Raw genomic sequence first — 280763 nt, forward strand, 5'->3', positions numbered from 1 at the left:
TAATGCATTTCTTTTTGAACAGACAGAGTTTGCAAATTTACTTTGGGTTTACAGGCTAACCTGTTCTATTGCCATCATGGCCAAACCTGATTTCTGACATAAGATCCAGCTCTGCGTTCAAATGAGTCTCACATCCATGCTAAAATGGATATGATTCTGCTTAACATAGATAGGGTCTAATTAGAAGGATAACTTAACAAAAATCTTGCCAAGGTTGTAGTGGCTCTTGAGGCCAGGTCACATGCATATTCATGTAAGTCAGGTATATGCCCACCAACAGTCACTTGATTTCTCAGAATGCAAGATCAGATTCAAGCACAGGGCCTCAAATCCATGCTCACACAAAGCAGTGCTGTACCCCAGGGAAAACTGTTTTGAAATCAATGTGACTACCCACTAAAACTGCACAGCGCAGTCCAGTCCACAGTATTTAAAGCTAAAGTTTGTAACTACAGACTTGGACGTGATTCCCTACTGCAGTGTGTGAACAGTAAGTTACAATTATCCCCACTTTTAAAGTCCTTGCCTAAAGAGGTTTATTCCTATAAAAGCAGATAATTTCCCCTCACCCCCATCTTGTATTGGTGGAGCAGCAAATGTCTCTGCAATTGTGATTCTCTCTTTACTCTGGTTTTGGTGGTCCTATTAAATCCACCTCTATATAGTTTTTATTATCATGTGCACTAAGACCATTTACAGTCAGCGAGTAAAATGCAATGGTGCTGCTGAGAGTCTCCAAGGAGGTTCGCAAATTGGCTTTAGCTGGTTCCTTAGGATTACATTACACTTCGCAGTCCAATGCTGCCCATGTCTGCATATGGTGCATTCTTGCAGAGAGCTGGGATTGGGCTGGGACCCAGCTACTTCTCATTTCTGCTTTCTCTCTGCTTCCAAGTCTCCTGTGTTAACTTCACTGACATGGATAAAATAAGCCTTTGGTACATGGTAATCAGAGTTATGGAGGCTGTGAGCAATAAGTAAACTGGAGCTTTTGTTTTTGTATCAACAACACAACCATCGGGTGCATCCTGGCTGCAGGCATTTATTCCAGGTGATGCTCTAAAGAACAGAAACCAGATAGGAAGGCTTTGCATGCCACACAGAATGTGCAGTGCCAGCAATGAGAAAGCTCTCACAAGTTAAGTATAGCTGACCTGCAGGAATAAGCCTAAGCAAGAGTAAGCCATAATAATCACAGCTACTTGAAAGCCTCTGTTTCATTTGAGAGTCCTGAATAGCTTTATAAAATCAGGCAAGTATTTATTATAACAACTTACAGATGGGAACATAAATGCCCTGAGAGGTAGTGGCTGGCACATTCAGATGCTGGTTGAGATCCGTGTGTGCTTTGTTGCTAATGACCCGGAAAAGGGTGATTGCTCATGTCTCAGATTGAACACCTACGCATGCAAGCAGCCATAGAGAGGGGCCACTTGTGAAAATCTTGGCCAATTAACTTCCTAAAGATCCTACAGAAAAAAAAAAAAAAAAAAAAAAAAAAAACAGTGCGAGAGTGGGAACAAGTGTTCAGACCAGAGTGGTCCCCTACCTCTTCTGCCCAGGAGACTGATTGCAGGTGAGCAGCAAGTCCCTTGAAAGAAGGGTGTCCAGTCAAACAGTTATCCAACTTTCAGAGAAATCTTTTAACTTTAAACATTCTCTGTGACTACTATTTCAGGTGGTTACCAACAGGATTTGTATTTGAATAATGTATTTGAATTTGAGTGCTTTGTCCTTCCCTGAGTCCCATCGACGTAGGGATTTGTGCATCACCCTCATCTCTTGTTTTAGTTCAGATGCATTTTACTAATTATCCAAGGAAGAAAAAAAAAAAAAAAAACATAGATTAAAACCTGAATGATATAAGGAGCTGAGGTAACTGATATTCAAGGGAAGGGGCTGACATGGCTGTTCTCTTCCTCAGACATTGTGCTTTTCCAGTAATTTTTATCCAAGAAGCCTAGTTTGCAGCTCAGACATTAATTACCCCTCTCAGCTCCTCCATCAAGATTGCCCCATCAGCAACAGGCTCCCATGGTCAGCTGCACATAGGCACAGAGAGGAACAGTAACTTGCCCGCAGGAACAGAGTGTGACACAATTTCATATTAGACACATTAGGGAAGGTTACAGCTCCATTCTGACCATCTGAGCACAGCAACAGCAGAAGTATGGTGATATTTTGCTTATCTACTGAAAGGTCTCCTGTGTATCCTAGGAAATAGCTGGCCCTGACCGTTGATGGTGGGAAGATGATTTGGTGTGCTTAGGGGAAACAAGAATAGCAACAGTCTGTTTCCACGTGAGCTCAAGCGTACTACTCCATATTGTGAACAAAGAGGGACGGGAGCAAGTTTAAGTGACTCCAAAACCAAGCTCAGCACTTCAGACTCATCATTTAGATTCTGAATATGCTAGTGAGAGCAGGGTCTCATTTGTTGATGTTTGTTTGCAGGGGTTTATTTGTTTGAAAAGGCTAATCAGCTATCAGGATGCAGAGGCAATTGCTTAAATGTAAAGGGAAAGGAAGAAATTGTTCAAAGCTATTCAGACGAGGTAGCATGGTTTGTGTTTTGATGTCGGTGTGCAGCCAACTGACAAATGCTGAGCCACGGTCTGGTGTAAATCCAGATGAATTCCATTAGAATCAACAGACTTGCTTCCAATTTATTCTGATGTAACAGAGAGCATGATATTTCCATTTTGATTTACATTTGATTTGTTTCCTGTTTCCCATAATTCAGTCAGTTTCCATTGTGTACAAAAACAGCCTGCGCCAGATTTTGATCTCATTTGCATTGGATGAAAACAGTTGTTTCAAATGGAACCACACTGGATTTATAATTGCATAAATGAGAGCAGAATCTAATCTATTCTGAGTGAGAATTTCCCAGGGCGTTGCCATGTGAGAACACCCCTGCCGTGGTGAAGCGATCAGGTGCTTTGTCATCAATTTCCGTGGAGAATTTTCATCTAAATCCTGGACCAGAGCCCTGAGCTTGACAGCTGCTGCATCGCAGACCCAAGGTATAGATGCCCCTCTTCCCTTCAGAAGATGAGCTAACAAGCCAACACTGCCACCAACCCATCAGCTATGGATGAATACCATGCATTGGCTTAAAAGGTCAGAAACAGAAAGAGCTCAGTCTTGCCTGGCACAACTCTTCTTCAAAAGATGTATTGGCCCTGATATATTTCACTTGTCACACACATCATTTATAAGCCAGGTTCTCCATGTTGCCTTTTGCTTTCTTCCTTGAGGCCTTTCTGACTCCTTTTGTTCAGTGGCAGTTTGAGATGTTAGGAGCAATGTAATGATTCTCTGGCAGATAAGGCTGTCTGTTCTGGTGGCTACAGTGCGAGCAATAGGTTGGGTTATTACTAATAAGTAATAAGATGCTTATTCCCAGCAACGTGGGCAATCAAATGGATTTACTCCTCCCCATTGAAGCTGCTTATTTCCCTGCTAGCGGGAAAACAAGGCCATTTGGAGTCATTAATGGCAGTTGCAAAGGTTTTTCTGAGTAGATAGATGAGCTATGGTGCCATAGCTTCTCAGAGGACTTTGATCCCCTCTCATCTGTCTGGCTTCAGAAACCCTCATTCTTGTTCCTTGCTCTCTTCTAGAAGTCACCGTTTCAATGGGATGCGAACAGTCATTACTCTCACTCCAGATCTTACAGGTACTTCACAAGCTTTGCTAACCCTTAAAAAACTTGCCTCTTGACTACCAGCTATAACCCATGAAACATGGATAGTCCACCTCGGTCCTCAAAAATGAGTTTTGCTATGAAAACATGCGGCTCAATTCTTTGTTGCTCAGGGCTTGGGGAAATGCAAAGCTGATGTGCAGTAAAGGCAGCTACACCAGCAGCATAACGCTTTACATCAATAAGGCTTGGCATTTTAAACGTGCACTCTTCCATGTGCATTTGCAGGACTCCTGCGTGTTTAATTCCACAGAAACTTTAGGTTCCTCTTAATTTACAAGGCTTAGCACCAGACTTGGGAAAGATAACAATGGCAAGAACTACAGCAACACCGCCGATGACAACACACTTATTAAGGCCATCAGTATTAGGAGCACATTATGTGGCAGATTGAAATTTCAGCATCTCTACGCTTCTCTCACCACGTCAGCTCAGCCCTGTGCAGAGAGACTGGAAATTACCCCATGGGTTTGGCCTGCAGTATATAAAACAGAGCCTTGGAAAAAAACAAGGCAATCATCAAATTTCCAGTGTAGGCGGCAATCTGTCTGTTAGGTTTGCACACATACACATTATCGGGGCCCGCGAGTGCCTAAAGGCAGTCTTACCCAGAGCAGCTCGGCAGCTCGTGCCTATAAAACACAAAGGCACACCAGGTTCTCCTCTGTCTAATGCTTCACAGCGAGCAGTAACTGAGCGGGACCTATCACGCGGTAACAAAGGCTGACATAAATACTTATTTGTGATTTTGTTCCCCACAGTTTTTATTCCACCGTGCAATTTGCATTACAACTGGATCCTAATTGTCCATTTTAGCAAGCAAAGAGCAATCTGATACAGATTATAATACACGAGGTAAAGCGGCAACGTCACGAAATAAGTGCTACCAGCCAAGGACAGCCTGCTTGTCTCCCAGGGTTTTGACACTGGCTGATTAAGCAACTGGGCAATACTGTGAGGGAATATGCTTAACCAAAGCAAAAATGCCCAAAATCATTTCATCAGGGCTTCCTGATAGTCCTGAGTACGAGGCAACGAAGTCCTGAAAACATTTTTGAGGTGATTTGATGCAACTGTCCTTGGTGAAGGAGCACCAGGGCCACCACGGCATGATGGCCTGGCCTGAAGGCCCTGCAAAGCCTCGAGAACAGAGCCCATGTGAAGTACCGCTGGTCCCACGGTGTTGCTGGAAGTCCTTGGGAGGTACTGCAGGATGTCTGGCATCAGCAGCCCGTCTGAGGTAGGATGGCAGAGCGACTGCGGGGACAAAGCCCCAGAAAGCAGCATGGCCCTGCAGAGGAAGCCACATGGCTGAAAACCAGGAAAACCTGGAAGGAGAGCAGCAGTTTCCAGGAGAGAACCCCACACAGCCAGCCTCTCTCGGCTAACGGGGCACAGCTGCCTGGTGCCAGTGGCCCCTTGAAGGAAATGGAATGCAGCTGCCATCTATGTGCAAGTGCCTCTGGGGCAGGGAACACCATTATGAAGCAGCCTCAAAGGAGACATGACACAGCCTGCTGGAGACCCTGAACGCTCAGCTGGAACAGCCACCACATTGAATTCTCCTGTATATGAAAAAACTTCTGTATTCCCAGGGCCACCAGTGCAGACTCATTGATTAGAAGGCAGGGCAGGAAATTAAATGAGGCAGGTGAATTAAAGCCAGACTTCACAGACTGCATCTGTTCCTCCGTTCCCTCTGGGTACAACACTGATGTAACTTTAAAAAGTAAATTTAGTGCCCAGGAAAGCTGCCAGACTGATGGCCCTGTAAGCTGAAGCACTAGATGCATCCACAACTTGGGTAGAGGAGAGGCACGGAGGAGCCACTGAGACATGCCTCAGCCTGACCTGCCTTGCTGAAATACAGCAGCTGGGGGAGATGGCCCTGCCTGGGCTTGTCTTCTGCTCATGAGGCTCAGGAAAAGGAGCTGGTTGGGAAGGCCTGGCTGCAGCTGCGAGGTGGAGGTGAGCGCAGCAGCAAACAGCAGTACTCGTGGTAATCCTGGCTGTGGTGCCCCAACAATAGGAGGATCCCAAAGATAAACACTCCTGGCAAGAAGAAAGCCCGTCCGTGGTGCAGCAGGTGAAGTTGCAAATGTCTCCATCTTACGATACGCCCAGGCTGATGTGCAAACAGGAGCTTGCACACCTTTCAGCTTTGGTCATCGGTCTTGTCCACGCCTGTGTTTGCAGAGAACAAGGAAAACATCTATTTCAAAGCAGTTCTTAGTATCTTCCCTGGTATTTGGACATACAGCAGCAGCCCTGTACTCCGCAGTCTAAAGAGACTGGCTGTTTCTTATGGACCTAGATGAGCAAGAAGAGACAGGACATCTCAAATGAGACCCATTTTTCCACCTAAGTGGTGTTCAGATGATTTGAAGCCAGCCTCTGCCTGTTTGGAGACCCAACCTTCTTCTTGACCAGACTCAGGTAAACTGTAAATTATATTGTAAAAAGAGCTCACCTCTTCTGTGAGCAGCTGAACAGTGAGATCACAGCATTTAGCAAGCACTGAGGATGCCTCAAACTATGGAGTAAGAGGCAGTGTGGGGAGGACGGGCACTAAAAGGGGACCAAAGGGGGACCAAATGAGTAAAAAGGAGGTTGTCCCACTGCCTTCCCAGCCCTCCCATCCCTGGAGGGTGGCACGGTGCTATCTGCAGAGCATTAAAAATCTCTTGAAGGGAAAGAACAACAGTCAAATAAAAAGAGCAGTCAGCTCTTGTTCCTCAGAGTATAGTCTCTTTTCTTTTATATCTTGCACAGGATTATGCCATAGAGGGAAAGAAACAGAAATAACTCAAATAGCTTCAGTTAGTTTTACCTCTTTTTGTGCTATACCTGTGGCTGTTTGCAGGTGGTTTGCTTTTTTTTCTTCTTTTTCCCATGTGATAAGATCCATCGTTTGAAGGACAGCAACCCAACCAGCTCTTCTTGCTCTGAAGAAAGGCAGCAACTTACACTTAGAATAAGAGATTGTCAGGCAGATCTGAAGTGTCAATCAAAGCCTATCTCTGAAAAAAACATTAGTCCAAGCAGTTCCCCGCACTACCACAGTTAATTTACTCTTTCCAGATATTCCCCTGAGCTGCAAAAAGGCTTCTGGAGCTGACCAGAGCTGCCAGCTACAGGCATGAGGTGTTAGAGCAGATACTGGACCTAATTCCACTCAGGTCAGTTTGCCTTCTACAGAGCATAAGACTGTGATTGCCAGGTCCAGAGAAGAAAATACTGGTCCCCCAGAGTTTGTGAGACAAATTGTACATTTCACTAGAAGGGAGACACTGATTTAGGACTCTGTTGCTAAGTGTGTCCCATCTTCAGTGGCACGCCTCCACTTTAATATTGTTATTAACATTTAAATTATTATTTATGAGTGCACCTAGGCTGCACAAGGCACTTTCCAAGCTCTCAGGAAAGTACTGGCTCTGCTCCAAGAAGCTCATTATTTCAGGACAGACGGATGCACAGAGGCGCCGCATGGTCAAGTGGCAGAAACGCTGACCCAACAGCGCCAGCACACTTTCCACCATGCACCCAGCTTGGTGGTTGACCTTGGAAAAGTCACATTCCTTCTTCCCATGTCTAGTCCCATCCCAGCCTTTGTCCATTTCAGTTGCTTGGACTGAAGGCTCTTCAGGTGTGACTAAGTTCACAGACTTGTCTGTCCTAGAATCTCAGGGAAGTATTTTGGGAAATACTCTTTGTTCCTAGGAGGGGAAAAAAAATACTCCTGGAAAATGAGAAACTCCATTTTCTATGGCACTTCTTCAAATGTTTCTCTTGGAAGAAAAGAATCAAACATTTTCTTGCTGCCAAAAAAAATCCAGAAAGGCATGTTTTTCAGTTGAGCAACAGAACATGCAGGCTTTATGGGGGTATTGGTAACACAGATAACGATCACTGACATTTTCTAGGGAAAGCACTGTAGTGGTTAAAGAAACATCTATTTCATCCTGAATGTAAGTTTGAACCTAAAAAGTGAGTTGTTCCATGAGCAGGGGAACTGGTGAAACCCGTTCTCCTGACTTATGTTTTACAACTGCTTTTTATTTCTTCCTTTCTTGGTGCTCCCAATATCCCCAGGGCACCCTTATCCCCTTCAGACCTCCCCAGTAAAGCCCTTAGCTCTTCTGAGAGCTTCCTGCTTTGCCAGCAAAGAGCAGCAGGTGCAGTAGCTGGTTGGAAGTCAGGCAGGTACTGATGACCAGCTGGTATGTCTCTTATGTCCTGCTGATTTTTAACGTGTTTTTTTTTTTTTTTCAAAAATTGCAGGAATCTTCGGTCTGTGAGACCTCTCTCTTTCCATCAAACTGGATTGAACCAGGTCAGCTGGTTCAGAAGTTATTGGAGTGGGGGGACTGGCACACAGAGGGATGAGCAGCACAAGGAGGCTCATTGCTCTCTAAACCCTGGCTCAAAAATATGGCAGTTTTGGTGAAACAATGGGGCCCTAATGTCAGGTAGGGTGGTCGCTGTAAGAGCAGTGAGCCTGTCTCTGTGCTTGGGATATGTAAAGGCTCCAGGACTGTCTCTAGTGCACTTACCACTTATTTGCTCTACAGAGCCTTCAACCTGGAAATCAGGGCCCCACCTCATAGGAACTGCACAGGCAATCCCTAACCTGAGCCACTTACAGCTGGATGGATCAAGAGTGGGAGAGAGGAAGAAGAAATTATCTCAGAGTTGCACATAGGGAGAAAAAAAGAAAGGCCAATACCAGCAACTTACTGAGGAATCCTGTGAGCAGGTTAGAGGGAGGCTCAGATGTCCAGTGTCCCCATCTAGGGCGCTAAGCAAAGCCCACCTCAGCTTCTTCTTGCTTCATCACCCAGGCAGAATTTGCCCTTTCCTGGGCATTTCGCTCTGATTCACTGCCCCCAGGAGCTGAGTCAGTCTTACCCACGCTTCTCCTTTGGCAGCTCAGACCACATGGTGAGCTGGTAAGGAAACATTATTTGTAGTTTGTTTGGGTTAATTATTCATGGGCACTGTGCTGAAAACACTTGGAGCTGCTTTCTGAACAGTCCTGGAGCTGGCATGCAGGGAGGGACTTACCAAACGCCTGTGGCTGGGCTGCCTTTCCACGGCCAAGCTCTCTTCCATCTGCTTCCTTTCAGCCCTTGTCACGCTCCCCGTTTCTCATGGCTTTGGCTGTGCTCTTTGGCATTATCTGAATAAGAAAGAGGCAAGTACTTGGAGCATTGTAGACATGCAATCAAAAATGGCATTTGACCAAGGAGGCGCTGACCCAGGCGTGGGGAGAATATAAACCTGATCCTCTGTCTGTTTTGTTTTTCCAATCACACTAAGCCACATCCAGGTTTTCACACCTGCTTTTCCTCCTGCAGAAGATGCCTTCACCCTTGCTTCTGACAATCTGCAACTGCCTGGAAGCCTTTTTCCCATAAGCAAGGCTCTGCTTACTTAGTGCATGATCCTGAAAATCCATTTCTCATCTCAGAACAGGGCAGCCTGTAGCTTTAGGAGCACTCTGAGGATGTTTACAGTGAGACAGCTTGAATTTCTCTAGGCATGCTCGCCCCCATACATTAGCACTAAACAGTGGTTTTCAGCCTTTCTGGGGTTATGGTTCCATAAACGTTTTCTGACAGGGATACAGACCATGTGTAGGATACTTAAGCTTAACAAAATGAGGATTACTTTCTTAGTTACTCTTCAGAAGATCCTTAAAAATTATGCAGGACTATCCCTGGTGTCTTCAGAACAGGGGCTGAAGCTCTTGAAAATTTCTAGGGGTACCTCTTCAGGGACAGCATCTGCTTAGAGAGCTCATTATCATGGCTTGGACGACAACCAAGATGCTCATGGCCTGTAGGCAGCAGCTCTACCAGGCAGCCACCCCACCCAGCCGAGCCAGTAAGTGCAGGGCTGAGTCTCTTGACTCCTGTGAATTGCTCTTTCCAATTATGCAGACAAGAAACTGAGCTTGTGCTGCAAACATTTAATCTGGAATTAGCAAAGTTCGAAGTTTATGTGGGGTGGGTTTATTTTTTTGTTGTTGGGTCCTAGCAAAGGACACTATGATTCTGCTTTGGCTGACAACAGCTGCTGGCTGGGTTTTCTGCAAATGCCAAAACAAGATTTGTATTCCAGTGCTCAGTTACTCACTTGAAATTTCAGGGGACTGTAATAGCCTAGGATTTGCTGTGAGCCCACCCTGTAGCACATATGCCCCATAAAACACCAGGACACAGGACAGAGCATTTATCCCAACTGGGTAAAATCCTCAGCTGGTATAAATCAACACAGCTACAGAGGAGTTCAGGAAGCTGTGCCATGTCACACCAGAAAAGAACCTGGTTTAGAATATACTTCCAAATCATTAATTCTTTGCCTCAAGCCAAGATAGATGCCCCCTGCCACCATGGGACACGTGTTAGCTGTTTCATCTACTGAAATCTCATGCAACTGCCCAGGGAAAGAATTCTGACCCTATGGACTGTGTTCTCTGCTGATGCAACCCTCAGCTTTTGTTAAATGAGCTTCTTGGGCTGAACAATAGGTAACTGAGCTAAATAAAGGTGTCGTTTGCTGGCCTGCGCTATACTAGGGGTTACCAGAGGTGACTGCACTGGTCCTTTCAGAATTTATAAATTGATTTCAAGGAGTTTACACCAGCAGAGAGCTTGGCCCATGAGTAATACACATAAATATTACTTTTAGGCACAGAGATGGAGAAGTCAGTCCCCCACCTGGCTGTTGCCTAAGTAACGCATCTCCAGGAGGATATTTTTTAAGCCAGTGTTATTTATCTAGTAGATGGAAGCCGGCCTGTTAAGGCATAGCAGGTCAACATATGTCTAAGCATGTGCTGAAGAACTTAATTAGTTCTCCCTGAGAAGAGAGACTCCCAGTGCTATTTAAAGGATCGTTATCCTACTGCGAGATGCCTTGGAGCCTGCTGCTAGGTCTAAGCTTAACAGGGCAAGTCCAGAGTAGTTGTACGGGAGTGGAAAGTCTTCCTCCATGCTGAGGAGCAATTGCTGAGCAACCCCAGGAGCTGGGAGGTCAGTGCAAGGAGCAGGCATCAAAAAATCACGCTGAAGCTCAGCGTAAGGGGCTTAATTCATGCTTGGCTGCAGTGTTGGCTTTCTGTGCAGGGTCAAACTGTGTAGACCCCATTATTTTTCTGATTTCTCTTTGTAGAGATTCGGCAACATCTGCGGTTGCTGGTGACTGCTTCCCAGGTGATTCTAGTGAGAGTGAGCAGGGGTGACAGGACAGAGAAGTAATAGAAGCCTGGAGGGAGCCACTGGTGAGTGTCTATGCAAAACATCGATCCTTGTGTCATCTTCGGAGTCAAACATAGGAAGCAGTTTCTTAGCAGCGAAACTGGACCTTATGGAAGTGGCTCAGTCACAGTTTTCACGCCAAGCTATAATTTATGAGTCCAAAAATCAGAGACTGTAAACTGAACGGCAACAAGGGAATTAGCCAGGTTCCCCAAAGATGGATGTTTTTGCTCTTCTGCCAGGAGGTAGCTCCTTTAGTGGATGGACCTTTAGAAAATTAGGCTGAGCAGCCTCTGAGTGATAAAGCAGGGTCCGAAGCATATTAAAGCATGTGTAAGCACTGACACCTACTAGGGACACTGAGGCAGCATTGCAGAAGAGGAAGATTCCTGGATATGCTTATCTTGACCTAAGAGTGGCTTATATCCCACCTAGCACCTCGGTCTGCTCTTTGAGCTGTCAGAAGTTATTCCTAGATGAGTTGTTATGGTAACTGAGCTAATGCCCCGAGATAGATGTTTTCAGGTGGCTCCAGGCCAAAAAATCAACACCAAGAGATTCCAGATAATAGACTTCTGCTAAATTCAGTGCTGGCATCTACTTTATTTAACCTATTCACCAATGACTTACTGAACTCCATTCTCTGGGCAAGCCATATGTGATGACAATAGCTGCTTGACCTCAATGAACCTTGTCTTTCAAAAGACTGAGGGGATCCTGTGTGCTCTCGCTGGGTCTGTGCCAGTAAATTAAATGTGCCTGGGACTTTCCTCTGCAGTGAGAAGACAGCTGGCACAGAATGGCCATTGTTTTCATAACAAATTCTTACCCTCCAAACCTGCATGGTCACATCCAGATGGACCATAAAGAAGAGTCTTTGACCCATGCTAGCTCCTGAAATGCATCTGGACTGGACCAAGCTGCAGAGCAATACTCCAGCAGTGTAACAGAGAGCAGCTCTGGCACTGGTTAATTTATTAGTACAGACCTTGTCTGACTGACTGCAGTCACATGTAAGAAAGGAGCCTGAAACCAGGTGTGAAGGCTCTGACAATGTGCTTATGCTCATACCATGTCCTGAACCAGCTGGAGCTGTGCGTCCTTAGGAACAGTCAGTGACAGGCACACAGCGTGTCAAGGAATCACTCTGGATCACCCATTTCTATCCTCTATTTGAAATAGCTCATGAGACCACAGAGAGGAAGGCTCCCATGGGTTAAGCGGTGGATTTGCCCCTGCAAGATACCCTCCACCTTGCGTCTGACATGGAAATTAGCAGCAGGGGGATAGCAGATGCCCTATGCCCACCACCCAGCCCTGCTGGTGACTGCACCATGGAAGGCCTCTTCAGGCAGTGCTGCACAACCTGCAGCCAGCGGAGAGCACTCAGGCAGCTCCAACAAACCTCAGGGAGAGTCGTGCCACTTCCAGAAACTCCCACATCACCACCAGACCAGCCGAGCAGCTACCTGGCTCTGGGGCCCTGCGCCTGCCGCCTCCGGAGCGAGCCAAACAGGTTCCACCATGGCGTGGTCCGCAGTGCCAGCACTGATCACACCCCGGGCATTTGGGACAGCCTGCTGCATGCCCTCGTGGATGTTTTTGCATCTCTGCTGGGTGGCTGCTTTTTTTCATGTCGAGTCTCCCTGGTGGTCTCCTTGCTTTGGACACCAGTAGCTCGAATATCACAGGCTGGCCCGAGGACTCTGAGCTTGGGGGGTTCTACCTCTGCTCGCCCTTTGGCATTTCTCATCTTGTTTTGCCCACTCGCGAGCTGTGTTATTGCAATATGCAGCTCTCTAGGGCAGAAACTGTTTTCCCGCATGTTCTTTGCTAGGCTTCCACTGCAACAGGATTGCAATCTTAATCAGCGCAGCAGTAATGTGATTAAGAAGCTGCTGCACAAGTGGGAATTGCAGCCTCAGTGGATGTGATTTTCCTGGTTCTGGCCTGCCTGGGTGTTTCCCCAGGATGAGAGGTCATGTTGACTGAACTCCAAAATGGCTTGCCCGAACTTTTGAACACTGAGGTCCAAATAAATTTTCAGCATTAGCTGGTATGCTGATCCCTTTCCTGCCAAGCTGCAGCCTTAAGTGATTTTTTATGGCTAAGTTATAAACCCCAGAAAACACGAGCAAGAAGTGGAAATGCTGACTTGGCCATTGCTAAATGCCAATTATCTACAAAGGCATTAAGGGTGGGGGGTTGAAAAATAGGGTCATTTTCATGTTTTCTCTGGTTCAAAGTAAACTGTCCCGTGAGCCCCTTATAGGAACACACAGCATACAGAGTGACCATTAATATTTATAGGCACGACACTGAGATGCAGACCTTGGCAATCAGAGCAACTCCACTTTTGGAATTAATATAGCTCTGCTTGGCTGGCCTTTCAGTGCAAAATACTAAGTAGGGACACCAAGATTTTCAGGGAGAAGTTAAGAAGTAGATGATGACCTTCAATGGCGAGGGTCCATACTTCACTGAGTCTGTGAAATAATAAAGCCAGCTCTTAAAACCTTGGGGCTGCTGGCCAAACCCAACACCAGGTTCTTTGTTCCTCTCTGCTCTTGTGGCTTTTAGTCTCAGTGCTGCATAGACTACTCTTGTCTTACTCCCTAAGGTTTCCCACCGTTGACCAGCTGATAAAGACCAGCATACCTCCACGGATGCTACTGGAGCAACGTAGTATAGGTCATAGGATGGTTTGTGTTGGAAGGAACCTTTAAAGATCTAGTTCCAGCTCCCCTGCTGTAGACCTGGACACCTCCCACTAGACCAGGTTGCCCAAAGTCCCATCCAGCCTGGTCTTTTAATACTTCCAGGAATGGGGCATCCACAACTACTCTGGGCAACCTGTTCCATCGTCTCAGCACTCTCATGGTAAAAAAAAAAATCTTTTCTCTAATCCAATTCTACCCTGTTTCAGTTTGAAACCATTATCCCTTGTCCTGTTGCTACAGGCCCTAGAAAAAGTCTCTCCCCAACTTTCTTAATAAGCCCCCTTTAAGTGTTGAAAGGCTGCAATATGGTCTCCCTGGAGCCTTTTCTTTTCTAGGCTAGGTTAGCCAGCATGGTTTTATAATACCTAAAGGTCTGGCTCAGTAATCCTAAGGCTCAAAATGGTGCTGTAATCTCAGTTGCAATGCAGCACCTGCCTTCTCCCACCCTCTATTTCCAAACTCTGATAGAAACAGATAGAGAGAGCCCTCTAAACCTGTCCTCTGTACGCTGAGGATCTGGCAAGGTGCTGAGTCATAGAGGCTGTGCTGAGCCCAGGACTACGCACTGAGCAGGTGGTGACTGCTGCCAAGGCACACACACGAGCATGTCTCAGAAATACTGAGTGTGGGGTCGGTATTTCAATAACAGCCCCGTCACCCCCGTGAGCTTTTAGAGAAATGTATCCCCAGTACCTGGGCATTTAGCACTCGTGCCACACAAAATAGTTAGGAATTGACTGAGGTTGTCATAGCCCACTAAGCCTCCGTGTCCAATAAATCAAGGAGAAATGTGACTTCAGGGAAAGGCCGTCTACCCACCACAGTGCTCCCAGCCCTGGGAAAAGGGATCAGAGAATACACAAAGGTGCTTGTTTGGGAGCTGGGAAGGTTTTGATTAAATTCTAGACAAAAACATGATAAATCCTGCTCCCTTTTTCATATACTCACAGAAATTGAGCCTGAACATTAAACAAGAGGCTTTAAATTCTCAGAAATGACTAGCAGCTTCAAGCATGTACCCAGAACTCAGCACACTGGGGTCAGGATCCTCTGGTGATTCTTGCATTGCTGCAGTTACAACCCTGCTTTTGCAGCACATGGGAAGGTCCCCAGCACATTTTGGAGCACCTATATGTGCACTCCATCAACCGAGTCCCTCTGAATCCTTTTCTACAACAACAAATATAAATGCTCCTGCTGTTAAAAACAAGGTGAAAAGGAGGAGCTGTGTGAAGTTAATCAGAGAGTTGAAATGAGATGCTGGAGAAAGGGGCCATGGGTGACTTGAGGTTTGCAGTTAGCTGAGCGATGTGAAATCTCTTGTGTCTGGCTGAGCTCTGAAAGGAAATGCTTTATTAAATCTTCTTTGTGTGAGATTTCAAGCTGCCTCTGGACTGGAAAATAGGACCATTCCAGTATATAGCATCTAATCAGAACTGAAGTCTTTAGCGCAGGTTTTTCTGCAGAGCAAACTCTGATCAGCACAGATGCATAACTCAGATGGCTCAGGATTCAGAAAGCTGAATTAGACACCGCACACCTGTGCTCTGCCGTGCCTCTCTTCTACCCAGTACCCCCAAAATGCTTCACAGAATGAATCGTGCTGACAGCAACAAGCCAGGTATTGGGAAAGATGGTGCAACTGGGTGTAAATTCACCCCACTGAGCCCAGACTGGCCAGAGGGCTGAGGTCCATTATGTAAAATTGCATTCCCACTGCAACGTAGGAGTTGCCCTCATTGAAAAGATTCACTGAATCTCCTTTACGCTGCCTGTCTTGGAAACCTCTAACATCACTGCTTTGTGCCAAGATCTGGCCACATTTGAGGAAGTCTCAGCCTCTTCCCATCTCTGTCCAGCACTCACCGAGCTTTGCTGTTAGCAGGCTGCTCACAGCTCTTCCTTGTCAAAACAGGGCTGCGCCACCCCCAAACACTTGCGGAAAGCAACTACTAAAAAGAAATGGCGAGAGCCAGACATGACAGTGAAAGATGAAGAGAAGGGGTAGGCTCCCACAGCACTCCCCTGGGTAGCACAAGCTCCCATTTGCACGTCTTCTCTCTCCCTCTGTTTGGCCATGTTGTCAGGAAAGTGAGACCTGATCAGAGACAGGAGTGGCAACATCAACCAGATTTCCTCCTCCTCTTTCTCTCTTATTTCACAGTGCTGCATGTCTGGGGTTGAAGAGGCTTAAATCGCAATCTGCCTGCTGGAAATTGCAGGGGTTTCAGCTCCTGATCTGCTTCCTGCAAACCCCATCAGGAAAGTGTCCCAAAGGGCTGAGGTACGCAGAGCATTCCCCCTCCCTTACACCAGCCCAGCTCCTTGCCTACCTTTTATTGCTGACGAGAAGCAGGACAGAACCATTCTGGATATTGGCTTCTTTGAGAGTCTCATGTTCTTCGAGCTGCCTGGAGTTGTAATAAAATGTCTTCTTCCAGGAGGTGACGCCCTCCCGCACCAAGTGAGCCCGCAGGTCCATCACCGTGTCTCTGGGTCTGACGGTCAGTGGCATCATCAGGTCCTCATCAGCCAGGTGCACCTTGATGTGGTACCTCTTCCAGCGAGAAAGACTCCTTCGCAGCGTGTCCATCCTCTCCAGCTCACCGGGGACAGTGTGGCAGCGAGGAGCATCCAGCTGGGAGGTAGGTAAGGCAGGGATGTGGCTCTGAAGAGGCTGTCTGCCGTGAACAACTTAAAATGTCCTGCCAAACCTGTTCCTCCCAGTTGCTGAGCTGCATGCTTCACATTCCAGGGAAGAGCTCACCTGGCTCCAAGAGCCTGCTGGCTGGGAAATGTCTCCATGAATCATTTCCACACACCCCTAAATCCCTTAATAATTACTGCGTCCTCACAAAGTGCTCTTCATTCCAATGGCTTTCACAGGACTTTAAAGATGGATCTCCGCAGCCATTTGAAATGTGGGTGCCTTTGAAAAATGAATGGGTTTAGCAACCTCATGTCTCCTGCTCTAAAAAGCTGCCAGCTGTGGGATAGCTCAGTTCAAAAAGGAGACGTTGAGAAACCTCACAGCTATTTAACATGGCCATTTTAATGAAGAACAGAAAAATATTCTGCATAGTGAAAACTTCCTCATGGGGGAGAGCCAGAACATCCTGAAGGAGACTCAGCCGGTGTGAACACCCCTCATTAGTGCACTGCAGTTTCACATTAGGGGATCTGTACAGTTACTGTGGGAGAACGGGCTGGGACCCTCCAAAAGGGGTAGCATTCATTCATTGCTCCTCATACCATCACATATCTAATACTGACTCACACACTCCTCAGTGGTTTATCATCTTGATTTCCTCCTCCTTGGAGATCCGTGCCTAATTGAAGTATTGGTCGTATCCTGCTCTAACACGTGAGCAGAGATAGCATCACAGGGCTGCAGGCACACGCGAAAAGGTGACAAGAGAGGCCTCAGAATACCAAGAGGAGCAAGTGATGCTCTGGTAAATACAATGACACCTCCAAAAGGAAGGAAGCAATGCCAGCTGTGGGAGCTGGCTGTAATTGAACGATCCTGCAAGGCAGAATCTGACAGTCACAAGATGGTACTTCAGAGCAAACATCATCAAGATAAGGAAGTCATTTTATTTTTTTTCTCAAAAGATCAAGTCACCCTCTTATCTTGCAGGTAGTTTCCTGCAGCCCATATTACAGGAATTAATTCCCTTGTCCATTCTTCTCAACACACACCAGTATTTTTTGACCAAAGTACTGCAATATAGTTGCCCTCAGAGTGTGCTCTTCACTAAAAAGGGGCTGCTCTTGCCTATTAGATAATGAAACAAATTGACAGATTTTCAGATATGGCAGCAGTCAGTTCCCATTGAGAACAAGATATGTGTCCCCTCTCCCACTGAGAAACAATGAGGTCTCTACCCTGTCTTCTCACTTCTCTTCTTTTTTCCATCCCCAATGCATTAGGTCTCTGTCAGGAACAGCAGCTACACTACAGGCCATGGAGATTTCCCTGTGCACTCGATAGGAACTGAAACTTCTGCTAGCAAGTTTTTCTTTCTGGATTTGTTCACCATGGAGGTATGATTGTTTTGGTGGGGACTGGGATTCCTGGGTCCTCACTCTGCCACTGAGTTACTGCAGAGGTTTGAGATGAGTCACGTCACGCCTTCATGTTTGTGTTTGCTCATCTTATGATTGCTGCATGGTGTAACACGTGTCCTTTAAGCACCGCGTGTGAAATAGGAACAGCTTTTAGCACAGCCATGGCCCCTCTCATGGAAGCTTTTATAAATAGGATAGATCTGCAGATATGTCAATATTTTTCTCGAACACATGACACCACCACCATAGTGAAGGAGAAACGAAGGCACAGAGCAGTGCAAAGCTGTTTAAAGGAAAAAAAAAAAAAAAAGATAAAAAAAAAAGTAAAAGGCTTCTGTCCCCACATCTAAGAATCTTATAGGTTGCATTTTCAGAGACCTACAGAATCTTACAAGTCTGGGGCATGGTGCATCCTTCCCCATTGGGGTGTCATTCATTTGGGGAGCCAAAATTAACCTCTGGTGTAAATCCAGAGTCTCAGGGGTAAAGCCAGGGTCTGATCCAATTCCCACTGCCATCCAAGGGCAGATTCTCATTGACGGCAGTCAGAACTGGATCGTGCTCCAGACACACTGAGGTCTGATGGCTCCGGCCAACAGAATTTGCCCGGTGAGTGCCAAGGGAAGCATAAGGCATTCTCATTTCAGCAGAGCCTGTCTGGTGTCAGTGAGTCCATCAGCTCCATCCTTCTAGCGTACGTGACAGCCTGACAGCTGCCAAATACCTCCCTCAGACACCTTTCAGACGGCTCCTGTTTATTTTTAGGACAGCTCTTTCCAGTCAGGGCTCAGATGTGTGTATCATTACATAGAAAAGGGGGATGGTGGCAGAAAGAAAACACACAGCTATTATTTCTATTATTTTTCTTTCTTTACCAATGGTGTGGCTGCAGATTTTCTCATGTACCCCTGTGCCCCATCTGCCCATGTTGGGACCATTCATTTTAAGGAAAGGGGTGATATTTTAGCCTATGAAAGCCAGCAGAAGGAGAAGCATAGCAGTGAAGTCAGCTTATGAAATATTGAAGCAGTGAAACCCTCACTGGAACACGTGAATGGCTAATGCCAGTTCCAATTAATTTTGAATTTTTCATTAAACCATTATTAAAAGCAAGAGGACAGCAGAAATAAGGGAAATTGACTTGGGCAGTATATTAAGTACCTTAGTTTTGCTGGAGGATGTTTTATTATCTGTCCAAAGCAATTATTTCACAAGCTCCTGATAGTTTGTGGGCTAAACAGAGGTATAGGTTGAAGTTCTAGGTGGTCTTTTCTTAAAGTTATTTTAATCCTCATCCTCTGCCCTGTGCCTCACAGCCTAATTGGGCAATGTCTCTGGGATGCCATATCTGGAGGACAAGACATGGAGTCAGAGTTCTGAGAATCTGTGATAATGTGTCACTCTGGCGTTATTTACAAATCAAATAAAAACTTATTGACTTAAGCTTTTCCCCATATTGAGGGCAAACAGAGAATGTGCAAACATTCAGAGAAACATTCATTAGGAAAGCCTGAAAAGCAATTTAAAACCTAGGTGGGCTATGATTTTTTTAAGAACTAAAGCAATAGCATTTAATAAAACATAGTCTCCTCCTCTCCTGCTCTCAAAGCTTCCCTACTCCATTGACTAGAGCAAAAAGAGAAACACCTGCTTAAATTAGGTGCTTCATTAAAATGTCTCTTGTTAGTTGAGATAATCCTAGGCCTTATAATGTCTTTTTATAATGCCAGAATAGAGACAGATATTTCTTAGCCTTTTTTTTTGGCAACGGCTGTGTTTTGCTGCCTGCTGTGCTGCTGTCCTTGCAGAGGAGGACAGAAAAGTGGGATGTTGCTCTATCAGGAAATAAAGGTTTCTTCATTTCCTGGTAGCAATCATATGGAAAGTGCGACATCTGGGGAAAATAAGACCTTGATTCCCCTGGAGGACTCTTTGGGGAAACTCCTCTGTCAATGCTGGCCTTTCAGGCAAGTAAGATACTGTGCTGGTTCCTGAAGCTGTCTGATCCCAGGACTCACAGTCACTAAAGCTTAAAACAAAGCATTAGCTGGCAGGCTCATTCTCTACACCATGGTCATTCTGCTCCATTACTGAATGGCGCAGAAGGAGGCTGCGGTGTTGTGACCTCTGAGACCCACCCTGGCTGCTGGGGAGCATGGGGCTGGGAAAGGTTCACTCACTGCAAATGAATGGCTGTGCAGGGCAAATCAAAAGGTTTGACAGTAATAGCTTACAGTTAGAAATCTCCAGTCCAAAATGCAGCCTGCCACCTAATCCACTCAGTGCCCCAGATATCTTAGGTAATGGGGCAGCTTAAGGTGCTAATATTTATATTTCTGAAAGCCCAGAGGCCCCAACTAGAGCAGTACCACCATGTGCCAAGTGCTTTACAGATAAGAAAGATGAGTAAGGCCTTTTCTATCACACAGTGCTTCCCTCCTCCTGAGATGTGCTTGATTATAAAATGACTGGGCTCACTTTAGATGTCAAGTTACATCTACAGGAAATGAACAAAGAGCTAATAAATGATTAATAAATGCTTTGAAAAATGGGTAATTAAATGAAACAGCTTTTTAGAGTTCAACGGAAAAGCACAAAACATGTAAGCCCAAGCGATAACACTTCTCCTGATATAACTTATCTACAGCATACTGCTCACATCTGGAAGAGTGCTTAGAAATACTATTAACTTCTTGTGCACCACGAATAAAGGGAGCCTTTGTGAAGGAGGAACAATTCTTCTCCTGGGGATAAGGGCAAATTCCTCATTGTTTAGACCATTTAAAAGCCGTAAAAGCTGGAAGGTACTTACGGTAACATATATTGGGAGGTGTGTGTGATGAGGGAAAGAGGCAATCTTTGCACTGACCGTATCCTGTCATCTGCCTGTCAAGCTATAGGGTCCTGTTCTCCCAGGCCAGATGTCCTTTCTGTTACACTGGATCCCTATCCTGCATCTCCTTGCCTGGCACAGTGGAAAATGTCTTGTCATCCTGCCCTGCTCCATACAACAATCAGGAGTTCTGATCCCATGTTTGGCACAGGATTGAGCTCAAAACAGGCTTCAGAAAAAGCTGGGTATTTTCAGCTTTGAAGGAGCAAACTTGTCTGGTTTTGGAACCACAAGTTTCTAAGTGAAAGCTAGTTGTGAGATGGTGACATTTTCTGGTGGAAAGGGAAACATGAAGGAACAAAAAAACAGTAACGCACATGTTAAATGAACCAGTCAAGTGCAGACAATGGAAAAGATGAAAAATGGATATAGGGGAAAGCATTTTGCAGTGGTAGGTTTTTCTTGCTGCAATTCTTTATAACTTCCCAGATAGGAGATTCATGACCCTAGGAAGCAGTCTGTATCCTCCAGGGTTTGGCCTGCAGCAGCCCATGACTCACTCACCTGCCAGGTTTGGCAGTAAGCTGAGAAACAAGCAAGATAGCAAAACATCTTATGGAAGCAGCAAAACAAGAGATGAATGAATTAACTGCTGGATGAGTGAAAAAAAAAAAATATATATATATATATATATGTATAAACCTCTGTGCACAAAGTGGGGGGGGAATAGATAGAGCGAGTGAGTGCTCATGCCACTGGGAACTCCAGAGGAGCCTGCCTCCAAGGCAGCCAGCTCCATTTATTTGCAGGCAAAACAAATTCAGGATGCCTCAGTCTTAAAAGGTGAGGTAGGCGGAAATAAAAGATTTGAGGCTCTACCAGCCATTCCACCAGCAGCAAGATGGTTTTCCAGGAGCTCAAGGAAGAAAGAGGATTTGTGGATCTACATTGCCATCTAATGGCAAGGAGGAGCTGAAAGCTTTCAGTACAGCCCAGAAATGGGCTACACTAGCAAAATAACTGAGGAAGGAATGGTCCATAGCGATGACTGTCCTTTGGTCTAAAAGGAAATCTTTCCCTGTGACAGAATGGCAGTCTCCGGTGAAGGCAATGCAGCTAACCCAGATAAAGGACGGGTAGCCAAAGTCTTGGGATAGAGGCTGCTGATTTCTGCTCTTCTGGCATCGTCTCCACTCCATTCTGTATTAGCCAGGAACATGCACATAGGATGGGATTTGCTTTCCCTTTTGTTTGTACCAGATACTGGCATAGATAAAGGCTTCCCAAGCAGGTGCGCATTTCAGGGGCTGAGTGAATCCTGACATCCCATTCAAAACAGTTAACTCAGCATCTCAGGTGTTGAAGACACTGTAGAAAAATACAGATAACCAGGATTAGATATGAAAAGAGGTCAGTTCCCTTCGGATCTAGGCACAGGAAGAGTAGATCTGGCCTTTTGTTCACACCTAGCCCAGCACATTGTCTGCATCAGTGGTGAGTCATGGATATGTAATGAGACAGTAGCTGAAAGAGGATATTACTACCCTGCCATACCCTTTACACTGGGTGTTAGCCCTGCAGGGAAGACATACAAATAAAATTCAGTGAGATGTGAGGTTTTATGGATTTCGTCATTTCTAACCAAACATTTAAAAGGAAATGCCAGGAAGAGACAAACTTGGTGTTCATTCTGGTGCCACCTTTGTTACAGCATGCTGCTGAGGATGCACTGTATTACATAGTTTCTAGAACAGAAACTTTACAAGAGAGAATTGAGTGTTAGGAGATACCTACATTAAGAAACCAAAGGAAACTTGGTAAAGGATTATCAGAAGTTTCTTCTACTTTGACACATTTGTAGCCTTGATACATGCAGCTTTGCATATAAGGAGCTCATTCAATGTGAAAGAGGAAGGTGATACTTTATGACCATGAGTTTCAAATGAGGAGAAGCCAGGAAATAGATTAGGGATGTAAAGTATCAGCTCTTTCCAGATAGTGAAATGGGCCATGGTGTCAGTACCTCGGTACCAATTAATTTCTAAGGAAAAAAAAAAAAAAAAAAAAAAAAAAAAAAAAGGAAGAAGAAAAGAAAAAGAAAAGTGGAGTAGGGATTGAGAATATGGAAAAAAATGGAGAATTGCCAGACCTCAGTCCACAGGACCAAAAGGACCCCCCCCCCCCCCAGTCTGTTAAAACGCCTGCTGTGACATGCTTCCCATGCAGCGTGCTGCCAAAGAAATGAGCACACTCCTGAACAATTCAACTTCATTTCCTCCTGGTATCGTCTCATATTTACACACAATCTTGCCAAGCCTTGCTGGGCCCAAACAATCATACTGAAAGAAGAGGAATAAACAAAGGAATTCCTACAACCTATAAAATGCTCTCCTGCCTGCCCAAGAAAAAGGAAATGGTTTGGAGGGAGGTCTCTTTTTTCTTTCTTGGTTGCTCACTGTTTTCCAAGCTAATGAAAGCCAGAGGCTGTGGGAGTGACGGGATTAACATTACTGAGGGACCAGAGTGGATTTTTCAGGTATTTCTCTCCAGTTTGTGAAGCAGGGAGGGGAAGAAGGGAATGTACCTGGTTAAAGGGCTACACAAGATGACATGTTCCTTGACGTTCCTTTATAAAAGTGGCTCTGAGTCATGCTACAGAGTTGATATGTAAAATGTTTCTCCTGCCGTAGAAATACAATAGTAAAAGAGCCTTTTGAGTGCTCAGTTCTCCAGCCCCAATTCTAAGCCTGCCTAAGCCTGCAGCAGGAGAGGGGCTGGTGAGCTGGCTGGAAAGCTTCCTCTGCCCCCCTCTGTAATCAGAAATTATGGAGAGGCTGCGAGAGCTGTCATAGAAACAGCTCGAAGCATGCCGAGGGCTACATACAGCTGTAGTCCCAGGGAAAGGCATGCATAGTCTTGCAGCTACCTCCATTGTATGGGTTCCCGTAAGTGCTGGGTCAGACGGGGTGAACGCCATACTTGCCCCACACACAACCCCACCCCCCATTTTTTCCCACACTTAATGTGTTTCCAAAGCTGTACCCCCAAACCTGCTTCTTTTGTTAGTTTTTAACATCATTCCTGAAGGTTTAGCAGCACTGCTACTTCAGAGCCTCACCCTGTCTCCTTAAATCGGTTCCATGCTCTGAACTATCAACTCTTTGTTTTGGCTGCTTTGTCTTTCACTGTTCAAGTCATGGAAATCAAAGTACACCCATGGGGTCACCTTGCCACAATGGTACCTGTGGGACAGAGGAAGGGAACAAGTATTCTGGTTTCTGTGAGGAAAAAATACGTTTAATTATGCCAGGTGTACTGAGGAGTCATCTGCAGTGTGGGCAGGCAGCGGACACCACACCGGGGAGACGCAGGGCTGGTGCCCAAGCACGCTGCTTTGTGTTTCCAAGCATACACGACTTAAATCTGTTAAAGTTTCAGGTAACATTTTTGTAAAGGTTAAAACCCTGCAGGCATGGTTATTTAATTGCTCCTGATGAGGGATAGAGACACGGGCGGCGCGGAAGGCGCGGGCAGGAAGGCGGGCGCACAGCCCTCTGGGAGCTGTAGTCCTCGGGCGCTCCGCCATCTTGGCGCCGCCAGAACACCGCCCCTGGGGCGCTCCCTGGCCGCCATCTTGGGCCGGGGGCGAAGCCTCCGTGTGGGGAAGGGGCAGGGGCCGCCGGGGTGGGGTTTTGGGTTGGTGGCAGTGCGAGCAGTGCTTTTATTTGGAATTGGGAGAGCTGTAAGTCCTTCATAAAAGGCAAGCTGAGCAGCCTTGCGTGTGCTCTGACTGGCCTGGTGGTGCTTGAGTATGGTTTGTGACCTTACTTATGCGTGTTGTGGTAGCTCCATGTCCATTCTACCACCAGAGCAAGCTTAAATTAATAAAGGTGGCTTATTTTTGTCCTTTTTTTTTTTCTTTCTTCCTTCACTGAGGTCTCTCTTGAAGGTCTGGATAGCACTGAAGTGCTTTTCCAGCCCATCTCAGATGGGAGGGGGGCTGCCAGGCTATGGGTTGGGGACTTGTGGTGCCCCCATGCCTGGGGATGTGAGCGATTCTGAAGGAAGGCCTGTGAGGGTTTGTGTGGGTAAGGCAGCTTGGGCTTGAAGTTAAGTTAGAGCATATGAAAGGATGTGAAAGGGTAGCTGGGCTATGGGGATCTGTATAATAGGATTGGAGTAGGAAATAGGGCTCATCCCAGGGCCATTGGATGCTCTTCTTGGGTCGCCTGAGGAGCTGCTCCTGATGCTCTTCCCAGGGCCTGCTATTGCCTTGCTTGACAAGACAGGAGGTGGCTGCTGCATATAGGAGAATAAATTATTTACGGTGCTTATTAGGCTGCAGTGTCAGATGTAATGTTCAGTCCTGAAGTATTTAGCGAGTGAAATTTCAAAGACAGGTGCTCAAACTCACTGAGCTCCTTTAAGCTTGAACTTGGAATCCAAATCTGAACTCAGTTATGTATTACACAATTATAGATCACAGCTGGTTCCTTAAAACAAGTGGATATTTTCATAGCACAAAATAAATAAAAAATTGCTCTCAGCACATGTTCTACATGTTTTTATAGTGTAAGTCTAGCTATCTGGTTTGTTGTTGTTTTTAATTTTTAGTGTCGTTTTATTTTTGTAGGAATTAAAAAAGACACTTCTTTGTACTTATAATAATGGCATAATAGCAATGAAGTCAGGCCACTCCCATTAGATCTATGGGGCTGTTTAATTGCTCTGCAAACACTAAGGGGTGCTAATAAGCTTGCTTTCAAGCATGTGTTCATATGTCAACACTTCTGCTTTGTCAGAAGCTTAAAAATGGAAACAGTTTTCTCTTTAAGAAAACAGGACCCAAATAAGGAGATGATGGAGTGGTGAAGATTCCTCTAGTGAGTCTGTTCCAGCTCATTCCTTAGAAAGGCTGCATATGAAAGATCAGAGAAGAGGCCAGTAGATCTGGGTTTCGTCCAGGGGTCTCCAGGTTTAAAGCTCTCTACAGCTACTTGAGCTCAGTTTCCCTCTGACTTGGCTGGGCACAACTCCTTTCTCTGCCCAACTCACAAAAAAAAAATCTAAAAGTTTAGTCTTCAGGATTTCTTCAGTTGCGCGACAAACACAACCTATCCTTTAGCGAAAATGGAAGCTATCAAGAAAAAAATGCAGATGTTGAAGTTAGACAAGGAGAATGCAATAGATAGAGCAGAGCAGGCTGAAACGGATAAGAAGGCAGCTGAGGACAAATGCAAACAGGCAAGTAGAAATAAAATCACAGATTGTGCATGTGCTGTGGAAGTAAGTGTAATTAAATATCGTGTTGCAACTCTGATTCAGAGAAAAATATAACTTGAACTTGGGTTTTTTGTTAATCTTTTGCCTTTTTAAGATGTTACACTCGTACAGCCGGTGCTAGGTATTAACTTTTCAGCTATATTTGCAAATTTTTAAAGACTGTCTTGTTTAAGATTTTTAAATCATACATAATTGCTTTAATTTTCTTGTGCTTATGATTCCATGGAAAAGACTTCACAGACTTAAAATCAAAACTGTATAGCTTAAACACCTGTAGGACTAGTGTTAATACCTCCTGAAGTCAGCTGTGTCTAAAACGTAATTGAGCCTCTCCTTGAAGTGAATCAAGAAAGTTCACTTGACTAGTCTTTGGTATACAGGTGCCCCTTAGAGGTGCTGGCTGTGACTTGACAGTAGATATGCTGTTATTGTTTTGTTAGGAATAATCAGCAATATCTTAATTTGAAAGCCCTAATTTTATCTGAATTACACAGATAACATTTGTATATTCTGTTGCTTTTCAGTGTTCTGCATTCTGGGTGTCTACCTCATGTACTTTCAGAATGATCTTGAAATGTATTTTGACTACATTCCAGTTTGTTATAGAACTTCTTATAAAATTCTCACGTCTTTTCCATTTACATTCTTTAAATACGTTTGCTTCTGCTACATCTTCCAGATTGCTCTTACGCATTGTTAGTGTTCATTTGGCCAAATGTTGCTTCTGTTCAAGTTCAGTTTGAGAACTTTGGGTGGTAATCTTCCGTTCATGTAGCTAAAGCAACAGGAAAGATGCTTCCAAAAGGGTCGGCTGCTGCTGTCTTCCTCCCACCCCCAGCTTATGGAAAACTACTCTTCACTTCTGTTCCCTTACAGTAAGCTTCTGCAAGCTTCATACACCACCACGTCAATGTAGTCGCTGTTTCTTTCATAGCCTCTGAGGTGTTGATCAGATGCAGCTCTGCTGGGCCACACTTCTTCCCTAACAAATGTTTCTGCACTCAGTGGCAGAAGAGCCACAGCAGATTGTTATTCAGAGTACTTAATGGTGATTGAAATGCTCAGCCTTCCTTGGCGTTTAGTTAGCAAAAGTTTCCTACTAAGTGACACATTTGTGAGAATTTTTTAAGTATATGAGGATAATTCACAACAAAAAGCTAAAAAAGAGAAAACGAGTCTTTGATCTTATTCCTTGTCTCTGAATTGTACACTTTTTTTATTTTATTTTATTTTTTTAAATATAGGCACAGTACTCAAGTAGTGATTTTACTGTCATACACAAAGGAAACGTCACTTCCTTCATCCTGCTAGTTGTCCCCCTGTTACAGCATCCAAGTGAGCATATTCAGTTCTCTCACACTATCTGGTTACTCTAAAAGTATAGCAACATAAACACTGCTCAGGAATAGCACACTACCAAAAATGCTGTTAAAGCTATCTTTGAAGCTAGAATGAAGAAAATACGTGCCCTAAAACATAAACTATTTTGAGTGAACTATTTTGATAGCCTAAAGTTTTGTGGGGGCGGAGTTAAATTGTTAAATCTGTTTCTGTACAGACTGAACTGTTTTGTATCGCAAATGGAGCAGATGGGCTTGCAGGCGCACCCTTATCAGCAGCAAGCCTCCTGATAATGCAAATTCTAAAGGGAGCATGAGACAGTTTGTCACTAAACAGTCTCCCAGCAGGTTATAAATAGTATCATTGTAGTGCACAATATGGATTTATATGGTATGGAGGAGAGAGCCTGAACCTCATGGTGGGATGGGGTGTACCTTGTTGGCCCGCAATTAGCCACGGAACGATTCAGGGTGGAAGGGACCTCCAGAGGTCATCTGGTCCCACCTCCTGCTTACGGCAGGGTCTGTAGCAGGCCAGAACAATTCCCTCCTGCTCCCAAAGTATCACTTTAAGTGTCTTGAATGATGTGCAAAAAAAGAAAATGAAGGAATGATAACTACATTTTTCAAGTTATACAAAAATTAAAGTTTCCTAATAGATCATCAGGTAATGGTGTTAAACACAAGAATTCAACCTTAAAACATTTTTAATTATGCTGTAGAATGAACTGCTGCAGGATGTTGTGGAGTCCAAACTAGAAATGTGGTGTAAAAGGGACTACACCAAGTGTTAAACCAGATCCTGCGTGTGCAGTGATGAGGAGTGTTGTTACAAAGCACGTTTTTAATGACCTTTCCCTGGAACCTGCTACCAGTCAGGCTCCTTGCAGTAAGAGAATCTGGTCTTTTTGTGACTCTGTTATGATACATTGAAACTAATGGTAAAGAGGGGTTTCAGCCATGTTAAACTGTAGCTGATAATATGCCACAATGTTTTGTTTGTTTGTGTTTTCTCGAAAGGTGGAGGATGAGCTGGTAGCTCTGCAGAAGAAGTTGAAAGGAACCGAAGATGAGCTGGACAAGTACTCCGAGGCTCTCAAAGACGCCCAGGAAAAACTAGAGCAGGCTGAGAAGAAGGCCACTGATGTACGTACCTACATCTAACAGCTGTCTGTAACTATGCTGTGTTTTGCAGTGTGCAGGTAGTACGTTGATGATACGAATCTCTGAGAGTCGTTGTATTGCAGGACTTCAGTCAGGGGCTGGGATTGCAGTGTTCGGTTGCAGGTATGTAAGTCTCCTGCCTGCTCCAACAGCATGAACGCAGGCTGGCTGCTCAGCACCCAGCGCATGGCACACAGCTGCCCTGGGCCATCGGCTGGGGTCTAGGGGCTTTAGGGTGACCTTACAGCACCGCACCAGCACGGGGGTGCTGGGGGGGGGATTTCCAAGCCCCGGGACGCGAAGGGAGCTCCGAGATGCTCCTGGAGCAGCTCAGAAGCGTCTGGGGGAGCAGCACGGAGCTGCTGCAGCTTTGGCTTCGGCTGGGGGCTGCCGGTAAACGGGGGACGGGGGAGGACGGGGGACGGGGGGGGGGGTCGGGCCCGGAGCCGCGCCCGTCCCGGTTCCTCTGCGCTGACGTCACCAGCCCACCTCCCGCCACGTGACGTCATCGGCCCATTGAAAGGCGCGGGGCCGCGCGCCGCCACGTGCAGCACCTCCGCGCCCTGCCCGCCGCCCGCACCGCGCCCATGGCCGCGCCGAGCTCGCTGGAAGCGGTGAAGAGGAAGATCCAGTGCCTGCAGCAGCAGGCCGATGAGGCGGAGGATCGCGCCCAGGTCCTCCAGCGGGAGCTGGACCTGGAACGGGACCTGCGGGAGAAAGTGAGACCGCCCGGGCTGTGCCTGCTCGCCTCTCTCGGTCGCTCTCTCCCGGGCTGCCTGCTCCTTCCTTCCTGTCTCTGGCTCTCTCTCCGCTGGGGGGTCTCCTGGCTCTCCCCCCCCCCGCCCCGTTCCTCAGCTGTCCCCTCGCTGCTCCGCTCTGCAGCTCCCCGCGGAAAGCCGCGATGCTGCCGCAGCGCCTCGCCCGCGCCGTCCTCCGGGGGCACCGGGCTCGGCCGGGGCGCCGGCTGCTTGCCGCTCTCGGGGCCCTTCCGTGCGGAAAAGGCAGCGATGGGCAGCGCGGAGCGGTTGGGAGTTGAGTAGGAAATCGGTGCTTAATTAAGGGAAAAGCGCCGCATGACAACGAGCCGAGAGTTCCCGCCTCTCGGCGCCGCACCGCTGGCTCCGGCACAGCTGGGAAATGTCCGAACTGCTGGAAAATAACTTCTCCCTCCTGGTTTTCACAGAGAAATGAGCGCTCTCCGCTAGCGTGCCGCTCTCCCGGGGCTGGACAGCTGGTTTCACTTAGATTTGTGTGTGATCAGCCTTCCCGGCATCTTCCTGCTATTTTATCACATGTCAGCGAGTTAGTTTTACCGTATAAGGACTGCGGGCTGCTTCTGGGAGAGGTGGAGCCAGGCTAACTCCAGCTTCCCAGTGGCCCCATCTCCATAGCTTTGGAATCTTGTTTAATTAAAATGGGACTTAAAAATGTCCTGTCTAGTGGAAGAAGTTGCAGACTGCCACGTAACAGACGCCAGTTTTCTCCATGATCGATGCCTTGTGTGCAAATCTAGTAAGTTAAGTATATAGCACTGGATAGAAAACAAATGAAATGCTGGGTAATTGTGACTGGAGGAATCCTGTGTCAGCTTCCATTTGGATCGGAGGCACAGAAATCCGTTCCAAGAGGGTACAGCTATGAGCGGAAACCACATCCTCCAACTTAGGAGGAGCAGTCAGTAACCAAGTTTCAGAAGCTGCTGCAAAACAAGTATTTTGCAGAGTGTTTCACATAATGTGAAAAACGAGTGCTCTGGCAGGACCTATGGCCCATAAAAGTCCACTTTAAAAAAAAGCTGTTAATCTGGTATATGGCAATCATGCTCAGATTTGGGAAGACCTATACACTAAGTGATTGAGCAAACCTAGCAATTATTAAAGTGAGTCTTTTTTTCCACAAATAATGGGTGATTAAAGGGGCCATATCTTAAACATTATGAAATCGTGGACACTAATTTGTTCATATTGTGTGTATGCAAGCATTTCCCCCAACAACCTCTTTATTTGTTATATAGTCTGTCCTGAAACAAAAGGTAACTACTGCTCAGTTTATTCAATAATACATAAACAGACCTTATTATTAAGAAATGTTTATTGCCTAATTCCTTAAGTACCACAGGAAGCAATGAGAAAGGAAAGGGAGCTTATTTTAAGAACATATTTAATTTTGCCCTATTTACGTTACAAAGAAGACTGACTCTCATGCTGCGGCCAACTGTATCCCCTGCCACTTAAAGATTATATACCATTGGCAGGCTTAGGAGGCCAAAGCAGCTTTAATTTCAGCAATGTGCTATGATAGGATATTACCGTAATTTGTGATGGAAAATAGAAATCAAATGTGCAGCTTTTGGAACAAGCCTTTATGCAAACCATTTGGTTTTTAACTTTGAATTCTACTGATAGATCCAGCCATGTGAAGTGACCTGAGAAAGCTGCTCCATTTGCAATCAGTGCCTAATCCTTTGTTGTGTGGCAGGAATGACAAGTACCACTGAAAAAAGAAAGGAGAAGCACATACCCCATACCTTGACATTCCTGAGATGCCACAGTTTAAACAAACAAAAAGCAGAGAGAGAGAGAGAGGTTTTTAGAGCTTTCCTGCTGTAGCAAGGAGAAGCCTTTGCAATTGAAAGGAAAACTGATTAGATGTGAACATTGGCATGCACAGAACCTCAATTCTAGGTGGTTATTTCATGTAGGCTGAAGGTGAGGTGGCAGCTCTGAACAGACGTATCCAACTAGTGGAAGAGGAGTTGGATCGTGCCCAAGAACGGCTGGCCACAGCCTTGCAGAAACTGGAGGAGGCTGAGAAAGCAGCGGATGAGAGTGAGAGGTGTGTTTTCTTTTCTTTTCTTTTCTTTTTCTTTCTTTTTTTTTTTTTTTTTTTTTTTTGGTAGCAAACAAAACCAAATATACACAGCTAAAATATTCCAGTATCTATGTGTGCTAATGCATATTGGAGGTCAGAGACTCAGAACTAGAGGCACGGGGGGAAGGGGAAGGTTCTTAATTGAGTAATTCTGTTAGCCTAAAAGAACATGATAGTATGGTTATAATGGGATGCTTTCTAGTTATAAATATTGAATTCTGCTTCAGGACTTCTGAGATAAAAGTGCTAAAATGCTTCTACATTAAACACACACTTTGATTTCTGCAGAGGAATGAAGGTTATTGAGAACAGAGCAATGAAAGATGAAGAAAAAATGGAAATCCAGGAAATGCAACTGAAGGAGGCCAAGCATATTGCTGAAGAAGCTGACCGCAAATATGAAGAGGTAAAAAGGCTGCCTAAATAAGGAAGTGATAAATCATATGGGAGAAGTGGGAACAACTTCGTTATTCTTCAGTTTAGTCATTCTTTGTATGCTTTTCACTGTGTGATAGCAACCTTTGAATACTCCCAAAAAAGGAATAATGTTAATGGTGATTTTAGCAGCATTTAAGATAATTAATTCTAAGAAGACTGAAAAGTAACTTAATTGGGGAAAAAGCCTGTGATGTCTGCAGGTTTGTTTTACTCTAGTTTCATTCAGAAGGGAAGCACAAGCATAGTGCTTTGAGAGAAACATGCAAAGGATAGCAGCTTGATACAATTGTTTTCTCTTTCCAGGTTGCTCGTAAATTGGTTATTTTGGAGGGTGAGCTAGAAAGAGCTGAAGAGCGTGCAGAGGTGTCTGAAGTGTGAGTAGCTTTACAAACACAGAACTAGTTTAGAATATAGTAAAGGGTAATGCTACATTTAATTTAAAAAAATCTACTGCTAGCAGAAAAGCACGTAGTATATTTGGAAAAGCTTTTTGCACCTTATACACCCAACTTTCTGCTTTCAGACTTAATAAATATTTTGTATCTTGTAATTTTAAGACTTCTTGAAAGTAAAATTAAACCACAACAGGGAGAGTAGTAATTTCTCCTTTTTTTCCCTTGTAGTAAATGTAGTGACCTTGAAGAGGAGTTAAAGAATGTCACTAACAATCTGAAGTCTTTGGAAGCTCAATCTGAAAAGGTTGGTTCTTTAAGTAACATAAGGGATGGGGGCAAAGTCAAAACTTGTAATTAAAATTCATAGAAATAAGGGGGTTATCTGACTGCCTGTGTAAAGAGACTATTGATAATGCTGAATTCGTTCTCTTACACTTCCAGACTTTTTTGTGCTGTATATGAAAGTAAGCTAGTGACTAGTCTTAAAATGAGTTTGAGATGTCTTGACAAAGAGGAAAAAAGTATGCAAAGGGTGTATGCAACTGTTGTAAAAGGAAAAGTGGTTATAAACAGTGGCCACGTTTCCACAAACATTTGTTGTTGCTGCCACAACTTCCCTTAAAGAGTGTTTTTTTTCACAGTACTCAGAAAAAGAAGATAAATACGAGGAAGAAATCAAGATTCTCTCAGACAAGCTGAAAGAAGTAAGTTTATCCATCCCCAAACTGTATTTTGGCATTTTGTTTGTTTGTTTGTTTTTAACAGCACTCAGTTATCTTATTTGTTTTTTGTTGTGTTTTTTTTTTTTTTTTTTTTTTTTAGGCTGAAACTCGTGCTGAATTTGCTGAGAGAACAGTTGCCAAACTGGAAAAGTCTATTGATGATCTGGAAGGTATGAAATCACTCCAGTTCTTGTTTTTCAAATCTTCAATTTCAAGTCAGACAATAAAGTCCTGGGAGTGAGTAATATATTTTATTGGGAAATGACAGAAGTATTCATCACGTATATAGGTGAGCCAGCATGATAAAGCTGGTAATCCACCAGACATACCTGTCTGGCCCAGCTGGTACCTATTGGCCAAAGGGAATTTTGCCAAAAGAGGTTCTTTTCCAAAAACTTAGTAACAATAACCTCATTTTGGCCAACTCATACACGTATATGCTCAAACACCCTTTCAATTAATAATAAAATCATAGTCCTATTTATCCTGATTACTGAAAAATAAGTTTGTGAGATTATTTTTTTTTTAAAAAAAGGACATGTAGAGACCTGGCAGGTGGGTGTATTTTTGCTTTCATACTGGTACTCAATTACAGATTTGTTTTCTTCTTTTTTTTTCCTCCGTAATTGCTTCGGTCGCTGCCTTCTGCCTGTCTTTGTGTCTTCTGCTATATGCCTTTTCTTCTGGACTGTTTTTCTGCATTTCTTGCTGAAACATGCCTTCTGCCCTCGTGACTGATAGATGAGCTGTACGCTCAGAAGCTGAAGTACAAAGCTATCAGTGAGGAGCTTGACCATGCTCTCAATGACATGACCTCTCTGTAATTTGCACTTGTTTGGGGGGCGCTTTGACTTGCTGCATTTCTTAAGCTTTTCTTGCCTGTAATACCTGTCACTTCTGTGCAATCCAATCCTCTCTGTAAGAACCGAGCTCAATAAAAACAAGATACCTCTCTACCTTTCAGCTTTTGGGTTTCTTTCCTTACAATTTACCTAAAATAGACCAGTAATGACACTAAGTTCAGCTCCTCCACCCCAGGGTGCAGTCGATGCAGTCAGCACAGGTGGGACGGGCAGGGTGGTGTGGCCTAGGATATGTAGGCCAGGGCCATGCTTGTCCCTGACAACTGCCATAGACCCCAGTCTCTCTCAGCACCCTGACAACCAGGAGAGAACCCAGGCTGACAAAGGCCTGGATTTTGGTATTCCCAAAGACAGGCCCAGCAATGAAAAGTTTTGAGCTTACTTCTGTGCAAGTGCAGAGCTCTGCCTGGTTTAAAGTCGATGGGACAATTAAAACTGTAGGATGTGTCCTACAGGTCAGGTGATAAACCAAAATGCGAGTCTGGCACACAATGCAAGACATGCCCCAAAACCTCACTAAATAAATTGCCAAAATAAATAAATAAATAAAAATGGTGGGGGGGGGTGATTGTTTCTCTTAAATGTCAAGGTAAGTTGTGTTTTTTTTTGTTTGTTTTTTGTTTTATTTATTTAAAGAATTTATATAAAGTTTTGTATTTAAAGAGAAAAAAAAGATTTTAAGATTTTTATTTATTTAAAGAGAAAAGGCATTAATGTGGTGTGCATTTTAAGTCCTGTTTTTTCTCCTTTCTCCCCAGAAAAACTCGCCCAAGCGAAGGAAGAGAACCTGGGCTTGCACCAGACACTGGACCAGACACTAAACGAACTGAACTGTATATGAAGCGGGGAAGTGGAGCTCGGCAGCCCCCTGAGGCATCAACCCTCCCCTCCCGTACCGCGCCGCTCCTCCTTTTTTTCCCTCTCTGTACCCTGGAAAACCAAAAAAAACAAAACAAAACACAACAAACTTAAGTTATGACCAGTATCGAACCACGGGGGGCACCGGGAGGGAGCCTCGTGCGTTGGGGGCCGCCCCTAGCCCGACCTCCCCCTCAGTTCTGTGGGGTTTTTGTGGGGCCGGGATCCGCCCCCCCCCCGCCTCCCGGCGGCGCCCGGCGGCCATTAAACGGTTCTGTCAGCCCCGCCTCGCCTCCGCTCCTCGCTCCGCGCGTCACGTGACGCCTCCCTCCAGTTGCGTCGCTCCTCGCCGCGCCGAAGCCAATGAGGCGCCGGCTCCCTTCCCTTCCTGCCGGGTCCTGCGCGGGAGCCGCGCCGCTCGGCTCAACCAATGGGAAAGCGGCGGGCGGTGATGGGCGGCGGGCTCGGCCTATGAGGCGGCGCGGGGGGCGGGGCGGCGGCCGGGCAAGATGGCGAAGACGTACGACTATCTCTTCAAGCTGCTGCTCATCGGCGACTCGGGCGTGGGGAAGACGTGCGCGCTCTTCCGCTTCTCCGAGGACGCCTTCAACGCCACCTTCATCTCCACCATCGGTACGGGCCGCTCCCGGTCGCTCCCCAGCTCCCCTCTGGTTCTCGGGAGGCTCCGGGGCCGCCTCAGCCCCGGGTCGCTGCGGGGCTGACGGGGCCGTGACGGGGCCGTGACGGGGCCGTGTCGCCGCGTGCCCGGGCCGCGGGTGAGGGAGGCTCCGCTTGTGGTGCCCCGAGAAGTCCCGGCCCCAGGCGGGAGGTGAGGGGGACGCGCGTGAGGCCGGTCTGTGAGGAGGAGGGAAGTAACGCGGCTGTTTCTCGTTCCAGGTATCGATTTTAAAATTAGGACCATAGAGCTAGATGGGAAGAGAATTAAGCTGCAGATCTGGTAAGGCTTTCCTTCTGAAGTGCTGTGAGTTGAGGTCTGGTAGCACGGTGTTAGTGCGGTGAGACCACGGCTGGGATATTGCGTCTGGTTCTGGGCCCCTGGGTTCAAGGACAGGGAACTGCTTGAGAGAGCCCAGCGCAGAGCCACGAGGGTGAGGAAGGGAGGGGAGCATCTCCCTAGTGAAGAGAGGCTGAGGGAGCTGGGGCTCTTAAGGTTGGGAAGAGGAGACCGAGGGGTGACCTTACTGATGTTTGTAAATATGGAAAGGGTGGGCATCAGGAGGACAGAGCCAGGCTCCTCTTGGTGGCATCTAATGATAATACAAGGGGTAATGGGTGCAAGCTGGAACACAGGAGGTTCCCCTTACATGTGAGAAGAAACTTTTTCGCTGTGAGGGTGACAGAGCATGGGAACAAGCTGCCCAGGGGAGCTGTGGAGTCTCCTTCTCTGGAGACGTTCAAAACCCACCTGGGTGTGTTCCTTCATGACCTGATCTAGGTGTTTCTGCTTCGGCAGAGGGACTGGACTGGGTGATCTTTCAAGGTCCCTTCCACCCCTTAACGTTCTGTGATTCTGTGGTGTGGAGTAGCAATGTTATCATCTTTTTTTTTTTCCCATTATGCTCTTCAGCTGTTTATGCTATCATAGAAACCAAAAATCAAGTTTTAGCACACTTAAAAATTGGCTCAACAATATTTAATTAAAAAATTTGGTGGCTTTCATTTGGGCATGGTAGCTTGAGTGGTTTGTGTGAGCCCCACTGTGTTCTGTGTGTTACAGGGATACGGCTGGGCAGGAGCGGTTTCGAACCATCACGACAGCGTACTACAGGGGAGCGATGGTAGGAGCAACACAGCTTGTGCTAAACATAAACCAAAGGGTGCAGCTCTCACAATCAAAGCAGCTGGGTTGTAATGCGGGACGTGTGTAACTCTCTCTCTTCCAAGATGTAAACTCTAACCTGGGTAAACACTTAGAGTCATGCTCCTGTTTCTTAGTGCGGTGCTGGAGCTGTACTGGGACAATGTGGGAGGTCCCAGAGGTGGATTTCCCCAGTGACTCACTACAAATACGTATCCGGTATGCCTTATCTAGCAAGATACAAACTGCAATTAAATGTTATGTACGGCTCCGAGCCACCTTTTGTTTTAATAGTGCTTGTTAAGTTGTTCTTTTCTGTTATGGACAAGTTTTTAACTCTTGCTTAAACTGATACTGAAATGAGGTGTTTGTCTCCTTACTCTTTAGGGCATTATGTTAGTCTATGACATCACCAATGAAAAATCTTTTGAAAATATTCGGAACTGGGTCAGGAACATTGAAGAGGTAATTTCTGCATTTACTTACTCGATATTGAAGCTGCTGTTTTCCCTCCAAAAATACATAGAAGTTAAATGCTTCAGAAATGTTATGTTTCTTAAAATAATGTGCTGAAGGCTATGTAGAAAAAAAATGAATGAAAATCAGTAATCAGTGTAGAATTTCTTGGTTAACAGTAATTCATTGTGCTTACACAGGAGCAAGCTTTTGTCCTTGTAGAGAGTAGGGTTCCTATAAGGTAATTATTTCTTGCCATGACAAGCAAACTGAGCTGTCATTATGCAGGACACACACTGAGCTATCAGTGCCTGCAGTAAGCTGCTGGGATCAGGTGTTTTGAGGGAGCTCATAAATCTACAGAAAATGCTTAGCACCACCATCTCTATTTTAAGTGCTTGATGACCTGAATCATTGTCTTATCGATATTTGTCTACAAAAAAATAAGAAGTCCTTTATTTCATTTGTTCCTACCTCAGCACGCCTCTCCGGATGTTGAAAAAATGATCCTTGGGAACAAATGTGATGCAAATGACAAAAGACAAGTTTCTAGAGAGCAGGGGGAGAAGGTAAGTGCAACAGCCTGGTCTCCCCCCTGGTTAGTTGTATTTATGGCCGTTCCTGCAGTTATCCAACTAATGTGAAACTTGCTTTTGTTCAGCTTGCAGCAAGCTTTGGAATTAAATTTATGGAGACCAGTGCAAAAGCAAATATAAACATAGAGAATGTAAGTACTGCAACCTTTCTTTTATTTATGTTATAGTAAGTGCAAACAAGCAACAAGAAAGCTTGCTCATCCTGATTGTATGCAAAACTCAATTGTTAGATGCTTCAGATGTGTTATTAAATACGTGTCCTTGCATCCTTTAAAGGCATTGTGTTCCCAACTTTATGCTAAATAATTTAACTTGAACTTGGTACTTAGACTGTAACACCAGGCCATTACAGTAACTGGTGTTAGAGCAACATCCTAAAAAAAAAAAAAAAAAAAAAGAAATGGGTTTATGCCTCTGCATACAAGAGCAACATTTACACAGGATGTCATTTGCCACTATAAAACCTGGGCGTGACCCTGCTGAGGGTGGTGTGTGCTCCTACACAGAGACATGGTAGTGAAGTTAGAAAAGATGCAGACAGGGGAAGGAGCATTAAAACCCAGAGGTGGGAAGGGCAGAACTAGAAACAAAATATTCTTCAGGAGCTTGGTGTGTGTAGAAGCTTGGGAAGGCAGCTTACTACTAAACAGAACTGTTGGAGTGCAAGCTGTTAACCGTGTAACTTCTGTTTTGTTACAGGCATTTTTCACTCTTGCCAGAGATATCAAAGCAAAAATGGACAAGAAATTGGTGAGTAACTTTTACTTAGTCCAATCCCTATTTAAAGAGGGGAAGAAAAAAGCCAAATACTAACTACTTTATCACAGTGAGTCAAAAAAACATTTTGTGGCATCTTTCATAGGGGATGCACTGAAGGTTATAGAAATGTAATTCTAGTTATCACAGGCTATGCTCTTGCCTTGGCTTATAAATATTTGGCTCTGCATTTCAGGAATTAGTTGCAGCAGGTGAGGTTTTCTAAATAAAATTCTTTTGTTTGTTTTATTGGAAGCCAAGTGAGAGGTTGAGCAGAGCAGCTTAATGTTACTTTTTGCTCTTTCTGCCTGGAGAACTGAATTGTATGAAGTCCCGGAGGCCCACTTCATTACGCTGTTCCTTATGAAATGAAGCTAATGAAGATTGCATCTACTTTTACTGAACATTCTACCTTTATGTGCCCAGACGTGCTGGTAGAGCTGTAATATTTTGGGTCTTGCTGACAGTTCTGAGGTATTTTAACAAGAGCCAGATGTCCTATAATTTTTCTAATCTCGTCTGCCTTTTCTTTTATGGAAAGAAGAATAGGCACAGTACGTGTTAGTCAAAGCCAACAGTATCAGATGCAGTTCTCTGACTTCTCATAGTGGCTGATGTAAGGGTCAAATAAATGAGTGAAGACTCCTGTTGATTTCTAGTTACCTTTTTTGTGTAATGAAAGGCTTGATTCAAAGTATGGATGCTAGATCTTACAACAGTACTAGAAGCTGTTAAGCATAAATAAGTAACTGAAATTCTTTGCATCTTCAGGAAGGCAATAGCCCACAAGGCAGCAACCAGGGAGTCAAAATCACACCAGACCAGCAAAAGAAAAGCAGCTTTTTCCGATGTGTTCTTCTGTGAGGGACACGGCCTTAATCTGAGCATCTGCTCAACTGAACTGGACTGTGCCTGTTCTGAGTGAGACTTCCTCTGTCTGTGGACTTAGCATTTTCAACACACATTGTCACTTTGTGACCATCTGAATAAGAAATTGTTTATTTTAGTAATTGTCTGACTCTTCAATTTTGGAGATGAAACAAGTTTATTTTTGTCAGATTGCCACTGGGCATATGCATTGTCTAGCAGAGGGAATACAGATCAAATGTGACCTGTAATAGCACCTTTGCTGACAGGCTTCAATCTTATTGTTCACATCTGTAATGTATCCAAATTAGAAAGATTAAGTTATGATCAAAATAAGAAACTGAAATGCCAATATTAATAAAGTACAGGGATGTGTACATGATACATGTGCATATCCATATCTAGATGCATATAAAACAGTTGCATCAAAACATCAAACAAATGCACTTAAGCAAGCAGTACAGGTATGTATATACCTTTTCAGAAGGTAGAAGGAAGCTTTCTACATCTCCACCTTTTTGCTACTACAGAGTAAATCCTTAATCTGCCTAATTACTCAAATATGTTTTTCTAGACAATCCACAAGTACAATTAGAGTAAAAAAAAAATTTCAAAGGAATCTATTTAAAAAAAAAAAAAAGTACTGTAAATGTAATGGTTCCTTACTATCAGGAATTTATTTATCCGTGTTAAAGATGACCATGTTTAATTAAATAATCCACACATTTAACAGGAGATAATAGATACAATGTGTCCCATGCAAATGATCTGTTGTCTGTTTTTGGAGAAACAGACCGTAGGGACATATTCAGCGTATAATATCGCAGTGGACAGCTTTTCCTTCTCCATTTGAGAATGACTCCAGACCTGTCATGATGTAGTAGCTAGTTATAAATTGTGACAAGAAAATGTATTGCACTGCTTCCAGTTGTGTGTTCTCATGCACACTTGCTCACATATGCAAATAAATGTTGCACATATGAACACTTTCTGAAAACAAACTTTTTAAACTGAGATTTGCCTTGCTGCTGTGTATTGATCATTTCAGATTTCAAGCAGCAACAAACCTGTTAATAGCGTGCATCAATGCAAATGATATTTAGTTCTCAATGGAAATATTTATTCTTATAAACACAGTCTTGTACATTCCGATGTATAAAATGTACCAGCCTAGTAAAGCACCTAGGTAGCCAGTTGCTCTCCATTCTGAGCTGTAAGCCTGACTCTAGTTAGATTGATAAAAGGAGCCAGTAAGAGCAATCTACTTAGAAGTCTGCTGTCAAGTAATTGGAATTATGGTATATTTGACCCAAATGAACATATCAGCTGTGTCCTGCAACTCACTGGATTTGTTAACGTGCTGCTTTGTTTACATTGACAACTGCACTTAAGGGTAAAATTAAAGCTCATTTTAATGAATTTACTTACCAGCTTTGCTTTCTTCAAGTTTGTGGTATTGCATTCAGGCCTCAAAGTAGCACTCATAAGTGTTACTGTAGTTAATTACGAATCTGATAGATATTTAAACTTTATAAATCTGCAGTATGCAATTGGGCTCAACAGGAATATTGCCCCTTTCTCTAAAATAAAAAGAAATTTTATTGCTTAAGTTACTGGATTATAAAAATGCATTTTATATGCCACCAACTTTTTCCTTTTAATAGCTAGCAGATTAAAATGAGCTCTGTTCATTATTAAAATCATATGTAAAACTTCCCTCTAACCAGTACCTTATGATGTTTTGTTCTTGTTTGTGTGTTTGCTTGTGGCTTTTTAGTGTGAGGACGTGGTGAACATGCACCACACTGAATTACATGCAGATGTATTTGTAGGATAAAATCGTATTAAGGTACTGAAGAGCCTTCTAGTCAGTATGTGCTTCAAAGGGTAGGTAATACACAGCTGTAGATTGGGCAAGCAATGCTACTATCTTCGTATAAGGATGCTTTTAAAACAAAAAAAAAAAAAAAAGACTATGCTTCAAAAAAATTACTGGGGCAAAATTGGGGAGGTGATTCAGGCATGGTCTGAATGCTGTTCTACACAAAACAGATCTGTTTAATGATTTGTTTCTGGCTTAGTAAGCGTGGTTTGTATCACAGCTATCCTTCTTCTTTAATATAGCCAGATGTTGCAGCCAGACATATTTTTGGAAATGACTGGAAAAATCAGTGGTTAATCTAACTTGATATCGTGGGGCTGTTCACCACGACAGTGGGTCTTGCCTGTTGACAGCATCTGAATAGATAACTTGTCCTGAGATGAGAAAGAAATACCACATTAACTGAAAAGTGGATAAAACTTGAAGGATTGATTTGTTTTTCATTCCCCATTTTCTAAATCTTATGTTACTATTTTGCATTTAAAAACTAACTCTGTGAACAACTTCATTTAAACTTATGCTGGTTGTTGCACGTGTTTATATACCTAATTTATATCATGATTTCCAAACTGATACGTTTTGTTCAAGGAACAATTATCTTACTGCCCGATCTCAGGAAGTTTCACACAGTTACTGTGACCTACAGTCATCACTGTACTTCTAGGGTATGCAGACTCACAGAAATTATATCAGTGTAAGCAATATGAAACCTCAAAATATGAATGCAAATGTAAGACAGGGAAAGGTTAAAGACACTGCAGTTGCATGTATGCTTGGCTATGTGTTGCTAAATGCTGACATCAAATGTTGGATAAGTACAATATGCAGTTGATGTTTCCATCGCATAATTAAACTGTGTTTTTTAAGCATGAATGTTATGAAAACACAATGATCAAAAGAGGTACTGTGTAAATGAATACAGGAATGTATTTATATGTAAGCTTTCCTTAACTAAGATGGAAAAAATCTGAAATTGGATACAGAATTTGTAAAACAGGAACTTAAGTAGATCCGTAAAGCTAACGATGCGCTTGCTACACGTTCTCAGTGTCTAAATACCACTAAAATATCAGGTAATCAGTTAACACTTGGTTTGTAGAGAAACAAACCCGTTTTTGAGCATGTTCTCAAACTCCCTTACTTTAATGAGTATCATAGAATTCTGTGGTTGACCTTATTTTTGAGGCTGATTGCAATTTTTCTGATAGTCTTCACCCTTTCAGGTGTAGAACTGTCAGTAGCTTATCTGTCAACAAACAGTGGAACTGCTGTTTTGATGCTTATGTCGTCTAGTTCCTGTGCAGATAGGCACATCTTATGTTCTTTGACATCAGAGCCTTATGCCACCATCAGACTTTCAGCCTCAGATTTATAAATCCTATGGATTATATTAAGTCTCTTTATTGCTGCTGAAAATTATTCGGTCTCTACTTTCACGTGGGATGCTAATCATCTTACTGCCAATTGTTAAGGGTTTTATTGTGGTGGCAATGTGTTTGGTTGATGCTCATACTCAAAAGCTACCGTGATTTCTTGCTCTCTTGGACTTGAAATGGATGGGGTTTAAGCTGGAGAGGAAATGAGCAAATGGCTGCTTAAAGAATGATCTCCATTTCTGCTAGAAGTTCATAGGGGTTGGGAAACAGTGATGACTAACTTGTGTCCTCGTTCATAGATGAAATAAAGATCTGTTCAATTGAACGTTAATGGTAATGTGCAGTCTGATTATTTCAGGCTGCCTTATTCTTTGACCCATTTCTTTCACTGATCACTGGAGTTCTTGTTTCTGTAGTTAATACATGTCTAACAGGCTGGTCTCTAGCCTTTCAGCAGGAATCATGCTCTAAATTGAGCATGAGTTGGGACTTAAGATTTTGTTTTTGAAGGGAACTTAAGGGAACCAGCATTTTAAAAAGCAACTGTAAACTGTGTGTTTAGAATGACCACTTTTGACTGCCACCCTTCCCACAACTGCTTTCTTAAACACTTCTCATTGATTTTCATGTTTGTATTAAAAACAAAACTGTTTTTATTACAGTATGTATGTTTTTACTCTGTTGTACAGGACCCTGAGCACTGCATAAATAAACTTCTTATGAAAAGAGAATTTTAAAAAATTAGTTTGTCAGTTCCGTTCATCATTACTACATACAGATTCTTGTGTGGAAAACAGGACACTTTTAAAAACAGAAAAGAGTGACAGGAATCTGGGAAAGGATCTTATTTTGTTGTTTAAAGTATGTTGACTTTTCATTACAGTTTCTAAAGTAGAGAGCACTTCCTGATACCTTTCTGTCCTGGTCCTCTGAACTGTAATGGATATCTGTGACACACTAGGAGAATACTTCAGCAAATTGCTTCACTGAACCGTTTATTAAAACTGGTAAAGCCGATCAGTGGCGTTGTTTACACAATTTTTAATTAAATATGATTTTTCTAAAATTATTTTCAAAGTAGGTAGCATTCTCAGGACTTCAAAACCTGAGCTGACTGAGTACTTACTGCACTCTTGTTAAGGAAGACCAAGTTCTGTGGGCAACAATATGTTTTCCTGAACTAGAACTACATTTGTCTCTCAGGGGAAAAGGAGTAGGTCAGTAGGAAATGGTATAGGGATTTGTGAATGTAGAGTGAGTCTATAATGTTTTTGTTTTTAGTGGATAGTAGGGTATTTTCTTAGGATTTTTTTTAGAAGCTAATTTTTTAGAATTTGATACAAATTCCTTTCCTATCTGCTGGTATCTGAAATGAAAAGTAAGATTTTTTTCTATATCACTGTCTAGACTTGCTGTAGTTGGGGAAGGGGATAGGAATAGACAATTTTAGAAAAACACACACCTGGGAAATTATAGAGAAATTTCAGTGAAGATGGATTGTTCCTTCTAAAGAGGTAGACAAGAGAAAGGGTTCTCTGACTGGTTCTGTTTCCAGAAATCGTCAGCTGTGGTCCTCTCATTTATCACTCTCATGGATGGTAGTCTCAAGAGAAATGATAGTTGTTGCAGGTTCAAGAAGCACTCCTATCATTAAGTTTTTCTAGGTTCAGATTCGAATGTGAAATGTGCTATTAAAAAAAAAAAAGGAAGCAATGTTAACTTACATACCAGTGTACTCCATTCAAGGGGATTGACTACAATTAACCCTAGGATGGTAGTATAAGTTGGAAACTATTCGGACACTTGCAAGAAATTGTTACATTAAATAAATGGAAGATTTAGAATGCTGCTTTTTATAAGTAATGCATCAGAAACCATGCATGGACAATGTTACACATCAACTGAACTAATCTCATACTTATCAATGTAGCCTAAGTGATAATACCAACTTTTATAGTTACTAGGACTTTTATTTTTTTTTTAATTATAAAAAAAATACATAGGAGATTCAAAAACCAATAATCACATACAAGCCTCTGCTTTCTCATGCATCTGGCAGCTTCACTAGAAACTGCCGGGAAAGGAAGACCAGTGATGTGTAATGACTGAGGAGACAGGAAATGCATGTTTTGGAGACTTCTGATAAAAACCAGAGCAATTAGGTATTATAAATTAAAAGCAAATATTACCTGAGGAAATCTGGAGCTCGTATTATCATGTGCTGAAAGTCTTCCAAAGAAAGCTTGCCGTCGTTGTCCAGGTCAGCTTCATAAATCACCTTTTCACATACAAGACGAACTTCTTCTGGGGTAAGCTCGTTGCGGGTCAGTTTGTTAACAGTTTTCTCCAGATCTGATTTGCATATGTAGTCATCATTGTTAAAATCTGTCAGAGGAAACAAAATGAATTCCATGTAAGAAAGGTCAGTATTTCACGTGGCTGACTGCCAAGACTTAATAGGAAGGGTTTAGTTTCCAGGCCGTAATGTACTGATGTAAGCAGAACTTTCAAATGAGATAGGAAGTTACACGTATTTGTATAAGAATTCAAGAAGAGCAAAATAAAAATACTGGTTTCATGTCTCTTTATCGTACCTAAGGTAACAATTGTGAATAGTTTAATGGCTAAATGTAGTCTAGTGATAATTAAATCATCCTAGCAAATCAGTACTACTGAATTAACTGTCAGTAACAGGAAGTTAGAGAAGGGGCTGTTTGGTTTTGGTGGGGGTTCACTTTAAGATTTTGCTGAATTGCAATATTTTATTTATTTATGTATATAAATTTGCCCTTGGAGAAAACTGCTAGAAGTGTGATCTCCACCTAACCCAAGTCAAAACCACACTGCAGCTTTATGGGCAACCAAATCCTTTGTGATGCACTTTTCAAGGCAGTTTCAAGTATTTCTTAAATCTTTATCAGTTCTTGAAAACTGCAGATAAATTCAAGTTGTAAATTTTATAGTAAATCCTAATCCCGATTAAATAAGAATAGAGACAAGGGGGTGTAAAGGGAGTTATTGGAGAGAGAATGGGTGTTTGAATGCAATGCAGAGAAAAGCTGTATTAAAAACACATCCAACTAGAAAACATTCTGGTGGCAAAATAGATTATTTTACATTCATATGTGCAGTTACAGGCTTTTCCCAAAGTTTTTGCTTTTGTTATTGTTTTTTGCCTATGTCACTCACCATAAATTTTAAAAGCATAGTAAGCTTTTAAGTCCCTGGGAGCCATTTCACTCAGCACAGAAAACATGTCCAAAAAGTCATCTAAAGTCATATTGCCGTCTCCATCCTCTGAGAAAACCTCAGCTATCCGCTGGCGGAATGGATTGTCCTGGGAAACATAACAGAAGAGCGAGAGAAGGTCATTTTTACTAGCATTTATTTCAGTGCAGATAAGATACAACTCGAGCAAGATTGTTTTTGTTGTAACCCCTTTTTGGCAGTCAAATACTCCTTTTTCGGCTCTTTTGTTCTTGTCTAATTTATCAGAGTTAGATACAGCTGCAGCTGCCTTCAACCACTGTTCAATTTCAGGGGATTTTCAAGGAATCACTAGAAGCTTCCAGAAAGACTTGACTTTAGTAGCCAAAATTTATTTGTATTTCATCCTCCCAGCAATTAGTACTGAATGAATTATTAAAAAAGGGTAGATTAAACCGAAATGTGTCACTTGATTCTTGTTGTGCTCTTCGGTCTGTACCTTCAGCTCTGGCATGCTGCCAATGAGTTCATAGGGAAGTGTCACGTCTGGTTTATCCGTGTAGTCGAGTGGAACTAGCTGTGGGGCTAGATCTCGGTATCTGTAAAACAGTCTGAAATAGAAAGAAAGGCTCGTTTAGGGAACAAGTCATTTAGACCTCTGAGATTAATGTGTTTGCCTTTTCCATCTCATTCTTCACACTCTGCATCCTTTACTGGAGGGTTGATATCAGTCTCTAAATAACGTTTGTTATGCCCTGTAGTTATTGTTGGAAGAGACAATATTAAAGAACAACATAGTATAAATGGTGGAAAATACAAAGCCTTCAGGCTTACAGAAGTACAAAAAAATGCTTACACAGGTTGGGCAGCCAAGCCACTACATAAGGCGTATCTAAAAAAAGATTTTTCACATACTTTCAGATTCACTTCTACATTGCCAGCAATGGTATTCAGACACACAGTGTATTTAGAATTTATGTATTTATGATAACAAGGCACATGACCTTCAACCTGAAGGTCCACTTAATCACTTTCAAACACACACAAAAAAAATTTTGCAAGGCAAAAGGGATCTGTTTTTCAAGTCCACAATGAATAAGACCAAAAATAACGAACTTAACTGGAGCATGAAAGAATCAGTTTAAATGTCAGAATAAAACCCTGGATGACTAAAGACAGCCAAAGAAAGAGATGTCTGGGACCAACTCTAGCAGGTTTTTATTCACTCCACGTATCTCTGTTTTTCCATAGAACTGAGGTTTGGGAGATAGAAAACATGCATAGACATTTGAATGCATTTACTACTTTTTCAGCATGTTATTTGCTTCAGTTCTTTATGCTAAAGGATCCCATTCATAGCTGTTATCAACAAAACAATAGGGTAGAATTTTAAAAGGGATCCTTATCAATAATAAATGTCTTATTCATGACGCAGAGGTTCTGGCATCTATTTACTACATGGAAAGGCAGATAGATTTCAGTTATTACAGATTCATTCATATTTCATTTGATATTGAATTCATACATGGATATCAAGGTTCTAAACAGGGACATTTGCACAAAATTGTTATTCATGCTCTGTGCTTCAGAGAGATTAGCAAATGATGTCTGATGACCTGTTGAGAAATGCAGGAACTGAATGAACAGTTATTATTTTCTGCTAATATGCCCAATGGTTAGTAAAGACAATGAAACTTCAATGTTATGTACATTACTATCTGTGTAAATATATATGTATTTATGATAGGAGAACAAGTTCAAGTTTTCAGTGAAGGCTCTCAGTCTCATATGAACGGAATACCAAACCTGTTTTTAGTAGATCCTGTGGCCAGAGATAAATGGAGTATTTGATGAGGCTCATGAAGGCTCCAGGAAAAATGCACCTTAGAGTACCACTACTAATTATTTACATGAAGACATGAAGAAAACGTGAATAACATTTGACAAAATCATTTATGATTTCGTAAAACAGGCTACATGTCCCAGTGACTAACAGTACACTTTGAAGTGCTTGACTATAAATGAGGTGAGGGAATGTGGAAGTCAATGACAAAGTACGCACTAAGATATACTCCGTTACTCTTATTTCTGGCATAGAGACTGGTACCTTAACATAAAATTTATCTGTACATAGTTACATAGTTTTTGTAAACTAAAAAAAAAAAAAATAAAAATAAAAGCACATTGTCCAAATGTATCACTTATCACTTTAATTTTGTATAAATATTTTTAATATCCTATACATAATCTGTTTTGTAGAAATTTCCATATTTTATACATAAAACGCACACACAAGACTCACCTCAAAATTTCTTTCCTTGTAAAGAACGTGCAGTCCTATGAAATAAGAAATGACATAATATGTAATGACAGGTTTTAGCATGCATTGGCCCTAAGTTTTCCACTACAGTGACTCAAATGGAATTATATTGTAATGTATGTGGCTAAGCACTAATACTCTTTCCTTTTGGCACGTAATTTATACTTTATAACCTTTCCTGATGTAAGAATCCAAGCATGTTCCTAAAAACCTTTGCTGTAATTTAATACTCTTACTTAGTAATTTTTAAAGAAACTGCTTAAAACAAAACAAAACAAAACAAAAAACTACTTGCCATTATTCAATATTCTGTCTTCATACCCATTTAGTTTGTTTTGTACCTGATATGCGTCCAGTTGCTCTGGAGTGAAAATGGTTTGCTTGTTGCCCATTTCTGGCTCTGACTGCTGAGTCTTGTCCTATCATTCTTTCCTCAAAGTCACCTTTATAGCTGGTCTGGATATTCAGATATTAAAAGCTACAACAATGAGGTTCAGGTAAAGCAGAGGATCAAGTAACCAGCTTCCCTATTCCACAGGCTGCAAAGAGTCATAATAGGAGCATTTCATCAAATCTCTAGTCTGACTACTCAAGGCTCTTATCCAGCATCACTCACCTGTCTCCTGTGTGCATAATAAAGACTCACGTTACAGTATTTAGCCAAACAACTAATAGGTTCTTGTTTGTGTCTTTAGAGCAGCAGATAGACTTCATGGACTGCACAATTTCATTCCTTCATATGGTAAATTACCTGAAAAGTGTTAGCAATGTCTCACTTTTCTCTATAATATGCATTGTGTACTGTCCACTAATGTTAATGGCAGTTTGCACTTAGGTAGTACCTATGAAGCCCTCTCAGTCTATTTATTCCCGCATTATCTATTAATGTACATTATCACTGGTTAGTGGCTATTAATGTGACATACATGCATGTAAGTACATATATGTTCTTTACACTGAAAATGCATGTGAATATGCAGGTTATACATAAAAACAGAAATGTGCTGGTAAGGGCTTTATGAAATGTGAAACACAAGGGCAGAGGGAGGACCTGACAGCACTACTACAGCCTGTGGTGGGCTGCCTGATTTATTGCCCATGGGTAGGCTGTAACATCTTCATTTTTTGGTCCTTCATACCGTCTGTCCAGGAGGTATGTCTGGTGTCTGATTTTTTGGTGGCCAAATCTACTCTCTGCAGTGAAGATATACCGGCCTTGCTCAAAATAAGCAAAGATCAGAAAATCATTAAGGTTAAAAAAAAAACCTTCAAGATCATGTGGACCAACCACCCTCCTACCACCAATGTCACCCACTAAACCATGGCCCTAAGCACCAGGTCCAACCTTTCCTTGAACATCCCCAGGGATGGTGATGCCACCACCTCCCTGGGCAACCTGTCCCAACACCTGACCGCTCCTTGTGAGAAGAAATGTCTCCTAATTTCCAACCTGAACCTCCCCTGGTGCAACTTGAGGCCATCCCCTCTGGTCCTACCACTGGTTATCTGTGAGAAGAGGCCGACCCCCAGCTCCCTGTAGAGGTAGTTGCAGAGAGCAATGGGGTCTCTTCTGAGCCTCCTCTTCTCCTGACCAAATCCCCTCAGCCACTCCTCACAGGACTTGTGTCCCAAACCCTTCAGCAGCTCCGCAGCCCTTCTCTGACCTCAAACTCTTTAAAACTCTTTAAAAGATGCCTCAGAATGGGTCTGTTCGGCGCGGAGCCGGGTGTGTGGGGAGGGCACAGGGCTTTGGGTCGGGCTCTTGGCACTGCCGGGCTCACGGGGCCGCCCGGTGCTGCCGGATTTTTCCCTCACAGGAAGAAAGGAAAAGAAAAAAAAAAAAAAAAAAAAAAAACAGAAACGGGACCGTTCTCGCCGCCAGAGGGCGGCTGGGGCGGCCATGGCGGACTACGAGGCGGTGCAGCGCGGCCCGCTGCGGCTTAAGGGCAGCGGAGCCGGGCTGGGGGCCGGCAAACGGTGAGGGGACGGCGGCGGGGGGGAACCGGACAGGGGCTGGGGACCGGGGCCGGGCGCTGGGGACCCGGTGAGGGAGTGGGGACCCGGTAAAGGGCTGGGAACCGGGGCCGGGCGCTGGGGACCGGGGCCGGGCGCTGGGGACCCGGGGCCGGGCGCTGGGGCCCCGGGGCCGGGCGCTGACCGCTCGCTGTCTTCAGGAAGAAGAAGAAGGCGAAGGACAAGGCCCAGATCCTGGAGCAGATCGTGAGCAGCAAGAAGCAGGAGGAGGAGAAGAAGCGCGGCCTGGATAAGCGGACCCCGGCCCAAGTGGCCTACGAGAAGATGCAGGAGAAGCGGGTAGGGCCAAGACCCCTCCTGGGAGTCCCAAAGCCCCAAAGGCTCCCTCAGATGTAGCCTCTGAGGGGTTACTGTGAGTAACCGGCCTCTCTTGTGTCTTCTTCCAGCAAATGGAGAGGATCCTGAAGAAAGCGTCTAAAACCCACAAGCAGAGAGTTGAGGTGAGCAGAATTATCCCGATATACTCCTACTCGCATGTATTTATCAGCACGCAGGCTTGCTAGGCTGGAGGAGCTCTTTTATTTTTGTGAAACACATAAGCTGTGAGAACAGCATCTTGTAATTCAACAGCGGTGATGTCTGCGTCATGTGTTAAATGTTTTGTTTTCTCATCCCCTAGGACTTCAACAGGCACCTGGATACTCTGACTGAGCATTATGACATTCCGAAAGTCAGCTGGACCAAGTGAATGGACTGCTTTTCGAGGCTTTGCATCAGGAGTTCTGTTTGTATTGAACGGGGTTGCCATGTAAATCTGTGTATTCTTGATATTGAGTATTTAATATATCTTCTGAACGTTTATGACCTTGTACTGTCTTATTTAATTGTATTTTAAAATCAAATGTTCAACAAAATTTCTTGGCTAGTGAACGCTGGTTTATAGAGTTGCAGAGAGCTATTTTTTTTAGTGCTCAAAGTCAGATTAAGGCCAAAGTCAATTGCTTTGAGCTAACTGGAAAATGTACTTTTATTTGTTCAATACTAACAGTTCTCCTTTTTAGAAGTGAAGAGTCAGCTTTTCTTGTAAGTTACAGGACCTGTATAATTTCTATCTATACATACTGGGGAGGAGAGGGTGTGTGCTGTGTTCTAAAATCCTCTTGTACCTTTACTTTTGATGTAACTTCTTATTAAAATCCTGCTTTCATCTTTCATTTTGGTGCTGACTTCCCTATGAAATGAGGGGCAGTGCACTGATGAGGAAGCAGTGCACATGGAGGAGATCGTTTTATGTGGATTAAACGTAACAACCTAAACCATATCCTTTGTATTTGCATTCACTGCTATGCGAAGTGCTCCTGTGGAGTTGTTTGTGTTGTTTTTGAAGTGCTTGCCTGCATTTACAACTGTTATTCTGAGAGGTGATGTGACTGAGGTACACTTACACACTCCAAACCCTCCCATTCTTTTTCATCCTGAGTGTTTTTCCTCTGCTGTCACTGATCCGGCCCTGGGCTCCCTCGTTACCCTGCTCGAGCCCCCCTCTGTGGGCTGCGGCTCCGTTTCGCAGTGGGGTCAAAGCCAGGATCCCGTCGGACTATTTAACAGCCTTTCAACTGTATTCTTCCGCCGTTCTGACAGCGCCGTGCGCGGATCCGTCCGCGCCGCCGGGCCTCGTTTCGCCGCTCCCCGCCGGAAGTGCCGCTGCCGGAAGCGGAAGTAGCTGTGGCCGTGGCCGGGGGCACGGCGGCCCGGACGGCGGCGCGATGTCGGCCAGCGCCGTCTACGTGCTGGACCTGAAGGGGAAGGTGAGGCCGGGCTGCGGCCGCCCCCTGCCCCGGGAGCTCCCCACCGGCCCCGGGCTGCCGCCGAGGGGCCGTGCGAGCCCTGGGCCCGCTGCGGTGCCCTCTCCGGGGCGTGCGGCAGCCGCTTGCCCCTTCCCGGGGCCTCTCTGCTGGCACCGCCGGGTTGATGTGGGGCTGGGGGGTCGCGCTGTGCCAGGGGAGCCGTGGCCTGTGAGTCCCCTTCGCGGTTATAGCTGCTGGGAGCAGCAGGGCTCTTGTGCATCCCGCCTCGGGTAATTAAACTCTGCTTTAATTGGCGGCGGTTCGTCCCAGAGGAGTTGGTGTTTTCCCATCTTAAAGGTTGTTGTTAGGGTGTGTGCAGCCGTATATGGGGAATAACTCTAGAAAATAGCACAACGCAGCTCGGGGATGAAAGATTAGGATTTGCATTCTAATCAGCAAACTGTTTTGCTGTTGTGGTTTGCATTTATAGTGTGCAGAGAGTGTGCTGATGCTTGGCGGCTTTTTCGTTTTTTATGTTAACTTAGAAGCATTTTAAGTATCTCAGGTGTTGGTCTTGCATGGTAACATTGTGTCTTGAAAGACAAAGTGCAAGGAGTTGTATTTTTTTTTTTTTTATAGGTTCTCATCTGTCGAAATTACCGTGGAGATGTGGACATGTCAGAGGTGGAGCATTTTATGCCAATCCTTATGGAAAAGGAAGAAGAGGGGACGCTTTCTCCTATTCTAGCCCATGGAGGAGTTCGTTTTATGTGGATTAAGCATAACAACCTATATCGTATCCTTTCTACTGCAAATAGCTTGCATTTACTGATATGCCAAGTGCTGCTGTTTTACTTTCATTATTTGTTTCTAAACGCAAAGCTGGAGAACAGGAGGCTCGTACTAAACTAAGTGGTCTTATGCATGGCATACTGTAACATGCACCAGCGGCACAGTGCACAGAGAAGTGTTTATGATAATTTCACTTCAACAAATTATTTTCTTAATGTTTATCTTTACCTCTCATTAGGCCAAATGCACTGCTAATTAACTCTTAGTGTTTGGGCCAACTGCAATTAGCTAGATGCTTTTAAAAATGCACTCATTAAACGTTTTTAAATGGTAATTTTGAATGTATGCTCCTGAATGGCCTTTATCAGTTGTTGCAACTTCTAAGAAGAATGCTTGTGTATCACTGGTGTTTTCATTTTTATATAAAGTAGTTCAGGTGAGTAGCAAATCTCAGAAGTAACCTCCATCTTTTTTTTTTCAGCACAGTCTAAAGCTGATTTAAACAAAACGTACAGGGCTTTCACTTAAAAAAAAAATAATTCTTTGGGTATTTTGACTTTGTATTTGGTTATTTTGTAGAAATATCTTCCTAATATTAGTGGTGGAATTGATATTCTCTAGCTGAGTAAAGGATGTGGCACGTTGCTGTAAGTAGTTGCACAAGACCTGCAAACACAGAATAAAACTGAACTTGATGCAGGAGTGGTGACGTGTCACGTACAGATTCTGTTTGGTTCATCTGTACTGGGCATGAAGAATATCTTCCCCAGAATAAATATTTTTCATCATAGTTAAGCTGCTTCTAGCATTCTCTAGCCCTCATTTAATTGAGGTGGGTTTTCCTGAGGCTAATTTTCTAAACAGAACGGTGATCGTGAATTACGGGCCTTGATTTGGGGCTTTTTTTAAAACTATTTTAAATGTAAGAATACGTTCTGCATGTGCTGTAGTTCCTCATCTAATATTCTCCACTTTCCCCTCCCTCTTTTTGTTGTTGTTCTCTCAGGTTTTTTCTGAATATTTCAAGGAGTTGGAAGAAGAGAGCATTAGGGATAATTTTGTTATTATTTATGAGTTGTTAGATGAGCTTATGGATTTTGGTTACCCGCAAACCACTGATAGTAAAATTTTACAAGAGTAAGTATCAGTTATCAGAATATTTAATACTTGGTAAAACTTAACCTTGTAGTATCCAACGGGTAGGGCTCAAAGGGTTGTGGTGAATGGGGCTACATCAAGCTGGTGACCATCGCCAGCGGGGTCCCCCAGGGCCCCATCTTAGGGCCAGTTCTCTTCAATGTTTTCGTAAAGAATTTGGATGGAGGACTAGAAGATGTTTTAAATAAATTTGCTGATGATACTAAACTGGGAGGAGCTGTCTTTTGAGGGTGGAAGGGCCTTGCAGAGTGATCTGGACAGATTCAAAGCTGAACATGAGCCAGCAGTGTGCCCTGGCAGCCAGGAGGGGCAACCCTATCCTGGGGTGCATCGAGCATGGCATTGCACGGTTGAGGGAGGTGATTGTCCCACTCTGCTCTGCGCTAGTGCGGCCTCACCTCGAGCACTGTGTACAAAAAGGATGTGAAACTGTTGGAGAACCTCCAGAGGAGGGCGATGAAGATGGTGAAGGGCCTAGAGGGGACATCGTACAAGGAGCGGCTGAGGGCACTTGGCCTGTTCAGCCTGGAAAAGAGGAGGCTGAGGGGAGACCTCATCGTGGTCTACAGCTTCCTCACGAGGAAGAGTGGAAGGGCAGGCACTGATCTATTCTCTTTAGTGACCAGTGATGGGACCTGAGGGAATGGAGTCAGGCTGTGACAGGGGAGGTTCAGGCTGGATATCAGGAAAAGATCCTTCACGGAGAGGGTTGTCGCGCACTGGAACAGGCTCCCTAGGGTCGTGGTCACAGTACCAAGCCTGTCGGGAGTTTAAGAAGCGTTTGGGCTGTGCTCTCATTCATAATTCTGAATTTTTGGGTAGATCTGTGTGGTGCTAGGAGTTGGACTCGCTGATCCTTGTGGGTCCCTTCCAACTCAGGATATTCTATGAACTGTTTATTGCTGATGTGAGTCTGACTTTACAAAACATAATTTGTTTTTCAACCCCATTATGTGGTTGTAAAGGTACATCACTCAGGAAGGTCACAAACTTGAAACTGGAGCTCCACGTCCACCCGCCACTGTTACAAATGCTGTTTCGTGGAGGTCAGAAGGGATAAAATATAGGAAGAATGAAGTGTTCCTAGACGTTATAGAGTCTGTTAACCTTTTGGTGAGTACGTTCTCCTTGAACTTTTAATGAAAACTTAGTAGGAAGTCTTGAAAAGAGCTGATTGTCTGAAAAACCTACAAGGTTATAATAAAAAATTAGCCTAACTATGGTTAGTGCACTGCGATGCTTAAAACAATTTGTCTGTCATGAAGACTGAGTATATCTTAAGGACACTGAATGGACCAATAACGCTTTACTTGGATATGTGCTCTGTGCCTGACAATTCCAAAGCTAATTTCTGACATGTCCTTTCCTCCTCCTCCCTCAATCTCTCCCCATCTTGTCCCTGATCAATTATACTCAACTGGATTGATTTCTCAGGAGAAAGACATCCAAGAAAACGTGGGGCATGAGGATGGGGTGGGAGTATTGTTCGGTGTCATGTCAAGGCGATCTTACCTTTCTTTTCTTTGCTGTCCAGGTCAGTGCCAATGGAAATGTGTTGCGGAGTGAGATAGTTGGATCCATCAAAATGCGAGTCTTTCTTTCAGGAATGCCAGAGCTCCGCCTTGGTTTAAATGACAAAGTTCTCTTTGATAATACAGGCCGTGAGTATTTCACTGATGGCTTGGTAATCATTAAGGCTGTTCTCTGAAACCTTAGGCTTGGGGATGCTTGAAGCTCAGGTGAAAGGATTTGTTCTAAAGTGATAGAAATACTTTTTTTTTTAATCAGAAAACTGCATTAGGTTTGGCATGCTAGTACCAGGAAAAGATGGAATAGCACTGTGAACGTGGTAACTATCTGGGCTTCCTTTTCTCTTTTCATTGGGAGTTCCATAGTCCTAAAAAACTACAGCAGGCTAAACCAAGGTGGGGGAAATAGCAGCAGGCAGCTACTTTGCTGTGTAGCTGGCTGTGATGAGGCTTCAGATGTAATATGAGAAGCAACTTGAAATTTTGGCATATGTTTTTTGATAGGTGGCAAAAGTAAATCTGTAGAACTGGAAGATGTGAAATTTCACCAGTGTGTTCGTCTCTCTCGCTTTGAAAACGACAGGACGATTTCTTTCATTCCACCTGATGGAGAGTTTGAACTCATGTCGTATCGTCTTAATACCCATGTAAGCCTGGATGTTTGGGTCTGGACTATAGCAATTTTTTATATGAGAATAATTTAGACTGTAGGCGAAGTTGCTAATGGCTTTCCCTTATTTTTTTTTTTTTGTTCTTTTAAGTATGGGCAGCATAGTAGTTGTGAAGTCAAAAGTTAATAGCAAAACTTTGTGCTTGCTCTTTTTGGAGGAAGTAAGAATGAGTTTAGAAATAACTTGGCAGCAAGTCTCCATCTTTTCAACTGCTATTGAAACTGCTCCCAAAACACCATTTGGATGATTTATATATTTTTTTTTAAGCTAACCACGTGATGAAATGATAGCGTGGCAATTCATTATGCTTGACAACATCAGTATAGAGTACGTTAGCCACAACGATAAAGATAGCTTTCCTTTTGAGAAAAGGAAAAGCTCAGTATAGAGGAGGTCTGTAATTTGCAACTATGACAGGAGACAAGAAGTGAAAAGTCCTTAAGTTTTCACATGAATTTAGTTGGCTTTTTTCCTTCCTTTTAAAGGATGGTAGTTCTGAATTAGAGTTGTTTTTAGGGATTGTCATTCTTTAACCTCTTCAAAAAAAAAAAAAAGCTACAGGAAAAAACACCCACATACATTCCAAAATATTTGATAACTGAAGATGTTTGGAACTAATCAGAGAAAGCCTTTTTTTTCCCTCAAGCCTGTCGTTTTTGCAAGTTTGGTTTTATGTCAGTTCTTGATTATTTGTATAATTACTTCCCAAAAAAACACCTGTCACTTCAAACACTGCAAACTTTCTTTGTTTCTGTGGGATTCAGGTATTGAGTGTAATTTTATGTGGAAATGATATTGTTGTGACCATGTTGAAGTAAAATCTACACCTGTTGAATGTTTTTCTGATCAGGTAAAACCACTTATCTGGATTGAGTCCGTCATTGAGAAACATTCCCACAGCCGCATCGAGTACATGATCAAGGTCAGAAGTTTTAAAATAATTATGGCTACTTTTAGTCTTCTCTCTCATTTGTTTTCAGTGCTTGGCCAGCAGTGCATGTATTTTTGTACAAACATCTAACATTTCTGTGAGACTTGCATCTTTTTAGAGAAGTTCGTTTGTTCTCTGTTGTATTGCTTTCTCAGTAGACTGGGGTGGAGGGGAATTGTGTGTCTCAAAGCTCTCTGAACTTGCTCACAGAATGGAAATATTTAGAGACTGTTTTTTCTCCCTTTCCTTCTTTAGGCGAAAAGTCAGTTTAAGCGTAGATCAACTGCCAACAATGTAGAAATTCACATTCCAGTACCAAATGATGCAGACTCGCCAAAGTTTAAAACCACTGTTGGAAGTGTCAAATGGGTTCCAGAGAACAGTGAAATTGTCTGGTCCATCAAATCTTTTCCAGTAAGTATTATTTTTAGTCTTTTCACCCAACAGTACAATAATTACTTAAAGGTAACATTTTATGAATGTTCAGACTCAGCCTAAAGCAAATTCTAGCAGTATTTAACAAGTAGTACTGGCCTCTTCCCCGCTTTCTCGGATGAAAGATTGGAGATTGCGAAGAAATAAGATAGAATAGAATAGTTCAGTTTGAAGATACCTAGTCCAAATTCCTGGTTTATTCGGGGCTAACCAAAAATTAAAGAGTGTTAATGAAGGCATTATATTATCCAAATGCCTTAAACATTGACAGGTGTTGAGCATCAACCACCTCTGTAGGAAGCCTGTTTTAGTGTTTGACCACCTTCACTGTAAAGAAATTTTTCTCTTATGAGATTTGTTTAATCTTTTCAGCTGGGATGCATTTTCAGGACAAGTTAGAGATTGGGTTTCTGAGCAATATCTGTGGATGGTGTAATCCCTTGGCCTAGATGTAGCAGCAGCTGTTTTAGTTTTGTCAGCCTGTGCTTCTTGGGTGGTGCCATGAGCATTACAGCTATCTCACCATTTAATCAGAATAGTCAGAAAGAAAACTTAATTTCTTACATTTTCTTTGAGTATGAAGCTGTAAGAAAATGAGTTATGCCTCAGGCTTGTCTTAAACTGATCTGTATTTAAAAACAAGTGCTTCCTTCTAAGCTCTAGAGAATATCTGAAATGTTCAGTGGAATTCAACAATTTGATATTATGTATAGAAAACAACTTGTATTGTTGGAAGCTCTCTTGTTTGTTTCAAGAAAAAAAAAACAAACACATCTTCATTTTTGGTAAGGGTGGAAAAGAATATCTGATGAGAGCTCACTTTGGACTTCCAAGTGTTGAAGCTGAAGATAAGGAAGGAAAACCTCCCATTAGTGTCAAATTTGAGATTCCATATTTCACCACTTCAGGAATCCAGGTTAGTAGATGAAAATAGAAATACTAGTAAAGCTTGTGCTAGGCTTTTAACACAAAAATTGTTGTTCAGCCTTGTAGCGTTGTCTGCCTTGTCCTTAGGACTCCTGACTTACCTCCTTTGTTCTGTGTTTTGTCTGCTGCACATACATCTTCCTGTACCTCACATGAAAGTACCATGACTCCTTGTTTATTAGTATTACAAGTCTGGACTTCTCCTACTTTAGGGGAACCTCTTAATGAGAATGAGAGAACTGGCTGCATTATTTCAGATGGAAAGCATGCTGTTAACACAAGTGTTAGGGGTTTATCCTTATATTTACATCTGAAAGTTTTGCTTTTCTAGATGACTTCTGTTCATTGTTATCCATAAAACACACCTTTGACCATCACTATCCCCCCAGTTAGTTTTTTTTTTTTTTCTAAACACTGCTTGGCTGACATGGAAGACTAACATAGTACATCCTTCTTTCCAGGTTCGCTACTTAAAGATAATTGAGAAGAGTGGCTATCAGGCTCTCCCGTGGGTTCGTTACATTACCCAGAATGGAGGTAAATTGGAAACCAATGGGTTGCAGACACCTCTGTCTTGCATACTTTGTTTTTCCAGGATATACCTACAAATTGAAATGCAAAAACAGTTTGCTTGTATTCTTTGATGTTAAACTCTATACTATAATGTTTTGCATTCGTGTTTGCTGCTTTTTCTAGTCACCTTTTCATTGCTGTCTAAATGAAAAACTCAGTAGGATAGTGCAGTAGTGCTGTTCACTGAATCCAAGCTTAATTAGCAAATACTTGAATTTTGGGGGTATGTAAGTAAGGAAATGTCTCATACATATCACTTTGTCAGCTTTGGGATGAATAGTGTGTGCTAAAAGCTACTAGCTCTGTTAAACAAAAAACCACTTCCACTTCTTTGTTTTTGTTGACTTTTTCTGGCTTGGAAGCTTGTAATCACCTTAATTGTTTTAAAGCCCATTTTTGTGCTTATTCTACATGAAGATCTGTCTTTTTCCGATTTTCTTTATCTCTTCATCCCAATTTACTAATCTGCTTTATTACTTCTAGTGAAAGACAATGTACTAAATCTGGTTTTGCTTTTTTTTTTTTTTTTTTTCTCCTTTTACAGACTACCAGCTTCGAACACAGTAAAACAACTTCCAGGCACCACAGATAACAAAACTTCAGGCCTAGAATTTGTTTGCAGAAGCTTCTTCTGTGGTACTGAGAGCTGTGAATGTTGTTGCCAAGGGTCTTGTCTCTGCAAACTTGGATTGGGCAGGAGAAAGATTGGAAATTTAATGTTTTCAATAATGTGTTTGAGCATTTGAACCATTAGTATTGATTGTGTGAATATTTATTTCATTCTTAGAACATGCTGATCTTGCTGCTAAATGCTAATTACATTAGGAGTAGCCGTTACCGTGAAGAGCCAGGAATACAGAATGAACCTTGAGAATGTCTTGTCAATGCCTTGTTCATTATATTCACAAAGTTTCTAGTATTCATATTTTAGGATCTTTAAAGTCATTGGTAGTGTTATCCTGCAGATTAGGTAGACAATTGTGCAATTACATGACTGCTGAACAGTTAGTTGTATTTAGCCCGAGGTATTTATTTTTTTTTCTGGGCATATGGGTGCCTTAACTCATTCAGAGCTCTGTTAACTTATAAAATTTTAAGAAATACAAGTTAAAACTATCAGGAGTCCAAAAATACTACTTGCTCTTTTTGCATGGTTTCAAACCAATTCATCTGACAGAAGAAGTTGTGGGTTTGTACACGAATAAGTAGGTGTGTTAATTGAGAACAAGAGGTGGTGGAAAACGTCTATGGGAATATCTCTGTGGAAGCAGGATTACTAGTTGATGTTAGTAGGGATGCACACTGGAGAGTTTCAACCCTGTGATACTCCTTGGGTATGAAAACCCTATGCCAATTAACTAGTATTTGCTTTTTCTTTATTCATAAGTCAAATTCAAAACTGTAAAGTGTGAGGTTTTCTTTAAGAGGGAAAAGAAGATTAAAGCAATTTTGCAGGTGATGAAATCCTGTAGGAAGATTTTTTTTTTTAATGATTTTGTAGCTACTATTCACTTTCCCCTCCCCCAGATAATGATATACTCCAGCCTATTCTTGATGATTGTTTACAGAGAGGCTGAAAATATTGCTACCATTCTTCAGGCTTGCCTTTTTGTTTATTTAGGGCAAATACTTCCCTTTTTGTTAGAGCTTGCTAGAATTGCTTAACTTTATTTGCTCTAAAGGGGATGCTTTCTTTCTCTGTCTCCATTTGTAAGTAACTTATAACTTCCTGGCAGAATGGACAACAGATGAGAATGTTATACTTAAAGGTATTATTTTTTTTACATGCTGTTTCATTTTTCTGAGAAGCTAAGGTTGGCATGGGTGTACATAGTTATTTTGATTTCAGAAAAAAAAATAACAGCTATCAGTATTTTCTTTAAACAATTTTTATAATGGTTTGGTTAGAATTTAGTACTCCAGGCAGATGCTAAATTTAAACCATCAAAAGCTAAATATATGTGCACGAAGGTGATGTATACACTGTGTGCAAGGTTCTCCACACTACTTTCTTGGCAGTTCTTGACTCTCCCACAAGATTGAAAAGTATTTCAGACATAGTCCCCACTAAATCCGTGTAGGTTATATATCTCTGTATACAGTTTCTGTTATTAGTTTAAGAAAATCAACTAAATTCCCCTGAGATGCAGCTGCTGTAATGTTAAATAGAAAGAACAGTCTCAGAAGAGCGTGGCATCCAAAGGTATCGAGGCAATAACAAGACAGTTAGCTGGTTAGGCAAAGATAGGTGTGGACAAGTATTTTCTGGAGTAAGATTACTGTATTTGTCACCCAACAAACTTGATATCAAAACAAATTAAATGACCTTGTTCAAGATATTGGTTCCACTACTCACTTTTGTTTGAACAACTGAGTTTATGACTGGACTAAACATTTTATATTAAAGCTGTAACTGGTTGACCGATCACTTTACCTGGTGACTATTCTTCAAACTGTTAATTATTTGCCTGTGAAATGTGACTCTTAAAAGCTTCATTTGTTTTCCTGTTGAAGGTTATGTCTTACAGACCAGAACCATGTTTTTCTTGTATTTTGTAGCAACTTGAGTCTGCTTTGATGATGGGGCATCAGTCCTACTTGTCCACAAGTAATAAAGAGCGAAAAGTCCTCTTTGAATCAATTGCATCTCACTCTTTTCTAGCTTTGATCTACAGCAAGATGTAGCTTCGAATCCTAGTGTACCTTCAATTATTCTAATATGAGACCCAAGTAAGTGGAACTGAGCTTCACAGAAGCTGAAAGTATTTTTGTTCCTGGTTTGTTTACTAAATAGTGGAAAAAATCTTTGTGGTGGTGTTCTGTGCAAAATTTGTACACCATTAAAAAAAAAAAAAAAAAACAAACTCCTAACTTACTCATTGATACAGGGTCCCAGCATCCTTATGCAAGCATAAGACAGAAATAGAGTTGTGGTATTATTCTAGCACTATGTATTGTTCAAGGAGTAACTTTAGTTTGTAAGTTTTGTTCTTAGAACAACTGCTATTTTTTTTTTTTATCTTGGTGGCTTCTGCACTCTGCCTAATGTGGGGAAAATGTAAATTTAATGGTCTGCCAGTGTTACACATAACTGCCTGATATAAAATACTTTGTAAAGACAATTTGCATAATTCAAATAAGCAGTAAGGTATCTGGTCTATATTTTCAGCTCAGTGTGGTTTCGTAGCTGTCTCTGTTACATGGAATTTAAAACATTGAAAGGCTCAACTTCTTAAGTGGCTCTGAACACACGTCTGTTCCTAATACCAAGCCAGCAATGTTCAAATATTGTCCCCAGTCTTGGTTTTCTAATACACTGTGACGCAGGGTATTTTTTTCCTTCATTGAGCTTAATTGTGTTTTCCTGGCTCTGTGTTTAATACAGGCTTGCTCAGAACATTTCACGCGCAAAATGTTGCCCTCCATCCCTAAGACATGCAAAACTGCAATCTCATCTAACCATTAGTTAATTAATAAATATTTAGCTGTACATCAGGGTGTGTCAGCAGCACTGCTCCACTGGATTAATTGGTAGTGTACTTCTTGTAGTAGCGCGTATGTGTATCTGATGTCTTGGCTTTCTCAGAATGGAAGATTGCAACAACCAGCTATGGTTTGGTGTTTTTTCCTTTTCCTCCTATCCCTCCATGGCCAGTTCTGGCAGTAGATGGCGTTCTGAGCACGGTGCATGCTCTGAGGACATCATTTCCCATTAACTGTCAAAAATAGACACACACTGAACAGTATGTACTCATGTATGTTTTGGTTTGGAAGGTACAGCTATTTTATTGCCTCTTGGTTCACTATAAAAAAAAAAAAAACAACACACACACAAAGAAAAGCACTAAAACTTCTTAGGCCTATTCAGTATAGTGTTTTGTTTTTTTTTTTCCTTTTTGGAAGTTCAGTAACTTTGGTTTCATTTGACAGTTCTCTCTTAACATTCTGCTTTCTGTTGTTCTCATGTGCCTGACAGTAGTAATTCTGCTACACCGAGTAGGGGGCATCAGCACAAAGGGGATGGACGAGCCACAGTGGTGCTACAGAAGGAGCTACTTGGAGTTGTATGGTAGTGTTATGAGACTTAAAGACATTGCTCCTGCACAACCCCAGCTAGTTGAACAGGGCTGTATGGTGGTGTGAGGCTGCACCTCCAAGCTGCTCACAGAATCAGGAGTCAGCAGGTGCTTTGAAAGCTCCTCAGCAAAAGAGGAGTATTTTTTTTTCACTTGATTACCTCTAGGGAACTGTTTTTTGTCATAATGAAAGAAACCAGAACCTATGTCCCAAACAAACAAAACAGATGCATTGGAGAAGCTTAATTCCCCATCAGTATTCCAGGCCGGGTGGTTTTCTCATTGTTTTTCTATTGCGTGTTGTTACTCTTCCTTCCTTATTGCCATCCCTTAATGGCTGTGTACTATTGGACTGCTTATATGTGCTTCCTGACTGCACATATCTGAGCTGGCTCTGTCAATAAAACATTCTTACGCATAAAGAGAGACAATGAGGCTTTATCCACACTGGATTCGTCTTCGGCTAAGAGATTGCACCTGTTTATTTCTGACTTCATATTCTTTGACAAGAAGTGGGCTAAACCTTGGCACCTCTGTCTTTATCGTGTGCCAAATGCAGCATGTTGCAATTCTTTCAGTGTTTTTTTTTTCCCCTTTGTGGTTGACACCCACTGCTGTTTGTAATTGCAGCAGCCCTGGCACTGTGAGGGTTGACGGCCTTGCAGAAGCTAGCGTGAGAGTGTGGCATTAAGGGACAACACGAATTACCATAATTATTATGGTAATTAATTACACATCAACGTTGTTTATGCTACAGGAGGAGTCGTACTGAAATCATAAACGGTTGTAAACCTTTTCCAATGAATTTTGTGTAATCTAGACTGTTACGTGAGTGGTGCTCTCCCTGCACACAGATAAAACTTGTTTCTCCTGTAGCTAGGGCATGTTGTCGACTCAGCGTTTGTGAAAGCACAGGGTCTGCATTAGTCACATCTCTCGTAGTCAGATCCAGGAGGTTCCCTTCTGTAGTTATTTCGCTTTGTTATTAGTGCATTAGTTAAAGACTTTGGGTACTGATGTATTTCCTGCCTTCCTGGGGCTGGCGAGCTGGGCTTGTAACTCTTTGATCTCTTTGGCTTTGGCTGCACAGGGTCTGTGCACGGCTCGTGGCCAGCTCTGGGTGTGGGCTCTTCCCCTCATAAAGCTTTGCAACACGACCGTTCTGGGCAGCAGCGCGTTCTCCCATGTTCCTTGCACACCGGTTCCTAAACAGAACAACATCATGTGTTTTTAAAGATAGGACTTGTAGCTAAACTCAGTTCCGTGTTTGTTCTCCTAAAAATGAAGGATTCTTGTTTTTTTACTAGGAGTTGTTCTGGGCTATGTTCCCAGGAACTTGGTGCAAAAAGTTATCTGAAATTGAAATCGTCAAAAAGCCCTGCGAAGGCAATGGTGTTGCACAGGAAGATTATAACCACTTTTCCCACTTCACCTCTTCTACCACCTTGGGGTTGTTGGCAGACTGGTTGAACTAGAAGACGTGGATAATTTTGTGCTTAATATCAGAAATGATGCCCGGCTTAGCCTTACGACCTTCCTCTCCTTCCTCTTCTGTCACACGCTCTTCCCCCTTCACGCTGCCAGCATTTCTTTACGCTTGTTCTGGTCTCGTTGACTTCCTTGGCAGTTGGCAGCATTGTACTGATGCAACTGCGTTGTCCTGTTGGTGGAGTTACTGGCTTATTGTTCTCAAAATACTACAGACGAGAACGTGGATGGCAGGAGCCTCCGAGTTCGTTTGCGGGCTGATGGTCAAATAAGCAGAACCAGGCCTGAATCAACTGGTCAGCAATGTGAAGAGCACGACGCTCCCCGAGTCAGCATGCTGGGCTAGGGCCCGTTCCGGAGAAAGTTTTGCAGGCTTACTTCAAGTCTTGGCTGTGGATTTGTACCTTGGATCAAAGTTGTGCTGCAGGCCCTTCTCCAATATAAAGCAGAGAAACGTAAAACAACAAATATCTAGTGAAATCCAAACACAATCTGTTCTATGTTATGCTACAAAAATGAATGAACTCTGCCTCCCACCCTCTCCCACTGTGGCTTGCTGTGAATAAGCACTGCTCAAAGGAAATTATCACAAGAAGTTCTGCCTCTTTCCAGCAGAAATAATAACGGAGCAAGGAAGAATGCTGACTGGCTTTACCTCTGCTCTTCCACTTGGGCAGCTATGGGTTAACAGGGGCTGGGGTGTTTGAAGCAGCACTTAAAGGACTTGCCCTTAGCACAGAACCAAAGCCCAAATATTCATTTATAAGGCTCTAAAAGTGAGTGTCTGTTAAGTCAAAAACCAAAACCACTTCTGTCCTTCATAGGGACATATATTGAAGACATAAGGACATACAGAAGATATATTCTGTGTACCTCTTGTATGCAGCTATGCCTCAAGTGAGACTCTCAAGCAGCATGCTTGCTGCACCAAGGCTTTTTGAAGGACAGAAGAAAATCTAGGCAAAACCAGCCCACAAGGCTAAATCCATGTTAGTTATTTAGGAATCTTGAAGCCAAGGGTTACAAGTCACTGATGTACCCGTTAGAGCCAAGTGGATGAGAAGGAAGACTGCAGAGGAGCTCCTTACCAGTGTGATTTTGGATTGCTCTAGATTGCAAGATTGAGGAAAAGGGTGTTGAGCCCATGCTATGAATCAGAGAGGATCAACCTCATGCTGGGTTCCTCCACTTTCTGCTTTGGTTTGAGTGCTTGTGGAAGCTGCTGGTTCCTGGCCACGTCCTGCTGAGTGTACGTGTGGTTCTGCACCAGCAGGGAAGGAGGGGTCTGGGAATCCCACAAAGTCCCGGGGCGAGCAGAAGCACTGTTGTTTTTTTTTGTTGTTGTATTGAGATTTAGAAGGGCTCACGTGCACCCAGAGACCCCATTAGGGCTTTGTAGTGGGCTGGTGAATCCAGCTGGGTGCTTAGTGGTGGGTTGGAGATCTCAGCTGTGCATTAGAAGCAGATGGTTAGGAGGTAATGTAATCTACCCAAAGCCAGCTGCAGTTTCATGTTTTCAAGAAGTTCTTCCTCGAAGGTCCCAGAGTGCTGCATTCCAGGCTCCGGACCTGTGACTGCGGTGTTGAGCCACTGGACTAGCTGAAGAGCTGCAATGGAACTAAAAAGATGGGAGGAACTTGAGGAGACTTCAGTGTAAAGTTGTAAAGAAGACTCGGGGGGAAAAGCCATGATGAATGAGGTCTTTTTGGAAATTCCAATGTTATAAACAAGTGAAATCTGCTGTTTAATCCTCAAACAAAACAAAACAAGCCTATAAAGTTGGAGTGGAGTGCATTTAACATTGACAAAAGAAAATGGAGTGTAAAATTCCTCCTTCTCACCATATTTGTTTAGAAAAGGACTCGGTGAAGTACCGCCCCATGTCAGAGGTAGGAACCCTTTGCTATTAGAACTGAGCTCTCCTCTGCGTCCCAGCCACCTCTAATTAATCCCTGCCCAATAGCAAGTGCATGGCTGCAGAGCGAGTGTTTATTTTCCTTCTTGCTTATTTATTAAAACAAAAGCACAAGACAGAGCGCTTCTACGTGTTGTGAACTCTACAATTGTTAAAGTTTCCGAGAGGTCACAAGGGTCCCAGATAACATTAGCAGCTAAGTGCTATGTTGTCCTTTTGTGTTATCAACAGGAAACATCTTTACCAGCACAGGAACTACAGCTTTGTAATTGGCCTGGCGCAAGAACATGACAGTATTTTCTCATCCTATCAGGACTCGGATATTTTGGGAGCTGGTATATAAAGCACACAGCACACAGTGTCTCTTGGACATTAGGAACAGGTTCATGGCAGAAATCAGTGCGCTTTGCTATTTTAGTAGTTGCTATAGCTGCAGCATGAATGGTTTTTCTTGCCCTGCATGGTTCGGGGTGATATTTCGTTACAGTTCATATGTATATTTTTATTATTTGAGTGCAGATGGACATACTTAAAGTAATTAACATGGTGATATAAGTCTTGTAAAGAAGCCTTTAGCAAATAAACAGCAAATCCATAAATCATATAAATGGAGGCCTTGTTTAGCTTTCATTAAATGCTCGCAGACTTCTATGGTGCAGGATTGAGCTCTATCCAAGCAAATTTCAGATTTCACTGGATGATAAAATGTTATATTTGGGCTCTGAAATAAGAAGCGTTCGTTGTGCTGAATGATCTATGTGTTGAAAGGAACAGCCCTTCTGCTTCATGCAGTTAATGGCAACAAAGTCCAGTAACATCTATAACTAGTATTAGATCAGAGTAAATAGCGTTTAAATGGAGCTGTAAAGAGCTGAGCTGGAAGGTGGCCAACATTGCAATTAATATTCTGTACGGAATTACACCACTCTGATTATAGCAAACCTCATTTAGACTATTTGATAAAGCCGTAGTGTTTTTTTCCATAGCTGCTGTCACTGTTTTGTTCCAAAGTAACTGTAACTACCGAAAAGGAGGAATGACAACAACAAAACCCCACTGGGGGTTTTGGGCAACGATAGCCCAAAATTTGTCCTACAAAGTGTATCATGAAGAATTCATGAAGAAGTGGGAGGTTCGTGTTATTCCTTCAGAGTAAACAGTTTGACCTTTACTTCAATAATCCATGGCTGCTCCTTTTGAATCCCCAAAGTCAGATTTTCTAACTTCCACACTTGCTAGAATGTTTCTTAAATATCTCTTGAGTTCATAAACAGGAGTTATTTCTCTACAGCAAATTCTTTGGTAGAGACGGATGAAGGAATCAGCTTGTTATTGGTAAGACCGACTTCCACCATGAGGAAAGTCAGGATTTTATTTTTCTTTTTATTCTTTAACACCAAGGGAAACCTCAGCAGCTTGCAGGCTTGCTTCAGCCCTGGGTCACACAAGCTGAGTTTGGCACAAAGCAGCGTCCCTTGCTGATGCCAGTCCGTGCTGCGTCTGTCCCAAAACCCCCTGACATCTCTGGGCAAAGCTGAAGCAAGAGCCAGAGAGCTGCAGTGCTCAAAACACTCTGGATTGCTGTGTACAATTATGTCCCCAAACTTATCTCCGTGCATTATGTCAAATACCAAGAATATCGAGGGCTGATGACAACAGGAGTTATTTCTGAGGGACTGACACACCGCATAGATGGGACATTGTAAGAGCTTTTTTTTCCTGTCTTGCTCACTCTTGCAACATGCTGGTGGAGGTGGCGGGAAAGGAGGGAACATCTTGGTCTTCCTGATTTAAGTAACTGAGCAACGGAGCGCTCCGAGGCAGCAGCGTAGAAGCAGCTTTCTTCTTTCCAAGCAGTATTTTGTGACAGTATAGCCAGAGGGGTTTAGATTAATGAAGTGAATTTTTTTTTTTTTGTATCAAACACAAGATTTTTTTTTTTTTTTATTGGGGTAGGAACATGAAGTCAGCAGAGAAAAGAAACAGCAGCTGCAATGGTTGGAAGCTACAGCTAGGCAAAGTCATTAGAAAAGATGGGTTTGCTTCCAGCACAGAGTGTGTGTGTTTGCGTGCACGTGTTTGCTGCTAGAAGAGCTGAAGCAGGGGAGTGCTCAGAGCTCCTTGCATGAAGATGGAGCAGCTCCTCCAAAAGATGCACTTTCTCCAAAAGCTGCTGCTGCAGCTCGTGCACATGTGCACCAAGGGGACTCTAAGCAGTGTGCTGTGTTAAAGGTGACGCTATAAACAACCGCACCAGTCCCTTGCCTCCAAAACTTCAGAGTAATCCTTCCTAGAAGTTTTTTCCCCTGCTGAGCTCATCAAAGCTCCTGCCCTCGCAACAAGCCGCACACCTCCACACTCTGATTAAATTTCCTGCAGGTGCCATGGGACATCCCCAGCTGCAAGCGGGGCACCGCGCTGAGTCAACGCGCTGCAGGAGCCTGGTGGCTCCGTGGGCAGCCCACAGCAGGAGCCCGTCTGCTCTCGGGGAACTCTTCACCCACGTTTCCTGCACGAATCCTGGGTGAGAGCAGCAGTTGAGTGAGGGCACGGGGGGAGCCGGTAGCGTGGGAAGGCAGCGTGGCCCAGGAGATGCCCCATTGAGTAGCTGGTACCCAAATTGTGCTCTTTCCCCCCACTCCATGCACATACACACACCACTCCTGGAAGTGCTGCCTCTTTTTTGGACCGAGTACCAGTTATTTCCCCTTTCCCCCTCCAGGATATCAGTCACCCTGCCCTTTGCCATATGGGTCAGAAGCCGTTGGCTTTGTGCTTGCATGGGGGATCCCAGCCTCATGTCTCCTGGCTCCTGACCATCTCCTCTCCCCACACCCACAAAGCGTGTGAGAAAACAAATTTTACAGCTGCTTTTCCCTGCATCCACAGCACATTTCTGAAGGGAGGTTCTCAGTGTGCCTTGTTAGGGTCTAACATTTCATCATGCCCCATGCAGGATCCCATCAGCCATGCGATGACAGCCTTCGATTCAGAGCCATTAAAATGCTCCTTCATCAGAAGAAAGGTTTTGAGACCAAATTGTGAATGCAGGGCCATCTCGGGGCACAGGAGGAATTAGCAAGTTGTCAGTCACAACAAATTTCCTCCTTGAGCTCACCCACAGTAGTGTGAGCTCTGATCTCCAAGCCTGCCAGGCGTTCAACAGAGGTTATCTGCAGAGCAGGGTGCTGCCCCACACACAGTCCTACAAAACAGAGCTTGAATGACTCGGGACAAATCTGCTGGAGCTTTGGGAACAGGGCATGACCAAGCTGTGCCGAACAAGGGTCTGCTTTTTGGTGGAGCCTGACAGAAATGGTTGCCGTTAACCAGGAGGAGCAGTGTGGTGTCAGGGCTTTCTACGAAGGAAGCGCGAGCGCCAGCCCCGGCTGCGCTTTGCTCATGAGAAGGGTGAGGCATCCTATTTAGATTCAGCAAACCAAGCCTTCTGCAGGGCTTTGTGAGGCTGCAAAGCACAACGTTTGTAGCACCCTGACTGTGGTAAGGTGTCTGGGGCTGCAATTCTTCGCCTCTTTTTTAGGGGAGTGGCTCCGTCGCTGCCTTTATCTTGGTCTACAACAAGGGAAGGCCGCTCATAGCTGATACCTAGGGCCTGCACAGCATCAGAGCAATAAATTGGAAAAACTCCTTAGAGAAAGGCAGAGAAGAATTATTGCTATTGGTGTGGTTGAAAGTGAAAAGGCTGAAGCAGCCTTTGGCCCACATGGGGAGGGGACCATCTTCTTGTTTTTCTGATACTCTTGAAAAGAAACAAACAGCTGCTCTAATTTTCTGCAGTAACCAGTACAGTGGCTTTGGCAGGGCTTGGTGGTGGGGCTGCTGCTGCAGCAGGCATGGTGCTGCACGAAGCTGAGCTGAACCCAGGTCTTGCGGCCATCAGTGGCACCGCTCAGAAATAGCAGCGGGACAACAGCACACAGGAAGCAGAAGGCAGCAGGGGCACAGTGCTGGGGAAATGTCCTGAGTATTAACTTAAAAAATAGTCAGCATACAAAAACCAGCTTATTTTGAAGCTGGATTGCCCTTTTAGCCATCATTAGAATGAAATGAATTGAACGCCTATGGATTCCCATTCCCATACTGGGGCATTTATCTTCAATTTGCACTACCAAAGAGCCAATGTAGAGCGCTAAGATGAACAAACCTTTCTTATTATTCTGTATAAATTTTGCAGTCCTCTGTAGAAATCACCTTTGGGCGAAACAGATTATTTTGACTTTGGACAACATCATTCACGAAATGCCGCGCCACAAGTTTGGTCTGAAGGAAACCACACACGATTTGACTCTTTTTATCTTGTATCAGCGGCGGAGAGCTCGGTGCGGTTACAGTTCTCCTCATTTCTGAGAAGAGAGGATCATATTTAATCATTGTGTCAGTTGGCACAAACACCGTGTTTGTAGTGAAATGCTAAAAAACAGCACATTTATCTTTCCCTTGATCAAGATTTGTACGATAGAAGTTCTTAACGTTAAAACTCATCAGTAATGAAACTTTTGAAGGGCTCAGCTACCCAGCTTGTTTACTGTAACATATTCTAAAGAATGGTCTGACCTCTCTTGCCTAATACAACAAATACAATATCAGTAATCTCCACCCAAGGGCATTCATTCCCTGGCAGACTTCTGCTTTGGCTCTAAGATATTATTCCTGGACCTTTTTTTTTTTTTTTTTTTTTTTTTTCTTCGTGGGGGGAACGACAGGGGACTATCTTGCTTCACTGAGCAGCACATTTCAAAATACAAAGTGCCTGCAGGGGTTGCCTCATAGCACGTCCTTATCAGCTGCAGAAATGGAGAAGCCAAGAGTCCTCTGCAGGGAGAGAGAGATTTTGGAGCCCGAGGAGAGCACTGTGATTCCTCTTCTGACCCAAACGAGAAAGCCAGAGGATTTCACCCACCGTTTCCTGAAGCGAACCCATCACGTCTGTTTGGAGCATTGCAAATCTCAGCGAGCTGTTATTTCGTACAGTGATGTTACGTCACCCAGCACTTGAACAGTCCTAGTATTGATGTGCTCTCATTCAGATTATTTTATTGGTACTGTGGTATCAAGAAGTCCCAAGCATAGAAAAAAATCCTCTATGCCATGAAGTGAACGAACACCAAGGAGGAAAGGCAGTCCTTGCCCTAAAGACCTTAGTTATCATTCGCTTCTAAATCTATCTGGGTTTAATCTCTTTTGTAGCACCAGTTTCTCTACTACACCCGCCTTGCTCAGAAGTGGCAGCAGCAGCCAAGGGCTCAAGGAGGAGACGGACAACGGCACATGTGAAATGGCACTCGAAGCCACTCCAGTTTGCGCTGTGTCAGCTCAGCCTCCCTGTCAGGTGCTCTACAACAGCTCACGTTTTGCGGGACCATTGCTTTCGTAGAGGTTTGAGTTTCGGTGGTTTCTAACGACTTGTTCAGTTGCTACCAAACTGCGGAGGAGTTGAAAACTCAGCTGTGCTCTTGGCAAAACCCAAACCAAACAGGTAAATGAAACGCCAGTACACAAGGCAGTGCTCAGCCTGCACCACGTCCTTAAACTGACTCTTTACATCCCTGAAATTGCTTCTTTTCCTCCTGCTGCCAATATCCCATTGCTTCCCTGGCGCCAGTTGCTCCCTGAAGGTGTACGGCCGTGCTCTGCAGAACTGTTCCTTTGCAGAAACATCTGGGATGAAAAAACAAGCTTGCTCTTCTGCTGCCACAAGCCTATTTACTTGGGAAGTGCTGCTGCACGAGCACAGTGGCACGATGCAAAAGACATCTAACAGGTGTATACATCTTCAACCCATTCAACTCACAGTCCACTGCCACACACAATTCGATTCAGAGCAACATAGGTTTTGTTTGGTTGGTTTTCTCCCCAAATACATTGAAACATTTAACACCAAAAAAAATGATGCTATAGGTAAAAACATGTATCTCCTTTTGCAGAGACATCTGTATCTACAAATGCAAGAGCCCTTCTCCTATTGTAGCCTTCCACTAATACATCTCTCAGATAAAATCCTTCTTTTCATACATATGTGTATGTATACATGTAAATATATGCTCATATAGAGATGTTTTCTATAGGTTATATATGAATAAATATATAATTTAATCAGAATATAATGACAGCTATATTTGCTTTAAAAATGAAGGACCTATAGAAGACAAGTTATTATATTGTAAGCTTCTATGAAGGACCCAGTAGAAGGCAACTTATTTAATGAGCTTCTATCAGTCAGGAAACTGGACCTCCCCTAATATTAACAATTCCAGCACTTTGTTCTTATTGTCCATGACATTTTTGTTAAGGAAAAGCATCAAGAAGTGACTGAAAAAAAAATCCCAGCCTGATGCCAACACAGGCAGCTTTTTCACTGACTGCTCACGAGGAGGGAAACAACTTTCATTTACTTGGCGGCCGAGACAGAGCAGGTGTGCAGAGAGCTGGAACTGAGCCTCATGGCTTGGCCTTCAGGGAAATGGGAACCAGAGATGTGCACGTATCTCACTTGTACTGGCTGGGATGGTATTTTATTGTAACCAGGAAGCTTTTCTCTCTAGAGGCCAGCCTCTCTCCCATCTTGGTGTACCAAGAAAGGAATCAAATGTCCCGTTAGAATAAATGGAGAGCTAATGTTCATCTGCTTGATTTAGGACTTTGATACTACATTGATTGGACCCAGATACAAACCCTAAAGACAAAGCCATACATCGTGCAACATTAAAATGCTTTATTTCATCTGTCATCCTGCACTGAAGTATTCTAAGCATTTCAGGAAGGCTTCTTCGGACATGGCCATTTGATCTGATTGCCAAAGGAGCGTCTACAAACCTAGATAAATGTACTCCACAAAAGGTTATTTCTGAGCCATTGTCCCCAGGCTGGGAGCCCAAGAAAAGGGCAGTTTGAGAATACAGTGGCCGAAAGAAAGAAAGAAAGAAAGAAAGAAAGAAAGAAAGAAAGAAAGAAAGAAAGAGAAGAAAAACAAGACTTGAGGTGAGAGATGTGGGGAGGACCAAACACATTTCTTGAAGTTTTTCTGCAGGTGGCTTCAGTTTCAAAACCACTTGTGTCCTTCACTACAGAGTGTGTGGCTGTCCACAGCCCCTTGAGGTTTACTGATCTACTGTTAAGCTGCTGAAGCTAATAGCACCGTGCTTTGTACACACAGCCTCCAAGAGAGCTGACAGCTCAGAGACCTGCAAAGCAGCCTGGGTGGATTCAATTACGGCTTTGAGATGAGCAAGTAGAGCAACAACAAAGGACAGTAGCTTCAGCCTTTGAAATGCCAGCTTAGAGCATGAAGGCAGTGAAAAATAATACTTTGTTAACTTCTTGTGTAGGAAAAAAAAGCAGAACACTTCCTTTAATGACACATTAGCTAACAGTGGTGCTTTTATGACTCTTTCATAGTCACTGGTGAATCACTGGATGGAAATGCAAGGACAGGCTGTTCCTATCTAAAGGTTGCTGTCCTGGTGGTTCACCGTCACCTGCAACAAGGTGCTGCTTTTCCTCCTGCTTCCTCACCCAGCATCGTCATCAGAAATTCAGCTGGTCCAAGCATTTGCGGGTCTGATTAGCCCGAGTTCATCTCCAAGCACTCAGAGGTTTGCGTGTCACCAGCACAGCCACAGTCAGAGGCAGCTCACCAACGTCACTGCCGGCATCTCGGCCGTGTCACTGCCACCACAGCTCATGCTTCCCACCACAGCAAGCCAAGGTGTCTCTGGAGGTTATCGGGCTTTTCTTCCATTGTATTCCCTCCTAATGCGGTTCATATGTTTAGACATTTCCTTTCACAGGCAACTGTTCTTTCCAAATTCCTTACATTTTAGATTATATATCCTTGTTTTTGATCTTTTGCATTAAAAAATGCTTTCATTTGAAGCTTAATAGTGAGGGCTCAGTGCATCTGCCAGAGTTCCTGGCACAGCTAGTGTCCTGCAGGAGCAATTACTTTCCAGTGAGTCTCCAAAATTGCTTATTTACTTTCACTTGTATGCCAAAAATACTTTAAAATCAGGACAGTTTTTTCCAGTTACACAATCACCAGAAATATCTTGAATCCATACGCTTCCACTGTGGTTCAATAGTTAATCTGAAAATAGTCAAAACAATTTATAAAGTATGTAAAAAGTGTTCTGCCCCAGGATGAAGGCTTCTGAAGCACAGCTCCATGCGGTCAAGTCAACGAATGCTACAAAGAAAATTCAGTCCCCCCCTCCCCGTTATAACAACACAGGGGAAAAGAGACGGCAAACGCTACGGCAGCCAGGCTCTGCTGCTCTTCAGCAGCTTCCTGAGTGGAATTATCGCAGCCAACCACTTCTAGAAAGCCCTTTCATGTCTATTCATGTTGGGTTTATTTACTACTCTTGGCATAACAAAATGACATTTGATTTCTGACAAGCCATGAGATTTAGGATTTTTTTCCATTGGTGCTTTTCAATAAATTATAGTTAATTAAGAACATTAGTGAGCAACAATAGCTGCTCCTGCCCTTTTGATTTACCAAAAGCACTAATAAAATGTAGTTTTTGGCTCTCTTGGTTTAAGGATCAGAGTCTGTCTCCTCCCTGTCCTGGGGGCACAGGTAAGGAAGCGTACTACACCCACAACACCCGTCTTCTGAAGCATCTTCTCAAAGGACATTTTGCAAATTGAGGGCACCACCACTTGTTTTCCTTACTCATGCATATTTTAAATTCTCTTTTAAGTTTCAACGGTTTGCATGGGTGTAATTCAGAGCAGACTGGGGCCTTACATATTTTGCATACCAACTAGTTATGTGAGTCCAATTTCTGGAAAAAAAAAAAAAAAAAAAAAAAAAAAAAGATTATATGAGCATTATGATGCAGTTGAGGAGTAACCAGCTGGAGAAAAAATTACAAGAAAACCAGAAGGATTTACTTTTTAATTTTAAGCGCATGTTCACAAATGAAAGCAAGCATTGTGTCCATCAACAATGGCCAGAATGGAATCAGCCTTTCTCCAAACCTACTGAAGAACCATGGTCTTAATTTGTAGGTTTAAGTTACTAGCACTCTCTCTTTTTTTCTTTTTTTTTTTTTTTTATATATATATATATATATATAAATATATATATATAAGGCATCCAGACTTTAAATGATATTGCAAAAGTAGAAATAGCATGATAAACCTTCAAAGCTGAAATAAAAAAGAACCTGTGTTTTAACTTAACGTTGAGTATTTATACAGCCGGCACCATTTAGTCCGGCATGTTTGAGTGAGTGCAAGTCTGTGGTTGCAGTTGTGTATAAAAATATTGTAGCCTGCTCCTGCTTTAGGAACTAAACTTCAGTTCCCAATAGCTCCCTCTGTAATTCTCTTTCCAAATAAAAGGAAGAACTATTCCTGGCTCGTAACGGTGTATTTCTGTGGCTTCTTGAACTATAATGAAGGCAGTCTGGAATGTTAAAAATTACATGCTCAATGCCAGTTCTTAACCCAGGGTAATTTAGGCTTTAAATGTTTTGAAGTTTACATTTTGAGTCTGTTATTGTACAACTTCTTAATTAAAATGTTGCTATAGTCCAGATCACTAATGCTTCTTGCTCAGAGATCCATTAACATCTATCTTAAAACCACTACTTAGGGAGTTCGATAATTTTGGTATTGAGGGCTAAGGCCATCTGCTTGGAAAATTATTTGGTTTTTATTTGGCTGCTTCTAATTGTAGAAATTCAAAGACATCTTTGATATCCACTGGACTCCAACAACAGAAACATCGCTTGTCTTTCAGTAAATGCTTCAATGCTTGTCTTTACTGTAGACTAAATCTTAATGCAGTTCAGGAAATAATCATCCAAGCTTGTCACTGATGAATCAGGTTTGGATATTCCCCTGTGCACTATAGAGAAAATATGTACCATTGATGCTCTTTATCATCTATGTGTTTTCCCGTTGAAATGCTGCTAAAAGATCAGAAAAATGTGCCAACCTCACTTGGGGCTTCTGATGTCATCAAAACACAACAATAGCCATTGTTCAGACTAACATTGTCCTGGACTCTTCTTGTTATGACCTGTAGCAGAGTCATCAGACTAGCTTCGAAATATACTTTTGTATGTACATCCTTTGTACAAAGAAGTGTGACTGTAACCTGACTTTAACCCTCAGCTTAAGTTAAAAATTCTCTCATTTGACATATAAACAGAGGGAATTTAGAGCAGTATCAGTGACAGATAAAAAAACTGAATGTGAACATCACAAGGATTTTTTTCCTTCTTTTGGTGGGGGGTGTCAGAACTGGGCCAGGTTTTGAAAAAGATTCCCTGAAGGATTTCTCAGCCCAGAAACATCCACCAGCTGTAGAAATAACCCAGCATGACAGCAATTGCTCGGTGATAATTCTGAGTATTGAGGGGGAAGTCAGAGCTTTCCAGCTGAAAAGACCCGTGTGCTTTCTCGTACCAAATAATGTGGTAATTATTTAATTACTTTCAGCCCAGGTTTAGGTTCCTCTTTGGCCTGAGGCACTTGAATACACATTGTGTGCATACATGTGTGTGTACATTTATGTAACATACCTTTCTCCAGGACAATGTTTTAGTCCCAAGCCTTTGGCCATTAGACAGTGGTAGGCTCTTACATCTTCCACCTGAAGCACATCTGTTTTGTCTGACAGCTCATTAAAACCATGGGACCCTATAGTAGAAGGACCCTAAAATGTGAGAGAAGACACAGACACTGCAGTCCAGGAAAGCAGCTTTCTAACAGCAGAGGACACCCTGTCCACCCTGAGCCTGTATAGTGTACAATTACACAGTTATTATCCTATTTATATTTACTAATTAATGTGCCATAATAACACTTTCCAGGGAGCATCCTTTGGATTCTCACAACTCCCTCCGTGCACTGTAATGTCCACTAAGAGCTTAAGACAAACCTTGGGGCTGCTCTAGCAAACACAGATCACAGACCTCAAGCCCTCAGTTGGTCAGTTGAAAGGTATGCTAAAAAATACAGTTGACCTTTTTAACCTCTTTATATGGAGGTTCAGACCTTGACTTTTATCACCCTGCACCTTGATATGATGTACTGAAGAAATGCAAACCCCTCTGACACATCAGATTAAGCGCTCTCTCCGCACCAGCCACATGTTTTTATCCACAGCACATCTCCAAACAGGACATGGGATCTGACCCCTCAGCCCCATGCCTTATTTTTAGCTCTGAATTTTGTTTTTCAGGTGTAAGTAGAATGAAGTGTTATTAGTTCCACATAATCAAGGCAAAAACAGTTTCACTTTCTTTGAAGCTTTTTATCTCCCTACAACTGGATTTGAATCTCTGACTTCATCACCACAACCCCAGAGCCATAACCACAAGGCCACATGGTCCCAGAGCTGTTTTTGGAGGTGGTAGAGAAGTGAGTTATTTTAGAAGCTGCTAGCTATAAATTTCAGTTATATTTGAAGGAGGGTAAGTTAGCTTTGAAAGTCCTTGGTGAGTCTGTCCTTCAGAGACTAGTGGGCAATTACTGAGGCCACTGGCACGAGCTCGAATGGAAGGCTGTCCTGCAGTTTCTACCATAAACCATCCAGTACAAACAAACAGCAATTGTGAACGACAGTTAAACTAATTGTCCTTGTTGGTATTACTATCCCAAGACGGGTTGTGACGCAGAAAGTCAATCTGCACAAAGTCAGTTTTTCATTACAGTGAGCTCCAAATAGCATCAAAACAAGTCAGTTTTAGACCGCTTGACTATGCTTGATAAATGCAACCCAAACACCTTGATTCTGTTTTAAAAAGCCTTCACCCTGACCCTTCAGTTCATGATGCATTTTTGCATTCTTGGTTTCCTGCCTGAAAATAAATGTGAATCTGCCATTGCACACCACTTTTTCCATAAACTACACAGAGAGGTAGGGTGGAAAAACTGCAAAAATTGCATTTGCAAAGTAAAGATCATTTGCCAAAATGATATCCTGAATTTGAAAGGCTTGCTTGCCAGGATTCATCCAAAGGAGGGTGCCCCTGGCACACCCAAAGCCCAGCTGTTGACATGAAATTAAAGCCCTAAACAAAGAATGAACAACAGAATAAGTTGCTAAAACTACAAAACATGGGATTCATCTTTCACATCTAAAAGCTGTTTACATTTTTATTGTCTCACAGCAGTAATTTTAAACTGAAAAAGTTAACCACATCTGTGTGAAATGCAGATAACTTTGGGAGTGAATTGATTTCAATCAGAATAAGGGTCATCTGAGAGATGGTAGTAGTTACTCATTCAAGATCGTGCTTGATACCTCCAGCTCCCAGTTCAGTATTTCATTGTCACACATAGAGCAAACCACAGCTGCTCGAGCAGTGTTATCAATATCAATAACTTAGAAACTAATTTTACTCTCTGACTTGTGCTATAGCTGATTCTTACCATTGGAGATGCCCTCACACAATAGACAAGGTCCAAGGGAAAAGCACATGGCAAAAATGCTGCTGGCTTTCAAAAATACCAGAGATGATTGAACTTAAATATATATATATATATATATATATATGTATGTATGTATGTATGTATGTATGTATGTATTTTATGAGGCATAACCTAGTGATTCAGGGGTGTGAAGGAGGATAATGAAGGACAGAAGAGAGCCCTTTGAAAAGGAAAAATAATAATAAAATAAAATAAAATAAGGAGCTCTGCAAATCTGTGGAGCTGGAACAGTACTACCTGCAATTGCCTTTAGCTGTCCAAGAACTGGCCATATCATCCCAGGGCGGGATGAATTATCTCTCACTTTCTCCTTTAAGCACAAACAGAACCTTCCAGTTCCTTAGCCTACATGCCTGGGCTGTGAATGTTTAAAATGGGGAGAATAAGTGCACATCACTGCCCAGCTAGGGCAGGGCAAGGCAATCATCCCATGCCAGTGAACCTGCTCCTGCAATGATCGTGTTTGTGCCTCCAGCATCTCAATAAATACTTGGTCTAGAGAGGCCAGGTAGATGGTACAGATGGTTCTTGTTCATGCCTAGGGTGCACAAATAATCCTTAAGGTGCTGATGACTCAGATAATGATGAGACTACTGGAAATGCTCCTAGAACACGCGAAAATCACATAGCTCCACTGTTCTGGAGTTATCCACGATTCCAGGTCATTCTTACTGACAGACATGAGACGTTGCTTGATGGTAAGATTTCTTAGTGTATTGTAAAATGTAAACTCAGGAGAAAATAGCATTCTCGGTGTTGAAGGTCACATCTATTCTGATACATGGAGGCATTTTTGGAAGCAGCAGTCCCTTTGGAATTGCAGCAAAAAGTCCCAAGAAAAAATAAACCATGGCAGACTAACGTTATGCCTGAAACGCGTGGGCAAAGGCACCGATAAAGTGCAACTGACCTCTTCTGCTGTCTCTCAGGAAATCAGAAGTCAGTTGAGCCTGCTATAACTATTATTTAATAGTTGTGGAATGGCAGCGGTTGGAGACCTGCACTCAGCGCTGGACACGGGCCTTTTACTGAAGAGCTCACAACAGCCATTTTGTCCTGGTTTCCAGGAAGGAAAGGTTGCTCCTGGAGCCTAAGAAAACCGTCACAAAAAAATCTCGAAGGAAAAAGAAAAAACAAACAAACAAACAAACAAACAAGGAAAACATTTCACTAGAACCCATCTTTGGGGAAAAAAAATATATATATATTTTTTTTCCATCCCGAGAAATAACTATAAATAAAGTTTGAACTATTAAAAGGGTGAACGCAGAAAAAAAAAAAAAAAAAAAGGCTATTTACATAGGAGCATTTTGTGCTGTTTCAGTCTAATTTGTCACCGATGTAGGAGCCTCATACGTTAGCTGGAGGAAATCCAGAGCTTTCAAAGGTTTTCTGTCAGGGCTTGAAAAGTTGCCAGTTTTTTTAATGGAGCCGAGCAGTCTCAGGCCTGTTGTTCTCAGAGATTTTGCGAGCCAGGGCCGCATGTTAGCAGGAAACAGAGCCAAGTGGGCTTCCTGAGCGTCTGAGAGAGGAAACACTGTAATAAGCATGGAGGCTGTGGTTAAAAATAACTCTGGTATATAAAGGCTGCAAAGGATCCCCTCTCACTCACACACGCCACTGCGTCTTGGCTGGCTGCTGCGCGCTGATTTCATGTGAATGAGACACTTTGCCATCTCCGCGGAGCAGGTGGTTTTTAAGCAAAAGAAGGCAGAAAACGGCCCAAGAAGAAGTAAAGAACACGATGGTCCACATTCTGCATGTTTTCGGCAAACGCTGCCATAATTTTAGTGGGAGAGCATTGTCAGGCTGAGCGAAGCTGTAGTTACAGGCACAGCGTTTCAGTATCTAACTTTAGGCTGAAGTAAAAGTTATGCTGAAAAATAACTCGGTTTTCTGTGATCTGAAACTCAGAAAAAGGGAACAGAGTGAATCATGCGAGCTCTTGAGCAACAGGAGAAAGGGCCCCTTAAATTGTCACCACCGGGCCCAGTGTGGCTTGTACCACTTCTGCTCCGAAAGCTTTAATCCCACTCTGTGCCCCCCCGCTGGTGCTGGCCAACTGGAGAAGCTAAATGTGGCAACCACACAGAGCGGATCGGCAACCATCAATCTGTGTTCTGCAGTCCTGGTGCTCTGCTTGCCTGCCAAGCAAAGACTGCCTGCTTCTCCTCTCCATATTCAGCTTGCACAGAATGAGCCCCATCTCTTTTTTTTTTTCTTCCAAAGGCAACGATTTTTCTTGCAAATGCGGGATAAAATCCTAGCAGTTGTTTGGCAAATTAATGCCCTCTTTTTCCCTGCTGTAACCTGATCCTAACATCCATACCGAACTCCATTCTGAACGCTTCTTTGTAGCCCACATTATGCTGTAATTGGCAAAACACGTTCTTCCCAGGCTTGTATTTTTATTGCAAACATTTATTTGGCACTTTATGTGGCAAATGAAAAGAAAATTTCACAACTCATTCTACAAAGTTGCATTGTACTAGGCTGTCCCTTGAAAAGAATTTTATTGCTCAAGAATAGCTGTAACCGTTCAAGGGATTTCAACAGCATTATGCTCTTGAACTGTAATTGCTATGTATACTATATCTGCTATAGCACCAAGTATGAATAATTTCGATCAATATCAACCCTGAAATTTGGCACTTAATTTCCCCATAGAGCTTAGTGTCAGTAATAGGTGTGACATTCTTTGAAGGCATATCAGCTCAACACTTCAGAGTAAATTTTCAGGGTGCATGAAAAAATGAGTTGAACTGTTGTTTCTGAATGGAAGGCATTTTCTACAAGATGCAAAACACTGCTCCTGAGCTCAGAGGTATCCAGGAATTTAAATGTATAAATATCCTAAAAGGGTAGGCATTAATAGCTCAAGGAAAAAAAAAAAAAGTGTTCACAACAACGGTCATAAGCCTCTGGAAAAAGTCTGTCCCAAAATATCTCACTGAAGTTTCAAAGCTTAATCATAATGATATAACAAATTGTGATCATGGAAAATATATATACCATTCTGAATACTTCAGTGATCTAAGTCTGAGGACTTCACAGTCCAGGAAGACAAATGAGATCAGCTGCTCTATACATACAGCCTATCATGCAAAGATGCCTGTCTTCCTCTCACTGGCTAATTCACTAAGCTCTGATTCATACTTCCATGTATTCAAACAGGGAAAGTAATTCCAGGCAGCAAGCAATACCAATTAACAGTGTCACAGTTAATGAAATGCTTGCTCCAGTATTTCCCATTACACAACTGCAGGACATATGACTAATAAATTATACAGGTGCAGTACAAAGAAGGCATTCTGTAAAGGAGAACTAAACCCCACATGTTCATCATGTTAAACAAGGCTTACCACCCTACACCCTATATGAACTCCTACTTTGAGTGTTTGGTGACTTATCCTCTACTTATCAGATAAAACCATAACCCATAAAGATACTGTGCACATCAGTGAGGGGGATTAAAAAAAATCAAAACAAACAATCAAAAAAACCCTTCCTCACTTCTAAGTAATTCTCTGCTTGTGGCTGGTTTTGAGCTTTGTCCAGTCTTCTCTCCCTCCCCCAGTTAAAAACCGTGAACTTCAAAGTGACAAAAAATCTGCTAAGAAAGCCATCTGCATCTGCCATGCTGACTCAGACTGGAACAGATCTTACAAATTAAAAAGAAAGAAAAGTGCATCTGATTAGCTCTTTGAAGTTCCCTCAAACAGATTTTTTTCCTGCATTAATTAAACCCCAAACACAGTTCTCACTTCTAAAACCAGTTAACTTTGCATGTCTTACAACACTACTAATTGTTCCGAATGGACATAAGAGATAATACATCATTTTACTTTTTCTCCTGTCATCTCCAGTAAATTATGTAGGTTCTTTCCTAAAACACAGACCAGGAAAGACATGACAAGTATGAAAACTCACGATGCAATACCCAGTCTATTCCAGGATTATTATTATTATTATTTCAATCTATTACACTCTCTTAGGGTTAATGGAAGCTTTTACTTCAAAACTCAAGCACTATTACCCATGGCCTGAGTTAGTGCCACTGTGCCAACTTGTATATTTGCAAGGGGGAAGAAGGCAGAGTTGTATACCTTGCCCGGGGGAGGCAGGCATGTCCAAGGAAGCTGTTGATAGGCAAACAGTTTGTTCAGGCTGTGCTTCCACTTTCTTACTAACACAGAATCCCATTTCACTTCCCTGCCCCATGCTGGTTCCCAAATATTATCTGCAACTTGCTAGGGCAGAGACGAGCTCTGCCTTTCGAGTTTTGTCTTACTGGGCTCTCGACCTCACCTATTATGTTTGTTAATAGCAACAGTTATTTTTCTGAATGAAACCAAATAAGTACTTTCTGGCCTCTGCCACACCGTTACTGGTACATCTCTTTACTACTGATTCTGTAATGAAAACTATTTGGCAGCAATTGAAAATAGCTATTCATAATCAGTGCCCAATAATCTAGGCAGTTTCACTGATAAAATTAAACGTCAGTATGGTTTTTGAAACTGTGGTATCATTTCACAGTTCTGTAAAAAAATGAAAGATCTGTCAAATGTGTTTTTAATTGACAGCTGAAAGGGACATCTGCAATACAACATATGTGCATTCGACACACATGTCAGTAAATGCTGGCAGAAACACAACTACATACCTAATCAGAGCTGATAATTTAAAAACTGGCATAAAATGTTTGGGTCTGAAGAGTCCCCGAATCAAAAATGACAAAGAACAATTTACAGCTGAATACTACCATCCCTAACATAGCAAACTGGTGTAACAATACATACTTAACCTCAATTAAATTCATGAGACATCTGACTTTTTGCATGATTTATTGTACCATGAACTTGCTTTAATGACAGGAACAGCATTTCCTTGAGTATTTCTGAGACAGCTTTTCTTTTTTATAAGTAGACTTATTTATTGAAAAGGACTTTAAGCTTAATTTTACTTTGCATCTATGGAAGTCTGCATGCAGTGCTTTAAAGTATCAACAGCTGACATTTGCTAATCTTTGTGAAATGAGCTAATAAGGCTTTCACTAAAACAAATTAAGATTGCCATCACAATGAATGGAAATGATAGACCTGTCAATAATAATGCTGAAAAAGCAGAAGTGCTAAAAAATACTTCTGTTCTCTCTTTGGGAAAAAAGCCAGATGCTGTATTCAGATCAGACAATAATGATGTTGAAATACTTTCCATTCCAGTAACTAAGGAGGATGTTAAAACAACTGCTGCTCAACTCAAACAATATTAAGTTGCCAGGTCTGGGTAACTTATAAGTAAGTGTTTCAAAAGAACCAACTAAGGACATATCCAGATGGTTAATGTTTATTATCAATCAATTTCAGAACAGTGGGGAAGCCCCAGGTGACTTGAAGAATGTTAATATTATGTCAATATTTTAACAGGGTAAACAGAATGACCCACATAGGCTCATCTGTGTTATATAAACCTGGGCAAAATACTGGAAGGACTTAATACAGAAAAAGAATCATAAATAAAGAGAGTTAGTTTAGCTAATGACAATGGCTTTTGACAGTGTTTTAAATAAGGCAGCAGTGCTGATGTAACAAGCAAATCTCTGTAAGGATTTGCCTTATGCAATATGATTTTCACAATAAGAAACAAGAAAATGACAAATCAATATGGTGTGCACACGCAAATTGGTCCAAACACAAGCTGATACATCTTGAAATCTAATTTAATTTTAATCAAGCAGGTTTATTAGTTCTTGATCTTTTTTATCGTCACTTACAATTCAACATTGCTAACAATGACCTGGAAGAAAACAGAAACTGTTACTGATAAAGTCTTAGATGACAAAGATCAAGGAAGTGCTATATAATTAGAAGGACATGCTATTGTTTAATAATTATTATAACTGCTTCACTATCGATACAGAAATAAACACCATGCATGGCCATACATAGAAGCTTTAAAGCTTCTAGGAACTAAAAATGCAGGCAGCTCTGCTTTTTGGCGTAGGCAAAACCAGATTGTTACCTGGGCCAACAGAACACTGATGGCAGCAAAATTGCCCTGCTAGAGATGGCTGCTTTGAGATGCCTCTTTTAGTGGTACCTTTTCTTACAGGAAGTAAGGGCAACACACTAGCTGCTGCCCACACAGAGTCTTCACCTCCTCTCTGTGCAGCTTTAATAAGCTGGATTCCTCCCAGTTGCTCCAAGCCTCTGATGATGCCTCCCAGCCCTGCAACATGGCCCCCCATCACTCCCACCCTGGGCTCTCTTCAGTCTCCTCTTGTGCCCCATATATTCTGGTGTCACCAAAACTAAATCCAGTTGAAAAGCCTTGAGCCAGCACTGAGTGCTGAGCATATTTGCATGGTGGTGGTACCCTTGGCTGAGAAGTTGAGATGCCGTGAAGGAGCTGGGAGAGAAGAGGGCTTTGTGAAAGTCACTCGTGTGAGCTTCCAGTGCAACGCCATAACTGGAAATGCACAAGTGCAGTCCTCGGCTAAAGAGGGGTAACACATTTATGTGCTGCTTCACGTTCCTGATGCTCAACCTTCAAGAAAGATTTTGAAAATATGCACAAATTTCAGAGGAGAATCACAAATAAATAAATAAATAAATAAATAAATAAATAAATAAAGGAAAATACATTGTATCAAAAGCCTCATGAGCCCCATCAGCTTAAAGTTATCAAAAAGATGAAGGTGAACATTTAAGTTTTTGTATGGGAACAAACTCCAGTCATGAAAAGTCTGGTCAAAAAGGCTCCTTTATCAAATTAATTTGTGTTGTTACTTTAATCAAATAAAAGACTTACAGGATTAAATCACTGTTCTGGAATTACGAGATGCCTATCTTAAAAATACCTATATATTTCATTTTATGTGGTTGTTTACATCATTTTATCAACTTCTTCTTTGAGATTAGACTTTTAAAAGTACTCATTCAGAATCTGCAGTTTGAATTAACCAAAAACTTGTGAGTCAACAGAACTATGGCAATCTGAGATACAGATACGGGCAGACAGAAATCCTATGATAATGTTTGTCTCATTTAAATATGTAGTGATTGGTCATAGCATTACTATCAGTGCAATTCTGAACAATGTTCTATGAGGTCTAATTCTCATCTTGTTTACTCTGCTGTTATTACGTTAGCTCTAGATGCGAGTCAGGGCTTTCTGAGAACAATTTCATGAGAAAGGAGAGCCTCTTTTGTTTGTTTATTTGAGTTCTGCAATGACTCAGAATGCTCTAGAAGCCAGGTGACGTGGGTATTCTCACCAACTGATCCAGTTGCAGTTTCACCAAAGGTGCAGTTCATCACACAGCCCCAGCTCTGAATATTTTATTAACTTGTGGAATCTTGACTACAATCCCTTCAAAAGTTCTTGATGTAAAAGCAACAACAGAGATCAGCAGCAACACCTATAAAAATCAACTTTGTCATACAAAAATGGTAGAGCCTGTGTTTACTTTGGCAGGAAGACAAATCACACTTCATTTAGTTCTCCTCTACCCACAGCAGATTAACAAATACCTTTTAATGTCACATTCTTCACATTTATACACCAGTGGCATCACTCCTGATCTATGCTGTCATAAGTGAGATCAGTGCCAGAGTCTCAATTTTAGATATTTTAAATAAACGTTGCATACAGAAAAAAAAAAAAAAAAAAAAAAAAAAAAAAAAGTCAGAAAATTTAGCACAACCACAAACCAAGTGGAAGGTCATGGCAACGTTGTACTCAATTTGTACAGAACTAGTGACTCACAACGTAAATAAATTCTCGCATTCATCTTACCAAGTTTAATATAGCAACATTTTTTTAGCTTTGCAGCTTTATTGGAAAACAAAAAGAAACTAAAGGCGGTTAAATGATTATTTCATTAATTTGGCTTTCATCCTCACTACCCACTAAACATTTCCTTTACGCATAGAAAAAACTCGACAGTTAGGTGACAGTCAGTGCAGCAAATGTCCTTTCAGTGCCTAATAGCAGTCAGCATCTGACTAGACTTCTCAGTGAAATGTACACATACAGTTGTATATCCTAGAAACAAAATATTTTGTTATAGCTGTTGCTGAAATCACAAGCACATAAACTGACACAGACATTCAGGGTGTGTTATCAAGGGAACATTCACATTCATTCGGAATTCATCTGAGTATATTTTCTTGGCTGACTCACAGCACCATATATACGTATTGTACACTTACTAACATTTTATTAGAGGAAAAGAGTTTACATTGAAAGATTACACAAGTGTGACATTACATAGCTATGAGTCATACATCTTTGTGTACTTCGTTACCATGCATTCAGTGTATTGATTCTGCTCCAGTCACAGAAGTTTGGCTGCTCCTCCTGGCCATCCTGTGAACTTTTAGAATAAAAACTATAGAAAGTTATACAAGAGATATTCATTATTTTAAAACATGTGTAGCTATTGAAAAGATCATTTATTCACCCTAGCAACTGTGCTTTCCTGAGATGGCTGCATACAGCCACAAGCCTGGGATGGGCTCTAGTGAACATGTTCAAAATGTTTCTGAGAACCAGAACCCATCAAGGGCCATCGTTTTTCCTCTCCCGGGGCACACAGCATATAAAAGTGAGAGTTGTTCTCCCACACTCTTCTGATCTCTAGCTCACTTAGAAAACCTTTCAGAAGTGATTGCAATATGGAGGAGGTACAGGGAAAGCATGGCTCTTTCTCTGAACAGGCTCTCAAAGAATCGGTCTATCCTGTGATAGATCATCATTTTCCCCAATTTCAGAATTGCCACTTTTGCTGTTTTGGTCTTGGCTGGCTGCCAAGCAGCTGTGATTCTCAAAAACAGGAGTCTGAGCCACATTAGCAAAAATTGTTGGAGAATAGCTCCTTCTGACTGGGCATCCGAGTTAGAGGCCAAGGTAAGGGAGAAGAACAGTCTTCCCTTCGAAAAAATTCAGCCCAGGACCATAATTTGGCTACGGACAAAGCAGATCACAGAAGCTACTTGCATTATTTCTCTCATAATGTCATAAGGAAACGTTGATTTTGGCAATCTTTGTGCAGCAAATGGAAACTCCGCTAGAGACCTGAACTTCCATTAAACGCAAGTCTCCAGCTTTTTCCTCGCATGGAGACTGCTTGCGAGTGGTACAAAAAAACTCTCCTACAGTACTGAAGTGGGTCTGTGAGGCTGGAGGGTGACCTGGTTCATCCACGCAGAGCAGTGCCTCTGCCTCCCGTGCTGTGCTTGTTGCACCTCCTGCTCCCACCCAGCTCAAACTCTTTTTCTGGGGCACAGCCCAGGGACGAGGCCAGGCTGTGGGGCAGCTGCTGTGAGGTGGCGGGATCAAAACCCTCTTTCACACCTTCCTCAGCATCCATGGGGCAGGGAGTGTTCCCTATTTCACAGCAGGTCCCTCACGGTGTCTGTTGGGAGCATGGACTGCCACCTCAGGTCCCATGGAAGATCCCCCTCAGTGTTCCCAGGACAGGGACCTCTCAGCGTCCCCCATTTCACAGCAGGTCCCTCAGTGTCACTTGGAGCACAGACCCACTGGTGTCCCCTCATGTCCCAAAGAGTCCCCTCAGCGTCCCCAGGACAGGAACACTCTCCGTAGCCCCTCATCCCTCAGCGTCCCCAGGGGAGGCAGGGTCCCCTCAGCTCTGGGGTCCCGAGGGCAGAGTCCCCTCAGGATCCCCTCAGCGTCCCCTCAGCTCGGGGGGGTCCCGAGGGCAAGGAACCCTCAGCGGCCCCCGGAGCCGACCCCAGCCGGAGGCAGCGACCCGAGGCGGGGGTCCCGGCTTCGAGACCGACGGACCCCGCGCTGAGGAGAGGGGGCGAGGGGGAGGTGGGAGGGGGGGCCCGCGTGGGCCCTTCACGGCCCCGCTCCGCCCCTCTCCGCCCCGTTCGGGCTCGGTTGGAGCTGTTCGCGTCCTTTTATACCGGGGCTAAATTTAGGCTGCGCCCGAGCCGCTGCCTCCCGCCCGCCCCGTCCGGGACGCGTTTCCTCCGCTCCCTGCAATTGGCTTGAGGGCGCCCGCGCCCGCGTTATAAGGTGGGGAGGGCGGCTCGCCGCGCCGCGCCGTCCGCCGTCCCGCCCGGCCGCACCATGGCGCTGAGCGACACCATCCTGCCCTCCTTCGCCACCTTCGCCAGCCCCTGCCGAGAGAAAGCCCTCCACGAAGTGAGTCTGGCCCCTGCCCACCACCACCACCACTACCACCACCCCCCCCCTCCGGCCCCGCCGCGCTGAGGCCGGCGCCGCTCATCGCAGGGGTGCGCGGCGGTGCCGCGGCCCCGCTGCTCCCTAAGCCCGCAGCCCTACAAACCCCTCCGTGTTCCCCAAACAGCGCCGCTAACCTTCTGCCTTTTCTTTCTCCCCCAGAGGTGGAAGTGCGACCAGGAGGCCAAGGCCCCCGCTGGCACCTGGGGCAGCCTCTCGCCTCGCAAAGAGGATGAAGACCTCAACAACGTGCTGGATTTTATCCTTTCCATGGGCAGCGACGGCTACGGCCAGGGCGCTGCCGGCGGGGACTATCCCCCCACGCAAGGGGAGAGCAGCGGCTTTTACCAGACAAATCCGTCCCCGGGATGCTACAGTGCCCTGGAGCAGGGCAGCCCTCCGCCCTACAACGCCGGCCTCATGCCGGAGATGATCCGCTCCGAGATGGACTCCAACTACTGCCCACCTGGCAACGTCCACGGGCGGTTCTTCGTGACGCCCAACTTCGGGGGCCCGCAGTTCGTCGAGAACATTAAGCCCGAGCCTGACATGGACAATTATGGGCCAGTTATGGGTCTGGTGCCTCAGGCTTGCCCGAAGATCAAGCAGGAGGGCAACGCAACCTGCATGATGGCCTATGAGCAGCCCCGGGTGGCCAGCTCTCCCCAAATCCCTGGGGCAGAGACGCCCCCGCTGAGCCCAGATGATCTCATGGTGAGTGACTGCCACACGCAGATGATGTGCACCTCGTCCGTGTCCTTCCAGCAAAGCTACCACCCAGGCTCCGGCTTCCACCACCCGCAGACCCATCTCCAGTACCAGAACACCTCCCAGTTTGGCCTTTTCGAGGACAGCCTGCCCTTACAACCTTCTGCTCCCAGAGGCATGCTCACCCCTCCTTCCTCGCCTCTGGAGCTGCTGGACTCCAAGCCAAAAAGAGGACGGCGCTCCTGGCCTCGGAAGAGGACAGCCACTCACACGTGCACCTACGCAGGCTGTGGGAAGACCTACACCAAGAGTTCGCACCTGAAGGCCCACCTCAGGACACACACAGGTAAATACAGCTCGATGCTTCGTTCGTAGATACGTTGCTTGCGGGTTGGGATAGCGACCTGTGTAAAACAGTTTGCATACAGAGCACAGCCTGAGCTTTAACCCTGTAGTCTCTAAACTCCAAAAAGTTTAACTGTTGGGCTGTGACAGGTGATCAGACCTATAATATCCAAGTGTTTTCCAATGCATATGTGGGTCAAAGCTGTTGTAAGGGCTCATATTGTCCAATGCCCTTTCTCAGAAGACTCAGTGCAGGTACAGGATAGTAAAGGAATTGCTAGAGTAGTCTCATGGCTTAATATTACTTGGAGCTTACTGCAGAGAGCTTGGTAGGAAATAAAAGGATATGCTGAGATAAAAACAGAAAGTTGCCTAGCGTGTGATGCTGTCTGTATGTGGGAGTGCCGTGCTGAGTCACAGTCTCTGTGATTTCTCCAACAGGTGAAAAGCCCTATCACTGCAACTGGGAAGGCTGCGGCTGGAAGTTCGCTCGCTCCGACGAGCTCACCCGTCACTATCGCAAGCACACCGGCCACCGGCCCTTCCAGTGCCACCTCTGCGACAGAGCGTTCTCCAGGTCAGACCACCTGGCTTTGCACATGAAACGGCACATGTAGCCCCAGAGACTCTGACCTGCGAACAGTGGACGCTATTTAACTGCTCAGGTGCAGAATTGTTAAAAACCTGTAGCTGGTACTACGTAGGGAGGCACCGACACTCTAGCAGTGGAAGCCGAGGAGGATTTGACACAAGGAGACTTAGCCAGTCATCTCCTGCAGAGAATTTGACGTGACTGTATCAGTGAACCTGCCGTTCCATTCAGGAGAATAGGGGTTATTTATGCAGCTTCTGTGAAGGGTAAACTCCATAAGACTCCATACAGATTGTATAGAAGCTGTAAATATGTTTTTTTTTTTTCGATTCTAACTGCCCAGTCCTAAGCTTTATGAGACAATGTTTGTATGGAAACTGCCTGAAGTTGACCCTAGAAGAGATTAAATGAATGTTACTGTAGCTACCGATGTTATTTTAGATCTCAGTTGAAGGCATGGCTAAGAGAACACTCCTATTGTTAGACTGTTTGTTTCACAGGTGCAATAATATTCTTGTTTGCCATGATCTACACTAGAAGTACAGGGCTTGATGTCTTGTAAGAAAATAACCTATTTTACTGTAATTTTTTTATATATTGTAAATAATTTTATACAGTGAGAAATATTGTATATGTAAATAGAAGACAAATGGGTATTTTGCCTATTTCTGTTTTTATAAAAACATAATTTTTCAATGTTTGAAAACATTTCATCTTTTTAATAAAATAAATCTTTAATTCCTGTGATTTTTTTTTCTCCTTCGAGATTTCCCTGTTACTTCTTCCCTGATGGCTGGACCAACAACCACCTGCTTATGTTTTAAAATATCAGTGATTGTAAGAAGACTGAAAAATCTGAGCTATGGGTTTTCTAGAATAGATAACAGAGGACACAACTCATTCTCTGGAGTAAACAAGATACAACATGGTGTTTTATCAAAAAAATCAAATAGGAAAGTAGATCGTATTCAAAATATACTTCCTAAAAATGGTTAAGTAAGCAACACTGTAATTTCAGTCTCATTTCTAGTTTATGCTAGACTATTTTAATAGCATCCTTAATGTTTTCCAGATGCAGTTATAGTTTTGCCAGCAGTGTGTGGGTTTTTACTATAAATTTAAACACTGCATTTTTGTAATTACGGAGGCTTATTTTAAGGCATCCTTGTACATAAATTATCCTTGCTCTCAAGAGCTCAGTGCAAAATTCCAATAGAACAGTAGTGGAATTTAAACATAAATTCACAACACAGGTTAAAATACCTTCATAACTCATTCTCAAAAGCTTAAATTCACCTAATAATTTTGAACCCTACCTAGATCTCAGGAGTTAAGAGAGATACTTACTATTCTGGAGGAAAAGTTAACCAGTAATCCACATTCTGAATACTAATTTGACACATGCCGGATACTGCAAGAGCTACAGGAGTAAATATCTGCAGCAAGTCAAATAGAGCCCCCCCCAAAAGCTCTTCCACAGCTGTAAATGAGATCATAAGTCCAAGCAGTGTATTTATGCAATTACTTTGAAACTCTGATGAGGCTTCTCTGTTTTTGCAGCAACAGTTTAGCTGTGAGCCTTGATACTTCTCAAACATAATCACTGTTAGTTAAACACACAGACTTAGCTTAATATTATTTTTTCTTAACATCTGGATACTGTGAAATTGATTTTAATCAAGATTGTGATATTTTTCTGACTTTACAAGTTAGAATACAGGAATGAAATTAACAGGAATACATTTAAAGAAAGTACTAATATAGCTATTCTTCTGTGAAAGCAAAGTCTGCAGTTGTTCATGTGGAACAGATGTATTTTAGGCTTCTAATCATTGACATGGAAGAATGAGTTCCACATTTCACTTTTATAGCTCTTTCAAAGTGAAATATAAGGGAGATTTAACATTTCTTCATTAAAAACAAAACTCATTTATTTGCTAGAAAAAAAATTGCACAACCTAATTCCAGAAAGTGAGGATGACTTAAAGATGTTCTAAACTTAGCACATGCATTGTTGCAACAGTTCTAGGTATTTCCTTCTCTTTCCCCATAGCCAAAGATTTTCATATTTCAGCATGCCTTTTGGTGGTTATAGCCTTAAGAATGATTTTTTTGAAATTAATTCTTACCCTTACCTTTCCATAGTAACCTCTTTCCCTTGCTCTTTCTGAGGAATTGGGAATATTTTTTATCCATTCCAGGGTTCAGCAGTACAATGCTATCTTACACTATTCCCCTTTCTTAACATAATTAAAAAAAGACAAGGAGGTTTGCCCCCTCAGTGCACTCAGTGCAGCCACCTCTCGGTGCACAGTCCCACAGCTGGCTCAAGAAGGTCCCGAGACAGAGATGGCCAGCAGCAGGATGCCTGGCAGCATCATGACCTCCTTATCAAGCTCTGCTCATCTCCAGCCACCTGTGCTGACCTCTAGTAGAAGCTAGGCGAGCCTTCAGTCTGGCCACTTTTATATTTTCCCAAATTACTCTTGTGGGAGATAGCCATAGCCAGTGGACTGGCACAAAGCGCACAAACCCTGAACACTGCCTGGGTGCAAAGAGAAATTTCACTGCATTCACCACCCCTTAAACAAATGTGTGTGGCTCCTCTGCAGGACCCACTGCAGGAGCTTGCATGGTCCTCCTCCCTCCTCCATTACCTCTGCACGGGAATGTCCAAACTTCCCTTTGCTCCAGTGAAAGGTCTGGCTGTGAGGCTCAAAACCTCCGCTACCTCTGCTCCTGTTCACTAGAAGGGCTTCAGACAAGACACTTCTTATCTGCACAGTGCTGTGTAACCAGACAACACTCAAATCATGATGAACAGTGGGGACATGCTCTCCTGTGTTGCTGTTCCCCCTGTAAAAATAAGCAGGTTGTGTCCTTGGAGCTTTCAGAGTTGTTGCGACTCATCTGAAAATAGGGCAAAGCCATCCTCTTTTACATAAATACTAAAAAAAAAGAGAGAGATAAAGATGTATAAACACAGGCCTCTGAAAGTAGGGAAGGATTGGGGGCACAAAACATTAATAAAAGCCTATGACCAACTTTATTTTAATTGCCGAAGGGATGGCATGTATGATAATATTTGTGTGGTCTTCACAGGAAACTGCAGGTTCTTGAATTTCAAGATAATCTCTTAGCATAAAGAAAGAGATGCTGATCTCATTCTTCTCACATTCTATTATGAGTAATTGTCAACCCTTTTTTTTAATTGCCTTAAATTAGTACATCCAAAGATGTGCCGGTGTGATTCCACCACGCTAGCAAGCTTCCCCTGGCCAGCAGGAAATCACTAACGCTCGGCAACGTATTTTAATAACAGGACGTCAGCTCGTAATCTTGTACGTGATTTTGCTCTAATTAACACGAAAGCTCCCAAGCATCTCCCAGGGAGCCTGCAGGAAGCACGAAAGGGCAAGAAGTGCCCTTCCAATCTGCAGCTACCCTGGATTTGACTTCAACGCAGTAGAAAAAAAAAAAAAATCGTAGTCGAACACGATAGGAGGAAATGTAGAGTCCGTTGTAAACAAGATTTTCACACATATTCTTATAAGATACCACAGTGATGGGCTCACTACACTTGCAAGATAGATTGCCAGATTAGATAGAGCTAGTTAAGCACAGAAACTAACAAATCCTGCACGATGTTCCAAGTGAAAGTTTTAGCAAGCAGATCTGAGCGCCAGCCACCATCCAGCGCCGTTTCTGGTTGAAGTCAGTTAATTCCACACTGGGTTTCAGAGCGCTGTGTTTCGCTATGCTGAAAACCGTTTTCTCTCACCTGCTGACTTCAGAAGTGTCAGTTAAGCCCGAGCTACATGGGAACTCTTCTTCAGCAAATACCATAACACGCTCAGCCTGGTGCTGCTGAAACAGCACCGAGCCCTGACCCCGCGTCCTGCTGCCCCACGGGGCCCCTGCGATGGCTCAGCTCTCGAGGGAAAAGCAGCGCCCTGCCGAGACGAGCATCACCCTGGCACCCTGAGCAGGCAGGGAGCTTTTTTCAGGGGTTTTAAACCCTGAGATGGAAGGCTGGAATGGAAAATCCTTGTGCTTTTCTGGGAGCTTGCTGCAGAGCATCAATGAGCACAGCTGGGGGAGTTTGAGCGTTAATTGTGGCCGTGGCTCACCCCATGCAGGGATGGGGGATTTCAGCTTGTGTGAGTCCTTGGTTGCTTGCAGCCGTTTGCAAGCTGCCTAAAAACACTCCCTCACGCTAAACTTTGGTCCTCCATCCACAAGAAGTGCCAAAAAAAGTTTGTCCATTCTTCAAATTATAGGATTGTGTGGTTCTGTGGTTTTCTGTGGTAGAAACTCTGTGGTTTCCAAAGCTATTTTGTGCACCTATAACAGAGAGTAGCTGTTAGGCTTTTCTTAAATTTAATTTTCTAAGCCAGAATCCAAGCTCTAGCAATTTCTTTTGCTATATTTAAATAAAACAAATGCAACGAAGTCATGTAGCCATTGCTATTGTAACTAACAGTGTTGGGGGGAAAACATAAAGAGGTAAATTCAATCCAAACCCCATGTGATTCAATAGGGAGAAAGCTATCCCTGTTGCTAACATCGGAAACATACTTGGTGGCATCTACAAACCTTAAAATTCCTGCGTGTCCTTGGAGCAGTCACTCTCAGGTCTCACCTGCCTGGGACTCATCCTGATCTGCCCTGGGGTGCAGAAGCAGCTCCCTGTCAATAATGAAGACCCAGGCTTAGGCACACGTCCTTTCAGAAACGTGCTTGCCATAGATTCAGAGAAGGAATGGATTTACAGGCCAAGCACTACTAACCCACAGCACGTAGCCATACACAATTTACAAGCCCTGGAGGTAATGGGCTCGACTTATGGACTCCCAGAGACTCCTTAAAGCTCCGCACTGTTTGATCCCGAACACCCAATTCCCCATTTCTCAGGCTGAGATTGGGAATAGCCTCTGTCATGAAATAGTACTCTACACTTCTAGTGCACAGAGGAGACAGGGATTTATCCTGAGCTTGCTAGCAGAAAATATGTTTGATTTAATCTTTTGAGGTCTGACTTTTCAGCCACAATTATTTGATCTTGTAACATTTTATGTAAACACAAAAACTGAGTCATACGCACGGCTTTACAGGATGGAAATGCATTAACTTTACAAAAAACACCTTTCCAAGCACAAGGAGAGCAGGAACAACAAAGTTCTCATTTACTCTGCAACTGTAGTTAGCGTTAGTTACCTCCTTATTTGCCTGCTTCAATTATAATTCCTTTTAGTAAATCAAAAGTATTCCATCCTTTGTAGTAAGCATAAATTCAGCAACACAGAAATTGCAGATGAACTTCCTTACCTGTCCCAGGTTTATAATTGCCAGTATCCCTTTAAATCACTTTTACTTTGGTTTCTTGTACTTACAGCTCAGAGCATTCCTGGAGTTCTGACCTATCATTATGTCATCAGGAAACATCTGGAATATCATATTGGACATCCCCTGTGACATTTAATATATTAGAAAAGAAGCTACTGAGCCTGAGGCTTAAACACGAAGCAAAACACAATAAAAATCCTCAAATCCCAACAACCACTTTTTTAACAGCCCATGCACAATGACAGCATAAATAGTTTTTTGATATTTTGATGATTTTGTATCTCGAGCACTTCCAAAACTAGGGATACAGATGCCTGGGTGCCTTTCCCACAGGTGCAAGGGATGGGCAGAGAAAGCCTGCAGTTTTGTTCTCTGCACAGCTTCCTTGTGAAATGCTGTGATTGAGGACAGCATTTATGGGCAGTTCAACAGCCAAAATGTATTATGCTGGCAGTTGGCAAAGAGCGTTATGGGACTTCATCAATAGGGAAGGCTGCAGCATTTGTAAGAGGTGCTGCATCAGCACCAATAAAAAGTTATAATTGCAGTCATTAAATGAAAAAAAAAACACGCTCGCACTGCCTTTGCCAGAAAAATCGGCACCTAGAACCAGACAGGAGGTAAAAAATGTTCAGTGTGACTAAACTCAGTCCCGCAGAGCAGCCAGGAGAGTCAGCAATTTTCTCCAGGCAGCCTCTGACAGGGAAAAATACGACTGCAGCTTCCATGGCAGGAATGGCAGCAGGGCTCTGAGAGCTTCAACTTCCACAATCCACGCTGCTCGTGGGGCATTTTTAGGTCCAGGCAGCAATGCCACATTTGCTCTTCAGGTTTAACAGCTGGGCTGGTTGCTTTGTGTTCCTTTACGTTGGAGTTTCCACTTGTAAATGTTTCTTCCCGAAGAGGGATGCGTGCGCTTTCCTCCCTTCCTCGCCGAAGAGGCTCTGCCTGGAACCTGGAGTCCTTTCAGATTACGCCTGGATAACGCAGATCAGGCACAAATGTGGAGAACGTAAGGATCAGTATGTTGAATAGGTCAGGCTCCAAAAACCGAGCAGGAGCAAAAACACCAAGCTGTGGCCCACTTTTTTTGGTACAATTACATGATGAAAGAACCTGGTTAGGAAGTTGTGCCTGTTTGTGACATGCTATAGCAAAATCCTGGCTTTAAAATGTCAACGTACTAAAAATATTGCTGGAGAGCAATTTCAAGATAAACCTGCCTTGGCAAGCTGTCGTTAACCATGCCAATGTGTGCAGAAGCCGAGTAAATAAAACAAACACATGGGAGCATAATGAGTCAAAGTGAATAATGCAGAATAGCTTGAGAGTGAGGTGTGTTTTTCCACTGAGCAGAAAGGGCTTGTCTCTGGTGATCTCTGTAACCCCTCCCAGCGTAAATTGCCTGGATGTTTAGCATTGCGGCACACAAATTGTTTTGGAAAGGGTGCGGCGTTGGATTTTCTGACTGGTCAGTGCAGACCAAATGTGCTTGGGACACGGAGGCGAGGACAGAAGGGAAAGCAACGTGCTGAGGGCTCCCGCCAAAAGGAGAAGGAAAAAAAAAAAAAACACAACAGACCTCAGCACCGACAATAAAGCAGTTGTTCTAAGCAAGATCCACAAGTTTGACATGAGAGCTTAGGAAATCATGGACAAAAAAAGGAAAGAAAGATTGCCGAAGCCTCAGAGCTCCAAAAAGTAACTTTTCATTTATTATATTAAACAATAACATTTCTCTTATTATATTAAACAATAAGCACATGAGATGGGTTAAAATTAAAATACCTTTCTTTCAATTTGTTATGATAGTCAAGAGATAAATATAACTATGATAATGTACATATTTGGAGATATTAGTCAAATTTAGGTCAACATTGCAGTTTCCACTTTATGTTTCCACCTTTTTTAGGTCATACTAGAGCAAGTCGTATTAACAGGGACACCAAGAAGAGCAGGCTATAATTGTAACAGCAGAAGGAACCATATTCACTAGGAGTCTTCCTTTTATAGTTAAAATTAAAAGGGAAAGGCAGAAGTTGGAGAAATGAAAATTCCATTTTATAACAAATTAGCCTTTATTTATAAAACTTTCAAGTAAAAAGAGCATTATATCAACTGATCAAACAAATGTGTCAATGAATAATAGTTAACATATTTACTCTAAAAATAAATCTTCTATGATTCCACCATACTCCAAGCAAAATTCCTTTCTAAGAAAAGGTGTTGTGGAGTCTACAGAGAGATGCAATGATTGACACACAACAAAAACTTGGCTGTTCCTCTGGTGTAGGAAGATATTTGAACTAGATCATCATTAGCACAGATAATTCACTTTAACAGAGTTCATACGCAACATTAGGATTAAACAGAAGCGAATTTCCTGAGAGGGAGGAATAAAACGCAGGAGGAGGCAGAAATCAAACTCTGACGTTGGGAAAGCAACATTTCTACTTGGACCAAAATTCCTTGGGCCTTGGTTCTACAGAATAAATACTCTTCTCAATGGAGAAACACTAAAGAAGAAATAGTAACCCCAAAAGGATTATAAGAAGAATCCAAGAAAAGTGCATTATCTTTCAGCATAAGATGACAAAATGATTTCTACAAAATTTCTGACAACAGATTTCACAGACAGGAATTAAAAAAAAAAAAAAAAGTTACAAATTCGGACACGGCTTGGAATTTCCTACACTTTGCAAGCACATTACATGAAACATAATACAGCAAGGACAGATGATCCTCATAGGGCAGAGATTTCATAAGGAAAAATTTGCCAATATAAAAATATTTCATACAGCAGTATTATAGGAGTACTGCTTTTATGAGCATCTGTTTTTATTGCAGAATGACTGGTATGTTTTACAACAAGAGCATTTGATTATGTCTCAGGGAAACCACTTGAGGCAAATGTGAACATACTGGTCTATAAAGGAATAAGCGGGTAATTCAATATCTGTCCTACATGCAAAGTTTGCATGCGTAGGTTCAATGTGAAAAATTATCTGTCTTTCCTGTTTTAACTGTTGTGCCTCGGTGCTGTATGCAATTCATAGTTTTCCATGAGTCATTCCAGCAGTGACGGTACTCCGTATAAAATACACATGTGCCACTATAAAAGCCTACTAAACTCTTTGTGATTGCTCAACATACTACAGAGTCTAATAATTTATCCAAGAAGAAAGTAGAATCACCTCCATTCTTTCCTCAAAGCCAAGAATGCCATGGATAGTCATTCCTCCTGAAGTAAAAACTAGGTGGAAATGGAGGAAAAACAGAACTGAAATCCAGATGACAATTATGTGCAACCCATATAACTGGAATGAGGCAAGAAAAACACGTTTTCCACCTTAGCATGTGCCTGTTTGATCTGTGTGTGTGTGTTTGGGGCTGGAAGGGGGGTGGGGGGGACAGCTCCTTAAATACAGTATTTTAAAAAGGCGAAAAAAAAGAAAAAAGTGAAATAGAAGCAAATGTAGGAGAAAAATCATTGCCTCAGCCTGAGAAAAAGTTGACATCACATGACCCACACATGCAAGCAGATCAGAAATTAAGTCTACATTTCAAAAAGACACTTGAAAAACTCAAAAGAATGTGAAATCACATCCAGTGCAGATGATACCTACTTTCTGCCAGGTTTCTCTCTCACACTTGGCACAACTAATGAACACAGTTTTTCATGCCAATAAAAGTAATCTTGAAACAAATTTATTAGTAGTAGTCGTTCCTCCTCTTTTTTTTTTTTTTCTTTCACCAGAACTTTGAAATTCTAAGAGCCACGATCTAATCTGTATTTCTGTATAGATTCCATTTTTGTATCCATCTCTCTCTAGAGAATACATACATACACATAAATGTTAATATATAGAATATAAATGCATATTCTACATATTCATTGTATATACACATTTTATGTACAGCACAAGTAACTATATACTAGACATAGTATGTGGACATATATAGTATATACACACACTATTATTACATTATTCAATACACTATATATATATATACACACAAATAATATGGATCTCAATGTACACTGTATATGCATTGTGTATACTCACATTTTATATATCTTGCATTGTACATATTTTATCTGCCCAAATAGCAAAAGGCCTATTTGTGCTTTAAATTTCACTGTTCTGGAGGAAGAATAAGATCAGTATCTTGCAATAAATTTTGTCTTAGAACAAGTGCAGTTATTATACAAAACACTAAGTTACAAGCATAAGGGAAGAATGTGGGCAATCTTCCTTTTTACACTGAAGGAAAACTGTATTAAATACAACAGAGAGAAATCACAGCTAAGTTTTCCTCTACCACAGTGCCTAAAATGTTGAATCAAAAGTGTTTCAGTAAATCTAAAGACACTAGATCTTATACACTGTGCATAGAGGACTTTTGCTTGATCTTCTGTTATTGTCCAAGCAAATAAGGAGAATGAGTCCATAAGGAAACAGGAAAATAATCAGTTCTAACACTATGTGGAATGCTAGATTAATTCACATTTCTGGCTTCCTGCTCAACATCTTGAAAACACCGACTCATTGCCTGAGAAGCATTATAAATTACAATATTTTTCAGCACTGACAAAGCAGCAGAAAGTCTTGTTATGGTACATAACACAGAAAATGAATCAAGCTATTTAGCTCATCCACCCTGTCCCACTGGAGTGACATCATCCGAGTAGTAGTCCAAAAGTGGTTTTCCTTTCTAAAATGGCACTACATATAAATGGTGTTTTATTCTAGCTAAAGAGACACTACAAAGACTCTTGCCCAAGTGAAAATGAAAAGGAGAATCTTACTCATGAATACATTTGTTTAACTTCACTGTGAATCCTGCACTGCAGCCATTCAATTATGAAAATTGCTCTTTCACAGCAAGTTTCATCTCATGTTAGATACAGACAGACCATGTTTGTTTTCAGAGACTTTGAGTCTTGTAAACCAACAGAAAAGAGAATTCATTGATGTTTTAACATGTTTGATCATTTAAGCTGACATATTTTAGAGAAAAGTTATTTCAATGGGAAGGGAAAGCAAATCAGATTCTGTAAAATTAGAAATCCTACTGCATTCATTGGAAAAAAAAAAGTACTAAAAATCATCAAACGGTTGTTTTGATACTAGAATGCATCTTCTACCCTTCTGAGGCAAATTAAAGATTCACATTTATTTGTAGTACCAGTAGCACAGAAAACAGGGCATTGTGACTCCTAAGACTGCATTTTGAGATAGGGGTTTTTGGTTTTGTCTTACATATTGCTGCACGTGTAAATGAATGGATGTACACGTGTGTGTGCATGCACACACAGACATGCACTCACCCATATAGCTAGTCACAAAATCCTGAGACAACCAATGCTATGTTTTAGCAACGTTTCAGAATTGAAAACTACTAGTAAGATTAAAATAATCCAATTTGATTGCTATCTCTGTGCAAGGAAAGCATCCAGAATAAGGCAATTACAATAGCATGGGGAAAGATTGCTTTCATTCAATGAACAGGCACTATCATTGTATTTTGAAAAATAAAATTAAGGAAGCAAGGGCATAAAAAATGTAAATGCATGAACGATGACAAAGGAATAGCACGTTTTCCAGAAAATAGAGGAAATGTTACAAGATAATGGCTGCATGTGTAAAAACAAAGAATGTTAAGTACCCGGTTTGTATTCCTACAGAACCAAGGATAGGAAAGCAGATGCACAATAAGGACACTAAAAAAAAAAATTGTGCTAGATGCCTACACTATTTAGACATAAAAGTGCACGGCAAAGACAACTGAAGTCTTAGAATTCCTGTAATTACCAGAAAAGGCATTTTAGTAAGTAAATAATTCACAGATCTATCAGAAGGGCTTTCTATATGACATGGAAAACACGTTGTGTTATCCTTACCAGGTGGAAGTATTGAGTTCTGCAAGTGTATATAAAATCTGTTCCTACTTGGACTTACTACTGCAAGACATATTTAAAAGCCAATCCAGTTCTATAATTTATGCATGAACATGTATTTTGCAAATAAAATCTGTTTGAATTTGGCCTTATTTCAGCTAAAGAATGCTTTATGTGCAACCCCATACTGTAAGATAGATGGAATTAAAGAAACAGAGGTAGAGACTGTCTCACACTATTAGATGGATAACACAAAAAATATGATCTTTGTTCTGGCAAATGGAACAAAAGAGAGTGAAATGACTTGTAGGGGAGAACTCAGCTCAACCTTGCTAAGTTTTAAAGTTGCTTGATTTTACATGAAAGAAGCACTCAAACTTTTACCACAACCCTGTAACCACATTTGCTTATGAGATAAAGCAAGATTTTACCTAGTTATTTAATAGCTAAACCCAATTTACTACAACTGAATTAACTCCTTCTTTTACATCACCTACAATTAAAAGCCAATGCAAATAAGTGTTCAAATATGGAAAACTACTCTTTCATACAGGTTTCAAATTTGAAATATTTTATACACTTCACTATGCTTGTATTCATCATATATAAATTGCCAGATTCTTTCATAAAAGCCATATATCCTGGATAAAAAGGGAACATCTAATAATGAATTTATACTGAAGATTTTGATGTAGATAACATACCCATTAGCCTACCATGAATAATTAAATAAATGTAACAAGTGAAAGCTAATTCTATAAATAACATTTTATAATGTCTTCTTTGAAATTCATACTGCAGCCTCAAAAAACAATGGAAGTCAGGTAATAAAAAGCCAGATTCACAAGTTGCAGGTTTCTATATGCAACGTTGTCTTCAAGATAAAGAAACTTTGCTTTCGGTATCTTAGGATCATGTGTTAAATTTCTTACAAGCAGTAAATTTTATCTAGAACATATAATACAGCTTATACAGTGTTTCTTGCATATTGCGCACTTGAAAAGCCACACAGAGCCCAGTTTGATTGAACCAGACAGCCTTGTTTAGAGTTGAAGGTGACTAGAATTATTTTCACAACAGAAACCAAGAATTTAGTATTTTATAAAAGCCACGTTTAAAGGATTCACTCGGACAGGGTGGAGCCAAACAAGCTCTAGGAGTTTGGCATATCAGCCTTACTGAGCGCAATAGCCAGCTCAAGGTCTTCTTGTTCTTGTCTCCGCAATCGAGCTAGTCTTTCTTGCTCTGCTTTTTCACTCTCACGCTTTGCCCAAGCCAGCTGCTGTTCTTCATTTCCAAACTAAAAAACGAGAATGGAAAACGAATTAATAAATTTACCAAAAAGCTAGTAGAAAAACACAATGAATCAGACTCATTAAATAATATATGAATCAAGTATACCAAGCTGTCTTAGGGTAGTTCTTCTGGACTAAGACAAAAATTCACTCACTCATTTCCTCACTTCATCCTTTCCTTTATCTCCTTAACGTCTTCCTCCTCCCACCAGAGAACTAACCCATGTGGGCTGCACGTCCCTGCATCCATCTCCCAGTTGTGTATGGATGTGGCCAGAAGACTGGAGCCAAACAAAAACCCCACAAACACAGAAGTTAGTTAGCGGTTTGGGAGCATCACAACCTACATCCATTTTTGAGAATAATAAATGTGTAGCTCTTAGGTGGTTAAACCAAGACTTATTTACTCTTCTGCAAGTCCATGGCAGAGTTTTATTGCAATATTTCCTGCTAAGGGTGAGGGGCTTCAATAATGACTCTGGAGACTCCTGATTTGTGGGAAGATCCATAACTCAATCAAAAGTTAGCGAAGCACTTCTTGCAACTGTTCATAAAATACAGGTTGAGTTTTTTCATAAGATACTAAGGAAATATAACACATTTTAACATTGAGCTTCCAAGCCTGTTTGAGCTTCCCAAAACACTTTAAGCACTATTAAACAAAACAATTCCAAAATTATGGTCTGGTATTACCATCAAACTTTGCATAAGTTTGTTTGGTCAAACCTTCTACATAAAGTACTATAAAATATTTAAATAATAACAATTTAAATCTAAAATACAATCTGTTAGTGTTTAATTTTAGCATCCACCAAAGAGGATGATGTTTGCAGAAGCGTTGGCAGAGGTGCACACAAATGTTTGCATTATATCCCACTTCTAAAATTTGCTTTGTTCTATCTTTTTTTAAATGTTCAGGAAAATCTGTTTCTTTTTTTTTCCCCCTCTTTTTCTCTCCCAGGAGAGAGAACTACACAGAACGTATAGTTTTAATTTCAGCTGAATGTACACTGCAAAATTGCCCTCTGGACCTCAACATAGTAACTCTGAACACAGCAAAACAGGCCACAGCACCAGCTGGCACAGCTACTCCTTCCCAGACAAGCTTGAAATACTGAATTTTAAATGCAGCTTTAAGTAATAGACCTATGCCTAGCTGCATATGCACTACATGAACGCCCCCACCTTTGCCTTTTCCATTCTGCATTGTATCTGTAATTCATATTTTAAATAAATGCATCTATTTGTATTTGTTTAAAACCAAGTCCAATTTGCATTTAGTAAAGTTAAATCATGTTTCATCTGTATGCTTCTGTATGCTCACACTTCCTCATTTTATTTCTCACAATACCTGCAAAATCATGATAATTTGATGCAAAGCTACTTCTAAAGCTACTTTTCTTCAAACAATACCTCTGCTTACAGCACCACTAAAACTTCTCTGAGAACCTTTGCACTCAATGTTATTGACATACAACAGAAGAACCACACATTTAATATCTTAAAATGAAGAAATCCTATCATTACTTCTTTAAGTATTTCCAGGGAGCAGCTGAAAGGCAAGATTTAAGTGCTAACTAGAATTTTAAATAGAATTTTAAATAGATTTTTTTTCAAGATATAGTGAAGACAGGCTCAAATAGAAGCAGGACTTTTCCATGTATTCCAAGGATTCAAAAAGAATATCCTATAGCTAGGATCAAGAATAACAGTAATTATTTTCAGTGTTTTCAGAAATACAATAAGCTTTGGTCAAACATTCTGGGGTGCCTTTTTTTCTTTAATGTTGAGAGAATAGATTTACGTATATAGCTTGTTTCTTCAGATAAATCTTCCAAAGCTTATGACAGTCCAACTTAGGACTTGTGTACAATACGTAACTTATTTTTGTAGATAGAAAGGGCTGAGTACCAAAAAAAAAAAAAAAAAAAAGTTGGAAACAAATCTGTATGTGCCTTATTGCAAAGAGTTGGCATGAAGTAAAATTTTCAGGAGCATAACTGACCATTAGATAGTGAAACAATTCATTCTGGCCATTGATTCTTGCACAGATGGCCTATAAAAAGGCCATGCAACTCAGTTACAAATCATTTAAAACAATAACATTTTTTTTTGGATATGTCTAGGTTTCAAGAAATCTATAAATTTGTATCACTTATGTGTCATTTCATAAAAACATATCTTTTTTTCAAAAGTACACTCAGACCCAATGCATAAATGAAGAAAACAGCAGGTTCTGCAGCAAAACTAATGACATACAAAAAAAGCTATGCTGCCTTGTATTTGATAAATTACCAGCTTATAGTAAGAGAAAGAAATCAGCTTGGTTCTAAGCACTGTTTTTTCAAAATTTAAATGTTTTCTTTGCATTAATAGATTGTTTTTCTTGTTATTCTGTAAATTGAAGCTGGAAACTAGAAATACTTGAAACACGAGCTACCAAAATATTTTGGTTTGTTCCAAAGAGTCATATTCAATGCCAGTAAAGAAGTTAAGAATGCAATGAGAATACACTTGAACTCTGGGTGCATGATTTGGCCAACATCTCAAAAATAAAAAAAATAAAAAAACATATTTTCTAGAGTGCTACTAAAAATTAGTGAAGGTCCTCATGTTATTCATTTGCAACAGTAAAGAATTCTAATTAAAAGTCAAGTTAATCAATTATTCAAACCTACATTATTCTAAGAATCTGTTCTCAGGTTCCATTGACTCAAGCTGTATGTCAAAGTAACTTCTGCAAGTAAAATTGCTTTTAATTTCCTTTATGAGCAAAATTTCCCAAAGAATAGGAGAAGACAAGCACATCTTTCCTGATTACGAGGCAACTAGTACACTTAAGACTTTATACAGAAGGATTAAGAATTATCAGGTGTAGCGGAATAATCGTGTTATAGGCAAGCAAAAAAAAAAAAAAAAAGAAATGCTGAAAAGAACCAGGAAACCCATCTCTTCTCAAATTGTTAACATTTTTTGTTGTTCTTACAGGAGTAGAAAGCAACTCACAAAATAAATTAAAATTTAATTTTATTGGATGAAGTGCCACCTAACAATAGTTAGAAGTGGCTGCTGCTCAAGATCTCTTTTCCTAATTTTGCCTCATCTTTTCTCAGTTTTCAGTTACTCTCACCTCCTGGAAGCTTGATGGCACAGAGAATTAAACACTAGAGCACCCATTGGGACAGTGATCAGAGATTTTGGTTAATCATTTGATGCAATCCATCAGTGTAAGCCACTTTTTTAACTTAAGAAATGCAGTCTGCAAATAAGACAACAATAGCTGGGAAACAGTCATTCCATTCCATTCAAGGATGAAACTAGGTGGTGTTCAAGAAATTTCAGATAAAGCAAGTTTTGCGTCTTATTTTTATTAAGAATGTCACCATTTTGTATACAATCACAGAATTTAACTGTGCACCAAATTCAACAGGCTAATACTAACTGTGGTAAAGCATACATAATATCTTCATCTTTGACATCTCCAGTATCATAGATAAATTAAAGCACTGAGGCCAGCTAGAAGTATGCATAGATGACCTCGACTAACAATATAAAATAGAAAAGTGATACACATTTACTAGTAACTAATAATCAGGGGAAAACATTTAAAAAATCAGCAACCTGACAGGTTCAGCTTAAAGATCTCCACTTGCTGAACACTGAACTGCGTTCGTCAGAGTTGAGTGACAGATTAAGCTGGCAATTTCACTGCGTGGCAACGTGACAGAAAAAACACATGAAAGAAGGAAGAAGCCTGAAGCTGTGGATAGAACAGATTTCTACCTACGTGTGGAAGCATAAGAACCACGCTACTACTATATTTACATTGATTTCCAATTCAATAACATACCTGCCAGCACTTAAAACAAAGCCAGGCTTTTAGAAACCTGGATATATTTAATGAACAAGTACTTGGCTTTGCCTTCTGATACTGTCTTTTGGAGTGCAAAATGGATGCTTCTGTATTGGTTCTACAAAACAATCGTTTTCTTTGTCTAACAAGGGCTTTTCTACAATACCAGTAACTGGAACAAAATTCAACAGCTAAATTTTCAATCTCTGTCTCGTTTACGTATCCTTAGCATCACATTCCATTGTATACAGCAAACATTGTGACAGGATTGTCAGAACTTTTTTCACAACAAATACAAATATTTTAGGGAACCTTTCCCTTTAAGGATTCACTTCTCAGGATATGGTGAAATTGCTATATAAATGTCTCCAACAATTATTTTTTGAATCTTTACATCATTGGCTCCCCAAAACCAGTTTACAGAATAGCCTCCATGCAACAAAAACAATACACAGATTCTGCTACAAAGAATTTGTGAGTAAAGGCACACTGTACTAAAATAATTTAAATGCAAATAAACCCTTCAAAATTTAGTATGAAACTTGAAACTCCTTTTTTATTGAAATAATACCTTTTTATTACAGAAATATTAATACAAAAACAATGAGGACAGCATGAAGGTACTAAGAGACAGAAGCCAGTGAACAGTAGGTTTGCAGTTAAAACAAAAACCCAATAGATTGCTGCAAGCAGAGCAGAAAGTGGTTTGCTCAGAGACAATGAACTTAACTTACAGAGCTGAAGTCTGCAAACCCCAAGGAAGAGTCTTTAGAAGTTTTACTTGAAGAGGAGGGAGCAAATGGATCTTTTCCACTAAATGGGTCCCCAAACCCCTTTTTACTCTGAAACGGGTCACTGCTGTCAGCCCCAAATGGCTGGAATGGATCATGGGGCTTGGGAAAATCTGAAGACCCAAGGTGGCTTACAGGAGTACTTTTACCTGGAAAGTTTAGGGAAAAAAAAAAAGGAGAAAAAAAGAGAAGTTACTTACCATGGACAATGCAAACCCCTTAAATAGGAAACTTGTGATGCAATTTAGCATCATCCATTTTTCCTGGGGGTAGTTTAAAACTTAACCAAATACAATGCTATTCATTTCTCAATACAAATCATCTGAAATAGTTGGTTTAATTGATTATATTTCTTACAAATACTCCATATTAATACAATCAAGGTTTTAAATTATAAAACCCAATGTAAAGACATTTGATCAGAAAAAAATTGACAAGCAGGACTTTAGTTCAATTTCCAGGATTAGAGACATTTCAGATTGTTTGGGATAATATAAAAGACAAAATATTTGGAAACATATTACTGAAGGTAAGTGATTAATCATGTTAAATAGAACAAAATAGTTACTTATCTGTGACTTTACAGAATGCATGCTTTTTTTTTTTTTTTTTTCCTGGAACTGGTTTATACTTGTACCACTATGTGCAACGGAAAATAGCGTGATGAAGAAATCACCTTGTTCTGGGGTGCTTGCTGTGCAACCCAGTTTCTGTAGGTGACTTCTTGTTCTTATACTCTACCCCAGTAACAGATGCAATCACAGGAGCTGTTGTGTATGCTCATGAATCATGGTTGTAAACTTTGGTTGTTGCAATTAGAACCTCAATGGTTACTTTTAAAACCCCCTTGAAAAAACTATTTTGTTAGGTCAAATAACTAAACAGAAAAATGTAATTCTTCCCCTCTTTTTTTTTTTTTTTTTTTTAAAAAAAAAAAGGTCAGTCATGATGATAATGCACACTTGACAAATGTTAAAGGAAAACCTGGAAACATTTTTAAAAGAAAATGTATTTACAACTTCTCACATTACCTGAATTACATACCTTATTTACATTCATAAAACTATTTTTAAAGCTTCCAATTGTCTGAACTAGAATTTAATAGGAATCTTATAATTTACTCACATCATGGCACACATACCAGAGTACGTACTTGCCATGTTTAAGACATAGCCTGCTATCTTTTAAGAAAGTATTTCCAGTCAGTGGCAGGTGCTCATAAACGTTATAAGCTGCGTACATCAAGCAGAATTTGCCTGAATCTGTGGCAATCCTCCTTCGTCAAAGAGGAGAAATAAAAGATCAGCAGACTTGCACTAAATAAATAACCCATCCAGCAGCCTGCCTCCACCTGCCATTAAATCCCTCAACCTGTTCCAGTGCCTCACCGCCCTCTGAGTGAAAAACTTTCTCCTAATTTCTAACCTAAATCTCCCCTGTCTTAGTTTAAGACCATTTCCCCTTGTCCTGTCACTATCAACACATGTAAACAGGTGTTCTCCCTCCTGTTTATATGCTCCCTTCAAGTAGTGGAAGGCTGCAATGAGGTCTCCCCAGAGCCTGCTCTTCTCCAAGCTAAACAAGCCCAGTTCCCTCAACCTTCCTGCACAGGAGAGGTTCTCCAGCCCTCTGAACATCTTAATGGCCCTTCTCTGCACCTGTTGCAAGAGCTCCACATCCTTCTTGTGCTGCCCTCACCATCAGCGGGCTCCGCACAGTGTTGGTGGCACCTCCTGAAGGACTAAAGGGGCTTTGTGGTCCTCAGCCTCGGTCAGGAGGAACCGAGCAGACTCTTACCTCAGCAGCACTACCACCATCCCTGCTCTCCACTGAGAAGGCATTCTATGGATATTTAATGCCTATGAATAAGCCAATGGGAAAAATGGGAAACGAGAGCAAGAGGGGCAAATTTCCTTTTCAATCTCAAGTAGGACCGCATCAAATTGCTCAATATTTTGAGTTGGAAAGGACCCATGAGGCTCATCAATACCAATTTCTGACTCCACACAGGGCAAGCTAAATGTTTTACCATTTAAGAATGTCATCCAGATGCTTCTTGAACACAACTGATCACAACTTGCTGATCAGTGACAAAATCTTAGAACATTACATGCAGGCATTCATCATACTGGAATGTATATGCAAAAACGATGTGCCCTATACAGGGAAAATTATTTTTTCCACTCAAGTTGGGCCTCAAATTGAATATGGCAACCACTTGTTGGCACTGTGCATCACAGAAAATGCAAAGCAAGTTAGGAAAGCCCTCAGGAGAACAAGCATACAGAAAGAGGTGTAGGAAACAAGACACGTGCAGCAGGAGACATAACTGGGTTTGTTTAGTCTTAAGAATATTCAGGGGGAACCTGATCATAGTCTTGGCTGCATATCGAACACCAAGAAAGACTAATAGATTTAGACATTATGAAGACAGATTTATATTAGACAATTGCTAAAATTTCTACAAAACTTAAGAATACTCAAGACTACTTCGGGAATTTGCTGCATACCCAAGGGGTTCAAGAAACAGTATCTAGAAAGCAAGCTGGTTGTGCTGCCTTGAAGCTGGAGGATGGACGAGCTCCTAAATGGTCACTCCACTACTATTTTCCATGGGGAATTTTCCAACTATAATTTTCCAACTAATTTTCCATTATTTTCCAACTATATGTGGGGCTTCTAAAAGACAAGCAGATCACACCAAAGATTTTTCCTTCATGGAAGGAAGTGACCAAAACATACAGGAAATACCAGCGGCATTTGCTCTCCCCACAAGCCTGGACCATCCTTCACCAGCGTTTCCATCTGCCTTTGTAGAGGCCATGTTTTGTTCACTGGAAATGTTTTACTGCGTTGACATCCCACTCATCTCCATCAGATCTCACCTACTGACACATCTATGCAATGTAAGGAACAAACCTGGCAAAAGATGATCAACTCAGCATTTTTTTGAATGTCATTCTGCAGATAAAGGAGCAAATCATTTTTTAAATTACAGAGAGAATTAAAGCATCTGTATTTCTATTTTTAGGTTAAGGCAAAACAAGAGCCTACATTTTTTTTCTTGTTCCCCTACTGCCAGATATAGCAAACAAATTCTCTCCACCCTGTATTGTTCCAAACCAGGTTTGATGGACAGAGGAAAGACCGGTCCATTTTAAGCTGCTCCTTTCAGAGGTTAAATCTTCTGTTGCTGAAACCACTTTGTGGAATTGGTGACTGTTAATACGAATGCAGGTTTTGCAACGTATTTGCTCAGCAAACCTGTTTTTTTCTAGGTGGCCTGTTTAATGTTTTTGCACAAAGTCCCTAGTGGTTTCAGAACATAAACAGAGAGCATTAGGGGTTTCTTGTGCTTCATCTTCAGGACAGATCAAAAAAGAACAACTTGGCTGTAGAGGAAATGTCACCGTGAATACCAGAGTTACTGCTAATAACATAGAAAATGTTCATTTTATGTTCTGAGTGCCATTTTCTTTACTTCTGTATGTTGAAGAACAGAAGAGGATTTTAATGCTGTTATTTTGAAGAAAAGCAGAAAGAGGGCAACCTTTATGAAACCTAGGTTACTTTTTGCAGAGAAATTTAAGGGCAGCGCCCACATGGAGAAGCCAATCCTAGCACTTGCAACAGATTCCGCAACGAGTCCTCTTTTGCTCCACTCTGTATCCTGCTTATAGCCTGTTCTATCCCGCCATACTCAGCAAACATGGTTTCGAAGGCCTGGCAGAAGTTTGTTTGGTTTTAGATGTTCAAATTTACTTATTTATTGGCCACAAATTAGTAATAATGACACCAGAGTTCTCTTATGACACATCCTTGCTGGCTTACCCCAAGTGTGAATCCCCCAATGCAATAAGTATGTATTTAAATAAAACTTTTGTATTTCTATGTTTAGCATGTCAAGGATGTGGGTGAAGTAGTTCTATAACATAAAGGAAAAATACAAAAATCATATTTAAAAAAATCACCAACCGAACTGAAGGATGTTTGTAAAATCCTAAGATGGCAAAATGTACTATCAGTAGTTACTGAGGTGCCATTAATCTTATGTATACTGGTGACTAAAAATACTACATTTTATAACGATACTGCTTAACATTTTTGAGGTATAGTAATATGAAAGCAGAGGCAAACAGTTGTAACCCTTACTTATTTGATTTTTCTGCTAATAGTTTCAGGGAAAAAAAGTTTAGAAAAAAGCAAAACAGGTCCTATTCTGAAACCACAGCAGTTTCAGCAGTTACCCAAGTGGTGCACCCAAACCACACCGAGGACTCACTTCAGCAAAAAGAGATGATGAACAAAATGGTTTACCACAGCAAATGCTGTTAACTTATAGTGAACTCCACCCATGTGAAGGGTTTATCTAATTTCATACCCCACAGCAAACTTCAGGGTTGAGATCTATAGTTCAAGGCAAATATAATCTCACTGGTAGGATGCAATTACAGAATTTGACAATTTGACTTATTGCATTACAAGATATTGCCAGTGAAACAATGAAACCTTTAGAGTTTTCACTATATTCCATGTTTCAAGGATGATCCTAGCTTTTTGCTTAAAAAAGTACCTTCTGTGTTGCAAGAAACAGCACGTTTTCATGTGTTTGAAGACTTGTATTATGCATGCCGACAAACATGGCAGAGGTGAGATGATATGGCTTTAAACTTTCACTACACAGGTACTCCTTTCCAGGAAACGTTCTAAAGTGAAAAATATGCTGTAAGAAGTCAGAGTCATGTTATGTACGATAGGTAGTGACAGTATGAGTGGAGTCCATACCTGCAATTACATCTGAGCAAGTAATGCCAAGGCTCCTCACACATCTTGTATCTGCCAGAGGAGGTGTTACTCTAGCAAATTTTGAAGACTGTGCAGTGTGTAAGGTGCTTCCCAGCAGAACTCTCCCTTGGCACTTAACCAAATGTATCTATTATTCCTAACTTACTCAGCATGTTTTTTTACCATGCTGTTAAACTATCCAGCTCTTCCACTGATGTGGAACAAAAGTTTCGTAAACTGTGAGCTTTAGGAACTTACAGAAATATATATATATATTACCAGCTTTCAAAATGTTCTTGAAAGTCCATTAAATCAAAACCAATTTTCTACAGAATACTCAAAGGTATTTGTCCTCAACAGGGGCTATTTTTGCACTGTATTTCAAACTCAACTGTTTGGCTATCAAGCTGTTTGCACAAAATCATAATATATATTATTAGTAACAGAAAATAAGAATTTTTCCTATGCAAAAAAAAAAAAATCAAAACAGATTTGCTTATTATTTCCAAAATTCTCTGCTTTTGCTAGCTAGTAACTCTGAACATCTTAGCTTAAGACAAATATTGTTAAAATTACAGACTTCTGAAAAGGTGAGGTTAGCAGAGGAATCGTTGTATGTTAAGATAACGAACTGTTCTGAAACAGATTCTGAACAACCTATTTCAACAATCGGTACTGAAATATCTTTGCTGCAAGAGATCAGCATAAACAACAGAATCAAAGCGTGAATGGAATTTTTAGTTTGTGGCTAGGGCAGGTGCTCCACCCATGAGTCATTTATCCTAAACAACAAGGGATGCCTGTACTCTAACACAACTGTCAGGTCTTCTAGAAGGTATGAAAAAAAAAAAAAAAAGTTTTCCTGTCTGTCACAAACTTTTAGATTGAATTTTTCACAGTCAGCTGCAGATGGGGAAAAAATAAAGGTGAACAGGCACCATGCTACTCGTGAGTAACCTTGGGGACTCAAGAAGCTCTAAGGAAACAGGTGTGTGGTACCACTTAGAAATAAACAAAGCACTCCTGTGATCATGCAGTGAATAACAGAACTCTGTATTCCCCTTTCGACCAAAAGGTGATCCATATGACTTGAATATGCCCATGCAAATTTAAAAAAAATGTTCAAATGCAAGGGAATTCTTTTAATTATTTTTTCTCTCGTTAAACTGAATGCTCAACTGAGGGCTGTTAATAAGAGGTCAGTGGCCATGTAAACTGGCTGTACTTTTGCACTGCTTTATAGATGAAAACTAAGTCTAAAATTATAAAAACAGTCAAACCATAAAATGCCTTAAGTTTAGAGAAGTGACACACAGAAAAAAGAACTATATTTATCAGAAAGGACATAAAGGGGGAGGAAGCATCAAATACAAAGGCAGGCAGCAGCAGAACAGGGCTCTACAAACATTGTCATTCCGAGAGCTGCCTGCCCTGCCCCTCCGATTTGTGCAAGCAAAGCTGTGGCTGACAGCACGAAGGATCTGATCGTGCACAGCGCTGCGAGGCATCTACAATATTTCAGGGGTGCAAATAAAGTTCAACAGTTTGAGTCTAGCTCAACAGCTTCTAGTTTTCAGGGTAGTTCAATAAGATATTAAGATCTTAATAGATCTCTACTAGATCTTGAAGACCCCACCCCTCCTCATTTTTTTAAAGCCATCAGCAGATTTAGATCTCTTTATCTTCCAACTGGCAAGATGAAAAAAAAAAGTCACATAAGCCAAATCTGACTGATTGAGTCCTAAGTCAGTGGGGCCCTTACAGACTTAATTGCTGGCAACAGCAAAATACTTCTATCAGCTCTGCAATTTGTCATTTGGTAAAAATACTGAACTCTACCACCTTAGTTGGCTAAATTTATGATTAATAATATCATTATGTAATAATGTCTAGTCACTCAAATTAAACACTGGGCAAACCTTTGTGTTGGCACTCAGGTCTCTTGTGACTCCACACAAGCGAGGCATCTCTGAAAGATGAATCATACTTACTAATTCAAGGAAGGCTAGTTAGCCCCCTATTCTGTCTTCTCAAGGTTTTTTTCCGTATTTTGACATTTCAAAAAACACTGCCTGTCAAAAAAGCCATGTGAGAACGGAATCGAAGTCCTTAACTTGAAGATAGAGGTGTTAACCACTAACCTCTGAAATGCCAATTTATAAATTCAGTTTCCATAATACATCAAAGCTATCAAGAATAAATGGATTTAAAAAAAAGACAAAGTTATTTGATGAACTGACTGTGTGCAGTCTGGAATAACAAATTCCCAATACTGCTTATTTTAATACTTGTATTTCAAATAGCAACTAAGTAAATCCACTAATTTCTTGTTTACACGGGATGAACTCGGTACTTAGTCCTTTGATTATCCAAATTTTGATATTTTTCTGCTATCTAAGTTTTTATTGGGAATACCAATACATAATTTTGTTAAGTACATTATCATTGAATAATTATTAATACAACACTCACCACTTCTATTAGTCATTAATATTCAATATATTTTAAATAAACTCTAAGATTTACAAAGAGTGAAAAAGCTGGAGTGGTAAAAACAACTGTTTTTATTAAATAATCACTACAAGAAGAAAACATGCTGAAACTACAATTTCTTCCTGCATTTTTTGGACTTTTATATTCTTTCAAGGTTAAAAAGGTCAAAACCACTATAAGCGAGCAATAAAAATTTAGAAGAGGTTGAAGGTTACACACTGGTTAGTGGTGAAGGTTCTTCCACTAATATCACTGGTTAACAGTACTGTTATAACCGCAATGTGGAATGCATGGTGCTGCATTTAAAGGAAGTGGGTAAGGGTGGGGCAAATGCAGTAGGTCCCACGATCAAAGCACTAGAGCATTGAATTTTACTTATAACCCAATCACTGACACCCACACAGCAGCTTCCTGTACTTTAAAAAAAAAAAAAAGAAAAAGAAAAAAAAAATCTGTTTCTCTCTTTTTGTAATCAACAACTTTTACCTAGAAACTAGTTAGCGGTGAACTCTGACTGATTTCAATCTGCAGCTCATGGCAGAAAACATAATTGTTAATCTGTGAGAACCTGCATAGACCATTTTAACTGCCAGGTTTCAGTGTATCGTCTCTTTCTGACTATTTATTCTTAATTACACAACTGTTCTCTAAAACCCAAGAACTAGTATAAAAAAAAAATACAAAATGACCAGAAGTTCTATAGTGCTAAATAGCACACAGAACGCTTTAAATCAGAAAATAAAATATATTTATAAATCTACGCGACTTCAGTTGTTTGTTAGGACAGCTTTAGAAAATAATTTGCACTGGAATTTAGATCCCTGTCACACTTTGCTTAAGTACTTCAATATACACTATTATTTTTCTTAATATAAGTAGCAATCAACGTTGCCTTGTTTTCATTTAATAAGCCAGGGAGAAGACAAATACAAAGCTCATGATGCAAAGCACAGACCTACTTCTATCTGCATAACCTTTTTGTGCTTTTTGAGCATTATTAAAAATACAGCCTCAATAAATAGAGGAAAAACTTTCACGTCTCTCAGAAGAAACCTTCAAGTTGTCCCGTACCACCTGGTGAACATCAAATTAAGTCAGCCAAGTCCCAGGGGAGCTGTGCTGAACCTAATGTCCGTCAGGAACCTCATGGACTATGAATGCATTCCTGAAGAAAAAGAACATGCACATACTCCTTGGGGGATTTTTATTAGAACAGTCTGGTCAGAGTAGCTGAAGAGCTTTTTCTTAGCTGATCTTCCTCAGCCTGAAAAGAATCTTAAACCAGGTAGGGGACAAAGATACCGATTTTTCAAATCTTCACGCATAACAAAGGGGTGTTGGAGCTTTGACATACACCTTGCATCTAGGCTCGTTGCTTCTAAAATACTTCTTGTCATTCTTTGTTTTGACTCACTGATTCATTAACCTTCCTCCAACTCTCTTTAAAGACTGCACTTTAAATAGTTATGTGGAAAAAAAAAAAGTTAACCAGAAAAACAAACATATGGTGCTTTCTCTTGGATCAAACAAGGATCAGTTTAAGACGGAGAAACATCTGAAAGATCTTGAAGACTTTGGTTTGAAAAGAAGAGAATAAAAAAGGAGGAAAGTGATTTATGAAGAACAGAACAACTATAAGCCTGAGAGTTGGCCTAAGATACAACTTTTTTAACTTTAACAATCTCATGATTGTTATCCCCTCTCCTAACCTTAGTTTTTGAGAAGGGAAAGATACAGATCTCAAGGGCGTCTAATCCATGCCACACAGTAAGTGTTTGCCTATCCTTGCCAGATAATAACAACCACAGACAGCTGTGAACAGAAGTGCCTGCTAACACAGCCATCAGATCATTGCTGCTTGTCATCTTCCAAACTTCAAAAAAAAAAAAAACAAACACCAGCAAGTACAAAAACAGAAAAACAAAAAGAAAAAAAAAAAAGAAAAGCAACGAATCTTTCAGTTTATAGGTCATGATTTATATGGTGAAACAATGATTGCCCATTGCAACCCTGCTACAGGCAAAGCTGCCATACTGAGAAATTCCCTTAAGTACAACATGAAAAGCATCTCCAGAGCTCGTATTTGAAAGCAGCTATCTGAACTGCACATTCCTTTTGCAGGTTTCTGCAGGTACACCTGAAGGCCCTTTGATCTGACCTTCACCAGAAGAGGCTATGTCTGCCTTGTTTCCCTGTCCCAGTGTTCAGTTCCAAAGGTTAGCTCTGCCTTTGCCTTCATGAAGAAACCAGACCTGAGCTGCAACTCTTCATTCATCTGGAGAAAACATGGGATGTGTGGGCAAGGAGGGAAACCGTGGCACACTTTGGCCACATCCTGATTGTCCAGAACACTCTGCAATACCTTGACAGCTGGATCAGACAATGCTTGTGTGTCACTTAAGTCCTAATGAACTCTGAATGTTGAAAAGCACTAAATTACAAACTATCCCTGATGGATTTTATTCATTTCCCATATCAACTATTACTTTGGGAAATCAGGCAGCTTTAAAGCTCTGCAAAAATATTAACTAGTAATTTCTACTTGATTTTTGAGTGTTGAGGGCAAGTAAAGCTTTATGTGAGATCTCTATTGCACCTCAGAAAAAACAAGCAGGTCACACAAGGAATTTTCAGTATTAAGATCTGACCCTTCAACAAGTTTTACAAAAACAAGCATGAACTGGGACCAGAAAGGCAACCTATAGATTTGTCTGTTAATAACTAACGTTTATCCATCTTTCAGCAAGATGTTTATCACATACTTTTTTTTTTCTTAATTAAACAGACCAATGAGAAAGGTAAGAAACAACGGAAGTTTCTTTTCTGTTGTTTGTTTTCTGAACAGTGTTCCCATTTCTAACACATATTTGTATGCTTCTATCTCTTGTTTGAATCGCAGTATATTACTATAAAATTTCTCATGCTCTAAGTAACCACTGAAGATTGCTTTAGTGTGGAAGGAAGGGAGGAGTATAACTGCATAAGCACATGAGGCTCGTTTGCTTTTAAAAAAAACCTGCTTTGTTTCCTCCTCAGTCTATTTTATCATAACAACATTTGCTTTTGGTAGAGCAGCGGAACCTTAAAAATATTGTGTCTCCCAATGAAAGGGAGAAGTACACATTTAAACAAATTTTTGAAAAGACGGATTAAAGGCTGAGTGCACACAACTAAATTCAAAACAAATTATTAAAGCTAAATGTCCAAAATTCTTCAATATGCACAAAAAGGTTGAAAAGAGGCAAATACTACAATGAAAAGTATGTAGGTGAGTCAATTCTATGGAATGTATTGCCCATTTTTGCTGCTAGTATAACACTCTATTTGCTAGGAATAATCATGTTTCAAACAAAAAATAGAAAGAAACCACATGAAAGAGATAATACAGGTGTATTTAGTACTTGACTCTTTCAACTCTATGGAGGCACTATAAACACTAAATTGTTTTATGCAGACATTTCCTAAAAAGAAAAAGATGGTCACTTACACACCTCCCTTGAAAACCAAAGAAAGAAAGAAAAAAAAGCACCATCTGTGATGGCAAGTAAGATTACCTTCAGCTTTTATACTTCTGCTTCTACTGACATGTGTCTTATCTCTTGACATTTGTTGACATCACATATTATATCTTTTTCAAACTACTAAATACCCTCCAGTACCTCTAAGTGGGAAATACTTACACAAAGCAAGCATGGAACAGACTGCTTCAAGAACTTTTCCATAATCCTAGAGCATTTTCTGGCAAATTTTCATCAATACTCACCTACATAGAACCTCATCATTCGACTTCAAGGTTTTAGTGTGCATCATAATCTTTTGAGGAATAAAGTCATAGTAATAGGAACAAATTAATGCTGCTGCAATGGTCTGCTTGTAACTCTGTTCTATTAAACAGTATTTTCCAAACCTGGGAACAATCTATGGGACACCCCTGTGACAGAACCGTTTCATGTTATCCAAGGAGCTAGTTCTAGCACAGCTGGTTTGCAAAATCAGTCAGAACAACAATACCTGTTACAAACAGGATGAGAGCAGAGTGCATGTTTTTCTCCAAAACACAACTGCATAAAGGCAGACAATGTATGACTGTTAGACCAGTAGAAAGGTAGACAAAACCTTCCAAATTCTAGACGTTGACCCCCATGTTTGGTGTAAACTTATGTGCCTATTCAAATGAAGAAACCTGAACTTCTTTTTATTTTTTTTTCTCTTCTTCCCTTTTTTTTTTTTGGAAGTCAACTAGATTTTCACTGCTAATATTAACTGAACTATATCACTGCTGTTAAAAGTAGACTTGAAACTAACAGTTCTAAAGTGGCTTCAGTTCTTCAAAAAGTTTCACTGGTATCTGAATGTTTTGACAAATCAGCTCTAGGAGTGAAAACAACTTGAAGTTGAATCTCCAATCAGTTCCAGAGTTCCAGTCTTTTTTTTTTTTTTCTTTTGACAATTCCTGTCAATTTACTGATAATCTCATACCTTCCTCCATGGTTGAAATATGAGATAGAAGACTGTCAACTTGTCCTTACTTCCAAGAATACACAGTAAATTGGGGGAGCTGGTTATTAAGAAAGAAAACCTCCTTACCACTGGGTGGCTTGGGCCGTGGAGGGACATTTTTCTTCGGTGGTAATGCTGGTGTGTCTGATTTGCTTTTGAAAGGGTCATCTGAGAATCCCATCCCTCCAAAAGAGGAGGTGAACGGGTCTGAAGCTACTGACTACAACAGAAAAAAAACATAAAAGAAAAAAAGAGCGTAAGCACATTGCAGAAAATCTGGTGTATCACAGAGGCTACAAGTTAACTCATGGAAAAACATTAACTTTAATTATGTAGGTCTGACCTCATTTTTTATGTCACTAGCATAAGATACAAACATCCACTGTCATAGGTACTAGGATTTCATTAACACTAAATGATATTTACACTCTTAATCACTTAAGTACTTCTAGAACTTTTACTCCTAGCAAAAAGCTGATAAGAAAAATAAAAGGAAGTAAAACTCTGTTTTTATTAGTTGGCAATGAACAGTCATACTGCAATGTGGCCTTCACTCTGTGATAAGCAGAGCCATGAAACAAAGTAGTAACTGGAAAAACATGGTAGCTTGCAGAACGGACACCCTTTTCCCAAGTTTTTCTTAAGTTACACATGCCTATTCGTTGTTGTTTTGTAAAAGTTCAGGGAAAATTCTAAAACTTTATCATTTTATATTCATCTAGCTTTTGCAAAGGACTCTACTAGTGATTTAAAAAGGCACAAAAAACTACGCTGTGCAGGAAAGTTTATCATACCGAAATGAAAAAGAGGAGCTTTGTAGGGAAACCTAAGGCTCAGTCAGAGCTTCACTAAAGCTTCCAATTCAAGCCAAACACCAGAAAAGGTAAAGACTGCTGCCACCTAGTGGGGAGCTAAAAATCCCACAAAACAGTAAGAAAAGTTAGGAAAAAAATACAAAATGTTTAATTAGCCAAAAAGGCAATACATTTTCTGTCAAACATTTACTCTACAATGTTCAAGTGTTATTGTGGTACAAAATGTAAAAAGTTAGGCAACTGTAACTACAAGTCTGCCTCAAAAAAATATCAGCAGAATGACTATACAGACAAGAAGGTAAGACAGTTCCATTTAGAATACCCTATATACCCTGTTTATAACAATAAACCAAGAAATAGCAATTCTGTGCAAAACTGTGAAACGTAAGCACACAATATTTTCCACCCTCCCCTGGTTTCCTAAACTCAGGGAGAAGTTCAAGAACAAGTTAGAACATAATGAGAGATGCAGCATCCAAGAGAACCTCAGAACTTAGCAATGTATTGCTTGGCCCAAACTTCCTTTATCTGGAACAACTACCTCTGCTTACAGGTTCTTTCTTTTGCTCCACTGGTATTTGAAAATGTATGTGAAAAACTGATTCCCTCCCCCCTTGAATCTACTGGTCTTGGTAAGACTTCACCATACCTGAGACAGATGAATAATGTTTTGCTAAGTACTTAGACTCATCGGAATAAAAGCAGAAGAAACATGTCAGCTCAAAAAACACAATCTTATCGCACCCTTCAAACAAAAAATACATTTTTTATTTTAAAGGACATTTGCTTTCCTTGTAACCTTTACCTTTGACATCTGACTGAAGTCTGCAAATCCCTCCCCACTACTGAAAGTGCCACTTCCAAATGGATCCAATGTACCAAATGGATCTGAAATGGATGCAGAAAAAAAAATATTTAAAATAATACATAAGAATTCTGAATAACTGATTGCCAATAAGGTATGAAACTGGGTAGGTGATTAAACACTTGCATTTTACCCTGCTAAGTGATGTTAAGAAAAAATTGCACAGAGCAATAGTTTTCTATCAGTTGTTTGAAAGAAAAAAACAAAAGCCAAGTATGTAGTTAACGTGAGGGCTTTATCTTCATCAAACATAGTAAGAGCACAATGGTATTTACCACCAGTTCACAATATACTTTGTTTATTCTCAACTTTAACATTTGTTTTTTTCATTCATAAAGAAATACCTACTTATTCATCTTCACAAGAAAAAATGTTCTTCTTACCTGGACCTTTTGAAGAGACACTGGAAGATGTAAAAGGATCACTGCTTTCAAAAGGGTCAGACTAAATAAGAACAGATATACATAATTATTGTTCAGCTGTACTGTGAATTAGTCTTTCTGTGCAAAGAAAAATCTATTGCTTTAGGACAAATTATTTCCAGTTTCAGATCACTCTACTGTGGACATGTGAGAGGATGAAATTGAATGAATAGATGAAATATGCAGCATTAATCCATTCGGCTATTGACAGCATTGAACAAAAGTGAGTAAGCTAGGTATCTACAAGCAAAACACATTCAAGTGAAAGTGTATCACACAAATGATATTAGTTCCTAAGGCAAAATAAAAAAATTACACTCAGAATTAGAATCATTGCATATTCTGAGTTGGAAGGGACCCGCAATGATCATCAAACCCAACTCCTGGCTGCACACAGGACCACCCAAAAAATAAAAATAATAATTAAAAAAAAATATATCAAACCAAACGTCTGAGAGCATTGTCCAAATGCTTAATGCTGACAGTCTTGCTGCAATGACCACTTCCCTTGGAAGCCTGTTCCAGCACCCAGTCACCTTCTGTTCAGTTGTTAGTGTTTAGTCTTTAAGCAACAGAGACCGAATATTCAAATCAAACATTTACGTTATCAGTAATTCAGGGACACTGTATATCCCAAACTTCTTTTTAAACAGATGGTGCTTACAGCTGCCCTTCTGCACAAAAAATCTCTTGTTACCTAAGTACAAACCTACAGGTTTAAACTAACCTTCCACTGACTGATACTAGTTCTAACTCTTGGGTGGCAATAGTCAATAATGAATTCCGTAAGAGTAGAAAAAAACACCACCAAAACACAACACATACATGCCAGTACAGCTCAAGAACTGTAACTGTGACTATACATTTGACAAACATGTTCTGTGCAGTCCTTCCACTGTATTGGTTCTATAATCCTTTAGCTAGATCAGTTCCTCGATCCCACACACACTATTTGTGACTGCACAAATAGAAGCATTGGTGCAATGGAGGTAATGGTGTGAATGAGTGAACGTTGGAGGTATGAATTTTCAAACAGAAAAAAATACACCCATCTGCATCTTCATAATGAATGCACATCATTATCATGAAACTGAAAAGAGGAACATCCTGATCCCCCCAAAAATCCATACTAATTAAGAATAAAATGAATTGTGTTTTCCTCACTTAAGAGAAAAGTATTTGGTGATATTTCTTTCCTTTTAGCTTGTCAACAATAAAGAAACCTATTGCATGTGAATTTATAAATTACTGACCTTTGAGGGTAAAGTGGAGGGTTTTGTGAATGGATCTGATGTAAATGGATCGCTCTTCACCTGTTTCTTGAAGAAATCTTCAGGGGCAGAACTACGAAATGGGTCACTTTCCTTAAATGGATCGCCTCCGAATGGATCTAGAAGAAGCATTAAAAGGTAAATAGGGTGTAGCATCTACTAAGCAAAACAACAAAGTGACTCCAAGATGAACCATCCTACATTTGACCTCACACTAATTATTTTTTCCTTATTAAAACGAACACCAACAACACTGTAAATCCGACAAATTGCCAGATAGTTAGTAAGTACCCAGTATAGAGAGGAAGTTGTAATGAGTACATATTTTCAGTAAGTAGGGTTACAGACTTCACTTAATGAAAAGTTACACACATTATTAACATATTGATTCTGAATGTCCATATGTAAGGCTAGGTATCTAATTTCCCACATGCAAAACAAAAATTTGAAGCCAGGGAAACCTTGCAATCCATCTTTGCACTTGGCTATGAATTGTTTATCTCATCAGTCCTGTTATCATAAGGGCTATTACCTGCTGGAGCAGGTGGTTGTTCTGCAAAGGGATCATGCTGGAATGGGTCACCTATGCAGAATAGAAAAATAGTTTGTTTTATCCACTATTTAGCAAGATGATAAAAGTTTGAAAATATCATTTACTCAACAATTAATCTTCACGGTCTCAGGTAAGCCATTGGTCACTTACTGCCTTTGAAAGGGTCTGCTCCCTTAAATGGATCAGATTTGAAAGGATCTTCTGACTGGAATGGGTCTGTATGCAACTCTTGTGTGTTATTTGTAAACATCAAGGCTTTATTCTTAAATGGATCATCCTAAAAATCAAGAGGAGAAACATTAGAGCAACTCACCTTTATTAAAATGTTCAGCTACTCATTTAGCAGAAATTCTATGGTATCTTGGTTCCTGTTTAAAGATCCTAAAAGTGACTTCCTAAAGAACTTTCTGAATAAAATTCACTTCCTAAAGAGCTTTCTGAATAAGTGGCTTCTAAGCAGAAGTAAATACACAGCAGAAACAAATTTGTATTGTGGTCAATAAAGAGATTGCCAATAGAGGCCAACCGAACCCTTTCAAATTATAAAAAACCTCCTCATTGCCCAGTCTATGCCACAGTAGATATATGTGTGTATAGCACCTGTATAACAGAGTTCAATTGTCAGCTGGAGCTTTTCACCTCTAAGAAATAGCTCATACTAACTACCCCACTGATACTGTCTCCAAAACTAGAAAGATATGAGTTTTCTGTAATCCCTTTACAGGATGCAAATGAAGAAGTCTTAATTAAGACTTCTCAAAAAAGAAGAGGAAAGAAAAAAAAGGAGGAAGAGGAAGAAAGTATTAAGAAACAGGAAAGGGACACAACGCTTTAAAAATTTACTATGAACATACACCAGAGTTTTCTACCAATGATGCTTAGGTTTTACAAATAAGAGAAATATTCTGAAAGTTTCCACTGGAAATTAAGCATAACATTAGTCATGCAAGCACAAGAACGAAGCACTAAATTGAGCATTAAGACCATTTATCTCTATGCATTGCTGTTCTTAATCCACAGTCCTTTTTTTTGGAGGGGGCATTATGTTTTCACAGAGAAAGTGTGAAATCACTGGAGATTTCTACCTTGCAGGAATCACAGTATTTGCTAACATCCCAAAAGTCAACTAAACAAACATCTTAATGATTTTAGATTAAGTTACAAATTGTAAAATACTCAAAATAACAGTATAAAAAGTTTTACCATAGTTCCATAATTGTTTCTTTCTGTCTGCCCAAGGCCTTCACTTATGTCTGCTAAATTTGTCAGGCTACCACCATGAATCCCATTGAGAGCTTCATTATATTCTTCTATACTCTTATTGACTTCTTGATGACTTTCTTGAAGCTGAGAAAGTTTACTTCTTGCCTAAGCAGTAGAAAATACTTCAGTATGTTACTCATTCAATAACCAGTCAGAAAGGCTTATTTCATGCACCAGTATTTTTTTCCTCTTTTGTAAAGTCATCTTTCTAGTTGATGTTCAACTTTTAGCATTCAAGAAAGCAAAGATGATGTCATACAAACTACAGTGAATACCTGGTTTATTTCTTCCTGTGTTGATTTTAAAGATTTGATTATTGTTTCAAGCTGTACTTTTCCAGCCTGGATACTCTGCTCTAGCTGAGTCTCTTCTTGCTGAAGGCGATTCAGCTCTGCTTTTGCTCTATTAAGATCATCTTCCTGTGATTTTAAGTCTGATTCCTGAGATTGAATCTGCATTTTCAGTGATGAAATCTGAAACAAAACGTTACAAAAATCAGAGAGAAATTTCAAGTAAATGTACCTTAACACATTATGAATTTATAAATAATACAAAGCTATCAACTACTACAGAAGATGAAGAATGTCATTTGAAGATCTGCATGCTTCCTATTACATCACACAGAATCTTTGGTAAAAGCACAGAGGATGTGCTAAGAAACTAAGAAACACTAGTATCTTACATGACAAAAATGCCTCAAAAATTATAAAGGTAATCCAAGTGTTTCTTAAATGGTTACACTGTAGTTTTCAGAACTTGGATTCTTTTCCATTCAAGTATTATCAAGTATTAAAAAGCTAATCTTTTTAAACTCTGATAAGAGTTAAATTTATACCATTGCACACACATCACTCTGCTCCACTTTTTTGCATTACTTCAGACACTGAGTTTCTACATGAAGATAACATACTAACTACATTGACAGTTGTAACTCCTGAAAACCTAACTTTAACTCAGAATACTGACATAAGGTTCACAGTAAAAAATATACACTGCTGCCCACAGGCTGTCTCATGGGTCAGAGGTAATGCTTCTCAACTATTCTAACTGGCTGAATAAATATTTCATATTTACAGAACAGCAGTAATTTACGTAGGAAGGGACCACTGGAGATCATCTAGTTCAACCCCACATTTATAATCTTATGAAAGGCATTCAGGCTAGCAAAATCCTTTCTTGGACATCTGCATTTGTGTGGAAATTGCTATTTATGGTTAAAAAAATTAGTAAGTCGAGCTTATTTATGAAATGAATGCTATTTCCTTCAACAAAAGATATGATATACTTGAGCACCTTGAGGATTAATATACACTCACCACCTGTGTTTCTTCCTGGCATTTCTGCCTTACATCATTCAGCATATCTTTCAGTTTGGCTTTCTGCTGGTCCATTTCATCCAGGCGGTCTTGGGCATCTTGTTTTTGAGCCTCCAGCTCCTGCAAGTTACTTGTCTCCCTATCTAAATCGTTTTGCAGTTCCTGAGGAAAATTTCACAGTTTATCTTACATTTAGCTCTTGTCTTATGGGAATGATCAATCACAGAGAAACAGGTTGGCACACTCCACAAGATTTTCTATGTCATATAGACTATTTCCTGCATGTGCATGCTTTGTTTCAGTAGGAACTTGTATAAGACATCATACAAATCAGTGCCCACAAAATGGAAAGAAACTGTGATGCAGAACACGTGTAATTGAGTTACCCTTGCTATAAAAAAAAAATACATTTTGAATAATGATTTAATAAATTACAGTGCCAGTCAAGTACTAATGAAAAAATATTTAAAACCACACATGCAACATCCTCTAATGGTATTAACCAGCATGAGAATAAAATATTTCTGACGGAGAACAGGAAAATAAACACCTTTTCTAAATTAGAGGAAAATCCCATACAAGGAGGAGACTTGCCCAGAAACAACGTAAGACAAAAGAAAGAATGATTTATGACCCCTGTATTATTTTAGATTACAATAAAAACTAGTAATCATAAGCAGATGAGTTTTTACCTGAACTTCATTGGTTTTCTGTCTGATTGATTCTTCCTTTTCCCTAATATCCTGCTCTAGAGAATATTTTTCTCTGTAAGATAAACAAACAAAAGTTTTCATGATTGGTTAAGTAATACAATACACACATACATGCAAGAATCAATTAAATATTATTCTGGAAACACCACACAAACAAAAATGCCAGCCCTCATTACGATATATTCTTTGAAGGAGTAACGGTGTGTACATATCAATTATTCCTACAAAAATACAACCTGTTCTATAATTAATCTTCTGAAGTCACCTTCTAGAATCCAGACTGGCTTTGCAAAATTGGCTAATTGTATGGTATCGTTGGGAGATTTACCACTAACTTCAGTGACAAGCAGTAACAAACTGATTAAAAGAAAATAAAAGTAACAGACACGAGTACTATATTCTTAATTGGTTCTCCTACTCCAAGATTTTCTGTTAATCGTCCACAACTATTACCTCTGCAGCTGTGCAATTTCTTGACTAATATCATCCAGTTCCTTCACCCCTGTAAATTCTCCTGATCCAACAGAACTTGAACTGTCCTATTAAAAATAAAATAGTCTATTAGAAGGCAGAGTCAGAACAGAACTTCTTTTACTAAGGCTGAAGACGAAGGTGAAACACAATCATGATATGCAATTACAAAATCACATGGAAGATATCAAAACACTACACAACCACCATTGAGCATGCCACACAATTCTCCACGTGAATCTCCCTTGCTTTTTAAGGCAAAAAATGTTGTTATTAAGTTATTAAGAAAGAATCTCAGTATTTGGTACAAAATTTGACATTATTTTGATAAGGATTTGTAATCCTTTGAAAAGTCCCCGTAAATAAACAAAAACTGCAACATGGAACTCACTGTTAGTATGATAAATCAGGAGACTTACCATATTTAATTAGCATAGTGAAAGGAGGAAAGTACAGAAAGTGCAAAGAGAGAGCAGAAGGTGTAGAAATAAAAACTTTTTTGAAGTTATAAATACACAAACAACGTTGCAACATTACAATTACTCACACGGCGCATTTCTGTTAGTGCTGAAATCTCAGTTCCTACAGGGGTCAAGTAACCTGACAGAGTCTATAGAAAAAGGATACAGGAAAAAGCTTAAAAGGACCAGAGCAATAGCAACAACAAAAATATATTTAGAGGCTCAAAAGCTTTCTGGTTAGGGAAAGTAAAAAAAGTAAAGGAAAATACTACTTAATTTACAGAAAAGGTGAATGCATTGACATGACAGAAGAATTCATTAATTTAAGTTTCAGAAATACAGTGAAACTATGGAGGAATGGAACAAAGCAGGATTCAGTAAGACATTAGATGCTTTTATGTAGTTAACGATGATGGATAGAGGGATATGGACTGTCATGGGACAAGGGATGAGTCAACCACCGGATACCAAAAACTAAGAAGTCATTAGCCTTCAGTTTCCCTTTAAGAGTTTTACATTTTCTTAGGAGGAATGTAATACTGACCACAGCCAGGGACAGGCTACTAAGACATCTTTTAACCAATCCCTAAAGAAGTTTACAAAAACTTATTTGTGACAAAGAAGTATTTTTCAAGCTAGGCTTTTGTCAGAGTTATTACTGCTTTATTTATGCAATATACTACTGTATTGTTCTTTATTTACTGTCTTGTCAAAAACGTTTATATAGTTTGAAACATGAAAGAAAACTGTACAAGGAGATAGGAAAAAAGGCAATTCTTTACCATAACATGAACATACTACAAAACTAATACTCAAAGCCCACTATGGTTAAGGCACATAAGCTCAGTGTATCTACTAATAATCAGTGAATTACCTGTATAGGCGTGTTCCTCTCTGTGGGAGGGATCATATCTGGGGACAACACTTGTGGAGGATCGATCCCTTTACTGACCTTCTGTTGAATGAGATACATTGCTAGTGCAAACTGATCTTTGCTTAGCTTTCCTATCTGTCTTGTATCTGCCAAAGCCCTGGTGAAAAATAGATCATACTTATAAACATGGGAAGCATACTTCTTAACCAAGAAGTCTGAAATACAAATATATATGTAATTTTATTTTGATTCAGCCTCATCAGAGCTTGCTCAGTCTAGTAAAAGAGTTCCATAAGCAGAGGAGCAGCATTATTAGACTTAGCTGAACAGAACAGTGTTACTGTGAGAAAGTTCTTATTAGCACTACTAATAGAACTACAAAAAACAACCACTATTCACAGCCTGACCTACACCCAACTTCAAAGAAAGTAATGTGAGAATTTATTTCTCCCTTGTTTTTTCATATAGCCCACATGTTATAATACTGCAACAAGACAAGTAAAGGAGGCTGATGGGCTTTTTTTATTTTTATTTTTATTTTTTAGTGCTGGAATTACAATTCTGGATGGATAAACTGCCTTCCCAGATTAGTGAATTGCAAAAACACAGCTACTAGGGAATTCTTACCATATATGTGCCAGGAGAGTCTGAGATAGACCTGAATGCATAAAGATGTCCTTTACTTCTTGGCCACTCACAAAACCATCCATGTCTGTGTCTGTTTTTAAGAAAATGTCATCATATCGCACTTTCTCAGACATTGGTACTACCCAATTCACAGATGGCTGTAAAACAAAAGTTTTATATTTCAGTCAAAAGAAGATAAATAATCTTTACCGAGGCACTGATTATATACAGTTTTTGTCAGATTTGGATTTTCTGAGCACATCTCATACAATCAAATCTGGTAAACAGGTATTTTCCCTTTTCCCATGAAAGTTTTGGCTGAACGCTTTTTTATCTGAATTGTGAATTTTAATAAATTCATATTATAATAAATACAAAATAATTTTAATAATGGGAGTTTTAAAAATGGGAGTTTTATAAGGCAGATTAATTAATCCTTTAGTATTAAAGCAAATACATGAATAAAACCTTTACATGGAAAGTGAAAATTCTCCATAAAGTTTGCTACATCTCATGGTCATAGTGACTAAAATTCACATATTCTTCTTCCATTCTTACATAATTCTCTCTGCTCAAATCCTCCAAACAACAAATATTTTCAGAAAAAATGCTTACACAAGGAAGAGACCAAAAAGAAATTTTGTTTGTACCTGTGCTTGTTTGATGCTGTGCTTGGGAGACAAACTCCCTGTGCTGTTCAGGCTGTTTACACTACCGTGAGATGGAGTGGAGCGCAGGCTATCTTTTGGTGGAGGACTTGCAGGGAGAACAGGAACTGCACCAGGAAAGACGGGTGTCTTCTTTCTTTTAGAAGGTGGTATGAGAGAAGGGGGTAACAGTGAAGGAACTGGCTCTTTCTCAAGAGCTCTATAAACCAAATGCATTGCCTGCAAAGGCAAAGAGATCAGATATTACATGTCAACAATAAGAAGAAAAAAGCAACAAGATTTTCCAGCACCAGTCATTTACATATTAGTAAAACAAAAGACAGGAAGGTTAGAGATGTAAGCTAGAGCAAAACATCATTTTGAACATTATTCCTAAAAGTTTAATTTGATGACACAACCATGCGTCAGTCTGGTTTTGAAAAAGGTCATAACTGCATGTGAATGACTTAGACCTTAAAAGCAGACTGCAGGAGAAAAACCTGCAAAGCTCAAGAGACAACTGAGAACGATTTGCTCCAGCAGACACACTGTCAATTGAGAATTTAAAGCAACCTACCACAGCAAATTCGTCTTTGTCCAGGTGACCATCTTTATCAATATCACTGAGATCCCAGACCTACAACAATTACGATAAAAACAAGGACTTGAGAACAAGTTACATTCTGTGCTTTTCATGTTAATGGTCATTGTATTAAGCATGCTCTCTAACAGCTCCTAACAGATTTTTTGTGAAAATCATATTAGTTCTGTTAGACATAGCTAAGCATTCTCTCATGAAACAGACCGGATTTAGAGTTTTCTGGTAACATGAATTAAGTATTTTGTGGAAACGATGGCTCTAAGAAATTCTGCTTGCAAGAGAGGCAGGTTCATCACTATGTATTGCAATTAAGGACCCAACAAGCTGACTAAAAACATCCAGAGGTAGCTTTTGGAATTCTCCAGATGGTGTGTGCTAGCAGATCATCCCAATTTGTTTTATAAAAAAGATATTTTAGAAAAGTCAATATATTTCTAATTTGCATTTTATTCCAAAATTTCTAGTTTTCATTTTTTTCGTCAGAAAAAATACATCCACTTCTCAGAATTACTTTTCCAATTTCTTCAATCTCCTATCTTGTGTACAAACTCTTCTTGAACAAGTTTCCTGCATTTTCATCATGAAAATAACATGACAAAATATGAAGACCTTCAAGACTGAGTGCTTCACAATATTCAGGTGTAGAATTAAAACAAGTCATACTTAAATTTTACAGATAATATAGAAAGAGTTCTTCTTAAAGACATGAAAGTATATCATAATGCAGATTTTCACAGCTCTTCCATAGAATGTATTAATTCTCAACCTTATCAACATGCAGACAGTAAAGGAACATATTTTAAATTAAAGTAGGAAAATACTTGAAGGTTTGCTTCCCTTGCAAGTATACAATGGATGTGCTAAACTCAGATCTTACAAGTATTTATAAATATATGTGAAAAAAATACTTGACAATTTGACAGCTACAATAAACTAGGATGTTTTAAAGTGCTCTCTTGTACAAACAGTGGATAGATTTAATGGTATGTCTAATACCTTGCACTTGGAAAAGTGACAAAACAGTGGAATACAATGTTATTAAAGCAATTATGGTTTAGGAGAGGCTTATGTTGTTGTTGTGTCTTACTTTTTTTAATACAATCACAATCGAAATCTCCAGCTCTTAAAATGAACACAGAGATAACGAAGCCAATCTACTTTAGGGCCCAAATTACTATTATTATTCTTATTTCTAAGTGGATGACTTCAGACCCTACTTAACGTTCTTGCTTTATAGCATGCACTTGATGCAAAATCTCAGCCAAAATATGATCTATGTTGATAAGTTACACTTAAATATTTAACACTGCAACTAAAAGCTTAGTAGAGAATAGCTCCATCTAAACAGCATACTTACCCTTCCCAGGATATCAAGAGGTAGCTTTGAATTCATCAGTACTGGTTTTACTTTGTCTCCTGAAAGTAAACCATTTACTGGCAAAAGGCTTTCAAAAATACCATCAAACTTTGCTTTTTCTTCCACCTAGTTGGTAAGAAATAGCCTGAATAAGTAAAAAAGTGTGCCTGTGTGAGTGTTGAAAATGAGATCTTGCAAGAAATTAAGACTGGTCAGTAATGCATTTATTCTAAATTTCCAAGCTTTCTTGCAAGTACCACCATGCTGTATTTAAATGTAAAATCAATGGAACTAGATTTAGGAGCTTAGTTTCAAGGCTAAAGTTATGACACCTAAGAGATTTTAATGTGCAACATGTAAGACACATTTCTGTAGTGTTCTGAAAGGACAACACAATCTGATTAAAACACTCCTGACAAGATTATAAACTAGAAATTACTCATTCCAAATAATTTGTTTCCCACTTCAGAGTAGAACATACAAGTAAAAGATCAACTTTAGAAGCGATTTTGGAAAACGTTTGAATCTGAAAGTGCCTAAATACAAATATTCCAATGTATGTATCAAAAGTTACTTTATTCCAGTGATATATATTGTGTGTATCACTGAATGCTATACTAGAACATATGAACTCAAGCTTTAAATTAATACTTCAGGATGGATTTGATGAAATGCTTCACTATTCTCAGTGGGGTTCCTTATACAAACACAAAAGTGCCTACTATTAGGATTCTGGAAGAAATGTAGGCAGAAGATTAAAATTCATTGTGTCTTAAAAGCATCACACCAGGGGTTGTCAAAGGTTTGTTTAATACTTATTTCAAACATAAAACTGTAGCTCAATATTCTCTATTGTGCACTGAGAAGGAAAGACTGCAAAGGAAGGACTTTTGAAATGGGAAATATATTTGATACAAAATTGTCTCACTGCAAAAATTACAGACAAAGAAAATATTTACTTTTAAAGAATGGATGGAATGTGTTGTCTTTTACACTTACCCTAACAGCCCAGTGAGTCTCTGATGAAGGTGGCGTGATCAGCAAGGGACTGCTAGTGTCATGCTAAAATGAAAGATTTATTTTTTTTATACATACACGAACACATTTGTCTCTAATCCTTACTAAATGCTTTAAGAGACGGTTACAGGCATGAAGCTTAACTACACTGAAAAAAAAAGAAGAAGAAGAGCTGTATATATATCCAAATTAAAAAAATATGTCGTACTAACTTGTACTGTCACAGTACTTGGATGAGGACACTGTTCACTAGGTCCCCAGCCCCAGAACTAAGACAAGCTAAGGTACGGTTCCACATCAGCTTATGTAGGCAAAGCTGCAGTCATGCCCTTTACTGATGATCCAGTCCCAAAATAATCTCTTTAAAATTAATTTTACATATATATTTTTGATTAATTTAGGTTTCAGCCACATCAGCTCCCTGAACAAGCTGACCGTAGTTAAACTTGCACTAATTTTGGAGTCCAGGAAGGGGCTGGAACATATTACTCAGGAAGACAGGACGGTTGCAGACATGACTGCAGCTGTCTTAAGGAACACTCTGACAGCAACCTGAAGTCTCAGAACCATGACATTTATGAGACAGGTGATTCCAGTATTTCAGCTGAAGGTTTAGCTCTCATATAGTACATACATACATTCATGTACATATTACTTACAAATTTAGGAGGTGGCACAGTCAAGTTCAGATTGCTCAGGTTAACATCATGGCCATTCTGTGCACATGCTACAAGGCGCAATGCGACATAGAAACCCTACAAACAATAGTGCTTTCTATTAAAATAAGCAAGCAGTTTTTTCACACTCTCCAATACATACAACACAATAACAGTGTACATGTTCCCTTAAGTATGGAAAAAACAGATGCAGAGCCCCACTCAGTTAAATGCACAGCACCAACTACCTCACCACTTTTAAAGATGATTCAAGAAAGACTTTACAAAAACATGAAACAAAGAGAAAAAAAAAAAAAAAATCAAAGCTCGTTCTTAAGCAGGACTGTTCCATAGCTATTTTTAACATTTTTTCTTATGAATTAATAATATTCAGAAAACAAATGAATGATGTTCCATATCTGCATGTTTACACAGAGAATTTATATTCCAAGCCATTTTTAATAATGCTGGTTACATTTTTCCATGCAAGAAAGATTTCTAAAATAGGTCCTAAAGTCATGGTTGGTGTTCGTTAGTTTCAATGACTATATATCTATATCACATACAGTGATTATTTACAAACCAAGAGGAAAAGAAAATGAGAACAAAAGTTCTCCAGCAGCCTCACTGAGTTAATACAGTTGGATATGAGCAGCACTAGAAAAAAAAAAACTTCATCTTGTAAATGAAAACTCACAAAAAAAAAAAAAAAAAAAAAAAGGCTAAGAATAATTATTATGGATATCAGGACTTTCTTGAATCAAGAAAAGTAAGACAAGAAGTTTACAGGTACATTTTATTTACCTGTTTATCCAAGTACCCTTTCCCTTCTGGGTCAGCCAAATCCCATATCTGTGGAGATACAAAATAAAAGCCATTGTAACTTTAAAATTTAACTCAGCTCAACACTTCATACTGAATGTCTTCTTGAACTGTTCATTGCAGCTTTCAAGTTATGAAATATAATGTTATTAAATTCTCAGGTTAACAACAAAAATGTTACACAAAAGACAGTGTCCCCTTACTGAATCCAACAAAACTCAGACCAAGACCTTGGAACTATTACTAATCTGTGGTTAACATAATGTTCAAAGGATTGGGTTTACATTCCACTGCATTCACATCTGCAAACCCCTTCTGTTCAATCTTAGCTGCAGTTTAACAAGCGCGTAGATAATTACTGCACAACATTGTCTAAGTCCTTCAACTTACTTTCCCAAGGATAATATCGGAGAGACCAGACTTTTTAAGAAACAACGCCGCTTCACTTGCCCCAACTCTCCCCGTGTATGCTGGATCTACCTGAAAGACAAAAATTTACATTCAACAGAAGCACGTCTGCCATGAAAGCAGAGATGAGAAATGAAATCTCTTATCTCTAATTCAAAAGTTATACAAGCACGTGGCTACCACTCAGCAGAGAGAATTTACAGAAGTTTAGCATGGGAAAAGGGGAAGAAAAGAGAGGGAAATCTTGGGTAAAGGAAATTGTACTTTATTTTTTAATCTTTTTAAAAACCTACCTGTTTGTAATAAGTTTCATATAATGGATTTCCAGTTGAAAACTGAAAAATAGGAGAGAAGAAAATGAATTTCAATCACAAATAGCCTACCTTTACCAATTGAAATAAATAAAAAATCAGTACATACTACTTTGTGTATTACTTCTATCAAAGATTTAAAAAAATAATAATATAGTTAATTTGCTCAGATTTCAGTTACCAAGTTTGGAACAAAATGCACTGATCCCCCCAAACTTGGCAGTCAACAGACTCATCACCTTCCCATTCACCAACATTGACAATTACACTCACTTTTAACACTATACGGTACAAGGTTTTGTTGAACAGCTTTGAACTATTTGCCAAGGTATTTCAGGTGACAGTTTGAGACTTACTAATATTAAAGGTAGAGTTTTGATCATACAACTGACTTGACGACCTCCTACATCACATATATATTTATGGAGTATTTTCAGCAAACAATTATACACACACAGCCCTGCTATCAAAATATACCCGCGTCTATTTTTTTTCATGATCTTAAAAAGAAACAGAGTTTAAAAAATAGAATGAATGGTATGGTTAATTAACAGATGCTGCAATTCCCTGGCATTGCTGTTTGAAGATTTCAACTTGATGTTACCATTGCATTACAACAAAAGCAGCAAACACAAGGCCCTGCCTTAGTGTATTAAACAAGCAGATTCCTCTTCCCTCTTGCTGACATTCCAAGGAAGTGAGAGCAGAAACGCCAGAAGGGCAGACGCCCCCAAACCCACCTTCCCCTTTACCTCCTGCTCTGGGTACACAAGTTCGCGTCACACAAAGGTCACAACTCCACACTTCTGCCTCAATGCCAACAGCAAAAAAAAATTACAGCCCAACCTCCATCTCAAACAAGTCACTCCTTATGGCTGTTAGAGGCCTTAGAAAACCAATGACAAAGCAACCCAAGAGTTCAGCGACTGAGGCGCAGGGATGTTGAAACACCCCAAAGCCTGCTTGGGATGTCCTACAGGACATAAGTCAGACACCTGACGAATGATGACTTCATGCTCACTCTGTCACCTCCCAAATGCCATCTCCTTCCTCATCACCCACGGGGACTTCTGGATTTTCTGCCTACTCTGATGGGAAGGGAGACGGAAATGTGACAAAAGAAAATGAAGACTGACATGAAGTATAAAACTTCATTTGATGCAAAGAGGACCTTCTGTAAGTTTACAATAAACATGCCAAATCTTAATTTAAGGAGCTATCCCAAATAGCCAGCCTCTATTAATCAAAGGCAAGCGAGCAATGAGCTCTTGGAATGTCAATTATTCTACCTGGCTAGCAAGGTCACACGTTTTGAGTACTTTCTTAAACATCTTGAAGGCACTCCACTTAACTCCATGTGCAAAATAAGGCACTGCGTTCGCCAACATCACGACATGCTCTTGTTCTTCTGGAAGCTGCAAAGCAGTTCAGAGTAAGAAAGCTGCGACCATAACTCATAAACCTGACTCATCTTTCTGCTGGCTTGTAAATGAACGGCATAGTTAAGCCCCGCGTTCCTGTCCAAAGCAGGAAACACATCGTTCAGAGAAAAGGAGGAAATAGGAAATGGTCTGTCCATCTCTCAAAAAAATGTCGTGTGTTTTAGCCAGCTTCCACCCAGCCATACACCCCTCATTTCTCAGAAAGCTCAGAGCAGCTAGCCAGAGACCAACTCCAAGCTCCTCTAACCAATTTGGCGAGTTTCCTAGAGCACGCAGAAACTGGATTCATACCAAGACTGAGAGCAAACCGCTCCAGCAGCCCCATGGAATGACCTCACCCCGTCACCAGACGTCTTCCCATCCTCACTTGATGCTGTCAGCCACGACATTCGGCTGACTTACCTGATGGAGGCGGCAGGAATCCAGGGTGTTGTGCCTAAATGCTGCAAGGTTTCCTCTACGGCAATGCGAATGCATCCAAGTGCTGCCAGAAAGCACTCCAACGCTCCACTACTTGCAGAATTTTACAGAGCCGAAGCCTTTCTGACCGATTTACCTAAATGACTGCTTTTCTGTGACGAAGCAGACCAGACAAAATGGGCTCAACTGATAAAAATAGCATAGCCGCCTAGCCACCCATCAGCACGCGTGACTACCTCACCATCGTTCAAGATTATTCTGCGACTTGATGACATCAGCTGATAAAGAACAAACATCACACGTTAATGTTGGCAATCAGACACGTTTTGAAGGGTTCGCAGCTGATGAGTAGCTAACGGCTATAACCTGTTATACAGCAGCTCATGTGACAACACTGGTGTCTGTGCCTACTCCATCTTCCCAAAAATGTCACCTAGGACCAATGCTTTGCGCTGTCTCCCAAGCAGAAACCTCACAACTGTTGTGCCTTGCTGTTTCACCTCTAAATGATTTCCTGAGCAAATGTGAAGTTCAAAATCTCTGATGGCAGACCTGGTACACACACCCCGCAGTACACACACGGACGCGCCTCCACGTCCCTTAACACAGATCTGGGAAAAAAGGCAGGAAGGAGTAAGCTGCTGCCACCAGAACAATTATTAAACTAATTAGTTTAGTAGTATTAATAAACTGATACTAAACCAGCTCCTCTTCGCTGAGGTCACATCTGGGCCACAAAGGACCCTGCACCAGAGGAACCATTTTCTTTGTTGCCCTCCTGATTCACAACTTTCTTCTGGCTGCTCGTCACATCACAAGGTGGATGAGAATAGGTACTTTGAAAAGAGAAAAACACGGGTGTCCCACAGAGATGAAAGCCAAAAGAAGATTGCTGCTGCCCCAGAAAGATTACCTTCGCCTTTACTCTGCTTGCTGAGTATCCTGAGCTGTCTCAAAAGACAGAGCTACGAAATGATCCGCACTGTCCCAATATCTCTAACGCAACTCTCTGTAACCTTCAGAGGCTGTAAATCGCACATGCCTGCACAGTGGAAAGACTGGAGATAAGGTGGCCAAATATTCAGGAAAATAAAGTTATCAAAGGTAAATCAAAACCGGTTCCCGTTGTTATTTAACACCAAGAACTGATTTTATGTACTTGTTCTTCAACTCTTTCTGTGCTTGCACGAAGACAGCTGAGATTTGTTTTTAAGTATCGTGCATACTGTAGGTTAGACATCTGAATTTTTCCTTCACAAAAATGTAACTTCATAGAACAGGAAGAACGCTATAATTAAATTCATTTGTGAAAACAAATATAAACAAACACTTTCACCTGCCTGAATTACGCATACTGTTTATGACTCCTAGTATGTTGATTTCAATATTCTTGTATATAACTGAACGAACGTGCTTCAGCATTATGGTGCATGTAACCTGTCCTATTTCTCTTAATACCATTGTCTGGCATTTATTATAACTAGCAGATATCTTTGTAATAATCGTGTAATTGAGGCCGTTAAAAGAATTTTACTAATTCCTTGTTTACTGCCCTGACTACAGCTAAATTATTCTTGACAATTCACTATAGAAAGGAAGTAATTCTTTTGAAAACGCTTCCAATGAACTAGTTGTTAAAAAACTTCAAAATAAGACATATATATGCAGAAGGCCCTTTTTTGAGATAATGTATTATGCTATACAAGAGAAAATACCATTCATGCAATTATAATTCGCACAACAAAGCAGCACAATTTCTAGTATAATAAATATTTGATGTGTTTTTACTGATGTACTACAGCTATTCCACAACAACAACAAACTCTTCCATGTCCAGAGCTTATTTTCTACATACATTTCGCACCAGATTGCTTGACTCAAAAACTCTGGCTAATAGCTTGTATGTTCATGGATGTTCAGATGTTTCTGAACACGTTCTTTTAATTAAACAGATGTTAATCAGGACTTACTGCTTTCCAAAAGCTAAAAAGCAGTATTCTCTCTTAATAAGAGGCACTACAAATTACGTGTCATCTAAACATAATGTAGCCTCACTGAGCGAGAAATTTTCAATGTCACAAATGAGAGTTGATTATTGGATGGAAATAGGCGTATTTGAATAATTTGAACTAGTAGCAGTTGTTCTAAATGCCTGCCTGGCCTAGACACAATGCAGAAAACAGTTTTTGTTTCAAGGCATTGGAGGGATTAATTTGTTTTTATTGTTTTACAGGAAACAAATCGAGTATCTTCACAGCGCTACAAAAAAAAGAAGATGCAGCACTCAAGCTGATCAAGCTGATTCCTTCGGCGAGGAATTCATCAAAAACCCTAATGACAGCAACAACAGGATTCTGGACAAGCATCCCAAATGCCGAGGCACAGCTCAGCACTGGGGCAGGCTGACCCTGGGCAGAGCCCAGCTCCGAAGCTCGGGGTGCTCCCCTAGCCCCCCAAAGCCTGCAGCTGCCGGGTGAGCCCCTTCTTCTCCTTCCCTCATCCCGGAGCCTCCTGTGGCGCCTCCCAAACACTAAACAACAGCCGTGACACCCCGAGAGCCGAAGCAGGAACCACCCCGCGTTACAACCAGGCGAAAGGGGCGCCGTGCCTCAAGTCCCCTTCAGCCCTGCCCCGGCTCCCCCCCAACCCCGGGGCCTCCATGAGGGGAAGGCGCCGCCGCCTTTTGTGCCCCTACAGCGCCTGCCGGGCCCGGGGGGGCTCTGCCCAGCCCCAACCCGACCCACTGGGGACGACAAGCGGGGCCTGCTCCCCGCCGAGGGCCCGGAGGAGGGAGCCCCGCGGGGCAGTGCCCGCTCCCCGCTCCCCCACCCCGAGCTGCTCCCGGCCGCCGGTCCCCGGGGGCCAGCGCCTCACTTCAGCACCCCCCCCAGGCTGAGGCGCCGCAGGGCCGGGCCGGGCCGGTTACCTGCTGGCTGAGGGGGATGAGCGCCGCCATCTTCCTCCCGCTGATTCGGGCAGCGGCCGGGGCGGGGGAAAAGGCGGGGGAAGGCGGGGAGAGCGGCGGCGGGAGGCACCGCTGGGCCTCCGGGGCCTGCTCCGCCGCCGCTGCCACCACCCTCAGTGAGAGGGGCCGCGGCTTATCGGGCTCCAGCAGCCGTCCCCGCCCCGAGGAGCGGGGGTTGAGGTGGCGGTGAAGGCCCGCAGTCGGTTTAGCTCCCCGCCGTGGCTCCGCTCCAGCTGCCTCAAGCGAAGCTGGCGGTGACCCAGCTCTACGGTGGGGATGAAGTAGGGCTAGGGAAGGTAGGAGCTGCCTTAGGGAGCGTTGGTGCAGGTAACTCACTGATCGGCCTTTTAGCTGGATGAGCTGCGGCCAAGTTAGCTTTTGACTTGGTTACACAAAACCTTACGGATACAGACTTCACCCAGTTAAGCTGCCTCAGGTTTCTGATACAACATTCAGCATCAAATATAACAGGGTTAATGACTCCCTGCCTGGACAGTACAGATACCAAAGAGCAGCCTGAACAAGGCTGGTCAGTGCAGTCATATAAAAGCTAAACGAAGAGGAACTGGCGTAGGAAAAGAACTAAAAACTGTCAGTGGATTGTTTTTCAGTGCCTGTAAAAATTCTTTACTCCATAGGGTCATTGCAAGTTGTCTTACAGGGTGCAGGACTAAGATAAGTGAAGGAATTTGACCTCAATTGCACCACAGGCCAGAAACTGAGCTTCCACTGCTCCTTCCACTCCCCATTTCCTTACTACACTGAACTGTTGAGGCAGCTGCAGGGGAGCTAAGTAGCTAAGAAGTAGACAAAAAATGATGACTAGCTTCAGTTTTAGCTAAATTCATGGCATTACTTTTAAGAAAAGGAAAGAAAAAGCCCACACCTAGAAATGCAGAAGAGCAAAAAGACAAGAGAGAAGAAGGAAGGACACGTGATACAAGTGACTGAACAAAGTTAAAAGAACAAGTTACAAGAGGTCAAAAATATGCAGTGGTTCCTGGTTCAGAAATCCTTCCAAGTTTATCTTCTTAGTTTGAAGTATGTAGTGAAACACACTTTACACATCTGACATGCAAAATCCTTTAATGAAGTAACAAAACGCTCATTTTGATCTCCTCAAAATGAGCATTAATTTTAATATTAAATTATGAAAAAACTGTAAAACAGTTCCAAAAATGGTGCTTTTAATGTAACACTTAAAATGTATTTAATACAATTGCAATAAAAGGTAAATTTTTAATAACATTTAAAGTACATCATAGTACTTTGTAACAAAACTCAAAGTTCACAAAATATTTTTAAGTCCAGCCTTAATACAGCTTCAACAATGCAAATTTCAACAAGCTGTTAGCAAAACATCAAAATCTTTATAGAGATAATTGGGAAAAAAAGTGTCTTTCACATAATTAAAGCTCTTCTTTCTTGATAGAGCTCCTCATCACTCGATCTCTTTGAGATTTTCTTTTTTCCTTTATTTTTTTCTTAAACCGTTGCTCAAAGTATTTTTCTTCTATGACCCTTTCTCTCTCCTGCTCCTCCTCAGTCTGCCTGATGTTCATTTCCTTTTCGGGATCCTAATATTAAAGATTTCATTTTTGTGCACCAATAGGATCTTGCTCAGATTCAACAGAATTTTTAAGGTGTGACAATCAAGAACCAAAATAAACAATAATTTCATGTACTACCTTTGTTTCTCCCCATGTTTCATCTCCAAAGTCTTCTGCATAATCCTCATCATCTGTTATCAAGAAGTTGTCAAAAATTGTGCCAGCTCTCACCTTTGAGGAAAGAGGGGGAAAAAAAAAAAAAAAAACAAAAACAAAAACACAAGACGCCTCTTATTCCTTTATGGTTCTAGTTTCATTCTTCTAATAATGTTTGTATTATATATTTAATAGATAGAAAACACGTTAAGAACCCCATAGCTTTTTGCAGAATTTGATAAAGAATTCTCTCTGGTTTTGGAAAACTATTTTCAAGAATTGAAACAACTTAATTACACTTTAGATACTTTACTGCTCATAGAAATTTTAAGTTTCAATTCTAGCTACTGAGGAAACCTGAGGTAGAGGAATACCTCAGAAGGGCCTCCAGAGGGCAGATTTCTCCTCGTTAACCTTTGAGAAAGGAGTAACTGAGCTGCCTGAAGCCTCTGCTATGAATCCCAAGTCAGGTGGAGTAAGTCATACTTTCCAACACTCACACAGATCAGTTTAGGCCCCTTACTTATCTGTACATGGCTATGAACCAAGAAACAACTACAACAGAAGACCAATGCATTTTATTTTTTTTTAAATACTTTGCAGTTTTGTATATATATTTAAATAAAAGCAAGTTAAGAACACTGTCCATCAAAGATTCCAAAATAACAGATAATGCTTACATTCAAAGGGTAGACGAACTGCCACACATCCAGTGAGAAAAAGTTCTTTATTTTCCACTATCTGCAGTAAACTCAACTCACCTGCCAGATATCTAGTCCAATAATGCTGATGTTTTCAAAACTGTAGATATTGTAATCCGGCGAGTAATTTGGATTGTCAATCTTTGGGTGAGGCCAAACCCCTCTGTAATTTGGGTTATCAATCTGCCTTGGTTGCCACTCCCCCTAGGATAAACCGCATATTCTGAATACAGTCAGGGAAAGAAAAGTTGCTTAACATGGTATCCATAACTAGATCTACAGGACTATTTATACTCTGTATAGAGGATTCTTGATCATAGGGTAACTCCATTTTCCATTCACAGAATCATTCCAGTCTTCAGGTTTCTCAGCACTAGTGTCCATGATGTATTCAGGTTCATCCCAATCCTTAAAAAAGGCACAGAAAGGTTAAAGAAAGCAGAACTAGTGCACAGTTCAACTACATCAGTTTCAGCAGAACCCAAATAACCCTATCACGCAGAATGAGTACAGATTCAAGAGACCGTTACCTCAGGTTTGATGTCATTTGGATCATCAATTTGGATTCGATCATCCCAGTCATGGGGTTTCTTCACTGCTGGATCATTAATTTTCCTTGGTGGCAAAAAATCTAAATCATCTTCTAAGTTGCCTGATGCAGCCACTTCATTATCAATTTTTACTTCGTAAGTCTGATCTGGCCTTATAATCAAAGTATACAGATGTGTATATCCATCAACCTGGGTTTTAAAGAAAGCAAGTAAAATCTTTTAAAAGCTTTAAATACAGCTCTTTGGAACTTCCTTGAATCAGAGTTACTAGTTTTAATGGATTTTTTCCTAAACAGTAAGAAAAAAAAAAAAAGTTTTCTGTAGAGGGAAAACAGTTAATGTAATGTAGCTTCCAAGTATGTTTTCTAGCCTCCCCTTCTGGATATGAGCAAAACAAAATGGTTGCAAGAAAACAGTCCTCATCTGATTGGCAAAAGGAAATGTCACAAGATTGACTATAGTGGAATATAAAATGATTATCTAAGTTATTTACACCCCAGATAGCTGAAGCAAAGGCACATGAAGTTTGCTGCATAGCTTGAGAACAAAAATATTTAAAGTATAACTAGCAACTTGCATTTCAATCCCAGAAAAAGCAGTCTCTTTCAGAAATGCTTTAATTAAATTACAACAAAGAAATAGAAAGACATACAGTTCTTAATAACATACAGCAGCCTTACAACCTTGTTCCACCCTATATCAGGGTCAGGTGATTATGAACACAATCACTGAACTAGAAACATTGTGAATTGCAAGATATCTGATGTCCCAAAATTAACATGATTTTTAAGATATGGTGAAAGACAACTTCTCAAAGGTGATATATGCTTGGAATTGTGTTTTTAGAATTGTGGAATTTTTTGGTTTTAGTTCTTAATATTATTCTAGTTTTGTTATTTTAAAGTTTATCTATCTTTGAAATGTGCATTTACCTTACATCTGATTGGTTTCTTGATTGGGTGGGGTTTATTCTTGTAATTTAAAATAACATGGACTTTCTTTGTCTCAGATCCACAAATATCTGGCCCTACAAAGAGATAACAGGCTTTGCATCCTTAACTTGTTTTTAGAAAGATACTGGTTGTTTACTTTTCCTTCTAACACCACTAGACATCTCTCCCGTTCCAAATGATTTCTGTGGAATGCCATTCCATCTGTAATGAATGACGTGGCTTCCATTCAGAAGTCTCTAAAGCTACCTTAGAATTAGATTTTGTCTTGTCTGAGGCTTAGTTCTGTTACAGCCTTGACTCAAGAAAAGAAAAAAAAAAAAAATCCAGGCAAGATAAGTTATCTGTGGCATAAGCTGAATAACTTTGTAATCACATGACCTACATAATGACAAATTTCACTTAGATACAAACCCAGAAACTTCACCACATCACACAGGAATGTATGTAAGAGCAGATAACAGCATACAGAACGTTACTTCAAGTAAAGGTCTTCAAAAAAATCTCGCTGAGCAACTTTTATCCTATGCATGCAAACATAAAGAGCTAACTATTTGCTATCCTCTTTGCAAACATAAAGAGCTAACTGCTTACAGTCACAGCATTCTTATTTTTTATGAAGCTCGTCATTATTTTTTCCTACCATTTCAACAACCTTCCTTGAGAAGCTGCACAACAGCAGTGGCAATATTTTCATAATGCAGAATAGTAAACTCACCAAACATTATATAATAACGGGAATCTCCACTCAGGTTCTTCTGATCCAAGTCTGAGGAAAAAATCTTAATGTATCCCCCACCACAATCAATCTTTTGCTCATGTTTCACCGTATATTGAATGACCAGAGTCTTCCCTTTGTTACTAAATGGCTTAAATCGTGAGGAGATTGCATAAAATTTGGAGTTCTCACTAGTTTGAAGACCTGTAAAGATAATTAGAATAACATTCAAACATTCACTTTTCTTGCTATTTGTGGAGAAAATACTTCTATTGCCACACAGGCAGGTGCTGTAAAGACCAATCCTCAGCTCCTGAGATGGCTTCTGTGGTGTATTTTCCACAAAACCCACACACCTTTATCTCTCACTGGATCTCCGTAGAACTTCCCAGCCGTGAGTTTAAACGTCCCCAGCCTTTCCGCCTTGTACTCGGAGTGCACCCACCTCTTCTGCCAGCCAGCTGCCCCGCCGGGCGGTACCAGCGCCCACAGGGGGACACAAAATGGCCGTTATGGGGGGGGGGGACAGCATGAGGGGGGTCCCCTTCCTCCCCACCGCTCCCTCCCTCGCCCACAACCTCCATCCAGAAACTGCTCCTGGAAATACACCGCGGCCCGGGCAGCCCCCAGCAAGGCCCCAAGGAGCAGGAGCGCCCCCAGCCCCCGCCTCAAGGCGCCGCCACCGCCCGGCCCGGCCGCCATCGCCCTCACACGACGGCGGCCTCGCGCCTCAGCCCAGAGCAGCGCCGCCGCTTCGCGCCTTCGGGGCCCGCCCGTTCTACAGCGGGCTCTGATTGGCTAAGCATCCCCCCGCTTCTTGTTAGCCGCCACTCGATTGGTTTAGCCTCCCCGAAGGAGGAGCGGCTTGCACGTGCTCGCGCGGCGAGATGCATGCTGGGGCTTGTAGTCAGCGCTCTGACTGCCGGGCAGCAGCATGCCTCATTGTGATTGGCTGTTTGAGCTCAAGGCTCGGCGGCGGGCTGGGGGGGTTCAGCGCTGAGCCAATGAGGGGGCGGGATATTGGGGGGTGGGTGTCTCCGGGATACGGCCCCGCTCAACCGCCTCAGCGCGTCCCGAGATGGCTGCGAGCGCTCGGGCGGGGAGGGCGCCGGTGGGCGGCGAGCAGGTGAGGGCCCGGCCTCGACAAGGGGGTCCCCGGCCGGTGAGGAGAGCCCTCAGCGGAGGAGGGGCGGGAGGAGGCGGCCAGAGGGCCGGGGGGAGCGGGTGCCGGGCCGTGCGGCTCTGCCTCTGAGGGCTCGGCCGCGGGAGCCTCACTCCGTGTCCTCCTCCGGGCAGGGGCACGGCGATGCGCAGCGCTGGAGAACCGCCGGGCCTTCCTTGCTCCTTCCTCGCTCCGGCAGCGACCTCCGTGTGGGAGAGGTGGGGTTGGAGGCGGCTGGAAGAGCGCCGTGGCACCGCAGCAGGTTCCTCAAGGTGCAGGATGTGGAAGTTCGGGGAAACCAGCGGTGCCAGGCGCTGGGAGGCGCCGTGCAGGCAATGAACAGAGGCGTAGCAAGGAGCGCACCGGGTGGCACTGCCCACACGCGATCAAGCTCAGCGCTGAGGAAGGTGGCACAGCTAGAAAGCAAAATCATGAATCGGAAGAAGCAGATGGCATTGCAAAACGCTGACTTCAGGCAGAAGCCTTTGGATGAAGAACACCTCTCATCTGCTTCCAGTCTTGAGCGCAGTGCAAGAGGCAAGAAATATCTGAAGAATTACACTACAGCCAGTAGGAACACAGCCATCAGTAATGCCTGTCCTATGGAAGATGAAAGCATCCAAAGCCCAAAAAAGAGTGGTACGGTTAAACAAAAGCTTGGTTTGGATACAGGCAAAAAGGAAAAGAGAGAATTCACGGAGAACTCTCTGGAGTTTCCCAGTGGAAATGAGAATCGGAGGGTTGGTACAAGTGATTCTAAGTGGAGTGGAAAGGTAAATACAGTCTTCACTGGATTATGTTGTTCACACTTTTATAAGGTATTTTTAATTGGTATGTCACTATTTATTAACAGCAGAAAATAGTGTTTAATACTGTGTTTGTATCTTGCTTGTGATGTGTTAGCTTCAATTCACACTAAAACTACTGGGTTTACCCATTATAATCTCTTTCTCTTTTTGGTGATCCACATACAGTAAATGAAGTAACACATAAATCTCTTTTTTGTGTTCTTTAAAAGAGTAAGGCTCCCGTTTCATTAGGAACATCTCCTCCGTCTCATAAGGAAATTTCACTGACAGAGGTATCCAAAGCACCTTCTCGTCACAGCAAAGACTTAGAGAAGAATGTTTTTGGTACAGTTGATTTATTGACACCTCCACCAGCCAGCAGAAACCTGTCAGCACTACGTGGTATGAAATCTCAATCACCATCTTCTTCTATGAAAGACAATACTGTAAAAATGACCTTGCCCAGAACAGGCAACGCCAAGCAAACCCAAATATCACTTGGAAGTGATGGAAGTGAAATAAAATCTTTAGATGATTTATTTTCAAAAGCATCTGATGCAGAAGATTCAACCAGCGTAAGCTCAAATGGTAAGCTTTCCCAGGTGTTGTCTTGATAGACCTGGCACAAATTGTACTAATGATCTACTAATAAGCACGGGCAAATACTTGCTTTGAAAGAATTCAGCAGCCTAATTTAGAATTTAGAAAGAGCCATTGTTAACTTAAAGATTTAAACAGTGACTGCGTACTATTACTTCTTAGTATTACACTTTTTTTTTCTTTTTGTCACTTAATGGATGTGTACTGTAACTTTCATGTGAGGCCTCATGGTGGTTTGTCGCTCAATTGCAGACTTCAGGCTGAATATCCTGAGCCTTGATGATTTGGCATCAAATATCACCAGTGAGATGGCAGAATTCAAGCAGAAAGTAAGTAGAAGTTCCATACTAGTTCATATCTCTGTTCTGCCATCGTTTGGTGAAGGGTGGAGGTTCTAAAATAAATACTTCTATTCTACCCATAAGCTATCAGAGATGAGCCTGGCTCACTAGCTGTAAAGTTAGGTCAGGATTTTGCAGTCTACTGCAACCTGACCAAATTCTTTTTGTGTGTGTCTTTGCATTTCCTTACTAAACTGACAACAATGTAAAGCTTGCAAAGTGACACAGAAAAGCAACGTTTTTATCTCCTAATAAAGGAGTAGCTGACTGTCACATGCAGTGAAAATGATAGAGATTAAGGCGTGTTATGGTTACGTACTGCTGATTCCTCTAACATACAGCTGTTTGATTTTACAGGGGGCAGACATTGAAATTACTCAAGAATCAAACAGAAATCCAAAAAAAGATACATTCCAGGTGGAAAAGGACCAACTCTCTCTTAAAATAAGTACAGTAACTGGTGTGAGTAATCCTGAAGGGGATACTGAAAAAAATGTGACTGAAGCTGATATCTCTGAACATTTAGGTGAAGTTTCTGCAGATTTTTCTAGACAGGGACAGGATTATCCTGATCGTGATGAGAGAACTGTTAATTCAGAATATTCTGAAGACTTTGAAAAGTCTCTGTCCGCAACAGATGGGGAAGCTGTATCAGAAATGTCAGAGGAACATTCTGAGAGTAGCACGTATTCTGGAAAAGACCCATCTTCTTCAACATCAACACCTTTGCGTACTAGAGAGAGGCACAAACGGGAGCACAGGGTGACCGTAAAAGAAACAGCAGTTCAGACAGTGGATTCTCCCTTCACCTATTGCTGGTCAAAGAGTAAGTTCATGTTTAAGTCAACATACTGCCCTCTTCAGTCTTGAGCTTTTTCACGTGTTATATTTTAACCTAGTCAGCATTAATATATAATTGTTAATTCAAGTACTGATGTTTTGAAGGACCGATAAACCAAATTCTAACACTGAACCCTCCAAAGCCAGTAACTAATTCTATCCTATACACAGCAAACACTGCAGTACTTGGCCCGCCTGTGGGAAACAGCTACATTGATCCAGTACCTATTGCCAGTCACATCATCAGCATGGATGCAGTAGAAGGTAATGAAAAACATACTTCTTAATGCTATTTTACTGTGTTTTAAATTCTTACTCAGGTTGTTTAGCACTTACTAGCTGACTGTAATCTGTTACTAAGCATGCACTCTTCTTTCTTGCAGCCTTGACAGCATACAATCCATCAGTGCTTGTTTTAAATGCCATGCTAAAACAGCACTTGATGTTGACCCAGCAGTTTGTGGAGAACATTCAGCACCTTCATTTATGCCTGGTGGAGTCATTAGAGAATGAGAAGTTCCACTATCACACACTAGAAGAGGCTAAAGAGGTATGATAGACTAGATAGCAGCCTAGATAAGAGTAAATGTATAGTCCTTTCCAAACAATTCTAATATTTGCAGCACATAGTTTTAATTGTATTAACAGTGAATAAATTAATAGTAGAAGACTGTATTATTCATCCCTCTATTAAGAGCAAGCCAAGTATTTATGTAAAAAAGACAGAACTAAAGTCTTATTGGAAGCCATAGTTTGAAAAGAATAAGTTTTCTACTCTACCCTTTAGCTGTTCACAAATGAGGAAGGATCTTTGTCATGTTACAATGGAAGCATCAGTTCCTGTTGCTAGTAAAGTGCAGGTAGCGTGACACAAAGATTATATATGATAAATATCTACACAGATAAATGGTGTATTAATTCTTTTGCAGTACATCAAGAATCACAAATCTCCACCTCTAACACTTGAACAAGCACGCAAAGAAATTCAGAAAGCACAGGAGGAGAAACTACTGTGAATCTATCAGCAATACGTAAAATTTACCTTTACAAAGCTCAAGCTGCAACAAGAAGCACTTTCAAACTGTACCGATAAAGTTGTAAACTGTACTAGAACGATTTGTACCAACTGTTTGGTATCTTGTAATATATAATTTATTTTCCTGCATCTGTGGGTTGTTTTTTTGCTCCTGTATATGATGGAAGGATAGAGATGCCATCAGTCAGGCTACCTCAGTGGTCAGAAAAAAAATAAATAAGAAAACACTTATCCCACTCCCTTTAGAGAAGTCAGCACAGCCTGTGTGTTTATCACATAGCTCATCTATCTCTGATCATGGTAGAAAGGAAAAATATATATGAAGCACCCCGGACTGTTATCACAGTAGAAAAATACCATCCTGACCTTAGTGCCTTATTTGAGCAAACCTATCAGGTTACTACAAAACCAAACATATGCAATGTTGAGGTAAATTCAATACAATGGAGGCTTACAGCCAAAGTGCTGGAATCCATTTAGTCTCAACTTTGAGCCACTGTTTTATTTTTTTATTAAAAAAAGTGTTTATTGGAAGGCAAAACAATAAAATTCACAAGTTGATAACATACAGGTGTTGTATGCTGATTCACAGACAGTTACAGTTCCACAACTACAGTAGATCTAGAACAAACTGATATTTCACCATATTAACTGAATGGTTTTAAGAGGGTTTCTGCTATACAAACAAATTACTCTGGGAAGAGGTTACCACCACGCAGACCTCTGGAGTGGAAGTGCAGTGTAAGGGCCTAATATCTTTAGCTGGTGGTCTCTGGAAACAGTTACAAAAGTTTTTTTTTTTCTCATTTAGGTTAAAGGAAGTTTCCAATAACATTTCACTGTTAGAAACTTGCAGAGCAGAGAAAATTGATTCTCTTCTATTGAACTAATTAGCTTTTATTAAAGGGTATATACAAAAATATAAAAAGCTTAAAGAATGTCTTCCATTACAAAGCATTGAACATCCCTTAGAGCGCTTGAAAAGCTAGAACAGTTAACCCTCGTGTTCTGAACAGAGTTGTGACTGCAGCAGCTGGTGTGTAGGGGTGTTAAGTTGTATGGTAGGTTCTAACAAGCTTGCACAGTGCTCATAGGTCACCTGTACTGGAACTAGATGCTTCATTCCCCATTTAGACATTAGGATACACTGCTCAGCATCAGTCTGACTTGATCCCAAGGCAGCACCCCTCCACTTCAAATAGAATTAACCTTTTGAGAGAAATAAACATACATTATGGAACTAGAGACATATAACCATATCAGATAACGTCTGTATTCCACAGGAATGAGTGAATCACAATCTTTGACCAGGGGAGAGCTTGACTGGGGCTTAAGTCTAGTATAAAATGGCTAACTAATTAAAAAATTTTGCAAAATAAAATGGAAATTCTTAAACGTGCTAGACATGTCATAGTAATGACTGGCCTTTTTAAACACTAAATCACAAGTGTTGAAGTACATGTCATAGCTTTCCATTTTTCACCATAGTTTTAAAAGTAATTCTTTTGTCACTTCCTCCAGACTTTAATCCGGATTTATACAAGTTTAATGTTTTGTAGAAGATGCAAGACATCTTTCTTCAGAGAGTCTTATTCAGGTGGTGGAGGGTCTTGCGTTTCACGCTTCACTGAAACAATAGGGAAAAGAGCGCTTACACATTCTGCAGTCACCTAAGCTGTCCGAAATGTTTCATGGAATGAGGGCTTTATTAATAAGGATTTTTTCCTTTTGAGCTTTATGTTAATTCGTTTTATTATACAGATCTACTGCGGCCATAGGTAGAAGTGACTTTTCAACTGGCATGCCAGTTTTTTTCGTTTTAATTACTGTTTAGTTTAATGTAACACAGACTCTCTGCAAAAATCTATCACTCGGGTAATTCTCTCCATCTCCTAAGAAGCACCTCCACTTTGCACCCTTTCTGAAACTGCACTACTATGATTTTTATTGCCAGTTCTGGGTTTGACAGAACACAGCACTAACTGTAGGAAACTAGGAGTTGGGCAGGGCCAAACAGTAAGCGTGGGCCAGCTTCATTCCAACCACACAGACCTCCTTCCTGCTTTGGCAGCCATCCATCCTGTGGTATGGCTCCCTCTGCTACTTTTACGACAATCCTATTTTTTGAAGGATAAGATTTAAAGATAGAGGCTACCGGTGTTGAAGCCATGATGTGGCTTGCACAAAACAAGCTAATAACGTTTCAGAAATTAGAATACAACATAACCCTGAAAAGGGAAAGATGCAGAGTTAATCAGAGTGTGTCTACTTACCTTGTTGATTTTTTTTTTAAATCCATTATATTAGAAAGAATGAAGAAATACTCAAAATTGAGTTTATACTCTACAGTAAAACTCTAAATAGGACAAATACCATTAATAAGTCTGAACGTTTTTTTAAATTGCTTAGCAACATTCACTTACATTCATCTCTGGCCTTCATGCGTGCGATAAATGAGTAACTTTTATTTCTTCGGTAGTTTTCATAAGGGTCATCTAATGCAACTCCCACTCCTTTATATTGATCCCATTTGTCTCGGATATCCCCTCCTTTAATTGGATCCTGAATTCCTTGCTCCTTGGCTCCCAATCCACCAGACCCACTCCATCCTGCAGAAGGGACACAACATTGCAATCCTGTACCTATTGTATTACTAGAATTCTGCAGAATAAGCAAACATCATGAAAACAGCTAAAGAAAACGTCCATTCAATGTAGCAGGATAACAGTCTGAAACAATATATGAACCGTGTTCTTTTTTTTTTTTTTTTTTCCTGAAAGCATTAACATGCAGCAAGTCTGGGAGTAGAGAAACATTAACACTATCCCTAAGAACATTTAAGAGGTCAAGGGGAAAGACAATGCAAGCCCAATCTGTTTGGTCAGATGCTGATCTACACTGTTGGGAGATGAAACTCCAGGTAGCTGAATCCTATTTGATGCCAAACTCACATCCCTGTCTTCTACATCCTTCCCAGAAGGGCAACTGCCATCGTTGTTTCACGTTTTATGTACTTACATCTCTGAATATCCTTACTCTGTCCTCAGAATATGAAGGTGCTGAAAGGGACAATACTTAGGAATGTGCAAAAATTAATGATGTCCAAGAGCTGAGTGCCTGATTGTGTTTCCTGGCTTATATTCCAAACCAGTACCTTACCCATTTTCACTAGCATCTGATGGCCTTTATTTTCTTCTCCAAGTCTTGATTCTGGTATAGGAGGCCCAGAACTGGAGCCCAAACCAGCAGAAGAACTAAGAAAATAAAAAAAAAAAAAAAAAAAAAAAAGGAAATTAAAAACAAGCAATACTGTTCTGACCCAGTGCAAGGGACTTTAAATCTTGTTAAATATTAACATCCAGTATAATCCCATTCATTTTAAGATTTTTTTTTTTTTTTTTAATAAAGCTATTAGGTTATGGAGTTTTAAAGGTGCCAACAAACCTTACCTGCTTCTTGGTACAAGGGAGAAATCAAACACTAGTCTTCCTTGCACAAAGAGTTCTTGGAGGATTTTTCCTCCATTCTAGAAAGGCTTATAAGGCCTTCACAGCTGCACAGTGTTTTGTTATAAAGCCATCACAAAATGGTAATATTTTCTCTCTATACATACACAAATAGCACAAACACTATTACCAAATCTGCTTGTCATCCTTTCTACTATTAGTGAAATGCTTAATACACTCAGTTTATGAGAAAAGTACCCTTTATGGTACTTATCTGAACAGTCCAGCTAAAAAGAGAAATAAACAAACAAAAGCTTACGGAGGAGTGGGGCTGCGAGACCGGGACCGGCGCCGCCTTCCTGGGGAGTAAGATTTTGATCTGGATCGTGACCGTGATCGCGAGCGGCTATGGGAAGAGCGGGACCTGCTCCGGCTTCTGGAAAAAGACAGCACGTGAGATCAGACGCACAAGTTTCCGAAGCAACATCCAGGGTTCTTTTTTCAGCCCTGAAGGTTGTTTCCTACTGCCTCTGACTTCCTGAGATTCATCCCATTGCACTGTACCTGGACTGAGAGCGTGAATAGGATCGTGACCGAGAGCAAGAGCGAGATCGTGACCTTGAATAGGAGCCAGACGATTTTGAAGATCGTGAATTGGACCGGGAGGATGAACGACCTCGGCTTTTAGACCGACTGCGAGACCGAGAAGGCCCACTGCACAGATAAAGGCAGAGAAACTCCAGTGAAATTCCTTGGAGATACTTGAGAAATGCAAATGTAGCTTTGATCAAACTCAAATTACACAAAAGCACTATATTTCTGCAAACAATCCAATCAAAACCTAAGTGTGAAAAAAACAAAACTATTTTCTACGGATTAGAATTTCCAGCAACTTAAAATCCAGTTAATTCCACCAACATACTGCTGAACAGATTTTTCTTATACTAGTCTGAGGTGATCCTAGCACCTTCCAAATGAACAGCATGCATCAGAAGGCACCAGACAGATCTCTCACCTATTTCTCTTCTCCTGACCTTTCCTCCGTCTCGCTCTCATTTTAGCTCTGAAGAATTCGTACAGTCCGTTCTGCTCCCAGCCTTCACTGCAATAAATCAACCACACATAGAACCAACATCAGTAAAACTCTACTTTGATCCACGGAGCAATTAAGGATTTCCTCTAGATTTTGTAGGGAACAAAGGGCCCGGGCAGAAAGGTCTCACACATCTCAGTGCAAGATCAAACAGTTTAAAATACAACAAGAGCACTTATTTTCAGCATTAGAAGAACCAAGACACAGGCGAAGGAGAGAGAGGCACTTCTTGTTTTGAGACAGCTTCGTAGGGCATTTTCCTTACCATATTGTTAGCTATACCTACTCTTACCTGTTTCTAGGCCTGTCATGAGATGGTGGACTATAAAATGCCTCAACCGCAGCCAGTAGTCTCTCACTGGGGGGCATTGGGGGTGGAAGACGTATATCTTTAGGATCTAAAGGTTTATACTCATGATCTTCAAGCTGCCGGAAACAAAACAAATTACATTCTTGTCATGTGTCATGGGGTTGCTACCCTGAAGAGATAAATATAGATTTAACTGTGTAGGGACCTCACAATTCACTATTGGATTAAAAATGGTCCAGCAATAAGGATTCTGCAGATGACCCACTGCTTCCTTGTGCTATCACAACCATTTTGATTTCTATAAGCCAGCACAACACCTATTGGAGCATTATCTGGATCACCAGGTAGATAAAACACACGTCTTATCTATCCACCTCTGTGATAACAGTGCCTGGATGGAAACCTGGTAAAAGCTGGTGTATGCTGAGTAACACGAAGTCAAGAGATGGAATAGACCTACTTGTTCATCTCAAACACAGAATGATAAATGCAAATATCCCCCAAGATGCTGATACAGGTGCATGTTCGCTACCATTCTTGGCACATATAACACTAGTGTTGCAAAACATCTTTGTAAGAAAATTCTGAATACCAAAACTAGTGCACAGTGGCCCCATCAGAACTGCAGGGTCTCTCTGCCCATCTGAAAATCACTGGGGGTAAGACTTTGAAAAAAATGAGTCTTTCACAGATACAGGCTCAACTGGCTTTCACTGGGACACAACACCAAGTTTTTACCATTTTCACTGCCTTCCCTCACCACCCGCCCATACAACAACGTGCTGAGCCTGAGGGCTGCTGGAGGGAAAGATGTGAAATTGAAAATGTACACGTTAAACTACCCATAATATTCACTGTGGGATTTTGATCTTTTAATCCTACCAGTCAGGGCCCAATTTCAAGCACTTACTTTTACAAGCGGAGCCATCAGTCCAGCAGGAAGATCAAAGTAGGGAACGTTTGGCACCAGACTGGGATCATCATGGTTCATGTGAGGGGGGCCCTGTCGCCGCATGTGAGGAGGCTGCCCGTTAAATCCATGTGGGGGAGGCCCGAAATCAGGGTGCTGTGGCCCTCCCCAGGGAGGATGCTCGCTGATTCCAGGATGAGGCAATCTGTGACCAGGGTGATGATGAGGAGGTCCAATTTCTGCACAGAGTGGGAGGGTTAAAACATTTTACTTAGCTACAGAGAAGGGAAAGGCAATAAGAGCAGTGTACGTCAATTAGCACGTTTATCCTAAAAACAAATCTTGGCACCTTGTAGATCAAGAAAAGCAACAGAACGGAAGAACTAGGACCTGTAGCAAGCCTCATGTTCACAGAAATCTTGCAGTGCATCTCTTTTTCTGGCTACAGCAGCCACTCTCAAGACAACAGGAAGCTAACTCTAAGCCACTGCTTACTTTGGGACATACTGTGGTCAAAAAGTACCACAAGAAAGATGCTCAAGAACAAAAGGTTTCAGATGCAGCAGGCCAGCTGCTGACGGGATCTATTTCTGAAGCCTAAACACACAATCATGGCTTAGCATCAACCTAAACAGATCTGTAATACACTGCCTCTATGCCAAATCATTATACATAAAGAAATAAACATGGCAGGAATTAACTCACATGAGTAGGTGACAAGAAAATGCTTTAAAGAAGTTTAAAGCAGTGTTTCAAGAAGAGGTAAAGACAATATCCTGTTAAAGTAGGAGTGAGAGGCATCCATCCAGTCACTGATGGACAAACCATTTGCCGTGAATGCCAGGAGACCCTGCTGAACTCACTGTGCTACGCAGAAAAAAGGGAAGACTGAAAATCAATACCTGCTGCAGGGGGACCAACGGCTTTTCCAGGAAGTCACTACAGCCACCACACAGTCCTCAGCCTCTGCTATTTGACTCATCTTTATTAGGATTTGAACGTAGGCTGCGCTGTCATTGCTTCATCACTTTCCTAATTTTAGCTGGTTTAGTAGATTCCCCTCCTCCAACATCTTTGCATGATACAACAGATGTTCCGGGTCATCAATACAACCCAAAACACAGCATCTTTTTTGAGCTTAAAAACCTTAATTTCCCCACACACACCTCACCCAGACAAGAAAAGCTGTTCTTCCTACTCACTACCACAGCTCTTAAAAAAAAAAAAAAAAAAAAAATCTTTACTGGAGAAGTTAGACACAATCCTAAATACATAATTCATTGGTTTTCAACCTTTTTGGGACTTGGGGAAATAGAAATCTTTTATGCTTAAAATAGCAACTCCTACATTGCCATTTTTAAAGTTACTTGTTACACAGAACCACAGGGATCTTTAGATACTATGTTGACAATGATCATTCCAGAATGATCATAACTTCTGGATGTGGAAAACTAAATAGAAACTAAATCAGGGCAGACCACCACCAGACTTCAGCGGGGGCCTGCAGCCAAACCCAAGCCACAAAGGGCAGGCACACAGTGCACCGACTACATTCTCAGACATCCCCGTGTTCCTGCGAGAGAGCAAACCCAACGAGGAAGGGAAGGATCATTTCACCAGACACTACACCAAGCCACACAACGCTAGCCATGCACGAGACAGACAACTGAGAGCTTTTCTCTAAAAATAAAGAACGGAAGAGAAGACCATGGATACACAAGAAAAAATGCTTCCATCCTGCCTTCCTCCAACCTCTTCTATCTAGGGAAGACCTAGCTAAAGAGACCTCACCTACAGCCTGACGTACAAAGAACTGAATTTGGAGGTAAATCCCGCCTCTCACCTCTGGGCTATTTTTAAAATGAAATAGTCACAAAAAGAGTACCCAAAGAGCCACTGACTTGAGCTTGGATTACAGTTTCTGGTTATCCTGGTTGTGGAAGGAAGACAAGAAGCAAGGAAGCATCCAATTCTGCACATATTTCCTACTGAGTCAGTTAGTTGTAGCTTCCCAAACCCAAAAACTCAGTATTTCTCAGGAAAACCTGAGCACTCCACCAAGAGTATGCTGTCACCCCAAAGCACTACAGTTTGTAACAGCAATCAGTATTGCAACGTAAGAAAACCTGGCCCAGCACACACTTTACCTTGAGGAAAATCCCCCTGGGGGTAATCAAAACGATGAGGATAAGGAGGCCTTTCAAAGGGATGGCGAGGTGGAAAATCATCCTGCATGAAGCGAGGTGGAAAGCGGTTGAAATTATGCGGATGCGGGGGCTGGTTGAATTGGGGATGTTGCTGATGTGGAGGAAATGGGCCTCTGAAGTGAGGTGGCCGCTGCATTCGAAATGGAGGTTCCCTTTGACCCCCACCCCATGGAGGTTGTTCGTGCTGGTTGTTCCATGGGGCTTCAAACTGGTTGTTCCAAGAAGGATCGGGCTGGTTGTTCCACGGCGTCTCTCGCTGGTTGTTCCAGCCTTGATCTCTCTGTTCGTTCCACATTCCTTCATGGTTGTTATTCCATGGAGGACAGTGAGGTGGTCCCTGGTGGTAAAAGTAATGAGCCTGGTCATTAGGCTACAAGAAAGCGATAAAAACATTCTACCTTTTAAAGTAAATATTGCCTGCAGACAATTTCAAAAATATTTCTGAACAGCTGTGGACTCTTCCTGTCTCTTCTCTGAAACTAAATTGCTAGGGAACTCAGTGCTGAACTTGAAGACAGCACTTCTTGTTCTGCTCATTCATATGGAAAAGTGCAGTAGCTGACAACCTGAAATCCAGCCTAAACTTTGCTTTCAGCTATGCTGAGAATAAGAAAGCTTTGGATTTTAATCTGAATGTATAACCTTCCCAGCTTTTCAAAACACTCCCGCTCCCAAGATGGAGTTTCTGAATAGGTGAAGTTCCACCTCCCCCTACATCTCATTTCAGAACAATGCTTGATACCTGCTGTTGACCCCATGGTGCAACAGGGTGAGGTTGGTCAAACCACGGTGGTTTATTTGGAGGAATCTGATCGTGAGATCCAGGGCCACGAGGTCCACCAGAGGCAGGATCCTGCACTCCAGACCCTGTCGCATCATACTCTGAAGAACCACCTATGGGCATCTGAGATTTACCATCATCTGAAACAAATTGAAGACAGTTAGAAGCATCCAGGTCACAGGCAGTTACTAACACCAGCACACTTACAAGACTCCATCAGAATTTTGCTGGGTACGTAGTCACATTTTACAGAAATCTACTACTGTGAGAGAGATTTCTGACAGATTTCTAACACTCATAACTTCTTTCCTCATTTATATTCAAGCATCAGACTGCACCAGATGCAAGGATCCAGGCAGAAGCCTGAATCTGTTTGAAACAAACTAGCATACCACAGTAGCTCACGAGCAAAATGTAGGGAAATAAATAGATAAAAAAATAAAATAAAAACAAATCTCTTAATTTTTTCCACCCACTGGTTTCTGCACAGGTCCCCAGAACAGGTTAGTACCTGCTTGTGTAACTGGAGCAGATGGTGGAGCTGAGGCTGGTGCTGCTGTGGGGGCTTGAGGCGGTGGGGTTGATTTCACCTCATTCTCCAGCGGCGGAATTTGTATTTGTTGCTGCTGCTGCTGCGTTAAACTGTTTACAAACTCTTCGTGTTGAGTTTTTAGGTTCTGTATCTGCTGTTGGAAGGCAACCTGTACAGGCTGTACTACTGTTGCATACTCAGTGATCAAATTTGCCTGATAAAGTGAGAAATTGAGGAGAACAAAGTTAGTGCTGCACGTAAAACAGATCCCCTATAAGCTCATTCAGAATCTCCTATATTACACTCCCCCCGCCTTCCACAAAATAACTCTGCTGGCAGAAGGACCTGGTCACACTATGAAGCTCTGAAGGTCTCCAAAATATTCTCTGCAGGACAGAATTCACTGTCCATATTAAGACTAGCTTTCAAATACAGCTAAAACCAACAGCATTCATTATTAATGCTAAAAATGAGTACCTCCCGCTGCCAAAACAATTTTAATGCTTAGCATATAAAATTTAATGCTATGGCAGCGTATACAATTTAAAGGCATGGTTTCTTTAGTACCCCTTTATCAAGCATCAATTTCCATAAAAAAAGAACACTCAGAAATAAGCTTGACTAAAATGTAGTAGTTACTAATGCAAGTAGACTTTCTGGGACCATAGCAACAGCCAGATTATTGAATGTTTGAAGGAACAAGGTAACGTTTCACATTTTCTGTAATCCCTTGTAAATAACTTCAATAGGGAGGAGGAGGAGGAGTGTTAATAGTTGCCTTTCAAAAAGAAAAACATTTCCTAAATTTTCATATTTACAGGCATATTTTGAAAAGAGTAACTTTTCTTTTGTGGCTAACCTGGTACTGGCCAAGTCCAAGAGCTGGGCTCTGTAACTGCTGAATAATTGACTCATCAAAGTATCCATTTTTCTCCCATAGTTGAAGAAGCTGCATAAATTCAAGAGTGAAAGGTGCTTAGAATTGATGAACAATCACAGAAAAATTGAGGCAATTTTTTTTTTTGTAAAATATTTCCAGCTTTATCAAAAGACCTAGGATTTACTCAGTTGTATTTGGAACCACCAAAGATTCAAATGCATTCAACCTTTTAGTAATAGCTAAAGCTAAGTACTCTTAGGTTGTACTTCAAATAGGTTCAAATGCAAAGCACGTCCTGTGAAAAGATTTTGTGAAGACAACCAGACTAAAAACATCTCAGCAGTCCTCTTCTGTCCTTGTAGTTGTGAATTTGCCTGGCATTAACCTAACAAAGCAAAGCATAGTTAAACTAAAACCAGATACTCACTCTGGCAATTTTCTGTTGCTTATCCTCCTCCACTGCTAAAAAACTGGTACAATAAATAGGTACAACCACCTTCTGTAAAGCAGCCAGGAGATCCCGTGCTTGCTTCCGCTGGCTTCAAAAAAGGAAGAGGAAAAAGAAGAGTTACTGCTGTTCACTATAGCATTAAATATAGCATTAAAAGCATTGCAAATCAATTCCTCCCAGCTTCCACTGTACCAAAAGATTCATATAGAGTTCCCTCCTTTACATTTTTACTGTACAGCCTTAACTTGAATAAAAATATACAAATTAGATAAAAGTTTAATTTGATTATTAAAGCACCAGATCTTTGTGCCAGCTACAGATGTTAAGGCATCTGCTAAAAATAATGAATACATTAAAAATAAAAGGTGACTAGTCAAAGAATATATGTAGCAGAGACAGCTTTCACCCAATTAATCAAAACATAAAACTGAAAAACACAATTTAATCCTTACCAGTGATGCAATACATCATTAATTAAGTAAATCAGGTGCAAGCGAAGCTCAAAGTGAGCTCCTTCTGCTGTTATACGATTTCGCAGGTGCCCAGCCATCAGCTCACAGTGTGCAGGAGATTTTGCATTACTAAACATCCAGTTCTTGCCAGCCTTAGAGAAAAGAAAGAAAAAAAGCTGGTCTAAAGTGTTCACATCATAAGGACTCCCTAGAACACTGAAATACCTGCCAGAAGATAAATTTTCAGGTAATTTTCTTGCCTACCATATAAAACATAGTTGTTTTCTATACAATCCCAAAATTCCGATTGTTCTTAATCCACAACAGCACCAAGTAAGTGCTCAGACTAACATCACTTACTGAGATTGCATCTTTTGTGCACGTGTCGATTATTGGCTGCAACAGGTTGTCAAATTCATTCATATCTAACTGGGTTTCCTCCAAAACTTTCTGCATCTGCTGCTCTATTGCAAGGGCCACTGCTGATGTGACTTGTTCCTGAAAAAAAAATAAAGTTATAAAATAAAATTAAATTACGTCCCATTTTCTTTTAGAGAACTAGGCTGCTGTAGCCCAGGCCTCTTAGCCTCTTAACCACAAGCAGCTCTCTCAAAGACCAAGACCCTTTACAGGCAATGTTATCACACATAAACATTTTGATTATTTGTTTTTAAGAAGACTATTCTCATTCTTTGGAAAAAAAAACTGTATTCGTTTCCACTTCTTATGTCTCTCCTTCATTGAAAAAAATAATTGCAGACAGGTCCTAAACATATATTTCAGGAGTGCTCCCTTCTTCCATAAATCCTCGGTTTGGTTGTCAGTAATATTAAGGGCAAAGCAGTGTCTGCAAAAACACCTCGTTCAAGTACACAGCACCTTCCCGCCCCAAATCTGAATCTGCCTTGAGGTACAAGATTATTTTAGGCTACTGCTGAAGTACAACCACATTTCTCGCAGTTCCCAGCAGCCTCCAGCATCAAATGCAGTCACAATTTCTTCCACTCTGTGAACCAGCAGGGCTTTTCATATACTAAATATATTATCTTAATCAAGGACCAATCTTACTAAAGCATCACATACATCTGTTCTAAGGATTCGGTGGCAATTACCGTGGAACTAAAATAAGTACAATAATGCCTCCTCTCCTCCCCAACACCCAAACCCACCACCCACCAGTCAGATGGAAGCCTTTCTCTCTCCCTTCGCTCTGAATATTTGCAGCCACGGGTAGTTTAGGATAAGGCAGACGAGTGCTTATTTCACACCAACCTGTCTCATGGCAAGGAGATGCTGCTCCTGCTGCTGCAGGTTCCACTGACTCTGCTGGATAAGTTCCTCCACAGAAGGAGTGCCCTGAGGAGCTGGGATGGGAGCAGCCGGTGGTGGGAGAGATGGTTGGGGCAGTGGCTGGATCTGCGTTGTAGCCTCAATGTCTTGACTTTGCTTGCACAGCACTGTCAGACAAAGTAAACTCTTAAAGCAAGCCTCAAATATAAGTCTGCTACCACCAGCCCATACACAAACGCTGTGCTGGTTCCAGACCCTCATTCTTTACATAATGGTTCGATGCAAAATGTCAATCGTGCAATTAAGGGTGGGTGGTGCAAAGAGATGAGGGGGACAAGCGACTCCTTGCTCAATGGGAGAGGAACGTCTCCAACACCAGACCAGCTCCCGGAGCTCTGTGCGGGACCTCCCAGTTCCCGAGTGCCCCCTGTGCCCACAGCACAGCCCAACCTAGCTCCAAACCCTCAAAGGGGAGGCGTGCAGAGCCGCGGGCAGGGCTCAGCCATCTACCTGGAGCTCAGAGGGCAGGAAGAGGCCGCAAACCGATCCCGGCAGGGTACAGCGAAGCCAGGGGGGGCAAAGCGGCTCCGCGGGCCGGGGCCCAGAGGGGACCGGGAGGCAGCAGCCGCAGGGGAGGGGGGGGGGGAGGGGGGCAGGGCCCGCCGCCACCCTCGGCCGGCCCCGAGTCGCGGCCCCCACTCACGCTGCTGCTGTTCCAAGGCCAGTTTGTACTTGTAGTAGCCGTAGAAGTCGCCCCCGAAGAGGAAGGAGAATTTGGGGTTCTCCTTCTGCTTCTCCATCGTCATCTTCTCGAACTCGGGCCCGTTCCGCGCCACGAACTGCGCCAGCTTGTCGATGACATTCCGCAGCTCCTGGTCTGTGGGGAGGCAGCGCCGTCAGCCCGCGCCGGGCCCGCTCCCTCCCTTCACACCCCTCCCAAACCTTCCTTTCTCCCCCCTCGCCCCCCTCAGACCCCCCCGGGGCCGCGCTCACCGTCGGGCGGCAGCGGCATCTCCATGGCTGCGGGACAACGGGGGCGCCGCCGCCGCCGCTAGGCCGCACCGGCCGGAAGTGCCGCCAAGCGCCACGCGCGGCCGCGCTTTACGGCCGCGTCGCTATGGAGACCGCAAAGGGCGGGAACCTGACAGGGCCCGGCCCCGGGGCGGGAAGGGGCTGAGGCGGCGGGGCCAGGCCCCAGACCCCGGGGAGGGTCCGGGTCGGTCACGGTCCCCTCACGGTCCCTTCCCCGTCGCTCTGTCACGGTTTCCGAAGCCGTCTCGGCCCCAGGGCTCGCCCCTCGTCCTGCCCAGCCTGGGAAGCTGCTTCTGGGCTGCGGGTGGCTGCCCGCTCGCTGCCGTTCCTGCAGCAGCCAGTTCTTCTCGTGCTTACCAAGCCCTAAAAGTACACCAAAGTATATCCAAACTAAAAAGTACATCCACATCCAAACTAAAAGTACATCCAAATTGCACGCAGGTTGACAGAAATCCATAGAGCACATTAAAAGAAAGAACGTCGTTCAACATCTGTTGCGTATCTGGGAAAATCCATCACTGCAGCACTTGGGGAGACCACAGACATGATGTAAAAATGTTAGGAACATGGATGTGCAGGGAGCTCAGGACAGCCAACCGAAAAATATAACTGTTAATTGCCCTATGAAGGGACATTTAACTCACACCTGAGCACTGTTTCTTTCCACATGACTTCATTTCTTTACACACTTAAATGTTCAAGTTGTTTCTAGTCTTATCCTTCCTTTGGCACCTGATGGTCCGTTATCTTTCAAAATGTGATTAAAACTATCTGACAGCTTGAGAATCCCTATAAAAGCAAGGTGCTGATCTGATCAGCTTCACAGCCCAGTCAAGAGGTACGAGGCTTGGTGGGAATTGCTCAACTCCCTTTGCTTACTGACACAATTTTTAGAAAATGCTTGAAGACCATTTACAGGAGAACCAGAGATGAATTGTAGAAGGCCAAAGGGAAGCCTGAGTATTCTAGCACTTTTATTCAGTGCTCACATGGATATCTAATCACTTTCTTAAATTTTAGGTATTAAATTACACTTTTCAGGATTTCCAGTCACATACATAAGACTCACAGACATCCTCACAAAAAGGTAGAACTTTTTATTCTTAACAAGTCATACCATGAAGACCCCACTATATTATCTACAGAATATAAAAACTCAGAAAGAAGATGGGTGTTTTCATGTATCCAAGAAACAACTGAAAAAAAGAATATCAGATACAGTCTGATCATGATTCTACATCACCCTGCAGTCCTGGAAATTAACACTGATCCCAGAAGACCAGATTAAGTTCAAATCTTATTAAAGATATTTAAATCTTATTTAAAGCTTATATTTAGAAGTAAGAAAATTTTCAAAATTCATAATGATGCCTTCCAGCAAAAATGCTTTGCACATCAGAGCCCATGCTGCCACCATCCAGGCTGCCACATCCATCAGCACGCAGCAATGGTTTATCCACCAAGAGCCCCAAAAGCTAGTTACCTGACAGAGGTGTCCGTCAAAAAACATCTGAACGCCTAATATATTTTAGGCAAGAAAGAGTCCCAGGCCCTGAAAGACCGATGCAATATCTTCCCTTCATCCCATACGGGGATCCCAGCTTCAGTACCAAGATCCACAGGCTGGAGGGCTGCATCACGGGCAATTCAACCAAGTAACATCTGGAGCTTCACAGAACAAGAGTTGAAATAAGAAGAGGAAAACAACACAAAACTGTGCATTTGCTTAAGTGCTGGATTTCCTATCATAAGGATTGTGGGATTTTCTTGGTAAAAACACCTATACTCACATCAATTTATGGACTACTAAAATAAAACAAAAACAAAGATGGGTGGTGGCTGCCACCTGCATATTTGTATTTGCATATCTACATAGTATGATTTATCATACACCTGTGATCTCAGGTTTAATGAATGTTTTACCAGGTTGTACCATCACCATAAAGATATTTTCAAATTATCTTTAACAGCTTACAATATGGTTCAGAAACAGAAGCCTTAGAAAAACAAAACTTTCCCTTTATTTATATTGCACCTTTTTCCACAAATAGCTACATGGCAGAAGTTTCTTCTGCTGCAAAATGCTACATCAGAAAAATGTGGCTTTGAACACACATTGGAAAGAAAAAGTCTTGAGTTTAGAAATCATCATGAATTGACCCCAAATTACCAACACTTGTTTTTACAAATCAGTGTACTCCTACAAAGCCTAAGTATTGCCTCAATTTGATTTATTTAACTTTCATGTATTAAAAAAAAAATTCACCCAAGCATTTTACCTGATGATAAAGATGCTCTAATCACTACTGGGTACTAAAATTCAGTCTGCAAGGGAAATGCTTTCAAGAGATCTTCAGAGCACCACATGATCTAAGGAGCTATCAAGAGAAAACCCACACACAGCGGGGGAGATTAATCCTTTCACACTGGTATTTCTAAACTATCCAGGACTGTTTTGGCAAAAATTTCCCGATTTTCTGATGTATTTACATATGTTAGAAATGCACAATGGAAATCAAAACATTTCTAAGGGTACCAGCAACTAGTGTCCTAACACTAGTTACAGCATCCAAATCATGCTCGTTTCAGTCTTAGTAAACATCCGGTAAGGTGTCACACCCATATTAGCAAAACATTAATCTGATTTCTCGTATGTGGCCAGTATTAATGTATGGCACTCCCAAAGTTTCCTGCAAGTAAAAAGAAAATGAAACCAGCCCCCTTCACTTTAATAACAGGGTCGTTATACACGATTGTCTAGGTATGCCCTTTTTATTCCAGTGTTTCCATACTTTCTACAGACCTATGTACATAAATACGTCATTAATTTACAAACCATGTTAAAACAAATGCTTCACCTTGCCAAACAAAATCTTGTAGCAGTCCAAGATTAAAATATATATTACAACAGTATCAGAAACTTCCTTTACCTGAATGTGGGCAATATTGCTTAAGGACTTGGATTCAGGTACTCAGCAAAACCACCTCTTGTAACTGATTCACTCAACCGTTTTAATTATACATCGTACCATGCAAAATGATCCCTGCTGACCACAGACGTGAACTACAAGAGCATGAACACTGTCAGCCAGGCTCCAGGGAAGAAGCCCAGAGATTCACACTCTGGGCCCGGTGTGATATCCCTTATTTTGGGTCAGTCCCTTTCTGCTCTGCAAGTACAATAGTTCTGTTTCAGAGACAAAGTCAGGCCATGAGCCCAGGCTGGAACTTGGGACAAGGTAATTTCAACAGAAAGCCCTCACCTGCTACCGTACTCTTGACAGAAAAAGCTGAGCTAAAACCTGCCACAGTAAGCGTGCATGCAAGCTCTCTCTTGAAAGAGTTGCAAAAAGATCTGGTTATGTTCTTCAGAGAGCAAGCCATCTAAATATATTTAATGAAATCTCTGATCTGTGAATACGGTATGTGGAGCTTTATTCCAACTAACAGTTCCAAGCTGTATGAATATATTACAGTGGTAGACAGACCAGAAAATTTACAGATGAACTCACAGCACGTCTGTACATCCCTGGGGCCCCCACTGCTACTGTCTTCTGGTATTTCAACCCCCCCGAAGGAGGGAAACTGAGGCACAAAGAACACCAGCATTTGCAGGAGTCTAACAGTTTCCAGCTAGCTTCCTCTGAAAGCAGTCAAACAATCTCAATTCTTCTCAAAAGTCTCAGCCTAAATGTTTCATCCTCAAATCAAACTTGTGCAGAGCCAGAATCTAATCCAAATCCAGAGTCCACATGATTCTACATTTTTGTAACAGTGCTTAAATATTGGGAAGTGAGCCTTAGAAATACACATGTTGCTCTTTACAGTATTAAAAGAAATCAGTATACATAAATTAATACTGGAATAGGCAAAAGCAATTTCATATGAAAGAATGCTTTTCCTCATAATCTTGTCCTTGTTATTTGGGGTTAGGAAATAATTTATTCACATTTTATAAACTAAAAGCCCATGTTCTAACCTAGTATGAACAGATTAAACTCCAGTCAAGTCAAGAAGTTCTGCTCACGGACATTAGCAGCATATTTAACCCATCTCTGAAGTTTCAGACCATTTCCTCTTTTGGACTGTATTGTGGGAGGTAATCTACATAACTACCTCCATAGTCAGCCAAAAGAATAAGATCAGGTTGACTTTGCCCTTAAAAATAAATTCTTTATTATCCAGAAAGGAGTCAAATCATCATCTCATATCACAGAAATGGTCGTTTTTAAAGCAATAAATAGGTGGAGGGAGTGTTGTGTACAGCACCACACCCTAAATGTCGTCACTGGTATCTAATACCTCTAGTAAAAACACAATATTTATGCTATCAAAAATTTCACTGTACAACAGCTTTTCTGTTAAGGAAAGAAGGCCCCTAAAACCTTTTTTTTTTTTTTTTTTTTTTTTTTTGCTAAAGTATTCATAATAATAATAATCTGATTCAGTGAAACCAAAGTTCAACTGGTTTCATTCCTTTCATGCACAAATGCAGTATCTAATGCATGATAATCAAATCAACTTGTCTTGAATTTTGTTCATTTATATCAACTGAATCAGTTTTTATTACCCATAATTATATATTTGCTGCTGATTTAAATATTCTTTTTCTTAACTATTTACTAATTGAGCTAGGGGAGTTGCAGGAACAGAGAAGGATACAAAGTGTAACTTCTTTCAGCTGAAATTAGAAGTCAGACAAAATGCACAAAGCAGCTCCGACTGCAGTAATTAAGGAACTTTAAAAAAAAACAATTAGGGGCTAAAAAGATAAGACTTAATTGTTTCTTGAGAATGATGATTATTCAAATGCAAGCATTCATAATATATGAATCATATAAGGAAGCATAATTTATGCATAAAACTGAGAAGAAAACACCTTAAGCCTTTCAATTTCTAACCAACAAGAGTTTTATAAGAGGTGTAAAGCAAGTTAAAAAAAGTAACATTATTCCAAACGTTTTATTTGTCAAGGTGTTTTCCGTATTGCCAGGGAAGACCTATGTATGAAGTTACAGGACTACGTTGTTCAGAAAACAATGGGGATCTTAAGCTCTGTTAACTACAGTGACTGGAACAATAATGATATTAGAGAAAACAGTTTCTCTACATATGAAGCTTGAAATATGCTTCTTGAAGGGATCAATCTTCCTACTGTCTATTCTTTCAGAAATACTTCTGGTTTGTCATCAAAAACTGAAGGTATAGGCATAGAAATAATTAATACCCACACGAAGTTTCGTATTTGCTCAAGATGAATTCAAGACTACTTATCTGCAACTGATATACATACGTCAATCCTCCCAAACCAACAAATTCTGATAATCAGAAATGTGCCTAGTTACAATTTTCCCCTAAGCATCATTAAAACATAATAGAGAACAAATTAAAGGTTACGTTATCAGTGTGGAAACAAAGTACTGGCCAGAGTTTAGCTGCCAAAAGAATACTCAATTGACAGACTCCAAGTAGGAGCAGTGACACCAGATATTTTGCTCTGATGTTTTGTATCTGCAGTTCACCAGACTCTCTGTACAAGAGCTACACTGTGCATTTCGTTCCAGTGTCAGATCTAGCTGTTTCACATTTAAAGATCTGCTCGGCAGAAGCTGAAGGTCTGTACCACTTCCACTACACATGCATCTTCCCTTCTGCAAAACCTGTACAATAAAATGGCTTTACATTCATGGATGTACTAAAAGTTTCTGATAATGTTGGGGACACTTTGATATCACAGTCTATACCTGTGCGCCAGGACTCTAAATATCAAAACGATTTAAGTTGTAGGTAGTTGGATAGTTTTGCCGATTGTACTGGAAGTGATCTGTTAAGATATTGGTTCGCCCATACTGATAGTCTCCGTGCTGTGCAAATGCTGTAAGTCCATTCTGAGACTTTTCAGGAGTGTTTCGATGCCGGTCCAAATTCACAAGGTCTCCAGTCGTAACTGGAAGTAACTGCTTCTTTGCTTCTTGGTTTGCATCGTATTTTGTCTAGGAAAGAAGGAAAGAATGAACAAAAGAATGGTTTTCTAGGTTATTACCTAACATATCCTCAGACCTAGGAAGAAAACACACACTTTTAAAATGACACACCTATGTACGTCTATTAGAATTTTAAAATCCTAGTGCCTCCTAATAAAAATCTCATTCTTCCTATATGCCAAATCATTACTTTTCTCTTCTGCTCAAGAGATTTTAGTGAGTTACTTCCTAATCTTCATTTTTCAAGAAAATATTAAGATCAAAATTTGTTAGACACCTAACAGCACCCGGCCCGACTCAAGCGCTTCAGTTTTATGCCACGCATAAAATAATCCAAAAAGGCATAATTCAAAACTACTGGGCTGTTTCAAGTGAGCTTCCTTCATAAACAAACAAACAGATAAATGCCTTACCTTGTTGTATAAGAAGACTCCTAGGATAGCTGTCATCATTCCAAGAACATTGGTGCTAGTAACTGGATTGCGAAGCATTATAAGGGACACGGTGATGACCATTATTCTTTTGGTGGCATTTGCAACAGAGTAACTTAGCGGGCTGATCAGGTTGAGAATACTGAAGGCAATGACATTCTGGGCAAAATTACAGAATCCACTGATTATAAGTAGCATCAAGGTCCAGGACCAATGAGACATCGTGCTCTGCCAGGAAAACAAACATTACAAGAAAAAAAAAGTTTATCTCAGGTAAGCGACAAAGTAACAGAAATAAAACACGAGTCACTTCTTACCTGCCTTTCGATAGGAAGAACAGCTGCAACTTCCCTATGGTTAAGTAGCACCCAAATATGCAACTACAGATTCTGAGAAAACACCACACGAAAACACCACACACGTAACATGCACTCTGGGTGCACTTGTTCCTGTCTGCAGCTCTCAGTTCCTCAGGTTCAAGCTGTCACATACGCTACCTCTCCTAACCCTGGCATGAATTCTCATGATAAACTTGTTTCATATATTGTTTTGTGAAACAGTCTGCAGGTATTTCACAACAGTTCCTTCCACGCTGATGAGGAACTACACTGAAATATTTAAGTGCACATTTTTGTATGGATGTATTTTTTTTCCTCCTGTCTTAATTGCAGACAGTTTCCCAAACGTAATACTTACCAAGTCATTCTCTACTAAGAAGGAAGAAAGATCAACCAAAACCCATGTCGGGATCATGAAGAACACAGCATGGCACCCAAGTATGTTCAGCAACCGAAGATGATGTATTCGGGAATCTCTTAACACCTTAGGAAACACACCATGTAATCAGCAAAGATTCAGTAGCCATGTAATGGTAACAACCTCAGACAGACAGATACACCACGAATAAATACTAATTTATTACTGTAATATTGTAAATATTACAATATTAAATTTGTAAATACTGTTATGGTATGAATTCCCAATAAGGACGACCAAAGAAAAACGGATGTCTTTCCGAAAAACAATGGTTTCTTCACTGGTGACTATCTTAGTATTAACAACACACATTTAAAAGGCTCTACAAACCAGAAATCATTTTGTAACATTCAAGCCACACCTTTTAACTTCGCCTCTTTGTTTCTAAGGCTTCAAGGAGTGTCCTGTGTTGACACTGACTCATTCACCACAGGAAAGCGATTTGATACAGCAAGGTATGTTAAAAATTTTCAACAAACTGTTATATTTAAGCACTATCAAACTGTCAGAAGACAGGGCTTACAGGAAAGATGGGGAGAGACTTCACCAGAGTGTGTAACAATCAAGGATAACAGTTTTAAACTAAAGGAGAGATTTAGGGCAGCACAGACTGCTCAGAGAGGCAGTGCCCAAGGCCAGGCTGGATGGGGCTTTGGGCAGCCTGGGCTGGCAGGAGGGGTCATGCCCATGGCAGGGGGTGGAACAAGATGGACTTCAAGGTTCCTTCCAACCCAAACCATCCTATGACTCTAGGAAAGTCAACATCATCATCATCCCTCTGTACTGGAAAATACATGCTACTCCTCTGAAGGGTGACACTACTGACCAATACCACGAACAGCAAAGCTGTTACCTTCTTTGAGAAGATATTCTGAAGTGAAAAGCACAGAGTAGCAGCAAGTGCACTGATGAGTCCCCACATGTCAAAGGAAAGTTCGGTGACTGTGGCCAACAGGACCCCAGTTATTATGGGGATCAGAGACAAGTATACCTGAAAAAGGAATAGAAAAGAACAGCTTGCATCTTCTAATAATTTTCATTTTAAGTGAGTTTATATTTACTGCTGATCTGGGGAAGAAAGGAGAGAGAAGAATAAAGCAACAGATCAAGGGATCAGCTTTTATATTGTTGTGCCTCGAGGAAACAAAGCAACTACAATAAATGCCAGAACAACTCCAGTATGTTGGAGAGCATCACCTTGCTCAATGTTTAGATGTGTTAAAAGGAAAAGGAACCACGTAATCTAATTTCAACCACAAAATTCACCCAGGTGACCAAAGCCAAGCCTTCCTGATCCCAGCCAGCAAAGCACACCACAAAAACCAGCAAGAGAAGAAACCTCAGCAAACCTGTCCGCACCTTCGTCGTCTGCTTTTCCTTCATTATGATCCGGGAAAGAAGAACCACCCATATTGGCATCGTCGCTTTTACTGAGAACGGAAAGAAAATTTCGGTGGGGATGCAAAGATTGGGCCAGCTCCGTTACAGACCGTCAGCAGAGGGCGAGCACTGGGGATGGAGCAGGGGCTCAGCTCTGGTCCCACCACAGCCAGAACCTCAGCCCACGCGGGGTCATCCCTTGTCACTGCTCTGGGCAGCCATACAAACGTGGGACGCCCTTTGTGGTGCTCGCGGACACTGCAGCAAGCACCTGTACAAGCACATGCTGGGGCAGGGGAGCTGCAGCAGGCACCCACCTGAGCACATTTAAGGCTCTGGGTCCCTGCATTGGTGTGAGCACGTACTGGGGACCAGGACCCCATGCCAGGCAGCCACACAAACACACACCGGGCCCTACAACGCTACACTGGACCCTTGTATGAGGGCATACAAGGCTTTTCTATACTCAGAGGGTGGTGAGGCACTGGCACAGGTTGCCCAGAGTGGCTGGGGATGCCCCACCCCTGGAAGCGTTCAGGATTAGGCTGGATGAGGCCCTGAGCACCCTGACCCGGTGGGTGGCGTCCCTGTGGCAGGGGGTTGGAGCTGGGGGAGCTCTTGGGTTCTCTCCAACCCAAACCACTTTATGATTCACGTCACTACGTGGGACACCCACAGGAGCCTGTTCAGGCCTTCAAGTCGCCAAACAGGCACCAGCACAAGCACACAGAAGGGTCCAGCACCCTCCGAGCACCCACCAGGCCTCACATCACCCCTCGGGGCACCGCAACGAGCACCCCCAGCACCCCAGGACCCCCCCCGGGGCCACCCAGAGAAGCCCCCACAGGGGTCCCCAGACCCAGATCCCCTTCCACACCCCGTCCAGGCCCTCACCTGTGTGCGCGTAGGACACCGGCACCCTCCAGAGCGAGACGTGGGCCGAGACGGAGGCGAAATACTTGCCGAAAGCCAGGGGCAGGATGTAGCGGGGGTAGGCGCGGGGCGGCAGCTGGGCCGGGCCGGCCGGCGGCACCCGCCAGGCCCTCAGCAGCGGCGGCAGGAGGCCGCAGAGCCCCAGGATGTGGAAGAGGGAGACGGTGACGGGCCGGGGGAAGCCGCCGAGCAGCAGCTTGTTCACCACGTTACCGCCGGCGCTCAGCCCGTACCAAGCCAGGCAGAGCGCCGACACCCGGGCGCCTTCGCGTAGGGCCGGCCCGCGGCCTCCTCGTCCCCCTCCTGCCGTTGCCGCCCCCACAGCCGCCGCCGCCGCCGGCCCGGAGCCGCCCGGGGCCGTCAGCGGGGCCGCCGCCATGGCTCCGTGCTTCCCCCGGCCGCCGCCGAGACGTCACCGCCGCCAACGCGTCGCTTCCCGGGGCGGGCCCGGCCGCGGCCACCGCCTCAGCGCCTACGGGGGCCGGCAGGGGCCTCCCGTAACCCCCCCCTCAGCCCCCGCGGCTCGGGTTAAAAGTAGCCCGGGAGAGAAAGGGGAGGACAAAAAGAGGCCCCGGGTGGGTTCTCTGAGGTGTTTTTTTGTGGCGTGAAGGGGGTGGTAGGGGTGCTGGCGGCGCTGGAAAGCGCCTGGGGGGTGCAGAAGCGCAGGCAGGGCGCTGTGAGGGAGGGACAGGCAGGGCTGTGACTGAGGGAAAGTCACGTCCTCAGAGGCACAAGAGCTCTTAAAGTAACTCGAGGGAGGTGTAACAGTGGGTATGTTAAATGAGAGATGAGTACCTGTCAAGCAGGAGGGGGTTCTACACCCCCTGTCATCCATGCACTCCTCCAAAAGACATTTCTACACTGTTAATGTACCTCTAAAAACATGCACTTTAGGGAATGGTGACTCCCAGAAGATTTGGGGATGAGCCATTTCATGTCATTCACCGAGAAGAGATGACAGCCTTCTTAAATTAAGATTTTAGGACTAGAAGCATAAAGCCTGTAAAGCAGGTCAGAGAATCCAGTAGCAGAGAAACTGAGTTCATGCAAAAATGAGAGTACACAGCAGATAACGCACATGGTAAACTTCATTTGAACTTGTTTACAAAATTGACAAAAAAAATCACCTTGTAAACTTATTCACATTTTTTTGGAGCTCACAGAACTGGTTATACTAGCATGCTGAAATAAAGATTGTCAAGCCTCATCTCACCCTGGATCATATCCAAGTGAATTGACCCTTACAGCAGAAACAAACTAGGTACGTAACAAGATTTAAAGCTTGCATTGTGAGTGAATTTCTCTAGCGATTTTGTACCACTAGGGAAAGGGCTGGGTCCAATACCTGAAGCTCCCTCAAGCAAAGTGAGCATCAGCATGGTCAGTTTGCTGCCGAGAGCCCTAAATAATTTAAGAGCAGTGATGAACTTACGGCATCACTTGACTGAGCGTGGCCCTCGTGGACCATGGGTTGCAGCAGAAATGTAAGCAATGGAAAGAAAGATGGTTTTTATAAAGTGTGCTTTGTCATTTCCTGAAATTTGCCCCATATTCAAAGGCCTCAAAAGAGCACAGACCCTGTTCCTATATAAGACCATTCAAGGAAAGAGGGAGAAGGGGCTGGGGAGGGGAGTAGAGTAAGATGTACATTTTTTCTTTTTATATTTAAAACAAAATAAGCATTTTGCAAAATGGTCATCTTTTTAGCCCTCTACCATCAAATCTACCTTTTTGAGTTGCAAGATAACTTTCTGAAACTCCACAACACACTGCCTGACCTCATCAACTGTAGAAGGATAAAATGGAAGTAAACTGAAAATATACTTGGAAACATTTTTGGTAACCACTTTTTCAGGATAGGAGATTTCACGCAGACCTCAGATTAAAGAAATGGAAGCAAACAGACATCAGTAACGTTTCTGAGACACCCACACATTTCAATACCGGTCAAATCACAAAAGCAGTAGGTTTTAACAAGAATGACTTCAAAATAAACCAAACATTTTCAGTTGTATTCCATGGAACAAACCACCCTAATGTATACCTGGTGAGGAACACCTTTTTAAGATCATGATTTGACATCGAAGAGCTTGACTTTGCTCTCAAAGGCAGCAGAACTACTGTTGCCAAGGCTCTTCCACAGAGGTGAGATCCAGCACAGATGAGTTAACATCACTAAACCTAGAAACGTTTTTGGTATTGTGTCCCCTCCCCTTTTCCCCTGGACAGAAGCCCAGTACCAGGGACTGTAGAAAACAACTAGTCCCAAATGTTAAAGCAATTACAGTTAATAAAAATTCTTAGCTTTCTATACTGAATTAGGCTGCTTTAGAAATAATTTTTAACAATTAGGAATAATATATTACAAAATTACTCAGAAAAGATGAACTACGATCTTTTTAGACTTTGAGGTACGTTAATGGTAATTGGGTTATCAGTCTCTAAACCCTGGATGCAACCAGAGTTTAAAAAAAATCCAACCTGTGCGACTGAATACCACCAATATACTTGGAAGACATCTTATATATCCCTAACAGCCAGCTGCTTTTGACACTGTCAGATGGGATTCAGCTTCGCCACACTGCTCCAATGGATTCGCAGTTAGTTTGAATCGAGCAAACTTCTAAAAATAAATTAGTTCAGTATAAATAATTCACAAACTGCTTTGTGCAAATTTTTTTTATTTCCACATTTATATCACAATGTGTCCACTTAAAGGACCAAATAGCAAAGTTGCTCCCTTCTGCATCCCAAGAACACAGAAGTCTAGTTACTGTACATTCACTAAGGCTCTTTGTTTTTGCAAATTGCGTTTATGATGGATATCCATAAGGCAAACAATATCTAAAGGAATGGTAACAAGTATATTTCCAGCATACAAACAGGCTTCCTTTTTCCCTCTCACAGTACAGTTACAAACTCGTAGCACCCTCATTACATTTAGATTCTAGAAAAGGTGATTTTCTTTTTTTTTTTTTTTCCTAGAAGTTTGCAGGAAGGGAAAAGGAGGAAAAATATTTGGCTGGTGGTGGTGGGATCAAAAATATCATTAAACATCTAGTTTTTGCAGCATTTCTCAGAGACTGGATTTAAACTGAAACCAGACTAAAATATGTGGATGCCTATGGAATGTTGAGCTGAAGCTGGTTGCCCAGCCTGCAGTGCAACACCTGCTGTTTAAAACCCAATCTCCGTACCACATGACTTTAAAAACGCAATCATGTTCAGAGATGTGATACAAATAAAACTACAGTTTTTGCACATTGTCTCTCGAATATCTCACTGCCAAATAAAAACCCAAATCAAGTCAAATAAATAGATGCATATTTTGTTAAGGTAACTTCCACAATTTTCTCTGTACCTGCCTGTAATAAGATTCCGGCATTCAGAAAGTGCTGGAAATCATCTTCACTTCTTGGGGACTAACACTTTTTTATAGCTGGCTCGCTATAGAGTTTTGAACTCAGTTTATCAACCTTCGTATGCCTTCCTTTGCAATTGTTAGTAAACTGGTAGCAGCATTTCACAAAAGGAGAATTTAAAGGAAAGAGCTGTCAATACCCAGCTCCCTCTCACCCTCTGCTCGTTGGGCCTGTTTGTCCAGGACAGGAGGCTTTCTCCGTGTTTAAGTGGCATAGTGTCTGCCATTTTTGCTAACTGCAGATGTAAAAGCATTTTAGCAAAACTGAACTCAGTCTAGGCAGACATAAGGCAGGATGTTCAATCTACCATCATCCCCGTGTGGATCTAAAGATATGCACTGTGTCCAATCATACCAGTTACCCTGTGTATCATAACAACCGTTCACGCCTGGCCAGTTATGTTCACGTATTCTGTCGAGATCATCACTTGTGACCTCCCTTGTGACCCCAGGCAAGTCTGTAGGTTTGCTGTTAGGAGCTAGAACATGAGTCTTTCTAGCCTCTTTTCTAGTGCTTTCCTCCTGCTTTAAATATTCAGACATGAAGTAGTGAGCTCCTGGAGTCTGTACTCCTGATGAAGACAGCAAGCTACTCTGTCTGTTTAAATATGACTGAATTATTTCATTTCTGGATAATTCTTTCCAGTTCGTTTGTTCAAAAGGGCTTTGCAGGTTAGGTTTTTGCTCCTGCTTTTCCGTTTCTGTCCTGTGCTGTTCAGTAAGTGCAGGGATTTCTACCTGCAAAGGATCTTTCTGTGTTAAAGGTTTTATCTGTCCTGTCATGGGATCAAAAGTGAGTTTTCTCTCTTTTAATCTCACAGGTTTCACACCCCCTTCTGTCACGTGCCCGTCCAAGTTGACTGTATAGTCTCTAGGTCGGTACCTTTTCTTCTTTTTACTATCTGAACCTGAAGCAGCATCATCACTGTCCATTTTTGAAGTGTCCTGTGAAAAGCCCATGTGTGGCGTGAGAGATTCCCCGGGATGGGAGCTGGTTTTGCAGCTGGGAGATGTGTGCTGTTGAAGCGTCCCTGCTGTATGCCTGTGCTGGCTTTCAGAAGGTACCTGCTGCTCCTGCCAGTGCTGAGATACCTCAGTTACTGATTGCTGAGGGAACTCCAGTCTTTTTGCTGGCATGGGAGGTGTTGATGGTTGCATCAAGGATGGTGGCGGTGATGGCACCTGTGCAGTATCTAAGAACTGAGACCTTTGAGATGGACTAGGCATTGAATCCTTTGGTGAGTACGTAGTATGCTGCCGAGCAAAAGTATCATGCCTGACATTTCTAGGGCTAAACGAGGAACAGCGAGGACTCTTAGGTTGGTGCGGTCCTGTGGTTTCTTCTGATTTATCATGCTGCTGAAGCACTGCAGTCTTTAATAACGAGGAAGTGCTTGAAGGTTTTACAAGTCCCGGAGAACTGGTGTGAGGTTTTACAGCATTTACTGGAATCTTATTGTGTTTATCATTTTCACTGAGTTCTGTCCTGCTGCTTTCAGGCCCTGCGTGTAGATTTACATCTACGGGACTAGGAAAATTTTCAGGACTACCTCCAATTCCATTCGTTGGAGGGGGTGAAGAGTTTTGTAATACTTCATGACTAGCTTTGGAGACTTTTGGGGGAGGAGGGCCCTGATGCCCATCCCTGTGTTCACCTTTCCTTTTCCGATTTCCCAATTTCTCTGGTTTTGGAGAATTTAGTTTCTGTATGTCATTCCTGCTTTTCAATTCACTGATTGGCTTGGATCCAGCCACGGCAGGAAGTGGTGCTTCTGGTTTGCAGTTGTGAGCACCTCCATTTGCTGATCCAGGTGGATTCGGCAACCCTCTTGGCACCGGTTCATTCTGGGTTACAGGTTCTATCAACTTTTGCCAATTCCGCAACAATTTCTTGGCACGTTTGGCAAGTTCCTCATTGGATGTCTTCTTCCTCACCTCATTGATAAGCCTCCCAAGTCTTGTTTCCTAGAAAAAAATAAAAGTTCTTTTAAAAACAGGTATTATTCTAAACAAAATTCCAACTCCACTGTCTAAGTAAGTTTCTGCTTTTAATGCTGACCCTAAGAAATACCTAGTATAAAACAATTAAGGTTTAAGAGCTGAATGAGCCTTTTTGGAAGGATTAACCCACTTGGTCCAGCATTCTGCCACACAGAATGAAACCCACTGTGGGTTTTAAGCCATCCTTTCTTTTTCCCCTGGCTAAAGCACCAGGGCCACTAGCTGTGAAAAACATCAGAATAGAATTCTTAATAAGCAGAAATCTTGAGAATATAGGTGAAAGCTCAGATTTGAGATGAACTGCAGTACCCAAGGCAGAAAAGGTGCATTTATTACGGTGAAACTGAGACCTACAGAAAGAGGCATGAGGAGGAAATCCAGAATCTTTGCCTGTTACAGTAACACATTGAAAGTACAAAACTCCATTTCCCAAATCTGACTGCCAGGGTGTGGTTTATGTCCTGTCTTCTTCCTTCATGCCCTCCCCCTTCACTCCTGGTAGCTCGAAAGGGTACTGAAAATCAACTTAAAGAGGCTTTTCTAGGATGCCCCAACACAGTTCTGCAATGGGAAGGAAGTGTTTGTGTCCAAAGAACACTTGAAAACAAAGAATTCCACAAGTTGGATTACTTAAGAGCAGCACTTCAAAGGAAGACAGAGTGGATTTTGTGAGAAATATGCAACACGTGATACGTATGTTGAAATACAACTAGAGTTGACAAAAATCTAAACAGGTTTCAACATCTCCAACTGGAAAAAGTCATCTTGGTTTTTCACCTAGGACTTACAGAATAGCTGTGTGATTCCCACATGGAATGCATTTCCAAAGCATTTGGTCCTTTATAAACGCAAAGGTAAACCCCTGGCACAACACAATGCTTTGTGTACTGTAATACATCAGAATCTCAGTTGTTTTGAGATTTGTTCATTCTGAGATTTGTCTCCCATGTGGCAGCATGGAGAGCACTTAGCACTTACCATCTAAGGCTCACAATTATTTCACAGTAATTGTATTTGTGAGTATCACGATCCGCATTTCACAGTAATTATTTGCCTTGTCACTGTGTTCAGTACTCACTAACAGCTGATCCTGCGGTGCTGACTACTTACAACATCAGATATCTCAAATCATCCTATAGCTACCTGAGTCTAGGGAAAACAGTCAAAGGTTATAAAAAACAATAGTTAAAAGCAATTTCATGATAAAGATTGAAAACCTTTTTATAATTTAGCCATAGAAGCATCTTTGGGCTCTGTATTTAAAAGTGACCAGAGAGACTGCAGTCGCTATCCCAGCTGGTACTTCAACTTTTAATACATCTAATCTCACCACGGAGATTCAGGCATTGAAACATGCTGGAATAAATTTAAGATTAATTTTACAGAACATTGCTTTCCTATTTCAGATTCATTGCCTTGTCACCAAACAACTACAAAGGTGACCAGTAGCTCAACAAGAAGAGTGATGATGAATGCAAAGAATTAACAAGTAGCAAGTAACGATTAATGTAGTGCCTTATACAAATAGGAACCAGGCTGCCCAGAACACTGATCTGAATCCAGAAAGAACCACTGTGTACACACTGAGATGTCAGAAGCAGCATGAGAGGGACAAAATAATATCTTAATTGTGAATCCTTTGCAATCAATCTATTGTTTCAGGAAAAGCTCTTATGGAAATGAGACGGGCTGAGAAAGTCCTTTTATGCACACAAGAAAACCAAGTGGCATTCAGATGGTGACATACCTCAAGTGCCTCTTTGGTAATGGGATATTTCTCCAGGCTGGAGATCACTTCCAGCACTGCCACCATGTTATGGATCTGCAACAAGGAAGAAAAAGTCACTTCATGTTTCACGTACATCTTAATTATCAAATGTACTTTAAGACCTTCCACTTTATAATTGCTGGAAACATTAATCACAAAATTGCTATCACACTGTCTGGCTTTAGGGAGCTGATTGTTCGAAGAATAGGGACAAGGACACTTTCCTGACCTAGTTGGAAACTGAAGGAGCTGTAACACACACACACACTTACATAAAACTAAATGAAATAGTAGCAGTAAAACCAGTGTGCAAATTAGCAAAGTTCTGAGACCCGACTTCAGGTATTAGTTAATTGTCCTAACTGGGAACATAAATGCCAAGTGAACAGAGTAACCAGTGAAATCAGAAATGCAGCGTTTATTCTTTTAGGCACTGCTTTAGATTTACACAAGTCACTGCTGACTAATTTTGCTCAGAGCACTGGTGCTTCCTGGAGCTACACCAAGCGTCTAAAGGCCTAGGTACAAAGTACTCAAAGTCTCAAACCAGCTGAAGCAAGCTCAGTGCCCAGTAGGTGTCCTCAGCCAGTCGCCCAGCACCAGACAAACCAGGCATGGGAGCCAGCCCCGGCTCCGAGCAGCCACCTTAGGAACTGTCAGCGTTCTGGAATTACACTTCCTGACATGTAACACTGAGGAGCAACTTCAGAAATTCGCTTTACACTCCTTTAATGTATCAGATCTTCTTTCTGATGGGCTTCGCTGCAACATTTCCGTATGCACAAGTCCCTCCCAAAGGCAGCTGCCACGATCTGTAGATGTTAAACACGAGTGTGATTTTAATAACTCCTCTGAGAACGCTCAGACTACAAGGGATCCAAATTTCCATGACCTGATACTAACAGCACCGAAAACTGGAATTTCTAATTCACCTTTGTAGATGGATTTAAAAGATAAGCCGAGGAAAACTTGAATCACCGAGCCTCGTTTATTGCTTAACTGCGTTTGTGACTCAACTGGACACAAACTGCAGCCGAGGAAAATCACGCAGCCAGGAGCTGTGCAGGGATCCCACGTTCACCCCACGTCTTACCTGAGCACAGGCGGTCAGCCCGGCTCTCCCCACACCACTGCAAGGTTCTTCGTGTTAAGGAGAACACGAGTTTGTAAGACTCGGCTTTTTCCAACTCATTTCTGCCCTTTTATAAAGTCACAAACAACAGCAGGACTGCTTAAGGTTGATGACACACGGATAAAGCTGCAATGAAACAGTTTGCCTGTTTTTTAGTGTAACTTTTATCAAGTTTAAATTTAAATCTATATAGGTTTGGAGTGATTGTAACTCAGGCTGTAAAATCTTTTTCAGGCTAAAGACGAATCGTTGTCACGATTCTTTCTTCGCTGAACTGCCAAGCCTCTGCAGACTGTTAAAGCCCCACCATCTGAGGCAGGCTGATGTTTTAAAGCACCGATTTTGACATATTTTGGTATTTAGTATTTTACTTCAGCCATTGACTTTCTTCATGTTTTGATCCTTGCATCCTTCACTGCCCAAGAAGGAAAATTTAGCACCACAATTTAAGTAATACATAATTTCCCCCCCCCGCCCTTTTTTTTTCCTTCCAAAGTTTCTAGATCTGGAGCACTCAGAATAGTGAATGCTTAATTCTGGGAGTTTCTAGACAAACATTTTTAGACTTGCAAAACATGATACTCTCCCTCTCAACATGTTTTACGCTAAGAGTTACCTAGGCACAAGGAATCACTGTTTATTGCACACATCAATAGCTGGTACAATTATTTTTGCAGTTACTGGTAATCCCCAAATATTCATTACCTAAGTGACAAACCAATGGCAAAAAAAAGGATCATTAGCCTATCAGAAGGTCAAGATGGGGAAAGCGATATGCTCATATATATACACACACCTACAGAAAGATGAAACTGGTCAGGGAATTTCCAGCAACAGCTTTGCCTTTGTTTTAAAATACCCAAAGACACACATATGGCTGCCCCAAATGCTAAATCACCTCCCAGAGGCCAGGTCTGTACCAGAAGTGCTAGCTGCTATGCTGTTGTGCAGTCCCGTCCTCTGACAGAGGCATGGTACCAATTAGGAGAGCAAAAGCAGCCTTACACCACCAGGTCTGTGCTGATCGCTCAGCTCCTAGCAGAGCACAAGACACCGGTGTCAGACTCTTCATGCCCTCATGGGCAACTGCAAGCACCCAGCCACACTGAAGCCATCGCTGCAAGGAGCGCGAACACTCAAACTGCAAGTAGTTTCTCCTATTTTTCCTTCTTCTGACCTTCAGGAAAGCCTGGTTCTCTTAAAAAAATAATTCAGGCAGGTTCAACAACTTCTCCACCCTTCTCCAGTAGTTTTGTGCTCTTATCTTGAAATGCTTTACCCAAACTGGCACAAAAGGTTTATCATAAAAATCATTTTTACCTGCTTCAAAATAATATAGACTATGAAATCTCTTGTTGTATAGTTAAACACTATGATGAAAACAAGGCGACCTCTCCAAAAGGCCTCAAGTATCATCTTTGAGACGAAGGCACCTATTTCGGTAACAGCAGTACATCGGTATTGCACAGCGGGGTCTTTACCTTAAACCATCTGTTACTGGCTTCGTAAAAATCATATATTGTCACATAACTGACAAGAGAACAAAGCTGTAAAAGCTACCAGGATGTCCTATTTCGAGCAGCAGCAGCAACGACTATTTATTAATGCAAGCTGCTATTAGAAATGCTTCTTGGCTACGCAGCGGACAGGCGAAGGAACATACAGCACAGTGGGACAAGGGAGTTTGGCAACTTCTCCTCTGACACTGTAAGAGCACAATTGCATAACTCGGTCTCTCAAACTTGCACATCATTTTAGTTTCTTTTTGCCGTTGTCTACTTCTGCTGCAACCCACTACAACCACCCCAAAACAAGAAGTGCCACGAAGCAGCCCCAGGTCCTCGTTCGTATTCAGGACCCTCCAGAAAACAACCGAGAGGAATTCAAACTGCACTTCAGCTCGTCCCATGCTGCTCCCATGGTGTGAAGACCGATTGGCACACAGACTGATTCACTCCAAATTGTACTGGAGAACATCTGCTTCGAGTCATCTACAATAATCCTTTCCAGCCAACCCTAATGACAGTCACAGAAAACAAATTTTATTTATTCCATGCAAGCCTCCTGAAGTCATTCAGCCGTACTCCAGAGCTTGCTACTGGGATCTCAGATGTTTTCCAAGTTCAGCAGTAAATGTTTTTATTTTTTACTACAGGCCCAGACAAAAGCACGGGGTTCTGAACTCGGTGCAAAAGATCAGAGAGCTCAATTTCTCTTCTTTAATTGCCATCTTAATCCTGTTTTCGCTTTTCTACATCAAGAACAATTCAGTAACTGACTTCGGGGTAAGCACTATATGGTGGTTTAAAGGGCTGAGAAGTTTTTTTTGGGTTTGGTGTGCTCAGCACGCAGCTGCTCCCTGCCGCCTCCTTCCCGGGCAGCTCTGCAGGCAGCAGCAAACCAAGCGGCTGCGCACGAGCTGGCGTCACCGCTTCCACGTGCTGGGGCTGCAGGAGGGCCAGGGAGAGCAAGCAGCCTGCTGGGGGGTTGTTACACACCAGGCTCAGCTGCTGCAGTTCAGTTCTCTTTCTCCTGCACCCAGCAGCCCAGCACGGGGCAAGAGCCAGCTCAGTGCCTCTGCTCTCCCCCAGCACTGCAGCCCCACAGACGTTCGCCCCGCTGCTGCCCAAAGAACTGCCACAGAAATACAGACAAGGAGCTGGGGCAGAAGGACTGGGTATTTGCCTAGGGGAGGAAAGCCCGAGAGCTAAGCACAAAATTATTAAAAAAAAAAAAAAAAGCGCTGTGAAGCTGCTAACAGACTTCTGTCCTACTGGATTCTGGACAGAAAGGTTCTTTTTCGTAGTTATTTGCATGAAGTTCAAACAACAGCACTAAAAGGCATCCTTTAGCACAGCATCATCATCCACACGGTCACGTTAGTACCTTCAGAAGTTTCTAAGCGGTATTTAAACCGAAATCTGCAACACCTCGAGGCTAATCACTGAAACTTTTCTAAACAAAGTATAATGCTGTTATCTTCCTGAAATCACAGGTTGCAATAATCAATAATCCGACTCCGTTGTAAGTATTTTGAACAGACTACACAAACACATCAGAAGATACTGTCTTTGAGAGGAGGTATTTGACATTATGCTACAATTTAGTTCTTCAGAATATGCTATCATTACTCAGTAGCTTGCTAGCTTCAAAGAAAATGCTTTGTTTAACGAATATCACAGAAATTCTTACAAAGGCATGCAAGAGAAGTGGAACTACGATGGACGACTCAACAGGTTTGTCTTTGATACTGGTATCAATTCAGATCTCTATCACCAAGTACTTGTTTTCTGTTTGCAATTAATATTAAAAATATTTAAAAAATGGTCTGTCCAGAGGTTCACGGGGGCATTTGTACCATTGTTGTCTTCCCCATGCCCCTAGGACAGCAGCATTTTATTGAGAGTTACAAGAACTGTCATATCCACAGGTCACGCAAATCTTTAGGCTGGATAATGTTAAAGAAAATCCTAGATCCAAGGTCAATATTGCTGAAATTGCCAGGAAGGCAGAACCGGTCTGAATGCAGGTGTGGCAGCAGCACCACGAGGGATGCCCTCCACTCACACTCGCCTTCCCCAGAGCAGCGTAGCTCTTACTTACATCTAAGCACCAATTCCTACCCCGGACTGGGGTCTCTAATCAATACCAAATCCTGCTCACGGCAGTGTATTTGTATAAAAGCTACTTGATTGCATTATAATCCAAAACATGGAATAAGGAGTAAGAAGAAAAAGAGCTGCTATTCACAGTAGGCTTTATTTAAACGCTGCGATGGAAATACAGTAGCACAGTGTTTATTTAGCACTTCATATAGGACGCATTGGATACCAGACATTAGCAAAATATAACAAACAGTAAACTATAATGCCATTTATTCAAAGATACAGACCAAACACACACAGTCAGAATTCAGGTTACAATCTGCTGGTATTTAGATCAGTTCCCTTGCAACTGATCTATTAACAGTTTCCCCTACCCCCAACGTGGCATGGCATTGTCTAAAGATAGGGTAAAGGAGATACTATTCACAGAAATGACATACCAAAAAGATGACCACGCACTACTTCGCTCATAATTACCGAAAGTGTTTGAAAGTTCCTTTGCATAAACAGAGTTCAAGTATTCCCTGGTATACAAAAGGTATTGTTAAAGGTGGAGGCATGCTTCCTATTAAAGATCTGCTTTGCTAAATGCTGAACATGAATAGATTTATGCATTTTTGGGTTGATGACATCCCCTGAGAGCATCTTCTACAAGAGAAATTCACTGGGAGTCCACGCTTTGAAAACTGATCAGAGATGTGTACCACAAAACAGCAACAAGAAATACTCCTCGGCTACTAAGAACAGTCACAGGAGTGGTTATATACAGCAAGAACTTATCCCGACCTCTGGATTTAACATTTCCAGGTCTAACTGAAAGACTTAAAAGTCTGCATACATTTTATTTGCACTCAGCTTTTATTTAATGGTAAGGTAACGTTATCCAGATTCCTCTCCATATACACTTTACAAAGCCAGGATCAGACAGGAGAGTTAGGTCAGACTCCAGCAAGATAGCACATTGCGAAGGCATCAGCAGACCTAAAACATTTTCCCTGTAGTGAGACACTTTAACCCTGTTACCTTTGGCAGTACATATGCACATACGTAAGGTGTATGGAGACTGGGACAGCCAAGGATCGAGAGGAGTTGGCCAGCAGAAGCGCTTGCCCCAGCCCTTTGGAGCAGCCTAGAGCCAAGCCACCAGCACCGGGGCTCCGTGACCCGCCCCAAGGGGGACACAAGACCCTCAGGTCTGGCCCTGACACCACCGGGCAGCACATGGTGGGGCAGCACCAACCACCCCCTGAAAGAAGAAACCGTTGGTGGAGTCATTTAGAAGGTACAAGAAGCAGTAGGATACAGATTAGGAAGACTCGCACCCAAAACAATCAACAGATTGTTTTGTCACAGATCAACAGAGGCACGTGAGAGGTCTTTGTCTGCAGGAAGAAGTCTTGAAGGCAACTAGAAAACAGGACAGTAACACTTTGCTCCATTCACGTTTATTAATTAATAATTGGAAGACATTCTTATTACTACAAACAGGAATAATTGTCTGTCAACTTCACCACGCCCTATGCAGCCTGCATGCTACGTCCTAAGACTTGTACCCTAGTGCCTACCCCTCAATTACATACAAGAGATAGATTTGCTGCAGCATGACACCCTGATGACTTCTTCCCCTCTCCCCACCAAAAAAAAAAATAACAAAAACACCCACCCACCCCACAACCCACCCAAAACCACAAACCTGGGCAAAACTTTTTGGAGGAACGAGTTCATGAGCCTGATTTGAAAAGCCCAGCGACTGAAGGGAAGGTTGGTCACATGAAATGCCAGTAGCTGGGGGCACACGTGCGGTACAGAGGAATAGGAGCAGAGGAAGAATTGCTCACATTTGGTTGCCATTGGGCCAGCAGGGCAGAACACAGCATCAACAGCATCTACCATGGCAAGATATTTCAGTCTTGTTTTCCCCTCCACACCATACCGATAAGGAACAGGATAGGCATCAAACTCAGCTGGACTTGCACGTTCATCCCAAGGCACCGCAGTTCAAGAAGAATGTATACAACGAGGAGTTCAGAGGAGAGTAGTGATAAGGGGTTTTGAAAACACAGCTAACAAGAAAGAGTTGAAGTACTCAGTTCATAGAGTATTGGAAAAAACTAGGGAGGAGACACACAAGGCTTGGTTTTAGCCTTCCTGTGCGTTATAGCCATCATAAGGAAAACAGCGATCAGTTGTCCTGGTTCAAACTAAGTCAATGAGCATGAAAACAACTCCCGATTATATCTGAGGAACAAGCAGAGACTACCAATGCACTCAAACAAGCTCCCAAATAGTTTCCACAGACACTACAGAGCTTTAAGAACAGACGAGACAACCTGGAAGGAGCTGTTTGACATAGGTGACGTTATTTCAGAGGTGGCGATGGACCACGTCACCTCCAGAGGGCCCTTCCAGCCCTGCGCCCCCGTGACACGCACCTGGCATTCCTGAATTCTGTCTCCCTGAAAGGATGCACGCAGGTAATTAATGAGACGAAGCAGTCTGTGGTATAAAGGACTTGTAAAATTCAGCAGCCTGCTGCCACCCGTGGCCCATGGCTCATCTTACCGTGCGGGCATCCTCGCTGTGCCGGACACGGGGCCAACGTCAGCCCGGCACCACTCCGGCTGCCGACCACCACCACTTCAACCACTTCACACTCACCCAACACCTGAACAGCACCTCAGAAATAGCACAGGCCTGCCAAAACGAAGAATTGATTTAACAAAACAACTACAGAGCTGTTTGGCTTGACCCAGCCCCGTGCATCCATTGCCTTCTGGTGCCAATACCAGAGAGCGCAACGAGGCCAGCTACAGATATATTTAAAACTTTGTGGAACAACACCGTGCGTCTTATCAGAACCAGGCTCGTCAGGTGTTGAGCTGCACATCTAACGATCACAAAATAATGTAACGTGTCCACCTGGGTGCGATCACTACAGATCATTTCAGCACAATAAATAACACCCACAGAACACAGCACTAACACAAGAGCAGTAAAGAAACCCAAACAAGCATCACACTGGTCCTGAGGACATCTAACCATGACACAGTGTTGCTGTATACACCATAACCCTTCCTCCTCTCCCTCTACAGAAAGTTTAACCAGATGAATCTTGGTTGTTACTATTACAATACCTGAGCTGAAGTCCAAAATTACTGAAAAACTCCAAGAGCCATACAACCAGATTGCTGTGCAACTCCAGTCACAGGAAGTGTCCTACTTCAGCAGGAGAGAAATGGGAGTTTGTTGACTATTCAGACAGAATACCACAAAACATACAGAAAACCCAGCCTTAAAACACACTCCCTTTTATTTATAGTATTCTTGGTGCTTCCCATGGCGAGGAGCAACGCAGTCACTTGGCCCAAAGTCTGCACTTTGACTGCAGTTATTGGGGAAGGAGAAGTCAGGAGCAGCAGCTCCCCGCGTCACCCAAGCTGCCTGTCGTTATCTACCTGCGTTACCGTAAGGGCAAAGTCAGACACTGAGCTAGATCACAAGAAGGACCCTTAAAAGGTATCGCCCGGACAGAATCACTCTGCAGTCACCTGCTTCATCGTAACACACCCTCGAGAACCAGCGGAGATTTCAAATTATGCAACCCACATTTACGGTCCTGATGAGAACGGCTTCAAAGGGTCAAGAGCTTTCTGAAATTCTTAAAAATTATGTTAGTTACCCATCCCATGAAATATCTACCCACAGCTGTTAACCTGAATGTAACAGAGGAAAACCCTAAAATTACTACGCGATATAATTTTCACTCTTTTCGTAAAAAAAGACATCCCCCATCACCGTATCGAAGTACTTTTCAATGTAGCAGACCAATTTTATTCAAAAATGCCAAGGAAGCTTCTCAAACGATCCCTTAAATGACGAGGTGTGAAGGTAAGAGCCTGTTGAATACATTGCACAGTGGGATTTATTAATTCATCGGATAGAAGGGCATGCAACGTACTCACATGACCACTTGTAAGGTTACAAGCATGGCGTGTTTGCTCACAAACCTGAGAAAAATACCCTTACAAACTGGGAAAGTTTTAGCTACCAAGTCTGGAGAGAAGTAAGTCACTATCCTTTCAACAGCAATTACTAATACTGAACGTACATCAGCACACACTAGAGAGAGGTTTTATGGAGACACAAAAAAAATTCAATCAATTTATCCTCAAATTATTGCTCACCAAATCCTAGACGAAACGCTGCTGCCAATCACCCATTTCCAAATACTTCCAGCACTCAACCTTTCATCTCCCAGCTCACAAATCAGCGGGCTGCTTGGCTGTAGGATCAGCGCCACTCTGGGGCCAATCGCCCGGTGTGATCCTAACGGGACAGAAGGACTTGGCTCCGCTATCAGCATTTTATCTGTCCTTAAACAAACACTGCTCGGAAGCTGGAAGCTGGCCCTCACAAAGCTAGTTCAGTTATTTCCAACCTAGTAGCAGAAACTTTCATGATTTCCACCTAAGAAAGCCCCACTGAAGTCCAAGTGAGCTCCTTGAGTCTTAGACAGTCCAGCAAATACTACATACACTCACATTTTGATATACAAACTCATTATATATGACAGTGGAGGCAAGATTTTTCACGACACAACCACAGTCTCAGTTGGCATGCTTATCTGCACACAAAGCACGGGCACCTCACCTTTTCAAATACATCCAAAACTTCCCCTCTTGAATCCTTTGCAGTCTCGCTATGCTCAGCTCTATTTGAGGGAAGTGTAGTTTCTCCAAGGATAAACTAACCAGATCCAAGCTTTAAGTTACAGACACTTGGAGGTGTTTGGAGGCAGCCCTGAAGTTCACTCGTTTCAGACAAGTTGTGAATGTGTGTTACCACCTTGGGACAAGCTGCTGCTCCTCTACCTTCACAAGTGCTGCACTCCTGAAAGAAACGTGAAGATCTACAGCGTAATCATGCAAATCAGCACACGGAGCGTCACGAGAACAATAGGCTAGGAAGAAGCTGCACAGAAGTGCTGGCTGTCAGTCTCAGACGAGATTTCCACCTCTGCACAATCATCTTTACAGCACAAAGTTTCAAAACACACCCAGCCGAGCGTGTTCCTAACTATTCCAGACAGGCTCGGACGTAGGATTTAGAGAACTCCTCTCCTCCCCAGCAGCTAAGTTCGGAAACCACTTTGTTCAATCAAACAGAACTAATTACGTTTTCCTTCCAGTGATTCCCTCGATAGAAATTTCTACCGCCGACTGTTTGGACACGCTGGAAATTGTATACTTTGATATTAACAATCACACTTCAGCATGCACCACTGCCCCATGAAAGCCGTGCCCCAGAAAATGCTGCCGTGCTGTTCGGTTTAGCAGACTGTACCTCAAATTAAAGCAATTTGCTAGCACTTAAATATTGTTCCAAACACCGAAAGCATGAATTACCTGCAGAAAAAAATAATTTAGCTGTTAGAATACTGAATAAACAAACCTGCAATTACATTAAGGTGAACGTGATGTACTTGCCTTTACCTTAAATATTTCTTTCCAGACCAGGCACCTCGGTGGGGCCACACCATACCGCGAGCTACACAGACCGAAGAAAGTTTACTTGAATTTATCACCACGCACAAAACAGCCAGACAGGGCAGCAGCAAAGTGTTATCAGCCAAAACAGATGTCTGTTTCATTTTTTTTTAATTATATTTATATTTAACTCCAAATCTAATATAGCAGAGTAACTATGCCTTAGAAGAAGTACTTCTTAATTAGTATCCGATTTCCCCAGTAGGCAGAATCAACTCCTCCTCTTCCTATCCTGAAAATTATTACGGCTCCTGGAGAAATGAAACTCATTGCAGCTCCTTGAAGGAACTGGAAGAGGATCTCCACTCCCAGGGTACCGGGAGGAAGTGCTTCAGTTGCTCTGACACTGCTTCGATCAGGAGGTGAAGGTGTCAGAGTGACAGCACCATTATGCCAAAAGCTGATACCAAAAACACCAGAGAGATGCAAGAGCCCACACCTGATACTCTCCTAACCCAGGCTCACCCTTAACTTGGTTCCCCAAAAGGTAACAGGACTGACAAATTCCAGTTTCTCTCCCCAGCCCAGACTTCAGAAACATGGGCTAAGCTGAGGGTCTTCATGTTTTATAAGCCCCAAATTGGGTCTCTGCCCACTCGGGAGCTCGTGACAGCAAATATTTTCCCTCCCTCCCACCCACGGCAGTGCCAGGCTGCAGTGCCTTGGCAGTCGGAGCCGCTCGCGCTGCCAGCCACTGCAGCTGCACCCTGCGGCCTCCCACCAGCTCCAGCACCCCTGGGACCCCCCTGCTCAGCTGCCTCAGGGCTCCCCACTCACCCAGGTTCTTTCAGTGCCAACCCGAAGTCCCAGAAAGGCTCACCCCGGGGTCCTGGGTACATTGGTGGCTGCAGGAACGCAGCTGCCTGCAGTCAGAGCTGCTTGAGAAACCACAGCCTCAGCTTCCCTGCTGCCTGGGAAGTTGGGTTCAGCGCATCTCTCCTCCTGGAAGGATGCACACCTTGCACATCAGCTGCTTTTTCCACACCGTGTTTCACCATGACTGGGAGAAATTATTCCAGATGCTTACCCTACCTACAGAAAGTTGGCTCTTCTATTCAGTAAACTGCTCCGTGGCTCCAAGAGGAACCTGTTACAGCCATTTCCCTCCCCACACATCTTCCCCAAGAGACTTCAGTGTCCAAATCACAGGGTCCACACCTGCAGACAGATGCTTGCTGCAAAGCTTGGCTGTTTGGGTTTAAACACCCCAAGCCTGTGCCACTCAGGGCTGCCACCACCCCACCCTCACCTCTCCTCACTTTGCAGTCCCCACCAACCTCTCTGTGCCAAAACCACCTCTCCTGAGCCATGAGGAGCCAGAGCCAGGCTTCCAGGTGAGCCCTGTGCAGGCAGAGCTGGGCCAGGTGGGCTCCGTCGGCTGCCCCAGTGTGAGGAGGGAGCAGGAGGTGGGGAAGAGGAAGGGTGCAGCTGGGTGCAGCTCTCCAGCTTCTGTAAGCGTGTGAGTTTAAGCCAAGACAGTTTAATTTTGGTTTATTTGAAGCATTAGCCACTGCTGTAAAGTGGTTTACTCTCCAGTTGCAAAGCTCGCCCAGGAACTTCCCCCTGGACATCCAGAAGGAAGCTGCCCAGCACTTCTCCCGGGTCCACGTGCCTGGCTACCGCGCTACTGCAGCGCAACAACAAGGCAGGAACAGCTCCAGACACCTCCAAACCACCCCAGAAAGATTCCACAAATGAAACTTGACCATCAGGCGCCCGCTCTCATCTCAAGAGCACGCCGACAGGCGCAGTTCAATCCTACAGTAACGCCGCCTCTTCCCTAGAGAAGGCAGCAGGGGAACTTGAGGAAGTGAGCAGCACGCCGCTCCGTAGCCTCTGAACCTATTTAAGCACTTTAATACCCATTCCTGCTGCCACACCTGGGCCAGGACTACTCACAACACACAAGCTGCATCAGGTAATCGAGCAACATCAAAAACTACCACGGAAAAAAAGTTATATTCCTTTTTTTAGCCCAGATCAATCCCTGAGTTCGTTCCACCGCACGCTCCTGCAGCAGCACACGTACAAGGGGTGTAGGTAGCAGGAATAAGCAGTGGGTGTTATTTAAAATGTCACTGCCGCCAAAACAAACATTCAAATTACAGTTTAAGAACAAATGACTACTGCCATCATCAAGGAATTACCAATGGGAAGGAAATTTTGGGCATTCCCAGTGTTGGACCCCCCAACCCAAACTCGCTGCGACTTTTGTTCCGCTCCGATTTTGTCACAGCAGCCTCAAGCTTTGTGACAGTGCTGCTGCAACGGGAACTGCAAACAAAAAGCTTCTAAGCACCCCAAAAAATCCTCTCCAGAAGTCACAGACTATACAGCCACCTGTGACAAGCTGCCCAGGACCAGCCAGGCAAGCTCTATCTCAGACCAGTTAAACCCAGTATCTACGTGAGCATCACCAGCACTGGTGGAATAAACTTCCAGCAAGCACAAAGGAAAACAAACCAAATTAGTTTGCAGGCTGTTTTGGTAAGGGACAGGGAGTAAAACCGCAGGGCAAGGCCAAGAAACCAACAGTATCTCCACCCGCAAACCAATGAGTTAAGTGAACTCAGCTGTTGACAATACAGAGCATCAAAAACCTCATTTGTAGTTATTTCAAATTAGCAGGAGACTGACTACATTGGCACTTACTACAGCTGGCACCAAATCTTTTTCTGGAACCCAGGACTGATGTGATAACCCCACTCAGACTCTACACATCAGGGAATACCACAACCACCTGCGTGTTTCCCCACACACCTGAAACAATCAGCTGCCTCCATGCACAGGAGATTTGGGATTGCTCCTGGAAACAGGACGAGCTACAATAAAGAAGCAAGAAGTTGGGAGAGGTACAGCAGGTTCCAGTCTCGTTGCACACCGCAGCTTCCTGAAAACTGATAAGCTCATTAAGGGCCTCGCAGAAAAGGATAAAGCTAAAGCAAAAGCCATGCCTAGTCTACTTTCGCCCACACAGCACTTCCCTGCAGCTAGAGAAATTACCGAGACCCTCCCAAAGTGAAGTGCTGCCTTCCTTCCCCCCCAACATTTATATTATTAGAGCGACGTCTGGCACCTTCTCCTGGAAGCTCTCCTTTTTCAAGTTGATTCTAGAACGTGGATTTATCGCTGGTGACAGAGGCTTTGGTTTCTAGACTTCGGCAAAGCAATCGATACAGAGAACGGCCATGGGAGCGTCCCTATGCAACTCACACGACAACTGGGAGATCACCCTGGGCCAACGCACTACTAAACCTAATACTACACCCAAACCAGTTTATTTTTTAATAATTCGGATCAGGGACATCTCCTGAAGGTCTGTGCAGCAAGGCCAACTGAGGTGCTGCACGCACGGCAGCCTGATTTACAGCCAACACAATCCCCACCGTGAACATCCAGCAGGTTGTTACTCAAACCAAAGCCAGGTCTGCATCACGTAGCAGTATTAATGGCAAATAATTAAATTATTGTCTCATATTTAACATGCGGAGACTGCTACATATTCAGGACGAGGAACCATTTGATTGCAAGCGCAATTCTAAGAGCCAGTTGGAAGCGGCAGGCTTTCCCGCAGAGCAAAACCGAACCGATCTCATTATTCCTGACATCAGGTAACAAATTCCCCGAAGAGCACAGAGCACAATTTAACAAGGCAAAGGTGGAAGTGGTGGTTTCTCCGCACAGCGAACCTGAAGGGCAGCGTTGCTCCTACCAGAACCAAGGAAATCTCCTCTCTAAGGCCTCACACAACCGCCACAGTAAGCGTTGGATGCTTCTCCAGCTGGTGTTTCTCCCAGGAGAAGGATTTTTCCCTGCAGGGACATCACATCACAGGGGTGCTGACACCAACCTCTTCCCTCCGATACAAGTCGCGGTGCATTCCCGCTAACCCACAAGCTTTGGAAGGAAATCGATGTTGATTCTTAGCGTTTAAGTCACGCAGCAGTTTGCCCATATGTTTTTTTTTTTTGATGTGAAAAGGATGAATAAACGAAGACACCAACCCAGACATCCCGGGTGGCTTCCGAGATAATGTAATTTTTTTTTAAATAGCTTATTTCTTATAGGTCTCGTTTGAAATAGAGGTTACCCATGTAAATTGTGAAGCAAGTGCGCGAAACTAAGTTATAAATATATTCTGCAGCAATTACTAGAAGAGGTCTCAAGTGCTAAGTGCTTGTGTACAATTAAAGCATCGCTCCTGAGTCAGCACGGCTTGATGCAGCAGTTAAAGATGAACGATTGGCACAGAAGATGATTCCTCATAGCAGGCAGGTTCTGAAAACTTGGGAAAAGATTTTTTTGGTCAGTTAAACAACACTGAGAGGGATTTTTTTTCCCCTTAAGGCAGGACCTCTGACTTATCTGAGATTTGTATGAACTCCAAAGACCATTAGAGGCACACTGCAGTGGGTATCCACATGGGTGGAGGGGCTTGTAGTAGAGAACACATCAGGGAAGCTTAAACTGATTGTGGGGCACTATCAGATTAAACTATAAAAGAACCGTAACCCCCTCCTCACCCTCACAAAACCGGACCGCGTTTTCACGCATTTGACAATATCCATGCAATTTTCACCCTTCCTCCTCCAGAAGGACACACACACTCACACCAACAATTATATTGAAAATCCTGAAAGAAATACAGGCCTCAAAGCTCGACTTTCTCGGTAAACAAGGAAGTCAATCACAATAATGAATACTTGAAGTTTGAATGCAACCACTTCTTTTAACAGAAGATTCTAAAAGCCAGAAGAAAGTAGCCACAATTTTCCATGAGCACCAAGAAGTGCTGCGGCTCCTACCTGCAGTGACTTCTTCCTGTGGGAAAACACCAGAACAGTTCCTTTGCCTCTACCCTGGGACTCAGACTGAATTCAAACTCTGCTTTTAAGCACGTTCAAAAGTCAGATTTTTTCTTCCCTTCACAGAAACGGTGTGACAGTTTTAGCTACTATTCACCACGTATTGTAAGTGCTTTGGAGAAAAAAATCTGAGCTCTAAGCCTGCACAATGAATCTCCACACCACCTCTGCTCTCATTCGAAGAAGAGGTTAAAATGGAAGACAGCCCCCTGCCTACAGGCGTTTCTGAACAATGGGCTGATTTTTGCGCCGCTAATTATTGCCCTGGATAAGTATCAAGTATGTAGAATTATAATTTAACATACATTACTCCTAAGCTTATGGGGCTACTGACCTGTAGGAAGCTCAGCAGAGCTGGGGCTGATGCTTGAACTTCCCCCTGCAGACAGCTGCCTGGTTGTTTCTGGTCCCCTGCATCACAACCAAGCTGCAAGCACTTTCACAGCAGAATTTATGGGGAAAAAGGAACCATATCCATCACAAAATGCACCTCCTAGCTGCTTAGCTCCACACAGCCAGGGCACCAGAAGGAGGGTAACATGTGCTGCCAGCAGTTTGGAAGTTAAGAGAAAGCAGAGACCTGTTGGAATTGTATCTAACTGGGTTGACACTTGGCCTCACCAAGTGAAAAATCTGCAACCAGAAGAAGAGAGCCCTGAGCAAAGAGAATTCATGGACTGACATTTCAGTGAGAACTGAGTTAAAGTACTTCAAACTCAAACAACTCTGACATTTAAAAGCCCACAATTACCATGATAATTCATTACTGTTACTCCAACACGCGATATCGCCGCTCGTGACAAATGCACATCACAGCGGATTACTGAAGAAGTTACAAGGTCAGGGTGATTTTGGGTGATTTTTCTTCAGTTTTCACATTGCGTACAAGCTGCTCCAGAACGTTTCCAAATGGCAATAGTTTAATTAGCTACTACAAGACTGCGACATACATCTATTACAAAAAATACTTATTCATGGAGAAGCAGGTACGAGTTTAATAGAGCCAAAACACCATTTTGTACACCCAGCCTCCTGGAACACCACGCACTCATGCAAACGCTCAGCCTGACGCACCCCTGGCTGCCCCCACGACAAACTGCAGATGGCCAGGCCAAACGCACCTTCACGTCCTGCTGCGGTGCCTGCTGAGCTAAGATCACAGAAACCTGACAGATTGCAGGCTGCGCAGCCCTCTCACCATGATAAACACCCGAGAACTGCTTTAAAACGCCAAAAAAAATTAAAAGGAAGATGTAACGCTTGGGATAACTGCAGTGTATACGTGAAGGCCACTTACTGGTGAAACACACGCCGACTTCTGTGCTTACACTACATCCCAGAAGGAGCAGATAAGCTCATTAGCGCTCTGCAGGGAAGGATAAAAGCGAAGACCGAGGCTGCTCGGTGCTGGAGCAGCTCCAGAACCCCGACTCCAACATCGAAGCCCTCCGGGTGTTCCCCGGAACCCGGGGCCGCTTCCCCGGCCCGGTGACTGCGGCTAGAGGCAGCGGGGGGCCGAGGAACAGGTGGGCGCCCCCCGGCAGGTCCCGGCGGCGGCGGGAGCCCGGCCCAGAGCCCCCTGCAGGCCGCAGCCGAGCCGCGGCCTGGCGTCGGGAGGCCGCCGGGCCGCACGCCGCATGGCCGGGCACCTCCGGCCGGCCCCGGGGGTACCGGGAGGAGGCGGAACGCGGCGCAGCGAGGCCCTGTGGGGAGCCGGGGGAAGCCTCCGGTGCTCCCGCTGAGGAGAAGAAGGGGGACGAGGGGGGGCGCCGCCGGCAACCGGAGCCCCCCTGGGTGAGAGCAAGGCGCTGGGGAGCTCCCCGCTACCGCCCGCAGCGGAGGCTTCCGGTACCCGGGAGGAGCCCGGCGGGAGGCGGCGGGGGAGCGGCCCCGGGGGGACCCTCGGGAGCGGAGGCGGCGGTGAGGGGAGCCCCGGGCCGGGCGGCCGCCGCCCGCCGTCTCCTCGCTGCCGGCTCCGGGAGCCGCCGGGCCCGGCCGAGGCCGTACTCACGTTGCTCTGCGGGTCGATGGCCTGCAGCAGCCGGTCCCTGATCTGCTGCGGGGAGGGGGCCGGAGCCGCTGTCATTGCCTGGGCGAAGCGGGGCGGCTGCGGCCGGGGCGGCGGCGGCGGGCGGGCGGCGGGGCCAGGCCGGGCCGGGGCGGCGGCGGCTCCTCACTCGCCGGCGGCGGCGGCGGCCTCTTCGGGGAGCCGGAGTCGCATGTTCGCTCCCCGCGAGGCGCGGGGGGGGAGCAGAAGGAGAAGAAGAAGAAGAAGAGGCGTCAGCGGCGGAGCTCGGAGCGGGGACAGAACCGCGGCGGGCCGGGACCGGGCCGGGGCCCGCCTGCTCGGCTCCGCTCCGCTCCGCTCGGGGCCCAACTCAACTGTGGGCAGGAGCCAGCCCCGCGCAGGGCACCCTGGGACACGCCCGACGCCGTTACGCACGGCGCGCCCCTGACGTCCCGCCGCGCGCACCGCGCCTGCGCGCGGGGAGGGAAGCTCATGGGGGGAAAAGGGAGTGGGGGGGGAGGGAGGAGGAGCGCGGGCGCCCGCGGGGCTGAGGGGAGGGGGGCCGCGGCTGAGGGCGGCCGCCGGTCCCAGCGCCTCACGGGGAGTCCCCGCGGCTCGCAGCGGTAGCTCGAAGGCTGTGGGGGAGGTTCCGAGCGTCAGAGAGGCGCGACGGAGTTCTGGGGGGGGGGGGGGGGGGGGGGGGGGAGGAAATGGCTGAAATATAGGGGAAACGCCCCGAATATGGGGGAGATTGAAACGCTGAGGGGAGGTCGCGTGAACGTGTGTCTGAGGGCAGGATGGAGATGGTTTCTTTTCAGTTGTCCCCAGCGACAGGATGAGAGGCAGCGGGCATAAAGTGAAGCCCCAGAGGTTCCGGCTCAATCTGAGGGGACAATTCTGTGCTGTGAGGGTGACAGAGCACCGGGACAGGCTGCCCAGGGGGGCTGTGGGGTCTCCTCTGGAGATTCAACCCCCTTCTGGACGCCATCCTGTGCAATGTGCTCTAGGTGATCTCCTGAAGTCCCCTCCAAACTCAACCATTCTACAGTTCTGCAAAATGCCCAAAATGTGGAGGAAATCATAGAATCATATGCCTGAAGAGCCTGGAGAGCAATCCCCAGGCAGCGCTGGGTGGCAGGGAAAGCCCTCCCAGCTTGGTTCAGCGAGTGGTTTAGGGCCAGCTGGAAAATGAACCGCCTGAAGTTCTGTGCCAGTTGAAAATCAACTTTCCTCATCTCACCAGTGTGCTCTCCCCATCTCTTCGCATGATCACTGCTTAGATATTAAAGGATATACAGACATATGTGCAAAATCTGTTTGTTTTGAGGCCTTATTAGGGGTTATGAGGAAGGTAATGCAGTCTTTTTAGTTGTGAAATCTCAAATGTGTCCCTAAAGAAGTTATTTCCAATTCCAAACACACAAAAGACTAAGAAATGAAAGTTTTTGCTGACAGAACCTCACATTTTCGTTAGATTCATAAAAATGGGCAAGGCAACCCTTGTAATCTGCACAGGTATTAGCTGGGAAGAATTAACCCTACAAAAATTGAACAAATACTTCTTTCTGAAGACGTATTTACCTTCCCACTTTTGCTCTCTGTAGATTCCAAAGAAGGTGCAATTAAAAAGTCAGGTTTTCAGAAGCATGTAATACAAAATTGGATTTGGTACAAAAGCAGCTGTAACAAACAGCTTCCACTGAAAGCCATCCTCTATCACACAGAATAAGCAATCAGCCCAGCATTTAGATGTCCCAAAGCATATTAAGAGCAGCTTAAAACCAATTAGTTGTTTTTAAAGCACGTGCATAGGAGCTGAATGACAACTTTAAAACTTTTATTCTCTAGAAAAATTGAAATTGTGAGGCAGCAGCATGCTGTTAATCCATATTACCTAGTTAGAGCTATAAAACTGTCCACATTCCTTACCAGTACAGCTTGGTCATCTTCCATTTCCCATATTCACCACATGTCGCTTGGAAAGCAGGTCATCTCTGCACAGGATCAACCATTTTTCGGAGTAAGAATTAAAACCCAGTCTGAAAATGAGCCCTGGATGCTGCTCTGCTGACTGCAGGGGCCCTCTAGCGGCTTATGCACAATAGCAATTAAACCTCCCGCACCCCCACTTGTCTGCATTTCACTGAGGAAGACTCGGATTAATGAGTATTTGGGAGAAAATGTTTCCAAAAATTACATAAAACGCCAAGGCAAGGTAGCATGCTACTCTTTTTGCTCATTTTAAAAAAATAGAAAAAGGTTAAAATGAAAACCACTGAAATCACACACAAGACCTGGAAGAGGGTTCAATTTAACCTAGGATCTTAAATCTCTGCAGTTCAAACCGTGCTTGCAGGATCCTTTTATCCATACATTCTTCTACATTCATTACTGCAAGGCATCTTCCCTTAAACTACCCCTCCTCAGAAGAAAGCTCAAAGGCTTCAGGTCGTACAAAAGAGCCTCCCTGGAGTGAATTGCTTTAAGTGCACAACACTTGTGTCTGACTACCTGACTGCACCCAGATAAAATTCAAGGTATTTGTTGAAACCCAGGTGTTAAAACCATTTATACAAGGTCTACCTCCTCCTCAAGTCATACAGCTTAAAAAAAATGTGGCTGAGTAGATGCCAATAAGAATTTGCAGTTTGTTTTTTAAAAGATAACCAGCACCACACTCTCTTTATTCTGGTGAGGGACCGTTAGGGATGAAGAAGGCTAATTTAACATAAAAAATACCACAAAAAGTTAGATGCATTAACAAGACTAGTTAAAATTTCTCAAAAACAACAACAAAAAAAAAACACCAATAGCGAATTAATTTTTCCTGTACCAGAATGAACACAACATCAAATTTATTTTTACTCTTAAATAGAACATCTTTATTCAACCAAATCCAAACTGATTCCAAAACTGTAGGATTGGTTATAGAATTAGTTTTGCTATTTATCTATTCAAAATCCCTTCCATATTGCTTAGGAAAAAAAAAAATCTTTGAAATTTTAATTTGAAAAGCGTTTTGTTAGGAAAAATGTGAGAAAGTGAGAATCCTTTTTTTTTTTTTTTAAATAATCCTTTTCTGTTTCTCCAAAGAAAAATGGAATACTGAGGAAAAAAATGAAAAGTTTTTTCAAAGTTACAGGAATACTTCCCTCTACTTTACAAAAACGACAATCAAGAAGTGTGACTTCCAAGTGACCTAGACAATGGTGACATTAGCAGACACATCAAGAGCTGGGAGTGACCAACAATGCAGAGTTTTACGGTTGTGGTCTTCAGTTGTGCCGCAATTCTACCCTGCATACTAGGCGCCGCACTCTAAGCCTAGCTAACCACTTTAAAGTTCTCTTTATTTCAATGAGGTTGAAATACTTTGAAGATTTTGGTTCAGGGGCCTAAAGGCTCACTCCCCGGAGCAAGCGAACCAGCATACGCCACATTATTACATGACTGGCTGAGGAGGATGAACGTGTCCTGTCCCTTGAATGTGTTAGGAGCTTGTACCGAAGAGCAGGCCACAGTCCCAGGGCTGCATTTTGAAAGCGTTATCATCTTTTACTTTATAGAAAAATTACGTTTCCAGCCAAAAGTCTCTTCCAAGTTAACAGCCATATTTGTGGATGACTTTCAAGATCCAAATAACCTAGTGGATGCAACAGAAAAAGAAGTAGATGAGAACCAGGTACAGCCTAACAGTCATGCCAATGCCATTCCAGCTTGAAACACCAGCGCTCGTCTGGTGATCAGTATCGCTCTACATCAGAGCGTACAGCTTTGCAAATGAAAAGCAAGCAGGTATTCTGCTAGCCTTTCTATCACAACTAAAACCTGAAGTTTCCAGAGACTACTCTCAAGGCTGATTCCATTCTATTATGTGGTAGTTTCACCTCACCCCCAAATGAACATCATCACTACAATAACACTGAAATGCTGAATCAAATGATGTCATATCTAAGGCTGAAGGACTTGCACACTGCAGAGAGAAGGTTTTCATGCACTAACAGTGTCTATATAAGCAAAAAACATATGAGATCAGCCAACACCTTTTTGAAGATCAAAGGAGATGAGGGAAATGAGATGTAATTATGGAACAAGAGAGTGGGAGAGAGCTGGAGACAGATCATAAAAAAAAAACACAAGAAAAAAACAGAAGTATCTGACTTCCAATAAACAAGTGGCAAGATGCTGCACATATCTACTTACACAATCATACAGAACATCATGAAGACATTCCACAAGGCAATGAAGATTCGAAAATACCTAAGACTCAGCAAGAACTCTCTGATATTATCACCTAAAAATCAAGAGGAAAACAAACTTCGATGTGAAAAATACCTCATACATTGGCAAGTCACATTTTCAACACTACTTGAAAAACAGAAGAAACATAAAAATACAAAAAGGTGAAAATAACCAAAATTAAAATTTTAGGTATGTTCCATGCTACGTTTGGTACATCCCTACTGTGAGTGGCTAGTAAAATAAACAATACGTGATAAAAAGGGGTCACTTTTAAAACGGGAAGGACAGCCTGCTGTCACAGTTTGCAGCCTTCTGTCTCCTTCAGCAGAGCTACAAAGGAGCAAGGTGTGTGCGTGTCATGCAGATGGAAATCAGGTTGCAGGCAGTGTTATCTCTGCACCACAGGCACCTACACTTCAAAAGGAAAATAAGAAGAAAAGAAAACAGAAAAAAGGAGAAGTATGTTTTTATATTTCTTCTCAAGTCACCAGTTTGAGGTCAAAATCGACAATTGTCACTCCTTCACGTAGGTGTCACGGAGCCAAATTTTCAGTTGCAAATTTTAGCTAGCTGTAAATCACTTATTCCAGCCAGAAAAGAACTGACACTCAAAAGTATGGGTGTGGGGGCTAAACTTGTACTTCTGGTGCCTCAAAACGTTCTTTGATCGAGAAATTGCTACAGAAAGCGCCCGTTCCGGCCCCGTGCCCGCGGCTCTGAGCAGAGGCGACCCGCGGGTGCCGGCGCAGCACCGGCAGCGGGTCCCGTCCGTTACCGGTTGTCGGCTCCCGGGACTCCTCGCCGAAGCCCTCCGTGTCTCTCTTCCTCCTGCGGGACAAGCGAGGCGGCCGTTACCGAGCGCTCATCGCACCCGGGGAAGGCCCGGAGCCGGGCCGGCAGAGCCACGACAGCCCCCAAAACGACAAAAAAATGGGGAACGACGCCTCCCCCCCCCACCACCACGACCCCTCTACTCACAGCCTGAAGTTGAGCACGGCGCCGGCGTTCACCAGCAGCGTCCTGAGGAGAGACGGACAGAGCGCGTCAGGCGCGGCCGGACCCCCCCTCACACCTCCCGTTACCCCGGCGCCACCCCGGGCCCGGCCCCCCGTTACCCGCAGAGCAGCAGATCCCCGATCATGGCGGCGGAAACGGTGGCGGAAACGGAAAGGGCAGGGGCACGGAGAGGGAGAGGCAGCGCCTGCGCCTTCCCCGTTCCCTCCCCGCTGTCCCCGTTCCCTCCCCGCCGCCCCTGAGGCACCGGGAGCGGAGGCTCCGCGCGCGCGCCCCCGCCGCCCGCTGAGGAGCGGGGTCCGCGCTGAGGACCCGGGTTCGAGACCGGCCTCCGCCGCCGCCTCCTCCTCTCGCCGCCGAGCTCCGTTAGAGGCGAAGCCGCGCCCCGGACCCGGCCCTCGAGGCGGGGCGGCCGGGAGGAGGTGGAGAACGGGCCCGGCGGTGGCGGTGGAGGTGGCGGAGAGCGGTGGTTGCTGCTATGGATCTAGCGGGAGCTCTGCAGCTCGGGGAGCTGGCGGCCGCCTTCGCCGCCCTGCCCGTTTTTCCGCTCTTCGATGCGGCTTACTTCATCGTCTCCGTGCTCTACCTCAAGTACGAGCCAGGTCGGTGCGGGCGGGGAAAGCGGGGGGGAGCCGGGGGCTGCCCGGTCACGGCCCCTCTGTCAGCGGTGGGGGGGGGGTGAGCGGCGGCCCCCGGCTGCGGGCTGAGGCAGAGCCTCGGGTCCCGGCACCGCTGTGGGGGCAGAGGGAAGGGGCTCCCTCAAAGCCATCTCGTGGTGTAGTTAAGGTGGGGACCGACCACGTTAAGGGTCTAAACCCAGTCAGTGTTGGGTTCTGACCACGTTAATTAAGGATCTAAACCCAGTCCCTGTTGGGTTCCGACCACATTAAGGGTCTAATCCCGGTCCCTGTTGGGTTCCGACCACGTTAGGGGTCTAAACGCAGTCCCTGAGCTGCTGTCCCTGGACTTAGCATTGCATTTCTGTCCGGTTACTTCTCTATTTTTGCGTCTGTGCTCCCCTCCTGTTTATACGCAAAAAGGCTGTAAGTTAAAGCTTGTTTTTTTCCACCTTCTAGTCCAAGCCGTAAGCTGTTCTCAGCACCCTAGATGACCTTGCTGTGTTTGTTCCCTTGGGCCTATCTTGTAAAGATCGATAGATTTGCATCTCAGCTTTCGCTTTCTCCGCCGTTGCGGTCTGACTGCGCCTTGTTTTTTTCCAAATGCTGCCTTCTCTGCTGTGTTCTAGATACTGCATGCACCCCTCCTGCTCTGTTGTGAACAGTTTGAGTGTAATCACCCGATGACTGAGGAAAAAAAAGCTGCTTTGGTATAGTTTTTTAAGTCCTCCCGTTGTCGGATTTGCGCGCTGTACAAGCGACATGCTGTTCTATTTAAACTCCATGTAAACAGAAGTGCTGGCTTTTCGAGGCCTGATCACTTACAGCTGTCTTCCAGCATTAAGTCCTGAACGGGACAGTTAACAGGCAACTCTCATGAAAATACCTCTAAGAGCCTGGTAATCCACTTGGACTGCATATGGCTGGGGTGTATTTTTCACTAGATTCCTACACTGCCTCATCCCACACAGCTCCTGTACTGAAGAGCGGGTTTAGGACACTAATGTCCTGTTTCCTCCGTGGGAACAGCGTGGCTTAATGGAGCCAAAGAGAAATAAGTGTCATTAATTTGAAGCCTCAAGCTAAACTTTGGGTTCCTACAGAACCAGCTCCATATCGTGGCTGTTGCAGCTGTCTCGCTTCCACTGTCTCTCCAGCTGGTTCAGATGTCTTTGGGGATGGAAGAGTCTGAGTAGTCATAGTTCTAGCATATGCTGATTCACTTACTGCTGTGTAAGGTGGGCCACTGTTAGTTAGGTATCTGAAACACTACATAAAAGACTCAGGAATCAGTTTAAGGCGATGAAAGAATCTTACAGAATTCATGTTCTTGAGAAACTTCCTTGAAGAATCACAGCAGTGGATGAAAATGGCTAGGGGAATCAAAAAAAAGGCAAACAAAAAAATTCCTACCCCACGACAGGAGGTTGTGGGAGGAGACCATAATGTATTACCAAAGAGTAACACTGTTTTAATATCTAGTTGTCTTTTCTGAACTTAGAGGGCATTTGCGAAGTAGCACAGGAGCCGTGAAGAATCCTCAAATCCCCTTCTTTCAAATAAAGATTAAGAATGACTGTTCTATTTTTACAGGTTATCTTATGAATGAAAGAGCTGAAACAGATTGTTCATGAATTCTAGAGGGCACCTAGGTTGAAGCAATGGAGAGAATGGTACTAGTATGCATTTTATTTTTAGACTGTAAAAATACATTGATTTCAAGGGGAAAAAATGTTCTTTCTGATTGCAGTAAGTAGGAGCAAATGTAGGAGATAAACTCTTAGCCAATTCATAAACTTCTAATGAGTCCGTTGATATGAAACCTTATGGGGGGCCTGCAAGCTGTGATCACGTGTATCATATCTTGACTCTATCCGGTACAGATCTGCTCAGGCTTCACAGAATACGCTTTTTTTTTTTTTTCATTTTGTTTTACAAGCACTTTTCTTTGACTTTTTGTTGTTGTTGGAGAACGTGCAAGGCAAGTGTCTTAGAAGGTCTTTAAGTTTCTGCCTGTTTGTTGAATTCATCTTCTCATTTAGAATTTGCTTCACAGGAGCCGTGGAGATGTCTCGTAAGAGCCCTTTTGCCTCCTGGCTTTGTGCTATGCTCCACTGCTTTGGAAGTTACATACTTGCTGATCTGTTACTTGGAGAAGCACCTATTCATTACTTCAGTAATAACTCCAGTGTCATCCTGGCCACAGCAATCTGGTGAGTCCACTGTGCTTCATCTCCCTTACCAAGCATAAGACACTGCTGGCTGTGCACAAAAACCTTGTATGAGAAGGGAGGTATTCTGTTTGTGTGACACATGTATTATTGTGTTTGGATGAACTAGGGAAAGTGGAGGTGGTATGAAGTAGTCTGTGAGTCTTTTGTATTTCTAGATCTAGTTTCCAGTTTCTCTGACCAGCTGTCTAATGATAATACGGGTGGGGGCCAATCACACTGCTGGACACTTCTATTCATAGCTGCCACAGCTGGACCGTGGCCAAACCACAAAAGCAGCAGGCACTGCTCTGATACCACATATAGCAGGAGAGCGGCACACAGTGAAGATTTGGGGGCGTCATCTTCTCTGTATTAGTGAAGTGTGCACAAATTAACCACAGTTATTCCAAGTTTAATTTCCTCAGTGTGTAGGGGTTGTGTGTGCTTTTGCATGACAGAACCAGTATTTCTTTCTTTCTGACATAATTCAGGCTAACGCCGCAGTATTCGTTATCCTCTCCATACATCGCAGGTCAAGATGAACAAATGGGTCCTTAAACTCCTTGCATTTTTGTTCCAGGTACTTGATATTCTTCTGTCCCATGAACCTCTTCTACAAGTGTGTTAGCTTTCTGCCTGTGAAGCTCATCTTTGTGGCGATGAAGGAAGTGGTCAGAGTTCGCAAAATTGCAGCCGGGGTCCACCATGCTCATCACCAATACCACCACGGGTGGTTCATTATGATGGCTACTGGATGGGTCAAAGGTGACGCCTGGGATACTCTAAAGCAGCAGGGGTGCTGCTTTAGCCTTGTGGGGAGGGATGGGGAGAGTCTGAGAGTGAAGCTTAAGGTCACCACATCACTCAGTGCTGACCAGCAGGCTGGTTAGTCAGCTGGCTCCAGTTAATCACATTCCATGGAACACACATTTATTCATACTTGCAGAATGGTTGTCAACTGAGTCATCATCTAACTTTAATGGAGGCATGAAGAATTAGGAGTCACTAATGGGTGCAGAGCTGAGGAATTCTTTATTCTCTCTCCTGTGTTCTACTGTCTCTGGCCTTGTCTGTATCTTTGCAGGGGGATTCTTTCAGTGTTGAAACGGTCTAGTCAGTTTTCCTTTAGTTTTGTATTTGTAGTAAGTGCTTGTGCATCAGTAAACAGAACAGAGGCAAATGCCCTTTTCCCATCAGGAAACAATTCATGGAATCCAGAAAGCATTTAATAGAATTGTGATTTTCAGGTTGGAAAGGATCTCTAAGATCATCTACTCCAACCTCTAAGCTAGTAACGCTTCTCCTGCTCCATTGTTTTAGGGTACCTTCTTTTAAGTTAGGGAAGAAAGTCGTGAAACTTTTGTTCCCCTGGGACATCTAGAGGAGTCAGCAGAGCTCTCTTCTGATGTGTGGAAGTTCTAGCTGTTTGCTTTTACTGTTTCACAGGTTCTGGTGTTGCCTTGATGTCTAACTTCGAGCAACTGCTGCGTGGGGTCTGGAAGCCAGAAACAAATGAAATTCTTCATATGTCCTTGTAAGTAGCTATCCTGTACGTTTTCTGTCAGACTGAAAATGGAATTTAAAGAGCCCTTCAGGACCAGATGCAAAGTACACAAACCTTCTAGACAAGTTCTTTATTTCTCTTCTAGCCCTACAAAAGCTAGTCTGTATGGCACAGTCCTTTTCACTCTGCAACAAACTCACTGGCTCCCTGTTTCTGAAGCTAACCTCATCTTCTTTTTCACCATGTTCATGATAGTTTGCAAGGTAAGTTGACAGTAGATTCGCTACTAACAATTCTACAGAACCAGAGAAAGGGTACAGAATTAAGCTGGGGGTGTTCACCAGTTTAAACTGAAACATTGACTTGGGAATGCTGCTTTATGTCTTATTTGGTGGGTTCTGCTCCTAACTTTCTAGAATTTCCTTGTAGGTGCCCATCTTTTGCTTGCCCATGCAGAATGTTTGCTTGATTAACTTCATAATGAAGTGAAGAACTGAAAGTTATTTTCAGGAAAGTTAGTGATGAAATGAAGTACTCCCCAGTGCAGTTAGAAAGCACTCACCAGTTTCTGTTAGTGAGATACTAGGACTAGTTCTTTGCATCTAGCTTTGGTAACCTTACTAAGCCAGTATTGAAGGCATTGGCTGTACGTACCAGGAAAGATCTGCTCAGGAAACTATAAGCTAAATTCTCCATCGTATAGGTAGTGTGCTATAAGATCCTTGTGATAAAGCCTCAAGTTATGTATCAATAGGGCCTCTTATAAGATCTGGGATAAGTTGATTGCTCCTTACTAGTTAGCCTTTTGTAGCTGCTGTATGAGATTTTTAACTCCAGGTATCCATTGTTGTGTGGCAGGTTTTCATGACGGCGACTCACTCTCATGCCTCACCTTTTGCTCCAGTGGAAGGCTTCATCTGCCCAGTTTTCTTTGGCTCAGTTTCTAGCGGACACACCAGTCATGATCAGCACGGGGCCTCCCATGAGGTTTCCCATCCACCGCCTCCTCCTGTGAAGTCAAAAGAGGAGCTAAATGAAGGCACAAGGAAACGGAAAGCAAAAAAAGCTGAATAAAAAAAACAACAACAACCAAACAGGAAATAGGCCAAGAAAATTCTTCCAGAGCTGTGTCTCAAAGCCACCTGTGGCCTCCTTTATCCTCCAGTTGTCTTAGACTTCAGAGGAGAGGTGGAAGCCAGGACACTGCCAGGCAGGTCCCTGAATTTCATTTGAGCTCTCTGTGTTGCTGCTTGCTTCTTTGTCTGTCTCTATTCTGATCATATTTTCAGGGATTTGTAGATTTGTGCCAGGATGATAAGTGGGTGTCAGTTCCTAAATTGTCATGCGATTGATGCAGCATTTTCAATTGATGTGAAATCTTTCACTGTGTGTATTTATGAATGGAGGTAATGGTTTGTGTTCCTGCAACTCTTCCGTTCCTGTGAGTTTTCATTGACCTCTTTGATGTCTACCAAAACAACAAACTGTTTAGACACAATCAATGTGGAAATTGGATTTCATGCTCAAGGAAATTAAATGGTCTCTCATGAGCCTGATCTAATTTTTCCTAGCTCCCACATCTGCCATATCTCCAATTAATGTGACATTTTATATGCAATAAGGGCATCAAGTCTGGTGTCCTGGCCAAATTCTATGCTGTGAAACTACATTTTTTTTCTCATCCAAGCTCTCTTCAATTCTCAATGGATGTAACATTTTCACTGTCTTAACTAAGTCTTTGCAAGACCTTTGAAGCTGTAAAATGCTCTTAAGTGCTATGTATTGGTACTGTTACTATCCTCAACTGTTGTGTAGTGCTGCACTGTTAATAATTGTGTGTCCCACCTCCAACCTGACTGTATTTACCTGGGGAAGAAGCATGGTTCTGGTTTGTTTTGTAATGCTGTGGGATATAAGAAGGGTGTGTGAGTGTAAATAGGTATTTATTACTATTTATTTATAATTGTCGGGGTACCTAATGAATGGACCTGAAATCGTCTTTTTTAAAGCTTTGCATCTTTATACAGGAGAATTGGATACTTCTAAGTATGGTCCTACGCTGTGCTTGAAGCGGTGATTTTGGTGTGCTAGGGGACAGCCTGAACACTTACTGTATGCAGGAAGGAGCACTTCTTATAGTCTTAAAGTAAGATATAAGGGCTGAAGAAGTGGATTTCACACCAGCTGATTAAAACTACACCAGCTGAAGAAATTGATTATTCTTTATAGGTCCCTTTTGGCCTGGTCGTCTGTGAAAGCAGCTCATGCCCAATGAGTGAGGAAGAATATGAAATGCCTTGCATGGCTCAGGGAGGAGTCTGTCAGTTTGTTCATGTTCTGCTTAGTGAATACTGGCTTTTAGGCTAGTTTTAAGCTGTTCTTGTAACTGATTTTGTTTTCAGAAGTGTCATCTTAAGCATTGTGCCCTAAAGACTGTAACTCATTCTGAGTTTTTTGTTTGTTTGTTTTGTTTTGTTTTGTTTTTTATCACCAATGGCTGGGATCACTGCAATGGAAAAGGCATGCTTGGGGGTTTAGAATTGGGCTTTTAGTTAAGCAGTGTGTCACCATGCCCAGCAGTAAGGATTGCTGCTGTCATTTTGCAACTGAGAATATAAATTGAAGGATTTAAGAAAAGTTTGTTTTTTTTTTTGTCCCTATTTCCCAAATTGAAACTGATGGTTAATTTAAAAAAAAAAAAAAAAAGAAAAGATAATTAACAAAAAAAGATTCTTGTATAAAACCAGATGAAAGCCAGTAAAAGAGGTCAAATTATTTGTGGGCTTGGGTTCAGAAAGTGCCTTAACTTGTGGGTTTCCCTCCAGTAGAAAACATCTTCTACCTGACAACCGTTCAATTTTGCAATTACTGATCTACTGAAACCTGATGTATCACTAGCATGCAAAAGACTATAAATAATGTTTTATGAGGTGTTTGAATCAAGGGGGATTTTGCTTTATAAAAGCCCTTAACAAAATAAAAATTATCAAGTGACTCTGTCCAATGGCACATGAGGAACTAATGTGTGTTTCTTTTACTGTCGCCAGTCTTGGAAGCCACACATTCCTTGATCGCGTTAAAGTCTCCTTGGCCCAATGACAGTGATTCTAACTTGACTCATGTATGTCCTACAAGTATGTCTGAGTATATTATAAAGGGAAGCAATATGGTGAAAGATCCACTGCCTTTGTTGTGTTTGTAGTGTTATGTCCAAGCAGATTTTCTGAGATTTCAGGCAGGGATATAAAGAAACTAACTTCCAACTTAGTCCCCCTGGTGCTTATACCAACTGATTCCATCTTTCCTTTTGTGACTAAAAGATGAAGGGGGACATTCACTTGGGACAGGTATGTATACACGTGTGCACAACCACACAAACACAATTCTAGTGTATCTATATGAGTTTCAGTATTTCTGTTTGAAACAAACGAAAAAATCAAAATGCTTTGAATGGATGTGTTCATTTAGCGTGGTACTGTTAACAGCTGCTGCTTTCTAAGAGCCAGAGCCCTTGCTCTTCGAAATATTTTGGATTGAGTGAAATCAGCTGCTAACCAAGAACAGGTAGGAGAAGTATTCTGAGATAGGTTAAAATTAAAGCTCTGTACACCTTTAAAATTCCTCATCTGGAATGTGATTATCAAGAAGACAACTTTGAGGTCACAACTTTCACTTAGGGAAGTCTTTCATAGCGAGATACGGAACCTTTCTTGAATTTCCATGGCTCAGCGCTGGTGACCTTTGGTACAATTCCAGACAAGCCTCCTTCATCCTAGCTAGCAAAGACATTTATTTCAAAAGTAGTGTATTTTAACCACTGCTGTAGGGGCACAGGGTTCTGTGGGGCTTCTACACTTCAGGGAATACACTTCTGAGCTAAATCTCTTATTTAGCTGTATATACACTTCTTCCATAAGGCTCTGGCATGTAGTTTGGAGGGAAGAGAACTCACTACTTGGCTGACTAAATGAGGACTTGCAAAAGGCTATTTATTTTTTGGATCAGTTCCACTTTTTTTTTTTATTTCTCCCCAGATCTAACTCTTTTAAAAGTTTATTAATACTTCTTATCAGAGCAGCTGAGAACTTAAGTTGCATTGGAATGTGGGATTTAAAGTCTCTGCCTGACCCAACCAATAGAAAAAAGGGTCAGTGCAAACCATATGCATATTTAAAACAAACAAAACCTCCAGGAAAAAAGCACTAAAAGTTTTCATGTGGTTTAACCATTCCTCTCTCCCATGACTTCCATTTCTCAGGAACAGATTTCGCTCAGGACCCACACAGAACAATAAACAAGAGCAGTGTATGTGCTGCAAGTGCTTTGAAAAATCCTGCCACGTCTAAGGGGTCCCATGCTGTGCCGGCTGTGCAGAATGTTCCCAGCTCCAAACTGCTGCAGCACAGGGTATGAGAGACGCATGCCAGGGCTTAGACTTCCACGGGACAGACGTCATTGCTTCCAAAGAAGTTCTGATCTGATAACTCCTGATGCTAACTCTATAGTGAGATGTAGCTAAATTTAGCAATAGGCTTAATCCTCAAAGAGGCCCTGGTTGCCTGATGGAAAAAGCAAAGTGTTTCAATTGCTGCTGTCAGCATTTCTTGTTGACTGACAGGTTTCCCTCTTACATAGAGAGCCAGAACCAGTGTCTACAGCGTTCATTGTTGCAGATTAGCGTTACGGATAGGGAAAGCTCTACCATTCCTCTATGCTTGTAGAAAAACAACAAAATATAGGATAAATTTGCAGAAAACATAAATTATTCCTCACAGTATGCGAACTGAAGTAAAAAGAATGGGAGACCAAAAGAAGAGAATTTCTATAATAACGAGCTTGCATGAGAAAGGGCAAAGCCAACAGAGCCTCAGGCTCGAGCAACCTGTGGTTTTGGTCTTCTCTTTTCCTTTTATTACTATCAACAGTATGTACACTCGTTCATAATTTGTTCAAAGAGTAACCAAATTATATAATACAGCTAGGAGAAGAGGCCCAGACAATAAAGGTGGATGTTACCTTGGCCATCTCCTGAGCCATAGACAAGCTGTGCCTTTTAACACTTTTAACACAGGGTTTTACTAACATGCAAGTGATGAGCTGCGAAGTGCCTGCTGCTTCTTCCTGCAGCCTAGTTCATGGCTGTATGGTGCTTTAAATTTGTAAAACGCTAGATCAGTGCTGTGAACATCAGACCAAATAACACACAGAAGCCTTAAAAAATACAGCGTTATGCACTTCACAGTAGCAAATCTTTATTTGGGCCCTTAGGTATAGCTGACTGCTTTAAAGGACCTAACTTTAGCTATCGTAAGACAAAAGAAAAAGGATTGTGTGGAAGGTCAGGCTGGTATAACACGGCATTTCCTATGACCTTAGATACGTAGCTTTTTGCTGCAGCAAAGATTTTTCTCTTATCAAGATACTTTAATTCTTTACCAAAATAACAAGAGATCAGAATATAAATATATAAAAGATTTTCTAGAAAGCTCGCAAAGATGGTTTGGATTTAGTATGACCTCCCATCTCTACTAGGAGGACAGGACACTGACAAGGCAAACTACTAGCAACGGGGGAACTATGCTGTGGATAGCAAAGCTGAGACCATTGCTCTGCACACAGAGGGTTGATATTGGCCTCTAGGATGCTCTTACTACTGGCTGCAAGGAGACCTGGTTCGTCGTATGTCCATCCACTGTAAGGAAAGGCCAATTAAAGGGGCTTGGGTTTCATCAGATACCAATAGCATGGTCCTCGCTGGATAAACACCCACAAAATTACCTCCCAGCTAAGAATTTAATCCTGTCCTCATGTGGTCTGTAAAGGCAGCAGTCTCTGAGCGAGCTGTGGGGGATGACGGCTCACAGAACAGACAGACGGTGAGAAAACAAGTTCCCTGCCATGGCAGAGCCCACGCTGCCACTGACTCACAGTTGCTCCTCACTTCACCTCTGTGATGACATTTGTGACAAAGAAGGGAAGTGTATCGCTGTGACAGTGCGAAGATCAACATTCATCAACATCTTTGAGTCTGGCCTCTCTTTTACACTTGCACTAGCATTTGCATTTTTCACACATTTTCCCTGAAAAAGTACCATTTATGCTATCTTCTATCCCAATGCTTATCTGTTTCCTTTATGCTCCAGAAGAGAATTTAGGGAAGAATTTCTTTAGAGAGCTTGCAAATGTAATCTTTTAGGAAGAATCAGTATGAGATAGTGATTTCATCTTACCTTTAGGGTACAAGTAAGCTGTAGATGTGGAATGCAGGAAAACAGGTCTGATATGTTTAGAGGCTTAAACATTTTTATAGCCTGAGGAAATCCAGAATGGCCCTGGAAAAGATTTGGTTGGTTGACTTTGTTTGGTTTTGATTTGCTAATTACAGAAACACCCTGCTCACCAGAAAGTAATGTGCTGCATTCCTGCAGAAAGCAAGCTGCTTCTTTTCCAATTATCTCAGTCCTCAACCCTTCTCCATAGTGCTGGCAGATCTTGACTTTGCAAAAAAAAAAGATCTGCTAGCTGGGGACTTTAGGTCCAACTGTAACCAACTGCTTGAATCAGTGGATTTGTTGGTGACAAGAATTGGTGTCATCAATAATAGTGACAAGTATCTGCAGCGTGAGATGCATACAGCACATCCCAGAGTGTTGCTGAGATGCATCCCAAGGCTCAAGCATTCTGTTTTGAACAAAAGGGGTTATTACATCTCTTCTCATCGATATCTTCCATGTTTTGGTTTGCCTGGATGCCTCTAATTGTCCTCACCCTCCAGACTGTGTCTGCTGTCCTGCGATTCCTCCTCTCCAGCATGGTATACTTTCAGCAGCCTCAATGGAGCTGACACTTTCCTCTGTTACACTGCCATTTTTGATCACAGTGGCATGAAGAACAATCAAAAAATGCACGATATTAGAGCCCTAATGTTGTCTTAGATTAGATTCAACTAATGTAGGCTATGCCCCAATGTAGGCCCTTTGTAATTTCAGTTTCTTGGGGTAAGAGGCTTCATCTCCCTCCCCGTTTGATTTATGATAGATTAGGATGTCGGTTAATCTCTTCTTACTTGATTAATCTTCATAGTCATCTAGCCAAGTATTGTGTGCAAAAGGATCCCATTGCATAAATACAGATTACTAATTTTTCTTTAATTATTCCTCTGTATGCCAGAGGGATACAGAGAGGATACAGACGGGGATAGACACCAGCCTCCTAAATCTTATTTTGTGAGAGAAAAAAGAGGAAGACAGCAGCTGCTCTGGCTGATACTGGTTTTCTCTGACATGCTCAGTTCATTTTCATGGAAAAGGCAAAAAGCCACAGAAACAATAGATTATGGTCTCCTGTGAGAAAATGGGAAAGCAGAAAGCAGCTCTGAGCAAGTGAATCTGCTTGACTGGTCTGTTCCCACAGAGAGAAAGCAGAGTTTCTTATGGGAAAAGCTATATTAAACAAATAAAGAAATAAACATATATAGAAACAAACTGAAATAGCAATGCACTATCAGTATCAGAAACAGACAATCAGGAAAGAAAGGCATTGAAAAGCACTCTGTGAAAACGAGGCAGAGATACCTATTCTGTCAGGGCCATGCTGAGATGTTTCTACCAGTTGCCTTCTTCCTTCCCTGTGCATTCCAAGGACACTGGGACAAAGACTTTGCATTTCTGAGACCCCACAACCTGCTCTCCACCAGCAGCTGCAGTTTCCTGTCGCCAATGGCACCTGGGTGAGCACTGCAGCACACACACACCCCCAGAGGGCAAGCTGGTAGGGGGGAACTGGCAGGTGGGGCAGGGAAGGTGTCCACAACGCATTCTGCACGTAACCCACACATTGGAGCAACAGCCAAACAGCTTCTGTTGCTGGATTTCTACCGTGAGCTGTAGTATTCCTTGGGAAGTCTTTTTTTTCTTCTCTCTCTTCTCTTTTCTCTACCTTCCTTGCTGTTTTTCATAAATTATTAAATGTCGCTTTTTATCTTTTCTCATGTGCTGGTCTTCTGGGGATGATACCCTACTCCAAGCATAGTCACGTAGTGGCGAATATTTATTATGCACAATTTAAACTGAGGCCTGGTAGTAAACTCCCTCTCACACAATTTGACAGAAGTAGGCAAGCTCATGAGTATTAAGAAACCTCCTCCAAATAGCTGAGAGTGCCCAAACCATAACTGAGACTAGTAGTGGTGTGTTTACCTGATGCTAAAATACAGAGTCAAGTATTTCTAGAATAGTCCAGGGCAGCAAACAAAGGAACCTCAGGTGTACAGCACCTGGTAGGGAGCACATTTGGTGCCTTAGCAAGAGGCCCTGGGGATTCTGCCCAAGTGACAGACGCTGGTTGCTATAGGGATGCTGTCCTCTCCGAATGCCATGCAGCTTCCCCGCATCTCAGTGCAGATTTTCAACCATTACTGGTTTGTAGCTGACATTTTTCCAGGCTTTCCTGAAAGAAAGAACAAGCCAGCTTTCTGGAGAGAGGCACTACTGCTGGTGTTCACTGCTGTTAGTCATCTTTTTAAAGAGCAGTTTCTGCTGAGGAGATCCAGAGAGCAGCATGAGCTTCAGCCCAGATATACACCGGGATCTCCTCCGTGGGAAGATGTTTCCTCTTCCTGTCCAGCCTTCCAGCCTGGTCCGAGTCTTCATCAGCTCAGATTTTTCAGGTAAATAAGCTGAAAAGTCCTGAAGCTGCTGAACGCATCAGGCACTCTGTGAGTCTGCAAAGTGTTACACCGTGGTGACCCTGCTGTGCTTAGAAGTGAAGCCGTAAGCTTGTAGCTTCATTTGAAAGTGAAGATGCTGCACTTTATCTACAGCTTTATTCTGTCACACCCAATTTGCACTTAGAACATGTCAGAGATGGCAGAATTCTGCACTAGTTCAGAACTATCAGCATTTGCAGCGAAAGCAAATTCAACCTAGAGCAATGCAGCATTTGCAGGCTTTCCTGCAAGCTTGGCTAACACACGTGTGATTCCCAGCCACCACTGTAACAGCAAGAAATATTTATGAAGAACTTCCCTTCTTGGACAATATCCAAATATTTCCCACTTCCTCTGCCTGCTGGGACACAGTTACCAGACTGAGCTCCTAAAGTGGTAACTGGCAGTGGGTAGCAATGACTCAGATTCTCAGGAATTACAAAATTCAATTTCCCCCCTCTTCTGAAAACCATTCACTCTGTCTTCGTTTTTTTGAATAAGAAAACATGGATTTAGAAAAGCTTCCAATTCCACAAAAAGTGTCTTCCAAAGAATGAAAATACTGCAGCATCTTCTCCAGTAGAGGGTAACATGATGAATATGCTGTTTGGACAGCGGGGTGTTTCCAGCCTGAGCAGACAGTCAGAATTTACACAAGTGGTTACAGCTGTAGTTTCTGGAGGGAATGTGTGAAAACCGCAGGCAATCTGAAATTAGTGGATTTTCAGGAATTTTGGGGATGAAGATGTGACATGTGATTGGAGTCTCATCAAAAGACAGGGACATAAATTAAACTCACTCTCTCCCTGTAAAGTTTGGAATTGAGGGGGTCTGGAGTGCAAAGCAACACAAGAATTTCCCATAATTAATACAGGCTTGGTGAGAGCTAATTAATTAATCTATGGGTATTATGCTGACAGAGCTTGATTCCTGTTGGACAGCAGTGCAGACAACATAATTCCTAACCCAAGGGAGCCTCTTCTTCATCTGACACTGGCACAGACTTCATTAGTGATCACTTTTCACTTAGAACAGTCCCAAGGAAAGCTGCAGACACAGCCATTCCCCATCCTAATTTTAGCATTCCCTCTCGTACTGCTTTATCGCATGATCACGTAGTGCCGAGAATGTTTACATAGCTTCAGGGAGAGAATATTCCAGTTCTGAAGAAACTGTAATCTTGCATGATAACACATATGTAAGGAGAAAAATGTGCTTTATGTTCCCTTTGTCTTTTCATTTTGCAGGCGTGAAAATTAACCTTGAATGTAAGACTTGTGTAACAGTGAAAAGAGGAAGGTGCATGCATGTGAGCCTGGAAGTGAGCACTCATGCTTGTGTTTGTGTGCATGTATGTGCTTACCTGTCCTTCTATTTGCTTTCTCTTCTTAATTTATATTTTTTTTCTAGTTTGTTGTTTGATTTAATTCACTGAATGCCTCACTTAAAGGTGTCACACAGATTTTTCTAGAAAGAGATAATCTCTTGCAAAAAGCACAGCAGGGGAAGTGGCCATAAACATTTCACAGACCTGACTCTATGAAAAGACTCCTTGTGGATAGCATTGCCTTTTATTGTGGCTATTTGTCACTGCTGAGATGACCCAACAGTGGGGCTGAGAGGTCTTAAAATAGGATGGAGAAATAAGTTGCAAGGAATACGTTCTTTCTGAATCAGTGCTGCTGTATTGTGTTTTGCACTATGCAATCCAAAATTTTCCAGTTCCAGAGTTTTCATATTAGCAAACAGAAACACCGTGACAAGTCAGTAGGACTGAATATAACCTTGAAAATACAATTGTAATGGTATACGAGTAGCAAGCACATATTAGTATTCACATAGTAACATGGGCACGAGCCCGCAGACACATGGAAACTGCAGTCTTACGAGACTTAACCAGAATGTCGTCTACATGAAACTCTACCCAGATGAGATGATAGCAACACAGGCTGCATTTTTGCTGTAAGGTCTAACATGACAAGTAAGTAAAGTAAAAACCAAACTCCTAACTTCTGCTGTGTTGCACAAATCCTTGCATGCAGACATGGCTACAGAAAGAGAGGCCCTCCTGGAGAAAGCATATCCAGGAGCACAGGCTTTCTGTCAGAAGCATGGCTTCATGTTTGAGGTAAATTACTTTTCTCCTGTCTGTCCTGTGCAAAGGCCATCAAAATATGTGGGATGGAGAGAAAAAAACAAATATTAATGGATTTTCCATTCCCTTAGAAATTTCATAGGAGTCAAATACTGCTGTATCAGTTTCTTAAATCTTTTGTTTTAAGTATTTCTGGATGCTTGAGCTGTATGGGTTTCAGTGAAGTTAGGTGGCTAACCATCTTCAATCACCTGGACCTGAGGGCTGATATCCTTTTGTTTCTAGATTGCTTTTGAAAAAAAAAAAAAAAAAAAAAAAAAAAAAAAGGAATGTATAAATTCCACTGGATATACTTCAGGGATAGCTGAATTAGTCCTAATTATACTAATTCTAGTACAAAAGGAGCTATGGAAATGTTGGGGATCATTATCTTCCATGACAGAACATAGGCTTCAAATACTGCAACAAATAACCCACAGTCCTGAGGTTCCTTGTCCTGCAAAACTAAGTTTCTTAACTGGTCATCCATCATCCAGATCCCTAAGTCTTTCACAGGAGAAATCCCCACTGAGAGATATCGAATGTCTCAGCATCTCTTGTAGAGTTCCATATTTTTTTTTGTTTTGTTTTGTTTTGTTTTGTGTGTGTGTGTGTGTGTAGGTAATAGACTTGAGATGGGGTATTTCTGAGCTTGTAGACAGTGATTACAGAAACACAGAACTCTCTCTGGAGGAAATTGAAGCCTGTCAGAAACTATCAGCTCGCCCCACCTTCATTGTAAGTACCAGCACTACGGCGCATGCTCCATCCCTATGGCTAAAGTGAGCCTTACAGGGCAGGCTGCTTGCATCGAGAACTTGCAAAGTGGGCAGGTAAGATGGTTTTCCCCAAAATTAGGCTTGCCTGAGGAGTTCCACAAATCAGATAGCTGATGGGGCTGAGATGTCATTAACCAAGGTAAATCCTAAAAGATAAGAGAAGCCTAGACAGGCACACACATGTGGTCCAGCCCTGAAAACATGGTTTCTTCAGAGCTGAAGATAACAGATTGTCTGTGGCAGATGTAAGATAGAGATACACATAAGGCAAGAAGGATAATACCAGTTCTTGCTCTGAGCTTGCTTCCTGCCCAATAGCTCAATATTGAGGGGGTTTTCTCAGTAACTAAGGAATGAACACAAATTCCCCAGGCAAAGAACCAGAAATGAAAATGCCATAGCAACCAGCAAGGACAGAGGCGGGGTGTCACACTGCAAGCTGCTATCTGCTCCATGCTTCTGCCCCACCAAAAGGAGAGAAACTAACATCCCTCTGATCGCTCCTCCTACCCACCAAAAGCTCCACACAGCAGCAGCCCACTGCACCATCCCCGGAGCACCTTGGTGGCAGCCCCAAGCCCACACTTGGAACTTGAAGCCCTGCAGAGCAGGACAGGAGGCTGAGACACCCGCAGGAGTGCTTGGTCACTTCCTCGGGTTGTTTTGGTTTTAGAAAGGGAGGAGGAGAGCTTTGTCGAACAAAGAGAATAAATGCAGAGAATGTGCAGTCCCAGGGAGCATAATCAAAGCCACGAGTAAATAAATAAGCAATTAAGTATTTGTGCAAGTTGTGCCTGTTTTCCCCTGAGCCACTCCATCGGAGGCTGGCAACAGAGAGTCTCCGAGGCAGAGCCAGGAGCACCTCACCACAGCACCACAGCACCCTGAGCTCACCATCCCTGAGCTCCTGCAGCTCACCCCTCTGCTGGCAGCACTGTGCCGAGCACGCACATTGCACCAGCAGGCACTCAGGCAGCATCCCCCTAGAACCAGAGGATATCCCAAGTTGAAAGGGACCCACAAGGATTATGGAGTCCAACTCCTCCTCAGACCAGTTCTCAGTGTGTTCCTACACACTCAGGGGAGCCACGAGGTTCAGCTACGCCCTCTCTCCTCTGTACAAGCCAGAAGGGTACTGCTCAAGGATTAGACGGTGGGTCTGAGCTCTCAGCTCGTCCCGGCTGTTTGCAGACTGCATGGATACTGGATGCTGACCCTTTTCAGGTTCTCCCTCTTCCCCAGCCCAGCCTTCAGTTTTAATCAGAAGTCCCCAGGCTCAGCCCTGTTCCCTTAGTTCTCCTTCACCCCAAAACCAATCTTACAGCCCTGCTGGCCGGAGTCCCCATATCGGCTCTGCTCTGTGCAACCACCACCTCACCCCCTTGCTTTCCCTCACACATCATAAAGGCCTGAGGAGCAGCTGCCCCAAAGCCCCTTCTCCCCAGCCATGGGGCAGGCTGTGGAAGCCCCCAGGGTGCTGTGGTTTCCTGAGCAGCCCTCCCTGGCTACCCCAGGTGCTCAGGCAGGCGAGCAGCCAGTCCACATCCCAGCTGTCACTGCCGAGGCACTGCCTCAACACCGGACCTTTTCTGCTCATCGCAGGGACCCCTGGGGGGCTGCTACGAGCACCAGACTGTGCCTCGGCTCATCGCAGAGAAGGAGTTTGAGGCCTTAATTCTGCAGCTGTCAGGGGGCTCTGCCCAGCTACAGAATTAAGATGACCAGTCAAATTTCCTGACTGGTCATCTGTAATCTCTGGCTAAACACAGCCCAAACCAGTCAAAGCTCTCAGTACTGGCCTGTGAGTGTGTTTATACATATATTTAGCAAGCATAACATTCCTCTCATACCTGGCAGCCTACCTAAAATATTGTCTCGAAGGGGATGTTCTGGGATTACTTGGAAAAGGAAATCAATCTCCGTTGCTTACCCAGGGTATAAGCTCTCAGATGAGACAGCCATGTAAGATAGTGAGATTTGGGGCAGCCAGTTCTTCTGAACTGCCAGAGAAACCCTCACCTGAATTCAGCACTCAGTCTCCCACTATAGATACCAGTGTAGACAGTAGTGAGGAGGATAAATAATTTCCTTTCATATATCACACTTTACTTGCAGAAATGGGCTGTCAGACATGGAGCTGAAGGACGTTTTATCCCTTGATGATGAAGTTCTCACAGAGATTCACCACTGCCACCTTCCCTCAAGTAAAGCTATCCTGCGCTTTCCCCCTCTCCACTGGGCACAGCTGTGTAGGGACTTGGGAGAGTGCAGAATGGAAGAATTTGTCCTGCTTGGCTTTGCACACAGGTACTCTTAGAGGGCAAAGAATGAGATGCCAAATCTCTGATTTTGGGATGTTCCCACTGTGGGCTTTTTAGAACCCTTCCTACACTCCTCTCACTGCTATCAAGCTCTATCAGTGCTAAAGATCCCGGAAAAAAAAAGACCTCTACCTCCCTGTTCCAGTACCTTTGTTATTTTTTTTTTTTCCTTCCCAGACAATTTGTTGAAATGGTGCAGAACTGTTATCTATCAAAAAATGACCAAATCAAGCAACATTTTCTCCTGGCAGATTTTTTTCAAGGGGACTTGGAGCTGGGGAATGAAGAAGCCCCTTATATTGCCACACCTTAGCAGGACTTTGAATGCTGACAGGAAGGTAAGGGATATCTGCAGGCATTCCCATACCTGTAAGCTCTGGATCAGGGCTCTGTGTCTCAGGACATGCAGGACAGGGTCTAAAATCAAAAGACAGTGGAAATAATGGTAAATTAAATTATTCAGTGTTTTCAATTACAATGAAGATCGATGTATACATACATTTTAAAAAATTATCTCCAACCAAGGAGACCTGCAGTCATTTTGCAAATATTGTCATGTCATTTCGCAAACATTGTCATGTCATTTCATGCATGCAAAAGGCCTTTGCAGCAAGGAAGGAAGAAATATGTTATCATAACTGCAGAAAGGTAGTGTGTCTTAGATTGTAGCAAGAAAAATTTGGACTCATGAAACACATTTCCTACTAACAAGAAAACTTAAAACAGTGAAAGTCCTGGCATACTATGATTTAGCACCTAGCACTCAAGTTGTAGAAGCAAAGAGGTTAATGCACAAGCCACGTCTGAAACCCACCGTTCTGGTTACTCCTAGGTAGCCCCTCAGCCACTCTGGTTCTCTGGTACTGTTCCAAATCTGAGGAAGTTGAGCGAATTGCCATTTCAGTTAATGCTGAACGAACTGTACATCACATAAAAAGCAACTATGGTAGCTCTCAAGCCCACCACAGTCTTGTTTTAAAATGCTTTTCTTCTCTGCCCTCTTAGGATTGAGTATAATACACAGAGAGGTGTTGGCCAGGCTTCTTTTTTTTTCGTGCCTTCTTACCCAGAGGTAATTGGGAAGCTGTGCCAACCGTGTCTGAGCTGGTTCAGTGCCTGTCCCCATCCTGTTCTCATTCCATCGTGTGGATTTCTCCAGCCACCTGCTGGGCCCCTGCACACAACGCTCACCGGATTCCTCAAAGGTAAGATTAGTCCTGGGGATGGCTATAGCCCAAGAATACATCCATCTGTTATGAATGGGATCCAAGTAATGTCATAAACAAATAGAGCAACAAGGAAAGAACATATTTCCATGGAAATACAGTTTTCCCCGTGAGCTCACACAAAGGCAGGATAAAGGTCCGTTTGCCTCCGTGCTCAGTCACGCACCGTTCCCACTTGCAATTGCTTCGACAAATGAGAATAGAGAAAGTGGGTCATTTTGTCGCCAGGACAACAAAAGCACACACTGACCTAGATATGTCTGAGGGAACCTAATCTCCCTCTTGGCACAGACTGCGGGGTTCAGGCAGTATAGGGGGTTTCCAGTTGGGGAAGCACAACATATTAACAATCTCAAATTGTCTCTTTTTTGTCTATGGTTTCAGAAGCAGACTTTCCTCTTTGTGTCTCTCGGCAGGCATCACAGTGATGGCACTTAGTTCTGATTGCCGGCTGCCGGTGGCAGGTTCCCAGGATGGCTCAAAGCTTGTCTGGAATATGGAAGTTACTGAGATGCTGCACGCCCTCTCTGGGCACTCTGGTGAGCATTCTCCATTTTTTATGGTTGGAGAGCTTCTTTCATGTCTGAAAAAGAGCTCCGACAACTCGGCCATCGCCTCCTAGCTGCCAGCATTCTGCCAAGTGCTGAAAGCACCGGGAAGCCCTCGGTTTGTTAATCCTCCCCTCTTATTTTATAGCTGAGGTGAAGTGTGTGAAAGTGTTTGGAAAAGGAACCTGTGCTGTCTCAGCTGCCATGGATCACAGTCTGTGCATCTGGAATTTGATCTCTGGCAGAGTAAATTTTGTTATCCAAGTTACACATATTGAAGAGCAGCCCTCACATCACCTTCATGTGGATGAGAGGCACAGGATTGTATATTCTTCCTCAGACACAAAGGTAGGGCCATTCTTTAGCTTAAAGTCTGCTGAAAGAACAAGAACTATAGAAGTTACAGACACAGTCATGAAGGTTATAGACAGAAAATCTACCTCGGTCCTTGCTACATCTCTCTCTTTTGCCACCTAGGTCAATGTTTGGCACCTGGAGACAGCAGAACTCATCTTCCAGATCTCTGCAGAGGTGTTGGGTGCGTGGATGTGTTCTGCAGTACACAGCCTGAGGCAGGTGATTATGACTGTGTCTGAAGGAGGAGGGCTGAGCCCGTGGAACAGCAACACCAGCAAGCTGAGATCCAAACATCAGCTTTCAGGGCTACAGGAAGAAACACCAACTTCCAGTGTTCTGCTTCAGAAGCAAGGGAAGATGATAGTGGGATTTAGCAGGGAATCTCTCTCTATGGTACCCATCAATCTGTTCGTTTTTTTTACAACATTTCATGGATCTGAATTCTAAGTTATAGTAATTCTGTGGAAGATCCTGAATGATAGATTCACAATTTCACTCTGTTGTGTTGATATCTGGATTTATCACCACAAGCTGTTCTGGATGACATATTTTCACATTTCATTCAATCCCCAGGCTGCCAAAGGAAGGTGATCTGGCCCTTCCCTCTGTCCACTTCTCAGTCACCAGTGATAGGACTGTGAATTTCCACTATTGCCAGTTTGGGTTCTGCTCCCCACCCTGGCCCAGATTTGCTTCATGAAAAAGCAAACCAGTTTCTAATAAGGCTTATATTCCTCCAAAAAGAGCACGACCACTCTGCATCTGCTGATGCATTGCTGCATCACACACATTTATCATACTGAACTCCTTGGACAGAAAGCAGCGAACATAACTGTAACGTTCTGCAGAACACCCTTGGAAGGGTGAAGGGTGTGCTGGAGAAACACTGCCACCACACAACCGTGAAATGAAATGAAATGAAATACAGTTCCCATATACTCTCCAGAAGCATGCTGAGCCAGGCAACAGGTCAGATAACCAACAGGCCTTCCTTCTCCATTCAGAATAGAGCACCCTCTTCAGATTTCCATGTCCTGGTTCCCAAGTGGACAAGTATAACGCTCTCTATCCTGCTGCACAGTCTACCCAGCACCATGAGGCCAAATTAAATTTCACTGCTAATCTATTCTCTTTCCTTCAGGAGAGAAACAGTTCAGCTATCCTAGCTTCATGTCTAACTTTTGCCTTATTTCTCTGCAGATCTCTTCTGATGGAAACAGTCTGCTTGAGAAGCTTCCTGGGAGGGTTTGCTTTGCTTTTTTTAGGGTTTCTAAGCTACCCTTAGGGGTTACCTTTCAAGAAATATAGAGATTAAATCATGCACATATGGACGTGGTGTTGAAGGAGATTCTAGATTTTCCCAGCTCAATAAATCAGTACTAATATTTTATTGTTTTAGGCTTTGAAGAGTGTGTGAGAGCGTACCTCGCAGATGCAAAGGGCTTCCACAGGTTCCCAGCAGCAGACTTGGAACATAAAGGAGTGGTTCATACAGCTGCTATCTCTGCTAGCAACAGAATCATCGTTACTGGTTCTCAGGCTGCATGTATCCAGGTAGGAAGGCAGGCTGGGCAGCTTCCCCATCAGACGCATTTCTTACAAATCCAGCTCACAAAATACACCCCTGACACAATAAAGAGCTCATCTTGACCTCCAGCAACCTGCCTGGGGGTTGGATTTGCAGTTCTGAAGATGCTGCTAGTATTGCCACACTTCCAAAAAGTGGATGACCATTGACCCTTATCTTTATTGCTTCAAGCCTTTCTGTTCTCCTTTTATTTTTGCAACTGACTGAAAAGCACTTTACCAGTTCCGAGGGCCAGCCTCAAACCAGTGCATTTCATTTCTAAAACATTAAATTTCAACTCCTAAAAGCTGCCTCATTACCCGTGTGTGAGCAGGAGCCAGATGGAATACACAACATGTGGAGCACCATCACTTGCCAAAGAAAGAGGTAAACAGGCAGTACAGTCCAAAATGTGCAGGATCTAATTAAAGATCTTTCAGAGCAAAAGAAAGCAAGTGGTCTGAATGGCTCCTGGTGCTTCATACATTTGTTTTAGAAACATTTTGTATTCGTAGCGGTTCAACATTTTTCCTTCTAGTGTTAGAGCTTGGATGCTATTCTTTGACTTCACCTCTGTTTCAGTACAAGTTAGCTAAGCTGTATTGTTTCACCTCTTTAATAAGATTTAGGAAGAAATGGCTCAGACACTTACTCCCCCCCACCAACTTTTCCCAGGTGTGGAGTTTATTAGAGCAAGGGTTGCTGATGGACATGCTGGATGGCATGGGAGCACCAGTAACACGCCTAGCCCTGTACGACTGCACTTTGGTTTCTGATTCCTGCAGCATGATGTACTTCAGAGTGTGGAACCTCGTTTGCAAGCAGCAGCAGGAAACCTTGGCACGTGTCACAGACACAGGCTGCACTGCACTGTCCCACAGAGGGAACTACGTCTATTTAACCCAACCTGAGGACAGACAGAAAGTCATCATCTGGGATGCCACAGAACGTGAACTGCATCTCACACAATTAAGTTTGCATACGGGGTAGAAGAGAAAAACAACTCACAGAGGCAGTGAATGTGTGGTTTGCTTTCTGAGCAGATGACAAGGACAGTCTGCTCCTTTCTGCTTTTAGGAAAATAGGGTTCAGACTGGAAAGCTTTGTTATCTCTTCAAAACTTTTGTCTAGAATACCTTATTATTATGATATAGGAAAAAAAAAAGAATAATATGCAAGTGATTTCACAGAAAAAGGAGCCATCCTGAATCTTATCTGAGGGAAGACATTCACATGCATTTCGAGTAAGAATTGTTGCCGTTTACCTTCTCTTTTACAGGTGCAGTGTGTGACACACTGGACACTTCTGCTCAAGTGAGATGCCTGGAAACAGCTGAGCAAACCCAGCTCCTCTTCACTGGACTCATGTCTGGAACAGTCCTTGTTTTCTCACTGAACTCCAGGCAGGATGTAGCATGCATCCCACCTCCAGAGTTGCAGAAACCAGTCAACCATATGGCAATCAACAAGCATGAAAAGCAGCTTGCCATAGCATACGAAGATTTAGTCCTTGTGCTGGATATTATCCCTGCAGATCCACGTCCAGTGATCCACAGGCCCACCTACACCTTTTATACTCAGATCCCTGGTGCTCTGCTTTCCAGAGTGGCTGTCCTTGCAGATTACAGAGTCCTCTATGGCATGACTACTGGGGATTTATTCCTTTATGACTGCCCACAGTCCCAGGTGTTTCCTTTGGAAGGTCACGGAAGCCAGATCTCCTGCTTGGAAAGCAGTCATGGAGAGCACTGGGCACTCAGTGGAGCTGAGGATTCACTGCAGTGTCTCTGGGACTTGGAGTCCTGTCAGCAGGAACACGAGATGTACTATTATAAGGTACTACACCGGCAGGGAGGTAAAGCAGTGCCAAAAGTCAATTACTGCCCTAAGCTATCAGGGGGATCCAACCAACCGGATTCCCAGCTCTCAGACAGGATACCCAAATCCTGCACATAGCCATTCACACCGACAGGCAGCAAGCTATTCTCAGCATTTAGGTCTGAGCATCTAGAGACACCATCAAGGTGTCAATCCTGTCTGACTGAAGGAGTGTGCTGTAAACACCCCTGCGAAACTAAAACATAAGTCATAGGAGTTATTTATCTACAGCTCATTATTGCTCATTTAGCTGGCATAAGCTAGCTGACAAGTCAGTGAGGAGAATGAGGCATCACAAGTTAACAATAGCAACAGAAGGGGTAAATTGGGTCAGCTCAGGGAAATCCAGTAAAAAAGAAAAAAGTGATGAAGGCTGGATCAAAGCTGTCGGTCTTTCACCTGACAATATATGACAGATGTACCCAAACTACTCCTTTCCCCAGATGAAATAATAGGCTTCTGTACAGCCTCACCAGGCTCTGTTACAGAGCACTTCATTCACAGACCTTATTTCATGATATTTCCCACTCTCCTACCACGATCACTCTCATAAAAATATTTATTTATTTACAATTTACCACTATTCTGAAGGTACTGAATAACCACCGGGCACTCTAAGGCATCTTCACCTCAACCTGTATGTACCAGTTTAACAATCTAATCCTAACCACTGTCCATTTTCAGCCTGCATCTCTCCTGAAAGGCATTCACTGTGCTTGCTTTTCAAAAGATGACAAGTACTTGTACACCGGGTCACTGGATCAGACCATTACAGCCTGGGATGTTGCAAGTGGTGAGTAACTGAGTCATTAAAACCTGTTCGCCTTCCTTCCCTTGTCTCAAAACAATAGGAAATGTATTCCAGAATGAGAGGCTGGAACACTGAAGCCAGCAGCTGGATGTTAGCATTGTGACTAGAAGCTGCAATAACAAAGTTACAGTTAGAGTACTGCAGCATACAATAAAAAAAAAATATTATGGGCTCAAATAGCAGCGAGTTTTATGGCAAAACAAGTAAAAGCCTCTGCACGTTTCTGTTATGCAAACCACCTATAATGTTCTAAGGAGAAACAGGCAGCATGGCTTATTTTGCCCACTCTCTTCCTCTCTCCTCAGGTAACATCAGGGGTCCAGTTTTACTGAATGCGAACTGCCTGGTGACAAGGGACTGTTTGGGGCAGGAGATGTATTTTAAATCAAGTCCTACTACTCAGTGTTCTGGTTATGGTTATGTTTAGGGTTGTTCAGAAAGAGCGAAGACACAGAGTCTGGTTGCATGTGGGGTTATGTAAAGGCTCCCCAGGAGAGTTCAGGTGTACCCAAAGGCTTCCGTTGGGAGCACTTTTTTATGGGAGAAAGGCGCTCTGTACGTGTTTTCTGGGATCCTACTTAAAATTTGTCTCAGTGTTCCAGTTCCAGTTACGTTTAGGGTTGTTTGGAAAGAGCGAAGACATAGAGTACAGTTGCATGTGGGGTTATGTAAAGGCTCCCCTGGGGAGTTTAGTTGTACCCAAAGGCTTCTGTTGGGGGCAATTTTTGGGGTTAGGGTTAGGGTTAGGATTAGGATTAGGGTTAGGGTTAGGATTAGGGTTAGGGTCAGGATTAGGGGTTAGGGTAAGGATTAGGGTTAGGTGTTAGGTTTAGGGTTAGGGTTCTTTATTCTGAATTTAGTTTCTGCAGGTGCCTTACTGGCGGTACAGTGCATACACACAACAGCTACCAGAATTGTGCCAACTGCAGATGGCTTTGTTGCAACAACAAAGCTCTGTTATATTATCCGTGAGAAGTTTCACTGTCCTACAACCACTTCTCAGTATAACACATTCCAATCACCTCAGTGTGTACAGTAGAATCCCAAAAGAAAGATGGGAAAAACTCAAGCAAGCATCAGCACAATCAAGGAAATTCTTTTGAGATCCAGACTCATACCAACAAGCTCTCTCAGATCTGTTCCATGGTATAAAACCAAAGGCAAGAGAGGTTATACAGCACAAACAGCCAGGACTGAGCCTGTGGCTTTCTTTTTGTATCCTTTCGCTTTAGGTCTCAGAACTACAACATTAAATATCGCTGAAAACTCCCTTGCTGTGACTACCTCAGAGCATCAATGCCCTGGCACAAAAGTATCGTAATGACGACCTATGAAAAGTAAATAAGCAAAAAATCCTTAGAGATATTCCTTCTGTGCACTGTAAAATAGGGAAAATAAAACAGATATTTGTGTTTAACTGCCTGATGAAAAACTACACATGCAGCCTTTCTGGGAGATCTTTTAGGCAGGCATTAGATGGGGTTGTCCAGGGAGGTGGTGCGGTCACTGTCCCTGGGGTTTTGAGGGAAGAGGTTTGAAATGGTGTTAGGGACGTTGTTTAGGGGCTGACGGTGGTGGGAGGGGGTGATATTGGTGGGAGGGGGGCGGTTGTGGATGCCCCATCCCTGGAGGTGTTCAAGGCCAGGTTGGACGGGGCCCTGGGCAACCTGATGTGGTGTGTGGCATCCCTGCCCTACAGCAGGGGGCTTTGGAGCTGGGGTACCTTTGAGTCCCTTTCCAACCCGAGCCGTTCTATGACTCCACGATGGCTGGACTGGGCGCTCTTGGTGATCTTTTCCAACTTTGACTCCACGAAAAATGAAAAATCGCCCAAGCCAGCCCCTGAGTGTCAATCGTATCGTGTCCGTGTCACCCCTCTCCCCCCACTTTTAACGTGAAGAGCCGAGCGGGGGCCGCCAACGGACACCGCCACCCCCAAACCCCTCAGAGCCCCTCAGAGCCCCTCAGAGCGGGCGGACGCAGCGCGCACGCGCACACCAACCCGCGCACGCACGCGCGCGCGCGCTCCCGAGCAGCGGCGCCGCCGCCGCCGCCAACGGCGGCCGCGAAGGTTCCGGCGCGGGCCGGGCCGGGCCGGGCCGGGCCGTGCGCGGTGACGCAGGCGCTCGGCGCGCTCTGACGGGAGGGAGGGACGGACGGAGGGGGAGTGAGGAGGGGGGCGCGCGGCGGCGGCCCCGATCCCAACATGGCGGCGGGGGGCGGCGGTGGCCGAGGGGGCAGCGCCCCGCGGTGGGGCGGCGGCGGCGGCCGGGCGGTGGCGCAGGAGAAGCTGCCGGTGCATGTGAGTGCGGGGGCGATCCCGGGATGGTGTCCTCGACCCCCCCCCCCCACCACCTCCGCCCGGCCTGTCCCCGGGGCCTGCCCCGCTCCCGGGCTCCGGTGCCACCCCCCTCCTTCCCCTCCGTTGCCTTGAGGAGCTCTTGCCCCCCTCCTCCGGTGCCGTGCCCCCCCCCCGCCCCTCTTCTCCCGGCCTCGGTACCGTGGCCCCGTCCACCCCTCCCCCCGAGCACTATTCTCCCTCGGGACCGTGCCCCCCCCCCTCTCTCCCTGCACCCGGGGCTGTGTCGTGCACCCCCCCACCGGTACCCTGCAGCCCACCCTCCATCATCCCGTGGGGCTGCCGTCCCCTCTGGTACCGTGTGCCCCCCCCTCAGGGCTGTGGGGGTCCCCCTGGGGCTGTGGGGGTCCTCCCGGGGCTGTTTTCCCCCTCCCCGGTGCCCTGGGGTGCCCCAGGGTTTGTGTGGTGTCCCCCCCACCCCTTGCCCAGGGCCTCAGCCTCGTTCCGTCCCTGCAGGTGGAGGACGCGCTCTCCTACCTGGACCAGGTGAAGATTCGCTTCGGCAGCGACCCCGCCACCTACAACGGCTTCCTGGAGATCATGAAAGAATTCAAAAGTCAGAGGTAAAGGCCAGGCCCCGCACCCCAGGACTGCCCCATGGAGCTTCTCGGGCTTTACGGGGGCCTTTGCAGGGTTCCCCAGCCTTCCCACCATTTTAGAGCTCTAGGATCATTAAGGTTGGAAGAGACCTTCAGGATCATCTGGTCCAACCATCCTCCTGCTACTCATGTCACCCTCTAAACCATGTCCCTAAGCACCATGTCCAACCAACCTTTACCATCTCCTCAGACACGCAGGCCACCCTCCTGGCCCTGTTCCCCTGTAGCACAGCCGCTAGACAGCGGAGAAAGGTGTCTGTCCACCCCGGTGTCCTCTGCTACATTGTTTTCCAGAGCAGAAATCCCCAGAAAAAGAAAAATGTGGTTTTACTTCCCCCTCTGAAACACGAGTCTGGAAAATAAAACTCCTAAGCACAGAGCTGTGACCTATCAGCCTTCCAGGTGATGGCTGCCTTGCCCGATTTACGTAACCTGCACACTCACATCTATCTCTGTGGACAACGCTCCCAGGGAGAGGCTGCAGTGGATGGTGGTTGTTCCCTCTGTTTGGGTTAATTTCCAGGTCTAAAGTTCCCAAAGTTTGTTAAAAACCACATCTGTGAGAAGCCAGCTGCTTGATGTACCTCTGTAATTTTCTAGGCTTGACTCAGATTTCTGATTTAGACACAAGTAACAAACTGTTCTCAATTTTAGCATTGACACACCTGGCGTAATCCGACGTGTTTCGCAGCTGTTCCATGAGCATCCTGACCTCATTGTAGGATTCAATGCTTTCCTCCCGCTGGGATACAGAATAGAGATTCCAAAGAACGGGAAGTTAAGCATACAGTCACCGTTGGCTAGTCAGGTAGGTTACGGAGCTCATTATTCTAAGCAAATCCTGTTATATGTATCACTATATACATCTCTCACACAGTTTAGGCTTTGTAGATTTGCAAGTATTGCACGTTGCTAAAGTTTTTACATGGTTTTCAAAGTATGGTAATGGGTACAACATAAATTTGAATGTTTCTTCTCAAAGCAGTCGTTAGTTTAGCTTGCACTAGAATGCTATTCCTGCACAAAGTGCCAGTGCAACTTAAAATACTTCAGGCAGGTTTGAAAACTGAAATTGTAATTGGCTTGAGCTGTTTTTATAGACTCTCAATGTGTGGTGTGTAGTGACGAATTTAAAAAAAAGATCTGGAAGACTCATACTTCCAATAAGAAACTGAGGAATGTGTTTAGGCGGTAGGCAAAAAAATGTGTGTCAAGTGTTGCCATGCAATTGGTACCATCCTGCAATGAAAGGCTTCTGCTGTAACGTAGGTGGATATGTATTGGCTTCTGCTTTTTTTTCGTTCATGTTGTGTGGTTGTGGAGGCTGAAATGGAGCTACCATTTGAATTCGACTGATAAACTTGTGGTTTAACTCTAATTAGTAGCAGTAAATATCTTTTAGGTCTTAGTTTCCATAGATCTCTCTGTGGCTTATAAATTCAGCATCTTTGAGCTTTACATTTTAATGTTTCTTAAAACTGACAGTTCCTCTGGAGTAGAACAGTGGTACTGGAAACTGCAGCATGCGTGATTTGGTACACCCTCTCAAGGGTAGTGGGAAATGCAGTGACAGTCAAAAAGCAGCAGTGAGTCAGATGGTTTGTAAGCCAGATACAGCTTATGGGATTTTTTTTAACTCATGGCGTTAATAACGTAGGTAAGGAAATTCATTGGCTAATCAAATATTTTTTCCTTATTTCTTCATGTCGTAATCCTTTCTAGTTAAACATTGAAAATACTGATGCTAGATTGTAGTTGAACTTGCACCTGTGTTGCTGTACGAGTCACTGTCTTGTGTGTCTTACACCACTAGGTGCCCTCAGAGCCTGTTCCCAGCGCTGTCCCTGGCAGTGGGCTGCTGTTGCATTACTCGCAGGAGAACTCGCACAACCACAGTGACTGTTCCGAGGAGTTCAGACAACAGCTTCCTTACAAAGAAGATAAATCCCAGATTCCTTTGGAGTCTGATTCTGTAGAGTTCAATAATGCTATTAGTTACGTGAATAAGATCAAAACACGCTTCCTTGACCACCCAGAAATTTACAGATCCTTTTTAGAAATTCTTCATACTTACCAGGTAAAAAGCCTTCTGCGTTAAGATATTGTGGGTGTGCAGTGTGGCTGGTTGCATAGTTGTTGTCGAATGAAACGTCAGCCTGTTGAACGGTTCCCAAGCTGTTGTCCAATGACTGCCTCATAGATATTTACTTGAGGAAATGACAGAAGTGTGAAAACTGTAGAACTTTGTGGGGTCTGAGGTGTGAAGGAGTTGTATCTGCATCTGCCTTTGCTAACCTTCAGTTGATGTAGTGATATCCTCTGTAATAGGATGCGCTGTAAGAACCCTGGGCTGTCTGCGGTTTAAATCAAGTTTGTGTTGCCTAGGGCTTTTGACTGTTGTGGAGTTGTCAGCTTTTCTTGCATTGTATGTTTTTGCATCTAACATCTGTGCATACTTTTGCAGAAAGAACAGCTGAACACTAAAGGTCGACCCTTTCGAGGCATGTCAGAGGAAGAAGTGTTTACTGAAGTAGCAAATCTGTTCAGGGGACAGGAGGATCTGCTCTCTGAGTTTGGACAGTTTCTTCCGGAGGCTAAGAGGTCTTTGGTATGTGTATGCTTGGAACAAGACAGATTATTGAACACTGCCTGTTTGTATGTGGAATATATTATGGAAAAACATACAGCCAGTAGATGAAATTTGCTTCTCTTTGCTGTCTGGAATTTCACAAAGCAGGTCACTGAACTACATGCTCTCTGTTCGGATAAGCCAGATTCTTTATTTGCACGGACTGAGGAGAGAGCATCAGAATGATTATTTATTTTCTTCAGTTCACAGGAAATGGACCATGTGAAGTGAACAGTGTCCAGAAAACTGAGCATGAAAAGAATCTTGAACACAGCAAAAAACGATCCAGACCACTGCTATTGCGTCCTGTTTCTGGCCCAGCAAAGGTATCTTTTGCAAGTGAAACTTAGAGTAACCTGGTATTACTCATTGTGTTTATATAATTCCTTAGATAAAGTTGTAATGAGTGGTGTCTTTGAGGTACGTAGGTGTTAGGTACAAGAAAATATTCAAAGCTATTTTAAAAATACTAATCTTCTGCAGCAAAAGAGGTTGTTTAAAGTATGTTCTAATGTATGCGGTACCATGTTAAATACTAAATATCAAGACCTTATGTACAAAGTATTGGCCCTGGAAAGGGCCAGTTCATTGTTCTTACAAGGGAATTGTTCTTTGGAATTCTTCCTGAAGCGATCCATTTTGTGTGTGTTTTCTGCTTTGCTTAGGGAGTCATTTGATAGAGATTGCTCTGGAGGACTTGACATAGCAATGCTAGATCACTCTTTGGGAAATACAGAGTTTCAGCCTTTGCTCAGAGTTGTTGCATGTCCATAAAGTGGAATTTGATAGTATTTGAGTGACAGCGTGTTAAGTAAAACTGTTTGTTCTTTTAACAGAAGAAAATGAAACTGCGAGGTACCAAAGATCTGTCAGTAGCAACAGTGGGAAAATATGGAACACTGCAAGAGTTTTCATTCTTTGACAAGGTCGGTATTTGGCCTGTTCTCCCATCTGTGGACTAATTTTCAACCATTTATGTGGTTACTAATTGGTTCGTTTTGTGTACAATTTGTGTGCCAGCACTTAGCAATTGCCTGACTTTGGGTGGCAGAGACAGACCAAGAAAAAAAAAAAGATGATTTTGGAAGAGGAGTGGAAACTCATCATTAACCTTTTCCTGAATGCTTGTCTCTGACAGATACATTTTTCTCTGCTTTTCAGTAATATTTCCTCATAGTAACCAAATGTATTTACTAAATTATTATATGAAACTGGGACTTCTGGGGCATGTTCTCTTTCTGTATTGTGGTGCAGATAGAGGTTTGCCACCATACCCATAGTTCAGAGTGCTTCAGAATATGAACGCTAAATAAAAATGACATTCAGGCCATCTGATCATTTCTCTCCAAACTGTCTTTAGGTGCGTAGGGTGCTAAAGAGCCAGGAAGTCTATGAAAACTTTCTCCGTTGCATTGCTCTCTTCAACCAGGAGTTGGTCTCTGGCTCCGAGCTGCTCCAACTAGTTACACCATTTCTAGGGTAAGTTACTGATTGCAGTCTCTGCCGTGTTGTACTTTTTTAGGCCTTGCTCTGTTAATTTTTGGTAGGCACAGTGAACTTTGTTACTGAAGCTTTGGATTTAACTTCAGAAATACTTCCAGGTAGCATGCCAGACATTGGAAGCTAATCCATAAAGAGGAATAATAAAATCCGCATCTTAACATATCTACACAGCTCTCGTGCATTTTGGGGAGGATGTTTTCTACTGCTTGTACATCCAGTTGAAAACCTTATGAGACTACCTGATGCTATGCTATACTAATGGGGGCAGAGAATCTCCTGTACTCTGGAGTGTGGTTTCTGTTCACACTCCCTGTTCTAATCTCTCACTGTAAAATACAGGTATAAACATGGAAGCTCGGAACAGAGCTGTGAAAAATATAAATAGTTCTACCTTTGTTGTGAGTCTCTTGTGCTGTTTGGCTTTCAACAGAAGAGGGAGTCACACAGCAAGGAACGCTGACTCCTCGGTTAAGGGTAGTATTGGCGAAGCTGTGAAGAGAAATTCTCTTTCTGCCTTAAGTCCAAAAGAACATAAAGCATTTCAGAGGGAAAGATAACAGAGGTAAAATGTTGGTGAAGGATTTCTCACCACGGTACTAAATCTGTTTGGGTCTTCACCCTCACTTTTATGACATGCATTAGGCACCCTAAAACTGTCAGAATGAAATAACGTAGCTTATGCTTACTTGTGTTTCTGAAGGAAATTCCCAGAACTGTTTGCACAGTTCAAGTCCTTCCTTGGTGTGAAAGAGCTTTCATTTGCTTCTCCACTGAGTGACCGATCTGGGGATGGAATGAGTCGGGAAATTGATTATGCTTCCTGCAAACGCATTGGATCAAGTTACCGTGCTCTTCCCAAAACCTATCAGCAGCCAAAGTGCAGTGGAAGAACAGCCATTTGCAAGGAGGTATTTGGGGATCAACCTATTCAGTCCCTGTACGCACATTGTACTTAGGTAACCTGAAGTAGAATAGTTTGTGCTACAGCTTCTACACATGGATTCCTCTCTCTAACACTGATTAGTTGCCTTTAATCTTGCATCAGTTATTCATCCAATTTATTGAAATAAGAGTATCCACATTCAGCTTGCTAATTTTGTCTAAACATATCTCAAAGCATTTCTTTCAGTTTAATCTCTCTTAAATCTGTGTGCATACACAAAATTATTTGTATAGTAAAGAACATTAAATAGGATGAAATTAATTTTCTAGCAGTGGACCCTAACTTTTAAAAGCAATGTTTCTCCTGAAAGAGCACCATTAGCGAGTGTCACAGGCACTGTTGTCACTGAGAACAGACATAATGCAGTATAGGTAGATGCTCCCACCTTTCCCTGTTGTTGGCAACTGCGTCTGCTTTACTTACAGTTGTGGTTTAGTGCAGAGTGATCTCTGTGCTCTGTGAGATGATCGTGAAGGTGCTTTTGAACTTTGACACATTTCTACACGGACCTCTAATCATCTGAAGAGCACTCATGACAGTGTTAACTAGGCTGAAAATTCCAGTAGAAACTCAGGGAAGAACTCTGCAAGAATAAAACAGTAAAGTATCAGCCCCCTGAGAATAGCTCTGGACTCCTAAGGCTCTGTTCAATGTCACTGTTGCAGGTGTTAAACGACACCTGGGTTTCATTCCCGTCCTGGTCTGAAGACTCAACTTTTGTCAGCTCCAAGAAGACTCCTTATGAGGAACAGTTGCACCGCTGTGAAGATGAGCGTTTTGAGGTACCTCTGCTACTCAGCTTCCTTTCTGCTTGTCTTTCTCCTCAGAAAGCAAAACTTTTAGCCATGAGGGTTTTGACTGAACTACTTGGGGGCCAAATAACGGAAGTTCAGTTACTATTCATTGATTGGAGTTAGTTTGGTGTTTTCCATTTGCTTGGAGTCTAATAGTTCTTTTTAGGCATGGATCCAGTTCTGAAAAGCTTCTTGTCTTTAAGAAATATACGTATACTGTTTCTCCCAGTGGGAAACCCTGGTGATGCTTCTTAGCTCCACCCAGCGGGCAACAGACCTGTGCACCGCTCGTCTCCGTTTTCCTGCTATGCCTGTTTTTAACACTGTCTTTTTTGAACTCTTTCTTAACAGTTGGATGTTGTCTTGGAGACCAATTTAGCTACAATACGTGTGCTGGAGAGCGTACAGAAAAAGCTTTCTCGACTGACTCAAGAGGATCAAGAAAAATTTCGACTCGATGACTGCTTGGGAGGAACATCGGAAGTGATCCAGCGCAGGGCCATCTATCGCATCTACGGTGATAAAGCACCAGAAATCATTGAAAGCCTTAAGAAAAACCCAGTTACTGCAGTTCCTGTTGTTCTTAAGAGGTAATTGCCATTTTCCCATGTTCACCTGGGATCTTTAAGAAATTATTACAGGATTGTAAAGCTTCTTGTTTTGTTTGTTGGTTTTCACTTTCTTAGATTACAGTAAAGGACAGAAATAGGAACTAAAGTAGGCTTTTGTTTGAAGTGACAAATGTTCTAGCAGATTCTTAAAAGTCTGTAAAAATGTTTTGTTAGCTTATTGAAAATTCTCCTTTCTGTATTTAAACTTCTCAGACTGTGCCTACAGGAAAACCACGTTTTTTAGTTAGACTTGGGAGTGAACTATTTTTGAGTTGTAAGTCCTGTCTACTCTATTTCTGAGTACTTCAGCCATCCTTTTTTTTTTTATTATTATTATTATTAAAAAAAACACAAAACACAGTCTCTTTGTAATGCTGAAAGGTGTTGTGAGATGATCTCCAGTTATACAGTTAAGGTATTGGAAACTATTGTGGGTTTCTAGACTTCCTCCTAAGCGTTTTTTAAACAACTGTGTTCTGTAGGTCCTGTTAGAGAGGATAACCTATCTCCAACAATGGTGCATTTTTATTTATTTACAGCTCCTAGGAATGCTGAGAAGTTCTTGGTGCATCATGATTAACTACTTTAAAAATGCTTTGTGTGCATTTCTGTGGTTGTCTTTTCAAACTGAAGTAGAGTGCATGTTTACGCAGGTTGAAAGCAAAAGAGGAGGAGTGGCGGGAGGCCCAGCAGGGCTTCAACAAAATTTGGCGGGAGCAGTATGAGAAAGCCTACCTGAAGTCTCTTGACCACCAGGCTGTCAACTTCAAACAAAATGACACCAAAGCTTTGCGCTCCAAGAGCTTGCTGAATGAAATCGAGAGTGTCTATGATGAGGTATGTATGCTAGCAAATAGTGCATCCTATTTGTCCTTCATTTATATATTATCTAAAGGTTTACCTCACTCCTGGGACCTTCTTGAAGGTAGTGCTTGGAAGAGTTCTCAGTCAAAAATGACTGTCCCAAGCATAGCATTAACATGGGCTTATTTCTTCTGGCAGGAATGTCTCTTGAGCATGGAATGGAAGGATCTTTACCTATTTGTCTCTTGATTACAGCATCAGGAGCAGCACTCAGAGGGGAGAAGCTCATCCACAAATGAGCCTCATCTGATCTTTATCTATGAAGATAAGCAGATTTTGGAAGATGCAGCATCTCTTATCAGCTATTACGTAAAACGGCAGCCTACTATCCAAAAGGAGGATCAAGCAACCATTCGGCAGATAGTGCACCACTTCATACCCGAGCTGTTTTTCTCTCAGCCCCCTGAACACAATATTTCTGAAGAATCAACAGATGAAGACAGAGAAAACCATCAGGGACAGAACCTGGATACTCCTGAGCTGCGGAAAAAACATATGCCTGGGCCTCCAAGCAGTCCTTTGGAGGCAAAAGCAACCTTCTGTGATGTTACAGCTGCTGAGCCCCACAACACTCTGGATGATGTTTACAGTCTGTTCTTTGTCAATAATAATTGGTATTTCTTCCTCCGCCTTCATCAGACTCTGTGCTCGAGGCTCCTAAAGATTTATCGTCAAGCTCAGAAGCAGCTTCTAGAATATCGGACAGAAAAAGAGAGAGAGAAACTCCTTTGTGAGGGGAGAAAAGAAAAGACCAATGATCCAGCCATGGAACTAAGACTGAAGCAACCAAGTAAGAGTAATCTGGGACATAGTCTGTTCTTAATGTTCTGGTTGTTAGCACTTGACTGTTTATATCTGGGTAACTGAGACTAACAAGCAAGTTTGTAAGGAACGTAGAGGTACAAACCTCGACTGTATTTGCAGTTTGTGGATGCAGATGATTTACCAGGATAGCTAGTTTGTCATTTATCCTTTGAGGGCTTTCATACATAGTTCATAGAGACTTCCTGCAAGCCCACTGTTGTCAGATGCCCTGAAGTGTCTTGTATTAATCTGTGACTTTGATTAAAATGTGAATGGCTCCACAATTAAATAGTTAACCACAAGGTAGTAATGGAAGAGGAAAAACTGTTAGCCTCCCAGCACTACTTCCAGAGACTTCTGTATAAACATGTTCCCAGTACTGAATGTCTTGGTTCTTGAGCAGTGTTGTCCTGTACTTCTCCTGACTTCACTCTGCTACTTTCATGTAGTAAATGACAGCTCTTTATCCCTGTCCAGGTGAGGTGGAGCTGGAGGAGTACTATCCTGCCTTCCTGGATATGGTGAGGAGTCTGCTGGATGGGAATATCGACCCGACACAGTACGAGGACACGCTGAGGGAGATGTTCACTATCCATGCCTATATTGGCTTTACTATGGACAAACTAGTGCAGAATATTGTCCGCCAGGTAACTAGTTTGCTGCTGTCCATTGACAAATGGGTTTCTCACATTACCTTGTACTATATAAACTCAGAAAATGTTGAGCAAATTCATAGAAAAGGTATGTTTGTAGTGGAAAGGGCCTGACAGATTTTCAGTGAGATAGTTCAGCATCACCTACAGTACAGGGATCGCCTCAGGGGATTGATTCATTCTGGCCTTAGATTCCATTATTTTCAAAATTCTGCCATTTCCAATGTATATCTAAGGCAAAAGAAAGGCTCAGTCCTTTCTACTCAATATCTGTCTTCTAGCTGTAGTTTAGTTACAGTTAAGGTATATCAGCCCCTGCTCTTCTCTGTTCCTTGCATGGCAAAGTAATGAAAAGGAGAGTGAAGGGTGCGAAGTCTCTGAAGTTGGAACTTTGGTACTTTGTCTGAGGTGTGACGCTGTGCTGAGTTTTGCACTCCTTTCATAACACACTAGAGTAAACTCTTGGCCCAGACTTGCTGACTGAATTCCCCCTTTTTTAATGGAAGCTTCACCATCTAGTGAGCGATGACATCTGCTTGAAGGTTGTTGAGCTCTACTTAAACGAAAGGAAGCGAGGTGCTGCTGGAGGTAACTTATCCTCTCGGTGTGTCCGGGCAGCAAAGGAGACCAGCTATCAATGGAAGGCTGAACGTTGCATGGCAGATGAGAACTGTTTCAAGGTAAGGATTTGCTGCCAGAGAACTTCATAAAGTGGCTGTAGCACTTCACCTCAGAGAAGTGGGTTTGGAAGCTCCAAGGCTACAGCGTTGAGAGAAAGCAGTATGGGAAGAAGGTTCCAACACCACCACAGATAGCAAAGTGGTGTACTGGCTCACTGAAAAGCCTTGTTGCTTACTCCTGTCCTGTTCTTGTATTTATTGTCCAAATGACTTTTGACTATCTAGCATTCTATTGTGGACCCATGTGGCCAATATCTCATACCTGCCACTTTATTATAGGTAATGTTTCTGCAGCGGAAAGGGCAGGTGATCATGACCATTGAGCTTCTGGATACAGAGGAAACCCAAACAGAAGATCCTGTGGAGGTCCAGGTAATACTGCAGTGATTGTGGAGTCTGCTGTATGACTGACAAAGCAGATGCTAAGAATGCTTTCCTGCCTTCTTGTTCAAAAACGTGAGACTTTGCCAGAAGGATAAGCTTACTTAGGAGGTGGGAAGATTACATGTGGGGCTGTGGTCATTGACAGCAGCGTGTACGTTAACAAAACAGTTCCAACATAAATCAGCTTGGGGTTGAGTGAGATACCAGCATCTTCATAAAAAGCAGCTTGGAAGTAAAGCAGTTCTTTGCAGCAGTGTTTGTCCTGATGAGAGAAATCTGACTTGAAATTGTTTTCTCTTGTGTAGCACCTTGCTAACTACATGGAGCAGTACGTTGGGGTAGAAGGAGCTCCGAACAACCAGAATGATGGCTTCTTATTGAAACCAGTCTTTCTGCAAAGGTGAGTTCTCTCCCTCCTCAGTCACGCCTGCAGCTGGTACTACTTCCTCTAAACATGTGGCAATGATTTTGGGTGATGTACTTAAGAGAATGGAAAACTAAGTGTGATGAACGTTTCATATTTTTTTTCTATTTTTATTTTTAGAAACCTAAAAAAATTTCGCAAATGGCAATGTAAGCAAGTGAGAGCTCTGCGGAGTGAAGTGAAGAGCTCCTGGAAGAGACTGATTGGGGTAGAAAGCGCCTGCAATGTGGACTGCCGTTTTAAGCTCAACACCCACAAAATGATGTTCATCATGAACTCAGAGGATTACATGTACAGGCGGGGAGCTCTCTGCCGAGCCAAACAGGTACATCTCCTATTACTCTCTCTGCCAGCCAAAAGACAGATACCAGTAAGAGATCTTGCGACTGAATTCCTGCAAGCTGCATCCAGAAGTTACTTCTCTGTGTTGGATGAAACAGAGGAGAGAGAGTAGATTCTGTGTGCTTTGGTTTAATTTAGTAGTCTTTACCATGCAAATTTTAAGGGCGAGTATCAAACAGAAAGAAATAGAGATCTTTAAAGGCAGGGATGCAGCTTTTTGTTTTGCTGTTTGTGTTGTGTTGTAAAGCATGCACATCTTGGACATCCAAAGAGGTGAAGGCTTTGACCTCTTGGTGATCTTTACTGTCCTGCTTTCAGGTACAGCCAATGGTGCTGTTAAAGCACCACCAGCAGTTTGAAGAATGGCACAACAGGTGGCTAGAAGAGAACGTGACCATGGAAGCAGTTGATGTAGTTCAAGACTGGCTAATGGGAGATGAAGATGAGGAGATGGTGCCCTGTAAAACAACTTGCGAGACAGTGAATGTCCACGGGGTCCCGGTGAACAGATACAGAGTGCAGTATAGTCGCCGTCCAGCTTCACCATGAGGAGACTTGTGCCTGGGACCAAGACAAGTAGGAGCGTTGCTGATGAAACACATTTACTCTGAGAATAGTGGTGGGAATGCAATGTATGTATTAATGATATTTATCCAAACAGCATTTTACTTTGGATTATGATGTATTTTCCGTATGGCATAGACTTGTCTTCTTGCAGCGTAATCCTCCAGTCATCATGAAGAGACTTAACAGCTTTATGGGAAGAGGGCTCTTGGCATTGCCACACACTTTTTAGTAGTTTCATAGCTTTAGGCCACTGCTGACCAGCCAACACAGAAGGGCTGAACGAGGGGGGTCAGGCTCTTGGCAAACCACCACTAGTGGCTTCGTTGGAGAGATGGAGTTGGCTGGTGCTTGAGCAGATGCTGGCAGCTGCTTCCACTTTGAAAGGTTTTATGTTCCCTATCTTCCTGAGTTTGTGTTGTCTTGGAGCCTGCAGAACTCTTCAATGTAACCTCCAAGTGCCGGTGTGGCTGAAAGAACCTGGCACAGGTTGCCAGCCTTGCTGCAGAGTGCTTCGTTATCTGTGCGTACTGATAAGGCAACGATTGCAGTATTCGTCACCGATGCTCTGGTGAGAAAATGCCAAAACTGAGTCAAGGGTGTGCTAAACCCTCTAACTCTCACTCATCAACTGTGTATTTTGGAGCATGAACTAAGGGGGAAGAAACTCTGTAACCTGCAGTGCTAGGCAAGAGCAGCTGGTGGCACAGGACAGCCAAGACCCGTCACCTACCTGCCTGCAGGTGCTGTGCCACATCCCATTTCGTTGCTTCGTGAACCTATGACCTACTGCAGGCTTTGCCTTTCACATCTGGAGCTGCTTGGAGCGTGTGCGTGGAAAGGAATACCCATTACGAGGTCTGGTCTGGTTTTGGGGTTGGGTTTTTTGGGGGGGGATTTTGCATGCTGATTGGCAGCCTCTGGAGACTGCGTTCTCAGGCGCTTCGCTTTTCTTGTGCATGCCCGGACTCCGTGGTTCTGCTGGGTTGTACCACTTAAATAACGTCGGTAGATGGAGCTCTTGCAGCACTGTATGTGCGCTGGATCTGAGGTTTGTCCCAGATACTCTGCTGTTTCTGCTAGGTCAGCACAGATGATGTATTTGCAGTGACACATGGAAATCTGTGATGGGGAGGATTAAATCCAGCCACAATCATTGTAGACGAACTTTTCCACTGAACCATCTGTACTTCAAAGCCTTTTTGAAAAGAAGCAAGACAAAAAGTACCTTGAACCGTGCAGAACACTACGTCAATTATCTGACTAAATCTATTGAAAAAATCAAGAAAATTCAGTCGTGTCTGTCCTGCAATCCTGTTGTGACTTTGCTCTTGTTTCTCAAAGGCAAGCACACTGTCATGGAGTGTATTACAAACATCATGTCTTGAGGCAGGTCTGGCCTCCTTTCAGCTCGGCTTCCAACTTTTCCTGGCTTTTGGGGGAGTAACGCCCCACCTGGATATTTTTTGTGGCTTTGATTTTTATGTTATAATTTCTGCCAGACCTGAGTAGCAGCCTGTAGGATTTCTCCTGAGTTATTTCCACTGTACAGCACTTGGTTTTGCAATTGTCTCACTTGACAGTACAAAAATTGGCCTTTGGGGTACGTTTAATAGAAAACTGTACCGACTCTTTTGTCTTTTTTGCAAAATAATCTGTGGGAGGGAAGGAGGGAGACCAGTCTCTGGCATTCGTGGCCAGTTGCACAACCATTGCCAGTGAAGCACTATTCATCAAAAACTCGTGTTCTCGTTGTCCGAGTCTGTTAAATTTTGGTTACGGAAATGATCTGGAGGTTCTTCCCCTGCTCTTGTTGCAGTAAGTGATAAAAGCCACTGAGGGTGTAGCTAGGGGAGAGCTGGGTGGAGAGGGGGGGGACAAGCCCAGTGCAAAGCACAGTCTCCCCTTTCGCTGCCAGACAGCTCAACAAAATACACCTCAGTCCTGTTCACCTCTCTGCTGTCTTCCAGTGGAGATGACAACTGTGCCAAATTTTATGGTTTTATGATACAGAAAATGTTTACTAGACAGTAGGTTGCAACTTGTGGCTTAAAATGCATTTGATTCCAGGTGTCCCCTAGTGTAGGAGGGTAACACACCTGTGCGCCATCCTGTTCCATCTTGCCATTTTTAAGTGTACTTCAGGTATTTTTAAGCATCCTTATTTTGTAAACCTTAATTTATAATCTGAACAGGTGAAGACAGACTGTGGCCCTTTACAGTGCTATTGTCTTAAAAATGATAGTAGCAAACGATGTGAAATGATGGAATAGCGGGCAGTGCAGGTTTGAGAGTGGCTTGCTAACGTCTGAGAGTTTAAGCTCAACTGTTGTGTATCTGCTAGCACGACCTTGATTCAAGAGTTTGTTCTTCCATTTTTTTGAAGGATCTTTGCTTTTGGGCTTGTAATTGCTTTGCCAGCTCTTTGAATGTAGTTTTTTTATATTTATTTGCACATTCAAGTAAAATAAAATATTGATTTTAAAAGTCTGCAGGTCTCACTGTTTTAAGTTTGTTTAAAATTAGTTTGAATGCTATGACAGCTCCCAGAAGTGATTGCTGTGCACCTGAAACTGAATTTTAAATAGTAGAAAAAATGCAATTGAAAAGTTGGATGAAGCTCCCTTCGAGCAGTTGCAGGGAGGCTGCAGCATGTAATGGTTCTGATGTGTGCCAGCTCGCTTCCACTGGACAGCAGGCAGCAAATCTTTAAACTTACCCCCAGTGGTATGTTAGAGCACTACCTAACGTAAAAGGGAAACAAGTTTCCTGGAAGTAGCATGCAATAAGAGATCCTGTGCAGGAAGATGGTGCCTGTGGCTCTGTGCTTGGTGTGTGCTGCCAAGACCTCTCTTGGAGCAAAGGCCCATGCCTGGATGAGAGCACAGAGGTCCCTGAGGTGGCACAGCTGCTCCATGTGGAGACAGGTATCAAAAGAACACGTTGTATAGTGCCAGCCAAGCGTATCTGTCTGCAGATTGGTTTATTTCTAGCAGCACCTTTGCCATGAGAGTTGTGGCACAAAAACATGGTCCAGGCCTGGCCTCCAAGTACTTGCACGCTAAATACAAGAGACGTTCAAGAAAGTGACTGATTCCAGTTCCGAAATCTATAAGCACATCTGCTCCAGGTTAAGACAATACAACTGCAACCATGAAAATTACCCCTGCCCCGCCTTTCCCTCAGCCTCCCCAAATTCCTGGGTAATAACATGTTTAACTGTTTTCCCTGTGAGCTCTGCGCAACAACTGCATGTGTAGATTTTGCAAATTAAGCTGTCGTGATGTGACCCAGATCTGATAGGAGTTTCCTTTACATCATCCTCAACACTTCCGTTGCCATAACAAAAGGCAACTCTCCTTTCTGTGCAGCGAATTACTCGCTCACAGGGAAACAAACTGTTGTTCTCCTAATAACATTCCTCTGCTGCATAAATTGTATGAAATAATTTGATGAAAATGATGGTAATGGCATCTCGGAGGACACAATACACTTTACATAAGAGTCTCCTCTACAAGACCTTGGACTCCTCACAAAGAGCGCTCCCCGTGCTCTAGGGGAGGCGAAAGGCCCTGCGGAGGGACAGCCAGAGCTGACATCACCCAAAAGCAGTTGGAGATCTCAGCAAGTGGACAGTCATTTGGCAATGGCAGACAGCTTAAAATATCTGTCAGGTTTGCAGGATGGAGTAAGAACTAATGATTTTACAAATTAAATTAGGAATTGCTAAAGGGAATACCCAAATGCGGTATTTAATGTTTCAGGATTTTTTGTTCCTTGTTACTGCATCACGGTGATGCCCAGAGAGAAAGGGGGCTGGGAACTAGTGACAGGTATCCTACAAGTATGGGGGTGTAAACATGAGTTAAGGTTTTATTCATGCTTTTATTCATTCCTCTGGATTAGAACCTAGTTACCCTAAAGAAAGCAGAGGCACCTTCTACCTTCCACTCATCAAAATTTAAGGCTAAATGAAAGTCTAGCAATCCTAAGCCATACCTGTGTTAAAGGACGAATCGAAACCCAGTGCCGAAAAGGGATGATGTCTGTATCAGGCAGGGCAGCCCCCACCCCAGTGTCAATAACTTGCTGTGAAAAGTCCAGAAGCTATTGCAGAACATCTAGTGAGTTAGAGTGATGCTGATAAACTTCAGCCCTTCCTGAATAGTAACTTCACGTGAGCTTCTTACCTTCTGGAGTGAAAAGTGCAAGAAGAAGAGGAAATTCTCAAAAAAAAAAAAAAAAAAAAGAGAGAAAAGTCTCCCAAAGAATATTGCGGCAGCATAAAGCTTACAAAGTGGTGAGGAGAAAACAAACAAGAGAAGGGATGGGAAAAGCTATGGGTGGGATCCCAGTGGAAGAGAAGAGCAGGACAAGCAGGAGAGGGGCACAGAGATCCTCTGGAGCCGGGGAGTTTGCAGGGTGATGGTGTGAGACCCCACCAAGCGAGAGGAGGGCAAGCTGGAGAAGTCAGGAAGGGCCCAGGGCATGAAGTCAGCCTGTAGGTGTCAGAGCCTGCAAAGGCAGATTTGGGATGTGGGGGATCCTGCTTAAAAGGAATATCATTTCTACTTCAACAGTCAGTGGAAGTTTCTGTGCCTGGTGGTTCTGAGAAGTCTCAGATGCTTGCACACCCAGCGGCTGGGAAAGGCAGGGCCCGTCCTGCACTCATGGAAAATGTGACATTGTGCTGACACTGGTGGAAATGCTCCGTGCTGCTGGCGCTAAGGCAGAGCCGCTGCCTCCACAGTCAGCTGCGCCTCGTGTCTGCAAAGCAAACGGAGCTCAGCCTGGGGCAGGTATTAGCTGCACTAAGATTTGTCTTCACACCTGCTGGCTTGCAGCTGAAGAACTCCCTGGAGCTCCTGGAACAGAGCGAAATGTAAGCCCCATTATGAAGATGCCATTTCCCTCCCAAAGTCTGTTCTTCCAGGCCTCAAAGATGTATGTTTGGGGCAGGGCAGGTCGTGTTTGTACCCTCCCTCAAAGCTTTAAAATCCCTAACCTGCTCTCCTTACATCTTCAGGGTTCAGAGCCCGGAAGAAAAGCGTGCCTGCTCCCAGGAGATGGTCTATTGCACAACGAATAGCTTTCAAACCAAATTGTTACCCCACAGGGCAGGGATCACACGACTTAAAGAGATGTTAACAAGCCGTGACAAACCTCTGGCATTAGAATTTTCATGCAAGCTGTTCTGCATCTAAAGCAGTCACTAAAGATCACACAGCATCTGAAAAATGAAGGCTACGGCAAGGCCTAACCTCTCTCTGCTCCACTCCAGAGACCTGGCCATAGGAAGCGGGGCTGCGATTTGCACACTATCTGAACCTGATTATGTCTAATTTTTTGCATACAGAGCATGGAAAGGATCCTGGTTGAGGCATGGAAAATATGTGGCCACATGAGTCATTCTGTAATGGTTCATAAATCCTGAGAGAATCACAAAAGCAAAACATCTAACATTGCATCTTCCCTGTCCCTGCCAGTGGAACCCCACCTCTCGACACGCTCGGCACAAGGATGTGGGAATATGGTGAAAGCAAAGGAAATAGGATCATTTTCTCCTCGGAATAGAGGAATCTCATCAAACAGCAGCCAGCCTCAGATTTGCAACCTTCACAGAAGAGGCCATTCATAAGCTGAGGAGAAAGAACTGAACTCCTCCTCGGGTTGCCAAACCAAATTTACAATTCCTACTGCCCGGGCTCCAGCTTCTGTCTTTACCTCCTTGCAGAGCCAGGCAGGGGACTGGAGAGCAACAGCCTAAAAACCAGCAGCCTCTCAAGCTCTGACCTCCTGCCCACCCTCTGATTATTGGGAAGTGGCCCTAATGGAGCTCATACACAGATGATGGGAGAGTATTTGGGACTTTCACAGTGATGTTTGCAAGGCAGAGCATGAAAGGGACTTACACTCTCAAAGTTAGAGGATGGGGGACCAGCCAAAAATCTTGTTACAGTCCTAAAGGCTAAGGCAATACCTGCCAGTGCAAAGGGTCCTTCTTACAACTCTATGAGAGTCACCATCTCCATGCAAGCAGCAGGTACGTGGCAGCAGCACGCTGCTGCTCCAGGCTGCTAGCTAAAAAGGAGTGCTCTGCTCTTCTGGGGGTTTAGCGGGTGGAGGCTGCACATCTCTAGAAAAAAACACAGCTTTTCTTGGGCAAGAGTGAGTGAAATTCTCCATTATCTGCCCAACAGCAGAGGCTTCCTGAGGACCCTTGTCAGGCCCCTTTCCTGCTGGATGGAGCTGCTCTCCATTGTCCTGGGGGTTTATCAGTGGCAGCAGCACGTCTCACGTCTCCGTCCAGCCCTGGGATCTTGCCCCTTATCGCTTGGATGTTACGGCACCCCAGGCTGGTGCGTGCTACTGCTGCTGCTTTCAAGTGCAAACAGATCCGATGCACGGGGCTTTTAATTAACCTCCGCAGCCAGCTCAAGAAGGAAGGTGCAGTTCATTTCCCTGTCTGCCCTGGAAGCAGGAGCAGAAATACAGAAATTGAAGAACTCTGAAAGGCCCAGCCTTATCTGGAGAATGCAAGACAGCTACTAAAAGCCCTGAACTGTCACAAAATGAGGCTGTAAGAGCCTTGTGTAATCCCTAGGAGCTTGGGAGGTTTGTTTGGATCTGCAGCTCCCCAGTACTTCATTTATGTTTATGTGAGGGGACGATGTCTTCCCAACTTGTTGGGTTAGTGTGGGAAAAGACCTGGAACATGCAGAGCTACTTGGAGTGGAAGGACACTGGCTGCAGGAGCTCAGAGGCATTTCGATTACATGCCACACCAAATGCAAAATGCATCAGATGTGACATTTTTTATTTTCAGGAATATTCTGGAGCAGGAGGGAAGCCCAAAATGAGTCACTTGGGCTCTGACAATGAGACACAGTCCCCTTGGACCTGGATACGTGCATCCATCCTGGTCCCGTGGCTGCCACTGGAGCTACATCACTGCTTGGACTCTAGGGACTGCAGGGATGTCGTGACAACCCCCATAGGCCTCCAGCTTCGCAGGATGAGCCTGGTGCTTCCGTGCGTTAAGGACTGCGAGAAGGAAATGCGTAAGCACAGTCACTGCACGCCTGCCTTTCCCACACAGCTGTGAGCCCAGCAGCTCCCTGGTTGCCACACCAGAATGGGGACCTCCAGGAACAGATGGCTGTCACCCCAGCTCGTGCTCTGCTGTGCCTTTTGGGGACTCTGCCTGGCCTTTCCAGACTACGACGGTGAGTACACATCTTTGGGTGAAAAATTGTTTCTTAAAGTACTGGATACTTGGTAGGTGCCTTCATGAGATCCCTGAAAACTCATTTGTGTCATGTTACCACAGGGGTGCATGCTCTAACTGAGATTGACACATCCTCATGTTAGAGCAGGAGGTAATAAAAGATGCTTATGAAAGGGAAAGAAAGGGGGTGAATTGGATTCTTTTGAAAGCTGGGCAGAGGAAGCACTGTGTTTCCCCAGGCCTGTTGATAATTGCACGCCATAGCAATCGTTTGTGAGCGGTGGGACACCATCAAACAGCAGTTGTGTAAGTTTTCAGTAAGGTCGCTGCTGGTTACCCTTGCACACCTAACTCTGTCAGACAGTTTTTTCTACCCATGGCACAGCAGCACTTTAGAGAATACTCTTGCCACTAGGTACCCCATCATAAAACGCAAAACCTTAGCGTTTGGTGTAAGCATCATGTATCCTGCCTGTCCTGCAAAATGCTAGCATTTGCATGCAAGTAACAGGCTGTGTTTGCACCGACAGATTACTCTCAGAATGTCACCAACGAGCAGGTAGCGACACCAGAGATCACGCCGTGTCCCCGAGCCATCCCAGGAGAAAAGATAACGATAAACAACATCACGTACCTGTTGATACACAATGCCACCCGCTCTCAGCTGAACAGCGTGGTCACCGTGCGGCTCATCCCCTGCCTCTACACCCTCGTCTTCCTCGTGGGGCTGCCTTCAAACGGGCTGGCCCTGTGGGTCCTGGCTACCAGGGCCGAGAAGCTGACCTCCACTGTCTTCCTGATGAACTTGGCTGCAGCAGACCTGCTGCTCATCTTGGTGCTGCCCTTCAAGATTTTCTACTATTTCCTGGGGAACAACTGGCCCTTTGGGGAAGGCCTGTGCCGGGTCACCACGGCTTTCTTCTACGGGAACATGTACTGCTCAGTGCTGCTGCTCACGTGCATCAGTGTCGACCGGTACCTGGCTGTGGTGCATCCTTTTTTCTCCCGTTCTTTCCGCACCCCTGCCTTTGCTGCCTGTACCTGCACCGCCATCTGGCTCTGCGTTGCTGTCCTCACCCTGCCCCTGACCCTGCAGCAGCAGTCGTACCCCCTGTACAGAGCAAACAACACTCTGTGCCACGACGTTCTCCCCAGGCACGAGGACGACGGGTATTATTTCTACTATTTCATCTGCCTCATTGCCTGTGCTTTCCTTGCTCCTCTGGTGGTGATGCTGTTCAGCTACTGCTCAGTACTACGAGCCCTCCTGGACAACGGCAAGCGGTACGCCTACTCCATGAAGCTCACAGCTCTCGTGCTGTTCACACTCGTGGCCTTCTACACACCCAGCAACGTTCTCCTCCTTGTTCATTACTCCAGCTATCATTCCAAGCTGTACGGTAACCTGTATATCAGCTACATGGTGAGCCTGGCCATCAGCACCTTTAACAGCTGTGCCGACCCCTTTGTCTACTACTACGTCTCTGAAGATTTCCGGGATAAGGTGAGGAGGAGATTCTTCAACCACAGCAAAAAAACCACCACGTCCTTAAAAACCTCCAAAGAAACTCTCCCTCAGAAAAGTTCCAAGGATTTGCTTGTATAAACCTCCAGCCCAGCTCCCTGCTCCCAAGGCACTCACAATATACAGTGGGGATAAGACAAAGCCAGTGAGTGCTGAGATTTCACAGGTTTCATCCAGAGCAGCAAGCAGTACGTCCCAGTAGGCAAGTCCTGGTAAGGAAGAGCCACGTTCTTCTGTCTGCATAACTGAGACCAAATAAACCTAGGCCACAGCATTCCTTGAAAACTGTGGAGTCCAGATAAGATGTGGGGTGCTGAACGGGAATAGATCTGTTACTGGGACACTGCACGTACTTTCTCACCTGGTCTTCTATTGCCAGGGATGCTTTTGCTAACACACCTCAGTCTGCTTCTCCTAATACACGTTGCAAGCTGGTTGTTATCTGCTTTCTATTTCCTTTTCTGCTATCGGCTTTCTCGCTGTCTTTGAACACACAGTCCTTTTACCTAAAACTGAAAAAGAACAGGTGTTTGGCAAAATCAAATTTCTCAACATTCCAAAAGCACTAAGGAGGTACTTTTGTGGAAGGTATTCTCCTGAAATAAAATACTCCTCTGGCAGGAGAATGTACAGTGCTAGCTTTTCTACCAATTACATTCTTGGCTTGACTAGTGAACAAATGTACACCACCATAGTAATGCCAGCCCATTGTTGGTAATAAGTGTAAAAAGTCCTGTTCATTCATCCTCAAGTTGCTCGACCTCCATGACTGCTCTGAGGCAAAGACTGGTTTATGTCTCTTGAAGGGAAATATTCAGGAAGGAATTGAGCAAACCCTCACTCTAGAAACTCATTGCTGCTTTTGCTTAATGACACATGCAATTGAGACCTTGCATTTATGAACCAAGCTTGTTGCTCAATCCTGGAACATGTGGCAAATTTGACAAAATAGAGCCAGCTCATCTCGGGGAATAACCCAGTGAGGCACAAAGGTAGAAAATGAGTGATCAACTTCCTTAGAGGTCCTGAATTCTTCAGTTTTACGGGTAAAGGCATGACTTCTGTGATCTATGATCAAACAAGCTTACAGCCTACAACGTGAATAAAGAGAGACAAACAGAATTGTTTTAAAATCAGTTTTTAATAAAATATTTATTATAATCTAAAACAAACCCTTTTCTGGACTCAGACTTGCTAAGATGTGTGTCAACAAAATGCAAATGATCATAGAACTGTTTGCGTTTACATGTACGTGCAGGGGTGAAATGCAGGTGAAAAACTAGAGCCCATCTCCTACAGGTGCAGCAGTGCACGCACAGAGAACACGCCAGCTACTGAGCACAGGAGATGTGGTGGAGCCAGGCTGCAAGCCAAGACTACTGTCACCCAGTCAGAAATAGCAAGTACTGCAAAAACAACAACAAAAAAAACAACCAACAAACTGAGCTGAGGTTTTCCAAATAGATCATCTATCCGCAATAATGAAAACCAGGTTACTCTGCATTAAATATCAATAATCAGTGTCAGCAAAGCAAGTGCTGTTGTTTCAATGATGCTATTCAAACAAACTGAACATTCTTCTGATATTTGTTTCCTACTGAGGCTGATTAAGGAGGGAAAGAGGCAAGGCCAAAACACTTGGACAGGAAAGGACAAGGGAACTATTGCTTTAAAATAAATACCATGGTAATGATTACTCTGCATAATGTACAGTTACAAATATATAAATATTAATTTCATTGAAAGGATTGCAAGCAAAAATCACTGATAACTAGCACTGCTGTAGCTATTCAGTAACATAACTCGATGTATGTAGGAATTTGTGTCTTACAAACCCACCAGCACTTTTCTCCTTTTGCAGTGAGGGACCATCAGAGAAAGGAAAGGAGAAGCATCTCTCTGACAGAGGGAGGCAAATATCTCTAAGCCACAAACAATTCAAAGCCCAAAGAAGCAGAAGCTCTGCTTTTCTTCAGTAATACTGAGTCTGATACGGCTATGTTGTGTCAAGTGGTCCTCCTGGATCTAGCCCTAAAAAGTTTGCGTATTACATCTAGGACTTTGAAGAATGGAAGGAAAATAGTTCTTTGTTTTCCCTGGATAAGAATTACTGATGATAACAAGAAACAGGAACAACAAACTGGGGACAGGGGAAAGCTGTTGACCAGCAGCTGGGGTGGAGAGGACAGAGACCTGCTCCATTACTACTGTAACAAGGGAGAAAAGGCAAACAGGTGTGTATTTATAGGTTCCTTTATTTGATTCCTTAAATCAAATGACTGATTTTTAAGTTTAGAAAGGAGCTAGTTTGGTGGCAGGAGTGAGGGGAGGCAGAGGCTGCCAATATGTACTTAAGGAACACAGGAAGAAGAGACAATGGACTAATAATTTCCCTGAAAGCTGTGAAGCAGCAACCCAAGCTTCAGGATACAGAAAACCTGGCACACGACCTCACGTGCAGCATCCCATTTAGAACTGCCTTTGCTGAAGGACACTGAGGCTGCTGTGCCTCTGCCTGCTAGGGGTCCAGGACTCTGTCAGTTCTTCTAGGGATAAAACAGAAGCAAGACTCCCCTGCCTCAAACAGGTGAGTGCTCTGGCACACAGCGAGCCCACAGACCAAAGCTATGATTGATAGACTGGCACCAAGGAGAGATGTAGCTGGCAGTAATGAGGAAATGTTTGCATGTTGAATTAGCAGATTACATGTAACAGAGACTGAGGAAAATGAAGGAAGTCATCTTTAATACTAAACTGAATCTCCCTACCTTCTTCTTCTTGTGCCCAGTGGTGACACTGTCTGACTGCCCAAGGATCTATGAGAGGATGAAGCAATACGAAATTACTTAGAATATCTATCTAAAAGCATTAAATGGATGAGACAGGGAAACTAAAGCCAGAAGGGGACAGAGGACAGGAGGCTGAAGAACCCTGAGCACAGGTCCCATCTTCTGTGGGAAGCCACTCACACAGACATTATCGGGGTGACCAAATGTCTCATTCTCCAGCCTTGAAGCATTAAACAGCTGAGGCTGGAACCAGCAAACAGCAGGGTTTGTATTGTGCAGCTTTGATATTTAGAAAAGGGAAAAAAAAGAAACAACAAAACAACCTCTTGTTGCAGCTCATACTAGGTCTGTTATTTACCCAGGGAATAAATATTGACTCAGGCCTGTGTGTGTACACAATAGCAAGCATCTGCCAGGCCAGTTGCTTACAGGAGATGGAATTTAGTTTAAAGGCATTTATTTACCTGCCAGACAGGAATGCAGCCGCCAGTGCTTCTGCTGTGCAGTGGGGACACAGTGAGGACGTGGTCTGTTCATACACACTGAAGAGACGTGGCAAAAAACTCTGCTGAGAAGCAGTGGGTGCATACGGGCAACAGCCACGTCAAGATGCTGTGAGGAGAGCTCACAGCAGCCACGAAGGAAGGCTTGGTAACTTTCCAACAAAGCAGTTCTGAAATTTCTGAGAACTTCAAGACCCAGACCTTCCTCGTGTCAGTTACATTCTGCAAATATCTAGCCCCAGACAAAAAGGACTGGAAACTCCAAATGCCCAACTTCTGGGATACCTCCTGTTTTGTCCCCATGTAGACAGCTTTCTGGAATAAAATTGCTTTTATTCTGGAATGGAATGTCTATACTGGGATATATTCTTGTCAGGGTTCCTGTGTAAACAAGCCCTAAAAATGAATGGAGCTGGGCTTTTTCCTGTTTCCATTCACCAATAAACACCCTCAAAAGGAGTTTCCACCCCACTCCGGGTCCTTGTAACAATAGACGTGGGAAGATAAAATATTAACACTATTTTGCAACAGGCAATTGCATCTAACTCCTCCAAAGAGAACAATGCTGCTCCAGGCAGGAAGGGAAACCAAAAACTCTTGGCTCATGCACTTTTGGAAATAAAGCTTTTGTTTTTAGTTTTACCACATTGCTTGGGGCAGGTCAGTCTAAGGGAGTCCAGTCTCTGTGACACCAGTGATTTATACTGGCAAGCAGGCCCAGGGCCTATGCATAGATTACCATATCCAGAAAAAAAAAAAAAAAAATCATTGTATAGGAATGCTGGTGGGAGCAAGATAAAAGTGATTGGTGAAGTCAGGCGAGCATTTAAAAGGACTGTGCCTCGGGTCAGTTCATGTCAGGGTTACAAGGAGGAAAGGGGCTGCAGAGCTGAGAAGGCTGCAAGCAAACCTCATCAGCACATAGTGCAAAATGAAGAGGGCTCACCCACCAGATCCTGGTCACTGCTATGGCTAGCAAACTCCCCACCTGAAGCTTTTCAGCCCTGTCTGACAGTGGATTTGAGTTTTCTCTTGTGAAATAGACCTCCCAACATCTTTCCTGAACATGGAGGCATTAGGACAGTTTTTCTTCTTGTAAGACATAATTGTGGGTACAGTAGACTTATAGGCTAGAGAAGATGATTAGCCTCTTGCTATGTCATAATTAGCAAAACATACTGATTTTTATTATAATAATTTGCGAGAAAACTCCTCAGCCATCCTTCCTCAAACAGCAGTTCAGCTAAGCACGAGGCCTGGACTTAGCTTCTAAATGTAGCTAGGAAATGGCATTTGCAGTATCCTGATAATAGAGAAAACATTCTGAAAAGGTCTATAAGTTTGAATTCCAGCCCCTATTTTTCTCACCTAGAGGGCACAGCATATTGGCCTCCCATCCTTGGAAGTACTCCTAGGAGGATGCACAAAAGGCAGGAAAATTGACAGAAGAATAATGCTGAGTGTCCCCCTTAGCGCTCCAGATCCACCCCCATGGGGCAGCAAAGCCTACAGTTCTGAGGGCATCAGGAAGTAGTCATCATTCGGTTTCTGTTCTGCAGCAGGTCGTCTGTTGGAACAAACTCATACAGGAGTTGATTCTGAGCTTCTTCTCTTTATTTAAATTATGTATTTCTGTTGAAAAGAGAACATAACGAAAAAAGTCACTTTCCCCTTACGTATCTTTGTGAAACATCACTGAGGCAGGGCAGAGAAAAACTTAAAAGCTGCTAGGAATGGAGACATCCAGGCCGTGAAGACTTGGATGCTGTCCCAGTGAGATCTTTTTCCTGGTGATTCCTTGCTAAAGAGGCTAGCGAGTCGCTTGTAAGAATGCCCATTTTGAGGAATCGAGTACATTTGACCCAACACATGAATTAGTAAATTATAACTCACAAACCCCCACATTCAGGGCTCACCATTCTACTGTGGTCACTACTTCCTGAATCTTGTCCACTTTTAACGTGCTTGCTGTCGTCAGCTCTGCCACAATCTCAAAAACGTCAGCTTCAGAGGCATAGGGGTCCGGGTCGTATTCATAGGAATAATATGACAGATCTGACTGTGGTGGAGGGCCTTCCTCTGCTGGAAAGGAAACCATAGTCTCAGCTTGTGCTTTATCCAAAGAAACTGCATTTCATCATTGCATATTGCATCACAGAGAGAATGGGAATGACATTAAAGGGAAGGAATAGTAAGAAGGGAGGCAAAACAGGAGCTAAATCAGTGTCTTACAGTGAAAAGGAGGCTACACATGTCAATAGCCCAGTGCATGCATGCTTAGATTCACATATAGGTAGAAAAGCTGCTATAAATGGGAATTTTTGATTTCCCATTCTGAAAACTGGATGCTGTAAAAAAAAAAAAAATAAATAAAAGGAATCACAGTGCCAGGCAATTTGAAAAATCTCTAGATCTCATTTTACAGCATCTAATTTTAGGCATTAACTGAGATGATTAATTTGGGAAGCAGTTCACCCTACGATCTATATACAGTCAAGATAAAAGGCAGCTATCTTTGGGAATACCAGGTGTCACAGGTGTGTTACACTGCACTCTGAAAATACCTCATCTGTGATGTCAGAGATACCTTGCACCGCACCCTGAAAATACTTCATCTTTCACTAAGTCATAAGCTGAGTAGTAGCCGAGCTGTGTCTGCCTCAGTACAGTCTCATACCACCGAGGAACTTCCAGCATTTAAGACAGGAACAGGCAGAAATGGGTACTTCTCCCCCATGCATTCACTCCAGCCCATACTAAGACATGGGCAGGTTGCTCACACAGTGCGCATCCCTCTCAAAGTGGCTGTGCCTCTCGGTGGGTGACTGCCCGCTGTCTGGAGGGTAAGACTGCAAGACAAAACTTCTAGGAATATCAATAGGTCCCTGTTTCCTAAGCTGTTCCTTGAGCCAGCTCAGCTGTTCATCTTGCCTGTTTGCTTTCTATATACACTGCTCTAATCCAAACCAAAGCAATCACCGAAACATCGTTGTTGCAGGGAGGAGAAGTCCCCCTCATAAAAGCTTGCTTTATTTAAGGAGAACACTTGTCAAGGCCTTTGAAAACATTTGTTCTCTAGAAATAAAATATCTGAAGGCTTCCCTGTTGCCTCCCACATCCTCCCAGCAACAGGCTCAGCCCTAGGCAAGGGAATGCTTGCCTGAAAGCAGAGTTAGTCTGTGTTCACTTCTTCTTGGCCTTCTCCACGTGAGAACCTGCCAGATCATGAAGTTGTTCTACGAATGGATGATTGCTGTCCACCAGGGACAGAATTAACATCACAGACCTCACTCTTCCTAGGAATGCAGGACTGGAGTCAAAGCAAAGATGAAAGGCCGACATTTCCTGCTGCATACAAACCACTCCCCCATCTCCAAATGTTTGCGCCTAAGCCAATGTTTGCTGAACACCGATGGGGTGAAAGGAAAAGTGGCCCATTGCCAGTTCAATCAATCCTGAAAGAACAGCGCTCCTGTGAACAGTGTGCCCGCCAGGGAGTGTTGCAGGATGACTCCATCTAGAAGCAGAGCTCCCTCTGACATTCTAGTGATGGTGGATGGGAGAGAGTTTATTTAGTTATTTATTTAAAATAATGACACCAAATTAAAGAATCATAATACCACCAAGAATCTGCTTCCAGCTCCTGGACCTTCTAACTGCTGGAGCAAAACTGTACAAATAACATGGCTCCAGCTGCAGGGAGAAGGCTGAGGGGTCAAACAGCATGGAGCTGGGTGGGCTGTGCTCAGAGCAGCGCAGAGTGAGACACTACAGCACTACTGACACCACTAAGTGCTGCTGTGCCACACTTTGATATCGCTTTTCCATCAAATACCTGCAGAATCACAATGTTACTGTGATATCAACATACCTTCCAGCCCCATCAGCTATACATTTAGCATTTTTGATTGACAATTTCAAATACAGGCAATTTCAGAGGAACATTAAAGATCTATGGAAGCAATTGAAGGAGCACTGCACCAGGGAGGTGGTATCAGAGCTACTGAGGATCCCTTAGGCTCTGAAATCCACCCATAATTTTGTAGCCTAGTGTGACAAGTCTGAGGAAAAACACAGACAGAAAGGCATAGTCCACTTGGCAACCAAACTCCTGCTCCAGGAGCTTTCATTCCAAATAAATGTGACTGGAACAGGCTGTGAAAAAACACAGGCAGAGCCACAATGCTTAGAGGCAAAGGTGAGTCCATGCTACTCATGAAGAGCCTGCTCCATCTCTGAGTCTCACTAGTTCACCTGTGAGAATGAACAGTTGAGGAAGAGGATTTGGTCATGAGTGCCTCCCCTTGGCTTTCACTTCTGTTGAGTCCCGTTACCCTATGCTCTTCTCACTAAATCAAGAGAATATTTCTGAAGCTGCAAAGAAAACCTACACATCTGTACAAAAAAAGGTTATAGTTTTAAGGACAAACCCTCAGCCTTCTTCCTCACTTGCTGCAACATCTGCTGCAGCCTTGTGAAAAGCGGTTCAGAATGCTTTGACAACAGCTAGGTGCCACAAGAAGCACTGCATCCTGACTTTTCAGGATAGCCACATATGATTACTCATCTTGAATAGCATAACTTATAAGCTGTTGTTTATTCTAGCAAACTCACTGGGGTATATGGAACTATACTGCAGGTCTGTCTGCCAGAGTGAGCCCAAACACATTATGAAGTTCCCCACTGTTTGCTGGAAGGAAGCTGGCTCTCATTGTTTCCATTGCTGGGGTAACATAGACAAGAGCTAACAATGAACGCATCAATCAAACCGAGCTGAGCCTGCACAAGTCATATGGCAAATAGAGAAGGATTTCAGACAATATAAACACCACGAGGTTCTGCACGAAAATGGTATTTCCTGAAGATTAGCACACTGAGGCAGTTCCATCAACCTGCCCTAACCTTGATTTGGCTCCCGGAGTTTTGCATCCTTTAAGGAAATCACAAATTTAGACATGGCTCATCAGAACTTTCACTAGAAACCCAGAGCACCTGAGTCGACTTAAACCAATCACATGCTTCAATGCTAACAAACCAGTGAGCCCAAATGAGACCCACGTATAAGGAGGGATTCATTCATTTGTTAAACTTTGATTCATGTACCGTGTGGTTGACCTGAGAGGAGGCCAGAGGATTAATGAAAATCACATGCTGGGCGCTTTTCCTGATGCAGGATTTAGTCTGTTTTATTTTTGAATGCTCACTCTGCCATAGCTGCTCAGACAGCTCATTTCAGAAGAGTATCAGCCTTCCAGGAGACTCTCTGCTTTAGCACTCACAGATCCTAGAATGCAGCAAGCTCATACCATTTGTGAGCACTTTAACATATCCTCATGGCATACATGTGGTTATTAATCTAATGCGCATACAAATGCCACACACACACAATTTGAATTGCCATTTTTGATCTTATTGATAGCCTGAGACAACACTACCTTTGTCTGTTTAAAACAGAAAACAGAGGGATATTTTTCTTAGATGTTTCAGTACAGATTAGTTCAGAAACACTGTTCTGAAAACGTTTGCATTGTGGACTATTGTCAAGTTCAACATTTTTTCCCCCAGATAACCATATTCATATCAAATATGTATTTGAAAAACAATATAATGGCAGTCTCATTTTGTAGACCAGCAACAAAACACTTACTATGAACTTGCATACCAACAACATCCTACAGAGCAGTTTGGGAATGCTGCTTTATAGGGTTCAGATTGCAAACTGTTTCCATGCTGGGTACATTGCATTTGCACAGAATAAAAGACAACAAGCATTCATTTTAGTTACTCTGACAGACAGCAAACTGATATATATTCGCATTAAGTTCTGAAACAAAGGGAAAGAAAATAGGAAAGGCATTAAAACACTTTAAGACTGGATGACCTACAGATATAGCCCTAACAGACTATTCACCATGCTTTTACACCTTAAGAATAACACCCATCAACTTCCACAGAGCAGAGGGGTAAAGAACAGGACAGCCTATCTCATACTGGACACATGAAGCCTGAACTTTGGTGCACAAGAAGGATATGGGAAGGCATGGAGACTTCTCTTGAAGAACTAACTTGTTTTTACCAATTTGTTGGGAGAGTTAGAGGCCAGGGGAAAATTAATGAGTGGAAAGCAGCCAGGAAAAATCTAGTCCAGTTTATTTACTAGAAACAGCATGAAACAAACTATTCTATTGACCCTCCACTGCTTCTTGGTGAGATTTATTGTGAGCCAGGAGCAAGTTTGACATGAGTCTTGGAAAAAAATGTATGAATATAAGCACCAAATAAAATGAGCAGCCAAATTCCTGGCTACTCCATCTACTGACCTTAAAATTTTTGCTCACTAAGGCCTTTATTCCAAACAGCAGCTCTGAAAGAATCAGGACTGCCAGCTCAATTTTTACACAGAACTATGAACAGAAGTTGATCCACCTGGATTCTAGTTTTTGCAATGGTTTTGTCTGTTGTCATGTACTGCTCAGTTGTTTGTTGAGACATATTACATCAGCCTGGTTTCAAATAGGATCTTTCTAGGTTGATATTAAAGAAAAGATTGAAGTATTACTCAAATATTCCAAGGCTGAGAAAACAGGATGGTCACTTGCAAGATTTAGGCAACTGTTCATAGAAATGGGCATGTGCACTGAATACAGCAGGTATCATGCAAGAATTGCTGAAAGGACTGCAACACAGTCTGAAGCCAAATGCTTATCACCCTATATTTCCTTGATGGCTTCATTTTTTCTGATTTCTTAATGTTCTGTTGTTTCTAAAAGATACAGGTATTCAGTATCTTTATTTAAATGTGCTTAGGAGTTATGTATACTTTAGTATAATGATAGGATAAGCTTTAAACTTTTTAAAGAAAAAAAGCCTTGGATACATGCAAAGGTACCTGCTGGAATTTGTTGTACACTAGGTTGCTCAGCCGTGTGGGAAAGCGTCTCCCTTTCTTCTGGCAAATTCTTGGCTGTAAGTAGAAAAGAAAAGTGTATTGGTCATAAAATTTGTTAATGACTCTTTAGAAAATGTCTCCATTTAAGGAGGTGATATACTCAGTTCAGGTATACCAAACAGCACATCTTGAAAGCCCATGTAGAACCTCCAAAGTATGTTAAAATTCACGGACGGTATTTGTTACCTAGGATTATTCACTGCAAATAAGCAGTATTACCAAATTTTCTCAGGTTCATTAAGATTGGTAAAGCATGTATTTGTGATATCAGAAAATCCAGTTCTGAGCTAAGCAGGTAGGTAGCTGCTCTTAGAAGTTAGTCTCCTGCAGTATGGGTAGCAAAATACAACAAAGGAGGTTTTGAAGTCTCTTTTCCCTACCGCACACAAGTAATTATCGTTTGCTCAGATGAAGATTTGTAGCATTCCCTAGCTAGGTTGTAAGAGAAAAAGGGAGTTGAATGAAACCTACATGTAGAACATTGCGACATGGGGATCTGTTCTATCCTTGTATTATTCCTGCATGATGCTACTTCCATTTGGCAATGGTTTTGGTAAATCTGCCCATCTGATCCACACACAGGCTCCCCATCATAGCCACAGTCTCGTGAACACATACATTGCTCAAAATACTCATCCTCCAAGCAGCCAAAAATATTATTGCATGGTCCAGAGTGAAAAAATCCTGAAAAGTAAATGAAAACATATCATAAATTCAAATTCAGTCAAACATCCAAAGGAATATTTTTACATAGCATGGGGGAAAGAGAAATAAGAAAACTGCTGCCCTATCTCTCATGTAAGTTTTCATGTTGAATTCTCTAAGACTTCTCATAGAAATTACAAACTTAGTGGACTAAAATGCTCTGGGAAGAAAGCTGCAGCAGACTGCAGGTACAGGATAATGCAACTCTCCCACAGTTTGGATGACATACAGGATAGGAAGGAAACTGTAGATTCTGGAAAAAGTTATTCCTGTCTCTGACAAGTGAAATTGTTTGATCTTCCTACAATTAATTGACAAACTCTACCACAAGATATTTTACAGGAAGAAAACCAAACTGCACTTAAAATAAGTTTTTACTTTTACATTTATTAACTTCTCACTTTTCACAGGTATGTCCAGGTTTATACATTATATCTTGCCTCTGAAGCAAGTAATAATAGTCACTGGTGACTGGAAAGCAGACTACCTTGGTCTGTTTCATTGTCATAACTTTTATACTGCTATCACACACACATCTGTAAACCTTCTATTAACACAGATACCAAAATAGAACATTTTTCTAAATATCATTTTGAGTTCTCCTCTAACTAATTCCTAGACATTATGTCTGCAGGTTCCATTTTTTTTTTTTTTTTTTTTTTTTAAATCTAAGCTTTGGTGCAACTTACCAACCCACTGGCTAGCTGAGCTCTCTACCTCATTGCACGTTGGCCCATCGCAGAGCTCCCGAGCCAAGGGACTGTTTTCACTCACATTGTAAAAACGAGTTGCTTCAAAAGCTGCAGGCCAGAAAGAATGAGAAATCACAATTAAGTCTTATGGTTAGAGCCCTAATGCTGGCAAAAATCAAAAGGAAATCAGGCACATACCTGGCTCATAGTAATCATACACTTTGATAGGAACCGGAGCGGTTTTCCCAACTATATACTCTCTGAAAGCTTGAAACTTTACACAGGTCATGCACTGGCTAGGAATCTGCATGAAATGATGTAAAAGACTCATTGTAACAAAAACTACACTGTAAGTGAAGAGAGACAAATAAATGCAGCATGGGCCCCTAATATAACACACTGTGCTGGACGCTTGGTGAAAATGAAGGTATCTCCAATACCAGGTACTAACACTGCCTCTTTTATGCTTTGATTTCCAACCAAAACCATGCTTGCCTACGTGAAAAGATACTCAAGCAACCAGCCAGTTAAAGCTGCATCATAATCCTCATCTGCAAGGGACTATCAACAGCAATACACAGTATCTCTGCCCTACCAACTGGCCATTTGCCTTTCATTGAAAAGCAACATAATTGTAAGAACAAAATTCATTACCTCGTCAAAATAAAAAAGGACTTTTCTTCCATCAACTTCATATCTTTTTAATCCAATTTGCTTGTTCATCAATAACTGGGGAAAAAATGAACAGGTTTAGGTTCATCTCATTTTATAGAAAACAGTTTGAAAGAAGAAAGATTTCAGACTACTTAAAAAAAAAAAAAAAAAAAAGCATGGTCAGATGCTAAAACCCAGGGATTTCTTCTGCTGGAGATAGATGTTTCAGGAAGAGAGGGGAAATGCAAAGAGGATTGAAGTTGCTGTCAGAAAACTGAGGAAAAAATTGTCTGTGTTCTTTTTTTCTGATCTGATGAGGAACGCTTACAAGGTGCACCATGCTGGGTGTTCTTCCTAGTCCCTGGGGAGAGGGGTACATTTATTTCCTCAGACTATGCCTGACATGTCATCCATAATCTAATTGAATAGCTCCCAGATTGTTTTCAGTACCAAGGCTCAAGCAAGACCTCAGAGGCACCAAAACACTCAGTAAAAGTCTCTTATTTACACTCTCTCAGACCACCACTGCTGGATCACACTGATTATTAAAGACCCCCCTTCTCCCACCAGCTGAAAAATCCAAAACATTCTTCTGCCAGGAAAATTAATCCTTACATTTGAAAAGAGCAGCCATTTGAAAGAGCCCTTGGCATCCTCCCTTTTGAGGGATGGGGTCAGGCCAGGCCTTCACTACCTATCTTTCCTCCCTGTGAGGCCCAGGGATTTGTAATACACATTGTACATAATACTTGCAGAATACATCTACCCATTTTTTTTTTTTATTATTATTTTATTATTTTGGTTATTGGGACAACCTGTATATCCAAGGTGCATTAGAACAAGGTGTAAGAGTACTTCCCACATCTGGAGTGCTATCGTCCGTAATCTACCCCAGCCATTTTTAGACATGTTGTAGATCACCTCCTCATGCTAACTGCAGGTCAGCAGATCATGAACACAGTGAAACAAGAGCACTTGTTTATGGAAATACTGCACCACCTCAGAGAACGCAGTAACCATCTTCCTGGAACAGAATGCTAATGAATGTCCCGTGAACCATAAATAAATCTGATATAATTCTATGAAGCTTTGTCTTTTTTTTTTCCCCCCTCTAAGTTTCCATAAGAGTTACTTCTGTGATTTTCCACATTTGGACAAATAACATCTTGATATTACAATGGCTAGCATGCTCCATGTACTTGATCGATTGATCAGTCCTTTCTGCTTTGATAAATTGTATTCAGAATACATCTATTATGTGAGAAACATTTAATTCAGAAACTGTGGAAGATGATGGCCTGTGGAAAAGGACTCTTGAGTTTTAATCCCTTTTTTAATAAATAAATAAATAAATGTTCCTAAGCTATTGTGAGATCCTAGAATGAAAACTCTGTGGAAAGGAAGACGAAGAATTATTGTCATGTATTAGAATGAACAGCATCAAGCAAAAACTATTCCTACTGAAATTTGCCCGAACCTGCTACCAACAGCTTTAACTGTGAATTTTTTCAGGGTAGTGCTTCCAGTTGTAAAACCTTGCACACAGCTTCCTGCTATTACTGTAACAAGCAAAGGAACATGTGTTTAAGTCACACACAATATGGAAAGGGCCAATTTAATTTGTCCTTATAATTTTAGGGGCCTGGTGGTGGCTGTTATTACTCAGCAGTAGATGGCTGCAGACAGTCCTTTTATGAGGGCTTGGAGAGGCTGGCGCCACCGGGAAATGCTCAGCTCAGCTAAAGTTGCATTTTTCTGGTGAAGCTTGATATATACCAGCCTGTGGTGACCTCCTGACCTTGTCGACACCCAGCATTATTAGAAGGATTTGTGGCTGCACAGCCAGGGGGGCTGCCATCAATGCACAGAGTATTCATTAACCATCACTGCCCCGGAGCTGCACGTGGGTCCGCTCTGTGCACACTGCTCTCTTGTGAGGGCAAACAACAAACAAGGAAATCTGATTTACAGCCTCGCCCCTCCTCACCAAGAACAGAGGAAAGGGCTAGGGTAACAAGAAAATGCAGCAACAGGAATGATGGGGCTTACCTCTGCTGAAGCTGGTGGCCAAAATACAAAACTAGTAACATATCATCAGTAGGTGCATGACTTTGATACAGTTTTGATAGCCAAAAATCAAACTATACAGGTTATTTGCATCTTCACTGACTACCCAACCCATATGCTTGAGCTTTGTCCCTAATTTTCGATGCAAAGGATTTCTGCGGTAAGAAGGATGGAATTCAACTTTTCAAGGGGAACATCGCTGCCAAGTTAGCAAAATTTTCTTCTGCCCAAAGTCAGTAATTCACTTTTAGTTAAGGAAATGGACTGCCCAGTACTGAATCCCAATTGCAGAACCAAGCCACCTGTTACTGTGTGCCCTGAGACCCTAACAGATGGGGTTACACTGGGACTTTTGCTTCTCTACTCACAGATGCAGAACGTGAGATTCAGAGGGGCGGGCAGATGACACAAGGGAAAGCACAACCAACTCATCTGCTCAGTGCTAGAGAAAGCCTGTTCTTGCTTAATGTGCTGGAGAGTTCATTCAGCTGTGAGAAAACAACTCTTCTGCAGCTTTCTTATTTATTTATTAACCCTTTGACTGCTTCCATCCAGGCCAGGAAGAGGGATATGACAGGACATAAAAAGGGCATGAAGCTGACACAATGCTTCCCAGACACTGACACATTATCTGACACAAGCAGTATGGTGAGTCTCCTGCTCCAGTTTCACTATGCTCACTGTTAGTTTCTGATTTGGAAGTGCTGACCAGCACCTGGTCAAGGAGCTAGCAATGCTAAAACACCAGGAAGATGATGATGAATGTGATGCAAGCATCTTTAAAGCCAGGAAAAAACAAACATCAAAGGCAGGGGGGTGTCACAGAGTCCAAGGCTTATGGCAACGTACTGGAAGGCAAAGAATAGAGGCATTGCAAACAGAAGGGTTTTGAAGCATGCAACACTGGAGAACCAGAATTAGGGTTTCCTTGCAGAGCATATATCCTAATACTCATCTCAATCCCAGCTGCCTTCAGTGCTTCTTCTGCTTAGAGCACACACAGCTTGCCCTGAACACAGGTTAGTGTAAATCATCAGACACCGCACAGGAGCAATTGCTGCATGCGGCAGCCTTTTAGTGGTAACTAAATACAAAATAAGGATGTTTGATTTACAAGTCTTTACCTGGAACACCTATCAGGACCAGCAATGTAAACAAGCCTCATGCCACAGCACAGCTGTCTTGGCATAAAGGAAAAAAAAGTTCAAGGACTTGAAATCGTAAAATCACAGAATATCCTGAGTTGGAAGGGACTCACAAGGATCATCGAGTCCAACTCCTGGCTCCACACAGGACTACCTAAAAATCAAACCATATGTCGGAGCTTTGTCCAAATGCTTCTTGAACTCCGGCAGCTCGGTGCTGTGACCACTGCCCTGGGGACCTGTCCCAGTGCTCAACCACCTCTGGGTGCAGAACACCTTTTCCTAACACCCAGCCTGACCCTCCCCTGTCCCAGCTACATGCTGTCCCCTCGAGTCCTGTCACTGTCCCCAGAGAGCAGAGCTCAGCACCTGCCCCTCTGCTCCCCTGTGAGGGAGCTGCAGGCCGCCCTGAGGCCTCCCCTCAGCCTGCTCTGCTCAGGGCTGAACAAACCACAAGAACTCAGCCACTCCTCACACATCTTCCCCTCTAGAGCATCTTTGGAGCCCTCCTTTGACAGTTTATGTCCTTCTTACATTGCAGTGCCCAAAGCTGTACACAGTGGTTGAGGTGAGGCTACACCAGGCAGGGCAGAGCAGGACAATGCCTTCCCTCAACGGGCCAGCAATGCCACCGGGCGTAGGGGAGGCCAGGGCACACTGCTGCTGCCTCAGTTTCCACTAGCCAGTGACCAGAACCCTCAGCTCCCTTCCTGCAGGGCTGCTCTCCAGCCTCTCATCCCCCTGACTGTACAGAGATGGCAGAATCTCTGCAGTTCCTTGTGACACGAGAAAACACGGGGCCCCTCTCAGGACTCTCAGCCTAGAGACTTACTCTGTCCCCTGCTGAAACCAGTAAGAGACACTCACCCAGTACAGCCTGGACAATGGTAACTCCTAGTTCTGGAATTTCTTCTTAGCCCATTTCAGCAATAGGGAATTGTTACTTAACCTAACCATTTTTCTCTTCTGTAATCAAAACCCCTTTTCACTCTTTGCTTCAACTAGTTTCCTCCTTTTACTCTGCTGATAAAACTTTCCATGGATTTAACACTATGAAGACATCCTGTCATTCTGCTCCTGTCCCGTTTTGAGATCTCTGGTCCTGAGCCAGGTTTCCATCCATATTTTCTCTGCCATTATTTACGTAAATTACTGTGAAAGAGAATTTATTTGAAAGCAGTACAAACAACTGTCATGCTAGCACTTCAGCAGGAGGAGATAAAATAGTAACCAAAACCACTACAGGCCCCTCAATTTCCTCCTTTTTCTTACCACAAGGATACTGGGGGAAATCTTACTGGTGGTCTTGCCTCATCTGAATAGCCATATATATTTCTTGCACCATTTGTTGCATGTGAGAGAATATCAGACTCAAACATCAACATGCAAATAAAAATCAATATATTTCACATGTATGCATTTGAAGGTAAATCAGAGAATTTTTGATATGCAGCTTGTGAATGGACTTAAACTTTGATATTTCTTTTGACAGTAATAATTTCCTATCTGATCAACATACATCTCTGTACGGAAGTATTCCAACCACAGCTCCCTAATACTGAAAGGGCCCAATTCTCTTCTCAGGGACTAATGGACAGATTTCTCTGGTTTTGCTGATAGCTCTAGGAGACTGACAGCAAGCTTTTGATATGGATTATAAACCCCCAAGGAAGAAAACATCTATCTCATATTGTCCAAGAAAAAGCAACCGTGTTTGTAAGAAATTAGCCAAATGAAGTGAGATCCTAGAGAAGACAACACAATGTGCACTTTTCCACTGAACTAGGATGTCAAATTAAAGTGCCTGGTCTTCACTATGATTCTACTTTAAATTTCCCTCTCTCCCCTGCCTTCCTGTATAATGAAGATAAGGTTATTACAGGAAGAAATCTTTTTAAAACAAAATACTTTTTTAGCTTTTTACCAGTTCTCAAGGATGCAGTTTAGTTCCTTTTTACACCTCTTCAGTTACACAGTCCTTAAAAACTAAGTCCTTAAATATTTGCAGCATAGAAAAAACACAAGTGAATACGCTGTAATGCCTTAACAAAATATAAAGCAAAGCTAAAGATTACAGTTCATCTCCCCTAGAGGGCTGGCTGGGTAAGAGGCACATTCTGTCCACCTCAGTTTGGCTTGCAATAAACATGATGTTCTCCCAGAAGAAAAAAAAAAGGCAAAAAATTCCAAGACACAGAGCCTCCAAAGAAATGGAATCCAGATGTTGGAGATAACACAGCCCACTAAGAAGCCATAAACAGCTCCTGTTAGTGCACATTTTCACTTCAGCATTTCCAAATGGGTCTCATTTAATTACTGTGCTCTGTGCTTAGTAATAAACTTTCATTTTACTGTGTTCGGTAAATTTGTTAATCTTGCTCAGAACATCTGTTTACTCATTTCAGATAAATATTTTTTGACGTGTGAAATCTCCTGCCCCCAATTTTAATTGCATCTTTTCAGACAGTGCTCTAAGAGACAACAGCATTTACTTCCTATTGCTCCCTACCAATTACAGAGCCCGGTTCCAGTCCAAGACCATGTCTTGCACTCTCATTACAACATCTTACCTGCTCTAGGCTCTCAATGTCTGCACGAAACCCAGAGAACAATGGCACTTCCAAGACCGCCATGTTAGAGGATCCAGAATGCAGCCATCTTCCCATAAGAATAAAAAGAGAGAGAACAAAAATGAACTCAGGATCCAAGATAACAAATGGTACACGGACAACTCAGAATGGAGCATAACTGAAAATAGCTTCAGAGAAAAAAATACACACAACACAAAGTGTCTACTCTTCTTTGAAGAATTTGTTGAAAGCCATAGACTACACAGTTTAAACAAAATCCTCTTTTCTGCTTTTATTCAACAAAAATTATGGATACAGTTACAGGAGATGTCCAGGTGAATGGCAGAAAATCAGAAGGAAAGATGTAGTCTCCTGTGAGGCCACTTACCTTATTTTTCAGTTAATCCCTGAGAGAATGTACTTTGGTAAAAGGGAATAATCTTTTGGGAAAAAAAAGAAGCTTCTGTGCTTCTTAAGTGGAGGGCTGCAAATGGATTGTGGTGTAAAAAAATATTTCCCAATACAAGGTGGAAGTCATTCCACCCTGGTATTTCGTAAATGGCCATTTCCCTCCAGCATCTAATTGACACAGAGAAGTGTCTTTGCTAATGAGTCACCAGCCTCACTCTCTAGTTAATAGTGTCAAGGAATTCACTGCCTATATCATCTTGTGTAACATCAGTGAGGACTCCAAAACACTGGAATCCGGAGTTGTTACTACTGAAGTATGTGTTAAAAACACACGAGGGGGTGGGGGGACATTGAAAGAAATTTGATTTGGTCTATTTGAAAAGACTTCAATTTTTTTGCAGCATGGCAGAAGAGTCAAAATCGTAACAAGAAAGCTCCTGCTAATTCCAGAACAATGCCCCCTTTTTCTCTGTATTCGCATACAGTCCACTGTCAACTATCCCTCCCTTGGCAGCTTACCTGTTGGCTGATTAGTTGCACCACAGGCACAAAGACAATAAGCTTTGACCCTAGAGGGCTTATTTAGCTCACAGCCAGCAGCAGTGAGAAATACAGCACACAGCTTCCAGGACCAAAGTTGCCAAATCTGGCTCCTGCAGGGCTACTTGGATGCCTCTGTTTGGATACCTCCACAGCTAGGGTGGGTTTGTGAGTTTGTTGAAGCAGTGCACAGAGCCAGCCTGGATATAATGCTGCACCCAAGCTCATATGCCCACAGTGGCATTGGATGGTTTGTGGACTCCAGTTGGCTCCAGTTCAGAGCTAAGTCCCCCATAGAGACCTTAAGCCTTTTTGATCCTGAGCTAACTCCATGCACCATACGCCCTAAGATATCCTACAGTATCCCTTCACCTGCAATCACAAAATCACAACCTTCTCTTTTTCATACTTCTCCCCTCCCCAACTCTTCTTTACAGAAAAACATCCCAAGGACTTAATTGAGCGTGACAACTCTTAAAAACTATTACATTATGAGCAGCACTCTAGCTCAACATATTTCCACCATCATCCTTAGATGCACTCCTCTGTTCACATTGCCTGAATGAGATGATGAAGGAGTTAAAAGATCATCATTACAGGAAGAAGGGGAGGAAAGGGAAGATTTCATTTGCTTTTGTTTTCTTTCCAAGCAATCAATCTCCTCGGACTGGGCTTCCTCTCAAATTTCTGTCTTTGCTCCAGCAATTCCCAGGGCAGAAAGTTTCAGAAATAACAACAGAAAGGTTGTGTTGATGCAGGGCAGCCTCCTTAGTTACAAGCATCTTTAAGGGATTGACAAGACTTTCTAAGCCTCTTTCCAATACCAGCTGTGGTGCTGAGGCAGAGGGGGGAAGAGTATGAGAAGGTGGTACTGTTACACACAGCGAGAAAGACTGCAGCAAACTTTTGGATGATGAGTTTGAATTGCTTATCGCTGGCTGTTGTTAATGAAGGAAGGAAGAATTCAACCAGCCCAAGAAATGCCTGACCCAGGATTTCACAGGCTTGTAGCAATCAGAGGCAATGCATCTGCCAGCAACATAGCCATGTGAGGAAGGGACAAGTGTGTTGACAGAGATAAGATCACATCTTTGCCTGGAGCCACTGCAGCTAACTGTTTTCAGAACTGTAGTCTCTGTAGGGTTTCATATCTGTAGGAAGGAAGGAAACAGAAACTGATAGGGGAGCAAAACTTTTCAATTTCTTTGAATTACATCCAAGCTGCTTGCTTGAGTTCTGCCATCTGAATGCAGTGATGTTGCAGCCCCACCACCTGCCACACTCCTGGTCACAGATATACAGAGTGATTCTGAAACCATCCCATTGGGAATGGTTTCTTCTGTGGCACTGTAGGATGCTGTAAGCCCTCTCTATTTACTTTGGTTGTGGCTTTCCCTCTTTTGGGCAAACTTTCCAACAACCTCCTTCAAAACTAAAACATTTTGTAAAGAGATCAGCATCTCCTGATAACTGCAGCAGCACTGGCATGTTTAACCAGAACATGTGTAAGTGGATTGAATACATGACAAACTATTCTTGCTGTTCTCTTTTTGTCTATACGCAAGCTGTTTTCTCGTAATACCTTTTGTTTCCTATTCTGTAAAAAGAGATGTAAAACTGCTAACGTCATTGCAAAGTGTTTTGAGATCTAGCAATGATGCTTCTGGAGCTTTACTTTGGGATGCAGACTGGCATTTCCTACCTAGTGCATGTCTCCAGTATAACTTTGTATTCCTGATGATCCCGATCTGAAGCTGGGTCATCATCATCCACCAGTGCCCTCTCTCTGTGCAAGGTTTCAGAGCGATTCTCATCTGGAGAGACAGATCGCAGGAGATTTGGAGCTTGAAGATGCTGCTCTGACTTTGGCTCCTTCAGGTTAACCAGTAGCTGGAAAGCTGGTTTGGCAATTGGATCAGGCACGTTGTAAGTGACATCAATCTGCAGCAGAAAAGGGAAGAAAAAAAAGCAACAAAACAAAATATGGCAGTTTATAAGACCCCAATATTTTGTCGCATCTTCAAACGTTCCCCAAAGACACACATAAACACCAGAATTCTTCAGAGAGAGGTAATGGCCAGCACAGAAACAACCAAGTATTTAAAACACATTTTTAAAATTAAACATATATGTAAATATACAGGTAAAGCTGTACCAAAGCAAACTCACCCTGATACAAGTCATATTTACTTCCATGGTTTAACGCAACACCAGGTTATTTAATTACTTTGAGAGAAATTCAAAGTACAACTCTTTCCTCTGAGTAATCTGGGATTAAAAATCTAGCAAAGAGACAGTCAGTTTAGAGATCACTTACTCACATACTTTCTCCAGCCCCATAGCAACTTTACCTGCATCAGACAGCAGCCTTCACCTTTGGCACTCACAAACAGCCCCGTTGGAATACTGGGTATCTGGGGAAAGCCAAAAGTTAAGACAGAGACAAGACATGGTTATCAGGATGTAAACGAATAACAATTTTAGCTTTATTCTGTGCAAGAGATCTTTCCAGTTATAAAGGATACTTTACAAGTGAAACGAACGTGGCTTGTTCTTTTCAGCCACCTACATTTAACAGTGGCAGAAACAAGCAGCAGCTCAAAATAAACATCAGTCACTGGCTATGGTGAAAAATACCTTTGAGTGCTGCCTCCTTCACATCAGAACCCAGCCAAGAAACACCAGAAAGTTCCAAGATCTCACTCACAGTGTTTCACTCATACTTTTACCATTGCTGAACTCACCCGAGTTGTCATTCAGAACTCAGTTCAGATGGATCACTTTAAGAAACTGTCTAAATTAACACAAAACCACTTACCACTGCAGTCTGGAGGACTTTCTTATTCATTTTGTTAAGCTCGAATGTCTCCTGGTAGTCTAGATTAGTAGAAGCCAAAGAAATTGTAAGGTTGACTCCTCCAATATAAGAAAGGATAGCATATTCAGCCAGAGCCTGCAGGGCTACACATGTGTCCTAGGGATAAGAAGAGGGAGATCAGAATAGTGAAGAACACAGGAGCACTCTAAACTTAGAAACAAGCACTATGCTGTACAGTCATCGGCTTTTAGTAGCAGAATCATTATTAATTCATATAGAAAAGAAATCCCAGGTTGTGTTCACTTTTGCTTTCAAAGGCATCTGTAAGGACAAAGTCTAAATTCCTTTCAAATTATTAATTCCAGAAGGACACAGTAAAGAAAACTGGCAAGTTTTTCTTCTTAATGGGAAGCTACTTCTGGACTCTAGACAGAAACTCTGCATTAGCCATTCCTGAACCAATTGATTTCTACAACCGATTATGCATGCGCTGAAGCTACCTTTTTCTAAGACAGCCAACCTGAGTAGATGAGAATCCTCCAAGTGCATTCCTCTGCTGTGAAAGCCATTTTACTACTGGTAGTGCAGAGGCCACATCTCCTAGGAGCGTGTATGTCAGAAGGGCATAAGATGTCATTTCCACTTCTGCAGAAACAACTGAAAGAGAGGCAAAGGGATAGGGAAGATAAATTGAACTACCATCTAGAAGTGAGAATCAAGCTGGTCTAGAGATAGTTCTATGAATAGCCATTAACTAAAAATTAATTAGAGGAAACACAGAAATAATAATTAAGTTTAATAATGCATCCAAGAATCATCATCTTCTAAAGATATGCCTAATTCCAACATAACCTCTTTCCTTTACACAATAGATGATCTTTTCATCTGATTTTATCCCACATGTAATTTCTCTCCTATTCCAGATCTACTTTGCTATTGCCCTTACCTGTCCTGGACATTTGAAAATACAAAGCTAAACAACTCTAAAATTAAATGTATTTGACTTCTCTCAGATTTACACTTCAAATGATTCCTCCCTGATGGAATCCCCTATGGCTCTCACTCCTCTGTTATTCACTGTATTATTCATTGTGTCTATGAAACTGGAGTAAAAAATGGTGAAATAGCTGGGACTGAAAAACCAGCCCTGCCTCAGCCACATCTAGCTCTGTTCCTCATTTGCACTTAACCAGCTCTTTCAGAATAAAGCTACCTGTCTCTATCAGCTCTCACTCCTGAATGGCCCTTCATATGGACCGGGCCTTGACTGACTGCCACTTTCAGAATATCCTGGCAAAACAAGATTTCTTTAGGGACCAAAACTGGGAGGGAAAACATAGAAAGTTTTGAAGCATATTTTATAATCAATTCACTGGAATAAATGTAGTCAGTGACCTGCTATTGCAGTCCATTCCCTTATTTTCACTTTTGCAGTACAGGTACCTGATTGGGAGAGACCATCATTAAATCCCATGAAGGTATCTTCATCAGTAACGAGACTTCCCGTCAAACTCCAGTGTGTAAAACCATCTAGAAAAATAGGACAGTGGAACATGTATGATATTACTGCAGAACTGAAGATCAGCTTCTGTGTATGGGAAGCATCAAGCTTTGCTATTGCACTGACCCAACTGATTCATGCCCTGAACTGCAGTGCACCTCCAGTAAGAGGAACGTTCTCTGGGCAAGAGGCTGCAGACTCTTGCTCCCTTTGCAATTGCAAAGATGGCTCAATGTGATTCTTGAATCTGAGATTAAAATAGAGCATTGAGGCATGAGATGTATTTCTAGACAAACTGTGACATATTGACTGGAAAACCACTGCAGAGCTTCTGACATACTTGCCTTGCTTCAGCATCAGCTGCGTGCATAGAACTAAGGTACTCAGCCCATCTCTCCTGAGAATCTGGAAAACTCTTGTGTTACAAGGTCAAACTGTGCTGTGAGAAAGACCTTGTCTCACAAGCTCTATCCTCTCCAATAACTCAAATATATCATTCAAGCTGCAAGCGCTATTTGTTTATTCCCATAAGAGGGCTGCCAATTTAAGAACTTGCCAGGTTGGCCCCGGGTGCACAGTACCTTGTGTAATAGCCATGCTGTTCATTTTCCGCAGTGTCACAGCAGCAGAGGGGCTGTGCAGCAGTGTCAGGGCATATGCAATCAAGGCGGTAGTGTAGGGGTCTTCTGCTGAATATAAGTTGGACTCTAAGAAGTGTTTTGCTTTGTCAACAGCTGTTCTTTCTTCCTATATTTAAGGGAAAGAGCCCAGACATATTACCAGCCTCTATAGTTCTGTTAACCCCGGCAGGCAGCTAAGTACCACGCAGCCACTTGCTCACTCCCCTGCAGTGGGATGGGGAAGAGAATCAGAAAGGTGTAAGTGAAAAAACTTGTGTGTTGAGAAAAAGACAGCTTAATAGGTAAAGTAAAAGCTGCATGCACAAGCAAAGCAAAATAAGGAATTTATTCACTACTTGCCATTGGCAGGCAGATTAGTTAGAATCACTGTGTTTCTCATGACTGTGTGTCCATTAAAAAACAACTAGGGAAGAAGCATTTTGCTCTGTGTAGAATGACACTAACACTGTCCCTTAGAAAAGCCATTAATCACAAATTTAAAACTAGAAGCAAGTAGCACAGCAAGAATAATCGAGACAAACACTGAGCTGAATTTATTCCCCTTAAAGCTGAGAAAATTTCATGCCTCTGCGAGGCAGCAGATGAACAGAGCAGAAGCAAGCTCTCCACTGTATGTTTGATTGTGTTCCTGACACTCCGGAGCGTCTAGCAGACGCCAGAGGATAATAAAGGCCAAGGTTCCCAGGGGTCCCTACAGCCAACAAACATGTTTTATTAACTCCCTCAATGACCTCACCATGTAGGAACGTGGCTCTGATAATTTATAGAAACAATTTAATTGGACTTGATGTAATTTGGTTTCCTTTGATTTCCCTGTGGCACTAACCTTCTCCTTCCTCATTTCCTAGCTAAGATCATTAGTACCACTTGCAAATCTCCTCTAGGAAAACTATTAGATCCACATAAACTGCACTTCCACCAAATAAAAATGCTAGGGCTGTCCTGATGCACAGCAGCCCACAGAGAACATCACATCACTTCTCAGAGGGGGACACTGCTGACAGGGAGGCAGAAAGTTATTCTATGGACATTTAAGGATTTTTAGTTTTAACTTTTAATAAGGTTGAAGAGCAAGGGGACAACTGTATTCATGACCTGTTCAGTGCATCTCCAGGAGGACATTCTTGCAGTCATAGTCAGTAGGAATGTTGAAGTAAATTATTATCTGAGAATACCCAAGTATATAGAATTTCCAAGCAGGCAGAAATACAACAGAGGAAAGCAGCACTGTTTTTACCAGCAGTTTTAAGAAAGAATTTGTAAAAAGCCAGTGGTACTGGAAGTGATTTTTCTCCTTATTTCAAAAATTATGCAGTGTAATTGCACATTCCTATGTAGCAATTATTTTTTCTGTAGTATTCCTGTTCTCCCTGATTACAGAGAAACATTTTTCTCCAGAGAAATGCATAATTTCTCCCAAAACTGCAGATTACAGTATCTTTGGAGAGCTGCACTCCTGTAATCTAATAGCAGTAGCAGTTTGGCCTCTGCACCAAAGGCAGACTGGAAAAGTTTTCTGGATCCCCTAAGCCAGCAGCTCTAGTTAAGCTCATATGCACACAAAGCTAGCTAGTTACAAGTTCTCTTCAGTATATCTATTTAAGCGACCAGTATCTACACAGACTGCAGTCACACCTTGAAATTACAAGGCTGAAAGTGGTATTTGCAGCCATTTCCAGGGAGGTTGGGACATGGTGTTGTAGGAAAGAGCTTTGCTGTGGTAGAATAAACCCTGAGCTGATGTCTGAAAGCTAGGAGATCACCTTAAACAACTTTGGAATATGCTCCTTACTTTGGAAGAATCTCAAGGCTTTCAAACAGCCTCAGTTACCTGAATGCTACCACTCTAAATGAGCAAAGAACTTCTGAAAGTGAACAGCCACAAAAAAAAAAAAAAAAAAAAAAAAAGTTAAAAAAGAGATAGAACACAAGATCTGTTTCAACTGAGTTTCTGTTACCTCAGAAGTTACACCCGTTTCCAAAAGAGATGCAACCACATAAGCCGTCAGAGAGATCTTACCATGGATTCCACCCTGGAGAGCAAAAAGACAAAACCACTAGATGAAGACTGGAGAAAAGACTCTTGAAGCAAGACAGATATTCATAGTCCAGTATTCATACAAGGGAACTTCATCCCTTCCTGCTTTGATAAGATCTCTAAAAACACAACTATTGCATAATTTTGTGTCTGTATAGTTTTTACCTGAATGTCCTTATTCAGTATCCTGCCCATAGCAGGAAAAGAGCCATCTTCTTTCTGGTGCTGGATGATCCAGTCTTTGGCAGCTGTTAGCTCCTTTGGGTCAATGAAAATAAACCCACGAGACTGTGCAAAGGACTTGAGGACAAAAGCTGTTAGCCTGTAAATACACATTTACCATTTTTGTTAAGAAAACATTTTGAATAACACCAGGAAAATAACATTCCTAGAAAGCACAAATTTTGAAAATCTTGGGAGGGAAAACACTAAATATTGTTTAAAAAAAATATTAAATTAAAATTAAATTAAATTAAAAAGTATAAGTGGAAGATATGCTTGTCAAAGTTATGTTACACTCAAATACAGTTACTTTTTATAGGTGCTCAGCTGCTAGCCTACTAATTAAAACTTTAAAGTTAAGAGACGATATCTTTATAAATATGGAAGTATTTGTAAAGAAAAGAATAAAATTTCCAACTCTGTTACAGTCTTAATTAAGAAAAAAAATAAAAGAAAAAAAGAAATCCAGACCCACTGCTAAAGTCTGAGGCAGTGTTAGATTTTATACAGAATTAAGACTTAGGAAAGCAATAGAAGTGTTTGTGGAATTCTAAACCTCTGACATGCAACTAGTGCGAACTCTGGCCAGCTTTGGGAGATTGAATCATTCATTTTACAAGCCTCTGAGGAATGGGAGGGTAGAAGGCATGCTGCCTGGCAGAGGATTTTTCAAGTGTTAAGTAATTCTGTGTCACCGTATTTTATATCTAGGGACTAGGAGATGCCAGGTCTGAGATAAAAGTTTACTATCTTCAAAACAGTGAGGCAACAGCATCACAGACCTGGTACTTCCCCTCAGATGAGTTCACAAAGAAAATCAGTTTGAAGCAAAATACAGAACAGATGGAGAAGCCAAATAACAGGAGAAACAAATGAATGAAGACAAAAATCTACTAGATCTGAGACACTGTAGTCAACAACCATCCTGACGTGTGGAAACACACAACCTTAAAGGCCATAGTTTCCTAAGGGGGACATTAGTGAGATGAGCTGATCTCCCAGTTGCACAATTTCTGGTTCTTGTATTGTTTCTCTCTGAAAGTCCCTGCACTTCCAATTCTCGGGGCACAAATCCATACCATTCCATTTCATCCATGAGGGGATATAAAACACTTAAAAGAATGATTTTTTTTTTTTTTTTTTTTTCCTTCTCCCCTCTACCCTGGTAGAAGTCTCCAATACTTCTAGCTAGCAAGTTTCTCCATACATGCTTCAAGACAAGCTCCATTCTCTAATGGAAATAGATGCTTTAAGTGCTACTGCATTTCCTGTAGACCAGACATGATCCACAACTATAGCTTCAGAGCCTGAAGCCCAGACTCATTAGTAGATGTGACTATCTTAACCTCCCATGAGTCTTGAAGCAATAACAGTACACCTACTAGTGTAGTATGAACACAGCAGCACTGAAACAGTAAGCCTATAGTCATTGAGTATTATTTCTATTCTTCCCTGTACAATACCATGATGGGAGCTGGAAAACTACTCTTTTTTCCTTGCCAATTGTGTATTTTTCCTGTTTAGCAAACACTGAATTTTCTAACTCTGTTTTAAATAGCAACTCACCACATACTCCCTGAGGAATCCCTCTCGCCAAAAGCGCTGTATGAACCATCTTGTCTCTTGTAGGTCAGCTGGCGCTGGTAGCCTGGAAGTCAAAAAAGAATTGTGGGAGTCCAAAATCCTCACACAGAAAAAAAACAAGTATTTAAAGTGAATGAAGACTCAGACCATCTGGCACTAGCATAAGGGATTCTGCTGCCCGAGGCAACCTCTTATTTTGCTGTGTTTGATAGAGCCAGCTCTGTGTACGTACACTGCAGCTTATTCAGAAATCTGTTCAGGCTAGCATCTGTAAGGCTACATATACCTCTTGAAGATAAATGAATGGAATGTTATTTCTCTAGCTCTTAGTCTCTTACTGAGCCGCACATCTGTTAAAAAAAGAATGTTTCTAAAACACTCAATATTAAAAATCAACTCCTACATTTCAGACACCAGAAATGTCAAACATTTGATACCCCTCTGTAAGATGCAAAATTAAAATAATGATTTTTACTTAAGCATACAGCCACCTTCCTTCCTTTTTACTGAGAGCACCATGGAGATGAGGAGCTTTTTGCCTTAACAATACAACTTGATTCAGATTTTTCTCCAAAGCTGGTGCTTGGGACAACTTAAGGTAACATGACAGCAACAGCTGAGTGCTCAGTGCCAAAACTCCAAAGGAGATGAAGGCATAGGAACTCTTACATATCTTTCTTGAACCATGTGTGAGATGTGATGGACGATCTTACTGTGTACGTACACTACTAGGCCTGTGTTGCAAGGCCTGTTTTAGACAAGTTCAGCAAAACAGTTGAACGCTGAAGATTCTACCTGAAAGTCTTTCAAGACTGAAAATAAAAATAGTCAAAATGCTCTTCCCATCAGTAAAATAATTTGCTTCTCAAACCTACTTGTCTAGTAACCATGAACTGTTATTAGTATGCTAATAAAACACAGCAAGTCTCTATATCGAGGAATACTCGATACACAATTTGTCAAAGCCAGATGCAATCAAACCCTTCAAAATGGGCGTTTCTGATAAGAAGATATGTCAAACCTGCAAGAAGACTGGGTCAGAGAAATTTAGTGCCTGTTTAATTCTCTGATACATGAATAGACTTTTTCTTTCACACTGCATGACATTTTTATGGGAATGGATTACTTTTTCATTTCCAGAGACAAAGTTTCTTTGTTGACCTCTCCAGATACAGGCAGTTCCACAGTCTCTGAATAAGGGCTGCTCATGACTCCTACGCCTTTTTCTGTTGCTCTGTAGCCTTTTGATGTTCATAGGGAACACAGATAGAATGGCTTGAAAAATGGGCAAAAGGAGGAACAAAACCCTAGATATTAATGATGCTCTGGCAGTAAAAACTTCTTTGTCTAGGGGATGGGGAACATATACAAGCATGGGGCAGAAAGCACAATTAACATTTTTTTGTTGTTTCTCCAAATAGCTGTTGTATTAAATTAGATTGCTTTTCATCTACACAGTCTGCAGATACAATTTACTACTGAAATAAAGCTTTTCCTCAAAGTTTTCTTAAGCATTCACTTCCAGTATGTTAGATGGGCAAATAAAATATTAGTATTTTATAATATGATTTTCTCTGTTCTGTTATTCTAATGTTCACTTTGTGTTGAGTTATGCTTCATTGTTCTTACATTTATTATTCTTTGCTTGCTAGGTTGACTGGCACAGACTTTGCTTGCTCATCTGAAGTCTTCTATTTTCTAAACGCTCCTCTAGATGCTTGGACTCACTGGAGAGGTTCACCTTTCTAGTTTTCACCTGTTCACCTGCTTTTGTGGAACCGCATTATGGGAAAGCAGGAAAAATTACTGACTAGCTTAGCTAAGGCCGCTGTTAAAAATTAGGGGATATGTGGGAATCGTTGGGTATCAGAACATTCTGTGATGGATGACTAAGTGATGAAAAAGTTCTGTCTTGGTACATTATAAAAGCCTTCTAGAGTGAGCAAAAAGACTCTCCCATCTAAACCTTATACTTGGCCAGGCTCCAATAAGCGTAGAAAGGTTTAAAACTCTTGAGGATTTCTGCTGTCAGGGCTAATTAATGGGCAGAGTTTGGAGCCAAAAACCTGTGAGGTTTGCAGACTCATAAAAAGAAACAAAACCAAATAATATTTAAAAGGAAAAGTTGACACAAACTATTAAAAAAATCCCTTTGTATTACTTTTGCTATCAGTGAGCACAACAAATAATAAATGAAAACAATTGTAGCCAGGCAAAGGAAGCAGCACTAGACTTTTACTGCTGAAAACAAAAAATAAGTTACATATTACATTTTATATTTATAATTTCATAGGAGAACTGCCTAACCCTGTCACCTCTGATTTCATGACATGACTATTGTCTGACTCACTTGCAAGACAGCTATGTCCCTTTGGGTCATTCTTGTTTTCATTAATGATCTCCAAATTCTTACTTGTCCTAAGAACCATATTTACTTACAGATTATTTTGCAAGTGGAGCTTCCCAAACAAATGCTGAGAAAAACAGTGCATAAGAAGATAGATTGCTTTGAGATGCTTAGAGAGAGAGGACAGGGCACTGAAAGGACAGAAAAAAGCCTTCATTGTATGCCTCTACGATAACTACTTTGCATACTAACTCTTGATTCTGGGTATACTGTTACTGAGAAAATATGATAAACTGGAGAAAGTTTAGATAGAATCTGTGGTAATTAAAGAACTAGAAAGACAATTTATATATTTAGTTCTTTTTGCTTTTTTCCTAGATTTTGAAAAAGTTTAGTTTTCTGTTAATTTCTGAAATTTGTGAATACAGAAAAAAGTTACCTAAATATACGCATGTATAAATTAAAAAAAAACAAACAAAACACACAACAAACATGTAAACCATGAGTTATTGAAAGGAAATACAGGCTGCATATCAAGAAAACCATCTTGCCATCAAAATCTGTTAATCTGTGAGATTGTCCTGCAAGAAATGATGAATTGCCATTACTTGGGATACTCTTCATTAAAAAGAACAATGTGATAGTAACAAAACTCTCTTCTAACTTGTAAGCTTTTCCTCCTTCTATAAACTTTAAGTTTAATGAGTTACCTTGAACAAGGTAATCAGTAGCTTCACTCTCCACCTCATGACTGAGTTGCTTGGTTTTCTGCAGATATTTCAGGACAAAAACATTAGGAGCAAAATGGATCATGTTCTGCTCTCCACATCCAAATGGTAATCGCAAAAGATTGTCCAAGTTGTTTAATGTAGGACCCATCACATCTCCTGTTTGAAAAAGAGTTGATAGTTTCATTATCAAGGAATTATGAATTATGCTTTACTTCTTTTTGATGCCTTATGATTAAAAACCACCTGACTACACTGATTTCTGCCAGCTACACATAGCTTAAACAAACTGTAGCATAAATTGAAAGTCCTTCAAATGTTTTGTCTTATCCCTTCAAGCTCTTGCTGGAATAAAGAAGAAATTTCACATTTCAGAGTTTGACCATTATCTGTGACTACATGATCTAGACTAGATTAGAATGCAGTTAGTACAATGTGTGGTTATGATGATTATGAAATGAATACTATGAATTATAATAGACAGGACATCTGCAAAGCCCTTTGATGGTATCAACTTTATGTCAACATCATCGAAAACAGTCAAATGACTGAGGAAAATAATTCCGTCTCAGATTTCAGCAGCGTATACCTTTGTAAACTGCCTAAGACTACTTTATCTGGCCCATATTACTCAAATACTGAGTCAGAAGCAAGTAACAGCTGGAAGTATCTCTTTGTATTTGATAACTGGTACCTAATGATACCTCCTCATAATTGATACCTATTATTGAAGCCGTAGCTCTTTCTGATCCTGGAATTATGTTGTGG

At 42.5% G+C, this 280763-nt stretch overlaps 18 protein-coding genes and 2 long non-coding RNA genes across 54 annotated transcripts in view; 9 read left to right on the plus strand and 11 right to left on the minus strand.

Annotated features, from left to right (window-relative positions):
- Positions 1-4455: 4455 nt before the first annotated feature.
- TINCR (TINCR ubiquitin domain containing) lies at positions 4456-16350 on the minus strand. Of its 3 annotated transcripts, none has more exons than XM_084498417.1 (4): positions 16025-16350; positions 8774-8888; positions 6557-6654; positions 4456-5893 (listed from the first exon to the last, which is right to left on the minus strand). In XM_084498417.1, exons 1-2 carry the CDS (start codon positions 16282-16284, stop codon positions 8885-8887), a joined length of 264 nt encoding a protein of 87 aa, XP_084354543.1. In that variant the 5' UTR covers positions 16285-16350; the 3' UTR covers positions 4456-5893; positions 6557-6654; positions 8774-8884. The 3 variants fall into 3 exon arrangements, 2 of the variants coding, with proteins under 2 accessions (XP_084354543.1, XP_084354544.1); XM_084498418.1 differs by having other exon boundaries at positions 4456-5921; positions 16025-16324; XR_014685919.1 differs by lacking the exon at positions 16025-16350 and having other exon boundaries at positions 8447-9318.
- An 8994-nt stretch (positions 16351-25344) lies between these two features.
- Positions 25345-34813, plus strand: TPM4 (tropomyosin 4). Of its 6 annotated transcripts, none has more exons than XM_084498778.1 (10): positions 28239-28414; positions 28906-29101; positions 29566-29894; positions 31084-31217; positions 31542-31659; positions 31995-32065; positions 32315-32390; positions 32728-32790; positions 32909-32978; positions 34430-34813. In XM_084498778.1, exons 3-10 carry the CDS (start codon positions 29868-29870, stop codon positions 34510-34512), a joined length of 642 nt encoding a protein of 213 aa, XP_084354904.1. In that variant the 5' UTR covers positions 28239-28414; positions 28906-29101; positions 29566-29867; the 3' UTR covers positions 34513-34813. The 6 variants fall into 6 exon arrangements, with proteins under 6 accessions (XP_084354901.1, XP_084354900.1, XP_084354904.1 ...); XM_084498777.1 differs by lacking the exon at positions 28239-28414 and adding an exon at positions 28466-28505; XM_084498775.1 differs by lacking the exons at positions 28906-29101; positions 29566-29894 and adding an exon at positions 25345-25839 and having other exon boundaries at positions 28239-28364.
- Positions 34814-35007: 194 nt separating this feature from the next.
- RAB8A (RAB8A, member RAS oncogene family) lies at positions 35008-40746 on the plus strand. Its single transcript, XM_084498780.1, has 8 exons — positions 35008-35162; positions 35427-35487; positions 36268-36328; positions 36736-36813; positions 37284-37373; positions 37466-37531; positions 38100-38150; positions 38928-40746. Exons 1-8 carry the CDS (start codon positions 35039-35041, stop codon positions 39018-39020), a joined length of 624 nt encoding a protein of 207 aa, XP_084354906.1. The 5' UTR covers positions 35008-35038; the 3' UTR covers positions 39021-40746.
- A 2162-nt stretch (positions 40747-42908) lies between these two features.
- CIB3 (calcium and integrin binding family member 3) lies at positions 42909-49641 on the minus strand. Of its 9 annotated transcripts, none has more exons than XM_084498786.1 (8): positions 49480-49617; positions 48425-48559; positions 48150-48264; positions 47791-47825; positions 45988-46099; positions 45471-45618; positions 44471-44666; positions 42909-43969 (listed from the first exon to the last, which is right to left on the minus strand). In XM_084498786.1, the coding sequence occupies exons 3-8, from the start codon at positions 48198-48200 to the stop codon at positions 43948-43950; spliced, it is 564 nt and encodes a 187-aa protein (XP_084354912.1). In that variant the 5' UTR covers positions 48201-48264; positions 48425-48559; positions 49480-49617; the 3' UTR covers positions 42909-43947. The 9 variants fall into 9 exon arrangements, with proteins under 9 accessions (XP_084354912.1, XP_084354911.1, XP_084354907.1 ...); XM_084498785.1 differs by lacking the exon at positions 48425-48559 and adding an exon at positions 48860-49023; XM_084498781.1 differs by lacking the exon at positions 48425-48559 and having other exon boundaries at positions 48150-48286; positions 49480-49641.
- Positions 49641-51103, plus strand: FAM32A (family with sequence similarity 32 member A). The gene is made up of 4 exons (XM_084498790.1): positions 49641-49785; positions 49983-50121; positions 50229-50282; positions 50462-51103. The coding sequence occupies exons 1-4, from the start codon at positions 49709-49711 to the stop codon at positions 50528-50530; spliced, it is 339 nt and encodes a 112-aa protein (XP_084354916.1). The 5' UTR covers positions 49641-49708; the 3' UTR covers positions 50531-51103.
- A 336-nt stretch (positions 51104-51439) lies between these two features.
- Positions 51440-59456, plus strand: AP1M1 (adaptor related protein complex 1 subunit mu 1). The gene is made up of 12 exons (XM_084498773.1): positions 51440-51590; positions 52209-52365; positions 52730-52797; positions 53368-53498; positions 54485-54632; positions 55054-55180; positions 55553-55695; positions 56570-56641; positions 56906-57064; positions 57876-58001; positions 58474-58549; positions 59130-59456. Exons 1-12 carry the CDS (start codon positions 51549-51551, stop codon positions 59150-59152), a joined length of 1272 nt encoding a protein of 423 aa, XP_084354899.1. The 5' UTR covers positions 51440-51548; the 3' UTR covers positions 59153-59456.
- A 29109-nt stretch (positions 59457-88565) lies between these two features.
- Positions 88566-91145, plus strand: KLF2 (KLF transcription factor 2). The gene is made up of 3 exons (XM_084498791.1): positions 88566-88714; positions 88916-89807; positions 90248-91145. Exons 1-3 carry the CDS (start codon positions 88640-88642, stop codon positions 90421-90423), a joined length of 1143 nt encoding a protein of 380 aa, XP_084354917.1. The 5' UTR covers positions 88566-88639; the 3' UTR covers positions 90424-91145.
- On the minus strand, positions 90654-97316 carry LOC311424028. Of its 2 annotated transcripts, XR_014685981.1 has the most exons (3): positions 95727-97316; positions 94995-95087; positions 90654-94742 (listed from the first exon to the last, which is right to left on the minus strand). It is a non-coding gene; the product is annotated as an uncharacterized lncRNA (long non-coding RNA). The 2 variants fall into 2 exon arrangements; XR_014685982.1 differs by having other exon boundaries at positions 94995-97316.
- Positions 97317-97432: 116 nt separating this feature from the next.
- Positions 97433-139770, minus strand: EPS15L1 (epidermal growth factor receptor pathway substrate 15 like 1). Of its 9 annotated transcripts, XM_084498792.1 has the most exons (26): positions 136678-136868; positions 136123-136248; positions 134812-134857; positions 134505-134590; positions 134097-134144; positions 133296-133391; positions 132619-132681; positions 131620-131745; positions 130239-130298; positions 129665-129901; positions 129015-129172; positions 128388-128544; positions 127600-127662; positions 127035-127120; positions 126561-126633; positions 125869-126030; positions 124828-125025; positions 124493-124657; positions 123440-123566; positions 123269-123319; positions 122719-122855; positions 121427-121487; positions 120984-121066; positions 119451-119583; positions 107529-107734; positions 97433-102946 (listed from the first exon to the last, which is right to left on the minus strand). In XM_084498792.1, the coding sequence occupies exons 1-26, from the start codon at positions 136750-136752 to the stop codon at positions 102800-102802; spliced, it is 2970 nt and encodes a 989-aa protein (XP_084354918.1). In that variant the 5' UTR covers positions 136753-136868; the 3' UTR covers positions 97433-102799. The 9 variants fall into 9 exon arrangements, with proteins under 9 accessions (XP_084354918.1, XP_084354921.1, XP_084354919.1 ...); XM_084498795.1 differs by lacking the exons at positions 136123-136248; positions 136678-136868 and adding an exon at positions 139622-139770; XM_084498793.1 differs by lacking the exon at positions 123269-123319 and having other exon boundaries at positions 136678-136877.
- A 959-nt stretch (positions 139771-140729) lies between these two features.
- Positions 140730-144988, minus strand: CALR3 (calreticulin 3; the record flags this gene model as incomplete). Its single annotated transcript, XM_084498409.1, has 9 exons — positions 140730-141237; positions 141349-141441; positions 142128-142271; positions 142362-142475; positions 142598-142807; positions 143551-143645; positions 144287-144490; positions 144643-144798; positions 144865-144988. The coding sequence occupies 9 exons, from the start codon at positions 144986-144988 to the stop codon at positions 141070-141072; spliced, it is 1308 nt and encodes a 435-aa protein (XP_084354535.1). The 3' UTR covers positions 140730-141069.
- Positions 144989-145331: 343 nt separating this feature from the next.
- LOC311424031 (uncharacterized protein C19orf44) lies at positions 145332-149182 on the plus strand. The gene is made up of 8 exons (XM_084498805.1): positions 145332-145412; positions 145583-146221; positions 146467-146824; positions 147089-147165; positions 147535-148003; positions 148189-148281; positions 148401-148567; positions 148947-149182. The coding sequence occupies exons 1-8, from the start codon at positions 145365-145367 to the stop codon at positions 149031-149033; spliced, it is 1938 nt and encodes a 645-aa protein (XP_084354931.1). The 5' UTR covers positions 145332-145364; the 3' UTR covers positions 149034-149182.
- A 370-nt stretch (positions 149183-149552) lies between these two features.
- CHERP (calcium homeostasis endoplasmic reticulum protein) lies at positions 149553-162501 on the minus strand. 4 transcript variants are annotated; one of them, XM_084498804.1, is made up of 18 exons: positions 162399-162501; positions 162109-162282; positions 161388-161572; positions 160476-160613; positions 160116-160267; positions 159640-159751; positions 159192-159281; positions 158312-158546; positions 157762-157940; positions 156960-157356; positions 154813-155051; positions 153885-154018; positions 153515-153601; positions 153064-153213; positions 152819-152932; positions 152213-152307; positions 151477-151662; positions 149553-150262 (listed from the first exon to the last, which is right to left on the minus strand). In XM_084498804.1, exons 1-18 carry the CDS (start codon positions 162421-162423, stop codon positions 150258-150260), a joined length of 2697 nt encoding a protein of 898 aa, XP_084354930.1. In that variant the 5' UTR covers positions 162424-162501; the 3' UTR covers positions 149553-150257. The 4 variants fall into 4 exon arrangements, with proteins under 4 accessions (XP_084354930.1, XP_084354928.1, XP_084354929.1 ...); XM_084498802.1 differs by having other exon boundaries at positions 149553-150680; XM_084498803.1 differs by having other exon boundaries at positions 152819-152935.
- A 1010-nt stretch (positions 162502-163511) lies between these two features.
- Positions 163512-172333, minus strand: SLC35E1 (solute carrier family 35 member E1). 2 transcript variants are annotated; one of them, XM_084498808.1, is made up of 7 exons: positions 171883-172331; positions 170968-171038; positions 170462-170599; positions 169549-169674; positions 168835-169080; positions 168182-168430; positions 163512-164105 (listed from the first exon to the last, which is right to left on the minus strand). In XM_084498808.1, exons 1-6 carry the CDS (start codon positions 172298-172300, stop codon positions 168197-168199), a joined length of 1233 nt encoding a protein of 410 aa, XP_084354934.1. In that variant the 5' UTR covers positions 172301-172331; the 3' UTR covers positions 163512-164105; positions 168182-168196. The 2 variants fall into 2 exon arrangements, with proteins under 2 accessions (XP_084354934.1, XP_084354933.1); XM_084498807.1 differs by lacking the exon at positions 163512-164105 and having other exon boundaries at positions 166585-168430; positions 171883-172333.
- Positions 172334-174766: 2433 nt separating this feature from the next.
- On the minus strand, positions 174767-196479 carry MED26 (mediator complex subunit 26). Its single transcript, XM_084498806.1, has 3 exons — positions 196271-196479; positions 179091-179165; positions 174767-177307 (listed from the first exon to the last, which is right to left on the minus strand). The coding sequence occupies exons 1-3, from the start codon at positions 196343-196345 to the stop codon at positions 175613-175615; spliced, it is 1845 nt and encodes a 614-aa protein (XP_084354932.1). The 5' UTR covers positions 196346-196479; the 3' UTR covers positions 174767-175612.
- On the minus strand, positions 184684-189313 carry LOC311424034. Its single transcript, XR_014685983.1, has 3 exons — positions 189192-189313; positions 188499-188738; positions 184684-185094 (listed from the first exon to the last, which is right to left on the minus strand). It is a non-coding gene; the product is annotated as an uncharacterized lncRNA (long non-coding RNA).
- A 2626-nt stretch (positions 196480-199105) lies between the features above and the next one.
- On the minus strand, positions 199106-201885 carry SMIM7 (small integral membrane protein 7; the record flags this gene model as incomplete). 2 transcript variants are annotated; one of them, XM_084498814.1, is made up of 5 exons in its annotated part: positions 201625-201885; positions 201488-201529; positions 201285-201337; positions 200471-200561; positions 199106-199910 (listed from the first exon to the last, which is right to left on the minus strand). In XM_084498814.1, exons 1-5 carry the CDS (start codon positions 201648-201650, stop codon positions 199895-199897), a joined length of 228 nt encoding a protein of 75 aa, XP_084354940.1. In that variant the 5' UTR covers positions 201651-201885. The 2 variants fall into 2 exon arrangements, with proteins under 2 accessions (XP_084354940.1, XP_084354941.1); XM_084498815.1 differs by lacking the exon at positions 199106-199910 and having other exon boundaries at positions 200467-200561; positions 201625-201777.
- Positions 201866-208866, plus strand: TMEM38A (transmembrane protein 38A). Of its 3 annotated transcripts, XM_084498813.1 has the most exons (7): positions 201983-202125; positions 203734-203813; positions 204197-204353; positions 204934-205118; positions 205800-205887; positions 206003-206120; positions 206716-208866. In XM_084498813.1, exons 3-7 carry the CDS (start codon positions 204208-204210, stop codon positions 206929-206931), a joined length of 753 nt encoding a protein of 250 aa, XP_084354939.1. In that variant the 5' UTR covers positions 201983-202125; positions 203734-203813; positions 204197-204207; the 3' UTR covers positions 206932-208866. The 3 variants fall into 3 exon arrangements, with proteins under 3 accessions (XP_084354937.1, XP_084354938.1, XP_084354939.1); XM_084498811.1 differs by lacking the exon at positions 203734-203813 and having other exon boundaries at positions 201866-202125; XM_084498812.1 differs by lacking the exon at positions 203734-203813 and having other exon boundaries at positions 201939-202114.
- A 19476-nt stretch (positions 208867-228342) lies between these two features.
- SIN3B (SIN3 transcription regulator family member B) lies at positions 228343-242828 on the plus strand. Its single transcript, XM_084498816.1, has 19 exons — positions 228343-228487; positions 229001-229107; positions 229798-229951; positions 230957-231220; positions 231608-231751; positions 231976-232098; positions 232609-232698; positions 233133-233251; positions 233976-234183; positions 234884-235000; positions 235364-235602; positions 236277-236460; positions 236683-237277; positions 237769-237938; positions 238451-238624; positions 238904-238996; positions 239314-239408; positions 239553-239757; positions 240093-242828. Exons 1-19 carry the CDS (start codon positions 228392-228394, stop codon positions 240321-240323), a joined length of 3408 nt encoding a protein of 1135 aa, XP_084354942.1. The 5' UTR covers positions 228343-228391; the 3' UTR covers positions 240324-242828.
- A 4282-nt stretch (positions 242829-247110) lies between these two features.
- Positions 247111-250263, plus strand: F2RL3 (F2R like thrombin or trypsin receptor 3). The gene is made up of 2 exons (XM_084498821.1): positions 247111-247564; positions 248097-250263. Exons 1-2 carry the CDS (start codon positions 247474-247476, stop codon positions 249170-249172), a joined length of 1167 nt encoding a protein of 388 aa, XP_084354947.1. The 5' UTR covers positions 247111-247473; the 3' UTR covers positions 249173-250263.
- CPAMD8 (C3 and PZP like alpha-2-macroglobulin domain containing 8) overlaps positions 250214-280763 on the minus strand; it is a gene marked incomplete at its 3' end in the record, with an annotated part of 53269 nt that continues 22719 nt past the window's right edge. For 2 of the 4 annotated variants that reach the window (XM_084498818.1, XM_084498817.1), the window contains exons 25-43: positions 280717-280763; positions 279978-280154; positions 276903-276984; positions 275280-275436; positions 275035-275109; positions 273017-273182; positions 272378-272464; positions 271455-271591; positions 270935-271090; positions 270468-270530; positions 269819-270057; positions 267166-267253; positions 261384-261458; positions 260928-261033; positions 260727-260837; positions 259804-260016; positions 259273-259347; positions 254300-254465; positions 250214-254015 (exon numbers count right to left, since the gene is read on the minus strand). The exon at positions 280717-280763 is cut by the window's right edge and continues 179 nt beyond it. In XM_084498818.1, coding sequence (XP_084354944.1) covers position 254015; positions 254300-254465; positions 259273-259347; positions 259804-260016; positions 260727-260837; positions 260928-261033; positions 261384-261458; positions 267166-267253; positions 269819-270057; positions 270468-270530; positions 270935-271090; positions 271455-271591; positions 272378-272464; positions 273017-273182; positions 275035-275109; positions 275280-275436; positions 276903-276984; positions 279978-280154; positions 280717-280763 — 2221 coding nt within the window. Of the gene's footprint in view, positions 254016-254295; positions 254466-259272; positions 259348-259803; positions 260017-260726; positions 260838-260927; positions 261034-261383; positions 261459-267165; positions 267254-269818; positions 270058-270467; positions 270531-270934; positions 271091-271454; positions 271592-272377; positions 272465-273016; positions 273183-275034; positions 275110-275279; positions 275437-276902; positions 276985-279977; positions 280155-280716 lie in introns of those variants that run through there. The other 2 variants (XM_084498819.1, XM_084498820.1) reach the window with 2 other exon arrangements.

The sequence above is a fragment of the Aythya ferina genome (assembly GCF_964211825.1).
Source record: "Aythya ferina genome assembly, chromosome: 26".
Taxonomy (NCBI): Eukaryota; Metazoa; Chordata; class Aves; order Anseriformes; family Anatidae; genus Aythya; species Aythya ferina.

What these genes read in the sequence shown, in the direction of transcription:
- TINCR (XM_084498417.1), bottom strand. Translation starts at nt 16,284, where the DNA reads ATGGACACGCTGCGAAGGAGTCTTTCTCGCTGGAAGAGGTACCACATC.
- TPM4 (XM_084498775.1), top strand. Translation starts at nt 25,726, where the DNA reads ATGGAAGCTATCAAGAAAAAAATGCAGATGTTGAAGTTAGACAAGGAG. An exon ending in CGTGCAGAGGTGTCTGAAGT is followed by an intron (nt 32,066 to 32,314) that starts GTGAGTAGCTTT and finishes TTTCCCTTGTAG; the next exon opens with TAAATGTAGTGACCTTGAAG. An exon ending in GTCTATTGATGATCTGGAAG is followed by an intron (nt 32,979 to 34,429) that starts GTATGAAATCAC and finishes CTTTCTCCCCAG; the next exon opens with AAAAACTCGCCCAAGCGAAG.
- RAB8A (XM_084498780.1), top strand. Translation starts at nt 35,039, where the DNA reads ATGGCGAAGACGTACGACTATCTCTTCAAGCTGCTGCTCATCGGCGAC. An exon ending in CGTACTACAGGGGAGCGATG is followed by an intron (nt 36,329 to 36,735) that starts GTAGGAGCAACA and finishes CTTACTCTTTAG; the next exon opens with GGCATTATGTTAGTCTATGA. An exon ending in CAAAAATGGACAAGAAATTG is followed by an intron (nt 38,151 to 38,927) that starts GTGAGTAACTTT and finishes TTGCATCTTCAG; the next exon opens with GAAGGCAATAGCCCACAAGG.
- CIB3 (XM_084498781.1), bottom strand. Translation starts at nt 48,200, where the DNA reads ATGGGCAACAAGCAAACCATTTTCACTCCAGAGCAACTGGACGCATAT. An exon ending in AGCAACTGGACGCATATCAG is followed by an intron (nt 47,826 to 48,149) that starts GTACAAAACAAA and finishes CTTATTTCATAG; the next exon opens with GACTGCACGTTCTTTACAAG. An exon ending in GCAGCATGCCAGAGCTGAAG is followed by an intron (nt 45,619 to 45,987) that starts GTACAGACCGAA and finishes TATGTTTCCCAG; the next exon opens with GACAATCCATTCCGCCAGCG.
- FAM32A (XM_084498790.1), top strand. Translation starts at nt 49,709, where the DNA reads ATGGCGGACTACGAGGCGGTGCAGCGCGGCCCGCTGCGGCTTAAGGGC. An exon ending in GGGCTGGGGGCCGGCAAACG is followed by an intron (nt 49,786 to 49,982) that starts GTGAGGGGACGG and finishes CGCTGTCTTCAG; the next exon opens with GAAGAAGAAGAAGGCGAAGG. An exon ending in CCCACAAGCAGAGAGTTGAG is followed by an intron (nt 50,283 to 50,461) that starts GTGAGCAGAATT and finishes CTCATCCCCTAG; the next exon opens with GACTTCAACAGGCACCTGGA.
- AP1M1 (XM_084498773.1), top strand. Translation starts at nt 51,549, where the DNA reads ATGTCGGCCAGCGCCGTCTACGTGCTGGACCTGAAGGGGAAG. An exon ending in TGCTGGACCTGAAGGGGAAG is followed by an intron (nt 51,591 to 52,208) that starts GTGAGGCCGGGC and finishes TTTTTTTTATAG; the next exon opens with GTTCTCATCTGTCGAAATTA. An exon ending in TCACCACTTCAGGAATCCAG is followed by an intron (nt 58,002 to 58,473) that starts GTTAGTAGATGA and finishes CCTTCTTTCCAG; the next exon opens with GTTCGCTACTTAAAGATAAT.
- KLF2 (XM_084498791.1), top strand. Translation starts at nt 88,640, where the DNA reads ATGGCGCTGAGCGACACCATCCTGCCCTCCTTCGCCACCTTCGCCAGC. An exon ending in GAGAGAAAGCCCTCCACGAA is followed by an intron (nt 88,715 to 88,915) that starts GTGAGTCTGGCC and finishes TTTCTCCCCCAG; the next exon opens with AGGTGGAAGTGCGACCAGGA. An exon ending in CCACCTCAGGACACACACAG is followed by an intron (nt 89,808 to 90,247) that starts GTAAATACAGCT and finishes TTTCTCCAACAG; the next exon opens with GTGAAAAGCCCTATCACTGC.
- EPS15L1 (XM_084498792.1), bottom strand. Translation starts at nt 136,752, where the DNA reads ATGCATTCGCATTGCCGTAGAGGAAACCTTGCAGCATTTAGGCACAAC. An exon ending in CTGTGCCACCTCCTAAATTT is followed by an intron (nt 132,682 to 133,295) that starts GTAAGTAATATG and finishes CTTTCATTTTAG; the next exon opens with CATGACACTAGCAGTCCCTT. An exon ending in CTCTTGATATCCTGGGAAGG is followed by an intron (nt 130,299 to 131,619) that starts GTAAGTATGCTG and finishes TAATTGTTGTAG; the next exon opens with GTCTGGGATCTCAGTGATAT.
- LOC311424031 (XM_084498805.1), top strand. Translation starts at nt 145,365, where the DNA reads ATGGCTGCGAGCGCTCGGGCGGGGAGGGCGCCGGTGGGCGGCGAGCAG. An exon ending in ATTCTAAGTGGAGTGGAAAG is followed by an intron (nt 146,222 to 146,466) that starts GTAAATACAGTC and finishes GTTCTTTAAAAG; the next exon opens with AGTAAGGCTCCCGTTTCATT. An exon ending in CAGCATGGATGCAGTAGAAG is followed by an intron (nt 148,282 to 148,400) that starts GTAATGAAAAAC and finishes TCTTTCTTGCAG; the next exon opens with CCTTGACAGCATACAATCCA.
- CHERP (XM_084498801.1), bottom strand. Translation starts at nt 162,423, where the DNA reads ATGGAGATGCCGCTGCCGCCCGACG. An exon ending in TGATGGCTCCGCTTGTAAAA is followed by an intron (nt 154,019 to 154,812) that starts GTAAGTGCTTGA and finishes TGTTTCCGGCAG; the next exon opens with CTTGAAGATCATGAGTATAA. An exon ending in TATTCACGCTCTCAGTCCAG is followed by an intron (nt 152,936 to 153,063) that starts GTACAGTGCAAT and finishes GTCTTTTTCCAG; the next exon opens with AAGCCGGAGCAGGTCCCGCT.
- SLC35E1 (XM_084498808.1), bottom strand. Translation starts at nt 172,300, where the DNA reads ATGGCGGCGGCCCCGCTGACGGCCCCGGGCGGCTCCGGGCCGGCGGCG. An exon ending in AGGAAAAGCAGACGACGAAG is followed by an intron (nt 170,600 to 170,967) that starts GTGCGGACAGGT and finishes TTCCTTTTTCAG; the next exon opens with GTATACTTGTCTCTGATCCC. An exon ending in GAGTCTTCTTATACAACAAG is followed by an intron (nt 168,431 to 168,834) that starts GTAAGGCATTTA and finishes CTTCTTTCCTAG; the next exon opens with ACAAAATACGATGCAAACCA.
- MED26 (XM_084498806.1), bottom strand. Translation starts at nt 196,345, where the DNA reads ATGACAGCGGCTCCGGCCCCCTCCCCGCAGCAGATCAGGGACCGGCTG. An exon ending in CCATCGACCCGCAGAGCAAC is followed by an intron (nt 179,166 to 196,270) that starts GTGAGTACGGCC and finishes TCCTTGTTGCAG; the next exon opens with ATCCATAACATGGTGGCAGT. An exon ending in TTACCAAAGAGGCACTTGAG is followed by an intron (nt 177,308 to 179,090) that starts GTATGTCACCAT and finishes ATTTTTTTCTAG; the next exon opens with GAAACAAGACTTGGGAGGCT.
- TMEM38A (XM_084498811.1), top strand. Translation starts at nt 202,002, where the DNA reads ATGGATCTAGCGGGAGCTCTGCAGCTCGGGGAGCTGGCGGCCGCCTTC. An exon ending in CTACCTCAAGTACGAGCCAG is followed by an intron (nt 202,126 to 204,196) that starts GTCGGTGCGGGC and finishes TTTGCTTCACAG; the next exon opens with GAGCCGTGGAGATGTCTCGT. An exon ending in TGTTCATGATAGTTTGCAAG is followed by an intron (nt 206,121 to 206,715) that starts GTAAGTTGACAG and finishes GTTGTGTGGCAG; the next exon opens with GTTTTCATGACGGCGACTCA.
- SIN3B (XM_084498816.1), top strand. Translation starts at nt 228,392, where the DNA reads ATGGCGGCGGGGGGCGGCGGTGGCCGAGGGGGCAGCGCCCCGCGGTGG. An exon ending in AGGAGAAGCTGCCGGTGCAT is followed by an intron (nt 228,488 to 229,000) that starts GTGAGTGCGGGG and finishes CCGTCCCTGCAG; the next exon opens with GTGGAGGACGCGCTCTCCTA. An exon ending in CGGAGGCTAAGAGGTCTTTG is followed by an intron (nt 231,752 to 231,975) that starts GTATGTGTATGC and finishes TATTTTCTTCAG; the next exon opens with TTCACAGGAAATGGACCATG.
- F2RL3 (XM_084498821.1), top strand. Translation starts at nt 247,474, where the DNA reads ATGGGGACCTCCAGGAACAGATGGCTGTCACCCCAGCTCGTGCTCTGC. An exon ending in GGCCTTTCCAGACTACGACG is followed by an intron (nt 247,565 to 248,096) that starts GTGAGTACACAT and finishes TTGCACCGACAG; the next exon opens with ATTACTCTCAGAATGTCACC.